The sequence below is a fragment of the Equus caballus genome, chromosome 28 (assembly GCF_041296265.1).
Source record: "Equus caballus isolate H_3958 breed thoroughbred chromosome 28, TB-T2T, whole genome shotgun sequence".
Classification (NCBI taxonomy): Eukaryota; Metazoa; Chordata; class Mammalia; order Perissodactyla; family Equidae; genus Equus; species Equus caballus.
This window is the reverse complement of record NC_091711.1, coordinates 23,726,391-23,996,378: the sequence shown is the minus strand read 5'-3', so window position 1 is coordinate 23,996,378 and position 269,988 is coordinate 23,726,391. Positions and strand designations below refer to the sequence as shown.

The 269,988-nt window shown below is 38.5% G+C and overlaps 2 protein-coding genes and 2 long non-coding RNA genes across 13 annotated transcripts; 1 reads left to right on the top strand and 3 right to left on the bottom strand.

Moving 5' to 3' along the window:
• Positions 1 to 31,792: 31,792 nt before the first annotated feature.
• On the bottom strand, positions 31,793 to 77,066 carry LOC111771008 (uncharacterized). Of its 2 annotated transcripts, XR_011433742.1 has the most exons (3): positions 76,623 to 77,066; positions 62,377 to 62,567; positions 31,793 to 33,832 (listed from the first exon to the last, which is right to left on the bottom strand). It is a non-coding gene; the product is annotated as an uncharacterized lncRNA (long non-coding RNA). The 2 variants fall into 2 exon arrangements; XR_011433743.1 differs by lacking the exons at positions 31,793 to 33,832; positions 62,377 to 62,567 and adding an exon at positions 76,033 to 76,417 and having other exon boundaries at positions 76,623 to 77,013.
• A 71-nt stretch (positions 77,067 to 77,137) lies between these two features.
• On the top strand, positions 77,138 to 211,966 carry EEA1 (early endosome antigen 1). 5 transcript variants are annotated; one of them, XM_070254481.1, is made up of 31 exons: positions 77,170 to 77,457; positions 103,083 to 103,175; positions 109,363 to 109,488; positions 113,596 to 113,720; positions 118,475 to 118,529; positions 118,616 to 118,681; positions 120,586 to 120,625; positions 121,541 to 121,654; positions 122,303 to 122,424; positions 123,345 to 123,500; positions 126,870 to 126,884; positions 129,363 to 129,479; positions 147,008 to 147,346; positions 152,846 to 152,995; positions 154,275 to 154,394; positions 160,397 to 160,600; positions 167,505 to 167,705; positions 168,688 to 168,801; positions 171,256 to 171,411; positions 179,615 to 179,754; positions 186,632 to 186,962; positions 188,070 to 188,171; positions 189,963 to 190,157; positions 195,559 to 195,741; positions 202,542 to 202,727; positions 204,019 to 204,150; positions 205,146 to 205,331; positions 206,283 to 206,521; positions 206,792 to 206,912; positions 207,518 to 207,616; positions 209,219 to 211,966. In XM_070254481.1, exons 1-31 carry the CDS (start codon positions 77,434 to 77,436, stop codon positions 209,252 to 209,254), a joined length of 4,287 nt encoding a protein of 1,428 aa, XP_070110582.1. In that variant the 5' UTR covers positions 77,170 to 77,433; the 3' UTR covers positions 209,255 to 211,966. The 5 variants fall into 5 exon arrangements, with proteins under 5 accessions (XP_070110583.1, XP_023486920.1, XP_023486918.1 ...); XM_070254480.1 differs by having other exon boundaries at positions 208,336 to 211,966; XM_070254482.1 differs by lacking the exon at positions 109,363 to 109,488 and having other exon boundaries at positions 77,138 to 77,457; positions 208,336 to 211,966.
• LOC102147437 (uncharacterized) lies at positions 80,140 to 90,841 on the bottom strand. 2 transcript variants are annotated; one of them, XR_001379999.3, is made up of 3 exons: positions 90,640 to 90,841; positions 85,694 to 85,845; positions 80,140 to 80,291 (listed from the first exon to the last, which is right to left on the bottom strand). It is a non-coding gene; the product is annotated as an uncharacterized lncRNA (long non-coding RNA). The 2 variants fall into 2 exon arrangements; XR_002804533.2 differs by having other exon boundaries at positions 85,718 to 85,845; positions 90,640 to 90,832.
• A 1,446-nt stretch (positions 211,967 to 213,412) lies between the features above and the next one.
• PLEKHG7 (pleckstrin homology and RhoGEF domain containing G7) lies at positions 213,413 to 269,622 on the bottom strand. 4 transcript variants are annotated; one of them, XM_023631154.2, is made up of 17 exons: positions 269,491 to 269,622; positions 265,791 to 266,515; positions 265,234 to 265,256; positions 251,026 to 251,153; positions 248,027 to 248,067; positions 243,455 to 243,553; positions 242,561 to 242,704; positions 238,709 to 238,804; positions 238,046 to 238,147; positions 234,533 to 234,646; positions 229,221 to 229,395; positions 227,680 to 227,795; positions 227,220 to 227,313; positions 221,838 to 221,917; positions 219,940 to 220,093; positions 215,843 to 215,940; positions 213,413 to 214,825 (listed from the first exon to the last, which is right to left on the bottom strand). In XM_023631154.2, the coding sequence occupies exons 1-17, from the start codon at positions 269,519 to 269,521 to the stop codon at positions 214,718 to 214,720; spliced, it is 2,328 nt and encodes a 775-aa protein (XP_023486922.1). In that variant the 5' UTR covers positions 269,522 to 269,622; the 3' UTR covers positions 213,413 to 214,717. The 4 variants fall into 4 exon arrangements, with proteins under 4 accessions (XP_023486922.1, XP_023486923.1, XP_014592230.2 ...); XM_023631155.2 differs by having other exon boundaries at positions 243,455 to 243,550; XM_023631157.2 differs by lacking the exon at positions 215,843 to 215,940 and having other exon boundaries at positions 214,521 to 214,825.
• Positions 269,623 to 269,988: the final 366 nt, after the last annotated feature.

The window sequence follows — 269,988 nt, the reverse complement described above, 5'->3', positions numbered from 1 at the left end:
AAATGCAGGGTATCCAGAAAAATAAAAATCATCTTGAAATAGAAGAAAAAGTTGGAGGACTTACAGGTCCTGGTTTTGAAACTTACTACAAAGCAACAGTAAACAAACAGCATGGTACTGGCATAAAGAAAGATGTACTTCCATAGAATAAAATTGACAGCCCAGAAATAAGCTGTCATATTTACAGTTAGTTTATTTTCAACAAGGGTGTGAAGACAATTCAATGGAGAAAGAACAGTCTTTTCAACAAATGGTGCTGAGACAATTGGATATTCATATGGAAAAGAATGAAGTTGGACCCCTACTTCAAACCATATACAAAAGTTAACTCAAAATGGATCAAAGACCTACATGTAAGAACTTTTAGCTATAGAATGTTTACAGTTTATGAAAAAAACCTATAAATTTTAAAGTTGTAAGTTTATAACTAACATAAACTTTATAACATTTATAAAACTCTTAGATGAGAACATAGGCATAAATCTTCATGACGTTGGAACAGGACATGGTTTCTTAGATACGGCTCTGAAAACTCAAGCAACAAAAGAAAAAATAGGTAAATCAGACATCATCAAAATTAAAAACTTTCGTCCTTCAAAGGGTACCATCAAGAAAGTAAAAAGACAACCCATGCAATAGGAGAGAATTTTTGCAAATCACGAGGAAATTGTATCTAGAATAAATGAAGAACTGTCACCACTCAACAACAAAAAGTCAAACAGCCCAATTAAAAAATGGGCAAAGGACTTGAATAGACATTTATCCAGAGATCATATACAAACTGCCAATAAGCACCTGAAAAGAATCTCAACATCATTTGTCATCAGGGAAATGTAAATCAAAACCACAAATTCACACCTACTAGGATAGCTATAACAAAAAAGACGGATAATAATGACTGTTGGTGAAGATGTGGAGAAATTGGAGCATTCATACATTATTGGTGGGAATGTAAAATGGTGCGGCCACTTTGGAAAACAGTCTGACAGTTCCTTAAATGGTTAAACATAGAGTTACCATAAAACCCAGCAGTTCCACTCCTACCTATGTACACAGAGAATTGAAAAATACGTCCTCATAAACACTTGTACATGAGTGTTCATAGCAGCCTTATTCACAATAGACAAAAAGCAGAAACCCAAATGTCCATCAGCTGATGGATGGATAGACAAAAAGGGTTATCCATATAATGGAATATTATTTGACAATAAAAAAGAATGAAGTACTGATCAAACTACAAATAGATGAAACTTGAGAGCATTATGTTAAGCGAAAGAAGCCAGTCACAGAAGACCACATGTTGTCTAATTTCATTTACATGAAATGTGCACGATAGGCAAATCCATAGGGATAGAAAGTTGATTAGTGACTGACAAGGGCTGGGGGAAAGGAGTTGGAGTTGGGGAGTGACAGTCAGTGGGTATGGAGTTGCTTTAAGGAGGAAGAAAATATTCTAAAATTAGACTGTGATATTGTATAACCCCGTGAATATACTAAAAATCACTGAATTGTACACTTGAGATGGGTTAATTGTATGGTATGTGAATTATATTTTAATAAAACTGTTCATTTTTTAAAAGTAAAAAAAAAAGTCCTTCTAATAATGCTCCTATCTACCTTCTCTTTTATTCCCTTTTTTTCTCCTTTTCCTTTCTTCTGTCTCCTCCACTCGTATTGTAAGATGGAAAAATACTAAATGAAGAGTATGAAAACTGAAGTTCTGGATGCAGTTCGGCAATTGACTTTGGCACAGAGCCAAGTCACTGAACTTCTCTTGGTCCTGATTCCTTCTTTTGTTCAATAAATATTTGTTGAAAACCTACCACGAGCACTATTTTACTGGGGATTCACAGTTCCTGCTCTCGTGGAGCTGACATTCCAGTAAGAAAATGACATGTGACCACAAAAAGAGAGGAACTCAACCTCATAATGTGAAGTCAGACAAATTGCCCAAATTTCTATGCATCTGTGGCTTCTTTGCCCATAAAATTATATAGCATTATATGTGCTATATCTCCCAGACATTAAGTGTTATTAAAAATGCAGCACTGCAAGGGATCTAGAATGGCTGGGACAATTTCTAAACAGAACAAAGTTGGAGGACTTATTCTGTCTGATTTTAGGACTTACTATAAAAGCTATAATAATGAGGACTGTGTGTTCATGGCGTAAGGATAGACACAGATTAATGCAACAGAGTTGAGAGTCCAGAAATAGACCCATACTTACATGGTCAATTGAGTTTTGATAAAGTTTACAAGGTAAGGAATGGATAGTCTTCAATAAATCATGCTGGAATTACTGGATATCTAGATCAAGAAAGGTACCTTGACCTTTTCCTCACAGCATAAGCAAAATTTACGTCAAAACAGATCATATACCTAAATCTAAGAGCTAACACCATAAATCTTCTAGAAGAAAGTACAGGAGAAAATCTTTGTGACCTTGGATTAGGTAAAGTTTCTTACAAAAAGAACGAATCGAAAAAGAAGTATTAGTAAATTGGACTTCATAAAGACTAAAAACAGTTTATCAAAAAACACAAGAAAATGAAAATGTAAGCCATTAATTAAGAGAAAATATCTGTAAGGTGTATATTTGAAAAAGGACTCATATACAGAGAACATAAAGTTCTCTTACAATTCAATAATAAGAAAACAATCTGGGCCAACCCTGTGGCCGAGTGATTAAGTTCACGCGCTCCGCTTTGGCGGCCCAGAGTTTCGCCGGTTCAGATCCTGGGTGCAGGCATGGCACCGCTCATCAGGTCATGTTGAGGTGGCGTGCCATATAGCACAACCACAGGCACTCACAACTAGAATATACAACTATGTACCAGGAGGCTTTGGGAAGAAGAAGAAGAAGAAAAAAAAGATTGGCGACAGATGTTAGCACAGGTACCAATCTTTTTTTTAAAAAAAAAACACAACCAAGAGAGTTGGAAAGTTTGGGAAATGATACAAATATTTTTTTTAAAAAAGAAAACAATCCAATAATAAAATGAGAAAAATATTTGAATAGATGCTGCACAAAGGAAAATATTCGGATGGTCAAAAAGCACATGAAAATATGTTCAAAATATTGTTAATTAGAGAAACGCAACTTAAAACCACAATGAGCTACCACTACACATACACTAGAATAAGATTAAAAAGACTGACAATAACAAGAGTTGGTGAGGATGTGGAGCAACTGGAAAGCTCATACATTGCTGGTGGGAATGCAAACCGTATAACCACTTCAAAAAAGGAAGTTTCTTAAAATGTTAATTAAAATGCACTTAGCCTATGACCCAGCAATTCCACTCTTAGGTATTTACCTAAGAGAATCGAAAACATAGGTCCACTGAAAGATTTATACATGAATGTTCATAATATCATTATTTCATAATAGTCCCAAACTGGAAACAATCCAAATGCCTATCAACTGATGTTTAGATAAAAAGAAAATGATGATGTATAATGAAATATTAAGAACTAAAATGAATGAAGTACTGATACAACAACATGGATGGATCTCAAAAGCATCATTCTAAGTAAAAGAAGCCAGCATCAAAACGACATATACTGTTCTGTATGATTCCATTTATGTGAAATTCTAGAAAAAGCAAAACCATAGCAACAAGCACATCAGTGGTTCCTTAGGGCAGCGGGGAGGAGTGGGAATTGACTGCAAAGGGGCATGAGGAAAATTCTGGAGTGACTTACGTTCTAAAACATGATTGTGGTGGTGGTTGCATGGCTATACATTTACTAAAATTCATTCACAGTTAAAATGGGTGAACTTTATTGTATAGAAACTAAATCTCAATAAGCCTGTGAAAACTGTTGATTCAGAATAAATGCTTGGAGCTTATAAAAAGCAGCACATTCTACAGGGCAATATTTTGGCAGTCACAGAGGACAAGGGAGAAGTTGGTAAGCAATGGAAGAATTTTTGAGGTTCATCCAGGAGAAACTTCCATTCGTGATGAAACCCTAGAAATCCTAGGTGATATAGCACTCTACTTGGGACACTGTCTGGCTGCACAGGGAGAAATGTCAGGCACCGGAAATAGGTTTCTTATCACCCACACAGAAATCTCTGTCAGAGGCCACAGGCGGTGGCTTCACTGCTTTATCTGGCTAGATAAACCCTTAAGGGTTTCTCCTCATCTGCTCCCTGGAGGTCTGGAGGCGAGAAGTCGGGAAGAGTGGAGCAGCCCAGCCTTCCTGGTCTGGGTTTGACTCACTGGCATGTAACGTACCCTCTTAACAGTGGAATTTCTGCAGCCCTCCAGCCACTCGTATTTCTTCTTGGAATGTCATGTTTTCTAGTTTCCTTTGAGGTCTCTGTCACTACACGTTCAATCTGGGACTTTGAGGTTTCCTGTGGTGCCTATGTCTTGAGGGCACCAGCATCCTAAGCAGTAGAGCCGAAGTTTTACTGAGTATAATTAACACAAGGCTTCTCTGAAGAGACCCTCCGAACCTGAGCTCGTCTCCCCCTCCTCAACCCCTCAACCCAATTCCATGCTGTAGTCCCCCAACTTTCTTCCCTTTCAGCACTCAATTAGCTGCAACCTCTCCTAAGAAGGGTTGGTGAAAAACATGATTTAAAACTTGTTGAACTCGCCCCGTCTGAACAAGCATCTTAGAAACTCACTCATTGCTTCCTTCTACGTATTAAGATCTGTAATATCGCAAATTATTAAAATACAAAAAGACATTACAGAAAATCTAGACCACGGTTTTCCAAAACATCTTCCTGGGAACTGAGGGGTGTTAATAAGTGCTCGGTGGAAAATAGATTCCATGATCAAATACATTTAGAAAATGCCAATTAAACAGGTTTCTACATACAGTCTGCACTGCTTAATGATGGGGGTGCATTCTGAGAAATGTGTGATCAGGCGATTTTGTCATTGTGCAAACATCATAGAGTCCCACCTAGGCTACATGGTACTAATCTTATGGGACCACCACCAGATGTGTGATTCGTCGTTAACTGCAAACGTCATGTGATGCACGACTACTGTATACTACAAGAAGTCTCAATCTACTCACTTTGATAATGAGCATCATGACTTGGGACAGAGGGCTGGGGAGACGTGGGGTGGGGATGCGACATGCAGTGTTTGATCAGAGAACTGTTTTCTTCTCTCAGGTTGTAGCACAGCACTGTCAAATAGAAATGATCTACGAACCATGGCTGTGATGACGTATATAATTTTAAGTGTTCTGGTAGCCATGTTTGTAAAAGTAAAAAGAAACAGGTGAGCCTAAGTTTTTACATAAAATTTTTATTTACTTATCTATCATTTTCTAGAGCAGTTTTAGATTCACAGCAAAATTGAGTGGACAGTACTAAGAGTTCCCATACGCCCTCTGTCCCCATACTATCCCACAGCCACATACTATCCTAATTTTAATAATATATTTTATTTAACCCAATATATAAAATTATTATTATTTCAACATTAATCAATATAAAAATCATTAATGAGGTATTTTACCTTTTTTTCCGCTGTATACTGCTTTAGTTTTTACAGTTTAAAATGTGGCCCTAGCCATGTTTCAAGTGCTCAACAGCCACATGTGGCTAGTGGCCACCTATTAGTGCAGAAGAGAATCAGATGTTCCAAGGAACATAGTTTAGGAAATGCTGGTCTAGCCACACCTGCCCATCACACAGATGAAGCTGTGGAGCGAGGAACGTTGGAAGTGACTCTCCTGACATAGAGACCCAAGTAGCGTCAGAGGTGAGATCAACACACAAGAGTAGTTCTTGCCACTACACTGTGACTCAAACATAAATCTTCTCCTTTGTAGGAGGGAGAATTCCACCTTCCTTCCTGTGCCCTGCAGGAGAACTCTCTTCTGTTCCTTTGACTTGAATTAGAATGGGGCTTAGCCTAGGGCCAGGAGTCCTGAGCCTGCAGTGACTATCCCCAGCCTTTCATTCTGCTATAGTTCTCGAATCTCTGTGCTGTCTTAAGATTTGCACAGTATCCATTCTTAGTCAGCTTAGGTGTATCTTTCAGGCCATAGTGTACTGGGGTCCCTAACCGCAGGGTCATTGGTCACTGGGGTTCTGGAATGCAGAGGACAAGAGGAGTCTTCTGTTCATCACCCATTCAACAAATACTCATTGACCACCCAACAACGTGATGTGTTCCAGGCCCTGGGGACATATCAATGAACAAGCCAAGTCCTTGACCTCTGGAATTTAGATTCCAGTGGTGGGAGACAGACAAAACACAAATATGTAAATAGATGGCACATCAGGTAGGAATAAGCTTTACTGAGAGAAGAGAAAATAAGGGTAAACAGGAGTAAGGAATGGAGGTAGGTTGGGGAGTGAGGGATTCTTTTGTTCTCTAATCATGGCTCTTATTGATGGAAAAGGGGATTGATTTAAGGAAAACATTCTTCTTACCCTATATTGTTAACGTGTGTTTAAATGCCTTCAACACCTTTGTGAATGTGTCGGCATGTCAGCCCTTTAAGTAAATAATGAGAATAATTATTAACAACTAAAATGCATGCTGTTCACTGGGCACTGTGCTGAGCACATGACAAAGGTTTAGCAATTTAATGAGAAACCAAGCCTCTGCTGAGTATTCATTTTCCTAGTCTCTGCAGTTAAAAGATGTCAGGAAAGTAAAAATTGTCATAATGAGCCGGTCATTTATTAAAATCAGTCTCCTTTTGTTACCGCCCAAGGTGGGTGGTCTGCCTTCCACAAGATATGCCAATGGTCAAGAGGCAAGGTAGTAGGAGAGAAAGGACGTTATTACAGCTCGCTAGCAATGGGGAAGTTGGCCAACTAATGTTCGAAAGAACCCTCTTCCAGAATAAAGACTACAGGCTAGTTATATAGGGGGCTGCTTTCCGGGTGGGGGAGGCATCTGGTCTGTGGGTGGAGCATCCCTCTGATCTCCAGGTGGGGGCAGACATCTGATCTAAGTGGATCATCACAGAACTAGGAACTCGAGAGAACAAAGCTATCGACTTATAGCAGCTGGGAAGGGCCATAAAATCTACAGAGCATGTCTGGGTTAGTTAATCAGAGGTCATTCAAAGTTACAGTATGGTTTCTTTTCTACACTATGGCTTCCCTTATGTCAATCTTGTGTTAAGCTGGTGTCACGTTCAAATATCTCTTTCTGTTCTACTCTAGTATCTATCCTGGTCAGTGGATCTGTCATCTTTATTGGTCACAGACTCATTGATTTTCAGATATTAAAACATGAGACTGTCCAATGAAACTACAAAGCAGATGAATTGCGAAGGGAAAAAGCACAATTTGTTAAACATTTAGGATTTCATGAAGGCAATGAAAGTGATACGGCAGAGCTACTAGAATCACCTGCAAAGCCATTGGCAAATGTGGACTTGGCATGATTTGACCTGTTGACAATTGAAGAAAACAATGACGGGGAGAATGACAAGGGCTTCAGAAGGAAGGATTCAATAACAAAGGAACAATAGAGGTCCTTGGAAATCGATTAAGCCCCAGAATAGTTTTGCATAATGAATATCTTATTATTATTCCTTTGAAGGTCAAATATGAAATGAAGGATGTTGTATGGTGCTATTATAGTTTTGTTTGAAAAATTGAACAAAAACCTCCTAATTTATTTGTTGGGTTTTCCCTAAAATATTATAAAGTTTAAACTTTAAATTTGCTTAAATGTAAGGCAATTTTATACTTTGTATAGTTTTTAGTTCATTTGTCAAGAAAATACTCCAATAACACCTATTTTTTTCAATGACATTTTGGTGCATGCATTTTAAGTGGCCTTTTCCAGGTACCAGTCACCCTTAAACGACAGGAAACAGCCTGCAGGTGCTATTAGTATCTCCACTTTTCAGGTAAAGAAACCGAAATAGGAAGAATTTAGGTAATTTGCTCAAGGTCACATACCTCCTGAGAGGTAGAGGCTACAAGAAACCCAGCTGAGCTAGTCTAGACCACAGCTCCACTACACAACACTGCCTCCTAGAGGGGTCACAGCGGTTTAGCTTATTCTTGACAAAACTCAAACTAAAAGCCTTGCATAAAAAGATGTTTAGTACCTATTTCTTGCAGACCTCACAGGTAGGATTGATTCTAAGTGAAATATTTCAGCTCAAGGTGGTTTTGAGCAGTAAATGAGCACATTGTCTATTGTCTCGCCACCATGGTTTACACAGTCGAAAAGGTTTGAAGTCTAAACCTCCTAACTACCAGTTAAAGTCTATTATCTTTGTGCTTGCTTAACCTCTGCAGGACATATCAGGGAAGTTCAACACGTCTGTTATAAATGTTGGGTATCTAATTGCCTTACCTTATAGCTCAGCCAGAAGGCAGACACTAAATAAAGAAAACCTCCTGGCTCACAATGACATACTGTCTTTGTACGTCTTTCAAGCAGAGGGAAGATAATGGCCATGTATGACTTCAGGCAAGACTGCTGATTTGCAGTCTCTTCAGGAAATTGTAGTGTTTCCGAGGACAATATTCCTAGTCAAAATAGATTAAGCCTGAAGCCAAAGTGATGACCACAGTCAAAGTTAATGATACAGTGTGTTTGGTTGGAAACAACTGGAGGAAAAATAAGCTATCATAGCAGACAGTCCACTATCATTCCTCTTTGTTCTCTGGCCCTTGTCACCAGTGGGATGGAAGAGAATAAAATTTTCTCTTTGAGTACTTTGTGTTTGTAGATAAGACAGAAAAACCCTTCACTATGATAAAATGGAGTCTAGGGTAGGAGGAGGTATGTTTTAGAGAAAGACTTGCTCTTGACTTACCCAGTTTGAAGACAACAAGGCAATCCTATAACATTCTCCTGATTATGGAAGGGGAATGGCATGTTGCCATCTGGTAGCCACAGCCGCACCAGTTTGACAGAGGAGATGGGAAGGTAAGCCTTCTCTAATAAAGATGGAGAATTGTCAGGATTAGTAGACCACCAGTTCCACTTCCGGGTATATACCCCCAAAAATTGTTAAGCGGCAACTCAAAGAGATATTTGTACACCCATGTTCACGGCAGCACTATTCACAATAGTCAAAATAGGGAAGCAACTCAAATGTCCATTGACAGATGAATGGATAAACAAAATATGATATATTTATATACAATGAAAAGTTATTCAGCCTTAAAAAGGAAGGAAATTCTGACCCATGTGACATCATGGATGAACCTTGAGGATATTGTGCTAAGTGAAATAAGCCAACCACAAACAGACAAATACTGCATGATTCCACACATGTGAGATACTTAGAGTAGTCAAATTCACAGAGAAGAAAAGTAGAATGGTGGTTGCCAGGGCCTGGGGGGAGGAGAAAAAGAGGATTTATTATTTAATGGGAATGGGGTTTCAGTTTGGGAGGATGAGAAAAATTCTGGAGATGGATGGTGATGATGGTAGCACAAAAATGTGAATGGGCTTAATGTCACTGAACTGTACGCTTAAAAAATGGTTAAAAATGGTAGATTCTATGCTACTAAAACTATATGTATATACTTGTAGGCCAAAGAGTGGTGAGGGTAGTGCTATCGAAGACGATGGTGGTGAAGATGATGAGGAGTGACGAAACACAGCTCTAAGATTTTCTAACCACGCTATGCCATGAAAATGGTTTAAAAGTAAAGGGAAGTCTTGCCAGGTGCTAATCGTAATACTTTACTGAGTGCTTACTAATAGCCAGGAATTATGCCAAGGGCTTTAGGTCCATTAACTCATTTGTTCTTCACAATGACCCCACAAGAGTGGGTATTACTGTTACACTCTTTTGAGATTCAGCAAAATTAACCACCTGATAAGCCATGGAGCCAGTAAGTGACGATAGATCTGGGATTGGAAGCCAGGATGTCTGAGGAGCCCGGCAGCTCTCAAACATTAGTGTCCATCAGAATCACCAGGAGGGCTTGTTAAACCATAGATTGCTGGGCTCTATCTTCAGAGTTTCTGATTCACTAGGTCTAAGGTGGGGCCCAAGGATTTGCATTACTAACAAGTTCCCAGACGAGGATCATGTTGCTGGTTGGGTACCACACATTGAGAATTAATAGAGTAGCCTATGTTCTTAACCAGTACAAGATAATAGTAGAAGGGCTTGCTCTGTCCAAGAGGAACCTGAGGAAATGACACACGGCAACTGGATGTATTGGCAGGAGCTACAGCTGGTCGGGGGCGAGGGCGGTGGATGATGAGCAGAGTTCTACCCTTTCTTAGCTGTGTCCCATCTTCACTATAACACAGGGGCAGCTGCTAATCTCTATTAGCGGGGAGTGAGCTTTGAGATGTTTTCCCTGGAAGGAATGAACAAAGACTGACAGAGTCATACCTTTTCATCAGTCTCTTTCCTCTAGTCTATCCAAATATTCCACATCCTTCAAGATCAAGATGAAATCCCATCTAAGGTTGATCTCTTGGTTCTCACAATTCAGATTGTTTTTAGACTCAGTGTTACATATAGTAGAGATTATTAATCTCTAATTTATTTACGTACCTTTGTCTTTCTTCTCCAGTTAGTTTAAAAGCTTTTTGAGGTCAAGAATAGTGGTTTATATTTATCTAGGATTTCCAATGTGGCTAGAACCATCTTAGACTAGCTGTACAATCAATGATTATTGAAAAAAAATTCAATGAGTTAGAAATTACCATTATATCAATATTAATAAAAATAACAGTAAGCATATAATGTAAATATTGCAGAGTACTAAATGTTGGCTGGATGCTGGCAGTCCTATTGCTAGTCCTAACGATGACTTTGGAGGAAATAGAGGTACCTCTGGCTCAAGACACCTTACTGGCATCCACATAAATCTAAGAAGCCTACAAGGAGATCCTGCACCCTGCAGTTGTGCAGTGCACACCTTGCATAACTCTAAGAGGTGGCCCCATGTATTGGGTGGATCATACAGGTTCACCGCTCCCTTCTAAGGCAGGTGATGGTTTTAATAAGTATCAGTACTAACAGCTCTCCCATAATATCTGGTGCATATTTCTATAACTACACTTTCACAATATTCTATAATTTCCTAATCCCTGGTCTTTCTCCTCCATTAGGCTTATTAATAAGTGCCCTAAGAGTAAGGACCACGTCTTAGCTTTGTATCCCTGGTATCTAGGGAAGAATACTGCATGAAGTGGGCCCTCAAAAGAAATGTTTGCTAAATGAAGTAATAAGTTAATGAAACATAAATAGTCATTGTCCATTTCTGGAGCTCAGGAATGATGGTATACAGTAAAATGCTTTGAAATTTGCTTCCAGATTGTTTGGAGAAATAGCAAGACAGTAGGCAAGTTCAAGGGAGAAAAAGTTAATGATGCCATTCGAGTTTTGGTAATTTACCTTTGCAGAGTCCTACAGTGAGTTTTCTTAGCATTCCCAGTAACCATCCAGACTGGCAGGTGGATAATTTCATCCTCTTACTCATGAGAAAATTGCTCCTGTCCCAGTTACACAAATTCCACCATTTTTTCTTCAGTGTTATTTTTCCTTGATGAAATTGTCAGATCAGGATACCTGTTTCCTTCAACAATCATGCTGTTCATATAGAAGGCCTTTAGGGGGATATTCCATCTGAGAAATTTCTATGGAAATGTAACAAAGCTCATAAAGGCCTTATTCTTTTGATCATATTCCTTCATTTGACCTTCTAGAAATATCTGCTTTTCACTTGGCCTTTGTGTTAGTCATCTGGGCTGTTCACCAGGTGTTGTCAACGTCCCACCCTCTCTTACCATCATATGGCAAGATTGGACTTACCTTACTGCTTTAAAGTTAGGTGGGCTGTATGACTTGCTCTGGTCAGTGAAATGGGAGTATGGGAGAAACGTGTCACTTTTTGGTGGAAGCTTTAAGAGCCAGTATGCGATTCCCTACTTTATTTTCCCCATTGTACTGGTAATGGGTCAAACTGAAGCCTCCATCAGCCCGAGGTCTCTGAGTAATTTCTGTGAGTAATATATTCACATTTATTATTAATGAGAAGTTAAAATGATCAAAGGAAATGTTTCTTTGAAGTGCCTTAGTGAAATAATTGGCTAGCTGTGTATATTTCAATTTCTCCCTGTTTCTTTGAAGACGTTACTTCACAGTGCATTATGATCTGCATGAGCAGGGGTGTCTTCAACAGCCTACGCAGGGTCAGCAGTCCCTCCCAGAGCAAACACAGGTCTGCTGTGTGTTTGATTACTGCCCTTCACAGCCGTCAGTCCCTGTCATTATTAGGGACCCTAGACTCACAGTCAGAATTACAAGCCTCAGGGGCTGGCCCCGTGGCCGAGTGGTTAAGTTCGCGCGCTCCGCTGCAGGCGGCCCAGTGTTTCGTTGGTTCGAATCCTGGGCGCGGACATGGCACTGCTCATCAAACCATGCTGAGGCAGCGTCCCACATGCCACAATTGGAGGGACCCACAACTAAGAATATGCAACTATGTACCGGGGGGCTTTGGGGAGAAAAAGGAAAAAAATAAAATCTTAGAAAAAAAAATCTCTTTAAAAAAAAAAAAAAAAAAAAAAGAATTACAAGCCTCAGTCAAAAGAAAGGTATTTATTCCTCAATCCAAAGAGTTATCTGAAAGTTGTCTCTGCTCCCTAGTCCTTCATAGCTAGGTCATTCTACATCTTTTCCCTTCCTTTTGTTCTTGATTATTCCACATTAGTTCCCTGCACAGAGGTCCATTGCTGTCTTTTATTTGCCCGTATCCAGAGCTGGGCTGTGACGGGCACCCCTAAAGTACAGGTGACTGGCTATAGAACTCAGAAAAGGAAGAAAAGGAAAAGAGACAAAATAATTTCAGAAATAAACACCAAATTAAAAGAAACTCAAGTTATAGAAATAAGAAAAACAAACAAAAAGAAAGAAAAATGTAGAAAAAGATTAAAAAGCACTACAGAGAAAATGACATGTTTTAGAAGAATACAAAGAGGACTATATGTGTGTGTATAAATGTGTGGATATAAATCTATATATACACATAATTCACCCAAATACTAAGAGAAATCAAAACAATGAACCAAAATAATTTTTTTTTGAGGAAGATTAGCCGTGAGCTAACATCTGCCATCAATCCTCCTCTTTTTGCTGAGGAAGACTGGCCCTGAGCTAACATCCATGCCCATCTTCCTCTGCTTTACATGTGGGACACCTACCACAGCGTGGCTTGACAAGCAGTGCATAGGTCCGCACCTGGGATCCTGCGAACCCCAGGCCACCGAAGCGGAAGGTGGGAACTTTGCTGTGCCACTGGGCTGGCCCCCAAAATAAATATTTTTAAACATAATTCAAGAATAATAACTGTTGGACTTTGTGGCTGCTGATCTTGCCTTCTCCCCTTGGGTTTGGAGCCAGGGCTGACCTTGGACAAAGTATTAAGTAGATTAACTTTGTTCTCAGCCCTACACATCCCTTTTCACACTTGGGCAACAGCACTGCATTAGACTACTGGGGACTGAATCTCGAACTACACTTACTAGTTGTGTGACCTTGAGCAGATGACGTAAAATCTCTAAACCTCAGTTTTCTGATCTCATAAATGCTGGTACTATCTCAAAAGGTGGTTGTGAAGCTTCAGTAACATAATACATATGAATGATTGGCATACTGTCATCTCTCAATATATTTTAACTTTTATTAGTAGTAGTATCAGTATTATGAAGATGCAAATGACTGACAAGGCATGGTTGTGCACCTCTTGGGCTGTGAGAAGCCTGGTGTGTAGGACGCTGGTGTGAACTCAGGGAGAGAGAGACCTGTGACAACAGAGCACGCGCACCTCAACATGGTTCTCTTTTCTCTACTCACCAATGTATGTAGAACAGCTCTGCTGAAACAGCTCATTTCTTTGTGAAAACAACGTTTTAAAAAGGTTATCAGCTGGTGCCAGCGACACAGATAAAGGAAAAGGAATGAGCTCCAAGAAAGTGATGGTTCCTAGCCAGAAAACTGTCAGAAGTTTGGGATAAATGACAAGTGGAACGTTAAGCTGGGCAGTGCCCAAGACTGAGGATGTGAATGAGTCCACCACACATATTCTGTGGAGAAAGGAAAACACAGTTTGTGAAACCGTTTGAGTAAGTCCTCCAGATAGCACAAAATTGCTTATTAAGTGAGACACAAAACTGTAGTGAAAGTTGGAAACAAAAGACTGGTGTGAGACTGTGTGCAGGAAGTGTGAGTCTTGGTGGAGCTGAGACATGAGAGAAGTGAGGGACCTGTCTGAACGTTCCATGTTTGCAGACTGAGGGACTTGTGTAAGGTGTCAGGTATGATCGTGTCCAAAGTCAAGGGGCGGTCTTACTTTGTTGGCTTGTGTCTGCCTCTGCATTGGCCGACGGGCTGCTTGAGGGAGGGGTTTGGAGCATCACTGTTCTCTCTCCAGAATCAGCCCTGTGCCTGGCAAGTGGTAGGTGTTGAATAAGTGTTCAGTGAGTGAGCAATTGAGTGAGCCCATCTCAGGAACCAGGTTCCAAGGACTGAGCAGGACTAGCATATGGGAAGCTGTATCAGGACACTCAACTATGACCACAGAGTTTCCGCCTAGGGACGGAATGAGTAGAAGCATCTGGGGTGAGGCAAGCCCTTGCTGAGACATTCCAGCCGAGAAGTTTGGAGATCTGCAGAGACCTTGAATCCAGCATTGCAAAAGCTTCCTGCTTCCATTGAGGAAGATGAGAAAGAAGGTGGGCTAGAGACCCCTGGCAGAGCCCACAGCTTTGTGGAAAGTATGGAGGCAAATTGGTACCAAACTCTCTCAGGCCTCAGAAGGCCACCCCTACTTTGGGGATTAAGCTCTCTGTATTTAGAACACATTGTAAAAACTCATATTTCAGGTACCCAAGGCTCTTACCTGGATATGATAGTGACCATTTATTGAACACTTCTACTGCGCTGTGTTGTATTTACTTTATCTAATCTAATTCTCACAATAACCCCATTACTCCCATTTTAAAGATGAGAACTGATGCTTAGTAAAGTTAAGCAACTACTAAACCACAGATCAAGGATTCAAATCCATGGCTGTATGACTGCAAAATCTTATGCCATAAACCACTAAGAAGAATTCCTAACCTTATTTTATTTTGAAGTTAAGGTGCGTGAGTGTGTGTGTAAATATAAAAGATCTTCCCTCATTTTACAGTTCTCCTACAAATGTTGGTTCCATTACTCCTTAGCCATATCCTTAAATTTCTAGGGCTAGGGAGATATGGACTGAGGCAGACAAGCTTTCGGGTGGCCCCCATGATCTCTGCCTCCTGGTGTTTGCACTTCATATAATCCCTTCCCTTTGAGTGTAGACAGGACCTGTGACTTGCTTCTAACCAATGAACTATGGCAAAGAGGATAGAGAATCACTCCTGTGATTACGTTAAGCTATGTCCATCTCACCAGTAGATTCACACTAGAATCTCTCTCTCTCTCTTTCTGTTGCTGACTTTGAAGAAGTAAGTTGCCATGAATCCTACAGTGGCAAGGACATAAATTCAACAGCCTGAGAGAGTTTGGAAGCCACCCTTCCCCAGTCAAGCCTCTGATGAGAACCCAGCCCTGGCCAATAACTTGACCACAGCCTTGTTATACTCTGAACAGAGGACCCAGCTAAGCTGTGTCCAGACTCCTGACCCCCAGGAACTGTGAGATAATAAATGTGGCTGTTGTTTTAAGTCGCTAAGTTTGTGGCAATTTAATATGTAGCATAGAAAATGATAGAGATCATTTCTTGAAAAAAAAGAGAACACTGCTATTTGATGATTAGACAGACATATATGTAGGGTTCAGAGGATGGTGCAAAGCCATTTTTTGGCTTTCTCCATTGGTGGAAATCAGTTCATGAGAATTCTCCCTGGTGGGCGACAGTGGGGGTCTTTCTCCCTGTTCCATCTCCCATTGTTCTCCAGCCAGCCATCTCCCTCCTCGCTGGCCCTCAAGAATCCTAGCTCTCAAGCCCTCAGTTGGAGCTGGACAGTGGAGGGAAGGTTCAGGTCTCTTCCATTCTGCCCACTGGAGGATCATAAAGGAAAATGGCTTACCTAGCGTGGCCTCAGGTAAGGTGAAGCATCTCTAAGATAAACATCTTTTTCTTACAGATATTAATCACTCTTAATCGTGTATTTCTTTGCATTTTTATGCCAGGAGTTTCTCTTTCTTTCCTCCATGTTACCAAAGATCCCTTTCTATTATTTCAGTTGGTACAAAACAGTTAATTATCTCACCCCCGGGATGAGGAGAAAGAAGAAAATTCCATCAGGCCTCACCTCTTATCAAAAAAGGTTTTATTACTGAAAGGAGGGAAACTGCAGGTTAAAGGCCAAATTCCTTTGACTATAATGTAATAATAAAGCTTTTTTTTTTTTTTTAAGGATCAAACAAAGCCTGTGCTTAAACCAGCTGCATGTGCAAATACAAACACTGTCTCTCTTGCTGTGACATGTTTGTGCTGGCTGAGGCCTGAAGTATTCCCAAACTGAGCCACACAGGGGTTTGGGTGGAGAGCTGATCCTGAGCAGAGAGGGCAGGTGACCTATTGATTGCACACAAATCCCCTCCCAAAAAGCCAAACAATTGTGCCACCGTCACTTGGCATTCCGCTCAGTTGAGGGGCGGTGGGAGAGTACGTGTTTTGCCCTCTTTGTCACAAGGAGGAAAGAGAGGGTTGGTCTGTTCTGGATAAGGAGGCAAAGGTGGGATTCCTGTATTTTTGTTGGATCCCTTTGCATAAACAACCTCACCTGTCAAAACATGATGAAAAATGGAAGTGGAACAAAGGAGAAAGAAGCAGGAACCAGTGAGAAGATGGACTGAACCATCTAGGGCCTTAAAACGCAATCTGTAAAATGTCTGATTGCAATTCATGTTATAGCTGTTGCACTTTTCATTTTTGGCTAAATTGTGTTTGCGTGTGTGTGTGTGTGTGTATTCATACATTTATCTTCTATGACTAATTATAAAATCATCGTATCTAGGCCAATGGATATTCTAAAATACTATCATGTGTATAGATGCAATCATAAATAAGTAATTTCTAGACAACAAGGATCAAACATTAACTTGCTTTGTACAATGTTGTTCATCACCTAACTATAGCTAGTAATTTCCAGCTTTTTAAGACACGGTATTTATAAACAAAGTACTTTCACAGGGTTATCTCATTTAGTGGTCTAAATATCTGCTTACCCTCTTCTTCTCTGAGGACTCCTGGAACTTCCTCTCTGACTTCCAGGCCCAGGCCAACAACAGTGTGTCCCTCAGAATTTCAGGATGTTCAAGTTCATCCGTCACTTGGGCTCTGCTCTCCAATCAGACACAGAGCCATATCTCCACTCTCAGCCCTTCTGGGAGTCTGAAGCCGCCCTCCTGCCCCTCCAACAGTGATCAGCTAATGCAGCATTTTCTGCAAATACTCCCTTCACCTGTCTGCCTTAATGGAGACCTAGAAGTCTCCTGAGGACATTTCTGCCCAACGGCGTCTTGAAGGGTAGGATGGTTTTTTGGTTTGGTTTTTTTTCTTTCTCGTACCCCTTGTATCTTTAGGCTGAGAAGTAGAAAAAGCATCTCCTGGCTCCCCATTGCTGACTGCAGAGCATTTCTCTCCCTCCCTCCTGAAACTGCTCCCTCTTGCTCCTTCCCCGACCTTGGACCTATCATTTCCTTAACTTGTTCCTCCTCCCGCTCATTCAAGGAACACTTGAGCCCCTGACCCAGGCACTTCCTCTCCACCTCAATCCTGCCATCATTCTTTGACCTTAGCTTTCACAGGTGACCTCCCTACACCCTGACCTCCGAGTTCCTTAACCCTGCCAATCCCTTCCACTCCCGCTCAGCTACCCACCCTCTTGGCGGCCCCTGGACCTTTATTTATATCACCAGTAACTACTTCCTTTTCGAAATCTCCAACCACTACTTCCTTCCTAGTAATCAGCGGACTTGCTTTGTAGCTACACATTTTACTTATGAGTAGAATCTAACAAGTAAAAAGAATTATCCATAAGCTTCCTCTCATCTTCATTTTTTAGCTTGTCCATCTTAGAGTCCATATCCATGATATCACATGCTTAAATATACTCTTGAAGGGCCAGGCTGGTGGCGCATCGGTTAAGTTTGCGCAGTCCACTTTGGTGGCCCGGGGTTCACCGGTTTGGATCCCAGGTGCAGACCTACGCAACACTTGTCAAGCCATGCTGTGGCAGGAGTCCCACGTATAAAGTAGAGGAAGATGGGCACGGATGTTAGCTCAGGGCCCCTCTTCCTCAGCAAACAGAGGAGGATTGGCGGCAGATGTTAGCTCATGGCTAATCTTCCTCAAAAAAAAAAAAAATACTCTTGACTCATTGGATATTCATAGGATATCCTCATTGGATAGTCATAAATAAATCTTCACCTAAACCTCACACTGTACACAAAAATTAACTCAAAATGGATCACAGATTTAAATGTAAAATGTAAAACTATAAAACTTTAAGAAGATGATACAGGAGACAGTCTTTGGGACATAGGAGTTGATGAAGAGTTCTTAGATATGACACCAAAAGCACAATCCATAACAGAAAAAAATCGAAAAATGGGACTTCATCAAAATTTAAAAGTTTTGGGGCTGGCCTGGTGGCATAGTGGTCAAATTCGTGCACTCCCCTTTAGTGGCCCAGGGTTTGCAGGTTCAGATCCTGGGCACCGACCTATGCACTGCTCATCAAGCCATGCTGATACAGCGTCCACTGTACAACATAGAGGAAGATTGGTGTAGATGTAAGCTCAGTGACAATCTTCCTCGAGTAAAAAGAGGAAGATTGACAACAGATGTTAGCCCAGGACCAATCTTCCTCACCAACAAAGAAAAACAATTTAAAGTTTTGCCCTGCAAAAGACCCTATTGAGGATGAAAATGCAAGCTAAAGACTGGGAGAAATATTTGCAAATCACATATCTGATAAAGGACTAGTATCCAGAATATCCAGAATATATAAAGAACTCATGAACTCAAATTTAAAAAAATTCCAACTTGAAAACTGGTAAAAAACTTGCAGAGCTCTTCGCCAGAGAGGGTATATGGATGGTAAATAAGCACTTAGAAATATGCTCAATATCATTAGCCATTAAGGGAAATGCAAATTAAGACCATGACTATACACACATAAGAACAGCTAAAATAAAATCTACTGATAACATACTGATATAAATAAATAGTCAAATAAATGGAAGAGAATAAATAAAGCTCCCTTGCAGAATTCCAAATAATTTATATAGGTGCTTCACCCTCTAGGAGATGGTGTGTAACTCGCCACTTAAGGGTGGGCTACACATAGTGACTTTCTTCCAAAAAGCACCATATGGAAAGGGGGAAAATAACCTCACAATGGAGAAATCTAACAAACACAGCCCTAGCTAGGCAATCAAGGTGGATATCAACAGTGATAAAGTTATGTGGATGGTATGTGCCCTTGATATGATGTGTTGAGAATAGCTCTTTACCTGTGGGGTCTTCCTCTTGCAAACCCATCACCCCAGTCTAAGCATGAGAAAAACATCAGAAGACATCGGGAAATCAAGTAATTGTTGAATAGAGATTTGAACTCAGCATTTCTGTCCCTAAAGCCAGTGCTTTTTCTACTATGCTTAACTTACAGACAAACGGAGGGTGCGTTTAGATGGACATGAACTCAGCCTTCAACTAGATCAACCCTTGAGCTGTTCTGGACCACGTGACATTCAGAGATTCAGAGACTGAATGACCCACAGCACTAGTTCCCAACACTGCTCAGGGGACTAAGTTTTTACTTGCCCTTAGAACTCCTATTGAGGAAATTTCCAGCTTCGCTCTGTAAGGCAGGGACGGCCATAATGGTTCTGTCCCAAAAGTGAGGAGCAATGACCGGGGAGGGCCCCAGCCACTCACCTGGCCTTCCTAGCTGCCTATTGTGGGCAAGGTGGAAGAAAGGGCTTGGGAACATGAGAACTGTCGTTCCTTCGCATCTCAGTTTGCCTAAGACTATGTCAAATTAATTGAAACAGTATTAGGACTGACATTTTCTATTTTTCTCATATCAACGTGAAATGGAATTTTTGATAGTGACTGTGATGAAAATGAAACATCAAAACAAGTTGCACTTCACAGCCCTTCCTCATGGGTGCTATCAAATACATTGAGCGCTACCGAGTTAAAAGAAAACTTGTACCAAGGAAACATAACATACGCTGTACTATAAAATAAAATTTAATGTTGTAAATGTTTCTGCATTTATATAAAACCACAAATACATCCTTTAAAATTATCTCTGATTAACAAATAGTGTTTTTTGGGAAGAGCTTTCTTTTGTTCTGAAATTATAAACTTCCTACATTTTTGGCATTGAAATATCCTTTCCTTTCTGAAATGAGGGAAATGGTAGCTTTTGTTTTGTTGTTGTTGGCAAAAATGAACAGTTTGGCAACTCTGTGTTAGCTCTTTCAGTTGCTTTAGGAAGTTTTATTGTCCTGAAAAATTTAAGTGTAGGAACCACTAACCAAAGAATGCTATCATTCTAACATATAGGAGGATTAAATAGACAAAAATTAAAGAATTACATGTAAATTGAGAACTCAGAAATTTTGGCTGGTTTCATCAGTTCGTGTCTCACATAATCTGCTTTCTTCTACCACAACTACTACAGTTGGTTGTTTTATAAACACCAAATCTGAAAAATCTGAAATGGTAGAAACTGGAATATAGTATAGCTACATGGTATCATATATAATAGCTCTTTAGAACATACATATTTTTCACTGATTAATGTATTATAAAGGTTTTGTCGTGGATGTTTTCATTTGTTGTGTGTGTGTGTGTTTGCTTTGATATTTGTGCTCTTGCTGTCACATGAACCCCATGCAACAGTGAAGATTGCAAAAGGTGCTCGACAGCTATTGGACTGGTTTCTTATGTTTGAATCAAGAAACTAAGTTGGTGAAAAATATGGAAATGTGCTTCTGAGGTTAGTTGGTTTTTCCCCTTTATGTTCTATAATATAAGCATCAGAGCTATTCCATGAAAGCTGAAAATAATTTCCTCACGAATTCTATATTCTACTTGGGACATTTTGAGCATGGGTGTAGTTTCGCGCTGCCCAGCTGCTCAAAGACTTCCTAAGGGTGTAAAAATGAGGCACTGATTGGATTTTCCCTTCATTTCAGTCCATGCCCCAATTCAAATGAATCTCATTTTGCCTCATTAGAAAGCAGATCCCTTTACTCCATTCCATCTCATCTCCATTTCAATGAGCTGTAGAAGGAAAACACAATTTCCACGACACCTTTAGTTTCAGAATGAGACCATTTGCAGAGGCTGAGTGTTTCACCCACAGCAGGTGGTTTTACATCAACCTGTGTTAATAGCAAAATTGGAAGAGGTAGCTTGTGAGTGATTCCCCGCTCAAGCTGGAGACTGAAATGTGCCACGTTGTGCCATATTTTTTTTTGAAAATTCATCCCCCTTTGGATTACTTTGGCATTCCAAAACATACTCAGACTGTAATTTTTATAGTTGATATTTAGAAACAATTTAGCAATGGCTACTTAGATACAATATGTTGCAGTTGTCACAACTTAATTACAACTTGATTTACAAATAAGCAGATGAAAAGACGTAAGGTTTTAATTTGAGGCAGCTCCTTACATCCAAGTAAACAGAAAGCAAATTCTTTATCAGTGTCAACTGTTTTTGAATATTGAAACATCTGATGGACACAGCTTTGTAGAAAAGAGTGATTTAGGAAATACGGAAATATTGGTGAGGTCAGAGGACAGAGGAAAAGGAGCCAAAGATCCCAACAATACTGAACACATGAAAGTATAATGTCCAGAACATTTGGAGAAGGGTGGTCGAGTTCAGAGATGGGAAATAAATTTATGGGAAATGACTGCAACACACCAAAATTCCCAAACATTTTAACCTAAAACTATGTGTATGTACTAAGTTCTTGCCAAAGGGGAGGAGATGCTAATATTTTTAGCAGGAAAGAACCCTTAGCAAATTCACAAATTACACTCTTGTTTATTCTTCCCTTGTGAAGGCTACACATTTGTTAGCTTAAGTAAGACCTCCTACCTTCCACAGTTTCACTGTGGAAAAAACAATATTGACCAAGTCTCTGATTGTGCCTGACATGAAATTAATACACACTTAGACTCATGGAATTTTTCAGCTGGAAAGTACCTTTGGATGAGATTTAAAGGCACTAAATTACTTGAGACTTTCACACCAGTTATCATTTACAAGAAGTAATGATACAGATGGTTACTAGACTGGTTGTGGTGATCATTTTGTAACGTGTCCAAATGTCCAATGATAATGTTGCACACCTGAAACTGATATAATATTGTGTGTCTACTATACTTCAATAAAAAAAGAAGTAATGATAAATATCATAAAGAGAGAAAGTTTAAATAATTATACTGAATAATAGCACAAAAGAAGTCCTAGTTAATGAACTTGTTAATTCTCTCTTCTACGACTGATTAAAGCCCTTGCATAGAATTCTGAAGTTTTTGAAGTGAACAACACTTTGGAGATGACAGTCTGGCTGTTGTATTGTGTACAGATGGGGAAACAAAGAACTCACAGCCACTTAGTGATAAAGCCAAGTTCAGCAGAAGGAAAGACCATAAACTTTCCGCAAAAAGAAGATGAGGACCCCTATTCAGGGAAGCAGCCTTCTGCCATAGACCAGTGCAGCCTCAGAAGAGGGAGGAAGACACTGAAGAACTCAGACAGTACCGAGAGGAGGAACTCAGACCAGACTGAGCTATATATATACATATATATATATATTTTTGATGCTGAGGAAGATTGGCCACGAATTAACATCCACGGCCAATCTTCCTTTTTGTGTATGTGAGCTGCCACCACAGCATGGCCACTGACAGACAAGTGGTGTAGGTCTGTGCCCGGGAACCAAACCCAGGCTGCTGAAGCAGAGCACACTGAACTTAAGCACTAGGCCACCGGGGCTGGTCCCAGACTGAACCAGACTTTGAAAGGCCTTTTGTCTGTTTGTTTGTTGATCATCTCCTTGGTGAGAAAGAACTGTTAACTTACATCAGGACCTCACAGAGTATGATTTGTCACTTGTATTATATAAAGGAACTTAAATGAACTGTTTGGAAACCTGGCAGTAGTGTGCTAGAGTGGTCGGGACCTTGGACCCCAGCTGCTTGGGTGTGGTTGTAGGGTGAGAGAGAGGAATCACCATGCAAGTCTTTATAAATCATGTCAGAGATTTTTGTTTTTAATCCTGACAGCATTGGGAAATCATTTAAACCAAGTGTTTGAAATAGAAGGCTGTGCCCAAATTCATACTTGAAAAGCTTATGTGACTCCTACCTCTGACCATTGCTAGTTGTGTGAATTTGGGTGAGTATTTATCCCGCCTGCACCCTGAATTCTTCATTTGTAAAATGGCACTCACCTTTTACTGTTGTTACAAGGATTAAATGAGGCAATGGTTTAAGATGCCCCAAACAGTGTCTGGGACAGAGCAGGCACTCAATGGCTGGTAATGATATTCAGCTTTGCATGCTCCATACTATGACCAGGTGGTCATAATAAGTGGGCAAAGCAAAAGCAAAAGACCCAGGGGAGCTGAGAGTTTGGCGATAAAGAGAGAAGAAAAGGTGGGAGAAGAAGAGGAAGTGAAGAAAGCTCTCTAGAACTGTTGAGAATTGGTGGTAAATAAGAGATATAGAGGAGGAAATGCTCTGGGTTTTGAAATTGGACTTCAGAGAACTCTCACCTTTTATCTACAGCCCTTTGAAATGCTGAGTCATCCATTAATAGCATCCTTTGCTTTTCAGCGCTGAAAAATTGGCAGCCACTCTGCCATGAATTGGGCTGTTTTCTTGGAATATCTAGTGGCCAGTTATTCTTTGAACTACAAGAACATTGATCATAGCAAACTCACGTGGAGGGAAGTCTCACAGTTTGGCATACGAAGCTCGCTGAAACCTGGGCCCAAGCTGAATTGAATTCCCATGGCTCCCCAACCTGAAGGATGCTTGAAACACATTGATGCTTCAACATCTAGCCCAGGCTCTCTGATGTGGCATCCCATCCAACCTCCACCTCCCTCTCCCCTGCCAACCTGCCACTCCTGGCTTGCCCTTCACACTCTCACAGCAACACTGAATGACCTGTAGTTTCTGTTCTTTCTCCTGTCAATGAATAAGAGGCATAAACTGCAAAAGAGGAAAAAAGTTTATTTGAGAGTCTCAAGAATTGCAATTCAGGGAGCACAGATTCAGGTAGAAACCCAAATAGTGTGCTGCCCGCCATTAAAACTCAGGGGCTTTTCAAGACGAAGCAGGGAGGTTGTATTTTAAAGAATCTTAATTGGAGTTGGAGGCAGAGAGCTAATCTTGGCTAAACGTTGAGAGACTACTGATTCTATCTTCAGAAAGTCCACAATCCTCAGTATTCGTGGTCAGAATGTCCCTTCCCTGCTGATTTCTCAAACAATTCAGCAAAGCAGTTTCTCTGGAAAGGCAGCTCTGACTCCATTTGAAAATGGCTCCACTACAGTCAATTTTGGCACTCCCTATACTCCAAGTGAATCTTCTAACCTGTGCTTTTGCTCAGAAGTGTCCTCCACCCACCCTTCCTGCCCATTCTGACCCGTGTGAGACCTATTCCCACTTTCCTCCACCAAGAAACCTCTGATGCCTCTGACCAGGAGAGGTACCCTTCCCATCATATCTGCCCCCACACACATTAGAGTTCCTGGTCCTCCTGTTGCCACTGAGCTCTTTGCATCCAGTGTATTGAGCGCCTGGCTTGTACAAGGCTCTCATTATAGTGAGTGAGCCCCTTGCTCCACACAAACAGCTCACCCCCTGTCCCTGGGCTTGTCATTCTCACCGGGATAAGTTCCTTTCATTTTCAGAGTTACTGCAACTCTTGCTCTGTGTATTACCTGGCTGTTTGTGTTGCTTTTCATTTCACTTTCTGAAAGTTAGGTCTTTCCCATAAGCCAAGTATTTGGGAAAAAGACAGTAGCTTATACATCTCTTTATCCCAATAATTTTAATTTAATGTCCCACACATGGATGTGCTTGATAAACAGTTGTCAGTGATGAAGATGCCGACTTCCGTGTTTACTCTGGCTTCTGTCTTCCACCCACCACATCCCACTCCTCCTTAAGGGCTCCTTCTCCACGGATCCCTGCAGTGTTTACTGTTTTTACTTTTCTTCAGGACACTTAATCATTCACTCTTGTTTACTCTTATCTAACTGCTCTGTGTGTGTACATCTTGTGTCTTGTACAAGTGTCGTTTTGTTTTTTAGCCAAAACTGGGTCTATGCCTCATATTCTTTTGCAACACTTCCCTCTCCTGATGTGTAAAGTCTTCCTTGTCAACCTCATCAGATTGAAGTGAGCAGGAAAGGAAATGACGAGAAGCAGGTGAATGCCTTGCATGTACATATATTCAGGAGAATATGAGGTGCTAGTCTGGTTGCTTTGGGAGTGATAATGTGAAACAAAAGGGCTTTTTGTAGAACTATATGAAGGATTAATTGCTTAAATAATTGTATTCATCAATGAAAATACTGAAAACACTTCAGAAAAGTGGAATGAAATTGGTCAAAGGTAAGATACACAAAAACATGAATTTGGCTAAAGAAAGCATGACACGTGGTGGTTAGAGCTTGGACATTGGTGTCAAACAATCTGGGTTCCATTCCTTGCTTCCCCATTCACTGTGGGACTCAGGCCAACAATGTAATCATTTCAAACCTCAGTTCCTTCCCTTGTTCTACAGGACTGAGAGGACCTACCACAAAGGATTACTGTCAGAATTAAATGAGCTAACGTATGTGGAACACTCAATTCAAGCCCTGGGACAAATTAGCTATTAAGGATGATGATAAGGATGCAAGAGATTGAAGGGTAGAATTACCATTGGTTGGTAATTAAGGAGGGAGGAGGCTTTTTAGGGGGCCTAAGAATGGGTATGAATGAAACTAGAGGCAATGGGGAAAAAAGATGAATGAAATAGTGAAGAGCTGCCCACTGAAGGAGCAAGCACCTAGTGGGAGAAAAATTAAAAGAAGGAAGATCAAGATGTGAAAAGTTAAAGGTGGGGCTTATTAGAAAGGAGTATAAAGAGCAGGAAAACAATAAATTATCATCCCTCAAAACTCTTTGGCACCACCGCTTTCCCTATCTTGGCTAATGGTGCTGATTTTCCTAAACTCTAGGCTAGAAAATTTGTCTCTATCTTCTGTCTCTTCTTCTGTCTCGCATTTTGGCATCCAGTCAATTGTCTCTGTGGTAATTCTTGCATTCATCTCTTTCTCTCACTGCAACTGCCTTAATCCAGGCATTCATTTGTCTAGAATTTCAGAGTTGGAAGAGAGTTCCTTTTACAGAAGCTCAGAGTGGTTAAATGACTTGCCCAAAGTCACATGGGCCGTCAGTGGGCCTTTCAGACCAATCAGCCGAGCCTATGGGTCGACCAATTTTTCTTTTAATCCCTTGTTTGAGGTGCATAAAGATAACCACACAGCAAAACTGAGTTAGTAGACCTCAGAGACTCCAAGGGCAAGCTCATGACTTTAACTCGTACCTCTCAGCAAATAACTGACAAATCCATCCTCCATCCTAAATCTTTTTAAACTTAGTTTCACATTTCCTATAGCCTGCTGGATGTCTTCAATTGAATGTCCTGCCAACACTTAAAACTCGCTATGTCTAAATGGAAACTCCTCATTTTCCTTCTCCCCACCCAGAATGGCAAAGCGTCATGATCTAGATTTTAATCTCACGTCTGCCACGTACTAAGTTAACCCCATGAAGCCTCAGCTTCTTACATTGTAAAGTAGAAATAACAATAGCACTTACTTAATAGAACTATGGGGAGAAGCAAGAGACATAATTGTTATATTAAGTGCTCAGCATAGTATCCATCGTGCAGTAATTGTTCAACTGTGTTAGTAAAAATCTCCCAATGAGAAAGCTCAACATTCTCTTCAACTCTTCTTTCTGGTTCCCCAAATCCAATCAGTCACTGAGTCCTGACGACTCTACCCCTGCAGTGTCAGTTGGATTCAGTTACTACTCTCTACTCTTACTGCTAGAGAAGAGAGAACGTTGGCTGATAATTTATGGATCTACAACTAATCATACCGTGACTGCCACAAAAATAACTTTCTTCTCCACCCAGTTTTTCCCTCCCTTCCTCTAAGTAGATCTAAAAGGACTTGGGCTGCTCAGGTGGAAGTCATGTGGATTGTATTTCATATGAATAGCTCACCATATAGCATAGTAATGTCTCTGCACAGGAGTAAATGAATCAGGTCAAGTTTTCTGCAAGTTTTCTTCCATTGCAGGGTTAACATCTACAGCTTACTTGTTGCCTTATTTAACAGAATCTCCTGCTTTCAGCTCAAAATAAATAAAAAGGAACATTTCCAGTAAAACACCAGGTAGCCAAACCTGCTTTGCTTTGCCCAACCCACGTTATACGTTATACGTCAATTGTTTCATTTTACTTTGTTTATTTACAGGGAAGCTGCTGGTATCTAAGATGTAAGGCATTCACAAAAATTGTTCAGATAATGGATTCACAGGACCTAGATTCCCTGTGACTCAGTCTTCCACAAATGTGCTATTAGGTGAAATGCTCATGGATCAGCAACTGTGCACTTTTGTTGGCAGCACAAACATTGCTGATGTGCACAATTTTAAATTGCAAGCGGCTTCCCCAGCAAAAACAATGGGAACAGAATCACAGCATGAAACAGTTGGCAGGGAATTTTAGAGATAACTTAATCTACCCCTTTGTTTTGAACACAATCCTGCTTTAAACTATCTTAACAGATAAAATCTATGCTATTTTAATGGGTCTTCATTAGTAACTGTCTTCAAATATCCCAGCCAGTATGGTTGTCTAGCCAAGAGCCTTTGCCCACTTTGCGCTATCGGGTCAAGAGCCAATTTGAAGGGGCTGGCCATCCCTTCCCTATGTGTTTCAGGATTAAATTCTGAGCAGTCTGAGCCTGCCAGTGGTTGGTTTGGAAGGGAGAGGTTCTGTGCAATAAAATGTAATGAGAGGTCAGCTGGGAAAGGTTTCCTTACTCCTAAAGGGAGACTTACAGGAAAAACAGTCCTTATCTTTGGTTGGGCATGATACTTGGAGCTGTGGGAGCTCCCTTGAAGGGCGCCAGCCAAGGACAAGGCCATATGGTGATGATGGCAAAGCACAGATATGGCAAGAATCTGGGTCTCTGATAATATCATTGAGCTGCTGAATCAACCAACCTGGACACAACATACTCCAGGATTTCTTGTTATATGAAATAGTACGTTTTCCTTACTGTTTATACATTGGTGACTACAAATTGGTGGCTTTGTTGTCCAGAATTTTGCTGGAGACTAATGTTCAAATTTCCAAATCCAGATAAAAGTCATTCCAGAGAATGAAATGATATTTCATGTTCAAGCATTTAGAGAAAGGAAAGATAAACAGTAGGATCTATTTTGGATTCTCTAACACCAAGTGTGCCAAGCAAAAATTATTTCTTTTTTGATAGAATTGGTAGATTACATATCAGAGAAAGTCATGGACATCAAATCTTTGATTTCAGCAAACATCCGAGAAAACTGCTTATAATATTTTGGTCAATAAGATAGGAAAATATTGAGGAAGAGATACAGATGTTGAAGAAAGACAAGATGCTGGAGGAAGACAAGACTGGTTGACAGGTATGGTATTTTGAAGGTACTGTGACAGGTAATAAATAGGTGATGCTAAAGGCAAGCAATCAGCATGGAGGAGGTTGACAAGTGTCTAATACAATGGTGGGACACACTAAAAGATGGACAGTGTAAGGGAATCAGATCCAAATAGTAATTGGAAACTTAGGCAGGCAAGAGCTGGCACCACAAAAAAATTGACAGGTTGCAGGCTTCGCATTTTTGTATCAGAGGTTGGGGGTGGGGGGATCTTTCTGTGGTGATTTAGGAGAGGTAAATGAAAAGACCCAAAGTTTAACTATTTTTTTTTTTAAAGAAAACAGGTCTCCAGTCACAGGATAACAGGGGTTAAAAAGCAGCTCATCAAGACAGTAATTTAAGAATCGGCCACATGGCAGAAGCCGAGCTGTTATACCTTGGATAAGGGCCAGTACTATACTAGGAAGAAACATGACCCAATGCTGAATTCTAGAGTTTTGGTCTGGAGACCTTCAAATTCCTGGGATTATTCCCAGACATACAGGGAGGCCAAGACCATAGGTGGAAGTCAAGTGGCCCCAGCTACAGAGAGAGCAGAGCTACAAAGGGAGGGGATCAGGAAGTGCCTTACCCAAACGTTGCTGATAATCAATGGGTCCATATCAGCTTTCTGCAAAATCTCCTAATTATTTTTCTGAGAGCTTTGTCTATGACTGTGACCTAGTCAAATATTTTTATTATGAACTTGAATGAAAATGAAGGAGATATGAAAATCGAATTTGTGGTCACATGAATGGGTAAAAACTACTAATATGTTGAACTCAATAATCTGAAAGTTAAGAGTAGTTAAATCTGCATCTGGTCAGCAGCTCTTAATGTGGCTCTTTCCAACTTCACAATAAAATGCTTATGAAGACAAAAACATCTTGAAGACACAATCCGGTATACTGGGACCATATCCAAGGACTGGCCCATTTTGAGTACCTTGGAGGAATTTCTATGAATTCCGAGGCCAAGAGAAAGTAATTGAAGGAGGTAAGTGGTAGATCCATGTGCTTATGTGGGGAGACAACCTGCTAGAAATGGTTTGTCTCTCCTCTGCTTTCTGGCTCTGGATCAGAAGCCCAAGATCAGTATCAGCTGGAAACATAGACCACTGCAGGTTTTTTTTTTTTTTAAAGATTGGCACCTGAGCTAACATCTGTTGCCAATCTTCTTTTTTTTCTTCTTCTCCCCAAAACCCCAGTAAAAAGTTGTATGTCCTTCTGGCTCTGCAATGTGGGACGCCACCTCAGCATGGCTTGATGAGTGGTCTAGGTCTGCACCCAGGATCCGAACCAGTGAAACCCTGGGCTGCCAAAGCTGAGTGCGTGAACTTAACCACTCGGCCAAGGGGCCGGCCCCCACTGCAGGTCTTTTCTCTGCCTGTGTGTGTGAGGTGGAGTTCTAATTTTTGTCCTCTCCCAAGGGTAACCAATTTTCTCCCCACCATTTATCAAACAATTTATTTCTTCCCTACTAAGTTTTGATGCCACCTCTTTCATACATCAAGATCCTGGGATCTGTTTCTGGACTCTATTCTGTTTCATTGTTTGATCGTCTGTTCTTGTGCTACTAACAAATTGTTGTTTTTAAATTACCTTGGTTTTGTAACGTGTCTTAATAGATGGCAGGGGAACTTTGTTCTTTTTTTCCCTGAAAAAACACAAAAACACCCAAATTTTTTTTCATGTAAATTGAGCAAATACTCCCAAATTTTACTGTGATTTTGGGTGGAAATTGTGTTAAAATCATAGACTACTTTGGAGAGAATTCGAATCTTTACGATTGTTCATTTTCTCCACATGGGCATGCCTTGTATTTCCATCTATCCTTTTGAGTACTTCAGTACTATGCTACACAAAGTATGGTCCATGGACCAGCTACATGAGCCTCACCAGGGAGGTTTTGAAATGCCAACTTTGAGGTCCCTCCCAGAACTACTGAATCAGAATCTGCTTTTTAAACAAGATCCCCAGGTGATTTGTATGTACATTGAAGCTGGAAAAATACCTCTTTAGTCAGATTTTAAAGATTTCGCCAAGATATTTGCTGTTTATTTATTAGGATAATTCCTAGGTTAACATAGTCAGAAAGGTATCCAGACCCTTTGCTGAACTTCACCAAGAATTCTAAATAGTGCATCTACCAAATCTCTTTGGAGTTTTCTGTGAAGATTTATATCATCTGTAAATAATGACTGAGCCTCTTGACTCTCTTCCCTTCCCATCTTTATTCATCTTTCTTTCTCTTGATTTATTTTATTGGCCACGACTTCCAATAGCACATGGAAATTATGGGTGAGAAAAGGCATCCTAGTCTTATTCTCAACCTTAAAGGAAATGCTTCTAGTATTTCTTCCATAAATATTAAATTTGCTGCTGAGTTTTAGTTGATGACCTTATCAGGTTATGAAACGTTTTCTCTATTTCTAGTTTTCTAAAGAGCTTTTTCAAAAGTTCACTATAGATTTAAACATTATTTTCTGCATATATAAGAGAAAATCATGTCACTTTTGTCCTTTGGTCTGTTAACATGAATTACATTGCTACAGTTTCTCTCTTTGAACCATCCTTACATTCCTAGAACAAATTTTATACTGTTAAGATTCACCCTTCAACACTCTCTCTCTCATTAGATAATGTGGAATAAAGAATGTAGCTTTTTGTATTAAACAATGAGAGTAAAAGTGCAACTGAACTTAATTTTGTATGTTCTCATTCTCTGCCTCTCTAATCAAAAGAACATGGGCCAAAGCAAACACATAAAACTTCTCAGGGAGATAAATTGCTCTTGTTTGTGACCTCAATAAGTATTTGGAATAAAGGAATAAATAGAACTGTTGATTTTTTTCCCCTGGTTTTTGGTTCAATAACCTAGACAAATTTTGAAAATGATCTCTAGAGATGGATGTCCTCAGCCATTCCTCACATGTGGTATTCTCATGGGATGACACGGAGGTTACGTTAGGGTCAAGCTCCTCCCTTGCTGTTTGTATTAGAAGATGATGCTCTTGACTTCAATTACCATCTCTGTGTAGGTATGGAACAGAAGACTCAGCCACAACCATTTGATATACTGCTTTATAAGATCTCTTCTTTATAGCTAAAACTTCTGGTTAATAGAGCCCAGTGTGGTTTACAGTTACGCATATGGACTGAGGCCTCCACTCCAGAAGCCACTCTATTGCTGATGTATAACATGCCAGGCTGGGATTCTCTGTTCTCTTAATGCAAAACAGCCGAGCAAGGCTCTTGGCAGTCAAGCATCCATAGTTTCTTCTCTGTTGACCTGTTATAACAATGATGCTCCTCTATTCCCAGTTTATGAGTGTCTCCTTTGAGCAGGGGTTCTTAATCTTTCGAGAATCCACTGGAAACTCTTTTCAGAAAAATGAAAAAAAAAGGCATATTCTTCCCAGAAGTTCACAGCCATAGTCTGAGTAGGGGTCTGTGGGCTATAGGTTAAAACCCCTGAAATAGAGTCAGAATAGAAAAATGGCTGGAAGCACCACAATGTGGTTGACATTTAGCTTCAGTACAGCCACGCAAAGGATATGCTCATTTTCTTGATGGTTCCAGTTTTTCAGGTGAATGGTTCAGGGAACAGCTAAACTGAACAGCAGCTTGCCAGGGACTTTGTGCTGGAGATGTGGTAGTGTATAAAGAGTACAGAGTTGCACAACCTCAGATCTTCAGGCCCTGTGAGAAATTGTGCTAACAGCCAAAAACATCCATAATCCTTTTAAGATTTACTTTCGTACAAGTTTCTAGAGAACAGTGATCATGGAGTACTCCTGGAAGACCATAAAAGGACTGTGGATGACACTCAGGGCCTTCTCACTTGGGCATTGATTCTAATTCCAGCCTCCCTGTCATGTGTGACATCCTGGGTTTGACTATACTCATTCATCTCCTCACTCATATAGTCATCCATTCATCAAATATTTAATTGATGTCACCATAAATCCAACTAGGCCTCCTAATGGTGAATTTTCATCTTCTCCTTTGCCAGGAAACATACAACGAAAAAATATTCTTTAGGATAAGAATAAGCTAAAGAGAAAGGAATGCTCTTTTCATTTAACGGCCACAGCATGAGTCCTCATTCAGAGAAAGACAAGAACTGGAGCAGAGCACAGCATGGAAGAAAAGCAGGACGAGGGTCTGCAATTCATCTCTTACGTCTGACGTGTTGTGGTGGAAAGAACAACAGTGATGTAGTGATTTTACACCTATTCCGATTCTTATATTTTAGATCTTGAACACTTGTATAAATTTTAAGCAAAGCCAAAAAATATGCAAAAGGAAAAGAGCACATCTTTATATTTTTGGAGAAATAATAGAGGTGCCAAAACATATGCTCTCAATTAGATTTTAATAAATCCAATTACACTTTAATCAAATCCATTTGTGTTTTAAAGACCTGAAATCTGTAAAACCATTGAATAGGGTATCCTACTATTTATAACGTAATGATTTATACTTTTAATTGACTTCAGAACATGGGGTTATTTTATTTGGTCTCTGAAGAGTTTCTCCACCCTGGGTCCAGAAGAAAAGCACAACTAGAAACCACAGCTGATTACATAACAGAAAATTCCAGCGAGGTACAAATCTGATCCTCACTTTTAGTCTGGTTTTCTTTGTTTATTTGTTTTTAAATGAAAGCACATATAATTTTTGAATTATGATTAGCTTTTTTGTTTTTCCCTTTTGGAAAGCTATCAGTAACAGTTTTTTCAGGACCGAAGCATAAAGGAATGTGGGGAAAGGATTGACCTTTTTCTCATTGTCTGGAACCTTCAAGAATGCAAAACTGAGATATTATAGTCTCAGTTAAGCTATTCATTGTTACCAGTTGGTAAAATGTAATACCGTTTATGTTGAATTTCTGCAACCATGGAAAGTACTGACAAGAATTGCTTTTACATAAAAAAAAATAAAGTCTAGATCAGAAATGAAACATAGATTAGAAGAACACTATACATCATTCTTCCAGACCTGCTCTGTCCAATACTGTGGCCACTCACCATAGGTGGCTATTGAGTGCTTGAAATGCAGCGTCAGGTAAGAAAAACATCCTCTAACCTCTTAGGTTCAGTACCTGGGGACCTGCAAAATAAACCAACAAGAGAGAGATTAACAAGAGAAAAGGCACACAATTTTTATTACTATTTATGTGCTTAGGAGTTCACAAAAAGGAAGTGAAACTCAAAGAAGCAGTTAGACTTGGGGGCTTATATACCATTTTAACAAAAGAAAGAGGGTTTGGACTTGAAGGGATGATAAATCATGCGGAAGTGACTAGGAAACATGTGGGGGTACTAATGGAAGACAAAGGTTATCTTAGTAAGGCCTGTTGTTGCAAATTCATCTCAGTGTCTCCAGTGATAACAGTTGCTCTTCCCTTCCCGGTACCTGGTATGGGGAGGGGGGTACCTTCACAAAAGGAAATGTATGTGCTGCTTTTAGGCAGACAAAGGAAGGGCAGAGAACTTCCTGAATCTATTCATTCTCAATTGCCTTTAGTTCAAAATAATCCTTATGCCAAAGGGGCATATTTTGGGGTGGCATACCAAGATCCCCTTCAGTAGCAAGTCTGAATTGAGACGTACTGTAAACGTAAAATACACACCAGATTTTGAAAACGTAGGATGAAGAAAAAAGAATGTAAAGTATCTTATTAATGATTTTTTTATACTGATTACCTGCTGAAATTATATTTTTGATGTACTGGGCTAAATGAAATGTATTATTAAATTAATTTCATCTGTTTCTACTTTTTTTTTTAAATGTGGCTACTATGACATTTAAAATGACATGTGGCTTGCATTATCTTACTATGAGACAGTGCTGTCCTGGACATTAAATAAATGACTCAAGTTGAGGGTGTACTTGGTTTTTAACAGAGTGGCCTTCATTGCCAGGTGGACAGCAGAGGTTAGCTAATTTACTAGAATGACAACAATTTAAACTCAAAACTGATCTAAACAATGGGAAGACCTCCTGGATTGCTCAGAATAGTGAGAGCATTTTTATTGTTGTGTTTGTTGGTTTAAACTTTCAGTGATATGTGGTTAATCTATCTGGGGTGACACTTTTCATGTCCACGCCAAAGACGGCCCTCAAATTGTTAGAGTGTGAGACAAGGACGACAAATCCCGAGTTGAATGGGAGGGAAGAGATGAAGTTAAACAGAAGGAAGGTCTGATGGAATGAAAAGTTAGCTGAAGAGCACTTCCTGACAGCGAGCATCCGTGCAAAGAATTTGACCATTGATGCAAATGTAATGTAGCAAACATCTCCCAGGTAACTTCAACCTGAGACAGACTGAGGGGGCAAGATAATACTAATTAAAAGAAAAACTGAGGCCAGCCTGGTGGCACAGCGGGTAAGTGTGCACATTCCGCTTTGGCAGCCTGGGGTTTGCCAGTTCGGATCCCAGGTGTGGACCTATGCACTGCTTGTCAAGCCATGCTGTGGCAGGCATCCCACAAATAAAGTAGAGGAAGATGGGCACAAATGTTAGCACAGGGCCAGTCTTCCTCAGCAAAAAGAGGAGGATTGGCAGCAGATATTAGCTCAGGGCTAATCTTCCTCAAAAAAAAAAAAAAAAAAGAAAGAAAGAAAAATTATCATTTTGCACAAGCCCTCATCAGCTGATTCCTGGATTTGTTCTGTGTCTGTCCTGATGGCTCAAGTTGGCCATGAGGACGGCTCTGAGTGAAACCTGAGGGGTCTTTTTGTCCCACATTTTCTCTTGGCTCCTCAGTTCTGAAATAGCTCCCAGTCATTTCCGAGTCTTTTGGGCCAGAGACGGCCACACCTATGACCTGCCAGTTCTGCACCTGCTCCCTTGACACTGGTGGAGCTGATGTCACGCCACAGAGTGCTGCTTCAGCAAACCCTGCAGGCCTCTGTGTGCCCGGGGCCAGCAGTCCTGAGTCTCTACAACAGCTTGTCCCTCTCCACCAGAAACTGGGACCTTCCTAGCTTCTTTCCTGACCCTGCCCATGGGGAACGTCGGCCTTGGCTTTAAGCAGCTTGAGCCTGGGCAGTAGGCCTGATGTCACTCTCTTTTGTCCTTCTTGTGCTTCTGTTTGGACAATGTTGAATTTTACCTGAATCTTCAGACAGACCCTAACCCTTTTGTGTCCCAGAAAATGGCTTACTGCAAGACACACCATGCCCCACGTGACTCACAGAAGACTCAGGAAGGCCCCCCCTTGCTTGCCTGTGGCAAGGCCAGACACACAGACCTTCCAAATTCCCACTCTTAGCCTCATAAATGACTAATTGGACTGCTTATCTCCACCGATCAATCAGAACAATGCGTTTGTCAACCGAACTTTGGTTAAGCTTCTCTCCTTACCCCAGGTCCCTGAACTTTGGCCCACTCTCAGCAGGGCCCAGCATACAGCCCTGCCTTGAGGGCCCCTCCTTAAAATAGGCTGGCCTCAGGGGGAAACATTCTCTGATTTGCTATCCCGGCAGGCCAGGCCTTCATCCCACTTCCCCACACCCAGTTCCGGTTCACTCCTCCCTATAAAAGAAAACCCCCTTTGGACTAACTCTTGAGATGCTTGCAGACCTTATGGTCAGATCTTTCTCCCTGTTGCAAGAGTCCCTTTCTCCTCCTTGCAAATAACCTTTTGAATAAAGCCTCTCCTTACTAAGTCTGGCTTTGCTTTTTATTTTTTAGTTTTTATAGGCAGAGGGAAGGATACCTCAGAGAAGGCCCAGCCCCAGAATCTCACTTCCTTCAGAAACCCACATTTACTTGTCTTTGTTTACCTCATACTAAGCTGAATCAATGTATTGTGATTTTTAAAAAAGGATTTTGCTATACTGGGTACATTAAAAGGACTTCACAGAGTAACCCACCAGCAGCATGTGTCAGTATCCAAGAATGGGGTAGTCAGGAAATCCTGGGCTCTGGGAAGCACGTGCCTGTCTGTCACCCACCACAGCTGTGCAGCATGGTGATGTCACCTTCCCGAGCCTTATTTTCACCCCACTACCAGACATTGCCAAATGGCAGTCCTGGGACCAAGTTCAGCCCCAGATTTCCTTTATTTGGCCCACCCAGTATTGAAAACATTTCTTTTGATTAGTTACCACTGTTCTTTAAAAACCAGGGGAGTTCACATAAATCTTCTAGCTTCTCTTGAAAAGTAGGACCTGGACCCTTTGTTTACATCTTCCGGTGGGGGAACAAGTCCTCATAGCCGGCCTGCTTTGCTCACTTACATTTCCTGTCTGACCTGTGGCCTTAAGTGGTTAACCTTGATCACGGCATGGAGTGAACAGTACTTCCCTCACTCAGTCACAGTGAGGTTGAAATAAGGTAGTGTCAAGTGGCTTCCAGTAAGAACTCCATAACTGTTACCTCTTCCTCCTTGCTGGTATTTAGGCTCTTGGGCTAACATTGACTTTTAAACATTTAAGTAGATTTTTTCCTACTTTGAGTACACAGTTAATGGTTAAAAATAACAACAGAGGAAAAGTTAAAAGAGCATCTGAGATGAAGCGAATCCTTAGGGGAAAAGAGGATGACTTCAGAATCTTGAAAATGTGTTTGAAAAATAGACTTTTAAAAAAAATTTAAATCTTAGACTGTAAGTATGTCTTCCAGGAAAATCATTTAATCAATGAGATAGTTCATTGGTGAAATAGATGTTTTTCCTATCCTGTGCCAAAAAACTGATTTGACTGATTTTACGATTAAATTGAGGGAGGCAGCTGATTGTTTTTGCAAACTCATTCCTCGCCCTTTATTGATTCGGTTTAAAGTTTAGCCATTGGACATTACGGTAAAGTGACTAATCCACCTTGAACTGACAAAAGGAAGGTCAGTTCCCAATTGAAAACATCATACATAATAAGATGTGTCACAGTACTTATGGATTTTTTGAATCCAACTTTTCCTTGAAACTTGCATCTGATCGCTGGAATATGAAGGCTGGAGTACTCGGATTACGAATCTCTGCCTTGAGGTTAGCTCTGGGCTATCAAAGCAGCCTCAACAGCTGCTCCTTCTAGAGGGCTCAGAAGTAATGAGAACTCACTTGCGGGTTCCATTTCCTCTCCTGAAGACTTCTTTGCAGATCCGAACCTTGACGAGGCTTCTCCCTCCCACCAGGCTCCCTTGTGGGTCCTGCTAAGCCTACTGTGAGCAGCTACATATTGCAAAACTCTCGAGTGGGTCTTCCTCCCCACAGTCCTTGCTGAACGGTGAAGCCCAGGGTCAGTTTCAAGAAGGCTGTGCCCAACAGCTGTCAGAACAATGCGCCCCGTCTACAGAGTCCACAGGCATCTCACGCCAGGCCTGCCAGTCCCCACTGCCCACGTGAGCGCAGGCTGGAATCTGGAGGGGCCTGCCAACCCCTCGTCCAGGACTCGCCACTTCTCCCAGCCTCAGGCTTCTCTTTCACAATATGCACAACATTCCCTTCTTCTAGATGCTTCTCTTAGCCTGGCTTCTCTTCTTTATGTTTGAAAAATGATGCCACTTCTTTTCCCCAGGAGAGGTCTTTGAATGCTTCTGGCATTTTCACAGATTGCTTTCTTTTTTCCTTAAACTTTAGTTATGATACAAAATGTGGCAAATTTAAATGTTTCATCAGCTGTTACTAAGCTGCATCCCTGCTTCCTTTGTAAACGCTTTCCAGGACTCAATGAATTGTGTCACATTTTAGTTTTTTGAAAGGAACTAGCACCCTCTACAGGCCGACGTTTGTATGAGTCAGAAACCGCATCTCACAAGGAGTGTTTCTAATACTAGAGCCTAAGGCAAAACATCACATTTGTCAAAATTATCCCTGAAAATCCCTGAAATTATCAGCCAGCATAAAAATCAAGAATTGACTTCTTTTTGTGTGTGTGTGAGGAAGATTGGCCCTGAGCTAACATGTGTGTCCATCTTCCTCTATTTTATATGGGGGACACTGCCACAGCACGACTTGATGAGAGGTGTCTTGATCCGCGCCCGGGATCTGGGCCTGCGGGATCTAGGCTGCTGAAGTGGAGCACACAAACTTAACCACTAAGCCTCTGGGCCAGCCCCAAGAATTCACTTTTTTTGTTTCTCTTAATTTGGTGGCTGTCTCCCTTTACCTGGAGCAGGGGAACTTCAACAGGGGAAGGAAGATTAGGTTAAATAAAGACAAAGTCTCTTTCTCCACCCCTCTTTTTGTCTCTCATCCCCCTACCTCCCTGTTTTGAGAAGCTCATATTCTTCCATTCCCATCTAGTATATTCATTCAGCAGCATTTGTTGACTGTCTACTAGATGCCCACCACCATTCTGGTTCTAACACAGAGACATCCCTGCTCACATGGAACTTATATTCTAACGAGGAGATAAAGAAGATTAACACCCAAGTTTTGAAAAGAGACATTTTTTCCGGAGGGTGGTAAGTACTCTGAGGATAATAAAACAGGACTGTGGCCCAGAGAGTGGTGGGAGCAGAGGGATAAACTGTCTGAAATAGAGCAGTCACAGCGGGCCTCCAGTAGGAGGTGACTTTGAGCTGAGATCTGAATGAGGAGACAGGTGTGTAAGCTTGATGACTTACAAACCATGGAAACGGGGGTTGATGAAACTGTTCCTCAAACCCTTTAGCTCTTACACTGCTGAATTCAATAGTTTGAGTTTCTTTATTGAATATCCTCTTCTGGTTTGTTGTCTAGACTTTCATTTAGCTTAACATGTTGTTGTTAACGTTTAACAGATTATTCTTATTTATTTTCAATTATAGGATGAAGTGAATAATTCTGAGCTGTTCTTGACTGCAGGAAGTGAGGGGTGGGAGTTAAGAAACAGGATGGGCAGGCTATTTGAGGCCAACCTTTGGAGTGGAACAGAAGTCTTCCTTCCATAGTCACTCCTCCTCCATCCCGGGAGCACCTCCTCAAGCTAATGTCCTGCCTTTGCCATCTTCTCTGAGAAGGCTCTTCAAGGCCAGGGTGACAAGGCTGTTCGGACCTTGAAGAATCCAGGAAATAGGAGAAGTATCAATCTACTGATGGTGATCATTTACAAGTCTGTTCCAAATCGTGTCTCTCTGACAGTGAAGAGTGGAACTCCCCAACAGAGTGAGAAGGAAGCTCCAGTCCCAAGCAGGGAAGTAACAGAAAGAAGAGAAAGTGATTGAGAGGGGAGGTGGAAGTGAACCCAAGAGACTGAGCATTAAGCCTAAAAGGAATGAGGAGGCTATTTCATTTATTCATCCATTCATCAGGTATCTAGTGGACATTTGCAATATGCCAAGCACTGTGATAGACACTGGGCATGTTACAGTGAACAAGACCTAGTCCTGAACTCAAGGTTCAGGGACAATCCATGTAAAACATTGTCAAGTCCATCAAGAGGGCTCCTATGATGCTACAACCCTCAATCCAACATTCCCTGCCCATTGGGCTGCTGTTAGACTGCCCAGGGCTCTCAGTTTGGGGACATACCCTACTTTAGACACCTCTTCATATTCTACTTCTTCTTCCGCCAAACACTGGTAGACAGAGAGAACAGAGTATAATGATTGACAGCATGGGCTTTGGAATCCCAAGCTCTTGGTTTCAAGTTCTGATGTTGCCAGTTACTGGATACCTGGCTTAAAACATTTAATGCCTTAGTGTTCTCATCTCAACAATGGGGATTAAAACAACTTCTTCAAAGGGTTTCTATGCAGACTAAATGAGAGAATTATGTACAGTGTTGAGCCAACTATTTGGCACTGAGTGAGTATGGTAGGCTAAATACTGACCCCAAAAGATATCCAGGTCTTAATCCCCAGAATTGTGAATATTACCTTATATGGTAAAGGCATTTTGCAGATATGATTAAATGAAGTGCCTTGAGACAGTTAGATTATCCTGGGCTATCTAGGTGGGTCCTAAATGTAATAACAACTATGCTTATATGAGGGAGACAGAGGGAAATTTGACCACAGAAGAGTCAGACAGAAGGCAATGTGGTGATGGAAGCAGAGACAGATTTGAAGATGATATGCCACTAACTTTGAAGATGAAAGAAGAAGCCATAAACCAAAGAATGCAAGGAATACAGCTATGGAAACTAGCAAAGGCAAGGAAACAGGTTCTCCCCAGAGCCTCCAGAAGGAATGCAGCCCTGCCAGCATCTTGACTTTAATCCATGAAACTGAGAGCCTCCAGAAATGAAAGGAAATAAATTTGTGTTGATTTTAGCCACAAAAATTGTAGTAATTTGTTATGGAGGCAATAAGAAACTAACACCAGGGGCTGGCCTCATGGCAGAATGGTTAAGTTCACATGCTCCACTTGGGCGGCCTGGGGTTCGCTGGTTCGGATCCTGGGTGTGGACTATGCACTGCTCATCATGCCATGCTGCAGCAGCATCCCACATAGAAGAACCAGAATGACTTACCGCTAGGATATACAACTGTGTACTGGGGCTTTGGGGAGAAAAAAATAGAGGAAGATTGGCAATAGATGTTAGCTCAGGGCCAATCTTCCTCACCAAAAAAAAAGCATACCTTTAAAAAAAGAACAAAAAGAAACTAACACGGTAGACAATAAATGCCTGTAGAAGAGAAACATGTCACAGTGAAATATTAATAACTATGATTTTTTGAGAACTATTATAGTCTATGTTCTAAGTGCTCTACATAAATTAAGCCATTTAATCCTCACAACAACCTTGAGTTAAGCACTATTATTGCCTTCTTTTTAAAAGATGAAGAAACTGAGGCACAGAGAGGTTAAGTAATTTGTCCCAGATTACACAGCTACAACCTTGACTGAGCTGGGGTACGACTATAAGCAGTCTAGTCCCTAAATCTCCATTCCTAATCTCTATGCTTACTGCTTACCACGTGTTGTATGTCAAGCTACAGCACACAGATCCCATAAAAGAAGACTAAAATGTTGTCACTGCCCAGCCTTCCCCTTTTGGAAATGGAGAGCTCAAGAAGTCTTGTCAACTGGGGGCCACAGTGGTGGTGATGGGGTCGGGGGTGGGCAGCTCGGGTAATGGTATTTGTAGTTTGAGTGGGTGGCCTTTTCAGATCCTCAGAGCTCACAGATTCTCTGTGCAGAGTGGATCCTATTGTTCACAGCAGCAAGCTGAAGCAAGGAAATGGGTTCCATTTTATGAACATTTGATGCTGTCTCTCTTCTTCATTTACCTCTTACACTCAGGACACTGAACCGCTGGAGAGAAGATTTCTGATAAAAGGAAATCTTCTGGTTGAGTAACTAGACAGGAGGCTGAAAATGTCATTTCCTCCTGGCTGAGTCCTGCATGAAGCTATCTTTTGTGGGCAGCCTGACACTCCTGGCCAAGAAATGGGACTGGTCAGTGGAGTGCACATCTTTCTCTGCCTCTCCAAGTCAGATTCCTTCACGATATCGCTTGTCCCATTGACAGTGGGTTAAGGCAGTGTGTCAAAGAAAAGCCAGAGAGAAACACAGGGTAGTCATGGGGGCACCAGACGTAGGGTGGGAGGAATGAGAAATAAAACACTTGGCAGATCAAATTGGTCTTCTCAAGAGCTTGCTTCCATGATCAGAGTTGCTCATTGTAGTCATAAGGCAAAACGATTGACAATGCCCAGAGAGAAATGGCTTCTGAAATGATATGATGATAGCATGATGCTCGAGCCGTTGTAGGTGGTCAATAAATGGTTAATGAAGAAGTATGAAAAGCAATTTGGGTTAGAAATACTATCTAAATTACACCATGCCATGGGTACCAATTCCTTAAGGGTCCTTTGGAATTGCTTTTTGAATGATCAAGTGAGAGGTTTGCAGTGGGTTGAAAGCATGTGTGACTGGAGCACAAACTGCCTGTGAGGCCCAGTGAGATTCTTCCCAGCCTTAACTGCCCACAGGGTGTTTTGCTCTTTCTATACTTGAAAACACACAGTGTGAGAGATTACTCCTTTTTGAGCTCCTGTCTTCCTTGGTGACAACTATATTCCAAATTACCCAACTTGAGTCAATTTGGTAATTGATTGTTGTTAATGAATAAAAAATTTTGTATTATGGAATAAACTGTGGCATGGTATTTAACTACCTAAATTCATATCTATCTATATCTATCTGTCTGTGTTTCTGTCTCCCTATCTATCCGCAAGTCCTTGACTTTACTAAGGAGTGACTTGTTTCCCTGATTTGGGTATTCTGGTTTTCTGGAGGCTTCCACGAGCATATTTGTTCAACACATACTTGTATTTTCCCAGGAGCAAAACTGAACATAAAATTCTGGTTTTACGGATTAAGAGCCTTGATTACTTACAAGTAGATTATTTTAAATATAATTTTTGAATGTATGAGAAATATGAATTGGATTGTCACCATGCCAGATTGGCATACCTTTCCGCAAGAGAACTAAACCTACATTAGTCACAACTGACTCTGTCAATCTTATAGATGAGAAAAGGGATTTCAATGGTAGAGAGAAGAAAATATCACCATCAAGCCATCTGAGAATGCCTTTACAGGTCTTTTTTCTTTACAACCACTTGAAAATGGGATTTCCAGATAAGAGGACACCTAGTTCAATCTGAGTTTCAAATAATCCAAAAAATAAAATTTTAGTCTAAGTATGTTCCATGCTATACTTGGAACCCATTACACTAAATATTGTTTTGTTCCTTCTCTGCAATTAAAATTTAACTGGGCATTTTGTATTTGCATTTGCTAATCTGGCAACTCTACTTTAAAACAACTCAGTTTACGATCCTCAAGGATCATCTAATTGCAGTTCCTGTGGAATAGCTGGATCTCTTGGCTAGAATGGGTTGGTTTCCCTGAGATCTGATCATCAGGCAGAAGCATTTGCGGCATGATCTGGGTCATACAGAACAGTTCCATGCATTGTTGTGGCACAGACTGCTCATTGATGCTCCAACATCTGTTCTCTTCTAATTCAGTATCAATAGAAGTTTAGGATGAGCACAAGGCTTCCCAGCTCAAGTCAACATTTTCCTGTCTCTCCTTCAGCTAGCTGTGGCTGTGTGACCTGCTCCTTGCCTTTAGGATGTGAATAGGTGTGGTATGCCACTTCCAAATCATGCCCTCAAAAGGCATTCCCTTGGGACTGGAGTCAGTCAATGCAACCACGCAGATTCACTTACCTTCCCCCTCTAGACCTTGCTGTTCACCTTGCTTCGGACATCTTTCGTTCCTGTGACTGTAACCACCCCTTTCTCGTTTTCTATTACCAATGGTTGCTTCAGCCTCCCGGGCTCTGTTACCTCCACAGCTATAGGAGCATCTCTCGCACTCAGGTCAGAGAGGCTCAGCTTCCTTAGAGACTGCCTGAAGGGGGACTAGTCCAACTCAGAAATATGAGAGTATTAACAGCCCATGGGATGAACTTGACCAGTGAGAGACGAAAATCAGACACTGCTACCAGGTAAACTGCTTGCCGCTCCCACCCCTGACAGTGTTCTAAGACCTTGCCCATATTGCCTTCACCTGGTACTTTGTTCGAAATGCAGAAACTCAGGTGGAAGCACAAACCTATTGAATCATCTCTGTATTTTAACAGGATCTCTTGGAGATTCATATGCATATTAAAGTTTGAAAAGCATTGCTCTTATACATAGCTGTTCTGCAAACAAAACAAAACTAGCACCTACACACATTATAGTCAAACTACTGAAAACCAAGGATAAAGAGCAGTCTCTAAGGCAGTCAGAGCAAAAGGACATATTACAGAGGAGCCAAGAGAAGAATGACGGCAGTCTTCTTGTCAGAAGCTGTGTGAGTCAGAACACAATGGAGCAACATCTTTATGAACCGAAAGAACAAAACTGTCAAAAAGATCTGAAAAAATAAAGGATAAAGAAAGACTTCTTCCAACAAACAAAAACTGAGAAATGAATATGAGCAGACCTCCACTCCTAGAAATGTTAAGGGAATTTCTTCAGACAGAAGCAATATTACGCTAGACAGAAACTTGGATCTGCACGGAGAAACAAAGAGTGCCAGAAATGGCAAAAATAATGGGAAATGTGCAATTCCTTTTTAAGTCCTATGTTCTCTAAAAAGATAGGTGATTCAATAAAGCCTATAGGACAGGGAAGTAAAACGTAGCACAAGAGTGGCACGAAGATGGGAGGCAGGAATTGGGAGCGTACTGCTGTAGGATATGATAGTATTTGAAGGTAGACTGTAATTAATTAAAGATCAACCAACTTTACTAATTAACATTTGCAGAACCCTCGACCCCAAAACAGAACACAAAACTATGCTTTTGAGCCACAGCAGAAACGAACTAGACGTTAATAACAGAAAGATAGCTGGAAAATCTTTCAATATTTGGAAGGTAAACAACAAACTTCTAAATAACCCATGGGCCAAAAACCGAAGACTCAAAGACAATTAGAAAATATTTTGACTGGAATGCAAATGAAAACTATTGGTGACATGCAATCAGTATTATAGGGAAATGATTAAATTATGGATCCCACCCATTATCTAGGCTCCCCTGTTGGTTTCTAGGTCATTGCCTAGAGGCTTCTTTTTCTACCAGAAACTACGGTAAAGCAAAAAGAAAACAAAAAATCCAAAGAGGCTCGGTCGATATCCATAAAAGTGAACTGAGGCACAAATGAAAGAAGTTGTCAAATAGAGTTTTTTGAAATAGAGGTAGACAGTGGAGACCATGATTTTAGGGGGAAGCCACTGTGGGGCACAGAAGAGAACTTGAAGAGAAAAGTGTCTAAACTATATTTCAAAGAGTTTTGCTGCATATTAAAAATATACTCCAACTTAAATATTTAATCAAAAGACTAAGCAAAGATTTAAGTTTCTTTTGATTTTAGTTTTCTGAAGATGGCTGTTTCTTTGAATGTGACTCTAAGAGAGCATGAGGCCCATTCAGCCAGAAACAGCCCTATCCATTCCCCTTTCTTTCATCCATTTCATGGAACAGTTTTTCCTTCTTCCACATTCTCCTTAGGCTGCAGGTTGTTCTTTTGTAATTTATGTTCTTCCCGAATGCCTCTCCGGATATTCATTTTAGTTTCCTTGGCTTTACAAGGAAAAGCCTCTATGAGGAAGAGGCCCCAGGCATTCCTCTGCCCAGGAAGGATTGAATTCCCTAAGCCCTCTAGAGTGGCTCTGGACATCTCATTTGAGAACATATAAGCTTTCTTGCCATCAGGCATCTGGATACTCGAGCATTTTGAAATCCCATACATCCTCCTCCCACAGCCACTGTCAGCCAAATGATGAACACATGATTCAAATGAACCCAGGAATTTGAATCCAGAACATAAAGACACACAGTTGGAAGATAGCTGAGGCTGAGTCATTTTGCTGGCAGCCTCCAAAGGGGACTATTCCAGGAATTCCTGGTACTGAGATCCCTGGAACTGCCCTAGTCTGGGTCTTTCTGAGACTGTTTTTTTTCCCTTCAATTATGCATTTTCTTGTATCATTCCAATCAGTTCTTCACTGCCTGAATTAGCCAGGATCTGTTTCTGCTGTTTGCAAACAAAGGACCATAAGTGAGACAAGTGACAACATAAAAATGGTACTGAGTGCTGTGCCAGATTCCTTTGAGTTGAGCCTACTTGTGCTGATGTAGGCTGTGTGATGATTCAGTGCTCCCACAATTTTCCTTGCTTGTTCTCCTTGAAACCTCTGATCTTACAATATGCTGAGACATCATTTGTCCCTGACTTGGTGCAAAAACATTATTTATTTTAAGTCCACATTTTTTCTTTCTTATTAATCGGTGCGTCAAGTAGTGGTACTTGACACCATAAGAAACCACTTGGATCATAAAAGTAAATAGCATCCCTTAGTTATAAAGTGGACATTCAAATAATCCAGAATTGGTTTATGTTAATTTTTTGACATTATCATTGAAATGAAAGCACATCACTTAAAAAAACTTTAACAAGTGTGTTGTGGTAGACCTGTATTTTCTGTTATATCATACCTCAGTGGGGATCAGGTTCAGCCTTGATAAATGTGTAGTTGAGTACCATAAGCTTAGAAAGCTAACATGCAAGGACATGAGCAGAAAATTCACATAAAAGGAAGCACAAATGGACAATAAACCTAGGAAAGTGTGTTCAATCTAAGTAAGATCAAAGGTATTTAATGTATCAATCATGACGGTCCAGGTTAATACTACAATAACACTCAACCACAAATGTCAGTGGCTTAAAACAGCAAAGGTTTATTTTTTGCTCATATCTATCATGGCTTAGCTGGATGCTTTGTTCCGTGGAATCGAATAGCATGGCATGTTCACTTTAATCAATTAGGGGACTGAGGCCACTTCCCAGAATATTCCTGGCAACCAATAGCCAGATTGAAAGAGAGATCTGTAGAGTCTTGCACTAGCAATGAAATACTCAGCCCAGAGTGACACATATCATGTCTATTCACAATCCAATGACCAGAACAGGCCACATGGCCCCGCCTAACCTCAAAGTCCATGAAATTCAATCCTATTATATGTTCAGGAGGTGGAAAGTCAGAAATATTTTGTAGGCAGCATTAATGACTCCAACATGTAATCAACACAATAATAAGCTGTTATTTTTCAGCTATCAGAATGGCAACTTCATAAAGATAAATAAAACAACTGTTACCAAACCAGGTTCATTTTGCCTGCCACATGGTAGGCCAATCACTGAGATGACAAGTTTTGTAGCAGAAAAAGTGTTTATTCATGAGGCAGCCAAGCAAGGAGATGGGAGAACAAGTCTTAAATCTACCTCCCCGAAAATGGGGATTAGGGATGTTTATGGGCTAGAGGGGCAAGGTAGTCTGAAGTGTGGGAATAGATGATTGGAGGAAAGCAGAAGAGAGGTAACTGATGATCTGCACAAGTGTAGTCAAGCTTCATGGCTATTCTTAGGACCTATGTTCACAAAATAGTGGTGTTAGCATGATCTAGGGGGGGCTTTTGGCCCCCTGACATCAAAGGGTCACCTATGGGGCATTCTGTCTCCCCTGTTGAGGAGTTGGTGGTCTTAACCAGCCTGAGCTGGACAAGGAGTGGACTAAAAACAACCTAAGTGCCTGTTATGATGGTGACCCAAGCATCAGAGATGTTATCTACAGGGGAGACTTTAGTGAGCATTATCTAACTACTTTTGCAAACAGACAACTAACTGAGTATAGTTAAGCAAGCTGGCCCTCGGTTTCACCCGGTCTCAGCAAGTGTGTGGAAATGAGCACTCTCATACATCAGGAACGAACATGTGCACATCATTTCTGGGGGCAGTTTGACAGTATACACAAACACACGCACACACGGTATGCATATACTTTACCCTACAATCTCACCTCTAGGAATTTAACAAAATTTTACAAAACATTCATTACAGGATTGTGTGTAACAGTGGAAAATAGTGAACAACCCATAAATGCAACAGCAGAGTAATGGCTGAACAGCTTAGGTTACAGCCATTTGACTACATATTATGGATCCATTAAAATTATGTTCGCAAAGAATTAATAACTAAGCAAGATCTTTATTTTATAACCTTAAATGACATAAGCAGCCTATACACGTTCAGTATAACTTCTCGCTGCTCTCTGCAAGTGGAAAAAAGCCCCTCAGAATTCTCCCTGCCTGCCTTTCAACCATCACAGGTCCTTCAGCAGAGGCTGTATATCTGCTATTAGGGACCCCATCAGGGCTGCCCTTCCATGGGTGACCCTTAACACTGTTTCATAGCTCAGCTGTTCAGCATCCAGAGAAGCTATGCTGGGAGCAGGATGGTGGATGTTCATAGAATGGCTTCCATTTCCCTGGAGGCTCATTGCTGCTCAGGCCTGCGGAAGAGAGGAAAGTACTGACTCCATTCCCAGAGTCCTTCTTATGATTGAGTTTTCCTTCCCTAAAGAACCACTCCTGCTCTCTAGAGATTAGCGCTTTTTTTTTTTTTTAAGATTTTATTTTTCCTTTTTCTCCCAAAGCTCCCTGGTAAATAGTTGTGTATTTTCAGTTGTGGGTCCTTCTAGTTGTGGCATGTGGGATGCCGCCTCAGCATGGCTTGATGAGCAGTGCCATGTCCGCGCCCAGGATTTGAACTGGTGAAACCCTGGGCTGGTGAAACCCTGAGCTGCTGAAGCAGAGCACATGAACTTAACCACTCAGCCATGGGGCTGGCCCCGAGGATTAGCACTTCTTCTAACTTTGGTTCTTCCTTCCTTTCTTCCTTACTTGTTTCCTTCTGTCCCTCCTTCCTTGTTTCCTTGAAAGAATCATTTATTGAGGAGATTTAACCATCAGCTCTGTGTCCTGTACTAAGAATACCACAATGAACGAGATACTCTCCTTGCCCCCATGGAGCATTCTATTTATTGGGAAAAAGAAGGAAAAGAGACAGATGCAATATATCCCTGTGGTAGGCATCTCTAAGACTGCCCAAATGACTCCTGCTTCCTGGTATTCACATCCTTGTGTAATTCCCCTCCTGAGTGTTGGCTAGACTTAGGGATTTGTTTCCAACAAATAGAATATGGCAGAGCAATGGGATGTTACTTCTGAGATTAAGTAATAAAAAGACTCTGGCTTCTGTCATGGGTTTCCCGCAGCACGACCTCTCTCTCTCTCTCTCTCTCTCTCTCTCTCTTTCTCCTGTTGCTCTGGAGGAAGCAAGCTGCCATGTGCCTCACCACTATACTGCACAACCAGTGTCATTTGTCAGAAATAGAAGATACTTGTAAAATAATCACAAGAAAAGCAAACCAATGCTTTAAAATCCTAACAAGACAAGATGGTTTGCTGAAAGCGCTGAATCTAAGACCTCCTTGCTCCCTCTCTCTGTGTCACTCTTAAGGAGAGAAGTGATAAAAACTTAGTGCCATTCTGAAATTTTATCTTTGATGTGATCAGAAGTAGGTTAAGGGAAATTGAAAGAGGACTCATATGATTCTATTTTAGTTACTGCTGTTATCCATATACTACTAAAATTCATCTTTTATTCATGAAGCACTTTGAAAACACTCCCCTACACTAACCAGCCAAGACACTCAGCCGCAAATAGGGGTCAGCACTCCTCAGGCAGGGAAAGCTGTTTTTTAAGGCAGACCTATGGCATAGTTCTGCACCTGGGTGCATGGCACAGTGACGTTCCATGAATTGACACGGTGTGTTACCACATTTTGATCGATATATGAAATTGATTCCCCCCTCCAGCTGAGGATACACATTTTTATGTATGTGTGACAGAAGGCCCTGCCAAGTGAGTTGGGTAATGGGTATCCCACTCTCTATTCTTAAGAAACATCACCTCTCTGTGGGAACAGTGAACTGGAACATTGTCAGGGCTATCAGCACAAATGGCTACATAGCAATAAAGGGTGACCCAGTGAGTAGTAAAATAACTCTAGAAATGCCTTCCATCTTTCCCAACACTCACTTTTTAAAAACCATCATTCACCTTTTAATGCTTTTGAGCACACTGCTCAAACTTCTAGAAATAAAAAATGTGCCTAAACCTCCCATTTTAGGGTTAAGAGTTAAGGCTCTCAACTCTAAAGTATGAAAAAGTTCAAAGTTTATAGGAGGCAGAATCCTTCCACAACCAAATTAAATTTCAGAATTCTTGCCATAAGGGTTGTGTTTTCATGGGAACAAACACTTCTTATTCACTTGTTCTGTCAAAACAATAAAATACGACTAGTGATTTGCAGAGATAAAATTCTTTCTGAAATCCTTCCTAACATGCCACTTGATCTTTTTTTCTAAGATATATTGTGAAAATCACTTTGAGCTTATAAATGATTTGTTCCAAATGACAACAGAGAATAACATTTCCTAAAGAAACAGTGTTTTTCCCATTCTCAGAATTTTGGAATCTGCTTGATATATTTCTAGACAAATGAGATCAAACAACCAAACGGTATATTCATGCCCCAGAAGGGCAGGGGTGAGGTGGAAGAGTGCAGGACAGCAGTTAGGGGCATAGTTTTGTGCATAAGAACAGAAGAAAAGGTACAGAGTTAGAGAATTGTTATTACTTTTCCTATGGTGCAGAACTGGGCCAGCTGGGTGCCTGGAGTGAGCTTGGCAGAAAATCACTTGCTTCCCTATGTGGTTATGTTCCACAGGACTTTCTGTCCACATTACTGTTTGAGTGAATGGCCTATTTGGTAAACTCAATGCCACAGTATTTCCACATACCCAAATTAGAAGAAATATGCTGACCTAACATATGAAAATCCATTGAGATGACAGACTTGGTTCTTTTCTTATTTAAATTTCGAAAGAGATACTTGCCTAGCATCCCCAAAAAGACTTAAATAAGTATCTAACACTGATTGAAATGTTTGTGTCCCAGACAGGAAAAAAATGAAAATAAGTCACGAGAAGAGATTGCATAGGAGAGAATCAAGTACCACTTTCTTTCCTAGGAAAGATCTGTGACTCAATCATCACCATTTTCTGGCCTCTAAGAAGGAGCTTCCCAAGAAGCAAAATAAGTTCTTTTTGCTTAAAAGTTCAAATCAAGCATAATTATATTTAATTGGGACATTAATAATTGAGGAAAAAGGAAAGAAGAAAAAGGACATTGTCATACTCTAGCAGGCCAGCCTCAGGGCATGCAGGACCTCAGGAACTGTCTAGTGGGGAGGAGGTTGAGCTGGACTTAGGCTCAGGAACATGATATGGCTGTGGATCTGATCCCCAAGAACACTGGGTGATGGGCCAAGCTGATGTTCAAAGGGGAGGGATAAATGATGCAATTGCATCCAATGCTGATATCGAAGGGGGTGCAGTTTACAGGTGGAGCATGTCATCAAAGGTCTCCATACGCAGGCAATGCTTCAAATTAGCAGGGAACTAATATCAAGCTTACAAATGGTTCCTCTTTTTAGAGTATAACCCTAGCGGGCAACTCGAGGGTCAGTGGAGAGTCTCCAGTCCTCCAGGAAGAGGACTGGTGAGACTTGGCAGTGCTCCAGCAGAGCAGTGCTGGGCTCTATTTCTCAGGGAAATTGAGGCAGTTCAATCATACAAATCCCACAGTGAGATTTAGGGGAATGTTATAACTCAGTGAACCCCCACAGGCATCAGAGGTACCGAGTCTACAGCAAAACACCTATTTTCAGAACCCACCCACTTGCAAAGGTGGGACTCAATGACACCAACTTTGAAGGCAGGAACTGACATTAGTGTTAGGAAACCAAGCACCTTTGCCATGGCACGGAGGATTGGCAACACTCATGGAGGGTGTGCTGTGTGACACCCCTGTACCACATTTTATAGAAAGGAAGTGTAAAAGAATTTATAGAATTCCAAATGGCCAATAAACAAATGAAAATGCCCAACCTCACTGGCAATCAGGGAAATGTAAGTTAAAACCACAATGGATATAATTTCATACCTACCAGGTGTACATAAGAATGTTACTGCAGCATTGTAAAAACATTAAAATTTAAAAAAAATTAAAATTCATCAATAGGATGGATATTTGACTTAGTAACAAATCCTTACAGTAATTTAAATTTTGTATTATATTTTGCAATGGAATGCTATAAAAATGCAGTAAAGCAGTGAACATGAATGAACATGAGCTAGCAGTGAAAACCAAAAGCATATTCATGAAATATTTAATAACATATTTCTAGTGCAACACAAGTTTAAGTTAAAGAATATATCTAAATACCTGAGTTAATGCAGAAAAGCACTTTATTCCTACTTCTAACATAACAATCCCGAGGTTATATTGCACATTTTTATTTAGGTGCCTAGTGGCCCAATATGATGGTAAGATCTTTGAAGGCAGGAATCCAGCAGAATGCCTTAACAGAATAAGTACTAATTAATGTTAGCTGAATGAGTTAGTCAGTAAGTGAGTAAAGAGTTAAAGAGACAATTGTGTCAGTTGCTTAATTTCATCATTTGGAGCAAGGTCAAAGTCACCATTGCTAATCCTTGGTCCCTGCTCCTCCTTCTGTCCAACCTGGCCTTTTTCTAGAATCCCTGAGCTTCCCCCCTTACTCACTTGTTGCACCAGTCAGGGCAAGTTGGGAGAGAGATAATCTGTCCCTGTAGCTCACTCTCTGTCCACACTTTTCATCTCAGCTTGGACCGTTTGGGACTATCCCCAAGCACAATGAGATGTCTTTGAGATGACCTTGAGAATAGATCACGTTTTTCTATGATGTGTATTGGCGTATGTGCGTGTGTTCTCACGTGCATGTGCATAGAATACCAGCATGGGCTGAATGTTGAGCTTTCCCTCTACCATATCACCCCTAATTTTAGGGACACTCAGAAGACTCATGCACAGAAGAGTAAATAAAAGAAACAAAACGTAAACACTGGCTGCTCTCAGAGCATGTTGATGGGCCTTGACTATAAGAGGCATTTCAGGGATATACCCAGAACAAATCCAAAGAGTAACATGTGCCAGGAGGGATTGAGGCCTTTAAAATTTCTTAAAAAGACAATAACTAAAGGAATGTTCAAGGTGTATTTGAAGGAGGAGAAACAAGAAAAAGGATAAACCTACTGCCAAAGGAAGACGATGCAGTGTTCACAGATGGCACAGAGAAAATGGAAAAACCTCACTTCATTTTGCTTTGATCTTCAAAAACAGCATTTCCCAAAGTGGGTCCCACAAAATGCTATTTCTTTAATAGGTTTTGCAGGAAGAAGAGTTGCATGTTGGGAAATTCTGGGAAAATACACAGATTTCTTAACCGCTGGAGTTTTTGGATGCTTTAAGATACTACAGTGTTCTTTGAAACCCAAAGAGAGGGGTAGAGTCTTCACTGCAATTCAGACTTGTGTAATAATTGACACTTTTTAGCTGGAAGCATCTCATGGGCCTAGTGCAGAACACACTTTCATAAACACTCTTTAAAAGCAAGAAGAATGGTCTCTAGCAAAAACAGGTAGACTAAATAGTGCAAAGAAAAAACTGCATTAGGAAACTACAGTTTTGTTTTTGAGGAAATCTAAGAGAGAGAAACAGTACTTCACCATTTTCAAGTATTTCAAAACTGTCAGCCCAGAAAGTACGTTCCAACTACTAAAATAAGTTTTGAGAAGTAAAAGAAGATGTTAAAGATTCCACCAGACTGGAAATGAGCAAGTCATATATCCAAAGAAAGGTTTTAAAAACTTGAGACCATGGTCTGGCCCAGTGGCAAAGTGGTTAAGTTTGCACCTTCCGCTTCAGTGGCCCAGGGATCACGGGTTCGGTCCCGGGTGCGGACCTACGCACCGCTTGGCCAGCCATGCTGTGGCAGGCGTCCCACATATAAGGTAGAGGAAGATGGGCATGGATGTTAGCTCAGGGCCAGCCTTCCTCAGCAAAACAAGAGGAGGATTGGCGGCAGATGTTAGCTCAGGGCTAATCTAAAAAATAAATAAATAAATAAATAAATAATAAAATAAAAACTTGAGACCAAAATGCGATCACCATTTTGATCTAGGATAGATTTTCATTCCATTATGATTCTTCTTTTGCAAGTGACAGAATCAATGTACTGGCGGGACTTTTACTGGGAAGAAAGAGGAGAGACTAGAGACTCAGGCTTGAAACCAGGGCAGGAACCACGGAAGCCGTGGGCACTAGAGCCTGAAAGACACGCTGTCTTTTCCCATTTCCATGGCTGAAATGAATTCCTTCAAATGTTTTTCCCTCTATCAATTACTCTATTAAAGACTCCAAGTCCTAGGAAGGGAGTCCAGCTGGAATTGTTTGCTTCTCATGCCTGCCTCTTGGCCAAGGAAGAGCTGGGCACCAGGAATGCACATAATGGGGAGAATTACCTAAAACAAAGTGGGTGCTTGGTGGGAAGGGAAAATGAATGGAGAGTGCTGAAAATCAACAAATTCCCACTACATGTTTCCTAAGAACAAGTTGTATCAAATGAATCTTTATCATTGATTCATTGCTTATATTGAATTCATCCATTCATTTATAAATATTAAGTATGAGCCAGTAAACACAAGGCACTAAGGTACACAACTCCCTCTAGTCTCTTGCTTAAAACCTTCAATGGTTTACACTTAGGATAAAATACAAAATCCGTAACGTGGCCTCTAAGGCCCCAGAGCATCTAGACTCCTGACTCTCTGTCCCATCCCTTTCCGCTTGCCCCATCCCTTCCAGCCCCAGTGGCCCCAGGCTTCCCACACAGCGCTGTGACTGGCAGGCACATTCTTCTCACTCAAGCCTGAATATTCTGAGTGACTCCTGGTCTTCATGGGCCTCGAGTTAAATGTTGGCTCCTCAGAGAAGTTCTGCTCCACCCTCAGTCTGATTCTGTCTCTCCTGCTGTTCTGGGCCCTGGAACCCTGGTTTCTTCTTTCATAACGCAATCTGCATTGTCCTATTTTTCCTGTTGATTTATGTAATGGCTCTCTTCCTCAGAAGATGGCACACCTCCAAATCCAAGGACTACATCTATTTTGTTCATTTCTAAATGTAATATCTAACGCAGACCTTGACCAGTGTTGGCACACAAGAAATACTGGTCAATGAAGATTCAGAAAGGAAAATGAACTCTATTTACATGGAGTCTGTGTTCTAGGGACAAGAAATATGCTATCACGGGGGTAAGTGCAGTCCTAGAGGGTTGTAGAAAGTACCAAAGGAACACCCGGAAGGGAAGGGTTATTTTGGCCATGAGGCAATTTCACAATGCCTCCCTTCAAATCCTTGTAGATTTCTTCAGTTGGGTGAAATGAGGGGCAGAGGGCAACAGCAGGTGGCAAATGCACAGAAGGAGGGAGAAGGGAGAGGGTGGTTTGAGGGGTGCAGCTTTTGGGTGAGTGCAACAGGATTATGGCTGTGACCCTCTCTGCAGCATTTGTAACCAAGACTTGAATAGACAGAAAGAATAATTATCAAATCTGCACATGACACAGAACTGGGAAGAATGACTAATGTGCTGTCTTGTCCTGAAATTCTATTTCATCAGCTTTGCTTTAAACACGCATTCTATATTGCATTCCTTAATGGAACATTTGCTTTCCATTAATTAGTAGTGCCTTTGTGTTTAAATATATTTGTAATTAAATTCAAATGACTTGGAAAATGGGGTTTCTAAGAGAATCAATCAACGACTTGATATACTGGAATGTTAAATATTTTACAAAGTTAATTCATGATGCCAGAGTTAAAACAAAAACATAAAAACCAAAGGCTTCACATTCCTTTTTCAAACTCATGTGCTATCAGCCTTTCAATCATTACCATGACATGATTTTTATTAAACTCTTACTTTTCTTTCATTTACTCAATTAGGCCTAAATTCAATGTTTTAGCAACACCATGAAAGGACCATTAGCCAATTTATGCTTACTCAGTTGTTAAAATGAGGTAATAAAAACCACTTACCCTTTCCTCCCTCCTCCCTCTCTCTTTCCCTTCCTCCCTCCGTTTGTCCTTCCTTCTTCTTTCCACAAACTTTTAGTAAGATCCTAGTGCTAGCCTGGAGCTCTGCTGGGTGCACATATTTTCAATACATATAATTCAAGATTATTCAAGATTATTTAACCAGCTTTGTCCAGAATGAGTTTAACATGATTCAATTGGCCCATTATAGTACACATCCAAAAACATCTCATCCATTTTCAAACTCCTTATTTCAGCCCAATTGGATGTAGCAGGATTGGCGTTTCCCCAACTGCCTACATTTGTCCATAGATACTGATTCACCACCAGGCAGCTCTTGGTTAGCTTATTGTTCGCTCCTACTTTGGCTGAGAGCAAAATAAAAATGTACTCAGCTGACTCTTAGTGAATCACTAGGCCTTCTTTTCATTTCACAATTCTAGTTCTAGCTAAGGCTGGAATAAGCAGTTCTCCACCTAGCAACTGTAATTAAACTCATTAATTAAAAAAATACACATAGACCATACTACATTAATCAAAGTGGTTATAGGTTGTATCTACTATAACATGGGAATCAAACAAGTACATAGTTTATTGTGTGACCTATTAAACAAAACTGGGCTCATTTAATTTATCTGCTATATCACTGTGGACCTGCTTCTTTGTCTTCTGCTGTTTTTAGAAATGTTTTCCTTTCTTGATTTGTTGTTGTTGGTATTTAGGAGACCACCCAGGTCTTCTCGAGTGAGAACAGAAGACAAAAATTTGTTAGTGCTGTACATGACGTTCACTAACATTCCACTGACACATGAAAAAATGTCCTGGAGAGTATTATCTAAATTTGAGTTTCCCTAAATCATTTATTTTAAAATAAACTAGAAAATTTTGCATGTTTAGCAGAATTACTTTATAAAGTGAAGCCCTGGGTAAATCTAGCAGACTTTCATGGATGTAGATTGAGATTTTCCTCTTGATAAGAATTTAAAATACAGCCTCAGAGGTGTAGACAATGGGTGAGGAGCAGCCCCCCATTTTAAAGAAGGGCTCTCAACATATCTGCACAGGCCTGAATATGAGATGAACATTCCAGTCCAGCAACCACCACTTCCAATAGCCTTTAGTAGAAAAGGCCAGAGACTTATTCAGGCAGATGCATCTTCAGAGGAACTTCACAAGAAGAGACAGCACAGCAGCATTTCTTCCCAGGTCTGCATGGGACATTGCCTGTCCCAAGGGAGCCAAGTGAAGTGAGGCAGTGATGACCCCCTTAGAAGCGGGAGTGCTAGGGAGAAAGGGATGCCAAACTACCACTGGCTGGCCAGATGCTTGCTGGGCCGGAGCAAGGTGTATGCCGGCCCTGTGGAACTACAGGAGTAGAAGGCAAGCAAGTTTGGGGAGAATTTAACAAGGGTCCCCTAGAGTTTGAGGGGTAGAGAGAAATCTGCAAACTAGAGGCTGCCCTGGGAGCAAGTTACACTTCCCCATTTGATTGAGTAGGAATGCACAGTGTTTCCCATGGACCGAGGGGACACAGTGGAGACTGTCCACCAAACGCAGTGAAAGGACAGGCTGTGCCTGACAGTTGTAATAGGAGGGAGCAGGGAGGGGGGAGATTTGAATTGGATGAGAAATTAAAGTTTAATTTAGACTGGATGGGAATTTTCCATAGCTGAAAATGAGACTCTTCTCATATCTGAAAGTGACCCCAAAGGTACGGGATCTGTCTGAAATGTCACTGGAGGCAAAGAAGGGAGATCTTCTTTGAAGGCAGTGGTGGCAGATGAAATGGCAGTTTACTGATTATAATCACTGATTCAGCACATTTAATAAAGCCATTACACAGTTTATTTAAAAAGTAAGCTGTCACACCATCAATGGAGTATTCTTTCAAAAATAAAAAAAAGAATTTTTTTGAACCTGAACTTAATCAAGCCTCTTGAACTAACTACCAGCTTACGGGAAAGACGGGAGATAGAAGAACCTGTTAATAACACCAGGAGGATATGTCAGCCAAATGTAGAATGTTAGAAATTCCATAGGACAAAAGGTCTCTTTTTTCTTCAACAAACACATGGAATAGAGGAAAAGAATTGTTATGGAATTGTCATAAGTTAAAAGAAACTTAAGAGAATATCTGACATGTGTAATATGTGCACTGTGTTTGGATTTTTATTTGAACAACTGTAAAAAGATATTTTTGAGACAATCAGGGAAAGTTAAACTTGGATTGGATATTAAAAACATTAAGAAATTATTATTAATTTGGGAGGTATGATAATGTTATTTTTTTCTTTTAGGTTGTCAAGCACCAGAGAAACATACTGAGTAATTATAGAGGAAGAGATCTGATGTCTGGGATTTGTTTTGAAGTACTCCAGGAGAAAATAATAAAAAATAAACACAAATTAAAATAAAATAAAATACTCCAGGATGAAAGGAAAAAAATGTTTGAATTTGGGGAGAGGATTGACGAAAAAAGAATGGTGCAATGGGAATAATTGTTGAAGCTAGGTAATGAGTGCATGAAGCTTCATTATACTATTCTTTCTATTTTTGTAGGTATGAAATTTTCTATAACAAAATGTTAAAAAATAAAAATAAAATAAAGTAACTGTTTAAATAGCAAATATCTTCACTTTTATTTATTTATATTTTTGTGAGGAAGATTGTCTCTGAGCTAACATCTGTGCCAATCTTCCTCTATTTTTTGTGGGACCCCACCACAGCGTGCCCTGACGAGCAGTGCTAGGTCCGTGCCCAGGATCCGCATCTGCAAACCCAAGGCTGCTGAAGCAGAGTGCATGAACTTAACCACTACACCACCGGGCCATCCCCCCTTTATTTTTATTTCTATTTTTTAAGGTCTGGCTGTGGTATGGCATAATGGTTAGAAGTTCAAACGCTGCAGTTCAAGTGCACTTTGAATGTGGCTACAACTATCATTAGTTATGTGACCTTAGGCAAGCCACTTCACTTTATAAGCTACCATTTCCCCAGCTGCAAAGTGAGAATAATAATAATGCTTATTATTGTTGCTACAAGGATTTAATGAGATGATACGTGTAAAATATTAACAAAGCACAGAGCTGCTGTGAGTCTTAGAGTAACCAGGAATCAGGAACCCCTGCAAGTAGGCACACAGTGAGTACAAGTAACAGCCTAGTCAGATTGAATTTTCACTTCTCTCTGTGTTTCCATTTTAAGCTACTATCTTTGATGCGATAATTGCCTGTTACCTTAAATCTGAAACTGTAATGTAGAAGTGAAAACGTACTTAGGCAGAAAACCTTAGGGGTGGAGAACCGGCTTTATATATCGTTACCTTGGAATGCACCCAGACCTGACCTTTGATCAGTTAGAGTTCTCTGATTGCGACTCACACAAACCAATTCTGAACAACTTAAGGAAAAAAAAAAAGGGTATCTGGATCTGGGAAGGCAGACTAAGGGCAAGCTCAGGAACCAGAAAACTCTAGAGATCCAAGCAGCATGAAGTCATAATGTTTAGTTTCTTCAGGTTGTCACAATCAGGATGAATGATCTTCAACTATTGGGAAGTCTCTCCATCACTGTGTTCAAGATTTCAGTTTCAGAGAGACAGCATCTGAGTGGCCCAGTTTGCGTCACATGCCCAGCCTTGGTTGGAATGGAGAGGGAGTTGGGTACCTCTAATGAAAGTCCTATCAAGACTGTATCCAAAGATGGAGGGATTGTTATCGCTGTCAGGCCGCTAGTTGTTCCCTAACATTCATTCTTCCCCTCTTCCATGGTAATAGAGTTTTAGCTGGTCGAATGCCTGCCCAGATAGAGACTACACTCCCCTGCCTTCCTAGAAGCTCTGTGTGGCTATGTGACTAACTTATGGCCATGGGCAATAAGCAGAAGTAATATGTGACATGTCCGGGTTCTGCCCTTAAGAGAATTGGACATATGTTCCTTGAGTCTCTTTAATCCCTTCTCATTGCTGAGAGAAGGCCAGAACTGAAATAGCAACCTCGGACCAATAATAGAAGTAGGACTGCAAGATTTAGCAAATAAAAATACAGAATGTCCAATTAAAAATGAATTTCAGATAAATTCTTTTCTTAAAAAATAAATGTCCCATGCAATATCTGAGCATAGGTTCAATGTATATTGTTAAGTGAGAATAGAGCAAGGAACTGGATAGTATGTACACATTGGTTAATGACCTGCACGCTAGTATGTGTTAAAAAAAAAATCTAGTCTATGTTTAAATACGACCATTCTGGCTGTGATAGGATCAATGACTTAGAGGGGAAGGAGGGGCAGGAAAGAGACAACAGTCACCTAGACAAGGTGGCAACATTAAGAATGGAATGGAAAAGAGAAGACAATTGATCATATATATTCAATATCAATACACGTGTTTTGAGGATAAACTGAATTGTTATCAGTAGTTTTCAAATAGTGGGCAGAGTATAAAAATATGTGGGACTTCCGCATTCTACCTCATACATTTCTGCAATGTCTTAATAGGAAAGATTGATATTTTTGACTTCCTAGAAATAAGAAAAACTATGTGTGTTTAAAGGTATCATGAGAAGTAATAAATGCAAACTTGGGGAAATTATTTGCAAAATATATGCTGCACAAAAGCTTAATAATCCTAATACTACATAAAGTGCTCTTGCAAATCCAAAAGACAGGGATTAGCATATCAGTCGAAAGTGGGCAGAAGACACGAAAGTCACAAAAGAAACACAAATTTCCAATAACGGAAAACATTCAATCTCATTAATCAGGAGAGAAGTGCATATGACACCTAGATCGTATTTTCCTCCTAAATTGGCAGTTTAAAAAAAAAACAATCCCAACGCTGATTATGCAAGTTCCTTGAGGCAGGCTGTTATCAGAGAGTGGGATTCGGGAGTTTAGTTTGTCTACAATGAAGGAACTGCCAGTGACGACAAATCCAAAGACGGTCCCGGGAGTAGGTCACACATTGTGAATGGGATGACAGTGGCCAAGCTATTGGGAGATCACAGTGTCAGGTGGGTTATCAACGTTGTTTAACACAAACGACAACAATAACTATCTGTTAACTGAGTATTTAAAATGTGCCAGGCAAATGCTGATTGCTCAAAATTTTTATTGAAGGAGGTGCTACTTTTCTCCACACCTTATCAGGAAAGAAACTAAGTCTTAGAAAGGTTAAGTAACTTGCTAGCTTTCCTGCATTTACATAGGTGGCATATCTGAGATTTAAATGACTCAGAAACCCGTTTCTTAACCACTGTGCTGTACTTCATTCATGCACACAGTGTTAATTAAACACCACGCGCTAGGCACTAAATTAGGAACTGTAAGTGCAATAGAGAACAAAGTCCTCGTCTTTGTGTGGCTGACAGGCCGGAGGAAGATGAGATAGGTAAGCAGGCACTTACACTATAGGGCCATGTTGCTGGGAGTAGGGTTGCCAAATTTAGCAAGTAAAAATATAGGATAACCAGCTAAATTTGAATTTCCAATACATACCAAATAGTTTTTAAATATAAGTATGTTGCATGTAATATTTGGGACATATTTATACTAAAAATTACTCCTTGTTTATCAGAAATTCAGATTTAATTGTGTCTCCTATATTTTATCTTGCAACCTCAGGTGGGAGTATTGACACTATGGAGATCAGTAAATTGTACAAATCAGACACTGCTGCCCCTCCCCAGAGAGCTGGCTGTTAAGCGTTTGCCAGTACACAACTGCCTGAATCAACAACAACAGAAGACTAAAAGTCATAAGATGTAAAAAGATATACTAAGCAAATACTAACCAAAATAAAGGTGGTATGGCTATATTCATATCAGAGACTTTAAAACAAAAAACATTAGTCTGATAAGGATAAACACATTGATAGAAGATTCACTTCATTAAGATTTAATAATTCAAACTTGTAAGGGCCTCATAGCACACCTTTAAAATACATAAAGTAAAAGGTGGCAGAACTACAAGGAGACTCAACAAATCCACCACCATACTAGGAAATCTTGATATATCTATGTCAATACCTAATAGGTCAATCACAAAAGACATCAGTAGAAATACAGAAGATTTGAAAAATACAATTTACAAGCTTGATCTAATGAACACATATAACTCCTATACTATACCTCACAACTGCATTACATACATTCCTGTCAGGTGCCCGGAAAGCATTTATGTGAAAACTGTCCAGGGATATGGCCAAAAAGCAAGTTTGAATAATTTTTTTAAGAACTGGTACACGCAGACCATATTCTTTAAACAAAATGTGATTGAGTTAGAAATGCATTTTAAAAGATTTTTAAAAATATAGTATGCTTGGAAATTTTAAAACATACTTATTACAGGGGCCGGCCCCGTGGCCGAGTGGTTAAGTTCGCGTGCTCCACTGCAGGCGGCCCAGTGATTCGTTGGTTCGAATCCTGGGTGCGGACATGGCGCTGCTCATCAAGCCACGCTGAGGCGGCATCCCACATGCCACAACTAGAAGGACCCACAACGAAGAATGTACAACTATGTACCGGGGGGCCTTTGGGAAGAAAAAGGAAAAGAATAAAATCTTTAAAAAAACAAAACAAAACAAAACAAAACAAAAACAAAAACAAAAACATACTTATTACAGAAACACATGTCTCAGAGAAGAAATTATAATGGAAATTTAAAATACTTAAACTTGGATAGTAATAACAATACATATCAAAAAAAGAAGAAGAAAGTCTTAAAGGAAGATGCGTAGTTCTCAGTGCTTATATCAGAAAGAAAAAACGTACCTAAGAGATAATGAGCTAAGCTTCAAATCTAAGAGATTAGAAGAGAGAACAAAATAATAAAACCAATGATAGTGGAAAAAGGGAAATGATGATAAACAGAAGTTAAAAGGAGAGAATGCATAAATGAACAAATTTAGGAAAAATTATTAAAATCATAAATAACAAATTGAATTGGTACTTTAAAATCTTCTCCCACATACAAAGAAAATCCACCAGGCCCAGACAACTTTACAGGTTAGTTCTAACACTTTCAAGGACTAGAAAATGGGGAGAAATGCTCCCCAACCAATTTTCTCAAGTTGGGTATAATGGAGATTTCAAAACCAGACAAGTTCAGTGTCAGAAATGCAATTTATAGGCCCGCTCACTTATGGACATAGACACCAAAATCCTAAAACAAAATATTGCCAAACTGAATACCATAAGACATAGAAAAAGACCATAGAGCTTTGCCAAGTTGAATTGATTACAGGGATGCAGGGTTGGTTCCACATTAGAAAATCAAATAGTGCAATTCACCACATCAAGAGAGTGAAGGCAATATGATCACCCCAATAGATATGGAGAAAACACTGAATAACGTTCAGCAGCAATTCATGGTTTAAAAAGCAATCTTAACCTGATAATAAGTATCTAAAAAAATGCATAGAGCAAACAATACACTTTAATGGTTAGAATCATACGTTTAAAATCAGGAAGGAGACCAGGATGCTTGTCATCACCTCTTCTACATAAACATTTCAATGGAGGTCTTATCCAAAGCAATCCACAAGATAAAGAAATAATGACTAGAAATAGATTTTTTAAAAACTGCCATTATTCACAGAGAAAATAGCCTACAAAGAAAACACAAATGTATCTATTGATTTATTATTGGAAATAAAATAGAGTTTAACAGACTATTAGACCTAAGTTCAAAATATAAAAGGTTAATTACATTTTGATATGGCAGCTGCAGTTAGAAAGTGCAAAAAAATACATACCTGGGAATAATCTTAACCAAAGATGTGTAAGACCCTTTCATAATAAAGTGTAAGACTTTATTGAATGGTTTTAAAGAGGATCTAAATGAACGCAGAGACAAAACACGTTTATAGATTGGAGGATTCAATTTGAAGATTTAGTTTTCCCAAAACTGATGACATTGATTCACATCAATTTCAATTAAAATCTAAACAGGATTTTCTCTTTGTGGAATTTGTCAAAATGTTTCTAAAATTTATACAAAGAGCAAAGGCTAAGACTAGCAAAGTTAGACTAAAATAAGAATAAGTTGACATCAAGACATTACAAAGCTATAATAATTAAAATAATGTGAAACTGGCAAGAAATAGGCAAATAGGCCAATATAACAGAACGGAAAACCACCTACCTAAATTACATATATGTTTACATAAAAACCCAATATCTGACAGGGCTGGAAATGCACAGCAGTGGGAAGAAGTAAGAACAATTCAATAAATGTTACAGGTAAAATTGGTTATCCACGTGGGGAAAAAAATGGAAAATTGGATTTCTGGTTTATACCATGCATAAAATCAATTTCAGATGGATTAAGATTTTAAATGCGAAAGGCAAAGGCTTACAACTTTCAGAAGATAGTATAATGTCAGCATAGAGAAAGATTTCTCAAACACATAAAGGAAAATAATAAATTTAAATTTATTAAAATTGAGAAGTTGATTTATTTAAAAATAAAATAGAGTGAAAAGACAAGCCACAATCTGGGAGAAGATATTTATGACACACATGATGGACAAAATACTAATAATCAGAATATGAAAATGGATAAAAGCATAAATAGGAATTTCATAGAAGAAGAAACTCAAATGTCAAATAAAATTGAAAAAAGTGCCCAACCTCCCTAGGAAATGCAAACTGAATCCATGCTGATCCTCCTTTGACCTGGTTCTAGACATGCCATCCAGACTAGGAAGATTTGGACTCCTTGGGGCCCTGTGAGCTACAGTCACATTGGCAAGCATGGAAGCACCAGGGGGTCATGGTAATGCTGGTGCCATGTCTCAGCACAGGTTCAATTGTGACAAAAATCACCAGGTTACTTTGGGAAAATTGGCATGAGGCATCATCACCCCTGTGCCCAACTGTCAACCTTGACGACCTTTGTAATTTGATCAGTGAGCAGACAAAGGTAAAATGTTCTCAAATCAAGACAGGAATTGCCCCAGTCATTGATTTAGTGCAATTGGGCTATTGCAAAGTTCTGGAGAAGGAAAAGCAGCTAAAGCAGTCAGTCATGGGGAAGCCAAACTCCATTAGCAGAAGAGTTAAGGAAATTAAGAAAGTGTGTGTCCTGATGGTGGTCTGCAGTCACATCAGAAGGTTTATTAACTGTTATACATGTGCAAGCACACACATACGCACACACAGATACAAACACAATGAAATGCCACTTGAAAACACCTTATTGGTGAAAAATTAAAATTCTTACAGTATCAAATGCTGGTAAAGATGTGGAGTAAAGAGAATTTATTTACACTGATAGTGGGAGTACAAACAGAAACAACCACTTTGGAAAATAATTTGGCATTATCTGCTAAAGTTGTAGATGTGCATGTTACGGAACCAGGTTTAATTCTGCCTATTGCCTGGGAAGCCAAACACCAAGACGATGAGATTGCAGCAGAGAGAGGGTTTTAATCACAAGGCAGCTAAGTGAGGAAATGGGAGAATGAGTCTCAAATCAACCTTCCTCAAAATGGGGACTCAGGGATATTTACGGGGTTGGCAGCAAGGCGGTCTGAAGTGTGGAGATAGATGATATGAGGCGAGGAGAGGTGAGGTAATTGATGATCTGTGCAAGTGTAGTCAGACTTCACGCCTCTTCATAGGAGGCACGTTCACAAAATGGTGGCGTTGGCATGATCTGAGGGTGGAGTTTTTAGCCTCTTGATATCAAAAGGTTATGTACAGGATATCTACACGGGCCCAGTTAATGGGTTGGTGGTCTCAATTGGCCTGAACTGGACAAGGTGGTCCTAATTCCTGAAAAACAGCTCAAACACCCATTACCATAGTGACCCAGGGTCCAGGGAGATGTTATCTATAGGAGCCTAGTGGGAGTCAGATAGCATATTGCCTAAGCAGCACAATTAGCAATGGGCGGGTGAACAACCAAAAGCTATAATCAGTAATTGCAAAAAGGAAAAACAACTTTATTTACTAACTACTCAATCATCAATGGCTAACTCTTGACTGGTTTCATGCATACCTTAAATCCAGCAATTCCAATCCTAGGCATGTATCTTATAGATCCTCTTTTACATATACATCAGGAGACATGGACAAGAATGTTAATAGCAACATTGTTGGTAATAGCAAAAAGTTGGGAAAAATTCAAATGTGGACTGATGGAATTGATTTTGTGGCATAACTATCCAATGGTATATACACAAGAGAAAAAAATTAATGAAGTACAGCTACATACATTAAGATATTTGAATCAAAAGGCTTTAAATTAGGGGCCAGCCTCATGGCCAAGTGGTTAGGTTTGCGTGCTCTGCTTGGACGGCCCAGGGTTTCACCAATTCAGATCCTGGGCGCAGACCTAGCACCACTCATTAAGCCAGGCTGAGGTGGCATCCCACACAGAACAGCCAGAAGGACCTACAACTAGAATGTACATCTATGTACTGGGGGACTTTGGGGAGAAGAAGAAGAAAAAAAGCCTTAAACTAGAGCAGAAAAAAGCAGAAAACAAGAGACCAGATATAGTATAATTCCACTGATTTAGAGGTAAAAAGCAGGCAAAACTAAAATGTATGTTTTGTTAAGGAATGCCTACATATACAGTAAAATTATAAAGAAAAGAAAGGACATAAGTAAAATACCTAAGTGAGATGTGTTTGGGGGAGGGGCACACAAAAAACTCCAGTGGATGTTCATTTTACTTTTTCTTTCAACTTAATATATACATTCTATAGACTAGCTATTGGCAAAGTATAGCCCACGGGCCAAATCTTGTCTGCCACCTGTTTTTGTACAGTCACAAACTAAGAATTGTTTTTACACTTTTAATAGTTGAAAAAAACAAGAAGATTTACAATACATGAAAACTTTATGAAATTATAATTTTGGTGTCAATAAATAAAGTTTTGTTAGAACACAGTCACGGCCATCTGTTTAGGTATCATCTGTGGTTGTTTCACACTACAATAGCAGAGTTGAGTAGTTGCAACACAGACTGCATGACCCGCAAAGCCTAAAATATTTATTATCTCCTCTTTACAGAGAAAGTTCTCCAATCTCTGCTAGACAGCTCATAAGTGTGTTGTAACAACTAAAAATGAAATCATATCATAAAAATATTAACATTTTAAAATTTATAAAATTTAAAAGTTACTACCTTACTTTAGCAGATGCCTCTAGACTAGAGATTTGATTCGATAATAAGAAATTTCTATGCTAAAGACTAAATAAAATACTCCAGTGTATTTTTGAGGATGCAAGGAACCATTTAAGAGCCAAATTTTCTCATTATGGTTTGAAGTAAGTCTCTAATTGAGACAGCAAGTTTTTACATAAAAGCTTGTCGACTTGGATTTACCTCAATAAATTCCCTTTTCTTGTCTAATCACCAGATGGGTTAGAATGACTTGAGTCAATATATTATTGACCCAGTGATTTAAGACTACTTATGTGACAGCCTTAAAAATATCAAGTCAAAAATATGACCCTATTTTCAGAATAGATGCCAGCAAGGGAGGTGAAGTAGCTGGAAAACGTAGGGGAGGAAAATCTTTTTTCTCTGTCTTCATAAGGTTCAGTGGCTGGGGCCCTGCAAATTGAGCTGAGAAAAGACAGATAAACAGGAGAAGGAGGTTTGTTTCACAAGCATATAAGATGCCTCACAGAAATGAAGTGAAAGCCCCAGAGAGATCAGACCCAAAATCTTATATACCGTTTCAGCAAAGCACAATACATTTGTGGAGAAGTGACGAGACAAAGGAAAAGGGATTTGAGCTTCTAGGAAGATGGAAGTTAAGGGTATTTGGCAAGGTTCATCATGCAGATTCCTGAGGTGCCAGACTCTGGGCCAGTAAGGGTCTGGAGCTGTCTCCAGTGATGAAGAGTTCCAGCGGTTGAGAGTTGTTCTCTTCTTGGTACAGGAGAGGGGGAAACCTTTAAAAATGGAGTTGGATGTCCTGCTTTTAGCCAGATAGGGGGAGGGCACGGAGCTTTTTACCCATGCCTGCTGTTTCTCAATTGCCTTCAGCCTGAAATAATCCTTAGGCCCAAGTGGCATATTTAGGGGTGGCATATTCTGGTCCCCTTCAATAACAAGTGGCTTCTTGAGGTAGGATTTCTCTTGGTGAATTTCCCCACTTGGATCTGGTTCTCTTCCACTCGCCACATAGCCCTCCTCAGAGAGCACATAGGTTGTCGCCTCTCCACTTTTCCCTTGAGAATGAGGGGCTAACAGATTTTCTACAGGTGCTGCTTGTTTTTCCACCTCATCATATGTCATGTCTATTAATCTCTCTCGAAGAAAGTTGGGCAGGAAATTTCCTCTATTGAGCACCAATATGAGGGCATGGGTATCCTTCAGGTAACCAATTTAGTTTACTTTTTAATTTACTTTGTACCCATTTACCTTACATTTTCCCCCTTAAAATGTCTTGTGTTCTTAAAGCCAAAATGAACAACATCCTTCTTTGTTTTTATGCATTTATTCATTTAACGCATATTTTTGAGTGCCTACTATGTGTCAGGCACTGTTTTAGGTATTGGGGATACTGTAATGTACAAAATGGGGAAAAGCCTCTGCCTTTATATTCTAATGGAGGGCAAGGACAATAAACAAGGTAAGTATGTAAAACTTGTAATATGATAGTGATAAATGGTAAAAATGACTCTGTAAGAGTAGATGGTAAATAGTAGAAAACCAGACAATGATCAATGCAAATAATCCTTGTGTGATAGCAATGCAAATAACCTTTGTCCCATAGAGACACACATGATTCGTGTCTGGTAGAAGAGATTACAATCTGAAGATTAGTTGTATTGTCCTATGGGGCATTCACCAATTTTTATGTAATTTAGTAATTTTTTTTTTTTGAGGAAGATTAGCCCTGGGCTAACATCTGTGCCCATCTTTCTCTACTTTATACGTGGGACGCCTGCCACAGCATAGCTTGCCAAGCACCGCCATGTCTGTACCCGGGATCTGAACCGGCGAACCTCGGGCCACTGAAGCGGAATGTGTGCACTTAACCACTGGGCTACTGGGCTGGCCCCTAATTTAATAATCTTATTCCAGCATTTTCTTCTCTTAGTGAGTATAATAGTTTTGTCTGTCCTATGTCCCGTTGAACCGACTTTATCATCCTGCTGGCTCTTCCATTAATGAGGTAAACAAGTCTTTGACTCTTTTAGATATGTACTATGAAAGTCATGGTTTTCGACTTTTGAAAATTTTATATTAACATATAGAATGTGGCTTATATAATTCTGATTTGCCAAACATCTTCAACGAGCAAACAAACAAAACTAAAAAAAATGTATTTTAAAATATAGATTCTAAAAAAATAATAGAAATAAAAAATCCTTAGTCAGTTGATTTTTAATATTCTAATGTTGATGAAATATTAGGGATTAGAAATGGAAATTATAAAGAGTATATAGTTATAGGGGATGAAAGGTTATACGAATGTTTTAAAAATATGTAGATAGTGTTAAAAGGTAAACTGAGGCATATTACAATTTTTAAGAGATTATTTGAGCAAAAATCCATTTGAATCTTGCAATGCCAAAACAGAAGTGGTCAGCAGCGCCCCACCAAGAGGAGCTAGGGGAAAGACTTTTGCAGAGAAGGTGCGGAAGCAAAACAAGACATTATTTGATTGGCATTTGCCTTATCTGGAAAAGTCTAGTTGCTGTTTGTGATTGGTTGTCCTTAGGTTTTGATTTCTTACACTTGAGGCATTTCAGGCCTAGGTTTTGGTTGCTTACAGAGGCTGCTAAGGTATTAGAACCACCTCAGTCTAATGGCTTCCTTATTTAATTTATCACACTGGAGATGGAGAGCCGGCACCGAGATGAGTCTGCATAAACAAACCTTACTAAAATAACTCTTATCCTCCATTAGTTCCTCCATATATTTCCTAGTCACTTTCTCACAATTTATCTGCCCTGGAAGTCCCAAGCCCGCTTCCTTTGACTAGTCACTTCACAGTGTACCGCCTTTTGTCCAAATGATATGTAAGCCCCCAGTCTAACCACTTCTTTGTTTTTTTCACTTGTTTGGTGTGAAGTCCTCATGCAGGTATAAATATTAACATCAGTAACAACTGTATGCCTTTTCTCCTGTTAATTTGTCTTTTGTTTAATTTGCAGCTCCCCAGGTACTTAAGCTAGGTAGAGGAATAGTTTTTCCTCCCCGCCAAGGTAAAAGGGAGAGGAGGGAGACTGCATTTCCTCAAGGGTGTTCTTTAATTTTCTTCCCAGATTAATTCATTTGCTTATTTTTTGCCCATTTTATAAAGTATTAACCCAAATACGTCCAATAAAATAAATTTTGGATCCCGTTTTTAGCCAACTAACTTGTAACAAGCATCGTCCTTAAAACATTTTTAAAAAGTGTACCGTGTTATTTTTTATGTACTCTTGCAAATGCTGATATCAAATATATTTTAGTATCATTTAGAAGGGATAACATGAATGAGGCGATTGCCCTGAGTTATCAGGTAGATTTTTTCCTCCCTTAACAGAGAAAATAGTTTCCTTAGTGGGGCGGGGGGGGGGGGGGGGGGGGGGTGGCGGAGAGAGGGAGAGAGAGAAAGAGAGACGCTTTTCTACTCAGAATATTTTTTACACAATAATAATCTAACTATTAATAATAATTATATTAAATAAAATACTTTATCATCTCTCATTCCTCACTCACGCTACCACCTCTGAGGTGGCAAGACATTTTCAGATTAGTTTTTCACAAAGGACCATTTATTTGAGCCCTGACTACAATAGCCTACTTTAGATTTTCAGACTATTCTAAGCAATCCACAGGCTTATGCAATGTACTGTTTGAATTAGAGCCTCTGGAATCTTCTATTACTGAATTTTTATCAAATCATAAGGGGAGATGGAAGTGCAGTAGGTCTAAATTTCATACAACTCATCATTCTAATGATGCTGCCTAGGGAGGCCAGCTGGCAGGCTGTCAGAAGACCTTAGGAAGTTCATTTACATTGGTAAGTTCACTGTGGTACAAGCTCTGGATCTTTGCTTTGCAGAACAAGCTCTGGATCTTTGCTTTGCAGGCTCAAAATTTGAATTTTTGTCAGCACATTGAAAATAAAGTCTTCTCTTGGCAAACTCATGTTATCCAAGCTTACAGAGACTGAAATGTCATTTTATTAATTTACAATGGGCAATAAAATATTCATGTGGATGGTTAGGCTTGAATCAACAGGACCAGTGCATTTATTCTTTAAGACAAAACTACCTTGGAAGCCAATCATAATTGAAAATTTTTTGGGTCTGTCTTCAGAACAAGAAGAGGTCATTGAGTGATGCAGCTTAGGGACAAACTTGTCATGTAGCCTAGAGTGTTTTGAGTCTGTGACCCAAAGTCTCTTCTCCCCCATAATAAGGTTGAGTACAAAATGGAGGCACACACAGGCCATGTAGCCTAGTTTGGGGGTGAGGGTGAGAATTGGGGATAAGTAGGAATTAGATAGACAGGAGGAGGATGAATGTAAGGAACACTCCAGGTATATGGAATAGATACGTAATGACCCAGAAGGAGGGGAGAGACTGTGATGAGCCAGAAAACTGCGATAGTTTAGCATGCCTGAAGAACAGTGCAAAGAAAATAATGTCAAGAGATAAGGACAGAGGGGTAGCAGGAGCAAGAGCATGTGAAGGCTTTGCAAACCACAGCAGAGTTTGGGTTTTTATCCTCAAAATGATGGGGAACTAGTGAGGAATTTTAAGCGGGGAGTAATGATGATCAGATCTGTGGTCTAGAAAGGTCACTCGGCTGCAGTGTGGAAAATGAATTACAGGGATGCAGGACTAAAATCAGAGATGAGTTGGCAACCAAAGTTAGAAGGGAGTGAAATGAAAAATGGGTCAAAGTGAGGTAAAATTTATAGAACCGGATGACTAATTGAATATAGGCAGAAATAAAAAGGGAACAAAGATGACATTCAGATTTCTAGCTTGGGCATGGTGGAGCCAGCCCCGATATAGGAAGCCGGGAGCATCTAGGGAAGTGAGCGAAGGGTGGGCAGAAGAGGCAATGATGAGTCAGTGTAGAATTTGGACATTTCAAATTGAGCTTGAGGATTCTGTGGGATATCTAAGTGGATTTGTTCAGTAGGCTGTTGGATATTTGGGTTTCATATTCAGTAGAGAAAGCCAGAATGGAGATTTGGGGATCACTAGCAAACAACATGTAATAGAAACCATAAGAGTGTCTGGTAACCAACTGAGAATGTATGGGAGGTAGTTAATAATTGTCCTCTGGCTATAAACCTGGGTGCAGGTTGATCATCTCTCATACTTCACTCCTTCAAAGGAAGGACAATTAGATTCTACGTTTTGGTGGGAGAAGTGGGTCAAACAATTTGCAGATATGTTTAAAATCAACATAGTCAGGGGAAAAAGAGGCTACACGTTTTGGAGGGTTTATCCAGTAAGTAAGTAAGTAAGTAAGTAAGTAAGTAATGAACAACTGGTCTGAAAATTAATTTTCCTTCCTTCCTCCCTCTCTCCCTCCCTTCCTTCCTTCCTTCTCTTCCTCCCTCCCTCCCTCCTCCCTTCCTTCCTTCCTCCCTCTTTTCCTTACTTCCTCAGTTTCTTTCTCAATCTTTCTTTCTTTCTCTGCCTCCCTCCTTCCCCCCTCTATCCCTTCCTTCCTTCCTTTCTTACTTTAATTCACTCAACAAATATTTATTTAGTGCTAACCTTTAGCTGAACACTGTTTTAATTATTGAGGATACAGCAGTGAACAAGAGACAAGGTCCTTGCATTCGGGGAACTTACATTCTCGTTGGAGAGACATAAATAGACAAGTAAGAAAAGTCAGAAATGGTAGTTTTCTCTACTCTGCAGAGAATTAAAATGAGTGATGTGATAGAGTGTGGAGACCACGTTAGATGAGGTGATCCTTGAAGATGTCTCTGAGGAGACGACTTTTAAGGTACAATATGAATGCCACAAAATTAACCACAAGATCTCAGGTAAAGCATTTCCTAAATAGCAAGTAGTTGGTGCAAAGGCAGGAGAAAGCTTTGTGCGAGAGAGGAGGCTCTATGCCCCAGGGAGGCTGGGGCATAGAGAACCAAGGGAGGAGTGTTATAAGTGGAAGGCAGAGAAGCAGGCAGGTCCAGCTCGACAGGGTACGTGAACCAGGATAAGGTATTTGGATTTTACTGTGATTGCGATGGGAAACTACAATCAAGGAGGTAGAGACATTATTTGATTTGCATTTTTAAAAGTTGTTCCTAGCTGCTGTGTTCCTAGCTGCTTCTCTAGCCAAAGTAAAAGTACGGAGACCAACCAGGAGACGCATAGTAGTCTGGATAGGAGACTGAGGTGCTGTGGACTAGGGTGATGATAAAGAGAAGTGGCAGATGTAGGATATATTTTAGAGACAGACCTGTCACAATTTCCTGATGGATTGGCTGGAGGGAGGGAAAGTGATGAGATAAAGAAAGAAATTAACCATAATTCCAAGAGTTTTGGTTTGGCCCAACTAAGTAACGGGTAGTAGTACATACTGAGACAGGAAACCTGGTGAAGAAGCAGTTTTGAAGATAAAAATGAATGGTTTTGTTTGGGCCACGTTAAGTTTGAGATGCTCATTAGACATCCAAGAGGAAACAGGAAGTAGATGGTTTGTTATACAAGTCTGGGGATCTGGGGAGAGGTGAGGGCTGCAGATATAGATTTGGGAGTCTTGGGCAAACTGATGAAATTTAAAGACTCCAGACTGGCAGAGATCACCTCTAAGCTGTGAGTGACAGATAAAAGGAGGGTTCCTAGAGCAGAGTAGGGGGCACTGTAACATTAAGTGGAGTCTGAGAAGGAATGGTCATTGAGGAGAAAACCAGAAAGTATATTGTCAAGGAAGCCAAGGGAATAAAATAATTCAAAGAGAGAGTGGTCAACTGTTTTCAATGTAAAGGAGAGCCAAAGTCAAAACAATAAAGTTGTCACTGGATTAGGCAACAACTAGGTCATTAGTGATCTTAACACGAGCCGTCTCATTGGAATAGGTGAGAGGGAGGCTTCATCAGAGTGAGTTAAGAATAAATTGCCAGGGAAGACAGTGAAACACCTATAGGTGTGAAGGACATTTTGGAGATCTGGAGAAAGACAGGAGGAAAGTGTAAAAGGTCTGCTGCTGGACAGTCTTGAGTCTTGAGATCTGTGGCTATTCAAGTAAAATGAGCCCAATCGTCCCAGGTGTATATGGGTCCCTCTAATGATATTCAGCTGCTCTTGTGCAGCACAGAGCAGGTGGACAGCTGGCTGTGCGTTCTGCTAGATGAAAACAACGGAGGAAGGGAGAGCTGAACAAGTTGAGCATATTTGCACAGGGTGGGGAGTAATAAAGTTGGATCATGGGCTTTAAGCTGGGTTTTGATGAAAATAAGGATGCTTGGGAAATGGCTGATAGTAAGCAACTAAGAGAGGCCAATGGACTTGAGGTCTTGATGGAGTCAAAGAATTGATGGAATATTAATGTAAGGGAGCTGAATGGCTAGGAATTAGTGGCCAGATGGAGGAAGCAGGACCACTATGTGTGGGAAGCTGCTAAATTAGTGAGGGATATTCTTACATGATTATCCCTCACTCACTGCTTCTTTTCCTTTGGAGGAATTAAGTTCTCTGGTGTATTAGTCCAGTGATGGGGTTATTCAGTCTTCTGCATAAGCCATCTAGCTAAGCAGTAGATGAGAGTCTATCATATCAGTCACAAGATTCCATGGGAGACTTCCAGTACAGAAGGCCTTAGTGTGAGACATCCACAAGAAGCTTTAAATTAATTTTCCAAAAACAAACAAAAAAGAGAAACAAATGTCACTTTAAATGGAAAAACCTGTTTCCTTACTCTACTTAGAACACTTCTGACACCAAATGTGTGGGGTTTTATTCTACACCAAGCAATTCTCTAAGTCTCTGGACACCAACTGGGCGTCCTACAATTTAATTCAATTCTGGCACTAACTACCTGAAGTTAGTGCAGACCCCACAGGTTAGGGGCTCAGTCCCCCAAGACTGCCCCCACTTCAGATACCAATCTCAAGTTCCAGGTTGCCAAGTGTACTCTTGACCAACTGGCTACAAATTGGGGGTCCCCAAGACACCCTCCACAGGCTTGATAATTTGCTATAATGCTCACAGCAGTCTGGGAAACACTTTACTTACTATTAGTGGTTGATTACAAAGGATACAACTCAGGAACAGCCAAACAGCCAAATGGAAGGGATGCGCAGGGCAAGGTATGGGGAAGAGGTACGACCTTCCCTGTTATCTCAGGGCATGTCATCCTCCCAGGACCTTGATGTGTTCACCAACCCAGAAGCTCTCCAGACCCCATTGTTTAGGGTTTTTATGGAGGTTCCATTACATCAGCATGATTGATTAAATCACTGGCCATTGGTGATGAACTCTTCTAGCGCCTCTTCCCTCCCTGGAGGTGGTGGAGGGTGGGCCTGAAAGTTGCAACCTTCTAATCACACCTTGGTCTTTCTGGAGATCAGCCCCCATTCCTAAAGCTATCTAGGCACCCCCAACCATCATTCATTTCATTAGCATACAAAAAGACATTCTTATCACTCTGGAGATTTCAAGGTTCTCAGAAGCTCTGGTGTCAGGAACCAGAGTCAAAGGTCAAATATTAGGACAAAAGATGCCCCTAGCACCCTATCACTCAGGAGATTACAAGGGTTTTAGAAGCTCTGTGTCAGGAATTGGGGGCAGAGATCAAATGTTTATTTATTACGTCACAGTTTTTTCACCCTAGGTCAGTGAAAATAGTTCCCATATCGTTTGAAAACCAAGCATTTTGTGTCTGGAAAGATGAAAAAGTGTGTGCTTTGCTATGTTTGCCTGGAAGTATTTAAGTACACTATTATCAATAGTGATTAATAATGTATTAGTTACAGGCACGAGTCTTCTGCTGCCCTATGGACACACACACACACACACACAGAGTAAAAAACAGAACATGCCTGGGATAGAAACAACATATTACGTTATAGAATGCTTTATACTTTACAAAACACTTTTACATTTTGCTGCATCTTTTTGAACGCTCTGGAAGTACTTTCCAATAAGCTCTCCATTCATTGCTCGGCAGAATTCAGGGTCTGTGTCCACCCCGCCCTCCTCCCCAGGCCCCAGCAAAGTGAACTGCATTATTCCCTCTCTTTCCCTATTTACACAATATTTAAGGCTTCTCTCTTCATCCCGGGGTGAAAGTCCAGCCTCTTAGCTTGAGAATACTAGCAGAATGGGAGGACTCGGGAGCTGTGATTTTTGAGTTTATAATGACATCCTGTCTGGAAGTCAGTTCCAAGTTCACGCCCTTGATTTGGCGTGCTGTTTATCCGTGACCTCGTTATTTTTTCTTAATCTGTGAAACAGAGGAATTCATGTCGACTCAATTCATAGATCTATGAAGGGAATACGATTTAAAATTCCTTAGGAGAACGGGCCAAGCATGCACTTGAGAAAGTGCAACATGTTAGCGACATCAGTCCTTTAAGTATTATGTTGCTATGGTTCAAAAAGGACAACCCCAAACTTCTCTTACAACTCAAATTCCAGTTTCTCCCTACCTTTTCTTCTGATTCTTTACTTTCTCTTTGGCTGAAATTAAGAATCAAGAAGGGAGCAGGGGAAGGAAACCAGGGGCAAGACGCCCAACAGACGGGTTAATCGAGTCTGCGAGGCTCTCCTTTGCTTCCACCCAGGGGCGAAGAGCTTCCAGCAGCCATGAGGATCCAGCCCAGACTCGGTGAAGGCTCGGGTCCCACGGACAAAATTTACGGAGCTGTCACAGGTGCCGTCGCAGGTACCAGCCCCGGATCCCTTCCTCCGGTTGCGGTCGGGGACACCCCAGCCGGGGCCGCAGGCCTCCCCACGGTCCCCCTCACGGGCACGCGGTCGGCGCGCCGGCGCGGCCTCTGACGGAGCGCGGGCGTGCGCTCGGCGGCCCCGGCGTCCCCCCGCCCGCCCAAAGGAGCGGCGGCGCCGGCGTCCTGCCGCCTGTCCGTCACGCAGCCGCCCACACCGCCGCCGCTTGCGATTGGTCGCAGGCCCTGGCCAGGTCCCTTCCAGCCCCGCCCCCCGCGGATGGACAGGCCGAGAGGGCGGGCCGGCGGCGGCGGCGGGCCCGCCCAGCTGTCAGTTACGGGGGCGGCCCCGCGGGCGGGCGGGCGCTCACCGGCTGGCTGGTCGCTCGCGTGCGCGCTCCCTCTCGCCGCCTGTGGAGCAGTCCGGGCTGCCCGAGCGGCCGCCGCCACCGCCTCGCCGCGACCTCTTCCCCGGGCCCCTCCCGGCTTAGGCCCTCCCGGCCGCGCAGCCCGAGTATCAGTGCCCCGCGGAGGGTCCGGGCGTCGCGGCGGCGGCCCGGGCGGTGTGTGAACCATGCTGAGGAGGATTTTACAGAGGGTAAGAGAGGGAAACCGTCTCCCGGCGGCACGTGAGCGGGGAGCCCGAGCCAGGGCCGCGCGGAGGAGCCGGGGCGGCGGCGCGGGCGCTTCCTTCCTAGGCCCCGCAGCCCGGGAGGCGCTTAGGCCGCGGCCGGCCGCCTCGGGGGCGGGGCGGGGCGGCAGGCTGGAGCCGGGGGCGGGCGCCGAGTCCCTCACGGCTCCGCACGCCGAGGCCGCTCCCGCTCCCGCGCGGGGCCGTCAGGGCGAGCGGGGCCGCGGGAGGGTGTGGTGCTGGGCCTCCTCCCGGCTCCTGGAACGCAGTGTGGACGCCTGTCGGGAAAAAACACCCGGGGGAGGCTGGCTTCGGTCTTCCCCCGCCGTCCGTGTCCCCAACTTTGCACGACACGCACCTGCGGCGCTCGGCTTCGTTTCGCACCTGGTCAATATCCGAGGGTCACGTGGCGAAACCCCGCCTGGCTTGGGCCCAGTGGGGTTCCGACATTACTGGCCGAGTCAGCTGGGAAGGAAGATCTTACTCACTGTTGGAAACTTTTTTTCCCCCCAGTTAAAAATGCGTTTCCCCCTCCTAGCCCAGGATCTTTTTGGAGCTCTCCAGGAATAAATCCGCAGTGAGCTGTGTCCAGGGCTACAGACTTACTCCTTCACTTTCTGCCAGCGCTCTCTCTACTGGAAATCTGCAACAACCTTAGGATGTAAAGATTAGAGCATTGGGAAGCTGTAGGTGTATTGTTGGGGAACCAGGTCCTAGAATAAGAATTAAAATCTCTTTTCCTATAAGAGGCACAGTACTCAAGTTTTTGTTTTGGATAGCTTCTTTTTTTTTTTTTTGAAACTGATAGATTGCTAACTAGTTTAAAGGACAAAAGAAATTATTGGATTTGTAGTATTTAGCTAAGGACTTGTGCCAAAGGGAGTTGAGTCATCCACTATATGGAAAGGGAGTGTTCCTGCATCTGCAGAGCTTTGTGAAATGTTCAAGTCATGTGCAACGTGGTCGTGTATTGGGGAGAAATAGTTAACTTCTGGATCTGCCACCCGCTGTTGACATTTGCTGATTCTTTTGCAGTGGTCTTGTCAGTTCTTTGAAATCTTGATGAGCTGAGGATTTTCGCAGTAGCAAGAGCATGCCCTTTACCGTGCCATCAGTTCCTGTGTTCAACAGGAAAGACATCTGTGCCTGATTTACTTGCAAGACTTAGGGATTGTTCTTTTATTGGACTTGGAGGAGCTGATTACCTCATGCCTCAGATTGTGTTTCGGTCATAGTTCTTTAAGTAAAAATTAGTTTGCCTGTGGTTTGCTTTCAAGTTGATAAATAAAACAAAGTGTTTACTGACTTAAGAGTAGCTTCTGGTAGGTATAAACTAGTTTTCAGAAATATGGGATGCTTTCTGGTATTCTTAGTTTAATGTTATTAAGCATTCAGGTTATATAAAGATCATTTTTAGTGTTGGTGCATGCATACACATCAACTGTTACCGAAGTTTCAGTTGAAATTCCAAAACTGGAATTTATTCTGGTTATTGCTGAGATGTGATATGGGATCATCACATATGAATAAATCTGTTGACAACTGAGTTTCTCCACCATGGCGCTGTTGACATTTGTGTCTGGGTAATTCTTTGTTGTGGGGGGCTGTCTTGTACGTCGTAAGACGTTTAGCAGCATTCCTGGCTTCTACCCACTAGATGCCAGTAGCACCCCCCAAATCTCCTCCTTCCTATCGTGACAACCAAAAGTATCTCCAGATTTTACCAAATGTTCCCTTGGGGCAGAATTGCCCTTGGTTGAGAAGCACTGTGTTAAGCATATATACTCTGATAGGAAAGTTTGAAGTGTTTCTCATAGTTAACTTTCTTTTCTTCCGTGTCCTTGTATTGAGTGTCAGTTAATGCCCAGTGTTATGCCAGGGTCTGGGGAACAGTTAAGTCCTCCCTTTGGAACTCACCCTGGTTGAGGAAGTGGACAGTGCTATGGAATAGAAGCATGACTTGGCCTTGGGAGCCACTTGTGGGAGGGTGTTGGGGCAGTCAGGAAAAGCTTTAGGGAGGAGGGAGTATTTGCTGCTTAAAAGAGGGAAGGGCAGAGGGAACAGCAAATGCCAAGGCCTGGAGTCATAAGAGGGGCAGGTAATATTAGGGGGAATGTGAACAATTAAGTTTAGGAAGTGAAATGACGTGTGGGGATTGGTGGGAGATGAGGCTGCAGAGGTAGCTACAAACCAGATCACGAGAGGACCTACAGTCCCTTTGGAGTAGTTTATCTTTTATCTTGTAGATGGGTCAGTGTTAATGCTCACCATTTAGTAGGGGCATTTTGATAAAAGCCTTAAGGAAGTCTTGTGATTTGTATTACTAGTTTAGAACCTGGAATATGTATTTGATTAACTCCACAGGTAGTATTTACTAACAAGTATAACTTGAATCTTTATGTAACATGGCAATCATTTTATTTTACCCCACCCTGATAATCTTATTTCTCAGTGGGGATATTAAGATATGAGATGAAAACTAAAGTTGCTGATTTAGAGATTTGTTTGAAATGGTCTCCATGCTTTGAAATTATATTTCATTCTTTTATCATTCTGTTTTTAGATGACCTTTTCATTTTAACTGTTGTAATTTTTTTCTGAATAGCGTGCTTTAAATAGCGCTTTTGAAAGGAGAAACAGACAATGTGGTTATAATCAGTTATAGCTCAGAATCTTTGAGTATCACCAGTAAGGTCCCCAGGGTACTTTATAGAAAATTTAGTTTCTTCTGGTTCTTCTTCTTCTTTTCTTTTTTTTCCCTTTAGCTTGTTAAAAGATGTCTCTCTCAGGCGTGAAAGGGTCTGGAAAAAAAAATTGAGATAGCTCCAATATGTATGTATTGACTATTTTGCTTAATAGTCCTTAGAAGAGAAATGTGAATTTAAAGTGCTTAATGGCCAGAAGGATGATCAGCGTTTAGTACTTAAGGCAGTTTGTAAACTTTGTTGCCATTTCTTTCTTAAGGAACTTACTCTGATTTAACATTAGTATATTAGATTTCCTTTTCCTGTTATATATCAATAATATTGCTAAAGAAAAAATGGATTTAATTCTAGAATTGTAGAAAGAGGAGGCCTCCTTCATGGTCAACAGGTTTATCTTTCTGATTTAAGATGAGGAAGGAGAAACAGAAAGATTAAGTGATTTATCTAAGGTAACACAATTAGTGGATGTCAATACTGAGACTAGATCCAATTTTTCCCAACTCCCAGTCCATTTCCCTTATTCTGGTGCTTTGTTGCCCTTTCCCCCCCACTCGACTGATATGGTTAGCACTATATGCTAGTCACTGTGGAAGATACAGGAAAAATGCACATTTGTGTTCCTTAAGGGGCATATATGATTAAGTGCCAAAGTCAGTGATATAGGCAGTGAAGGCTGTAGTAGTACAGAGGAGGACAGATCAGAAAAGAACCTGCGTGAGTGGGGAGTCGCGTTGGAGAAAATGGGCATGAGATGGGGTTTTGAAGAATGTGTGTGATTAGGAGAAGAGAACAGTTTTATTCTAGGAATGAGTTACAGTATAAGCAAAGAGCCAGGGGTGGAAATGAGTTCATTCTTCCTGCCTGCCCTCCTTCCTTGGCATATTGCCTTTCAGTAAACAACTATTTGTAACACTTGCTGTGTGCTAGATTCTGGGGATACAACAGCATAAGACAGTAGTCCCCACTGTTAAGTAATTTAAAACCAAGTGACTTTGGAGATGGAGATCTGTTTCGAGCGGAATGAAATTGAGAGAGAGATTTACAAAGATAGTGTGACAACTCATTGTGGAGATTCTTGATTGTCTAGCTCAGCACTGTCCAGCGCAAATATGAGTCACATATGCAATTTCAAGTTTCTAGTAGCCACATTTTTGAAAAGTAAAAAGAGGGAGATTAATTTTTAAAATATATTTTCTTTGGCTCTATATACAGTCATGTGCTGCGTAACAGTGTTTCGGTCAACAAAGGACCTCGTGTACAACAGTGGTCCCATAAGATTTGTACCATGTAGCCTAGCTGTGTAGTAGGCTCTCCTATCTAGGTTTGTGTCAGTACGCTGTGTGATGGTTCACACAATAATAAAATAGCCTAATGATGCATTTCTCAGAACGTGTCGCCATTGTTAACAGATAGCTGTATCTAAAATATTTCAACATGTAATCAATATAAAAATTTTAATGAGCTATCTTACATTCTTTTTTTTTTTTTTTTTTACTAATTCTTTGAAATCTGGTGTGTATTTTGCACTAACACTGTGTCTCACTTTGGACTGTTTCAACTGTTCAACAGCTTCGTGTAGCTAGTGGCTACTGTAGGTCTAGTTGAATACATATATAGTTAACTTTTTATTTGGAACTAATTTCAAACTTAGAAAAAGTTGCAAGAGTAAAATAATACAAGGAACAGCTGTTTGCTCTTTATCCAGATTTACCTATTGTTAACACTTCATCCTATTTTATCATTTACTCACTTTCTTCTCGTCTCTCTCTTTGTATGTGTGTAATTTTTTTTTTCCTGAATCCTTTGAGAATCAGTTATGGTCCTTTATCTCTGAACACTTCAGTGAAGAATAGGGATATTCTCTTATATAACTGCAGTATAATTGTCAACTTCGTAAATTTGTATTGATTCAATTTACTATCCATAATCCCAATTTTGTCAATTGATCTGATAATGTCCTTTGTAGCATTTCCCTCTGTTCAGTATAGGGTCCAGTTAGGGTTAGATATTATATTTAGTTGCCATGTCTCTTTAGCCTTTTTAAATCTGGGAGATTTCCATAGCATTTCTTTGTAATTTATGACATTTTTGAAGAATACAGATCCCTTTTTTTTTTGCCTAGAGTGTTCCGCATGTTGTGTTTGACGTTTTCTTGTCATTAGATTGAGATTATGTGTTCTTGGCCAGAATCTTGCCTCTTAGAAGATGTGTCCTTCTCAGGTTATCACATCTGGAGGCCCATCATGTCTTTCTGTCCTTTATAGGTAATGTTGATCTTACTTACCTTGTCCAAGGTCAAGGTGTAGCCCAATTTTCTGACTGTATGATAATTATTTTGTTCCTTCTTTTGCGATTAATAGGCAGAGACTTATAAGATCATGCAAATTTCCTGCTCCTCATCAAAATTTCCCTCTAGATTTAGCAACCATTGTTGATTCTTGCATGATATAGTCTTTACCATAATGACTGCAAACTGATGATTTTTCCTCCTCCAACACTCCGTCTGTATTTACTCATTGGTCCTTGGCTTTCCCCTTGTTCCCTCCCTCCTTCCCTGCCTCCCTTCCTTTTTTCCTTTCTATTGGTATAGACTCATAATTTCCTTTTTTTTTGCTGAGCAAGATTTGTCCTCAGCTAACATCTGTTGCCAATCTTCCTCTCTTTTGTTTGAGGAAGATTTGCCCTGAGCTAATGTCTGTGACAGTCTTCCCCTAGTTTGTATGTAGGTTGCTGCCACAGCATGGCTGCCGATGAATGGTGTAGGTCCACTCTCAGGAACTGAACCTGGGCCGCTGAAGTGGAGCACACCAAACTTAACCACTAGGCCACAGGGCTGGCTCCATAATTTCATTTTTTAAATGGTTTATAACTCAACACTGTACTTAATTATTTTGGTGCTCAAATTGTCCCAGATTGGAACAGTGGGAGCCCCTTCAGGGTGCCTCCTATGTCCTTTTGACATGCCCGTATCACTTTTTTGAGCTCTTCCTTACTTTCTGGCATAACAAGGTATTCTAAGCTCATCCTTTATCTGCCATTTCCCAGCACTGAAATTAGCCATTTCTCTGAGGAGCCTTGATTCCTTTTGGTGGGGAATGGTATTAGAGACCAAGGTCTGGGGTGGCTTTCCTTCTTGTTTCACCAGACAGATGTCACTAAAATTTTGAAGTTTATTCTGTAGGTGTTAGGAAAGCAATAAGATTTTATTAAGCAGTGAAATATATTCGGCATGTAGAGGAGGGAAAATCCTCCTCTACCCTCTTTGGGTTTCTGGCTGGGCCTAAGAATTAAACTGACGTAACATGAATTAGCAAGAGAAAAGCACACACATTTCATTAAATTTTGGCATGTACCTGGGAGCCTTCACAAGAGAATGAAGACCCAAAGAAGTGACCAGAGCAGGAAGTGTTTATATCTTTTAGACAAAGAAACAATGAATTTGTGAAGAATTGACAAGACAAAGCAGTTTGGGCTAGGAGTAGAAAATGGTGAAGAAATAACTAGGAAGGTAATGATTAGTTTCACAAGGTTTGTTTGTACAGATTTCTCAGCCCTGAATTCTCTGTCTTTGATGGTAAGGATGCCTTCTACTCTCCTGGTACAGGAAGGGTGCCTTTCATCTGGGAGGTCTATCTCCTGCCTTCAAGAAGTAAAAAGAGGGTCACAGTGTCCTTGTACCTGCTGTTTCTTAAGTGCTTTTAATTCAAAATAATCAATGTGCCAAAGTGGTGTATTTTCGTATGATATATTCTGGTTTCCTTCAGGCACGTGGTAGGAGTTAATAATATATACTGAATGAATATCAAAAGAAATGTTTTAGGAAGATTAATTTGCCAGTGTTGCATGGGATGTATTAAAACCATAGGAGATAATAAGCAGAAATCAGATGGGAGTGAGTTTAATATTTTAGGTACTAGATAATTGTCATTTGCATTAGGATGATGGCAATGTGAGCAGAAGAAAAGGTGAATAGGGAAGACCTTTTGAGCATATCTACTCCCCAAACATCTGTTTTGAGCCTCCTGTGTGCTGTGGACCCGTTGATCAGTAAAACAGACATGAACCCTCGAGGAGCTTAATGTCCAGGGGAAGAGAGAGGAATTGTTTGAAGAATCACATAACTGTATGGTCACATCCTTGGATGAGTGTTAGGAAGGAAAAGCACGGGGAGTCCCAAGAGCACACAGCAAGAGGGCCGTGATCGAAAGTAAGATGCGGGGGAAGGCTTCTCTGATTAGTTACACATTAGGTTTGGTGAAATTATTAGTCATTTATTGAAACAAATTTTAAAAAGTGGGATTATTTTCTGTGTGGATTTATTTTTAGTGTGTTAAGAATAAAGAAGAGATTAAGATATAAAAGAACCACGGCTAGAACTCAGTTTTCTCTTCTAATCCCAGTGGTGTTTTGCTTGAGCTAAAGAGACAGTATAGTTAGTGGTTCAGAACCTGAACTTTGGAGCTAGACTGACTGGGGTGGTATCCACACCCCATTTACTAGCTGAATAGTTTTGGGCAAGTTACTGGACTTCTCTGTCTCATTAAAATGCTCATAATAGTAGTACCCTTCTCATAGGGTTATTGTGAGGATAAAATGGATTAATACATGTAAAGGTCTTACAAGAGTATCTGGCACATAGTAATCCTCTCTATAAATGTTAGTTGCTGCTAATGTTGGTGTTTTGTTATTATTATATACTCCAAATTTCTTCACAGATTACTTTCCTTATCACTCCCTTCTTTTATCTTTTGTTCTTAAACTCTATTTTTTGGTGTGTGCGCAGTCATTCATCATGCTATTGAACATTTCTTCTGTGCTAATTACCGTGCTGGGGTGGGGTTAAAAAGCTCTGAGGAGTTTGAATGGGGGAGACAGATACTTTAATTATAAAGCAGTGTGATAAGTGGTGTTAATAGATAACACAGAGAAAGAGTTTGTGAGCACAAAAGAGACAGTACCTAATTCTCTGGTGGAAGGGTGGGGCAGTGTGTTTGTTTAGGGGAAACGGAATGGGGATTGTTGAAGACCTTGCAGAGGCTGGAAGTAACTCAGTCAATGAGGAGCAAGGGAGAGAAGGCATTTGAGAGACAGAGACGAAGGAAATGCAAGAGCGTGAAACAGCCTAGCACAGCATAGGGGAATTATGAGTGTTTCTGTCTGTAGATGGGGTAATTCTAAGAGATGAGACTGGAAAGGGTTTTGGGCTTTTATTATAGACAATAAAGAGCCATGGAAAGTTTTTAAATGATCAATTTTATAATAAGGAAAACCCTCCCAAAATATTTTTCCTAGGTAATCTTTATAAAAAGCAAATCAGGTGAATCACTCTTCTAAAATCTGTTGGTGACTACTCAGTGCACACAGGAGATGTTGAAACTACCGTGACACAGAGGCCCATAATGCCCTGGTTCCTTTATACCATTTCAGGTTCATCTCCGCATACCTCTGTACATGCACTGGCCTTGCCATCCTTGCTAATTGTGATTCCCACAACTTACCCTGTTTTGTATCTCCCTTCATACCTCTGTAGAAGCTCCTTATTCTGCTCAGAGTGTCCTTTCATCAGTTGTCCACATTGCTCAGTTCATGTAATGCTAGGAGTTACTTGCTTGTGTTTTTCTTTTTTCTTCTTCTCCCAAAGAACCCCACACTAGTGAAGAGAACAGGGTTTTCCAATTAGACCATCATTTAAACCCGGGGCTGCTCTACTCATGAGGGTGAGAACTTGTCCAAAATTTCGAGCTGCCTGAGGCCCAGTTGTAAATTGAGGATAACGTGTACCTCACAGTGTTGTTGGAAGGATTAAATGAAATAATGTCCATGGAGCACTCACCACGTATCCACCATTCAGTAAACACTTAGTATATAGTAACTGTGACACTACATATCTCCAGAACGTTTACAATATTGTTTTTGTAATTTGTTTACTTGATTTCTCTCCTACTAGACTGAGCTTCCTTAGGGTGGGGATTTTGTTTTCTTTCTTAGTGTGTAGGATCTATTTTAGTACTTGATACTTGGTGGTTTTTCAGTAATGTATGTTGACTAGTTGGTAGCTTTGTAGAGAGCATGACTGCATTAAGGGGGAGGCCAGCTAGACAGTTATTGTAGTTCTTAAAATTGTTGTACATTAGAATCACTGAGACTCCTTAGAAAAAACAGATTCCCAAGTCCCTCCATTGAATCAGAATTTCTGCGTCTCTGATAGTCTAGGGGATGATGAAAGCTTGAATTTGGGCTTTGGGGAGAGAGAATAGATTGATTTTCAAGAAAGTTAAGAGAGAGACTTGATAGGACTTGTTGAGTGAGAGTAGTTTGCCCAGCTGAGAGAATGGTGGCATGGGCTAAGCTGAAGAATAGAGGAAGAAGAACAGGTTTGGGGAGGAAGATGAGTGTGAACTAGAGGTGTGGACATCTCAGTTGAGATGTTCAGTAGGCAGGTGGAAATATACATCCCACACTCAGCAGAGAAGTGAAGGTGAGTATTAGATATTTCCAAATATTGGGGAGAAGTCAAGTCAAATAAGAAGTGAAAAGTGTCCACCAAATGAAACAGGTCATACCTAGTTCAGTTTCAGGAGGGTATTAGGGAGAACTGATTGACTGGGAGGTAAGGAAATAGAAACAGGGAGCACAGACTACCTACTCTTCTAAGAAATATGGAGGAGAGGAAACAAGGTAATTAAATATTAAATGCGTGAATGTAATCTGTCATCCTTGGACCACATTCTAATAAGCGCTTTATTTTCAAGGACTACAAACTTTCTCAAATCAATTTAAGTTGAAAGGGAGTTTTATTGTAAGGTTTCAAAGTGATCCAAGAACAGGAATAGCTGTACAGTTGGGTCTCTAGAGGGTAGGACCTCGAGTGGTGTCAGGGACAGAAGCAGCTCTTCTCTGCGTTGGACTCTCCCATGGACCACTGACATCTTGTCTCTGAGTCTCTGCATCCATCCTCCTGGCTGCTGCTTACTCACTATGTTCAGGACCCCAAATGGCTATCTGGCCACGTGATTCTACATGCTTTTCACCTTAGCTTTGCATAGCCAAGTGGCCCAGTGTCTCAATGCCCAAATCCCAAGAGAAGAATTTAAACATCCTCCTCATTATTTTTTCTTGTCAGGTCATGCATAGGTCTCTGGCTGGCCAGTAAAACTGCCTCCTCTGAGTCAGGTGTCCATTGCTGGTTTAGTCAACTGAGATTGGGAGTGGAGTGGGGTCATATGATGCTTAGGATTCCTCCTCTAGAAGTTGAGGCACCGTGGACATATCTTTTACAGATCATTCTTCTAGAAATAAGATTTACCAGCTCTGAAACAATGATAATAGTTCTGATTAGGTTCTTTTGGTTCTAGGAATAAAGGGTCCATCAGGTTAACTGAAAAAGAGGGTAATGGTCGTTATAAGGATGCACTCGGCAATAAGAAAGATGGAATGTCATTGAAATGCAGAATCAAAAATTAAATATGGGACTGAGCCCCTGAAACATTTTTACTGGCAGGCTTTTTGAAGGGTCCTGGGTAGTGCTATTCAGACCTCCGTGACAGGGCTTTGTAGATTTTTCACTCTAGGGTTCAGCTGTTAAAGGACTCAGGGCCTCTTCACATATTTGTGTCCCTTGTATCTGTATACTTTTGTTTCTGCTATCAGCTGATTTTCTTACCCTCTATTCTAGTTTTCTTTTCATAGCTTCTACATGCTCAGAGTCCAGGGCCTTTTGAAACTTTGGCTGGGTTATAACTTTGATTTACTCAAGTCGCTCGTATGCTCTTACTTTACCTCATGACTATACCGTATGTCAGTTTGAGGGGCTAGTTAATCACTTCTCTTTATAGTTTGCAATTCAAAGGCCTAAGCATGGTGCTCAGCAGTATTTCATTCTTGGCATTGGAGCATTTTTTTCTTTTTTTGGGGGCCACTGAGCCATTTTATTGGCTGCTGTCTACCTTGTGAATGGCTGCTGTTGGGTCCTGGGGATCACGTGTCATCAATCGGTAATAGACAATGGGGTCATATAACCTGGCTGTCTATGTTCTCAACATGGGCAGTGGTAAGGTAGTTTCTTTTAGGATGGATCCATGGCCTTTGCCTGCACTGTGGTTGATTGACATATTAATACAATAACCTGAACATTTAGTTGCATAGATATCTGTTAAGTGTTGCATGGGTCACAAAAGTAGATGAAATTTAATAAAAATCACATTATTTCCCTCATCTCAGTTTTTAATATCAGACTATGGTTAAGTTTTATTTAAGTATGCTATTATAAAAGTTTTTCCAGAGTCTCACTCTTACTTTATTTGGACTTTATTAGCTACATAATATTTGGAAAATGTTTTAAGAATCTTTATACAATGCTATGCTAAAATACATTGTTGTGTGGGATGGGTTAAGTGGTAAATCATAGTGATTTAGAGCTCTCAGAAGAGAGTATAAATTTATTTTGTTCTGTAAGACGTTTCTTTTTCTGATATAATGTTCTATCTATTTGCAACTTCTAAATGTTTTTTTTTTTGTTAAAGATTGGCTCCTGGGCTAACAACTGTTGCCAATCCCCCCCCCCCCCCCCCCCGCGCAAAGATTGGCATCTGGGCTAACAACTGTTGCCAATCTTTTTTTTTTTTTTCTTCTGCTTTTTATCTCCCCAAACACCCCCTGTACACAGTTGTATATCTTAGTTGCACGTCCTTCTAGTTGTGGGATGTGGGACGCCACCTCAACGTGGCCTGACGAGTGGTGCCATGTCCGTGCCCCGGATCCGAACCCTGGGCCGCTGCAGCAGAGCGCGAAAACTTAACCACTTGCCCCTGAGCCGGCCCCACAACTTCTAAATATTTTAAGCAATGATTTAGTTTTATAAATAAAAATATTTGAAAGTAATAAAAGAATATATTTCTGCTTATGAAAAGAAATCTTATACATTATAGAAATTTGAAAAGTTCAGGAAAAAAGTTGCCAAGAGGCATAGGGCTGCGGCCTAGTGGATGATGTAATATGAAGAGCACAAGCTTTGAAGTCAGGTGGAAGCCCAGCTCTGTGCGTTATTGCATTTGTGATCTTAGCTAACAACTTATTTAGCTTCTTTAACCTTACTTTTTCTCTCTTGGCTAATGGGAACAATCCCTTTGACTTTATTCAGAGGATTGTTGTGTGGATTAAATGATATAATGTAAATAAAGTGCTTAGCCTGTCATAGAGATCATATGTTAGCTATTATTATCATTAATAGAAAGGTAAATTATTTTCTTTAGCAGACTACCAATCGAAATTTCTTTAGTCTAAAACTGAAGTTTCTCATGTGCTTGATTTTGGAAATACAAATGATGTAGGGGGGGTTGATATTCTGAGCTTTACAATAAGAGTCATGCCTCAGGGTTATTTTGGTTTTGTTAAGGTTTTGAGGATAAAGGCACCAGAGCAAGTAGAGAAATCACTGAATTTGGAATTACAAGACCTGAGTTCAGGTTGTACCTCTGCTCTGAGTGTGATCTTAAGCGAATCATTGAGCTTCCCTTGGCTTCGCTTTCCTTATCTGTCCAACGAGGTCACCACCTAGGTGATTTGTAAGGTGCTTTTTCAGGGTAAAAGTGTTATTTAAGAAGAAGGAAGTGGTGTTTGGAGTCTACAGATCATTTGCAGTCCCAAAGTAGCATTTTAGGTGAGTTATATAACAAATTCTGGTACTTTTTTTTTTGAGGATGATTAGCCCTGAGCTAACATCCACTGCCAACCCTCTTTTTGCTGAGGAAGACTGGCCCTGAGCCAACATCTGTGCCTATCTTCCTCTATTTTACATGTGGGATGCCTGCCACAGCATGGCTTGATAAGTGGTGCTAGGTCTGTACCCAGGATTCGAACTGGAGAACCCCAGGCCACCAAAGTGGAGCATGAATACTCAACTGCTGTGCCATGGGGGCCAGCCCTACAAATTCTGGTACATTTTAACCCTATTTTCAGCATCTTTGCTGGCAAAAACAATGTCTTCAGGAATCAATAATTTGGTGATAAAATTTGATGTCATGTAAGGTGACCTGCCCAATAGTAGGCTCCAGAAGATAGTAGGTGTCCTTCTCTACTGAGATCTCCGTGTGTGTGTGTGTGTGTGTGTGTGTGTGTGTGAGATCCTGTCATCCATGTTGCCTCCTGTCCCCCGCCACCCAATCCCCAGCCAGTTTATAGCCCTTTATGAGTATCTCTAATGCAGGTAAGGTACATTCATTGTAGTGGATGCTTTGGTGTGGCACCTAGATCCCCCTTCAGGGCTGAGACACATTCCCCTAGCTGCCTGCAGTCATGGCTCCTGAGGGCTCCCAGCTGCATCCTTCTCTGGGAGTTGCCCTTGCAGAAGGAAGCTGCCGTTCACCCAAGATTATGTCCCCTTCCTGGAAGCAGCCTGAACTTAATTACTGGCTGATGTGGGGGATACAAAGAATCATCCCCTTGCCTTGATTAGAGCCTCTGTGAAGGACCATCCAGCTTCAGGACTCTTGGTAGGATTAGCTGAGGCTGCTGTTGCAGCTGTGTTACTGTCAACGCTCTTCAGCTTCTCCCTCGGCCCAGTCTTGCTGCCCCTGTGCCCACACAGATGTTCCTGAGAGCTCTCCCTGGTAAACCTCCTGCTTGCGGATTCCAGAGTCTCAGAGTCTGTTTCCTTGGGAACCAGAATTGGATAGGCTTTCTCAGGGATTTTTACATCATAAAAGATGATTATATTCAAGGTGGATTTTAATTTTATGGATTTTGTCTTCTCCTTCTTTGAAACTGATATTCTACATATCTTTCATGACAAGACTTCACAGCTAGTAGATTAGAATTCCTGTTAGGTTCTAAAGCACTAGGTAATAGGTCTTCAAGCCGTTTGCTGGGATTTTGAGTGTGGCCACAGATGCTCTGTTCAGGAAATTTTATTATTAGCACCTTTCCCAGTTTCCCCAAGTGATTTTAAGACAAAAAATGACATCTTTTTATTTTTGAGTTTCATTTCATTCAAAAAATGAAAATTGGCTTCTCATAACCCTTATTTTAGTATATTTTTTGTCTGCCTATCCGTATTTGTTGAATCAAAACACCTGGTAATCTAAATGTGCTTAAAATATGTAGATCAATTTTAATTATATGTTAGATATTTGAAAAATTTTAGATATTAAAAAACTTTGATTCATTTACTTAATATCGAGTCAATTGTATGAAGTCTGTAAACCCAATTTATTTTTACTAGTAACTTATCTATAATTAGTTTTAATATTTAGTAGTCTCAGTCTCTTACTGACTTGGCTTTTTTTTTTTTCTGACTTGGCTGCTTTTGAGGGGTAAATTACTTTCATGTATCTATTAATAACTGGTAACTAAGTTTTAGAGTTTCGAAAGTGACTATATGAAAGCTTAGCATAGATAGAGATTGGAAATATGTTTGACTTTAAACACGCTGTTAAGTTAGCCAGTTTAGGGCCGACATGAATCACGGGATGAGAATTTTGGAGCTAGAAGGACACATGATCTTGTACTAGTCCTCTAATTTATAAGTGAAGAAGTTGGGATTAGAGAAATTAAGTGTCTTGATGGGTATTACAGAGATGACCAAGAAACATTTTAGATGGTAGAGAGAATATTGAATTGGGACCTGGGAAGCCTAAGTTTTAGTTGCAACTCTAACATTAGATAGTAGAGTGATGTCAGGTAAGCTGGTTATGCTTTCTAGGGCTTAGTGTCTTCATCTGCAAAGTGATGCAATTGGAACATGATTTCTGAGATGCTTCCCAGCTTTTAAATTTTGATTCTAGGTCTCTTTTGGGAGAGATGCACTTAATAATAATATAAGTGCCAAATGCCAGGCACTGATTTAAACATTTTACATTTGTCATTTCATTTAGTCGTCACAACAGTTCTGTGAGGCTGCCATCATTAGTGCCACTTTACAAATGGGAGTTTGGGGCTTAAGTAAATTTGCAAAGCTTCTAAGTGGGTAAACTGGAAGTTGAATGCAGTTCGATTGTGTGACTCCAACTTCTGTTTTCTGAATCACTGTTCCTAAATTTAGGTAGAGTTTTGTCTTTGGAACACTTGACAGGCCCTCCTGAAAACAGGAGCCAATTGCATTTAGATAGATTTCTGCTTCTGACCCATTCTCTGGCAGGGTACAGTATTGTGTGCTGGCGGGTTAGGCAGGGAAGACTTAGGATGCGGAAGTACATTATATGCTGGTGCTTGGGAAGTTTTGGAGAGGGCTGGGATCAGATGCAATAAGGGGGATAGCCTCTTGGAGGCCACTTTGAAAGACAAATTGAAGAGGAATTGCACTCAGTTCAGCATTAACAGTTTAACGACATGAGTGACTGCTCATTAAAGTTGTAGATGGCTCTAGGTTAGGTGGAATTGCTCACATTTCAGAAAATAAGAATTGTTCACAGCTGAAAGCTGATAAAAATGAGTTAGGGTTAAATGTAGTGTATTTGTAAAGAAGTTAGGATATATTTGTAAAGAAGTTTACTCTTGTGCCTGGTTTTGTGATGGATAGAAAAGTGTCTGTGGAGTTACATGGTCCTATAAGTTTTCCAGGTCTGGGTCGTATTATGGTGAAAGTCTGAGTAAGCCTTCTACTTCAGGGTTTGGTATTGATCAGGATAATTTCTGTTTTAAGAAGATGGTGGAGAAATGAGAAAGAACTCTGAGGACCAAAAAAAAAAAGTAATAAGCAAAAATGAATTATGAGAGAAGTTTAAAGGTGTTAGAGTTATAATGGAGATTAGAATGAAGGGTATTAGTGACCGTTCAAGGTTGAAGATTTAAAGCAAGCAGGAAAAAACTTGAGACATTTTATGTGAAGTTTGAGGCTGACACCTAGGAGTTAGGTTTAGGAGTATAGAGGTATAAAATGAAAAGTGGAAGGTCTTTTCCCCAGTAGTCATTGCTGATAGTTTCTTGTGTATTTTTCCACAATTTTTGATGCACGTATCCGTTAACATTATACAAATATGATCCTGTTCTTCATATGAATTTGAATTTTTTTTCACTTAACATAGTTTGGAGATCTTTCAGCATAGGCACTTTCAGAACTACCTCTTTTATTTGTTTTTAATAACTACATTATATTCTATTGTATGGATTATTTAATGTAACTAGTCTCCTGTTGAAGGGCAGTTTATTTCCAGTTTTGTGGTTATAAACAACATTGCAGTGAACATGTACATATATAGGGGATACTTTTGTCTTCTGGGTAATTTTCTGGCAGTGAGTCAGAGAGTATGTAGGTTTTCTGTATTTAGTTACACTCCCGGAAACAATGTTTGAGAGTGTTCATTTTTTTTCAACAGCAGTGAGTATTGTCGAAGAATGAAAACATCTTGATTTTACTCAAATAGCCTGAAAACCAGATTGGCAGTTGTCATTTAGTCTTCCAGTTTCTTGTTTTTAACTTAAAAAGTTAAAAAAGAAAAGATACAAAATAGAATGATGTAAATCTTGGAGTAGTTACATTGTTCCTTTTTTAAGGTGGGAGAACTATTGTGTGTCAGTTAAATTCAGATGGACAGTTTTATTGTGTCCTTACTAGGAATTGTGGTGAATACCTCGCTCTGTACAGGGCTCCCATCTTCACAAAGGTTCCTTTTCTCTTTTGTGAAGAAGATACAACATTGCATCTACCGTGTATAATTGTATGTATTGCTGCATAATAAACCATCCCCAAACTTTGGCTTTGACTTAAAATAAGCACCATTTTATTTGCTCTACATTCTGTGGATGAGCAGTTTGGGCTAGGCTTATCTGAGTGGTGGTTCTGCTGGTCTCTCTTAGAGTTACTTATCCAACTGGGATTATCTGCCTCTCTGATTGGGGTGGATAGTCTAAGGTGGCCTCACTGAGATTGCTGATTATATTCAGTTAGCCACAGGGCTTATAAGGTGGCAGAACATTTCAAGCAAGAAGAGAGCAAATCCCATTGTGCAAGCACTGTTCAAACACAAGTCTCTGCTTGTATCTCGTTTGCTGCTCAACCATCAGCCAAGGCAAGTCTCGTGGCCAGCCTAGAGTCCATGTGGGAGAGGCTTACACAAGAGAATTACAAGGACATTGAAACATAGGCGTGATTCATTGAGCGTCATTGCTCTAGCAGTCTACCACAGATACCACTTTCTTCTTCCTTGTGTTATGAGTAAGTTTTACAAGAGAAATATAAATAAGAGACATCGTAGAATTTGAAGGACAAAGATTTCTTAACTGATGGGGAAGATTCAGGAAAGGTTTTATGATGTCATTTAAGTTGGAAAGACTGATTTCATCAACAGTTGCAAAATGGTGATTTTGTAAGTCTTTCATTCCTTCTACATACGTTATCTGGCATTTTTCTGTAAAGAACTTTTCAGCATCAACCAGGGCTATTTTATTACCATGAATTTCAGTGCATACTGGAAAGGCAGGATAAATGCTCAGTTCTTTTCTTTTAATTACTAATTGTCTCAATAAGAGTTGATACACTACTCTAGTAGTGATCAGTGAGGCTTGCTTATTTGTCTTTTGACTTTCGAGAGAACTTTTGGACTTTTTTGTATATTTTATGAAGTCATGGATTTATATATATTTAGTGGGTTTCAATCAGTTGGAGTAAGTGTGATTTTTTGATGTGCAAGTTGTCCCAAGTTTAGCTAGTAGAAGTGCCTTCAGGGTAATTTACATCATTTGAGGGGACCCTATTAATGTTTGATAGCTTCTTTGCTTTTTGGCACAACAATATGTCCCGGGTTCAGCTTGTAAAATTTCTCCCCCAGGCTAGAATCGGCCATTTCTCCAAAAAGTCCTGGTTGTGTTACTGAACCAAAAGTGGGTTTACCTCCTCACCACTTAAAATCAGACTCTCAACCAGAAGTTGTTGTCACACAAAGTAGAACTTATTTGCAACAAATAGGAGGCCACGAGGAATCATTTCCAAAGTCGTGACTGTCCCCAAACACAGGAAAGCCAGGGGCATTTTATTTTGGATGGGTAATGAATATTCAAAAGAGAGAGGTGGGCATTTTCTTGCACGGGCTTGGTTGGAAAACATGCTTCCACAAACACTGCCAGGGATGATGATAAGGCCTGAGCTCCTCCCAGGGAGTACCTCTTAGCATTGAAAATGAGGCAGAGATCTCAGGCGTGCTCTTGTGGTGGGGCTTGTCTGGTTCAGGGTAGTTGGTGATTGTATCTGTTAAAAAGTTAAATGCTTCCATATCACCCTTGAGTTCCTTGGGGCAATTAGTCCATGATGGTTCTTTTTGGTGGGGAGTGTTATTGAGCTATCACTGTTTGGACGCACAGAGTGCTTCTGGCTTGTCATTGCTTTTAAGCTTTTAAGTGATAAGAACTAGGATACATATGTACATATAAATATATATTTAAAAAGCAAAACAAAATGAGTTCAAATGTAAGATTATAAAGTGGTTTTTGGTTCTTTAAGTTCGTATTTTTTATCTTATACCAAATACCTTGGTTCTGAACATTAACATAATTATTTTTCTTAAAAATATACATAAAATAGCTTTAACATAGTAGTACTAGTGTTACTGTTAATTAGATTACCGAATGAATTTTACTATTTTTTTTTTACCAATTCTTTTTGTCCTATACTATGTCTCACTTAAGACTATGTAGTCCGAACACTGTGTTCTTAAATCACTTGAAATAATTATTTTTTCTGTATGGCTGTACCATCAACTTGAGATTCAGTTAGGTTTTTAAAAAATTTTTAAAAGTGTGATAAAATTTATACTATTTTAAAGTGTACAATTCAGTAACATTATGTACGTTCATATTGTTGTGCAACCATCACAACTGTCTATCTCCAGAACACTTTCATCTTCCTAAACTGAAACTCTGTACCATTAACCAGTCACTCCCAATTCCTCCACCCCCTATCCTCTGGTAACCACTAGTGGTAACCGCTATTCTACTTTCTGTCTCTATAAATTTGACTATTCTAGGTTCCTCAGACAGGTGGAGTTGTACACATTGGTCCTTTTGTGTCTGGCTTATTTCACTTAGCATTGTGCTTCCTAAGGTTCATCCTTGTAGCATGTTAGAATTTCCTTCCTTTTAAAGGCTGAATAATCCACTGTATGTGTATACCACATTTTGTTTATCCATTCAACCATTCATGGACATTTGGGTTGTTTCCACTTTTTAGCTATTGTGAATAATGCTGCTGTGAACGTTGGTGTACAAATATCTATTCAAGTTCAGTTAGATTTTAACTGAGGTTTTTAATAAATGAAGATTATTATTAATTAAGCTAGAGAACATAGGAGGAAAAGAAACTTTTTCCTAGGGATGGTAAAGGGTTGAGATAAATGAAGGGTTTGATTTTGGATATGATTCTTTTGAGATGCATTGGGAGATCAATTAGAAAGCAACTGGAAATGTGGGTATAGAGGTATAGAGTGTTAAATTAGGTCTCAGTTTTATAGTCCAGGTGAGAGATGATGGCACCTTGAGCTAAGATAATGGCAAAGGAGAAAGAGAAAGAATAGATTGAAAATTTGTGTGGGTGGTTGAATAAGTTGGCGATTGATGTGGCTGGGAAGGGTAAAGAGAGGAGTGAAGGGTAATGTTTGGATTTAGGTGAGATGGGTGGGTGATGTTTCTGTAATCTGAGGTGGAGACTGCAGATGGGTGAAGGGTTTGTGAGAAAAGATAATGAATTTGGTTTTGAATAAACTGACTTTGGGGTGCTTTGGAGGGATTCAGGTAGAGATATTCAGCAGGACAGGAGAATATGATTTGAAGTTCAGCCAGTTCTAGATTAGATTTAGGGTTTTAGTATCATCAGCATTGGAGGTAATTAAAATTAAGGCAGTAAATGAGCTCACTAGGGAGTGTACGGAAGCTGAGAGATTGAGCTGGAAACTCCCTGGGAAGCTCTGGAATGCTTTCCATGAAAGTAAAATTTTTTTTCCCTGTGAAATAGTACTTGTCATGTGCAAATATACTTTTTCACTTCATCTGTCTATGGTAAGTTCTTAGCTCTTAATATTAGGAAAGGGGTCATGAGGGCGCTAAGAAATCTTTGGTTATCCGTTTACAGTACCAGGATCAGGTAACGTGTTTAAAGCACCCTTCTCAAGGTCTGCATATAGTAGATGGCTCTTCAGACTTATTGAATTTCTGAAAATCTTCCTGGTTGGGTTTTCTTGTGGGCTAGGGGTGAAACAGAGTAACAAAATCAGTGCTGAAAGTTACATTTTGTAAGAAGTCCTTATAGATGTCTTATAAATCCCCAAGGTTTTGAGGTTATGTGTTATTTAATTTCTAATACTTGTATTCTTTCTAGTTTCAGAAATAATTTTGCTAAGTATAAGGTGTGTATAGTAAACCCTATAACAAGGGTTTTTTGTTTTTTGGTTTTTTTTTAAAGATTGGCGCCTGAGCTAATAACTGTTGCCAATCTTCTTCTTCTTCTTTTTTTCTTTTTCCTTTTCTGCTTTTTCTCTCTAAATCCCAGTACATAGTTGTATACTGTAGTTGTGGGTTCTTCTAGTTGTGGCATATGGGACGCCGCCTCAACACGGCCTGAGCAGCGGTGCCATGTCCGTGCCCAGGATCCAAACCAGCGAAACCTTGGGCCACTGAAGCAGGGTGTGCGAACTTAACCACTCGGCCTTGGGGCCGGCCCTACAACAATGTTTTTTTCAAGGACTTTTATAAAAGCAAAAATTTGTTTTTAGTCAACTCACCTTTTTCTGGGAATTAGTCGCTTATTAACTGAGCTTTTGCTGCCTTGCCTTGTTTCCTGTCTAGTTTCAGCTAGAGCAGTGTGGGTTGTGCATTTGCCTGTTAAGGGTTTGTTCTCTCTCTTCTGTGTGCAAAGACTGTTCTGGTTATCACTTTAGTCGGTTTTTGTGCTTTGCTGGTACATAAAATTTAGAGATGAGGTTTTTTATTTTTACTAGCAATTAAGTTGTGAAACTGATTGAAGAGTTATTTTCTGAATGAGGTTTTTCTCTTCCTACTTGATCTTCTCTAGAGTGAAGTCATATATAGAGTTGGGAGGGGTGGGGAGAGTATGTTGAGAGTTTGGAAGCTCTGACTGAGTATATCACCAGATATTAGAAAAACTTTTGTTATTCATCTATTAAAATAGGTGTTGCTTTTTTTGGTTTGTTTTTGATGAAGAAGATTGCCCCTGAGCTAAGATCTATTGCCAATCTTCCTCTTTTTTTTTTCGCCCCAAAGCCCCAGTACATAGTTGTAAGTCATTCTGGTTCTTCCATGTGGGATGCTACCACAGCGTGGCTTGATGAGCTGTGTGTAGGTCTGTGCCCAGGATCCAAACTGGCGAACCCTGGGCTGCTGAAGCAGAGCTTGTGAACTTAACCACGAGGCCACTGGGCTGGCCCCCAAGAGTTGTTCCTTATATGCTACAAGGTATATTTTTGTTTCTGTTTTTCTTTGCTATTAGATTAAGACTTTTAGTCACAATTGGAAGACACAGATATCGGTTGCTTTGGATTACAGTAGTGCACTTGTGATTCTCACATGTAGATCATTTAAATTGTATTCAGTAAACAAGTAGTCTGTAGTAGATCAGATATAGTTTTCAAAGAAACTTCATGTTGTTACAACTTCTTTGATAGTGAGACTTCCTTTCAAGGTATTGCTAAAGTAAACAATGATAACATTTTTTTTTGCCCAGTGAAGTGCTGTTCTTCCTTCAAAGACTTGTATTTGATTCTTTGATAGCAGTTTTTGCAGAGATTAATGCTGCTTTATACTAATCTTATAGCTGTTGTTAGTAGGACTCTGTTTTTATATTACCAACAAGCTAGGGTGGCCTATATATTGCAGGCATCTGTTCTTATTGGAATACTTTGAATACCATATAAACATTTTTCCCCCTGTAATTTTTAATGTTGATTTGTTTGGCTGAAGCCACTAAGCATTAATGATAGGTGTTTGATAACTGCAATTATCTGGATCTTTTTGCAAGCCCCAATTTTTTTTGTTTTATTTTAAAAAAATCTGAGAAATTTAAAAAGTAATGTGGCCACACTAATGAAAAATTTTTGTGGGGGGTAGGTGGGTGGTTAACAAAATCACCAACACAAATTTTATGCTTTTAATAACCTAGGGAAAAAATAGCAACAACAACAAAAATAGCCCTAACATAAAACTCATCAGTTTTATATGACCTTTCGCTCTGTGTTTATATTTTTACATAATTGAAGCCATAATATATCCAAACTTTGTACTTTGCCTCTCTTACCAATTCAGCATTATATTACATGCATTATCATTTTTCTATATAACCCTCACACTTGTCATTTGTAATTGTCAAGTTTGTTGAATGCGTATGTCACAATTTAGTTAATTATTTCTTTGTTTTGAACATTTAGATCGCTTATAATTTTTCACTTTTGTGAATAATGCTTTGCTTGGAATACCCATTCATCCTTGCCTAGAAAAGGTTTGATCAGACTTCAAGCCCAAATGCAGTGCTTGGTGGACTTTACAGCAAGGGGTAGTGGGCTTCCCCACTCTGAGTTCCCTCGTGGGCCTCGCTCTCTGTTACCTACCGTGGAGGGGACGTTTTGGTCCAGTTATCCTGTGAGAACCTGTTGCCTCTACCTGTTGTAGTTCCCAGAACTCTGTGTGTTTCTGTTTTATTTTTGGTCCACTGAGATTCTTTCTTTGATTTTGAGCATGGTTCTACTTTTTTAATGTTTAAAAAATTCTTATCTGTTGCTGATCTTTGATTGGAGCTGAGGCAGCTTGGTTTCTCTGTGAATAGCAAGTGCTACCTGGACTGGAGTTGTGGACAGTCTCTCTTTACCATGGCGTATTTCAGTGTTTTATATCTCCTACCCCATTCCACGTTACCAGTTTAACCTGTTTGATACCTGGGTGTGTGTGTGTGTGATAACTTTCCTTCAGACACATTTATTTTTCTTTACATACAGTGTTCTTATTTCTGCCCTGTCTGCGTGTGTGTGTGTGTGTGTGTGTGTGTGTGTGTATGATGAGAGGTTCATCTAGTTGGAATGATTGCCATTTTACTTAATTAAATTTAACTTTTCCTTCAAAGAATAAGTTTTTTTTTCAATTACCACAACTAGTGTTGATCTCTTCTTTCTCAGAATTCTACTTGCGTTCAGAACTCCTCCATTTAGGGTTTGATTTTTTTCAAGTTGTTTCCTACCTCTTTTTGTATACATTAGTTGGATTTCCCCAGCCAGGTTGTTGTCTGCCTGAAGGCATGGTCCTTGTTTGTCTTACATGCCTCATGCCCAGGGTTCTGTTTGTCATCCAGAGCCTTAATGCTAGGTACTTCATGGGAGACAAATAAATATCTATTGAAGAAACCATTAAACAAAATGAATGTGTTGTGCAATTTTTGGTTACTGTAAAAGATATCTAAATTTATGTAGTAATTTTTCTGAAAAAACACAATTTGGAGGTATTTATCTCCCTATCACTTTAAATTTTTAGCACAAATTATTCTAATCCCATTGTTTTTGCAAAGTAAAACTTTTATAAATGGAAAACTTAGAATGCTTTCTATTGTTTCTTCAAGGTCAGTGTTACTGTAATGGGACCTCTCATTGAAGTAATGGGATTTTGGTGGCCTGAGAACAGAGCAAGTTCTTAGAAATTTAGTAACAATCAGGGGGAATATGTTTAAAATATGGGCATTAAAAGCATCTTATGATGGTTTCCCTATTGTTTCTCCTTTTACTTCTCTTGCCTCTTGGGCTTTATTAGGTGTGTTTAACTAGGATTATTTTAGGCAAATTGGAGAAAGGATGTTTTTTGTGATGGTAATAAGATGGTGTAGATATTTCTTTGAATTGCTTGCTTCTTCTCAGGCAAGGTAAATCTCAGGTGAAAAGCCATCTGGACTCTAGAAAAGTAAAGGATACATAAATGGGGAAAATGTAGTTTTTGGGAGGTACAGCTTTTGTTTCCAGTGCTTTTGGGGATGAGGTCACTAGTTTTAAAAGCCATTCTGTGGGGCTGGCCTGGTGGTGTAGTGGTTGGGTTTGCATGCTCAGCTTCAGCTGCCCATTGTTCATGGGTTGGGATCATGGGCATGGACCTACACACCGCCCATCAGGCCATGCTGTGGTGGCGTCCCAGATACAAAACGGAGGAGCATTGGCACAGATGTTAGCTCAGGGACAATTGTCCTCAAGCAAAAAGAGGAGGATTGGCAGCAAACCATTGTGGTCTGAAGTTGTTGAAATGTCGAGTCAAAAATGAATTTCTGGTTTTATACAATTCTTTATATTAAGTATATAATTTAAAGACTTTTCTTTAACTTTTTCACCAGTTACTTTTTTGCCACATCCATGAGTGTATCGTTAAATCCAGATAGCTGGTTTTTATTTCTTTATAAATTCATGTCTGAAGTATACCATTTTGGGAAAGAATCTTACTTTGCTTTCTGGAGGAGAGTAGTTAATATAGTTAAAATGAGAATTTTATGGCCGTTAAATGAACACAGTAAAGACATACTCTGGGTAAGTTTAGAAATTTATATTTTGGGAAAAATATGATAGGAATATGGATCATTCAATTTGGAGAAGTCTGCTTATTTTTAATATCAGAAAGAGTTTTCAATGTAAAAGTAATTTAACTATGAATCTAAAATTCTGAAAAAATATAACAAAAACTGAAAAACTAAAGCCAAAACACCCATAATCTTGTCTTGCTACAGAAATTATTATTTACATTTTGGGATATTTCTTTTGAATCTCTTTTCTTATATAAACAATTTTTGTATGTGATTATAATCATAGAGTGTATGTGCTTCCACTTTCCTATGCAGTTTTTATAATCATTTTATGTGATGAATTTCAAAGTAGATGTAATTCATCCTTATTTGGCATTTATGTTGAGTATTTAGTAGTGATGTACAGGATGTTTGTGCATTGAGGCAAATGTATAATGAATTATTCTCAATTTGGGGTGCTTGAGGTGCATCTCAGTGGAGATGTCCAGAAGAGAAGCAGTATGGGTTACTAATTAAGAGCTGGAATGCTTGAGTTAACATCTTTACTTCCATTTATTAGCCATGTGACTTTGGGCAAGTTACTTAGTTTGTACACCTTGATTCTCTTGGGCAAAGTGAGAATAATGATAGCATCTACCATGAATGTTTTTTATAAGGATTATTGAGTCAGTCCTTGCACTCTGAATGTTTTTTGTTCAGTGTTTTAACTAGATTTCCACCTCCTTCAAGGTAGCACCTGCCTAACATGATGATGTTAGAAGATAAATGGTGCAGGAGGGAAAAAAAGACCTTTAATCCTCCAAACTGTACTTTGGTGATGGAATGTCAAGTATTGGAGACAGTGGTAATGATTGGTGTGGGTGGTAGGTGGATAGTTGGCTGGCTAATTTGGACTGTGTTGATCTTTTTAGCAGCCTTCAGAACATTGTAATTTAGTTGGTGTAGTAGAGAGAGCTATGCAACAGGAGTCAGAAGATCAGCATTCTAGTTCTGCTTCTTTCTAATTTTTGTGAACGGTACAGTCTTGAGAAGTCCCTTAGTTGCTTTGAATCTGTTTTCTCATCTACAGAGATAACATTTGCTCTGCCTTTCTCAGAAATGTCATTATGGTTAAATAAGATGTTCTGTGAAAGTGAGTTGATGACTGTAAAGTGCTATATACAAAAATAAGCTTTTTATTAATTTAAAAAGACTAAAAATGAGAGAATGCATATAGAGATTTTGCTACCGTATTAGGCACAGTCAGTCTTCAGTGAAGGACAGCTGCTAGTACTGTTGGTTATTATTGAGAAGACAGTCATTTTATGTGTAAGGCTAGCTGTGACTACTGTTACGGTTATTAAATAGTTTAGGAATATGTTGTTAATATTTGCTTTGATTTTTTTTTTCCCCTCCTGTTTGTGTTTCAGACTCCTGGGAGAGTGGGCTCTCAAGGTTCTGATTTAGATTCATCAGCAACTCCTATAAACACAGTGGATGTCAATAATGAAAGCTCCTCAGAGGTATGAAAATAAATTTGGCAATAAAATTCAATGTTATTTAAGGAAAAATAGCTAATATTTGGAGTAACGATTGGTAATTTAAGCTTTTGTAGGAAAAGTTTTCATAAGTCTCTTAACAAATTGGAATGCAACTTTTGAATCACACTTGTAGATATGTGCTAGTGCTTAGTTGATAGACTGAGAAAGTGCCTATTAAGACTGAAAAATAATATTGCCAATATGTGTTCAATGCTTATGTCATCTCTGAGGATTTAAAAATCTGTTTATGAAGAATTACCAGTTAATTAGTGTCTATTTATGTGTCTATACTGTCATGAACCACTGAGCTAATGAAAAATTAGGTTATCATGAGATGTATACATTATTTGTTGTCCTCATGTATGACTTTATAAGAACTTGTATCTTTGAGAGCTTATTAAAAATTAATGGAGAAAGTAAACAACTCTAAAAATGAAATAACTCAAAGTTTTTGAGAAGTCAGTCTTAGTAGTTGCTTTATTATTATTATTTTTAACAAACAGTATTTGCTTGTTATAGAAAAAGAAGGTAAAGAAAGAGAAGAACATAAAAACTACCCATAACACTGCCCCTTAGAGACTGACACATTCATATTCTGCTCTTTTTGTTAGTTTTCTCTTTCTGGGCCCAATTGTACGGTCTACCCCGTCCCCTTTTCTCTGGTCTCCCCTAACCCACCTCTTGGTCGGTGAGTCTGTCTTACATGTGTTTCTGGGTATGTCTCTTTCTATCCATTCGTCTCTCTGTTTTGTCGCTCTCTGACCAGCTGTCTCTTCATCTGGCTGTCTTCATGTATGTGTATATTAACTATAATACGATCTAACCAGAGCAAGAAGAAAAGTATCAGTTGAACTTTATTAAGATCAAGTTTAAGAAAATGTCTTTAGGAAAGATGTTCCAAACTGTGTTCATGACATGATGAGCTCAAAGTGCTCAGTAGTAACCCTGGAAAGGAACCTAGTAATAATTGTTGACCTCAGTTAGACCTAAAAAAAGAAAAAAATCTCTGATGGGTAGTGGGCAGTTCCTGGTAATCCTGCTACATTTTCTTATTGGGGTCATTTTCCTACTCTCTGAGATAATTGTACTCTCTTCCCTATCCTCAAATCTCCCATGTGTCTTACCCTATTCCCACCTTTTCTCAGTCACCTTCTATCTCATTGAGAAAATAGGAACCGTTAGATGAATCTCTTCATTTTGTCACCAAAGCTATACTTGCACCCGTTTTCTCTTTTTTACTTTAATACATGGAAGACAGGCCCCTTGTTCTGTTGAATTTTAATCCTTTCTCTTGTGCTCTGGATTTTATTCTCATTCTCAGCTTATCTTCTCTCCCTCCTGCCGCTTTAGTTTTTACGTGTCTTGCATTATTCTCGTCAGCATACAAATACTGCTTTAGCGGTGCCACTAACCTGGGACTCCCTTAAATTAAGTTTAGTGCTTGACATTCTTCAGATTATACAGTAGTGTAAATTTCAACTACTAACCTAATTGAGGGCTGTTCGTCATTATGAATTCTCAGGGGAAATTGTTTTTTCCATATGCCCAGTGCAAAGGTACACACTTGTCAAGGGTCTTGGTCAGTGTCTCTCTTTCTCTCTCACACAATCTCTTTCTCTCTCTCTCCCCCTCAGTCTCTCTCTCAGATTTGTTTCTCTTTTACCCTGAGGTGAGCTTCCTCTTTGAACAAAGTCTAAGTTTTCACACTGTGCCCTTAGCAGCCATGTAAATGGAATTTGAAATAACGTGGTCTTCAGGACTTTAAAGAAGTAGAAATAAAGCAGTAGCTTGCTTTGGTGCTCATTTGTGTCATATTTTATGTTTTATTGTATATAACATGTATAATATCATTTTAGTCAGTATGGATTATTATAACAACAGTACCATAGACTGAGTGACTTAAATAACAAACATTTTATTTCTCATAGTTCTGGAGGCGGAAACGTCCTAAAGCCTTCAAGATCAGGGGTCTGGCAGACTCTCTGTCTGGTGAGGGCTTGCTTCCTGGTTCATACATGGCTGTCCTCACGTGGTAGAAGGGTTAAGAGAGCTCTCTGTGGTGTCTTTTATAAGGGCACTAACCCTATTCGTGAGGGCTCCACTCTCATGGTCTAATCACCTCCCAAAGGCCCCACCTCCTAATACCATACATTGAGGGTTAGAATTTCAGCATGTGAATTTTGAGGGGGTACAGAAACATTCAGTCTATAACAAGTATAATACATAATGTAATGTCATTTTTTATATCACTTATTTGTTAATATCAGGACAGTTGTTCAGACTATTTAGTATACTATATTGCCAGAAGCACATGTCTTCGTTCATTCTTTCTTTCCAATCTGGCTTCCATCACCCAGTGAAACTACTCATTAACCACCTGTGTACTGCCAAATCTGATTTTTATTTAACTAGTCCTTTGGCTAGAGAGACCAGAGTTTTCTTGGGGAATTTTTTTAAGTGGCCACTGAAGTTTCCAGGTTGCCAACTTCTCCAGCATCTAATCTGGAATATACAAGGCAAAAAGAAAACCCACAGTACTCGCCACTGTGTCAGTCCTTGGGTCCTGAGATCCTTAGCTGGTCTGCCTTCTCTTTATCCTTCAGAGTCTTCAAATGTTTGTTTTATATATAGTGTCTAAGGATTTTAGCTGTGCTTAGCAGGAGGAATAGGGACAAGTATATCTATTTCATTTTGTCTGGAACTGGAAATTTGCCCATTTAAAAAGTTGGATTCTTTATCTTTTTATTATTAAACTGTGAAGTTCTTTATGTATACTGGGTACAAGTCCTTTGTCAGTGTATTGATTGCCTCCCTTTTACCCCATTGGTGTGGGAAGAATTCCTGCCCTAGGGTTATGGGGATGGCTGAATACATGATTAACCCGAAACTGGACAGATGAGCTCAACAGTAGTTTATTAGTCACACATACTCACAGTCCTGGGGAGGAGGACACTGCATGCCACATAGGGCCACACGAGGATTGCACTTGGGAACAAAATGAACCACCAGGGGCAGTGAGAGGCGGGCTGTATAGTATCAAGAGGGTGAGGTGTCCCTTGCTTCCTCCAGGAGGTTGTGATTGGCTCGTCTGAATGATTCCATGGGCTGGCAGGGAACTGAAACCTGCCACTCAGGGATGAATAGGTCTTGTGGTGGTTCCCTGTGAAAAGGTGGGTTGACTAGAGGACCTTGTCTGTGAGAGCAGAGTAGGGTGTGGAACTTGCAGGGAGGCCATTCGAAGCCCTCTCAGTTTCATCAGTTGTCAAGGCAGCAGATAATATTGGGACGTAGTTTTAGGTCTCATGCCACAGTCGGATATATGTGATATGGATATTTTCTCTCAGTCTGTGGCTTGCATTTCGTTTTGTTAATGGTGTCTTTTAGACAGAATAAGTTTTTAATTTTGGTGACGTCCAATTTGTCAGCTTTTTCTTTTATTGTTAGTGCTTTTTGGGTCCTTCTACAAAATTTTTTGTCTGCCCTGAGGTTGCAAAGACTTCTCTTATGCTTTCCTCTGATTTAAAAAAAGATCATTTTAGCATGTACATTTAAGTCTATGATTTATTTTAAATTCTTATGTATGGTATGAGATAATGGTTCAGGCTTATTTGTTTCATGTGGATATGGAAACCACATTTTCCATATGATTGTTTCAGTACCGTTTGTTGAAAATGTTACCTTTTCTCGTTGAATTACATTTTCACTTTTATGAGAAAGCAATTGGCCTTACATGTATGTTGTATTTCTGTGCTGTTTATTCTGTTTCATTGGTCTATATTTATGTCAATCCTGTCTTGATTTCTGCAGTCTCGTATTAAGTGTTGAAATCAGGTAGTATAAGTCTTCCAGTTTTGTTGCTCTTTTTCAAATTTGTTTTTACTCTTATGTTGTAGGTTTTTTGCATTTATCTGTAAGTTTTAGAAAAGTTGTTTTAGGATTTTGATTAGGATTACATATAAACTACAGATTGATTTGGGGGAGAGAGGCTATCTTACCAATACTGAATCTTCTAAATTGTGCACATGGTTTAAGTCCCATTTCTTTAATTTGACTCAGCTAGGTTTTGTAGTTTTCGTGTAGAAGTCTTATCCATCATAAATTGATTCCTTAGCAATGTTTTTCATGCTAATGGAAATAGTGTCGTTTCTAATTGTATTTTCCAATTGTTTGTTTCTGTGATACAGAAGTACAGTTAACTTTGTATACCTGTCTTTTATTTTACAACCTGACTAAATTCATGTATTCATTCTAATAGGTTTAGCTTTTTTGGGGGAGTGTATTAGGGTTCTCCAGAGAAACAGAACCAATAGGGTTCATATATATATGTTCTTAGCATAATGGATGGAGCATAGTAATCACACTCAGTAAATACTTTTTGAATGAATGAATAGCTGTATGTGGAAACTTACATTGAGGAAACCAGAGTAAAGTGAAATGCAGCATAAAGCTATCATGGCAAAAAAATGCAGTGATGCCTTCTTTTAAAGTAGTAGCATACTGTAGTTTTATTAGCACTTGGGACTGTGGTTACCTAGAAGACATCCCTTTCATCAGTTAAAAAAGAATGGATTCATGTTCTTCCTCACTTTCGTCTCTTGACTAATCTCTTTTAGGTGTTGTTAACAGAAGGAATAATGATACTAATGATAGCCAACCTTTATTGAATCTTTTCTTTGTACCAGGTGCTATGGTAAGCACTTCGCATGTATTATCTCATTTAATTCTCATGAGACCCATATGAAGTAGATGTTATTGTTACCTCGTTTAACAGATGAGCAAGTTGAAGGTCATATAAGCTGTGGAGAGTGGTGTGAATCCAGGATTCAAGCCCAAGCCTAGCTTTTAACTGCTACTTTCTCTTGCCTCCCCCTTTGGCACTTTGTTTGCAGCCTTCTCTCCTTCGTTGCTGTTATCCTAAGAGATGTTAGTTACTCGTGGAGCAGCCTAGCCTTCCATTTCTTAATGTTATCAGTGATCTTTATCACCTCTTTTCTAGCTACTCATGCTGTGGCAGTGTCTTTTACTTTATTATCAGGTAGAATAATTTCACCTGAAATGTTAAAATCGTATCCCCCATTCCTTACCATAGCTGTCTATCCCCTCAAAAACTTTATCGTATTCTCATTACTTGACTTCTTGACCTTGCTGAGTATTTCAGGATTTTAATTTCTGTCTTTTCTTCTAGTCTCTGCCGGCTTCATTTTCTTTCCTCTCTAACCTTACATTTAATGACAGTTAATATTTGTTGAGCACTTACAATGTCTTGGGCATTTGAGTCAGCATTTTATGTACTACACAATAACTCTAGGACAATAGGTTCTAATATCAGCCTTATTTTATAGGTGAGGAAACTGACACTTAGCAAAGTAAAGTGATTTCCTTAAGGTCATATAATCAACATAGATTTAGACTCAAATCCACATCTGTTTTTGACACCAAAACTCATGACATTATAACCTACTATCCTCCACCACTGTTCATTTTATTTACTTTCTTCCTGATGCTCTCAATTGCTCTATTCTCTTGTCCTTCTGCTATTCCTATCTGACAAAACCCCAAAGCGTAGATCAGTGTAACAGCCCACATTTTAAAATACAGATATTGTTAGGTGGAGGGAATTTGGAAGATTGTTTTAAAGTGATTTTATTTGGCTCTGAAAAGTAGAATGAAGGGTCACCTGCTAGGAACTATGGGTGTGGGCAGGAATGAGATCTCAGGCTAGTGGAGTATGGTGAAGACTAACAAATGGCTTTCAGTGTAAGAACTTTTTTGTTGAGAACTTTCTATCACATAAAGGTATTTGTTATTATAACTACCAATCATTTCTTGATCTAAAACAAAAGCTAACTTGCCGGTAATAGCTCTCAGATAACTAAAGGCAAAGTGTCATAAGCAAAAAAGAAGAATAATATTCTAACTAAAGCAACTGGTTACTATAATAAAAAAAAATTGAACTGATGGGAATTTATAGCATAAGATGGGAACTAATTTTACATGTCCTACTTGGATAGATCTTTCACCTTTTGTGTAGTTACTACTTGAAAATTTCCCTTACTTATACTAAAAAATGATACACTAATTATTTTCCTGAATGTCTATTTTTGTTGTCTATATTTTGTTTTATAAATAACTTTTTATGTATATCCTCCTAAAAGTTGTTATTTCACAGGGTTTCATCTGTCCGTTATGTATGAAAAGATGTATAACTGCTATTGATTTGTCGGAGCATTACCAGAAAGTGCACCCTGAAAATGAATCAAGAGGACAGGAACTTCTTAATGACTCCAGTGTTACTGTGGGTCTTGTGTGTTTTGTTTTAGCAGCTTGGTTATGGGTTGCTCAAAATAGCTTTGTTTTTCCTTGCCTCGGTGTTGCTTAACTTTTGATGCTACAAGGGAATATGGATTGCTTTAATTATGCATGCTTTCAAGAAGGTTCAATAAGGAGAACAGGCTCTTGGGAAGTCAGCTTGGTTGCTCGTACTGTTTGCAGCTGTCTTTTTGTGAATCTGTAAATAAAAGTTTAAGTTAATATTTTTGCATATATTTTGCCATGAAATTTGAAATGCAAAGTGAATGATATTTTATTTCAACATTTGTAAGTTATTTCTTTATTTTTTAGTTAATGTTTTGTTAGTGAATGTATTTAAATGCGTTAGGTTAAGGTGCTTAACTCTTACATAAAAAGAGGACTTTGCATGAGAACTGTTACTGTCTTTACTTATTTGGGAAAATATACAGCATTAGAACCTGGATCTTCCACTATTTCAGTCTTTGTTTTGACTCCCCAGACCTGAGGGAGGTGACAGAATGACACACACTCCTCGCCCAAGTGTTTCTCTCTAGGCTGTGGGGCTGGTGCATGTCTAAGGCTGGGGATGGGAGCCAGTGAGGAGGGGAAGTGTTGTCCATGTTTAGGCTGGAAAAAGTTCCTCAGATGTTCCTGATATATCTCTTTCCTTTGAAAATCATTACAGTAGTCTAAACAAAGAGAAAGATAGCTTTTTTGGATTTTTTTTACAAATATTATAGAAGAATGAAACTTTTTGTACCAGGAAAGACAAATAATCAGACCAACTTTTTTTCTGTGAGGCAATTATGTATATAAGAAAATGATGTCATCAAACATTCATGTATTTAGCATGTTACTAGATTACCTCTTTTGTGCTAGGTATTTTGTTAGGTAAAGGAGATAAAAAGGTCAGTGAGATATGATGTCTATCCCAGGAAGTTTCTATGATAGATATTATTTGCAAAAAGAGTGCAAAGGCAAATTCAACTTGAGGGAACTCCAGAAAAACTTCCCTGGGCAACTATTAAACCAGACATTCTCTGGGATGATGGGGAAAATGGGTGCATATAGGAGGACACCAGTTAAACTAGTTGGAGCAGTGCAAGGAAGGATGGAGGCAGAGGAGAGTCTAGGAACTCTGCTTAGCATTTTACCACTTGTCTTCCTTCCAGAACATGGAGGTGAACTTTTCTTTTTTATGAGTTAGCCAAAATCAAAAATGACAATCTCACTTACCTATTACTTAAATAAGAACTTTCTTTTTAACTAAAAGGACACTTGCTACAACAGGGATACCATAAGCATCAAGTTCAAGTGAGTTCTTAGCTGCAGTAGTTCTGAGAAAGGATTACAGATAACTGAGTATTGTTTTTAATTTTAAGTAAACTCTGTGTGTGTGTTTGGAAGTTGGTGAGATATTTGGAATGATTAAGGGAAATAAATGTAGCTGGCTATTTTTAGGGTTCTGTTGTTTGCTAACAGTACTTTTTTGGAAGTTATCTAGCTAACAGCCTCAATCCCCTTGAAGGTAATTTAGAAAAAATAGAGAAAGAGTCTCTTAATATCCAGAATTAGTATCACAAAGTCCGTGAACTGAAGATCACGCCATCTATTCATGGGACACCTCTCATTCTGAGCTTATTTTACTTTTATTTTAAATGAGTTATATGATTTTAATAAACTTTTTCCCTTAATCTACTCCTCCCCTCCATATCAGGCTAGCATTGTTAGAAATAGCACATGAATAATTTTTAGAAATGATTGTTGAAAGACAAAACAGAGTGTAGGAAAAACTACAAAATGTGGGTACAGGAATTAAAGAGGCTTGCCAGAATTAATAGAGTCAAAGACACCCATTCAGTGATTAATATTTATGCCTGTGAGACATCAAGGAAGGGTTTAATATCATCTATTTAGGAAGATGAGGAAGTCTGTGTATTTTAGAAAGATTTATTTTTATCAGAAGTGTCCCAAAAGTTGAAGTTTTATTTAAACATGCAAAATTCACTTAGGTGGAATCTTTCTCTAATTCACTATATATTACTGAATTTCTAAAATTTCTCTTTAGGGATGAATCAGTTCTTTCTGGAGTATTAACCTGGTAATATTTAGAAGCTTTAAGAAGGTATGGCATACCTTAATGTGATCATTAGCTTTCTGGCATCTTTAGGTATCTAGAGCCAAAACCTGCAAGTAGAGACAATAATCAAAAAGCCAAAATTGTGAAGATGAAGTAGTGTCATTGGGATGTGGATTCTCTGAGGAACACTCTATAATTTGCCTTCTAGTTACTAGCAGAAGCTGAGACACAAAAGAGAAATGACAGGCTAAATATTGTCAGGGTTCATGTGCTGTTGCACTAAAGGCATGTCAACTGCTGTGGTACAGCAGTTACTGGGCAGAAGGTATAAGAATGCCTAATTAAGCATAACGTAGAGACATTATGAAACATGATGGTAGATAATAGATGTTTTTGAAGATAGAGTGTAATGCCAGCTAGATTAACAGCCAGGCTGAGCATCAGATATCTCTGGAGCCTAATGGCATTATTCTGATATCCAAAGGCACATCCTCAGTGCTACTGTCTGCTTACTTCAGGACATTCGTTGGGGATCATTGCATTATTCACCTGTCGTGTCCTGCCCTTCTCTGTGAGCCTTACTCTGGCTCTGTGATCAGAACATACCTCTCTTTCCCAAAAGCAATGTGACTGTGTTTCATCTCTCTTCCTGCACCTTTGTTCATGCTCCTCCATTTGCTTAGAATGCCTTTTATTTTTGGCAAGTAAACCTCCACTCATTCTTTAGTACCTAATTCCAGTGTCTCATAATATGTATGTGTATTTGTGTTGTTTTTTTAAAGCATTAACTGCTTCCACACCAGAGTTGGTTACGTCTTCTCCTGTATTCCTATAGTTCTTTATATGTACTTGTGTTATACCCCTGTCTGCGAATGTTTGTCTACATATCTCCAATACTCAGTGAGCCTTGATTCTGCCACATAATGTGCATAAATGATAAATGAGGATATACTGTTTGCAAAGCACCCAGTGAAGGAACAGATGTTTTTATTTGTTTGTTTTTAGTTTTATGTCTTCAGAGTGCTTATTACTTAGCTGAGTCTATCCCTTGGAAGGTTTTATGATCGGCAAGCTGTTAAAGGTGTTCTGTTCTTCTTTTTTTTTTTTTTTTGCCAAATTCTGCCCTGCCAGTTCATTTGTATTTCATTAAATAAATGCACAATGTAGAAAATATATAGTATGTCCAAAATACTACACTAGCCATTAGGAAAACATGGATGAAAGCTCCAGTGTGTTGTGCGTTATAGTGAATGTAGAAAGTTGACAAGCTAATGAGGATAGTGCTGGAGGAAAGAAGTGGTATATACAAAGGCACAGAAATGTGAGCTAGCATGGTGTGTTCAGAAAACATAGGTACTTCAGTACATATGAAGCCTGTGGTATAGAGTGAGAGGTGTCCAGAGATCAGACTGAATCGGTCATTGGGGAAATACTCATGCAGGACCTCATATGCCATAACCGTATAATAATTTGGGCATTATTTATAGGTTTTTAATATTTTATGGGACTGTGTATTAGATTTAGGTTTTTGCACTGTTAGGTTAGCAAGGAATTTAGAGTACTTCTCAACCATTGTTAGGTTCCCTCTGGTAATTACGAGTTATTTACTGTATTACCTTTTGCCTCAGTGATCAGAAGGCTTCACGTTCTTAAATTTTTTATCATTCCTATGAAGTAGATTGGAGCAGATATTTTGCTAATGGGGATATCTAGAGAGAGGATATGTTGGCAGATCTCAGCTAGTCTTCTTGATTAGAACTAACTTCTCAGATTAGAATTCTATACTCTAGCAATTAATTTATTCAACGTAAAAGATTATTGTAAGAGTTTTCTTTATATTTTGTAGCTTCCCCAGAATGGACAATGATGTACCTTTGCACAATATTAGAATTTGGGCTTAAAATCCTAAATTACAGTTTACTTAATAGCACCACTGGTGTGAATAAGACATTTGACTATATTTCATAATATACAAATCGTTATTGCAATATTAAATTCTATTTTGAAACCTTTCTCTGCCTCTTTCTATAGGGTTTCATATGTCCCCAGTGTATGAAATCTCTTGGATCTGCTGATGAACTTTTCAAACACTATCAGGCAGTTCACGATGCTGGTAATGATTCAGGTCACGGAGGAGAGGCTCTCGCTTTGAAGCGGTACAGTGTAATAGTTTTAAAGTGTAATGTTGTATGAATGCATGTGATATCATTGTTTAATCATGAATAATTAGTTTGTGAAAATGGTAGTGTTTTATATTATTTAATTTTTTAAATCTGTCTTCATTTGGCATGGCCTTCCATCTTTACTGTTATAAACTATTTTGTCCTTGAGCAGCAACTATCTATACAAGCATCTACAACGTGGTACAGAGATTGCTTTAAAGAAGGTTGTGAATTATCAAAAGGTTAAATTATATTTAGCATATTCTGCTTAATAATGATATTCTTTGTTTTGAAGATTTTGTAGTAAGTTGTTAAAGTAATGAATTTAGCCAAGAATTAAATTTAATCATTACTTCTTAAAATTTCTTTTATAATCACCAATATAACAATGAACACACATGCACAATCTGCTTCGTGGCAGTTTTGCCTAACCGTTTTAAGAATTAAGTTAAATTAAAATGTAATTACTTAAAACAGCATTCAACAATATAACTTTGCTTTTCTACTGCTCTTGGTGAGAACTCTTGTCTTATATTCCTACTAAAGAAGAAAGCTTGATTGCATTCTATTTGTTAAAAATTTCTTTGCATAAATGCCTTTTGGTTGGTTAATCTGCTGTAACACAAAGGACACCACATAAAGGAAAAGTATTATGACTACATAACTTTGTGGTTGATAGATAATATAGAACTGTAAAATATGCTTGTTTTAATTTATTAAAGTATGTGGGAAAACCAATGCTTTGGGAAGTATGAATCTTCCCTTTTACATAACTATTAATGCTCCTCAGTACTTTTTGTGTGAGTTAATAATTTGGGGTACTATTCTTTTGTTATTTGTTAGTAAATAGATACAAAATATATACTCATTAAATCACATTATCAATGTTTTTATATTTAGTATCAATTTAAGAGAGTTGCTTTTCAGCTGTAAATTAGACAATGCCCAATATGTGAATTTTCACCGTAAAAATCTCCACAGTCTGCTCTTGTTCTTGCTTCTTAACTTTTCATACAGTGTTTGGCTCACTGAAGCCTGCCTTCTACCCTACCATTCTCTTGAAACTGCTCCTACAAAGGCCAACAGTAACCTGGATTATTTTCAGTTCTTAGCTTACTTGACCTCTGTTTTGGTTATCTATTACCTCGTAACAATCCACCCAAAACTTAGTGGTTTAAAACTGTAACAGTTTATTATTTCTCATGATTCTCTGGGTTGACTGGATGGTTCTGCTTTAAGTGATGTAGACTGGGATGCTGGGAAGACCAGAAGGTCTAAAGTAACCTCTCATTCATGGCTGGGAGTTGGTGTTGGCTGCTGGCTGGGAACTCAGTTGGGGCTATTTGTCAGGGACCTCATTTCTCTTTCATATGGGCCGTCCATGTGGCTACTTGGACTTACTCTTGAGACAACGTACGATTGTGATCGTTCTTTCTTGATCTGTTTTGTGTGCTCTTTTTTGTCTGTATAACCTACCTGGGTTAATATTCACATCCATGACTTCCTCCTAAACTACCTCTCCAATGTAGCATTATCTCCAAGTTGTCTCCTAGGTGTCTTGTGTAGGTGTTCCAGAGGTACCTCTGGCTGTTGACATTTTGAAAACAGGGCTCATTATATTTCCTTCTAAGTTTGCTCCTGTTCTACTGTTACTTCTTTTGGTGATTGGCAGTATTATCTTTCCACCCAGTTACTACAGCCAGAAAATGGGATGTGCTCATTTTTACACACCTGCCATGCTCCCCTGTCTGATCTGTCACAGAATTTAGTTAATTCTCTTTTGACAGCTCTCATAAACTTTTCGATCTTCACTGCTACAGCTTATTTTAGGCCTCATCATCTCTCACTTAAAAATATTTTTCAGTATTTATATTGGCTCTCTGCCGTCAGTCTTGTACCTCTCCAGTTAACTTTCCATATTGCTTCCAGAGTAATATTCTTAAAATGCCAGTTTGATTGCTGTTGCTCTAAAGAGTAACTTTCACTAGTTTCTCATTGCTTATGGAATAGTTACTGTGTACTTTTCCAGGTTTATTTCTTACTATATCGGCTCTTCCCATCTTCCTGCGTCTCTCCAGTCTCTGACAATTACATCCTGCTGCTCTCTGACACACTGGATAACGTGTGACTAAAGGCAGGACATATCTTTTAAATCAAATCCCACATGACTTGGGTGGGTTGTGAAACGTCGTTTTAAAAGCTCTCTGTTTATCAGTTTACATGTGAATTTCATCAACATTGTCACATATTGAAACTTGATGCATTAGTAGTTTTTTTGGGGGTCAGATTTTTAAAATGTATGTATAGATAGCATAAATAGTGTACAAAATTCAAATGATTCAAAAATTGTCTGGTGAAAATTGACTCCTTGCCACCCCTTTTTTCTAGTCTCTTAGTTTTCTTCACTTTTTTGTGTATACTTCCAGAAATAGTCTATGCATATATATACATATGCTTGTATCTGTGAATACATAAAAAGAAATGTATAAATATATGTAATCACATAAAAGAGCAGTTCTGCACTGTTGTAGACCTTTTGTTTCTCTGTGTATCATATGGATTACTTTATATCAGTGCAGCTACAGCTATCTCATTCTTTTCAATGACTGCATGGGATTTTATCATTCTCCTGTTGATGAGCATTTAGGATATTTCCAGTGTTTTGCAATCCAGATGATATTGTGGTATATGTCCTTGTGGACACATCATTTGAAAATGTTTGTATCTGTAAGATAAATTTCTAGAAGTAAAATTTTTGGACAAAGTTTCCTTTAAAATTTTGATAGATGTTGCCAAATTGTGTTTTGTAGATATCCTAGGTTGTTTTGATAGTTACACATTTCAAAAGATTTTCTTTGGTAGGTAAATTACTTTCACAAATTTGTTGAAATGACACTTTTTAAAAGATTAGTGGGAGCAACCAAGTCCACCCAGTTCGAAGTTGAATCGGGAGCCAGCCCTGATGGCCTAGTGATTAAAGTTCGTCATGCTCTGCTTTGGTGGCCTAGGTTTGGTTCCTGGGTATGGAACTACACCACTTGTCTGACAGTAGCTGTGCCATGGTGGTGGCTCACACAGACGGACCAGAAGAGCCTACAACTATACGCAACTATGTACTGGGGCTTTGTCGGGGCAAGGAAGAAAAAAGGAGGAAGGTTGGCAATAGATGTTAGCTTAGGGAGACTCTTCCCCTGCGGAAAAAAAAGAAGTGGAATTAGAATCATCTTCCTTGGAATTTCATTCAATTTCATGTGAGCCGTTCAAATATGTTATTAATTTCTTTCTTCATCATTTTAGTTTTTACATAGAGTTGGAAGATGAATAAATAATAGGTAAAACTTAAAATGCACCCACACTTTTCCATACACATATAAACACTAAGTGTCCTTTAGTTGGCATGTGGTTTCTGCAAATCAGATTAGTTTGTGGGCCACATGAAAGAAAGGGAGAGATGAAGATGTACACACACACACAACAGAGAAATGAAAATTTCACAAAAAGACAAATTTTAAGAGTCAACAAAAGTAGCAGGAATTTATTATCCCTTGTATTTAGAGATTAAAGACTTCACCACAAAGGTTACCTCCATCATGAAGCCCTTCCAGGTAGAAGTGACTACTATTTTTATGCTTCTCTTTTTATTTCTGTCACAGAACTGATGATGGTCTGTTACTCTTACTTGTTTACTGTTTACTTCCCCTATTAAACTGAACAGCTTGATAGTCTGGCCTAGACAGCAAATGTCTGCTGAATAATGAATGAATTCTTTACATATGAATGTCTACAAGAAGTACAGGACTCATTTCTCCATCTTTTACATTTCTCTTTGTTGGCAGTTTTCTTCCTTTTCTACTGTTAACCCTGTTTCACAGATGAAGCTGACTCTGTCCCTTTGCTCTCTACCCCCGCCCCTATCCCAGAGAATAATTCTCCTACCAGTATGTGCCATTGTCTTTTACCTTGCTGATATGCTTTAGGTGGTGTGGACTCGGTCTTCCTCATCATTAGAACTGATGCTTTTCTCTTAGTCCCTTTATATTAGAATCAGTTCATTTGAGTATTCCTCATCAACTCATTTCAGTCTTCTGCCATGGCAACCATTGGTACTGGCATGGAATAAGGAGAGTCCCTTTTTCTGCTGTTTACATTCCAACAGGTGAAGATATGTTCCTGACATCCAGAAGAATAATTCCAACTGTGTTTTCTCATGGAATTTCTCTCCTGTGTTAGGGCTCGTGCAGTCTGCTTACATTCTTTGTCAGACTGACCGTTAGGTGAGGGGAATAGAATGTGGGAAGGTTTTGATAGGAGAGAGCACTTCACGCTCAAGGAATAGAAGAAAGCCAGTGTTGCTAAAACTAAGCAAATGATGGGGAGAATGATAAGGCAAGGATTAGATTGTACAGATTTTTTAGTCCTTGATAATGAGTTTAGATTTTATACTAACTGCCGTAGGAAGCGATTGATGCTTATTGTTGGTAAATTAATGGTAGACGTTTTGCTTGACAGTTATATCATTTCCATGATAAAGTGTTTTTCCATTTATGAACAATGACCTTTAGGAATAAAATTATTTTTCTAAGGGTTTTATACATATGCCACAATATATAAAATCTACAGTAGTGTTTTTTGTTTAAAAAATTGAGAAAACCGGCATATTAGTGTACAGTCACTAGCCATGATTTGTTGAGACTGGGTTCTTAAACAATATTAGCCATTAATTCCTTTTTTCCCCAATTTATGTTTAGAGATGATATAACACTACTCAGACAAGAGGTCCAAGACCTGCAGGCTTCACTTAAGGTAAAAATAAAATTATTATATGTGTTTATTTTTAGTTAATACATCTTTTAAAATTTACCAATTAAAAATCCTTTTTGTTTCCTTAGGAAGAAAAATGGTATTCAGAGGAATTAAAGAAAGAATTAGAAAAATATCAAGGGCTGCAGCAGCAAGTAATTGTTTTTAAATACTTGAAGTGTGTTTATTCATTGTTTATTTTCATTTTTGAAAATTAAGCATAATACTTTTTTGTAAGCAGGTAGCCTGATATAACTTCCTAATTTGTTTCTCTGTGTTTAATAGTGTACAGTGTGTATCCTTTGCAGTTTCTAATGAATACAAACAAATATATGGGAAGCTAAGATGTAACTTCTTAAAGATGCTTCGTTAACAATCAGTTACATGTGGATTGTTTTTTTATACCAGGCTACGTTATTCTAGTTTCTACAATATACCTAAATAGTTAAAAAATATAGATTCAAACAGTAGTGAAACACTTCAAAGCATTTGTGTTTGTGACAAATTGGAAATCACTAAAATGTCTATTAGTAGGGAGAGAACTGTTATTAGCTGTTTATAGTTTATACTAGTGAAGATTGTTTGAAAAAATGGGAAAACTGTTGTATTAACCATATTAGGTTTTAAAAAACAATATAAATATTTATATTTACACACACACATATATCTACTATACAACTTTACATAAAAATGATGCATAGAAAATAAGAAAATCACTGTAATATCAAAAGTGGTTATTTTGGCATGAAATTCTTTTGGTGTCTTATGTTCTTTATAGTTTAATGTATTTTCTAGATAAATGTCTTAACCAGTTATGGTTTTTATAAGCAAATTATATTGATTTTTATGCTAAACTTATGTAAAGAATCATAGAATAATGAATTTTACCAAATCCTTATATAGTTTTCATTTGTAAGAATAAAGTGGATACCCTTCAACAATAGTTCTAATATTTTTCTAAAATAATTAGTGATCCCTTTGTACATTATCTTAATGTAATAGGACTCTCACTAAGTCTTTCTGCCTTTTTACCTAAAATTGTCATTTGGACTAGAAAAGAAAAACAAATAAATGGATAACAAGAGATCAGTCTTATTTTACTACTCGACTTCTATAGTTGAGGATGCATTAAAGAGGTTTTTAGTAATCTAAAATACTTGGAGTTCGTTTACTCATGTTTTACATAGATGCTGTTAACTACTGATTAAACATGGGCTATATTATTTTCTGTACCTGAAAACAGAGAGGAAGTTGTTTACCATTTGGGATGACTATTTCATATTTAATAAATTAAATAAATTCTCCACAGTGCAAGATAAAATTGTCTTGGTAGGGAACTTCCCTTGGGGGAAAATGTATTTTAAATTATGATGATTCTTAGCAATCCACATGTCTAATCTAATGTATAGGAAAATAAAAAGTCAGGCATACTCTCAGATGCCTTGTTAAACTCTTTCAGATATGTATGATTCTTTAAAATGTGGAAATAATGACTAGGCAGTATATTATTTTGTTCCTAATGCATGTGATAAATTAAACCTTATTGAATATATACTTTATTTGTGCTTCTTTTACAGATGATTTATAATCCTGAATTAAAAATTTATCCTTTTAAAGCCAAATTTTTAGTAGAGATAGTTCCATGGCATATTTTAGCTTATGCAGATTTTCAAATATCATAGGATTGAATCTTGCCTTCTGACTTAAGTATTTGCTGTAGAATCTATTATTTATAATTATAATAATTTATATTATTTATTTATAACTGAACTTATGGAATTCAAGTTGCCATCTATTTCAAGACCCATAATAATTTAATATATGTTAACCTAAAAAAATTCTTAGAACCAGTGAGGTATGGTTCTATCATTATGCCAATCTGCCTAGTGGTACCATAGAGATCTGGAAGAATGTGAGCAAGTGAAAATTTAATTTTCATCAAAATCTTGCTGCTTGCTTGACAGAATGTGGCTTTCACAGATTTTTTTCACATTGTTAATTGTAACAGTTTTGTCTTTTCCTTTTAATGTATTTGTTTATGTCTTTTGTTTTCATTGAGGAGTCTAAACCTGATGGATTGGTGGCTGATTCATCAGCAGGTAACTTTATTTAAAGCTGATATTTTTTCATTTTTCTTTTTATTCTTTATCGTCCTTTTTAATTTTTTTTCTCTCCTCTGATGCCTGCTATGTGAATTTTGTTTTGTGGTTTTTCTGTACTGTATAGCTCTAAAACAGTGAAGATAACAGTCATATTCTAGGTTTAGAGTGCTTGTTACCTGTGAAGTTCATAGTTTAATCAGATCAGCAGAAATCTTAGTATTTTCTTAGTTCATTATATTCTGAAGTTATAAATAAACTTCTGGAATATTACATTAATATGATTGTTTAATGAAAAGTTAAGTCTATATTAAAGAGTGATATTCTCTTTTTGTCTTGAAATAAAATGATGAAACTAGCAGCTTTGTAACTGACTGTAACTGGAGAAATGCTCAATGAATGATCAAAATTATATTTTGAGATTAGCTCTTCTATTTAATTTCCCTCTGAAATCTTTTTTCTTTATAAGAATGAAGTATTAGGACTTGACTACATATTTTAATTGATTCTTTTTTTTAATTTAAGAGCTTGATTGGTTTAAACTATGTCTAATTTCATTTTGCATTATAGCAAATTTTATCACAGGAGCAGAATATATTCCTTGTTGGTCAGTTGGCTGATATATGAAAATAACTGTGAATTGTGAAATCAAAATAATCATTAAACAAATATTTATAGATTATTTGAGTGTGATGCTAAATATTCCTTTCATTTGTTTTATATGTTTGTAAATTATGACTTGTGCCTTAAATGAATCAGGGATGCTTAATTCTTGAAGTGTGAAGATATTCTACATATAATTGGATAGTAGACTCATGTTGATTGTCTTTATTACAAAGATCATGATATAAATAATAACAATTTAGGAAATATAATTAACATTGTATTTGAATAACTACTATATTTTTTTTGTAGAACTACAGTCTTTGGAACAAAAATTAGAAGAAGCCCAAACAGAAAATTTTAATATTAAGCAAATGAAAGACTTATTTGAACAGAAAGCAGCCCAACTTGCTACTGAAATTGCGGGTAAATTGAATCTCAATTTTTAGCCAATAAGTCAGTCTCGTTATCTTTTTGCCATTATATATCCTAGAAATAAACTTCATATTTTAGTGTGACAAAGCATTTGTTATAGACTGTGATGGTGATTATTGGAATCTAATGATAATCGAGTTGCTATATAAATTATTCTGTTTGTCCTCCCACCTCCTCCCTTCAAAGGACTGGTTTTCTCCGTAGAATTCTTCTTGAATTTTAGAGAAGATGAATTTTCTTTTGGGGTATGCTTAAAGATTAACAAGTAACATTTTGAAGAAGTAAAATAATATAGTGTAGATTTAACATTTGGTTATGCTGTCAATTACATAGTATTTTTTAACTACATGCTTTTAGGCAAAATATTATGTGTGATTTAGTATATATTAAAATGCTAATTAATAACTTAGTGTTGTGTGGAATTTATGTTGATGAAAACATTTGATTATTTTAAGTTCATTATTTAATGTAATCAGAAGTACTATAATTTTATTGTATATATTTATGGTTATCTAAGGAATGGGAATTTGAATTAGAGTGATACATAGATATGCCCTGTAATATACAGGAATTTACAAAACTGTCCTTCCCTAGAGTTAATGTCATGAAAGTAATATTTATATAACTATCCTTAATTAGATATAAAGTCAAAATATGATGAAGAAAAGAGTCTTCGAGAAGCTGCTGATCAAAAGGTGACACATCTGACAGAAGAATTAAACAAAGCAGCAGCTGTAATTCAAGATCTGAAGACCGAACTGGTAATTTAGAAACCATTTGTTGGAGTGTACTTTTATAATTTTCCAAACTAAAAATGAAACACTTACTTTGATGAAAAAGTTTTAAAAGTATAGCTTGAGTAAAATGGAGGAAATAAAAAGTTTTTTATATTTCTACCACCTACATATATTGTATGTATGATATTTTTAAATAAAAATGGAATTTTATGATACATTTATTACCTTCAACGTTTTTGTTGTTTCTATCTTAATATCATCTGTCTTTTCAGTAGTTTCCGTATCTGCATCTCTGATCCTGACCTTCTCTTGCACTTTCTTTTATAAATACGTCTGCTTTTAGGATACTTCTGTTTGCATTTCTAGCTTTCATTTCAAATTCAACAAGTATAAAATCAAGTCAACATATTTCCTCCATAACTGTATGTCTGTCATTGGTGCCATACTTCTTCAACTCTCTTCCCAGGCTTAACAACCTTGGAACCGTCCTTGATTCCTTTCTGTCCTTTATTTAGCACTCAGTAAATATATAAATAAATCAATCAACTACATTCAGCCTGCAGCAAACCCTAATTATGCTTACATCTGCACCTTCATTTTTATTACTAGTTTTTTAGGATAGAAAATGAAGGAATGTAGCATTTATCTAGTGACTGTTATGACCAATGGCTGTAGTTTGTGAAGGAAAGGAAAGCAAATGAAGCACTAAGGATAATTGTGAATTTGCTGTTTTCCACCTTGAGTGGTAACGCTATTAAATATGAGATAGAGTGGGAAGAGGAGAGGCTTGTTGGGGGAAGGATATCAGTGTTTGATATTTGGAGTCCAGTAATTGATATTATAGATGGTTTTCATTTTGTTTTCTTTGTAGTGAAACCATTTAAAAATTGTGTATTATTTTAGTTTTTCACTGTAATTTTTAATTAAAATGTGTTGCTTCACAGCTTCAGAGACCTGGTATAGAAGATGTTGCTGTGCTAAAGAAAGAACTGGTCCAAGTTCAAACACTGATGGACAACATGACCTTGGAACGAGAGAGAGAATCTGAAAAACTCAAAGATGAGTGCAAAAAGTTACAAGCAGAGTCTGCTAACTCCGAGGTAATGAAGTTCACTGCACTTAAATGTGATCGAGGTTAACTTGTTTAGTGTATACTGTTGACTGAAGCCAGAATTTGAGATTTTTCTGAGTGTCTTGTCAAAATAGTATTTGCCTTTCTTTCTTTTGCTCTGAGTAATATTATTATATAGTCGGTATAGTCTAATAGTCAATATTTTTTGTTTTTGCTTTATGAAGCTAGACTCTTAGAGAATCTTGTTCTATTTAATAAGTGATGTATATTGTGGAGAGAGATTTAAAGTTAAATTTACTCCAGGCTAGTTAATAAGTGGTAATTGAGTTTATCTCAGTTTGATAGGGGTAAAGGAAGTATAATTTCATTTTCTACAATTTTAATACTAATGTTGTTTAGAGGAAATATTTACGAAAGACTTATTTTCTAGTAAGCTTGTTTTTCGTTTATCAATTATTGAATTACGTTGTTGAAAGAAATCTTAAACATCATCTAGTCCTGTAATTTACATGTACCGGTTCCAATTCTCCTCAGGAATTACACAGAATAAATTATACCGTTGAGATATTTGAAGACTGTTCATATTTACTCTTGAGTTTTTTCTTTTCCAGAGTAAACATTCTCAGTTCTTTCTACCATTTCTTACATGACATGACTGTGGGCTGTAAATCCCTTATATAGTTATGTCAGCATATGACAAACTCTAGGATATGTAAAAGTATATTTGCTTGCAAATACTAGCCCATGTCCTTTTTATTGTTCTACAGGAGATATTTTGTTATGGTGACTATTATTTGTCATTCTTAAGCTTCCTCTTGTGATGCTGCCTTCTGTTTTTCATATTTTCAGTTTAAAAAGTTAAGTTATAGTGACATTTCGGTTTGCATCTCTTAGAGTTTTTAAGCTGGTGATCTAAAGCCACTCTATTCATAATTAGCAACATATTGGTGAGCTGTGAAGTATAACTATTACAGATAACCCATGTCATCCTCTATTTTCCTTCCTCCTCTATCTTATCAGTGGGGGAATGGTGAGAGTTTATGATATAGTATACATAGGCGTGTGAGGCTTTCTGATACTTCACACTTCAGACTTCACATTTATGAAGTTCAGGTGCAAATTTTTCAAAAGTGATCTTTGTAGCCAATAATCCCACAGTTTTTCAAACAATTTCAGAGAGTTCATGAACTTATTGAAGCCAGTTAAGAGCTCCTACTGTATAATCAAGGACAGGGTGAATCAAAGAAGTCTCATGAGGAAAATTCCTATTCAGATAATGCTAAAGTAGAAATACGTGAGCCTGGGTGAATCCAGTCATTTATTCCTGTGCTTCAGTAAGAATTACTTTTCATTAAATCTGCCTGCCTACTAGTATTTCTCAATTTAAAAAAATTATACTCTTTTGATTAAAAAATTTCGTTAATGTTTTTTGAAATTTCAAAACAAATGTCAGATGGTGACTAAAATTGAATCACAGAATGTATCTATTTTAAAGTGCAGTCGTCTCTGACCTTTTCCAGCCGAGAATTATAGAATTGTACATATACTTGTTACACGAATAGACTTTGAACAATGAGAAGAGATTTGTGTATTTATTTGCATTTTGGGGAAAAATGTGTGGGAAAATCTGAGTAATATTTAAGAATTACTCTAAGTTTAATATGGATGAATTTTATAAATTTGTTTTTGTTTATGTAGACTAAAATATCTTTATAAGTAATGCGAAGAGGTTATTTATGATGAGAAAGTTAACTAAACTTATAAATTTCGAGTGAATCTATTTAGTGTCTTCCCACATTGTCCTCCTGTCAACAGAGGTTATTGTAGGAAACAGTGTTTTTTTTTTTTTCTCTAGAAAAGGTGTTTCTGGGAAAGAAGAAAAATAGGTTAGAAATCCATTCTTCACATCTTAACTTCTTTCAAGTTTTCATAAAATTTATCTTTTCACGTTTTGAATTGCATTTTAAAATAAAGAGATTTATTCTTGCTGAGTGATGATTTAACATTTGATTATATTTTTAGTAAAACATGGATAATATTTACTCCCTACTTAGTTAGTTAATAGATACGTAGTGATAGAGACCTCTGATTATGTTGAAATACTTTGAACAACTTTGGGAAATGGTAGTAAAGAGTCAGAATAATATTATTATTGAAAACAGTCTCTTTTTGAGCATCACTAGGTTTTGGATACTATGTTAGACACTTTAAATATGTGGTCTAATTTGTTTTTTTAACCCTTGAAGTTAGGTTTGTTTTATATGTAAGGAATCTGAGGCTCAATGAGGTTAAATAACTTGTTCAAGCCGTATACCTAAAGAAGCTAGGATTGGAACCCAGGTCTTATGCAAAACTTGTGTCTTTCTGTGTCATGTTATCTCCCATTTAAGGTGGTCTGATGATTGCCTTATGAGTTAATTGGTGCTATTAATCTTGATCTAATATTTATTATTGCATTTTATATTTTGCCATATTGTATGTTGTAATATTTGTGTTGAGTATAACTTAAAATACTTTTGAGTTGTGCCTCATACCATTTCCATATGAAAAAAAAGTGCTTCATAAATACATCATCTCATTTGTTTATAACTGTTTTTAGCTTCTGCTTTTTAAATATGTTGAATATATTTTATTTATTAAAAGTCAATTCTATTTATTCTCAGTGAAGCGTGTTGGTTACTTATAGCACTTAGAAGAACTTAATAGAAAAAAATTTTATTTTATGTGTTACTGCTTTACTGAACCTAAATATTGGCATTAGGAACAAAATGCTGTAAAAGGAATTAAAGAAGCTAAGAATGGAACAGTTTATTTGGTATTTCTATTTGAGGCTGAAGATAGGTAATCTGGTGTATACTGTTAAATATGCCTATGTTCCATTACTTTATTAAATATATATCTTAGGAACTTACTGACTTTTTTTGGGGTGTCTAGATATTTTAGAAGGCATGTAGAAAACTCATTCTAAAGCATTTGAAAGTACTTTATAAATAATTAGCTATTTTATACATCAGAAATTGAGGATTTAAAGGTTAAAAAAATATTTTTTCTAGAAATCTACATTATTGGAGATATCAAAGCTGTAATCATTGTATATTTGGTGTGGTCTTTAATGAAAATGATTTTTTAAGAATTTCATTTGTATTCCAAATAAACTCATAGGAATCCCAGTTTGAAAAGCTGAAATGTTTATAAATATATAGGGTAAGTATGATTACACTCTTGCATAGTTATTAAAGAGAATATGAAAGTATCTCTTAAAAGTATGCTAATATTAGAGTTCAGATTTAGCAGTATGTTTGGACATTTTTATTGTGTGGTCATTGTGTACTTTTTCACTCTTGTCTTCCACCTTTCATCCATCATTTTATTATTTTTTTTCTGCCTTCTAATGGAGATGCTTAAACTTGAGGTAATGTGTTTTGGGGAGGCTTTATAATGTAATATTAGTAATACTTTTAATATAGCACCTTCTGTTGTCATATGGCAATTTTGTGTCTTAAGGCAATCTCAGAACTTCAAAGATATGCTCATTTTTGTTTTATTATGCAAAGTTTCAACCATCTTTAAAAGACTATTTACTAGGAAGAGTAGACTATTAATTAGGACAATAATTAAAATTCTAAAGCAGTAGCAGGATGGTTTGCTCAAAATATCTTTCCTTAATTATTTGTAATTTAAAGTTTTTAGTAAAAATTCAATCTCGAATTCAGTAGCATGGTTTCGAGGAAATGCCAACTACTTTTTAGGGTCTGATATACTGTTTCCTTAGGAACAAATATCTATTAACTGCTTGGAGATAGACTCGCTCATTTATTTAACAAGGGTTTGTTGAATGCCTTAGTGTCAGCAGGTCTTTTAGATGTTGCTAAGACAGAGTGCCTGCTCTCATAAAGCTTATATTCCTTTGTGGAAGCCAACCAATGTATAAGTGAACCAAATCATGATAGAAAGTCAGTTAATGCTTCGTGCTATAAAGAAAAATAAAGCAGGAGGGGTGGGCAGTAGTGTAGCTGGCGATAATGTGGGACAATTTTAGATAGAATGGTCAGGGAGGGTCTCCTCAAGGAGGACATGTATGAGAAAAATGAGGTGAGCAAGAATCAGGATGAAGAATTGGGAGCAGGCATTCCTAGCAAGAGGGAGTGCAGGTGCTAAAGCCTTCAAGACCCAGGTGAGCTTGGCCTGTTCAGTAATGAAGAAAGTCAGTGTGGCTAGAGCAGAGAGCCGCCTTTGTTTGAATTTCACACACAGTGATATCTGAAGAGGGAGTATATTTATTTGCTTTAAAATTTTGTCTTTCTTTTATCTTTATTTTTCCCAAATATAAACATAATACATGATCATTGCAAAAGATTAAAATGATACATAATATGCAAAAAGAAAGTGAAAGCTGCCTGTAATTCACTCCCCTCCCTCCCCTTCCCCATAACTAAAGTCTACCTTTTGGTGAATACTCTTCCCATATCGTTCTTTTTTCAGCCTTAAGTAGATTAAAAAATTTTAAATGCATGCTTTTATCATTTAGAGATTCTGGTTTTAAAATATATACATATTTTGTGTACAAAGGATAAATGATATATCTAATGTCCAATTCTTTAGGTGTTAACATTATAAAATCATTTATTAGAACATATATAAAAGCTATAAAATATAACAAGACATTTTTGGACATATTTGCTTTGCGTTTTTCCTTGTGTAGTTTCTTCTACATGTTGGAATTTATCAGCAGGATAGATACTAATAGATGTTACACTTGACTTACTACATCTTATAAATCTCAATGTGGAATCATGGTATAGTAAAGAAATTTACTCAGAATTTGCCTTTTAATATATACTGTTATTTCTGTTTATTATGTGCTGGATACTCTGCTAAATCCTTTGATAAGATATTACAGGTAGGGATTTAAATATGATAATTTATTTTCTTTTGTGCTATATGATTAAAACATAGTAATTTAAAATAGCCAAATTATTCCTAATGTTTCTATTAACATCCATAACGTTACTGAGATTCAAAGTTACAAATAGCAATTTGAAATGAACTAATACCTGTGTCCATGTCACGTTTACATGATCAGTTTAAGACGGTGTTGGTTATGCCTTTAGCTTAAACACAGTTGAAAATACATGAATGTTTAAACATTTCCTTCTTTGAAGTAAGTGATGTATATATCATAAATATATATCTGTTATTATGTATTATAACGAGACACCCTGTATAAGGTGTAACTATAAAGTAATGTGACAGATCACCTTTCAATGTTATCAGAATTGCTTCATTTACGTGAATGTTTTCCTTAAAAGGTCAGGCCATGAACATATGTCAGACATACTGTCATTCCTAAAAACATTTTTTAAACCTCTTTTAATTGACTTTTAATCCAGTTGGTAACTTCTTTGGCCAAATGCTTTCTATTACTTTCAGAAAGATGATTCACCACCTTTCAAAGGTGATTTTCTGTTTTCTGTTTGCATTTATCACATTTTTAATGTAAAAAGAAAAGGCTGTGCTGTAGAAATTGGGAGAATTGTAGGCATAACTTGCATGCTTTCTCTAAATTCAGGAGGATCAAAGTGCAGATTTTCAAAGCCAGTAAATTCAAGTTTGCAGTTTGATGCTTACTTCAGACACATGAAGTAGGATGTCATCTTTTCATTTCATCTATTATTAAATGAAGTTGTGCATTTCGGATAAATTTTAAAAATTGGTTTTCAGTTAAAAAGGTGGGATGGCAGTAGGAGTGGTAGGATAAAGAACCAAGTTGAAACTTCCAAGGATTATTTCAATTTAACAACAATAGTAATGACAAAAATCTATGTAACCTTAAAACCTTTGGATGCTTTCATTTCCTTTTTCATTTTAGTTTCTCTAATTTTTTTTTTAGGCTACAATAAGCCAGCTAAGGAGTGAACTTGCCAAAGGCCCTCAGGAAGTTGCTGTATATGTGCAGGCACTACAAAAACTTAAAAGTTTAGTTAATGAATTAACACAAAAAAATCAGGTGAGAATTTAAAAACTCCGTATAGCAGTGAATTGATTTTATATCTCTTAAATTTTAACTTGCATATGTTATTTTTATATTGGCACAGTACATTGTGACTTATTCTGTTTTTTTTTTAATTGAGGTTATGTTGGCTTATAACGTTGTGAAAATTTCAGGTGTACATCATTATATTTCAGTTTCTATATAAACTGCATCATGTTCACCACCAATAGTCTAGTTTTTATCCATCACCATACATATGTGCCCCTTACCACTTTCACTCCCCCCTCCCTTCCCCTCTAATAACTACTAATCTGTTCTCCTTATCCATGTATTTGTTCACCTTCCACATATGAGTGAAATCATATGGTATTTGCCTTTCTATATCTGACATATTTTGCTTACCCTAATACCCTCAAGGTCCATCTGTGTTGTCACAAATGGCATGATTTTGTCTTTTTTCATGGTTGAGTAGTATTCCATTGTGTGTGCGTGTGTGTGTGTGTGTGTGTATATATATGTATATGTATACCATATCTTCTTTATGCATTCATTCATTGATGGGCACTTGGGTTGCTTCCACATCTTGGTTATTGTGCATAATGCTGTGATGAACATAAACACACGTAAATCTTTTTGAATTGTTGATTTCATGTTCTTTGGAATAAATATCCAGTAGAGGGATAGCTGGATCATATGGTATTTATATTTTTAACTTTTTGAGAAATCTCCATACTGTTTTTCATGGTAGCTGCACCAGTTTGCTTTTCCACCAGCAGTGTGTGAGGGTTCCCTTTTCTCCACGTTGTCTCCAACATTTGTTATTTTTTTATCTTGTTAGTTATAGCCATTCTGATGGGTGTGAAGTGATATCTCATTGTAGTTTTGATTTGCATTTCCCTAGTAATTAGTGATGCTGAACATCTTTTCATGTGCCTGTTGGCCATCTGTATATCTTCTTTGGAAAATTGTCTGTTCATATCCTCTGCTCATTTTTGGATAGGGTTGTTTTTTTTTTTTTTTTTTTTTTAGCTTTATGAGTTCTTTATATATTTTGGAGATTAACCTCTTGTAGGATTCCCAGATACTTTCTCCCAGTTGTTAGGTTCTTTTCGTTTTGTACCTGATTTCCTTTACCTTGCAGGAGGTATTTAGTCTGACGTGGTCTGGTTTGTTTATTTTTTCTTTTTTTCCCTTGTCTGAGTAGAAACAGTATTTGAAAAGATACCGCTAAGACTGATGTCAGTGAGTGTACTGCCTATGTTTTCTTCTAGGACTTTTATAGTTTCAGGTCTTACCTTCAAGTCTTTAATCCACTTTGAGTTAATTTTTGTGAATGGTGTAAGATAATGATCTACTTTGATTCTTTTGCATGTGGCTGTCCAGTTTTCCCAACACCATTTATTGAAGAGACTTTCCTTTCTCTATGTTCTTGGCTCCTTTGTTAAAAATTAATTGGCCATATATGCATGGGTTTATTTCTGAGCTATCTGTTCTCTTCTGTTGGTCTATGTGTCTTTTTTTGTGCCAGTACCAGGATGTTTTGATTGCTATAGCTTTGTAGTATATTTTGAAGTTAGAGAATGTGATAGCTACAGCTTTGTTCTTTTTTTCTCAGGATTGCTTTGGCTATTTGTGGTCTTCTGTCATTCCATATAAGTTTTAGGATTCTTTGTTTTATTTCTCTGAAGAATGTCATTGGGATTCTGATTGGGATTGCATTGAATTTGTAGATTGCTTTAGGTAACATGGACATTTTAACTATGTATAGTCTTCCAATCCATGAACATGGAATATCTTTCCATTTCTTTATGTATTCTTTGATTTCTTTCAATAATGTCTTATAGTTTTCAGTGTATAGGTCTTTCACCTCTTCCTTGGTTAAATTTATTCCTAGGTATTTTATTCTTTTTGTTATGGTTGTAAACGGGATTGTATTTTAGACTTCTCTTTCTGCTAGTTTATTGTTAGTGTATAGAAATGCAACTGATTTTTGTATGTTACTTTTGTATCCTGCAACTTTGCTATAGTTATTGATTATTTCTAATAGTTTTCTGGTGGATTCTCTAGGGTTTTCTATATATAGAATGATGTCATCTGCAAACAGAGTTTTGCTTCTTCCTTCCAGTTTGGATCCCTTTTGTTTCTTTTTCTTGCCTAAGTGCTCTGGCTAAAACTTCCAGTATTGTGTTGAGTAAGAGTGGTGGGAATGGGCACCCTTGTCTTGTGTTTGTGCTCAGAGGGATGGCTTTCAGTTTTCACCATTAAGTATGATGTTGGCTGTGGGTTTGTCATGTGTGGCCTTTATTATGTTGAGGTACTTTCCTTCTATACCCATTTTGTTGAGTTTTTTTTTTTTTTTTTTTATCATAAATGAATATTGGATCCTGTCAAATGCTTTCTCTGAATCTACTGAGATGGTCTTGTGATTTTTATTCATAATTTTGTTAATGTGGTGTATCACATTGATTTGTGAATGTTGAACCATCCCTGCCACCTTGGAATAAATTTCACTTGATTGTGATGTATGATCCTTTCAATATATTTCTGTATTGTGTTTGCTAATATTTTGTTGAGGATTTTTGCATCTATGTTCATCAGTGATATTGGCCTGTAATTTTTCTTCTTTGTGTTGTCCTTCCCTGGTTTTGGTGTCAGGGTAAATGTCAGCCTTAAAATGAGTTAGGAAACTTCCCATCCTCTTCAACTTTTGGGAATAATTTGAAAAAAATAAGAATTAAATCTTCTTTGAGTGTTTGGTAGAATTCACCAGAAAAGCTGTCTGATCCTGGGCGTTTGTTTTTTGTGAGGTTTTTGGTTATTGTTTCAATCTCTTCGCTTGTGATTGGTCTATTTAGATTCTCTATTCCTTCCTGATTCAGTTTTGGGAGGTTGTATGATTCTATCCATTTCTTGTAGGTTATACCATTTGTTGGTGTATAGCTTTTCATAATATTCTTTTATAATCCTTTGTATTTCTGTGGTGTCTATTGTAATTTCTTCTTTTTCGTTTCAGATTTTATTTATTTTAGTCTTCTTTTTTTTCTTATTGAGTCTGGCTAAGGGTTTATCAATATTGTTTATCTTCTCAAAGAACTAGCTCTTATTTTCGTTGATTCTTTCATTTTCTTAGTCTCTGTTTCATTTATTTCTGCTTTGATTTTTATTGTTTCCTTCTTTCTGTTGCCTTTGGATCTTGTATGTTTTTCTAGTTTGTTTAGGGATAGGGTAAGCTTGTTTATTTGAGATTTTTCTTGTTTCTTGAGGTAGGCCTGTATTGCTATAAATTTCCCTCTTAGTACCACTTTTTCTGCATCCCATAAGAGTTGGTATGTTGTGTTTTCATTTTCATTTGTCTCCAGATATGTTTTGATTTCTTCATTGATCCTCTGGTTTTTCAGTAGCATGCTGTTTAGTCTCCACATATTTGTGACTTTCCTAGCTTTTTTCTTGTAGTTGGTGTCTAGTTTTATAGCTTTGTGGTCCGAAAAGACACTTGAAGTGATGTCAGTCTTCTTAAATTTATTGAAGCTTGCCTGTTCTGCCAACGTATGGTCTGTCTTTGAGAATGTTTTATGTGTACTAGAGGAGAATATATATTCTGCTGTTTTTGTATGGAATTAAGCCCATCTGGTCTAGTGTTTCATTTATGGTCACTGTGTCTTTCTGTCTGGATGATCTATCCATTGACCTACTGAGGTGTTAAGGTTCCTTACTATTGTGTTGCTGGCAGTTTCTCCATTTAGTTCTATTTAAAGTTGCTTTATATTCTTTGGTGCTCCTGTCAGGTACATATGTATTAGTAAATGTTATGTCTTCTTGGTGGAATGTCCATTTTATCATTATATAATTCCCCTCTTTTCCTCTCATTATCTTTTTTCTTGAAGTCTGCTTTGTTGATATAAGTATTGCTACACTACTTTCTTTTGCATGCCATTTGCTTTGAGTATCATCTTCCATCCCTTTGCTCTGAGTCTGTATTTGTCTTTAGAGCTGACATGTGTTTCTCAGAGGCAGCATATTGTTGGTATTGTTGGGTCTTGTTTTTTACTTCATCTGGCCAGTCTGTATCTTTTGATTGGTGAATTCAAGCCATTTACATTTAGAGTGGTTATTGGTATATGATGGCTTAATACAGGCATTTTGTCTTTTGTTTTCCAGTTGTTCTATATTTCCATTGTTTCTTTTTCATTGTATTTCTGACTGCCATTTAAGTTTAGTGATTTTCTTTGATCATCTTCTTAGTTTTCTCTTTATTTATGAGATGTGACTCTGCTCTGATTATTTGTTCTGTGGTTACTATGAGGTTTGTAGAAAAGATCTCATATATTTTGTACAAAAGATCTTGTATAAAAGATCTTGATGAGATAATCCTTTTTCTGATAGCATCTTTTCTCCATTAGCCTATGCAGGTTCTATCCCACTCCTCTTCCTCTTCTATTTTTTTTTTGTTACAAGTTACTCCTTTTCGTATTGTGAATTTGTGACCAAATTGAAGTGTTTATAGTTGTTTTTGATGCTTTCTTTCCCTTTATCCTTTATGTTATAATTAAGTGTTTGCTAATGTATTCTGATAGAGAGCTGCATTTTCCTGATTTTTTGTTTATCTCCTTGCTCAAAGCTTTGTAAACCTTTACCTTTTTGTTTCATGTAGGAGGGCTCCCTTCAACATTTCTTGTACGGCAGGTCTGTTGGCAATGAATTTACTCAGTTTTTGTTTGTCTGGGAAAGTTTTTATTTCTCCATCATACCTGAAGGATAATTTTGCTGGATAGGGTATTCTTGGCTGACAGTTTTTGTCTTTCAGTATTGTGAATATGTCATTCCACTCCCTCTTACCTTATAAGATTTCTGCTGAGAAATTCTCCGAAAGCCTGTTGGTGGGTTCCTTTGTAGGTTATTTTCTTCTTCTTGCTGCCCTTAATATTTTTTCTTTGTAATTGACTTTTGACAGTTTTAATATCATATGCCTTGAAGAATGTCTTTTTGCATTAATGTAATTAGGAGTTCTATTAGCTTTGTGTACTTGCATATCCAGTTCTTTCCCCAGGTTTAGGAAGTTCTCAGCTATTATTTCGTTGAATAAGCTCTTGCTAATTCTCTCCTTCATAAGGTCTACTCTATTTTTAATGCTTTCTGCATTATTTTTTATCTCATTAATTACTTTCTTCATATTCCAGAATTTGTTTTCTTTTTACAGCTTCATTCTCTTTGGTGAGATATTCCTTCTCTTCATTAATTTTATCCCTGAGTTCATTGAACTGTATGAGTTTCTTGTAACTCATTGAGTTTCTTTATGACAGCACTTTTGAATTCTCTGTTAGTTATATTGTAATCTTCTGTGATTTCAAGTTTGATTTCTGGAGAGTTATCATTTTCCTTCTGTTCTGCTGTGTTACTGTGGTTCTTCATGGTGTTTGATGAATTGATCCTCTGCTGGCACATTTGTGGTAGTAATCACCATTTTTTTGTTTGTGTATGGCTTTGGTTACTGTGGTTCTTGTAACCTGGGTCTCATATTCCTCCACTGGCTGTCTGCGGGCTTGGATGCTGTTGTCCTGTGCACCACTTGCGCTGCTGTTCCCCCGTTGTCTGGGGGTGCTGGTTTCATCACCAGGGGTGCTGGTTTCACAGGTTTGCTGTTGCTGTTGGGGGCCTGGAGACCCAGGGACTTGTGTGCAGTTCCTGCTGCTGGTGGAGTTGGTCTGGAGGGTGCGTCACCCTCAGGGCTTGGTCTCCCCTCCTGTCTGCTTGCAGTTGTGTGGATCAGGCTGCTGCTGCTCCACCAACCGTCACAGGTCAGGGACCCCAGTGCACCACTGCTGTTGCCGCATGGGCATTTGCATGCGTAAGTGGGCTGCTGCCAGCTGTGTATTTTTTTTTTAGTGTTAAGTGTATTCACAATGGTATGCCACCAATTTCGGGAACTTTTTTCATCTTGCAGCACTGAAACTCTGTACTCATTAAGCAGCTCCCCATTCACTGCCTTCCCCTCCCCCCACCATTCTACTTTCTATATCTATGAATTTACTGTTCTAAGGTAAATCATTTAAGTTTACAGTATTTGTCTTTTTGTGCCTGGCTTATTTCACATAGCAGATATCTTCAAGGTTCACCCATGTTGTAGCATATGTCAGAATTTCCTTTCTTTTTTGTTTTTTTTGAGGAAGATTAACCCTGTGCTAACATCTGCCACCAATCTTCCTCTTTTTGCTGAGGAAGACTGGCCCTGAGCTAACATCCGAGCCTGTCTTCCTCTACTTTATATGTGGGATGCCTGCCACAGCATGGCTTGACAAGCAGTGTGTAGGTCTGCACCTGGCATCTGAACTGGTGAACCCTGGGCTGCTGAAGTGGAACATGCAAGCTTAATCACTGCACCACCCAGGTGGCTCCAGAATTTCCTTCCTTTAAGGCTGAATAATATTCTGTTGTATGTGTATATCATATTATCTATTCATATGTTGATGTCGATTGCTTCCATCTTTTTCCTATTATGAATAGTGCTCCTCTGTTCATTAGTATACAGAAATCTCTTGGAGACCCTGCTTTCAATTCTTTTGGGTATATACCCATATGTAGAATTGCTGGATCATACGGTGATTCTGTTCTCATTCTTTTTGATAAAATAACCATACTACTCACCATTCTGAGGAGATCACCATAGTCGCTGTATCCTTTTACGTTCTCAAAAATTGTACACCAGGATTCTACAATTTTTCCGCATTCTTGCCAACATTTATTTTCTGCTTTTTTTTAGCCATCCTAATGAATGTAAGGTGATATCTCATCCTGATTAATTTACATGTCTAATGATTAGGATGTAGAGCATCTTTTCATTTGCTTCTAAGACATATAATTTTAATTGAGTTGTTTATTTTTTGTTGGTGAGTTGTGGTTCTTTATGTTTTGGATGTATTAATCCCTTAGCAGATATATGGTTTACAGCTATTTTCTCTCATTTCTTTGGTTGGCTTTTTACTGTTGGTATTGTCTTTTTGTAAAAGAAAAACACTCCTCCTGTGTCTCATCTGCTCTCAATATTCTGCTACAGCTTCACTTCTTACACAGACGTGTGGGTGTTCCACACATCAACACTTCTGTGACACCAGCTGGCTGTCCTACAGTTTAACTCAGTTCTGATGCTATTTGCTTGCAGATAGCATCGATTCCACAGATTAAGGGTTCATTTCCACAAAACTGCTCCCTACCCACACACACACTTCAGACATCAATCGAAAGTCCAGCTTGCTACCTTACTTCTCATCAACTGGCTTTAAATGGGAGGTTCCCATAACCCCTTTCTTGGGTTTAATTAATTTGCTAGAGTGACTCACGGAACTCAGGAATACATTTTACTTACTAGATTACTGGTTTATTATAAAAGACTTTTTAGGGGAGGAAGAGCTATTCCTGTACCCTCTAGGTCCTCATGGCTGGTCTAAGAATTAAATTGATGTGAGACAGAATGATAGGATGAAATCAAACAAAAGTTCAATAACATGTATACATGGGAGATACCCAGGAAAACTGAGTAACTTGCCAAAATGGCTGAAGCCACCACAGTAACTACCATCTTCAGCTAAAGACAAAGGAGGATGTAGGGGATAGTAGGTTGGGACTTGAAAGGGGAGGCAGCGATTCACATGAAGACGAAAAAACAAATGTTGGGTAAACAGATGTTTGCCATACCTTGCAAAAAAAAAAAAAAAAATAGGATAGGGAGAGAACTTTGATTAGATGGGCCTTGTTAGGTTCCTCCCTGTGTGCCACACCTAGAGTTATCTATGGTGATTGCTCCTTCTTGGGACAGACCTTCTATTTTAATTTCTTTTAGGTAGTTAGGGGGAAGGTCAAAGTACTTTTTCAGAGTCTTTTGTTCTTAAAAATAAGCCAAAGAGAGACATTTTGGGGTGGCAAATTCTTATCCCCCACAACTTTAGCTCAAGAACAGCCAGATGGAAGAGATGCATAGGGCAGGATATGTGGGAAAGGGTGTGGACACACTCCATTTGGTCCATGCTTCTCTGGGCACACTCTATGTATTCACCAACCCAGAATCTCTCCAAACCCTTTCCTTTGAGGTTTTTATGGAGGTTTTGTTACATAGGCATGATTGATTAAATCATTGGCCATTGGTGATTAATTCACCCTCCCATCCCTTTACCCTCCCTAGAGGTGGGGGGTGGGCCTGGAAGTTCCACCTCTGTAATCTGGATTGGTTCCCCTGGCAACCAGCCCCAACCCTTAGGGGCTTTTGAAAAATCACCTGATTAACATAAACTCATAGGTGGTTGAAAGGGGCTTGTTGAAAATAACAAAAGACAACTTTATTTCTCTTGTTACATAGGAAATTCCAAGTGTTTTAGGACTCTGTTCCAGAAATGAGGATGAAGACCAAATGTAGATTTCTTATTATAAATCACAATGTCACACCTTTTATGCACAGAAGTTTTTAATTTGATGTAATCCAATTTATCTATTTTTACTTTTGTTGCCTGGGCTTTTGGTGTCATATTCAAGGAATCATTGCCCAATCCAATGTCATGAAGTATTTCCCCTATGTTTTCTTCTAATAGTTTTATAGTTTCAGGTCTTGTGTTTAGGTTTTTGATACATTCGGAGTTTCTTTTAATAGTGCAAGGTAAGGTCCCCGTTTCATTCTTTTGCGAATGAATATCCAGTTTTCCCAGCACCATTTGTTGAAAAGACTGTTCTTTCCCTATTGAATGGTCTTGGCACCCTTGTTGAAAGTCATTTGACCAGGTATGTGAGTGTTTATTTCTGGGCTCTCTTTTCTTATTCTGTTGATCTGTAGGTCTGTCTTTATGCTAATACTACATTGTTTTGAGTAGTGTAGCTTTTAATAAGTTTTGAAATCAGGAACTGTGAGACCTCCAACTTTATTCTTTATTCTGTATTTTGTGATGTTAATATTTTCCTCTTTGTTTCTTTATAGATGAGCAAGAGATAATATTTTTTGGGCAGAGTAGGTATTAGTTGTCAACCTACAAAACTAGAAACCAGTTTGAAAGACAAAGCATTTATTTGGGGTCAAAGAATTGCAATTTGGGGAGCACAAATTCAGACAGAAACCCAAGTAGTGTCCCAATTACAGGAGAGGGGCTCAGGGTTTTTATGGGAAACAAAGGAGGATGAGATGAGGTGTATTAAAGAAGAGTTCATTGGTGCTAGATAAGGTAAGGCCAGTTTTGTACTTTGTAGATTGGCTTGAGATTCAGTCATCAGGCAAAGGGCTGGATTGGTAGGTACTTCATTAATTGGTTAGTGATCCAGTCGTCAGCAAAGCCTAGGTCTGTCAGTCCTTACAGAGGATATTCTTGTCATTACTGACTTCTTCAAATGTTGGTGCTTTGGTCTAGTTTACAAGATAAAGAAAACAAGATGCGCAAGACAATTCCTCTGACATGGCTACTCCGGCTTTATTTTAATATGGCTCCACTCATGTCATCTTTCACGTGGTATCAGTACTTTTTTTCATGTCTTTATCCTTCTGGTGGTGGGGGAATAGGGAGTTATTAAACTCTTTATTCAAAAGTATGGTGAATTTGTTGGCTTTGCTTTAATAACTTGGACTTAATATTTTGGTGAAATATAACAGAAAAAATCAGGAAAGGAAACATGGTAGAAGGGGAAAAAGAGATAAGTGTAAATATTAGGCTGTAAATATTAAGCCTCTTGCCAGCAGCCAGGTGAACAAGGTTGGAAGCACATCCTCCCCTTGTTAAGTATTCAGAGACTGCAGCTCTGGCCCGGAGCTTACCACAGCCTCATGAGAGACTGAGGGAGAACCAGCCAGCCACGCTGCTGCTGGATTCCTGACTCTCAGAAACTCTGTGAGATAACAGATATGATTTTAAGCTGCTAAGTTTTGGGGTGATTTGTTGCTTGTGCCCTTGGCCAACAGTCCTCAAACTTCTTGATCTCAGGGCTGCTTTACATTCTCAAAATTGTTACGGATCCTGAAGAGCTTTTGTTTTTTTGGGTTATATCTATAGATAGTTACCGTACTAGAAATTAAACCCTAAATTTAAAAAATGTTATTTATTTTAAAAACATAAGCTATTAAATATTAACATAAATACCATTTCTTATGAAAAATGACTGTATTTTCCAAAACAAAAGAACAGTGGTGGAGTTTTACGTTTTTGCAAACCTCTTTAATATCCAGCTTAATATAAGACAGATGGATTCTTGTATCTGTTTTTACATTTAATCTGTTGTGATATCATTGAAGTGTATGAAGAAAATTCAGGCTCACAGATGCACAGTTGGTAAAGGGAGGAATATCTTAATAGCCTTTTCAGATAATTGTATCTGTTTTTATTTGATACTATACTGAAACTAGATAAGTTATAGTCTCTCAAAAGTTAGCTACAATGTAGAATCTGAAACCATATCAGTACAATTTTTGTACTTTGTAATATTAAAATTCATTTCTCTGTCTCCCATTTGAGGATATCTTTCCTGTGCGTGATTTTGTAACAGTCGTGCATTAGTCATGTGGAAAATATTGGTTCACTGAGTTATGCAGATCTTCCAAATATTAGCACTTTTCATTGTTCAGTATAAGAGTAATCACGTTTGTCAATATCACCATCAAGCTCATGGTGGTGGATATAAGTTTTCCAAAATTCTAAGCTTCATATGAAAGCTTGAATTTTATCATTGACAACAGATGCTCTCAGTTCTATTCTTTGAAGTGACATGTTCTCTTCCAACTCAGGTCTGAATAATCACAGTTTTTCTGTCATTCTTTCTGGTAAAAATTGTGTTTCATGAATAAAAAAGCTACTAGCTCAGTTTACAATTCAATCAAATAAATGCATTTCCATGTGACAATTATATTATTCTTTGGTATGCAGCAGAAGTGATCTATGCATACCTTCTATTTTTTCACCCTGTTTTTCTTTTTCCTTGCTGATACAAATATTGCAACCATGAACATTCACATGCAAATCTCATGCATTTCTGCAAGAATTTCTCTGTTATATACTCCCAAGTGAAATTGCTGGGTTGGAAGCATGTAAACTACACACATGCTTAAATTGACTCACAGACCCCAAACTATTTTCCAAAGTAATTATACCAGTTTGGCATTGTCCATTTCTCTGTCAACTCTTGATTCTGACTGGTTTTTAAAATTTAACTTTTTTGCGGCTTATGAAAACCTCTGTGCCTCCCTTCCTCTTTTTTTCCTCCTGTCAAACTGTACATAGAAAACATCTACATACAATTTAGTTTTATGTTCGTCCCTCAGTTTGATATTTAATTTCTTTGAGATTGGAGTTGACCTTCTACCTCTTGGAAACTGACCAGGATGTGTACATGCAGTGGATGATTATGATCAGTGTAAATTATTATGTGTTTTGGAAACATTAAACTATTAATAAGGGACATGATTTGACATTGATAGCCTAAAATTTATAGTCAGGTAATGAAACACAGATTGTATACACACACACACATTATTAAAGGAAGTACTATGGCTATTTTATGAATAATACATGGAATCAAGATGGTTTAGTATGTTAAAATTGGAATTTCTTTTTTTTATTTTTGAAGATCTAATTGACTTTATTAAATGATTTATAAACTGGGCAGCCTCTAGCAACTAGAACGGAGCTCCCCAAAATTGAAATATTTTTTATTAGGGGATAATCGCATTTTCTACTACTCTTAATAATCCTTACATAAGTATAAGACTTCACAATTTTTTTTTTCAAAGTGTTTTTCTGTTTAGGATTTGCTCACCAGTTAGAGCAAGTAGAAAGGTGCATCTGCCTTTTTTTATTATCCTTGCTATCTGCCTCCCCCATTCCTCCTCACCCCGTGTCCTGGGCAAACCATATTGTTGAAATGGTGATATTCAAGTGTTTTGAATTTGGAAATCTCTGTATATGGTTTTTTTTCATTTTGGTGAGGAAAACTGGCCCAGAACTAACATCTGTGCCAGTCTTCCTCTATTTTGTATGTGGGACGCCACCACAGCATGGCTTGAGCAGTGTGTACGTCCCTCGCCTAGGATCCAAATCTGTGAACCTTAGGCTGCTACACCACCGGGCCGGCCCCTGTATATGGTCTTTTGAAGGCTATTACATAAAATGCCTTGGGAAGCTTTTGTGGGTCATAGGCAGCATCTGGGTGGATGGATAACATTATAATATATAATGAATGGAAAAAATAATTGCTTTTGTGCTAATGTCAAGATTTTCAGCATTAAACCAGTGTTTTGTAATTAATAGCTTTGAAAACTTAAAAAACAAAGGGCAATATTGAAGAAACTTCCTTCTTAACTTCTAGTAAGAATTATATTCTGATGCTTAAACAAAATTCTACAGCTCAATTTAACTATTTCCATGTAAATTCTGAACAAAATCATATGCTTATTTATAGCTACTAGTATAATATAGGTCATTGTAAGAAACTGAGTTAATTTTTTGGGTCTCACTTCTCACACCTTCTCAGCCCTACATTGCTCTCCCCTTCCCAGTATTAAGATGCTCATAGGCTAAAACAGTAGCCAGATATGGCAAGTAGTCATATTGCTGTGTTTTACCGCTGTATTGCAAAGTGGTAAATTGGTATGAACAGTGTAGTACAGTGGGCAAAGACATGTGTAAATCCCAGCTTTGCCACTGACTGGCTGTGACACTCAACCTCTCAAAGTCTCTTTCCTCTTCTGCTGAAACTCATTTGCCTCTTAGGATTGATATGAATATTAAATAAATTAATAGATGTTAAAGTGCTTAGACCAGGGGCGGGCCCCATGGCTGAGTGGTGAAGTTCGCACACTCCGCTTCGGCAGCCCAGTGTTTCGCTGGTTCGGATCCTGGGCGTGGACATGGCACTGCTCGTCAAGCCATGCTGAGGCAGTGTCCCACATAGCGCAACCAGAGGCAATCACAACTAGAATATACAACTATGTACTGGAGGGCTTTGGGAAGAAGAAGAAGGAAAGAAAGAAGATTGGCAACAGATGTTAGCTCAGGGGCCAATCTTTTAAAAAAAAAAATAGTGCTTAGACCAGTGTCTAGGTTTTACTAAGTGCCTCAGTGAATATTTTTTATTGTTTTTATTTGGTAAGTGTTGTGATAACAGGGTTGGATCAAGACCAAGGTGGAAGTTTTCCTAACTTACTGCCTAGTAAACCTGGAAAGGCTTTTGTAGAAGACAGAGCTTTTTAGCATAGTGTTTAAGGTTGCTAAGGAGCATTTCACATGGCTGAGGGGTTAATGGCATTTCATTTTGAGAGCTAGATATGGGAAATATTGGAGCACAAAATATGAGATGTTGGAAAGCTACAGGTAGTTCACTTTGTTCTTTCTCACCAAACTGTTTTGAGGAACAAATGAGATGAGATCCTTGAAACCACTTTGTAAACTATCAGGCATTAAAAAATGCCGTTCTTTACCATGTCTATTTGGGTAAGAGAAACAAAAGAAAAAGTTAACAAATGGGACTACATCAGACTAAAAAACTTCTGCAAAAGCAAAGAAATCATGAACAAAACGGAAAGACAACCCCCCAACTAGGAGAGAATATTTTCAAATCATTTATCAGACAATGGGTTGATCTCCAAAGTATATAAAGAACTCATACAACTCAACCAAAAAAAAAAAACAACCTGATCAAAAAATGGGCAGAGGATATGAACAGACATTTTTCCAAGGAAGATACACAGATGGCCAACAGATACATGAAAAGTTGCTCAACATCACTAATTATTAGGGAAATGCATATCAAAACTACAATGAGATATCACCTTATACCCATCAGAATGGCTATAATTACCAAGACAAAAAACAACAAATGTTGGAGAAGATGTGGGGAAAAGGGAACCCTCATACATTGCTTGTGGTAATGCAAGCTGGTGCAGCCACTATGGAAAACAGTATGGAAGTTCCTCAAAAAACTGAAAATAGAAATACTGTACAACCAAGCTATCCCACTACTGGGTATCTACCCAAACAACTTGAAATCAACAATCCAAAGTAACATATGTACCCCTGTGTTCATTGCAGCACTATTAACAGTAGCCAAGACACGGAAACAATCCAAGTGCCCATTGACTGATGATTGGATAGAGAAGATGTGGTATATATATCAATGAAATACTACTCAGCCATAAAAAAAAAGGCACAATCATCCCATTTGCAACAACATGGATGGACCTGGAGGGTATTATGCTAAGCGAAATGAGCCAGACTGAGAAAGACGAACACCATATGATTTCACTCATGTGGAATATAAACAAACACATGGATGAGGAAAACAGTTCAGTGGTTACCAGGGGAAGGGGAGTGGGAGGTGGGCACAGGGGTTGAAGGGGAGCACTTACAATGGTGATGGACAAGAAATAATGTACAACTGAAATTTCACAATGATGTAAACTATTATGAACTCAATTAAAAAAAAATGCCATTCTTTTTGCATTCATTCTCATTACCTGGACAAGCAACAAGGGAATACTGGAGCATCATACAGGGAAAAATTGTCTTTGTAAGAAAATCTGTTGAGAGAACAATTGGTGAGAAAATCAAAAGAGGACTGGACATTTGGAAGGAAAGAATTTTGCTTACTCATTGATAATTGTATTATGAGTTAGGCTTACCATTCATTTTATAATTTAAACTTGGATGGGATATATGTTGAGGAGCACAGATTGACTCACTGAGTGTTTAAATTGTGTTGTGAAACATTTATTGGACTTAGGGGGCCAGTCTGGTGGCATAGTGGTTGAGTTTGTGTGCTCCACTTCAGCAGCCGGGGGGTCTGCTGGTTTGGATCCTCGGTGTGGACCTGCATACCCTGCATCAAGCCAAGCTGTGGTGGTGTCTGACATACAAAATAGAGGAAGACTGGCACGGATGTTAGCTCAGGGCCAATCTTCCTTACCAAAAAAGCAAAAAGCAAAACAAGACAAAACAAAATTCATTGGACTTAGAATCATAATATGTGACTGTGTCACTTGGCCGAGTCATATCAGGTTCTTTCGACTTCAGCTTCCTCATCCATACGATGGGGATGATAATGTCTATCTTGTATTTTGTTATAAGGATTAATATGGAGAAGTGAAAGTGCAATTATTATTTTCTTTAGTGGATTCTACTGTACTTTAAAAAAAATCAATCTTCAAAAACCATGTATTCACTGTACTGTTTTGCTTGAGATTCTATGGGAAGACCATAAAAGGAATGAAAAGTTTGTGGTAACTAAGTATAGTTAGCCTTTTCCATGTAAAAGTTATATGGTGTGAGTGGATTAGGTTCTTTTAAAAAGAGTGGTTCAGGTTCTTTTAAAGAAAATTGAATTATCCCTCATCTGTGCAATAAAGCAGGTAGATTTTGATTAATTTTTAGGACAAGTGAATTCTAAAGAGTCACCATTTGTTCTGCATTTTTGCGTTTTAAAGAGTGAAGCTGTCTGAGGGATCATTTATGTGTAGAACTGGCGGAATTACTTGGTCAGTTTGTAAGCAAGCCTGTGGAGAAGACGACTCACTAACTCAGTACTAGCCTTGACTTTTGTAGCGTGTTTTTAAATCCTATCCTCTGCAGCTTCTCAGTATTTGTGAGCATGATTGCATTCATGAGATTCAATAACTTAGAATTTTCTTTAAAAAGATGGGAAACATTTATAGATCAATGAATAGACTTAATTTAGCTTACAGATTCTAAAATGAATGCTGTTTTCTTAAAATAAAGAAATGTAAAATTGTATTAAGAAAGATTTGGAGTTACTAATCAGTAACACAAAGAAATCTTTATAAAAAGAAAATTTTCCTAACATATGGTTTGACCCAAAAGTATTTTTTTCTTAAGTCTTTTGGCTCCACCTCTTTTTTCTGTTTCTGTTGGTTGGTCAAGGCACACATCTCTTGGCTGATTTTGCTGCAAACTTCAGGTTGCTCTTCTTTACGCTAAGCTTGTCTCTTATCTTGTCTCTTTCATATATACTTGTCATCTTTCTGGACACTGCTTTTTCTATAGGATATTCCTACGTGATAATTTACGTTAATGCACTTTTTCTCAGACAAGTGTTCAAGAACCTTCTCTTCTGCCTTTCCCACTTTGGTACCTAGACTTACTGTTTCCCTTGAGGTAATAATATTTGCTGTTTCCCCATGTGCAACTTGTTTGTCTGTTTCTTTGTGTCTTTTTATATATTTGTGTCTTTTTGTATAGAGCAGATGGCATGAGTCCTGTATACCTATTACTTAACTCCTCTGACCACTAAAGCTCAAACTTTATTTTCAGGTAATTGTAACTTACTTTTAGTCCCACCTGATTTTACTTATTTTATTTAAAAAAAAAATTATGCACTTAAGAAATTTGACACAGCTTTTGTATTAATCCATTTTTACTTGCACATTGTGTTTTAACTTTCTTAAAAAAGACTTTTTTTTGGTGTGTGTGTTTCATTTAGATAATAGTCTGTTTAAAGGCCAGAGGTTTTGCTTGTCCTCGGCTACTTCTTTATGGTCTCCTTCTAGCACGCTCGACTCATCAGCTGCTTATACTGCCTTCTTATCCTGGCTATCTTTCTTATAGAATTGAGTCAAAATTCTGGTCCATATCTTATGTGTAAATGTGTTGACTTAAAATGTTCAATATTAATTGTAACAACTCCACTGAGACCGGAATTTGACATTTGGTTAGACTGGTTGGTCCAGATCTTTGATTGGAGGTATCATTTTTGTATTTTGTACTTGACAGTATTGAGTAAAATAATAAAATATGAGGCAGGTAAGTGATATTTTTAGATCACTATTTTTACATACATAGAAAGAAGTTCGAGTTAGTCTTAAATTTGTGACTTTTAAAAATAGTCTTTACCAGAGCCAGCCCAGTGGTGCGGTGGTGAAGTTCACATGCTCCACCTTGGTGGCCTGGGGTTTGCAGGTTCGGATCCAGCTGTGGACCTCTACACTGCTCATCAAGCCATGCTGTGGTGGCATCTCACATGTAAAATAGAGGAAGATTGGCACAGATGTCAGCTCAGGGCCAATCCTCCTCACTATAAAAAAAAAAAAGGTCTTTATCAAGAAGGGCAAGAGTAAAGAATCAGTAGGATCAGGCATATTAGAGCAGTGAATAGTATTGGTATGCTGAAACTCTTACCAACTATGAAATTGCAAAGCTAAAAATCAGAATTGCCATAGTATATTATTTAAAATAATTTTTCATGATATAAGAGCAGTTTTAGTTTCTAACTCAAATGGGAGAATATGAATATGTTGCACACGCTACAGAATGTAGTATATTTTAGTGTTTTCATTTTATGTCAAAATTTTGTTGGTAATTCTTAAATTATATTAGTAGAGCGTAGTCAAGTAGACCAATAATAAAATCATGTTAGTATGTAATAACAATCCTTCTTGGCTAGAATATTTTTACTATTTTTATATTGTATTATTGACTAAAATACTTAGTAGGCAATGGTACTGCTCTGAAGATTGTTTGAATAATTAGAATAATTAAAAATATTAGGAAAGGAAATAAATTGTTAAATTGATATTTCAGAACTTGACTGAAAAACTGCTGAAGAAAGAAGTGGACTATACTCAGTTAGAGGAGAAACATAATGAAGAATGTGTGAGTAAAAAGAATATACAAGCAAACCTTCATCAAAAAGACCTAGATTGTCAACAGCTTCAGTCAAGATTATCTGCATCTGAAAGCTCCCTGCAGAGAATACAGGCAGAACTAGGTGAAAAGGGAGAAGCTACTCAAAAGCTCAAAGAAGAATTATCAGAAGCAGAGACCAAGTACCAGCATCTTAAGGCAGAGTTTAAACAGCTACAACAACAGAGAGAAGAAAAAGAGCAGCATGGGTTACAACTCCAAAGTGAGATTAATCAAGTAAGAGATGTTACTCTTATTTATTGCAATTCCCCCTGTGGTTTCTTCTTAGTATGTTTGATGATTATTTGATCATAATATAGTTCGTTAAAAAAATTTTGTGATTTTTAAAAAGTAACTCAATTTTCACAACCTCTTGTATTGAGTCAGATCTCATTTCCTTTAATTTCAGTTTCCTTTACTGAGAAAAAAATGGTAGTGTCTATCATGAAGTGTTTATGAATTAATACGTATAAATTGCTTAGGATGGTACCTGGCACATTGTAGGTACTTAGCAGGTATTAAGTAAGTATTAACTGTTGTAATTAATTCAAATTGTTGACCATTCTTTAATTTTAAAATTCTTATATATTTTTTTTGTTACTAAATTTTCAAAATGCAATTATTGTTAAACCAACAATATGAAAATTAGATATTTTAAGAGAAAACAAATTAGTCCTAACAACTATTTTTTATAGGTAAATAATGTCTATCAGATGAAGTTTAATATGATTTTGACTTTGCCATTAACTTAATTTTTAAATTTTGTATTCTAATTCTTCCTTATAGATAACATTAAAAATTGGTTTAAAAATGAAAATTTTGGGGAGATTAAAGTCTTCAGCCACTTTTTTGATAGCGTTCAACTATTTTCACTTAAATGACAGTGATATTTGCTTTTGTGGCGTCAATCCTTCTGACTTCTTGGCCTGAAATATTCTTTCTCTGCCTTATAAATACTGCTTACTTCACTTACCACTTTTCTAGATATCCTTTTCTGAACATTGCCACTTCTTACTCCATTCCCAAAAAGATGGTTTTAGCATATACATGTTTTGATTGTTTTACTTACCGCAGTATAGGATATTATCATAATTTGTGCCTCTCTTCACTAGACTCTCAACCTTTGGGTACAAAGACCATGTGTTACTCATTTTTTATCTTCACTACCTGGCACATTGCTTAATCAGCAAACGTTTTAGTGAGTAAGTAAGTGAATGAATAAATGCAGGCTTTCATAATTGAAGGAAACAGAGGCTTGGGGATATCAGTGAATAACTTAAAAATAACTTAGACATTTGACTTTCAGTTCAGATAAACAGTTGGGCATTTATGGTTTCTAAAAGACACCATGCCTTATTTGTTAGAAGATATAGAGATGAAAGTGTTCTACCTTAAATGATTATGTAAGTCTCATTGAAGATAAGGCGTATACTGTCCTATACCAAAGAACATGAGTATTAGAAGAAAATGGTCTCATACACTATGGGACTTTGACAGAGCTACGCTCTTGTTTTCTTCCTCATAGTACTTCGTATCCTGTAATTGTTTCATCTAGTTATGTAATCAGGAAAAGCTTTGTGTGAGAGAGAAGTGGTGCTTGAAATTGTGAATATTGGATGTTGTTTGACATGTGGCAGTTTGAAGGCAGGAAGGTCTCCCAGGCAGAAGGATTAGTGAGAGTAAACTAGTGGCAAGAAAATATTCTGAGAACCAGGAAGAGACACTGATTTGCTTTCGGGATAGGGTATGTATAATAGGAGTGGACTATTGTGACTGGAAAGAGCGAGTGGAACTTTATTGTGGAGGGCCTTAAGTAGCACGCTGAAGATTTGGGCTTTATTTGGTTGTCAGTGGGTGGAGCAGCATCAGGAATTTTTGAGAGCCTACTCAAACACATTTTTATAACAAAGACCTGAATACGTATGTGATTATTTGGTTTAGTCACAATTCTATAGAAAATAAAGAGGTCATACTGAAGACCTTAAAGTGATACTGTGTGTCTTCTTTCTTTCAGCATGCTGTCTGCATTCTGCCTTCGAAGTATGTCCCAAATCTGTCCACTTTTCTTGATCTACACTGCTACCACCCTCAGTCTAAACCACCATCACTGCTCACCTGGGCTACTGTATTAGCCTTCTTACAAATTTCCCTTCTTCTAGCGACCTCTTTAATTTATTCTCCATACGAAGCGAGAGACATCTTTTTAAAACATGAAGGATATGACGTCACTTTATCCTTCTGCTTAACACCCTCCTGTGGCCTTGCATTATACTTTGAATTGAATCCAAATGTTGTTCTTTGGCTTGTAAGCCTCTGCATGGAGTATGACTCATACTTTGTCTTCCGCTCATCTTCTGCCACTGTGAAGCCATGTTGATCTCCTTTCAGTTCCTCAAACACACCAGCACTTCAAGTGCTTTCCTGCCTTAGGTGCTTTGCCCATGTTTTTTTCTTAGTGTGCTCTTGGCTTCAGTTCTTCACAAGACTGGCTTACAAGCCTTTTCCTCACTCAAGGCTTCCAGGACCACTCTATTTAAATAGCTTGTTTCCATATATTCTAGACTGCTTCTTTATTTAAGCCAGCTGCTGCTTTTTTCTTCTTTGTAACACTTTATGTTGTGTAATTAGTTTTTTGTTTACTTGCATATTCTCTGCCATTCCCATTGGACTGTGACCTTCTTAGTGGGAGGAATTTGTTTTCTTCTGTACTCTATCAACCTCTATACTTAGGGCTTTCAGTAAATATTTATTGAAAGAATGAAAGTGAACCTCACTGTAAACCTTTTTTCACTATCCTGAAAGAATATAAGCATGAACTGGGTTTGGTTTGCTCTCCACAGTATCCTCACCCCGCATTTCAGTGCTGACAAACCTAGATAGCTGGCAATTGTCAACAAAGGACTTGAAAACAAAATAGCCGATGTTCATCCTATTTGTGTTCATGAATACTTCTGAGATAGCCCCAGATGTGCAGAGAATGATTTGTTACCTAATTAAAAGATTAGATGTCATCAATTTAATTTTTAAAAATTATCCAATATGCCATCTTGAATGACACAGTGGTTTGTAAGTGGATTTAGGGACCAGTGCTTGAGTTCCAGTTCTGTGGCCTACAAATTGAGTGATCGTGGGCAAGTTCTTTAATTTGTGCCTCTGTTTGCTCATCTATAAAATGAGGATAATAATGGAACCCTCTTCGTGGCAGTATTATAAGGATCAAATGAGTTAATATTTGTGAAGCATTTAGAGTAGGGCCTGGCACTCAGTAAACATTATTAGGAGTATAATGAATAAAGAATTATGTATATAAGTTATATGTATAAATTTACAAAACTGAATTTATTAGGGAACATATATATGTATATCTTAAAGTGTGACTTTAGCATAGACCATTCTGTTAATAATTCCAATGTGTATTATTTTTGCTCTTTATTTATCCTGTTTTCCTTTAACATATTTACTCTAAAATGGTATAGGCATCATTGTTTAAGTGATTTGGCCTGCTTCCACCCTTGGGCAGCTTTGATTTGAGATTCATTTCTTTGTTAAAGATGAGGGATTTATCGGGAACAGTACAGCAGTGAGTGACTAAGTTATTTATAATACTTTTTCTCACTTCTTCAGTAAATCTTCACTTCAGAGCAATAGTTATCTTATAAATCATTGGTTCTCAACTCTATGTGCACATCAGAATCACCTGAGGAGATTTAAAAAATAACCGATATCAAGGCCTCACCTTGGATCCAGTTACAACAGAATCTTGGGGCATAGGCCCGGGCATTGGTGTCTTTACATGTTTCCCCTGTGATTGTACTGTGCGGTTGAGATTGAAAACTGCTACTTTTTGAAGTGTTGCTTTTTGGCAAGTAACTTCTGAACTTTCCTGAAACCAAATATCATCTGAGTCTTGTTATGAAAACATGGATTTCTGGGCTTCCGCTCAAATGTCCTAAATCTAAACTCCTAGAGCAGAAGTCTGCTTATCTGTGGATTAACAGTGATATCAAGAGATTCTTACCCAGCAAGTTTAGGAATTAGGGGTGATGCTTGTTTATAAGAGATCAAGCGCTTGGATGCTTGAAATATGAGTTCACTTTGAAGGCCTCCTTTTCTTTCACTTGTTAGGTTTGGAGCTCATTCTTTTAATGAGAAGGAGAAGGTTTGGGTAGTTGTTATAGTACAAATTCACTGCATTTTAAGAAGAAGAAGAAGAAAAGGGAGAGATATCAAAGTGCTGGCTGAAAACAAGGATAAATTAAATGCATTCTCTTTAACTGTTACTCATTCCTGTTTTACTTAGATGGAAGCCTGTTTTAATTTAGAAATTAACTTTGGTCTTTATTAAGGATAGCATATATTCTGAAAGCCACAGCTTGTTTCATAGCATGAGAAAATAGTGGGTGTCTGCTTTTCTGGTAGAACTTTATTTTTTCCTTGCCATTTATGAATTTTTATGGAGAAATACGCAAATACAGAGCATGTAAGTATAAATATGAAACAAAGGCTGTAGATTCTTAATGTTTTCGTATATCACCTGAATAGTTTGGATTGAAAGAAATTTTATAGACTGCTTGGTAGTAATTTTTAACTTTGTTGAGGCACATGAATTTAAATGAAATGTGTTATGTGTTATGAGGCTGGTGTGTAGGAGCACTGTCAGTGCTAAGCAGTGTCAAATGTCTTGCATCCTTATCTCCATGCAACTCTTTTTTTGTTCTATACACCCAGCACTTGTGTAGGCATTCTTCTGAGATTCATACAAACAATGTTTCTTTTCTTAATGGGGAAAAAAACCCCCCAGTAAACCTCTTTACCCCTCTCCTCAAGAGAAACCAGCTGTTATTTCTGGTAGTGTCAGAGAAAGTAAAGAATTTGAGAAAGTGATGTTCTTAGCTCCAGGACAAATTTCTCCTTTAGTTTTAACTGGCTGGCAGTTTTAAAGTCAGTGAATGAGGATCACCTGATATTTTTTTGACTATTCTTTCCTCTGTTTTATTTAGAAATTATATGCCAGTTTGAGGACTTGGGGATGCTTTGTGCTCTATTCAAAACCCAAATGTAAGAAGTCAATTATGGTGATTCACTATTAAGGAAAAACACTGTCACTGTGGAGTTTTTAAAAAATACTGTGTAATAGGTCTGAGTGTGCCCTGAGTGTCTTAATTTTTGTTTCATTTTATTTTTTTAAGTCTCTCAAATGATTCCAACGCTTATGTCCAAACAAGAGCCTCTGAGTCACCGTATTTGTTTTTTTTGGTGAGGAAGATTGGCCCTGAGCTAACATTTGTTGTCAGTCTTCCTCTTTTGCTTGAGGAAGATTGTCCTTGAGCTAACACCTGTGCCAGTCTTCCTCTGTTTTATGTGTGGGATGCTGTCACAGCATGGCTTGATGAGCGGTGTGTAGGTCTGCGCCCAGGATCCGAGCCCGCAAATCCCAGGCTGCTCAAGTGGAGCACGTGAACTTAACCACCACACCACTGGGCCAGCCCACACTGTTTTTTTTTTAAGAGAGCACAAAAATTGAAAACTGTGATGTTTAATCACAACTTTATGTGATTCATGGTAATTTATGTGATTAAAATTCAGTTGAATTTTAGATTTCTTCAAAGTATCATGAAAATTAAAGTATACTTATATCAGTGAAAAATAAAACATTGTTTGGAAAGTGGGTGGTGGTAGTGATGGTGGTGATGTGTGTGCTTGTGTTTATACATATGTGTCTACTTTTTTTTTAAGTTACATAGCAAACTTCTGGAGACAGAGCGCCAACTAGGGGAAGCTCATGGTAGGCTAAAGGAACAGAGACAGCTTTCAAGTGAAAAGCTGATGGATAAAGAACAGCAGGTGGCTGATCTGCAACTCAAACTTTCTCGTTTAGAAGAACAGGTAAGCTACCATTGCAAATGAGTTTATATTATTAAATATGTTGATAGATTTGAGGCATCTTAAATATTGTTATGGTTAAATCTTTTCATTGTCAAGAACTTTAATTGGAAATTTTTTTTAACTTTAAATTACAGCATTTATTTCTCCTCAATAGAAACAAGCTACTTATTAACTGCATTAAGTCATTTTGTTGTGGTTGTAGTTCCTAAAGTTCTTAACAAGTATGTTCAAAGAAGACTACTCTTCCAGCTTTGGGCAGGAAAACTTCTGGGGGTGAATTCCTATCAGGCTGCTGCAGGAGCAGCCTTCCTACCCAGGAAGGACCGCTTCCTAAAGGAATAGTGAGAAATAAACTGTTGGTGAGGTCGTTAAATAACACGTAGTGATGCACATAAACTTTGAGTTTGCATTTGAGGATTTTCACTTTTAAAAGTGAAGCATAAGATTGAATGCTATCCTAATTAAAAGTGTGCTTGCCAAAAATGGTAATGATTATTTGGTTAAAGTAAAAGTTATCATTAAATTTTGTATTTTATTAGAATTGAATAAACATTGAGAGTTAAAATCTGTAACTTCAGCAGCAGATTTTCCTCTATACTCTGAATCTTGGATGTGGTAGACAATCCTATTCTTTTCCAATAAGTGATAATTATGATTGTTTTGGAAAAAAAATGAAACAAAAATTGATACCATGGTTTAGATTATTGTTCCAAACAGTTTGTATGTAATTAATTTCTTGATCATATTAGTATACAAAAAATAGTAACAAATGTCAACCTGGAGAAGGAACTGTATTCTTCTTAGGATGAGAGTCTATTCCTAGGGAGTAGTTTCTTAGTCATGAGATTAAGATTCTATAAGTAGGGGCCAGCCCACTGGTGTAGCGGTTAAGTGCACATGTTCCACTTTGGTGGCCCGGGGTTCACCGGTTCGGATCCTGGATGCAGACATGGCACTGCTTGGCAAGCCATGCTGTGGTAGGTGTCCCACGTATAAAGTAGAGGAAGATGGGCACGGATGTTAGCTCAGGGCCAGTCTTCCTCAGCAAAAAGAGGAGGATTGGCAGTTGTTAGCTCAGGGCTAGTCTTCCTCAGAAAAAACCACAAAAGGATTATATAAGTAATGAGATACTGCTTTTAAAGTTCAGTGTATATATATTGCCAGAATTTAGTTTTCTCTTCGGACTTGAGAATTGTGAGATTTACTGTAATGCCAGGTATTTATGAATGATAGCATTATGCATTTAAGTTGTCAACTGACCGTCTATATTTTGTTTAAGTTGAAGGAAAAAGTAACAAATTCCACAGAATTGCAGCATCAACTAGATAAAACAAAGCAGCAGCATCAAGAACAACAAGCTCTTCAACAAAGCACTACAGCAAAACTTCGAGAGGCTCAGGTGAATATTATTTGAATTATTAGCCTTTTAGTCAAAAATTAGCCAAATCATTATCCTTTTGTTGTGATAAAGCTAGATAATGCAAAAATACTTGATTATGCAGGGTTGTGATAATTTTCCGTATCTGGATAATCGAAAATCTTTTAATTGCTATGTTAAAAATTTTCTCTAAAATATTTTAAAATTACTTATAGGTTTATTTATTATGAGTAAATTTGTTTATTTCTAGACAGCATTAAAATTTATCAAATAAATTTTTGTAAAAATGTATTATTTAAATAATTATTATATATGATACATTATTTATTATTATTTTTAAAATACCTTTTTTGAAAGATAAAAAATGCAAATAAAATTTCCTGGTTTAGTTAGCCCAGTAAAAAAAGAACATTTTGTGTTTCCTACAGTAGAACTTAGTGTTTCTTGGTCATGTCTTCCCCTGCTTCAGAACTATCTTATGAACGTTGGAATCTTAGGTATAGAAAATATGAACGATTGGGTTAAATTTATGAAGCTTAGAAGCTTGGGTTAAATTTATACAGATTCTATTGCATAGCTTAGAAGATTGGAAGAAGTTAAATTTTTGTTTTGTTAACAGTGAGAGGAAGAGGGTGTGCAATGTGTGAAACAAATTTGGCATTCATTCTTTCTTTCAGTCTTTCATTAATTCATTGAATGATATTGAGCACTGTACGTCAGGCATTGTGGTAGCACTGAAAATAAAGAGATGAGTAAGACACAGTGCCTATCTTCTGGGAATGGCAGTCTAGCTAATGATGTGCTCACAGAAATAATGTTGGAATTTGAAGGAGGCAGTAAGTAATATGCCTCTCTTACCTTTCTGAGTTTGGAAAGTAGCATGAGTCAGATGGATAGAGATCAAAATAGTATTCATTTATTTGTTCTTTTATTCAGTCAGTCAACAAATATGCATTAGTCTGTACTGTTAGCCAAGGAAGTGATTTTGTGGATATGGCAATGAAGAAAGCAGACAAAAATGTCTGCTGTCAGGGAGCTTATGGAGCCAAACAAGCGCCAAGGTAAACAGGCCAATGTATTGTGTTTTAGATGGTGATAAGTGCTATGATGATGAAAAAAGCACTATGATAACAGGAAATAGGACATGTCTTGGGATCTGGAGGTGGGACTGCGATGTTAGATAGGGTTGACAAGGAAGGCCTCTCTGAGAACATGAAAGACCTGAAGGAAAGGAGGATGTGAGCCATGTAGGTATCACAGAAGAGCATCAGTACATTAAAAGGCCCTGAGGTGCATGTTCAAGGAACATCAGGAAGCCAGTGGCTGAAGTTATGTAATGATGCGAAGGATTAAAAGGGACACAGTGATAGAGATCACGGAGGGTCAGAACTTGTTGAGCCTCGTAGATAATTTTAAGGATTTTACTCTAAGATGAAAAATCACTGGAGGGATCTGAGCAATGGAGTAACATGATCGATTTATAATCTCACAAGATTACTCTGGCTGCTGTATTGAGAGTAGACTGTAGGGGCACACCGGTAGAAGTAGAGAAATTAGGCAATAGTCTACTACAATAATCCAGACAGGAAATGATGTGGCTTGGACCAGAGTGGAAAAAGTATAGGTAGTGAGAAATGGTCAGATTCTAGATATATTTTAAAGGTAAACTGACAGATTTACTGATAGATTGATGTGGGGTATTGAGAGAGAAGTCAAGGATGATTGCAAGGATTTTGGCCTGGATAGTCAGAAGGATGGAGGTCAAGCAAGATGAAGGCTGAGAATCCTATAGGATTTGGTAACATGAAGGGCATTGATGACACTGATAAGACCAATTTGGATAGAGAAGGAGGGACAAAAGCCTAGTCGAGAGGGTTCAAGAGCAAATGAAGAGAGAAGTTTGGTACAATGAATATAGGTAACTCTAGGAATTTTACTGTAAAGAGTAGCAAAGAAATAGCTAGTAGTAAAGCTGAGGTAGAGAATTTGGCATGGGTCTGTAGCCAAGTGGGCTTTCTTGTACTGTACTCCAGAATTAAATTCATTTATCCAGTCACAGACAAAGCTGGAGATGACAGCCTTTCACCTTCTTTTAGGCAGGTTGTCTCTTACACTGAGGGGAGAGCAAGGGATTGAGTTAAATGTGCTTAATTCCTTATTCCAAACTTTCCAATTAGTTAAATTCTCATTCCCTGGGGAAGAATAAGAAACATGTGGCAAATAGGCCAGGCAAAGTCTGATATTATGGTAACATGAAAGTCCTTAAAAATGAAGTAGAGAGATGTAATGCGTGCAGTTCTAAGTCTATCTGCGTATATAAAATTATTACAGTAGCATGGGGAGGACACTTATGTGGCTCAGAGCCTGGGGAAGAGCAGTCACTGAAAACTTCTTATAAGTGACAATCTGGGTTGCAAAGATGGTGATAGTGAGGAGCATACTCCAAGTAGAAGTTACAATGACAAGGATACTGAAGCTGGTATGAGCTAAACTGTTAGGTTTTGCTGGGGCTTAAAGTGTAATTTAAAGATTGGTTAGAGAAGAGGTCAGAGCATTAGACATGGGTAAGTTTATGGAAGGCCTTGTGTGACATTTATCTTTGAAGATAGAAGAGTTTTGAAGGTCTTAAAATAGAAGTATCTAGAAGTATCGTAGCCAGATTTGACTTTTAAATAGGTTATTCTTGTGGTTGTGTGAAAGATGGATTTCAGAGGGAATATTCTGAAACAGGAGATCAGTTAAAAGGCTAATACATGCAGTAGTTTAGATGAAAAATAATAATGGTCTTAGTTCAATCAGTTGTTAGAAAATGTCAGAGGGAGAAAATTGAGTAATACTTGAGAGGTAAAAAATAAATAGGACTTGTTCACTTAATAGTTATAGGGAATGAGAGAGAACGAGAATGACTTCCAGGTTGATAACATTGGGTGCATGGTAAATGGAGGTGTCATCAACTGTGTAAGTGAACATGAGACAACTGGCCATTTTTTAGGGCAATGCGATGAGTTCAGTTTTTGACAGGTCTTGAGACAACTGTGGGATATATTAATTTAAAGCTTGGAGGAGGAGCCATGCTGTATATATTAGCTGTGAGAGACATCAGTATATATGGGGCCAAAGGGATTATTAGAATAGACGTGATCAGCCAGCGAGAGAGTATAGTGAGAAAAACAGACACCTGGTAACACAAGACTTCTGGGAAACACTTAAGAGATGGATGATTAGAGGAAGAGCAGTCCAAAGAAAGAGAGAATGATCAGAGTAATTAAGGAGAACTTGCAGAGTGGAAGCCAAAGGACTAGGGAGGATCACAAGTTGGGAGTAATCAGCAGCTTCAAGTGTGGGTCTGTGGTGGGGATGCCCACTATGATAAATGAAAAATGTCCATTAGATTAATAAAATATAATTGAATAAATTAGTGACTTTCTAAAACTTAATTTCAATAAAGTGATAGAGAACAAAATTTGCTTTTTGATTAGTGAGTAAGTGAGAGATGAGGGAGTTGAGAAAGTAAATAGGCATTACTTTTGAGATTTAAGTGTGAATTGTGTAAAGACCGTGCGGAAACTGGAAGGGGGCTTGGTCTTGGAAGGGTTTTTGAGAACGAGAGATACTTGGATATGTTTATAGTCTAGGAGCAAGGGACCGGAAGAGAGGGAATACTTGAGGATATTGGAGAAGGAGAAGTGGCTGAAGGAGTAAGGTATTGATAAGCTTTGATGTCACTGATATGAATGGTGGTGAATTTGAACTTATCCTCTGAAGGCTATTCTTTGAAGCTTGAGGAAAGGAGGCAAATATGGATACATATGGAATTTTGTGGTAAAGTGATGGAAAATCAAGGTAGATCATTCCTGAAAACCCATTTTTTTGTGGGGGCAATAAAGTTGGAGATAGTAATAGCTGAATGTCAGGCAGGCAGAGATTAAGAATTTGAAGACATTATTGAAGCTTTTAAGTAGTTATCGAGGGGAATGTTTGAGGGTGAGAACCTTACTCAAGTGAAGGATTGACAAGATGATTCTGAGAACATAATGGAGGTTGGAGTCTAGAAAGTTGTAGTGGCACCAATCTATGGAGGTTTGTGATTCTGTTCTAACAGTGCTTAGAAAAGCAGGTGTGGAGAAAGCAGATTGCAACACTGATCTAGGATTAAACATTTTTGTGCTGGCTGTGTTGGAAATTTTGGGGTGAAAGGAAATGGAGAATACAGTTGAAAGAATCCTTAAGGTTGGTTTATATCCATATATGAGGTTCACGAAGAGAAGCTAGGCATGTGCTAAATCAGCTAAAAGAAAATAGAGGTCATTGTCTCTTTGACATTGAAGAGCAGAAATGGAGGTCCTGAAATTGAAAGACGGTTGGGAAGTTATGGTCACAGAGTAGAATAGTTGAAACTCTTCATCTGGAACAGTTTTCAGGTGATCACAAGATCCTACATGTGAGTGACTGAATAGAATGAGTAAAGGTCCAGGAATTAACATGATATGAATGTTGAGGCCATGCTCTTAATTCTCTGTGTGTTTTGTATTTCCCAGGAAATTGGCAGAAATTGGGATTGAGAGAAAGACTAAATCAGGTCTCAAGTCTTCAGTGAATGAGGTAGGGATTTATAGATGATAGCAACATAGCAACAGAGAATAGAGGGTAGAGTAAATGAACGACATACTCCCCAAAGCAGCATGAAACTTTCCATGAGGGAAAGAGTAATGGTGGTGAAAAACCAGAAAAAGGTCAACCTCCTCTGCTTGCCCAGGCGAATAGTCCTTATGTATCAGAGACGGTTAAGGGACAATCAGCATCTGTAAAGGGAGAACCAGATTTCGGTTGCTGCTTGGAAATAGAGTGACTGTTTTGGAAAAAAGCTTAGGCCTGGATCTGTGGTTCCAGAGGATTAGTGGAGTGTGGAGAAGAGGAGTCATTAGTGACAGGAACAGAGGATGAGAGCAGAGAGGTTAAGTTGCCTTTCTTCATTTTGTGATTGAAGCTTAGAGGGATGAGAGGCATGTTTGAAAGTGACTGATCTCAAATATTTAGATACTGGCACAAATCGTTGAGGGTACTAGGTGGTTGCTGGCTCTGTCTCAGCACGGTGGTGTGGGCTACTGCAAGGTTTGCAGAGGGGCTTGTTAGAGCCTTGTTCTAGATAGAGGCTCTCGGACTCTCTTAAAATGATTAAGGCAGAGGCAAAGTCTGTGGGCAGATAGCTCCAAAACGTTAATGGGCATTGTTCTGGGTGTAGCCTATTGCATTGTGTTCTCTTTAACATTGAGGCCCTTGGTAAAGTAAAAGAAGAGGTGTGTTAGAATGTAATCGTTTATTTCTCTATTCATTCAATAAATATCTTAGAGCGTATGTGTCTTGGATACATCAATGAATACGACAGACAAAAATTGCTACCTTCGTCGAGCATACATTCTAGTGAGGGGATGGAGGGAGGCAGATAAACATGAAAAATAAGTAGATTATTTATTGTGTGAGAAGATAAATGCTAGGGAAAGAAAACAATATTGAGGAGAGGAAGTATTGGGAAGGACTGCAATTTTAAATGGAGTGGTCAGGGCAGGCCTGTTGAGAAGGTGACATTTGAACAAATACTTGAAGGAGAAGGAATGAGCCGTGTGACTTTGTGGGGTAAGTGTGCCAGGTAGAAGAAATAATTAGTGCATAGGCTCTGAGATGGGAGTGTGCCTGGTATGATCAAGGAATGATGAGGAGTCTCATGTGTCTGAAATGGATTGAACAAGAAGAGTAGTAGGCGGTGAGGTTGGGGTGTCAGAGTAAGAATGTGGTTAATTGAAGGTTTTTTTGTTAAATTCTAATTTATTATCAATAATATAGTTCTGTATTATTAAATATATAGTCCTAATTATTTAATTAAATTTGCCATGTTAAAATGTAATGATTAGTAAAAAAAGTAAGACTAATTTTGAGTTGTAAAATTTATTATCAATCATTTTATGCCTGAGGCATAACTTTTTAAGTTCTCTATCCTTAAGGTAGTAGTTTTCAATTCTTTACAGAATGATTTGGAACAAGTACTACGTCAAATTGGAGATAAGGACCAAAAGATCCAGAACCTTGAAGCCTTATTACAGAAGAGTAAAGAAAATATTTCCTTATTAGAAAAGGAAAGAGAAGATCTTTATGCAAAAATTCAGGCTGGTGAAGGAGAGACTGCTGTTCTTAACCAGTTACAAGAAAAAAACCATACATTACAGGAACAAGTAAGCTTGTCAAATGTATTCTGTTTCTAAAATTTATTTTTATCTTTCTAAATTTTGCTAAGTGATATTTAAGTGATTCTTCTTTCTAGTTATTTTTAGTACTTTTTTAATATTATGTATTTTTGACAAATACCATCTCTTTTACCTTAGAGGTGAGCTGCTATTGTAGTGAAAGTAAGTTAATATGATTTGACAAAGAAAATCTCAGTTCATGTTCCAGGATGTAACTTATTACCTTTATAAACAGGAGCAAATCATTTCCCCTTGTTAGCTGATTTGGAAAGAGGAGAGGTTATTAATAATGCATGCTTGCCTCATGGCATTTTGTGATATTTTGAAAAAAAAATGAATAGGAAAATATATTTATAAACTAAAAGTACTAATCAAGTTGTTACTGTGTATTGGTTAATATTCAGACTTAGTGGTTACTTATATTTTGATAATGTATATGTCTTTGGAATATAAAGCTGCTAATAATTTTGGTAAGTTGCCTTATTGTTCTAATGTTCGTATGTAGTTCAAGAGAAACTTAGAAAATTTAGCTTAATACGTTTTCATTTGAGCCTTCGCTTTTTCTTGGTGAATCCAGCTAAGGGCTTGTCAATTTTATTTCTCAAAGAACCAGCTCTTAGTTTCATTATCCTTTTTACTGTTTTTTTAGTCTTTATTTCATTTATTTCTGCTCTGATTTTTATTATTCCCTCCTTCTGCTGACTTTGGGCTTTGTTGTTCTTCTTCTAGCCCTGTTAGGTGCGTTTTGAGATTACTTATTTGAGATTTGTCTTGCTTGTTGAGGTGGGCCTGTATTGCTATGAATTTCCCTCTTATGACCACTTTTGCTGCATCCCATAAGAGTTGCTTTGTAGTATTTTCATTTTCATTTGTCTCCAGGTATTTTTTAATTTCTTCTTTGGTTTCTTTAGTGATCCAACGGTTGTACAATAGCATGTTGTTTAGTCTCCACATATTTCTGACTTGCCCAGTTTTTTTCTTGTGTTTGTTTTTTAGCTTCGTAGCACTGTGGTCAGAAAAGATGGTTGGGATGATTTCAATCTTCTTAAATTTATTGAGGCTTGCTTTGTTTCCCACCATATAGTCTATCTTTGAGAATGATCCATGTGCACTTGAGAAGAATGTGTATTCTGCTGGTTTTGGATGGAATGTTCTGTATATACCTGTTAAGTCCATCTGATCAAGTGTTTCATTTGAACCTACTATTTCCTTGTTGATTTTTTGTCTAGATGATCTGTCCATTGATGTGAGTAGGGGGTTGAGATTTCCTCCAATTGTTGTGTTGCTGTTAATTTCTGCCTTTAGGTCTGTTAATAGTTGCTTTATGCACTCTGGTGCCCCTGTGTTAGGTGCATATATATTAATAAGTGTTGTGTCCTCTTGGTGGAATGTTCCTTTTATCATTATATGCTGCTCCTCTTTGTCTCTCATTGTCTTTTTTAACTTACTTAAAAAAGTTCTTACTTAAAAAAGTGGAGTCTTCTTTGTCTGATAAAAATATGGCAACACCTGCTTCCTTTTCTTGGCCATTAGCTTGGAGTATGGTCTTCTATCCCTTCAGTCTAAGCCTGCGTTTGTCTTTGGAGCTGAGATGCGTTTCCTGGAGGCAGCATATTATTGGGTCTTGTTTTTTAATCCATCCAGCTACTCTGTGTCTTTTGATTGGAGAATTCAGTCTATTTACATTTACAGTGATTATTGATATATGAAGGCTTAATATTGCCATTTTATCTCTTGTTTTCTAGCTGTTCTGTTTCCATTGTTTCTCTTCCTTTGTATTTCTGACTGCCATTTCATTTTGGTGGTTTTCTGAGGGGGAGTTCTCAGTTTTCTTTCTTTTTGTGAATTGTGGCTCTGCTGTGATTTTTTGTTTAGTAGTTACCGTGAAGATTGTATGAAAGATATTGGAGATGAGATATTGCATTTTCTCATAACCTCTTATCTCCATGAACCTAAGCAGGTTCCTTCCCTCTCCTCTCCCCTTCTGAGTCGTTGCTGTTACAAATTGTTCTGTTTTTAGTTTTGTGTTAGTAGCTAAACTGAAGTGTTTATCATTACTTTTGATGCTTTCTTTCCCTTTCTCTTTTAAGTTGTAATTGAGTCTTTGCCTCCCTATTCTGGTAGAGAGCTGCAGGTTTCTGATCATGTCTGTATTTATCTCCTTGCTCAGAGCTTTGTAGACCTTTGCCTTTTTGTTGCTGGTGTGAGGGCATCCTTAGTTATTTCTTGTAGGGGAGGTGTAGTGGCGATGAACTCCCTCAGTTTTTGTTTATCTGGGAAAGCTTTGCTTTCTTTTCTTTTTTTAGAGGAAGATTAGCCCTGAGCTAACATTTGCTGCCAATCCTCCTCTTTTTGCTGAGGAAGACTGGCCCTGAGCTAACATCCGTGCTCATCTTTCTCTATATATGGGACACCTGCCACAGCATGGCTTAATGAGTGGTCTTATGTCCGCACCTGGGATCCAAACTGGCAAACCCTGGGCTGCCAAAGCGGAATGTGTAAACTTAGCTGCTGTGCCACTGGGCTGGCCCCTGTCTTGGAAAGCTTGTATTTCTCCATTGTATCTGAAGGAAAGTTTTGCCAGATGGAGTATTCTTGGCTGAAAGTTTTTGTCTTTCAGTATTTTGAATATAATGTCCTATTCTCTCCTAGCCTGTAGGGTTTTTGCTGAGAAATCTGCTGAAAGCCTGATAGTTTCCTTTGTAGGTTAGTTTTTTCTGCCTTTCTGCTCCTAATATTTTTTCTTTATCATTAAGTTTTGTCTCTTTTACTTTTATATGCCTTGGAGAAGTTCTTTTAGCATTGATGAATGAAGTTGGGTGTTCCATTAGCTTCATTTATTGGTAAATCCTGAACCATTCCCAGGTTTGGGAAGTTCTCAGCAATTATTTCTTTGAACAAACTTTCTGCTCCTTTCTCCCACCTTTCTCCCTCTGAAATTCCGCTAATCCTTACGTTGCTTTTCCTAATTGAGTTGGATATTTCTTAAAGAATTCCTTCATCTTTTTAAAATCTTAGTTCTATCTCCTCCTCCACCTGTAGAATTTCTACATTTTTATCCTCTAGCAGACTATTTCTTTCCTCCACAAGATCCATTCTATTTCTTAATGATTCTAGATTATTTTTTATTAATTGTGTTTTTCATATCCAGAATTTCTGCTTGATTTTTTTAATAGTTTCAATCTCTTTGCTGAAGAGATTCATTGTATTGCTGAGCTCCTTGAATTGTCTTTCCGTGTTTTCTTGTAAGTTGTTGAGTTTCCTTATGACAGCTATTTTGAATTCTCTGTCATTTAGGTTGTAAATTTCTGTGTCTTCAGGATTGGTTTCTGGAGAATTGTCATTTTCCTTGTGGCCTGAAATGTTGCTGCAGTTCTGATGGTGCTTGATGAGCTGTTCTTTTGTCGGGGCATTTGTGGTATTCTTAGGACACAGATTACACCTGTTACCACTGGGGGAAAGCAGGAGCAGAGTTTATGGCCCCACCTTGTCTGCTGGAGGCTGTGGGAATATTGTGGGTGCTTGCCCCAGCCTGGGACATGTTCAGGCGCTTGTGTGGACCGTGCTTCCTGGGCAAGGCTTCCTTGCCGGACAGAGCTAGGGCCACTATTTGGTGCTTCAGGGGCAGTATGAACTCCCCCTCCCTGCCCAGAAAGTGATCACCAGCAGGCTAAAAGCTGCTGCTGCCTCTTCCCACAGCCACTAGTACATGTTCCCTCTTACTGGGCTCAGCAGCACTATGAGCGCTGGGGCGCATGGGGCCTGGGCTGTGTTTGCCCCAGCACGTAGATCTCCTGTGCTTTCTGTTCATGATCCTCAGGGCTGCTGTTTTTGGCAGGCGGGGCTTCCTCTCTGGGACCCGGGCTAGGGCCGCTCCTTGGTGCTGCAGGGGCACAATGAACTCCCCCTCCCCACCAGGAAGGTGAACCCGAACATACTCAGGGCTGCTGTGCCACTTCCCACAGCTGCCTGGGACATGTTTCCCCTTTTGGGGCTCAGCGCACTATGAGTGCTTGCTCGGGCCTGGGGTGTCCTTGCCCCAGTGTGTACAATCTGCTGTGGTTTCTGTTTATGGTCTGTAGGGCTGGTGTGCTTGGTGGATGGGGCTTCCTCGCTGGGACCTGGGCTAGGGCCGCTCCTTGGCTCCACAGGGGCATGATGGGCTCCCCCTCCTCACTGGGAGAGTGAGAGTGATCATGAGCATGGGCTTGAGGTGGTGCATGTTCCCACTTTTGGGGCACTTGTGTGCCAGGCTGGAAAGCATTCATGTGCAGGCACAGGGCTACCAGGGGAGAGCAGGGCGTACTCACCTATCTCTGCCACTTTGCAGGTGGCTAGTCCATCCACCCTCAGGTGTATAGCTGCATGTGTCTCTCAGGCATCCTGTTGTAGTGTGTGGGCTTCCTCCATTGGTCAGTGAATGTCCATTTAGTTGTAGTTCAAAAGGGGGAGAGACGAAGGGAATAGCTCACTCTGCCATGTTGCTGACGTCTAGCTTAATACATTTTCAAACAAAAGAATTTACAGTTGGTTTTGGGGAAGAATTGTCCAATGAGAGAATTATTATTATCTAAAAGAGAAAGTATTAAAGTATCAGTAGGTCATATCACTTTCCTAATTTGAATATTGGAGTACAGTCATGCATCACTGAATGATGGGGATATGTTGTAAGAAATTGTCATTAGGTGATTTTGTCATTGTATGAACATCACAGAGTATACTTACACAAACCTAGATGGTATAGCCTACTACACACCGAGGCTATATGATACTAATCTTATGGGCCCACTGTCGTATATGTGGTCTGTCGTTGACTGGAATGTTGTTATGTGGTGCATGACTGTATAAAACAAATTTCCCCCCTCAAAGTTAGGCTTGGTTACCTAGTTTTTATGAAGAATTCTTTAGATCAGTAAGTTGCGTACAACTTGACATTGCTTATCAGACAAATATCACCAGAAAAACCCATGCCTTTTTTTAAAAGAATGAATAAAAATAAATCTGTGTACTTCTGACCAGGTTGGAGCAACTGATACCTATTTAGTGTTCCCACCATAAACTAGAAAAGTGGGAAAGAATGTGTTAAACCACTGTTTTCAGAAATTATACAACAAGCAGTTCAGGGCTTTGATCCCTGAGAGAAGAGAAACAAGTGAAGTGAACTTTTTGACCACTCCAGCTTTTGACCCAGAGACATTTTCCAGACTGTGGTGCAAGTCAGGGGAATCCAGGGAGAGCACAGTGGTCTCACTGAACTGAGGAGTGAGAAATTTTAGTTCAGGGAGGTTGAGGCAGCTCAAATTTGCAGGGCAGAATATCAGAGCAGAGGGAACAATGGAGAGAAAAAGCTCCAGAAATTTGCATAGGGATCCACTTGAGCCTTTAGCTGAGTGCTAAGCTTTACACTTATAGAGTGGGGTTCCATGACGCCATCAATGAACAATTATTAGGAGCTGCAGGCTGAAAACTATCAGAATTCACAGGGCTGGGAGGTGTTCAAGTTGCAGCCAGTCAGAGAAGAAAGATAGGGTTGAACACTTGGGGACATTCGGTAGAAACCTTAGAAATGTAACACCTGAGTAGTAAAGCTAAACTAGCCATAGAGTAAAAGCTAGGGTACGCCTGACCTAGCAAAGCATAAAAACAAGCCTCGAAAGGATCCAGCTGAATCGCAAGTAGATTAACTGCCTGCTGAAACAGAATTCAACATTCTTTGAAAGAAGACAGCAAAATCCAGACCTGTCACAATAAATATGAAAAAACTATCAACATACAAAGAAGCAGAAAACATGTGAGCTATAAGCAAGAGAAAAATCATTCAATGGAAATAGGCCCTGAAATGAGAGATGATAGATTTGTCAGACAAGTACTTTAATACAGCTCTTAAAATATATATATGAATATAAAGGAAAAACTGTAGTAATGGAAATAGAAGTGGAAATGATAAAAAAGACCCAAATAGAACTCTAAACATAAAACAGAAATCTGAAGTGAAAATTTCTTTGGATGGACTTAATAGATTAAGCAAGTAGAAAACAGTATTAGTGAACATTAAGACAAGGTAATTGAAACTGTCCCAAATAAAGCAGAGAGAGCAAAAAGACTGGAAAAAAAAAAATGAACAGTGCCTTAGTGACCTGAGGGAAAATATTATGTCATCTGCCTTACATATAATTAGTGTCACAGAAGGGTAAGGAGGAGGAAAATATTTATGGAAATAATAGCTGAAAAAATTTAAATTTGATTAAAAATATGAGTCCACAGATTCAAGAAACTCAGTAAACTCCAAGCAAGTTACACCAAAGAAACATCAGATGAATTGGATTTCATCTAAATTAAAAATGTATGCTTTTCAAAAGATACCATTACAAAAATAAAAGGCAGGACACAAACTGGGAGAAAAATATTTGCAATACATGTATCTGACAATTCAGAAATATCCTGAATATATACGGAGCTCTTATTACTCAGTCAGATCAGTGGTTGAGGCTAGAGATGAGTGGAGGGTACTGACTGCAACGGAGCATGAGGAAACTTTTTGGGGTTATAGAAATGTTTTCTGTCTTGGTGTGGTGATGGTTAATTGAGTGTATATATTTATCAAATCTCCTGAAACAGTACAATTAAATTGGGTGAATTTTATTTCATGTAAATTATGGCTCAATAGAGATGGTTTTAAAAATAATAAGAATTTCCAAATTTAATGTTATTTTTTATGATTTTGAGAGATTATGTTTACTTATTTTTGGAAAGTTGTAAACAATTTTTATTGAAAAAAGTTGATAACCTATCATAGAGCACTTTAATATTCTCATGGTGCTTAAATTTCGGTTTCTTAGTTCTTGTTATATTATTTGTGACCTTCATAATTAGAGTCTTGCTTGTATGGTAGGTAACTCAACTAACAGAGAAGCTGAAGAATCAGTCAGAAAGTCATAAACAAGCCCAGGAGAATTTGCATGACCAGGTGCAAGAGCAGAAGGCACATCTTAGAGCTGCACAAGACCGTGTGCTTTCCCTGGAAGCCAGTGTCAATGAATTAAGTAGTCAATTAAATGAAAGCAAAGAGAAGGTCTCCCAGCTTGACATACAGGTAATATTGAATTATGCAGTTTAATATGCGTTTGTGTGAATAAAGCATCAATTTGGCCATCAAATGTTTAAATTCTGTTTCTCTCCCTCTCTTCCTCTGTTTCCCTCTCTCTGTCTTACTTATGAATGAAAGAAAATTAGGAATAAGAATTAAATAAAGGTTGTATCTACACAGTTTGTTGAGCTTTCCCGTTTTGCCTTGTCTTTCTCTCTCTCTGACAGACTACATCTCCTGAAACCACCAGATCTTTTAGCTTTTCTTTGTTTTCATGAAGTCTTTATTATTGTTTTTGAAATTCAAAGTAGCTTGATATTACACTGTTAGATTTCTATGTTCAATCTTTTTGTACTTTGGTTTTTTATTTTACTTTAAAATTTTATTTAAAAAATACCTTTATATGTTACCATTTTGTGTTATATAGTCTTTCAGAGGCTAATGTAGAAGTCTTTCTCAGTGAATCAGTCACAGGGTGGGAATTAAGACATGTTTCTTTCTTCATTTTCATCATTGGTTTCTTATTCTATACTGTAGTAAAGTTATAAAACATTTCTAAGCCTTGATTTTCTTTATTTTAGGAGAATAATTCCATTGGAAATAAGAAATATAATGAAATAACAGCTATACTTATTAGAACTTGGAGAAAAAGGATACACATTTCTTTCTTTTTAAAAATGTAATTATTTGTTAGATGAGTTCTATGATAACCCAATATGTGGATATCCACTTTAAGAGAGGGAGAAGGGTTTTGGGGTTATACAGGGACATCTTTTCATCGTTTATCCAAACGTTATTAGAAGTCTTCTCCCCTACTCATTCCGGTTTGGGGGATTATCACATACTTATTTTTCAATGTCTAAATCTTCATGTTTTTTTGCCAAAGGACTTAATATTTTTAAATAATTTAGTGACCAAAACAATTTATGTTCAAAATGGGAAATCAGGAACTAAATATGAATTAAATGACTTGTGAATTTTGTTACAGGTTAAAGCCAAAACTGAATTATTGCTCTCAGCAGAAGCAGCAAAAACTGCTCAAAGAGCAGATCTTCAAAATCATTTGGACACAGCCCAAAATGCGTTACAAGATAAACAGCAGGTAGGGGAACCTGATGCAGTTCCATGCCATAACCTGATGTTTTGGTAGATAAATTAATTGTAAACGTGTAAAAATGATACTCAGTTTTATATAACGTTGTGATCGACTTGCTTGTTCTCGATTATTTGTCCCTGAGTTTACAACCAGTTGAGTGGTAGATGAAGGAGTCAGACGGAGAAAAAATATCATGTTTGTTTTTGGTAAAGCTTGACTGATGTGCAGCTGTGATTGGGCTTCTTAATACTGCGTTTCTCCCCTAGTCTAGACCTTCGTGTGGAGTGAAGTATGTACTCCTCTAATTGTTGAATTGTTGCCTCATTCCATTAAGGGCCAATGATTGGGAAAGAGACACAGACTTCCACACCTGTTTTTAGTAGGTAATCCGGGCCATGACCCAGATATACTTACACTTGGAAGCAGGAAAAGAGGATTGTATATTTCATCTCAGTAGTAAGAGTTACTTACTGTTCTTGCGCGTGGAAGTAAGTGGTACTGGAGAGGATAAAGAAGTTACTTTCTGCAGTACTTCTGATAGAATAAAAGCTTCCTACTTTAGGGCCAAGTCAAAATGCTGGTAGATTTTTCTTGCTTTTTACCAGGTAGGAGTTTTTACAATTTACTTTTATTTATTTATTTTTGGTAATGAAGTTTGGCCCTGAGCTAACCTCTGTGCCAGTCTTCCTCTAGTTTGTATGTTGGACACTGCCATGGCTGGATAAGTGGTGTGTAGGTCCACACCTCACATCTGAACCTATGAACCCTGGGCCACCAAAGCAGAGCGTGTGAACTTAACTACTATGCCACTTGGCTGGCCCATAAAATTTACTTTTTATTTGAGAAGTAATACTGGTTGTTGGTCCAATTTTTTTTAACAATATAGTAGTATATCAAGTTAACAAAACAAAACAAAACTGTTTTCTATATTTACCCTAAATCCCAATTGTATTTTCTTCCTTAGATGGAATGTTTGGTATTAAATTTGGTATGTATCCTTCCAGACTTCTGTAAGCATTGAACAACTATATATGTGTGTGTGTGCCCGTGCACACACAGATACTTTTCCTTTATGCACATAGAATCACTATATATGTTGTTCTGCAACTTCCTTTTTACTTACATTATTGCTAAACACATCTGGAAAGTATTTTCTAAGCACAAGATCACTGCCAGAAACTATAATGGAAAAAGTATTTATAAGAATAACCACATAAAAGTTTAAAATTTGTCTGCCAAAAAATATCACTAACAAAATTCTAAAGCAAATAGCTAACGAATAAAACATTTGCTGAAGTGTGTCTAATAAAGGGTTACTATCTTTGATCTTTAAACCTCTTTCACATAGGAAGTAAGTGAACCTACAAAAAAAGGTAAATCATCAAAACTATATTAGCAATTGTTCAAGTTCATTAAGAATTAATTGCAAATTAAGACAATAATGGAATATGTCCTTATTGAAGTAAAGTGTGTGTGTGTTTAATTAACACTGGAAGGATTGGAGATGGTATAGAAGAACAAGCCACTTTTATACATTGCTAGTGGTAGTATGCATTAGTTCAGCCTTTTGATGGTGGTGCGGGGAGCTCTTAGACAATATATTTCAAGAACTTGAGGATTTTTCGTATTTACTCACTTTTAGTTCTTTATCCTAAGGGAATAATCATAGCTTTAAGGGTGCTGTTTGCATCTCTTTTAATAAACCCAGAAAATTTGGTAGCAATCTAAGAATCTAAAATAGCACATTTGGCTAAAAAAATGGTTTGTATCAATAAAATGGAAATGTATGCAGTCAAGTGTAATGATATTTTAGAAAATAATGTCACAGTTTCATGATGCATTGTTATTTAAAAACAAAGCAGGTTACAAGAAAACAGTATGTAAAGTGAGATCTTGTTTTTATTTTAAAAGTTCAAATGAAAAGATAGAATCTAGCATACAAAAAAAACAGGAAAGAAAGTTATCAAAACATTAATAGTGATTACCTGTGGGTGGTGGATTTTCTAGTCATTTTTATTTTGTTTTCTTCTGTGTAACCAGATATTTCAAGTGAATTGAACAAGTATCATAGATGTAATCACCATAATATTTTTTAGTGTTATTTAAAAAGATATTATCTTGAGCATTAAAAATGTTTAATTAGAATATAAAAGTGTTATTTTATTATTAGCTTGTTTAATATCCTATTGTATCTTGGTTCCTAAAATAACTATTCCTGGACAAAGTTATTGACCTGTTATCCACATAAACTTAGTATGTCAGGCTATGCACACCTTCAGTTCAGGTCCTTTCTGCTAGTAGGTAAACAGAACCTCGCCTATATCATTAGACTGTTCTGTGATCTTATTCCAAATAGAGTCTTAAATAAATGTAGAGTTTTCATTTTACTTTGACCAAACATTTGGACACTACAATAAAGTAAACCTCACCAAAGTTTTCTTCAATTGTACTTTTCTGTAGGAGTTAAATAAGATCACTGCTCAGTTGGATCAGGTCACTGCAAAGTTGCAGGATAAGCAAGAACATTGCATTCAGCTGGAAAGTAATCTTAAAGAATATAAAGAGAAACACCTCTCTTTAGAACAGAAAACTGAAGAATTAGAAGGTCAAATTAAGGTTTGTATAAAAGAAATTGAATTTAGATTTCTTTTCTGCTGTGCAAAGGAAACTGATGGCCTGGATGGAATCAAAGATTTTAAATTTGTGAACAGAGGTTAAGTTGTGATGTACAGTCTTTAAAAATTATAATTTTTCATGTCTTAATTTTGAATTCCATGTTTACTTTTTTTTTCCCTAAAGATTGGCACCTGGGCTAACAACTGTTGCCAGTCTTGTTCTTTTTTTTTTTCTTTCTGCTTTTTCTCCCCAAATCCCCCCAGTACATAGATGTATATTTTAGTTGTGGGTCCTTCTAGTTGTGGCATGTGGGATGCCACCTCAACATGGCCTAGTGAGCGGTGCCATGTCCGCGCCCAGGATCCAAACTGGCGAAACCCTGGGCCGCCAATTAACCACTCGGCCACGGGGCCGGCCCCCATGTTTACTTTCAATTTCTTCAAAAGCCATTGGTGGCTTTTGCAAACTTCAGTCAACATATATACTGGTTCCACTGTGAAGTATAACTATTTCAAAGAGACAGCCAACCAGGGATCTACTCTATGAGGAACTTACTTTTTTGTGGCTGTGAAGTCTCTTCTGTTCCATCATTGTGAAAGTATAACATATATATAGTAACTTGAGAAATTTTTAACTTTAGTAGTTCCAATTTAAAGGACAAAGAACTCAGGTCAAATCCTTCTCTGATGTGTCTAGTCATTTAATGTCTTTAGTAAATCAACATGTTCCCTTTAGATGGAATCTCATCTCTTTACCTCCTTATTCCAATATAATATTTCAGATATGATGGACTTCGTCCCTTTTTAAACTTCGCTTTTATACCCTTTGGATTTTGTTTGTAATTTAATAATAAATTTACGCTGTGGTAAACTGCTTCTTACTTTAACACAATTTCAAGTGAAAGTGTTGATTTACTAAAGAGATTAAATGGCTAGACATATCAGAGAACTATTTGACCTGAGTTCTTTGTCCTTTAAATTGGAAATACTATCAGTTAAAAATTTCTCAAGTTACTATATATATAAGTTATACTTTCACAATCAGATGAAGCACTTCTGTACAATTGTAGAATCATGGGATGTGTATATGTGTAGAGGACATCTATATAGCAATGTAACATGGAAGAAGAATTACATTTACTATTCTGTTTATGAGTTCCATTTTCTTTTTTTCAATTTTATTGAGGTCATAATAGTTTATAACATTGTGAAATTTCAGTTGTACATCATTATTTGTCAGTCACCATGTATTTGTGCCCCTTTACCCCTCGTGTCCACCCCCCCAACCTCCTTCCCCTCTGGTAAGCACTAATCTGTTCTCTTTGTCCATGCGTTTGTTTATCTTCCACATAGGAGTGAAATCAGTGGTGTTTATCTTTCTCTGTCTGGCTTATTTGGCTTAACATAATGCCCTCAAGGTCTGTCCATGTTGTTGCAAATGGAATGATTTTACCCTTTTTGTAATGTCTGAGTAGTATTCTATTGTATTTATGTACCACATCCTCTTTATCCATTCATCAGTTCTTCGGCACTTGGGTTGCTTCCATGTCTTGGCTATTGTGAATAATGCTGCAATGAACACAGGCTGCATAAATCTCTTTGAATTGTTGATTTCAAGTTCTTTGGATAAATACCCAGTAGTGGGACAGTTGAGTTGTATGGTATTTCTATTTTTAATTTTTTGAGAAATCTCCACACTGTTTTCCATAGTGGCTGCACTAGTTTGCATTCGCATCAGCAGTGTAGGAGAATTCCCTTTTCTCCACATCTTCTCCAACATTTGTTTTTTTTTTTTCGTCTTGGTGATTATAGCCATTCTAACAGGTGTAAGGTGATATCTCAGTGTAGTTTTGATTTGCCTTTCCCTGATGATTAGTGACGAACGTCTTTCATGTGCCTATTGGCCGTCTGTCTGTCTTCTTTGGAAAAATGTCTGTTCGTATCCTCTGCCCATTTTTGGATAAGGTTGTTTGTTTTTTTGTTGTTGAGTTGTATGAGTTCTTTGTGTATTTTGGAGATTAACTCCTTGTAGGATATATGATGTGCAAATATTTTATCGCAGTTGGTGGGTTGTCTTTTCATTTTGTCCCTGATTTCCTTTGCCTTGCAGAAGCTGTTTAGTCTGATGAAGTCCTATTTGTTTGTTTTTTCTTTTGTTTCCCTTGCCGGAGTAGACATGTTATTTGAAAAGATCCTTCTAAGACCAATGTCAAAGGGTGTACTACCTGTATTTTCTTCTAGGAGTTTCACGGTTTCACATCTTACCTTCAAGTCTTTAATCGATTTTGAGTTAATTTTTGTATATGGTGTAAGGATAATGGTCTGCTTTCATTCTTTTGCATGTGCCTGTCCAGTTTTCCCAAAGCCATTTGCTGAAGGGACTTTTCTTTCTCTCTTGTATCTTCTTGGCTCCTTTGTCAAAGATGAGCTGTTGATAGATGTGTGGTTTTATTTCTGGGCTTTGAATTCTGTCCCATTGATCTGTGTGTCTTTTTTTGGTACCACTACTATGCTGTTTTGATTGCTATCGCTTTGTAGTATATTTTGAAGTCAGAGATTGTGATGCCTCTAGCTTTGTTCTTTTTTCTCAGGATTGCCTTAGTTATTCGGAGTCTTTGTTGTCCCATATGAATTTTAGGATTCTTTGTTCTATTTCCGTGAAGAATGTTATTGAGATTGTGACTGGGGTTGCATTGAATCTGTAGATTGCTTTAGTATGGACATTTTAACTATGTTCTTCCAATCTATGTCCATGGCATATCTTTCTATTTCTTTATATCATCATCGATTTCTTTTAGTAACGTCTTATAGTTTTCATTGTATAGGTCTTTCATCTCCTTGGTTAAATTTATTCCTAGATGTTTTATTCTTTTTCTTGTGATTGTAAATGGGATTATATTCTTGAATTCTCTTTCTGCTAGTTTGTTATTACAGTATAGAAAGGGAACTAATTTTTGTAAATTGATTTTGTACCCTGCAACTTTGCTGCAGTTGTTGATTATTTCTAATAGTTTCCCCAGGGATTCTTTACTGCATTCCATATATAAAATGATGTGGTCTGCAAACAGCACTTCTTCATTCTCAATTTGGATACCTTTTACTTCTTTTTCTTGTCTAATTGCTCTGGCGCAAACCTCCAGTAATGTGTTGAATGAGAGTGAGCACTCTTGTCTCATTTGGAGGGATGGCTTTTAGTTTTCCCCATTGAATATGATGTTGACTGTGGGTTTGTCGTATATGGCCTTTATTATGTTGAGGTACTTTCCTTCTATACCCATTTTATTGAGAGTTTTTATCATAAATGGATGTTGGATCTCATCAGATTCTTTCTTGGCATCTATTGAGATAATCATGGAGTTTTTATTCCTCATTTTGTTAACGTGGTGTATCACCTTGATTGATTTGTGAATGTTGAACCTTCCCTGTGTTGCTGGTATAAATACCAGTTGATCATGGTGTATGATCCTTTCAATATATTGCTGTATTCAGTTTGCCGGTATTTTGTTGGGGATTTTTTCATCATCTTATCAGCAATGTGGTCTGTAATTTTCCTTCCCTGTGTTGTTCTTGTCTGGCTTTGGGATCCGGGTGGTGATGGCCTCATAGAATGAGTTAGGAAGTGTTTGGTCTTCCTCAATTTTTTGGAATAGTTTGAGAAGGATAGATATTAAATCTTCTTTGAATGGTTGTAGAATGTAGAATTCTCCAGAGAAGCCATCTGGTCCTGGACTTTTTTATTTGGGGGGAGATTTTTGATTACTGTTTCAATCTCTTTACTTGAGATTGGTCTGTTCAGATTCTCTGTTCTTGATTCCACGTTGGGAGATTGTACGAGGCTAAGAATTTATCCATTTCTTCTAGATAGTCCAATTTGTTGACATATCGTTTTTCATAGTATCTCTTATAATCCTTTGTACTTCTTTGGTATCCATTGTAATTTCTCCTCTTCTGTTTTTAATTTTATTTATTTGAGCCTTCTCTCTTTTTTTCTTAGTGAATCTGACTAAGGGTTTGTCAATTTTGTTTATGTTCATTGATCCTTTCTACTGTGTATTTCATTTCAATTTCATTTATTTCTGCTCTAATTTTTATTATTTCCCTCCTTCTGCTGACTTGGGCTTTGTTTGTTCTCTTTCTAGTTTGATGTAGTTTAATGTTACTTCTTTGAGATTTTTTGTTTCTTCAGGTGGACCTGTATTGCTATGAATTTTCCTTTTAGTACTGCTTTTGCTTCATCCCATATGAGTTGGTATAGTGTATTTTCATTTTTGTTTGTCTCCAGATATTTTTTTGTTTCTCCTGTAATTTCTTCCTTGATCCATTGATTGTTCAGTAGCATGTTCATTAGCATATTTGTTACTTTCCCAGCATTACTCTTGCAGTTGATTTCTAGTTGCATAGCGTTATGGTCAGAAAAGGTGTTGATATGATTTCAGTCTTCTTAAATTTACTGAGGCTTACCTTTTTTCCTAGCATATGGTCTGTCTGTGAGAATGTTCTGTGTGCACTTGAGAAGAATGTGTATTCTGCTGATTGTGGATGGAGTGTTCTGTATATCTCTCTTAAGTCCGTCTGGTCTAGTTTTTTGTTTAATTCCAATATTTCCTTGTTGACTTTCTGTCTGGATGATCTGTCTACTGATGTAAGTGGTGTATTGAGGTCCCCTACTATTACTGTGTTGCTGTTAATCTCTCCTTTTAGGTCTGTTAATAGTTACTTTATGTACATTGGTGCTCCCATGTTAGGTGCATATATATTTATGTGTTATGTCCTCTTTGGAGTATCCCTTTTATTGTTATATACTGCCCTTTTTTGTCTGTCATTGCCTTTTTATCTTGAAGTCTGCTTTGTCTGATATAAATATGGCAACACCTGCTTTCTTTTGTTTGCCTTTAGCTTGGAGTATCATCTTCCATCCATTCACTCTGAGCCTGTATTTGTCTTTAGAGCTGAGATCTGTTTCCTGGAGGCAGCATATTATTGGATCTTGTTTTTTAATCTATCCAGCCACTCTGTCTTTTGATTGGAGAACTCAATTCATTTACATTTAGAGTGATTATTGATATATGACACTTAATACTGCCAGCTTATCACTTCTTTTCTAGTTCTAGTATTTCCCTTGTTTCTCATCCCATGTATTTCTGACTGCCAGGTCAGTTTGGTGTTTCTCTATGATGGTTTTCTCAGTTTTCTCTTTATTTATCATTTGTGTCTTTGTTCTGATTTTGTCTGTAGTGGTTACCATGAGGTTTGTATAAAAGATCTCTGACAGCGTCTTATTTCCTTAGTCTAAGCAGTTTTCTTCCCTTTCCACTTCCCCATTTAAGTTATTGTTGTCACAACTTATTCTGTTTTGTGTTGCGAGTTTGTGATTAAAATGAAGGGACTGTAGTTATTTTTGATGCTTTCTTTCCCTTTATCTTTAGTGTTATAATTGTTTGCTAACCTGTTCCGATAGAAAGCTGCAATTTTTTATTTTGTCTGTTCATTTATCTCCTTGCTCTAGACTTGTAAACCCTTTATCTTTTTTCAGATGTGAGGACCTTCTTGATCATTTCTTGGCGGAGGGTCTTCTGGCTATGAACTCCCTCAGCTTTTGTTTATCTGGGAAATTTTTTTTTCTCCATCATGTCTGAAGCATAGTTTTGCTGGATAGCATATTCTTGGCTGAAAATTTTTGTCTTTCACTGTTTTGGATATATCACTCCACTCTCTCCTATCCTCTAAGGTTTTTGCTGAGAAACCCACTGAAAGCCTGATAGGGGTTCCTTTTTAGGTTATTTTCTTCTTCTTTGCTGCTTTTATTATTTTTTATTTGTTGTTTACTTTTCCAGTTTTACTACTATATGCCCTGGAAAATGTTTTTTCACTTTGATGTAATTATGAGTTCTATTAGCTTCATTTCCTTGTAATTCCAGCTCCTCCAGGTTTGGGAAGTTCTCCACTATTATTTCGTTGAACAAGCTCACTGATCCTTTCTCCCGCTCTTCTCCCTCTGGAATACCTTTAGTCCTTTGTTACCTTTACTAATTGAGTCAGATATTTCTCCGAGAATTTCTTCATTTCGTTTTAGTCTTAGTTCTCTCTCCTCCAACTGCAGCAATACTGTGTTTCTGTCCTCTACATCACTGATTCTGTTCTCCATAATATCAGCTGTGTTTTTTAAGGACTCCAGGTTTTTCTTTATCTCATTCATTGTGTTTTTCATCTCACTCAAACATTTATCTTTTTTTTGTAGTTCCAGTCTCTTTTGTGAAGAATTCCTTCTGTTCATTGTTTATTCCTGAGATCATTAAACTGTCTTTCTGAGTTTTCTTGTAAGTCATTGAGTTTCTTTATGATGAGTATTTTGAATTCTGTGTCATTTAGCTTGTAAATTTCTGTGACTTCAGGATTGATTTCTGGGCACTTGTCATTTTCCTTCTCATCTGGAGTGTTAATATATTTCTTCATGCTATTTGGTGGGGTAGACTTTTGCCATTGCTAGTGGTAATATTTGGTCACAGATTCCACCTGCCACCACTGGAGTGGGGGAGGATCTCTGCTTTCTGTGCCCTCTGTGACCCCTGGCAGATGTGCCTGTCCATTGGAAGCTTTGTCAACATGGCCCATCTGCATTTGCCTGCTGGCATCTGCAGCTTTACACACATAGGCGCAGGCACTCTGGCAGGGACCCTCTGCTCTGGTCGACTGGCTAAGCTGGTGCAGCAGCTGTGGTGGGGGGATGGGTGCTTTCTTTCACAGGCGTGATTCACCATGTCCTTGCTCTGCACTCACTGCCCATCTGGGTGGCTCAGCTTGGTGTGGAGTGTTCCCTCAGGCTGGGAGGCAACTCTGAGAGTGCAGTCATTCCTGCAGAGGGCTGCCTTTCCCTCTTCTCCTCTCAGTGCCACATGCCAGCTGCTGCACAAGATCCCAGCCCTAGATCACTGCTGCTTAGTAGGGAGAGGAGATCCCTTTACCTCCTTCTTCTGCCTCTCGAGGGTATTCAGCACCTCCACCTTCAAACATATGGCTGTGTGGATCTCTCAGATGTCTGTTGTGTTGTATGAATGTCTTCTGTTGGTTTATAAATGTCCTTTTTGTTGTATCTTAGGGGAGAGAGACTAAGGGAAGAGCTCACTCTGCCATGATACTGACGTCATTCCTGTCCTTTTTCTTTTCTTTATGGGAAATGATAACAATAATGACAAATTATGTAATGATTGAAGAGAACAGGAAAACTATTTTACTGAAAAGCATCTAATGAGAATTCTGTTAGGATATCTTTTCAAAATAGTTATTTAGAACCAATAGTGTCTATTGTGATTATCAGATCTTTAACATGTTGTAATTATTATTTTAGGAAGTATTCCATATGTTTTAGATAGACATGTTATAGAATTAATATAGTTACATCAAATATCCAGTATAAGTGTTGAGTAAGAGCCACAGCTACCTACTTTGGTCTTTAGAATATTTAGGTTGCAAAATTATTACATCTATACAAGAAAGTTCATTGCTTGTACATATTCAAACTATATGCTTAACAGTTTGATTTTGTAAATTTGTAAAAATACACACAGTTATATGTATATGTATTAGAGCAAAACTATGCTATGAAGAACAACAATCTCTAGACCTAGAGATTAAAGAAGGAAAATTGGGAATTTAATTGGCTTTATATTTAGAGTCAGTAGGTCTTAATGAGAAGAACTACATGGCAACTCTATTTTAGTTTGAGTATCTATAAGTACATCTCTAGTGTTAACTGTGAATATAAAGGATATTATATTTTAAGTGGGCCCATGTGTCAACCTGTTCCTTAGTTTTTTTAATATTTGAATTAGTAACTTTTACTCAAGTAATAAATATAAGAATTTTAAGTTCATTCTCTTATTCAGAGTTAATTTTAAAAAGTAAAAGCTTAGTGACTGTCTATCATATGTAAACCCTGCTGCTAGATCCTCCAAAAGATTGTAAGATAAATAGCTCCTTTACTCAGGAATGGCTTCCGAATGTGTTTTTTATTATCACATAAAAATTTTATGGTTATTTTTGTGTGTTGTGTCAACACCAATTTGAGAATAAACAAAAATTTAATATTTTATATAATACTATTTCTTATAATTATATAATTATAAATCTTACATAGTTACAGTATTTAGTAATAGATATATAATTATTGACATTAAAATGGTTACTATATTGTATTTCCTCCATAGAAACTAGAAGCTGATTCTCTTGAAGTTAAAGCAAGCAAGGAACAAGCTCTACAGGATCTACAGCAGGAGAGACAGCTGAACGCAGATTTAGAGCTTAGAGCCACAGAACTGAGCAAACAACTTGAAGTGGAGAAAGAAATGTAAGCTAAACTACTTAAGGGAGAGGATTATAAACTAAGTAATAAAATTTCCTTAACATTTCAATTTTGCCATTATAATACTTAAAGATTTATTAAATGTTTCTTTGTATTGATTCTGTAACTGCTGATGTTAATGTGAATGAAAGTAAAGCCATCTTAATATGGTTAAATTTACCTTCAGTTGAAAGGGCTGAAAATTTGGGTCATCTAGTCTCTTTTAAACAGTAAGAAAGTACTTGTTTCACTGGGTTAAAGTGATTATTTTGAGTTATTCACCAATTTGAATAAATTAATGTCAAATTAACAGATAGAGAGGAGTGTTTATATGTAGCACCCAAGTGCAGTCAGGCTTTTGCATTGAGGCACTGTGCCAAGTAGGAAATGGATACTTTCTTATAAGCAATGAACTATTTTAGCTTTGTGGTACAGTTTGGCAGATTGTCTATGTTTAAGCACAGGAAAATGCCAGAATTGGTGTACCTTTTTATTATTATTATTATTATTATTTTACGATGCCCCATTTGCTTGACTTTCTTTTTTTTTTTTTCCTGAAGATTGGCCCTGAGTTAACAACTGTTGCCAATCTTTTTTTCCCTTCTTCTCCCCAAAGCCCCCACTACTTAGTTGTATACATTCTAGCTGTAGGTCCTTATAGTTCTGCTATGTGGGATGCTGCCTTGGCATGGCTTGATGAGTGGTGCCATGTCTGCACTCAGGATCTGAACCAGCAAAACCCTGAGCTGCCAAAGTGGAGCACGCAAACTTAACCTCTTGGCCATGGGGCTGGCGCCTTTATTTTTTTTTATTATTGAAGTAAAAGTTGCACACAGATCTTAGATGCATACAGTAAAAGTTGCATATAGTTGCATACAGATCTTACATATACAGTTTGAGTTTTAATAAGTTTAGACTCCGTGTAACCATGTGCCCTCCCCACTCCTCCCTGCCGAACATTTTCATCCCCTCTGGAATTTCCTTGTATGTCCTTCTGGTTAATACTTTACCCTTTTGCCATAGACAACCACAGTTCTGTTTTCCGTCTCCATAGATTAATGTCATGTGTTTTGAAATGGAATCATACAATATGTTCTTTTTTTGTTACTGGCTTTTTTTCACTCAATGTACTGTTTTTTAATTCATCTATATAGTTGAATACATTAGCAGTTCTTTCTTTTTAATTAACTTGAGTAGTATTCCACTGAATAAATACACTACAATTTGTTTATTTAGTCTTCTGTTGATTGATATTTTTGGGTTGTTTCCCAGTTTTTAGCTATTATGAATGAAGATGCTATGAATATTCTTATACAAGCATTTTGTGAAATTTCAGGGTCATGGTGGGGTAGATGTATGTTTAGCTATATTAGAAGCTGCCAGACCTTTTCCCAAAGTGGTTGTACCATTTGATACTCTTACTGGGAATGTTTTAGTTGCTTCATATTCTTGCCAGTATTTGGTCTTGTCAGTCCTTTTAATGTTAGCTGTTTATTAAGTATGAAATGGTTTCTCATTGTGGTTTTAATTTGCATTTCTCTGATGAGGCTAAGCACTTTTTCATGTTCTTATTGGCCATTCAAATATTTTCACTTGTGAAGACTGTGTTAAATTATTTGGCCTATTAAAAATTTTTTTCCCTTGAGTCTTTTAGTATTAATTTGAAGGAGTTCTTTATATATTCAAAATACTGATCCTTTACCAGGTATCTAGCCAGCCAGTCATACAAATAGATTATCAAGCCTTTTTTCCTAGCAGCTTTGCTTTACATTTCTTTGGGCGTATCTTTCAATGACTAGAAGTCTTAAATTTTGTTTAAATTCAGTTTGTCATTTTTTTCTTGTATGTTTAGTGTTTTGTGTCCTTTCTAAGAAATGTTTGTTTATCCCCAGAGTTTGTGAAGAGTTATTTAATGTTTTCTTCTAGAGATTTGATAGTTTTAGTTTTTGCATTTAGTTCTAGCATCCACCTTGAGCTTGTTTTTGTGTGAGGTGTGAGGTAGGGGTCTAGGATCACCTTTTCCCCCATACATCATTAAGCTGTTCTAGTACCAGTTGTTGATAAACCTTTTATCGCCCATTGAGTGGCCTTGGTACCTTTGTCAAAAGCAAATTACCTGATATATGTATGTCTGTTTGTGGACTGTATTCTGTTCCATTGATCTATGTGTCTATATGGTATTCTGACATCAATACCATTGTATGTTGGTTTTTGTGGTAGGTCTTGATACCAGGTTGTATCAGTCCTCTAACTTATTTCTTTTTTTTCTGGATTGTCTTGACTCTTCTAAGTTCATTGCTTTTTCCATGTAAATTTTAGTATTAGCTTGTCTTTTTCTACAAATAAAATTACTGGGTTTTGATTGGAACTGCAGTACATCTGTAGATCAATTTGGGGAGAATTAAGATTTTAACAATATTAAGTCTTATAATCCATGAACATGTTATCTCTCTTCATCTATTTACATCTTCTTTAATTTCTCTGAGGAGCATTTTGTTGTTTTTAAAATAAGAATCTTGTACATCTTTTGTTAAATTTATTTGTAGGTGTTTTATGTTTTTAAATGCTCTTGTAAATGGACTTGTTTTTTAAATTTAATTTTATGATTGCCTGTGGCTAGTATAAAAATAAAATTGAGTTTTGTATATTGACTTTCTATCCTTTAACCTTGTTAAATTTATTTTTTTGTTTTAATAGTTCTGTAGAATCTTGAGTTTTCTAAGTAGATGATCATGTTATTTGTGAACAGCAACAGTTTTATTGCTTTTTATTTTTTCAACCTATAGTGCTTTTATGTCTTTTTCTTGACTTATTCCTGGCTGACAGCTCCAGTAAAATTTTGAGTGTAAATAGTAATAGTGGAGATCCTTGCACTGTTCCCAGTCTTAAGCAGGAAACATTAAATATTTCTTCATTAATTTTGAGGTTAGCTGTAGGTTTTTTCTAGATTCCTTTATCAGATTGAGGACATTCCCCTCTATACTAGTTTTCTTTAAAAAAATTTTTTTTGTCAACTTCTTCTACATCTATTGATAGGATCATACAGTTTTTCTCTTTTTCTGTTAATATGGTAAATTACATTGATTGATTTTTTTTTTTAATGTTAAACTTATTTTGCTTTCCTGGGATAAATCCCACTTGATCATCCTGTACTATTCTTTTTATATATTGCTGTATTTGAGTTGATAATACTTTGTTTAGAATTTTCCACATATTCATGAGGGCAGTTGGTCTGTAATGTGTTTTTTTTAAATATCATTGTCAAGATTTTGGAATCATAGTTATGTTGGTCTTAAAAAGGAATTGACAATATTCCCTCCTCTTCTGCTTTCTGAAAGAGTCTGTATGAGCTGCATATTATTTATTAAATGTTTGAATTCACCAATGAACCAACTATCTTGAAGTTCTCTCTCTGGGTTGCTTCTTAATTTGGAGTTCAATTTATTTATTAGATACAGAGCTCTTCTTATTTTCTAATATTTTTCTTGAGTTGGTTTTGGTAATTTGTGTGTTTCAAGGAATTTGCCCATTTCATCTAAACTTTCACAATTATTGATATAATGTTCATAACATTATTGTACTTTTAGGGTCTGTAGGATCTGTAATGATGTCTCATTATTCTTAATAGTGGTAATTTGTGTTCTTTTTTTCTTGATCTAATTAGAGATGTATCAATTTTATAAAAAAACTTTTGATTTGATTTTGTTTGTCAGTTTCCTGTTTCATTTATTTCTCTTTTTATCTTTAGTATTTTCTTCCTTAGGCTTTGGGCTTAGTTAGCTCTTCTTTTTATAGCTTCTTAATGTGAAAGCTTCCTTTTTTGTAATATCTTTATTTTTCTCAGTTCCTCACCCCCTTTGCATTTTGTCAATACTAGATGTCAGATTTCTGCAGATGGGAGTTTCTTAGTCTAATAAAATCGGTATAGTATGATAGTTTTTCAGTAGATGGAATAAATTATCTTGAGGAAGATTACCCTTTTTTTCATTTGCACCAAGTGCCCAATGGGCCCGCAACAGCCCTGAGTATAAGGGTGGATTAATTTAGAAGCTATCAGCATCTAAAAGATTATTTGGTGTATGAAATTTCAAATGTCTTTGGTGGCAGAGGGGGTATGTGCTTCCAGACATATCCCGTGTAGCCATAAAAGTGCTGAATTGGGGCATTTTTCCTTCACACCCAAGGTGGAATTAGTCTTCCCAAGCGTGTCCTTAATCTTGGTGCTTGGATTGGGTCTTGCTGTGAGACCTTCAGTGGACACATAACTCACCACAATTTTGATGGATAAAAATCAGTTCGACCCCATTCATGTGGATGTCTTCACAGGAGGGCTTGTGACCAGTCACATTTCATTAGATTGTGTCTTTAAATGCCTAATATGTCACTCTGACAGAGTTGGCAGACTTATCTGCGTCAAGGGGATGTGGGTTCTTGACTTTTATTAGTAAAGATGGAGGCTGAGAGCCTGTGAAAGGTACCCTTCAGGGAAATGAAGTAAAACCCATCAGAGCTGATGATAATTAAGTTGTTTCACACCTTCATGGTTTCATCCTTGTTTGGGGAGTGATGATAAAAAATTTCCTGTTCTCACTTCTAGTAAATTGGATCTGGATACTTTGAATTTGAGGATATAGGGGTGCATTTTGTACCTCCAATGGCATTCTTCTTCACTGTTAACATCAGTGTTTCCAGTGTCTAGGTATTTAGGCAGCTAATCTGTTCTTTTATATCACTCACTGAGTGGTTTGTCACCTCTGGAACCCAGTCATCAGTCCATGAAGGTCACCTCTGAGTTGGTTCTTATTCTCTTTCTCAAGGCCGCTATTTCTAATGGGCTCAGTGGAAATGGGCCCGTTTCCGTTCTGTGTTGTAATTTCATGGTTTAGAACTTACTCAGAGGCTTCCGCATCATATTGGGGTAGGAAAACCTTTTAATACTACTTTTTGTCTATACATTTTATGCAAACATTTCTTATATGGGGTCTTGCATTTTGAGAGTACTACCTAGAAAGGAGGGCTGGGTAAACACATCTGGGCTTTGACTAAACCTCATCCCTGATCCTAGGCCTCAACCCAAATAATAGGGTCCAGGGCTCTTCTTTCTCAAGGCCCACCTACATCTATGCATCCAACTCTTTCCTTCTAATTCCCATCTTGCACTGTATTGTCATTACTGTGCAGTTTAATGTATTTTCTAATATCCTTTGTGATTTCTTCTTTGATGCATGGGTTCTTCTGAAGTATGTTGTTTATTTTCCAAATATTTGAGGCTCTTCTAGATATCTTACTGTTATTGATTTCTAATTTAATTCCATTGTGGTTAGAGAACATACTCAATAAAATTCAGACTTTTAAAACTGTCTTATTTATGGCCCAGTGCATGGTTCATCTTGGTTAATTTTCCTTGTATCCATGTGTGTACTCTGTGTTGTTGGGTAAAGGTAATTGATATCAGTTAGGTCAAGGTAGTTGACAGTGTTCTGCTAATCTTCTGTATCCTTACCGGTTTTTTCTCTGGTTCCTCTGTTAGTTTCTGAGAAAGGGGTATTTAGATTTCCACCTATGATTGTGGATTTATTTATTACTTCCTTTAGTAATTTTTTTAAAATATAGTTTTACGGTGACTATGCAATCCTTTATTTCTGTTTTTCTCTCCTTAATTCACATAATCTTATGATTTTATAATAATTATTTACAGGGAAGTTAAGTAGCATAGTAAAAAATATATCAAGTCCTAAACTTAGGGTTGCTTGACAGGGATTTTAAGTATAGTAAAATAATAAAATAATATTAGTATAATGACTTTTCTATTTAGACCTTTAAAAACCAGTGAGGTACAGTATCCTATGAATGATCTTAACAACTTCTTTTCTAGCTACATTTTAGAAAGTAAAAGTAAGTTTCTGAGACTAAAAGTTGGAAAATTTCAAGGTATAAACACAGTTCTGGTAGTGTATTAATACCCAACTTCAAATAGGTGGCTAGTACATCTTTTAACAGCATCTCTTTAACATATTGTTGAATGTATACTGATTATAAAGTACATTGGAAATAGTATGCGTTCTAGAAATAATACTTTGCATCTGGTTTTATTTTCACTTTAAAAAAATGGTTGATCTTTATTGTGAGTTTTTCTTTTGGTATATAATATGCATAATTTCATCCCTTTTATGAAAACAATAAAACTCTTTAGTTGAACTTTTCTAAAGCTATATCTTCTTTTCTTCATTCTTAGAGCTTATTCATTCAGATGTAGAAAACTTATGTTAAGGGACAAATGATAAAACTCTTATATAATCTCTGAGGTTCTAAAACTAAAGTAAATCTTGTGTCTTTCCTCTGTGTTTGAAATGAAAAATTTCTTTTATTTTTTCCTTTATTTTTTGTGCGTCACCCCTAGGTGTTTTGAAGTTTAAGCTCTATCAAACACATAATGTGTTTTATTTTTTCAAGGAAAGAGGCACATGTCTCTGTATCCTAGTAGGTTAACACAGTGAGTACGTTCTTTAGGGTACAAGGAAAAACTTTTCTGGCTGTTGTGACAGAGGGTTTCCTGGATGCACAGTTTTCCTTGGAGTCCATTGTGGTGGACAAGGCTGGATTAAGTCAGGAGGCTTGGGTGGGCTTGGCTTTACCACCAACTTATTCGACGTGAGGAAAATCATCTTCATCTATAAAATCATCAGATCAGATGTTCTAAGGCATTTTTCAGTTATGTGGTTTTATGACATTAAATTATTATTTTTACTTCTGAACTATACAGGAAAGGTTTAAAACTCAGTAATAATTTACTTATTAATTTTGAATGGCAAATTAGAAATGCATTTCTAATTTAGAAATTAGAAAAGCATTATTTTTAAAAAATTCTTTTTTAAATGTTTAGAGTATCCAGTACAAAGTTGGATCTACAGAAAAAATCTGAAGCCTTTGAAAATACTAAGCAAATGCTTACCAAGCAAGAGGAAGAAAAAATAATCCTTAAACAAGAAATTGAAAATTTAAGTCAAGATGCAAAAATGCAGCACAAGGAATTAAACAACAAAATTCAAACAACAGTAACAGAACTACAAAAAGTGAAGATGGAGAAAGAGACTCTAATGACAGAGCTTTGTGCAGCAAAAGAAAAATTATCAAAAGTTTCTGATTCTTTGAAGAACTCCAAAAGTGAATTTGAAAAGGAAAATCAGAAAGGAAAAGCTGCTATATTAGATTTGGTTAGTTGTTTACATTTACTTTCTTAAGTAGAAGTGATTTTTATTTAAAATGTACTGACTTTTCTGCTTAATTCACTATTGACTTTTCATCCTACATTGAAATGATTTTAAACAGTTCTTATGAGGAAAGGAATTGGGATTGCTTAACCTGAGAAAAAGATGGTGGTGTCTCTGTCTGTAGTTTTCCACAGGGCCAGGAAATCTGCAGTTGAATACACAGTCTTCCCTATTGTTGGGAGGATGCTAGGTTTGGGAGAGACTGCAGCATGTTTGTGCTCAGGGACAGAGAATAACTCATAGCTACTAGTTGAATTGTTGGTCACTTGCCTGAAAAAAAAGAAAAAAACTCAGAAAGATCTTGATGATTCTTTTAATTCTCACACTGTGTAAATTCTCTAATTCTTTATTGAGTATTCTAAGACTCTGAATAATACCATGCATTAGAGACACCATAGAACATATTTAAACTATCAAGAAAAAAAGGTCTCACAGTATCAGGGAATACTTAAAGGGGCATGTATTCTCAGAAAGTTTTCAACTGAGAATAACACAGAGTAACAGCAAAAGTAAAATTATTTGTTCTCAATATGAAGGCCAGTGAAAGTGTTTAGCAGCATAAAAAAGTATATGTTATTAGTATGTTATCCTTATGTTCCTTTCAGTTTGGAGAAAACATCTTCTATCTGTACAATTTTCCTCTTAAGGTGTATGTCATTATTTTTTGATTTTTATTGTTTTAATACTTTTTTTAAAATTTCCTTCTATTTTCTTGAATCCTATTATTCTCCCTTTAAAATAGCATAAGTGGATTAATTATAGTAAATTTTGTGACATAAGAATGTGGTTTTGAAAGTGTTCTAAAATACTGTCTAAATATTATCTAAAGTATTTATGACTGTTGGTTGATAATAGAAACTTGGCCTTTCTTGTCCCTCCCTCTTTACTGCTATATTTACCTGTTTTTATAATTGAAATGAATGATTCTATCCCATCTTAAACCAAACAATTCTAGTTTGTTTCTTTGTGTGGATCTTACTAAGCTTATAAACCAAACTTCTTAAACTTACTATCAATATTTTCTGCATAATGTAGTTTCCATTTTTTTAGGAAAAAACTTGCAAAGAATTAAAGCATCAACTTCAAGTACAGACAGAAAGCACACTTAAGGAACAGAGTGAACTGAAAAAGTCACTTGAAAAAGAGAAGGAGGTAAGATTTTGTTTTTTTGTAACATAAAATATGTAAAGCATAAAAAGGTCTTTATATTTTCAAAATATTTTCAAACTGATATTTAAGTCAAAGGAGGGTTTATTTCTCTGAAATATAATGGATCGTATATACATAGTTTAAAATTGTCATTTACGTTCTACCTACTACTAAAAAGATTTAAGCTAGTTTACAATAAAAGGCCCCAAATAAAGGATTATGATTAATAAAGGTGGAGAATTGAGTCAATTAGCTATAGAGTTATAATTAAATAATCTACATTAAGGAACGTTATTATAGTTGAAAAAAGTCTTAATAAACTTTTCATAGAAATGGCATTTTAAGGGCTCTTTATTTCATAGACATTTGCATTAATGATAGATTTGATAATGATTGTATAATCATTATGATTACATAATGATTGTATAAGAAAAATCTATGGTTAATGCTTCTCTTGCTCTTCATTACAAACAAACAAGCAAATGAGAAATCAATGGGTATAGTGCTTGGGTGTCGTTCTTGGAAGACACACCCCTAGCGGCTAGAGTCAGGCGTAGACTGGACCGACTTGCTAAAGCAGCAAACCTGATGCTGACAAGTCTTTAATGTGATCGTATTCTGATTGTTGATTGAAGGAAGATACCTGTGCTTTAAGTGCTAGCCAGGTAAGTGGCTTAGTGCCCAAGCTCTGAACCCAGATTGTCCAAATTTATATCCTGGCTGTGTCATTTATTAGCTATCCTGTCTTGCCTTGTCTTAGGCAGATTACTTAATATCACTTTGCTCCAGTTTCCTCAGCAGTAAAATGGGGCTAGTCATAGACTCTATGTCATAGGATTATCAGGAGGAATAAATGGGTTAATATACTTTAAAGTGCTTAGAACATTGACTGTAATAAAATAAATGCTCAAATGTTAGCTATTACTTTATCATTGGTTATCATAACATAAACATCATTTTTGTTACACTACTTAACTCCTGTTTGCCCAAAAATATTTCTCTTTGCATTGGAGATAAGCTGAAGCATCCATATATTGCACTGTAACTTTTTCAAAAGTAACTTTGAATATTGTTAAATGCTCAAATTAGGTTCTTAATGAAATATGCATAAAACACTGAAAGCATGACTTTGGCTGGAAGGGCAGAAGGTAGTAGTAGTTCACCTTGGCCTCAGAGGAACCTTAGTGTAACTTCTATGTGATATCTAATTTTGAACAGAAATGTATCCTAGTAGATTGTAAAGACAAAGTAGTAGCGAAATATGCCCCAGATCTCTAAACGAGGAAACTATTATGTGGTGTAGATTAGTGTCATCAGACAGATACTAAACATACTTGCCAAAAATGAGTTTAGTTTTATTATAGTTAATATAGAGCTATTCTTTCTGATTAACTGTGGCCAACAGGCTCAGTTAGCATTTTGAGAATATTCTTGAAAGACAGTAGGCATTCCAGCAGTCTGAAGATTGATGCTGATATTCCTACTTTCTGTGATACAAGGGAATACTAGTCTAGTTCATTTACAAGCTCTATACAAATATATAATTATAAGTGAAAAAGGAAGGTAGGATTAAACAAATATTGAAGATTATTCGTGCATGTCATCTCATAGTGAATAGTGTCAGTTATGAAAGCTCCCTGAGGGCAGGAATTTTTCTTTTTGGTTTCCCACTGATTGCCTGTGGCCAACAAGCTTGGTGGTTTCTACTAGAGTAGTGGTTGGCATGTAGTAGGTACTCAATAAATGTATGTCAAATGAGAAAGTGAATGCTAAACAGATTTGATTTTCTTTTAGACCTCTCATCAGTTGAAGTTGGAACTCAGTTCAATGCAGGGACAAGTCATACAAGCCCAGAATGCTTTAAAACAAAAGGAAAAAGAAGAGCAACAACTGCAGGGGAACATGAATGAGCTAAAGCAGCTGACTGAACAGAAGAAAAAGCAAATTGAAGCCCTCCACGGGGAAATTAAAATTGTTACTTCACAGAAGGTAGTGATAGGATATTTATTCTCTTTTTGTGGAAAGAAACTTTGCAGTTAAGATTATAATATGATAATTAACACAGATGAGTTGGAGCAAAGAAAAAGTTATATATGCTCAAAATTTTTCTAAGTTAAATGTGTAAAAGCACTTAATTATATGATTAAATATCTAAGTCTGCATTTTCATTCACTATAAACATGTTGTGAGATTCTTATTTAAAATTCTATCGCTAATTGTTTGATAGACATAAAACTACCCTTTTGTAAAATAACATATAACTAACACTTAAGGGAATAATTTATACAACCTTTCTAGTGTATTAGAAAATTTTAAAGGAATTTAAAAATAAATTATCCTTATTAAGGGAAGATACTCAAGAATAAAAATTACAAAATGGGATATATTAAGAAAATTCAGTAGTGTATATTTCATATAGTTATAATTTTTTGATATTTTAAGTTACATCATAATGGTTTCCATTTCCAAACCTATTCTAATTTATTCAGCATTTGTTTCTCATTCTTAAATATGTTTTAAAGTTTGTCCAGGCCAAGATTTGATAAAAATGGATTGTACTTAGTATTTGAACAAAGTGAGTTTTTCCCCATTGTTGGTATGTGCATGTTAATTGGTCCATGGAGAAGAGGGAAGTAAAAATCTCTAGTATCTAGAACAAACAAAATGTCATGTCATTAAGAGTTGGCTGTTGTATTACTGGGGAAAAAAATTAACCCCACAATTAGGCTTTTTATGTTGACAACGGTTTTTAAAATTACTGTTGTGCGACTTTAAAAAAGCGTAATTTTTTAATAGCACAAACAAGAGTAGACAGACTTACCTATCTTTTTTTGTGTTACCATATATAATCATAAGTCGAGATGTAACTATCACAATATGTATTTTTTTTTGCTTTGATATCTTGAGGTCATTTTTTGCAAAATCTATTAGCCTAGTATCCAGGTATTCCCCAGATCTTCATTTTGATAGCATCACAACTTAATGAATTACAAAAACAATTTTTAGCACATTTTCTTTTTTATTAATTACAATATTATTTCTTTCAGATTTATGATTAACGTATATTGCTTATGTTTTCCACAGCTTTACTAGATGACACCTTAAAGATTATGAGATTTAAAGGAAATGTTCTTATTGGTAGCTGTCTTAGTTTGGACTGCTATAACAAAATTACTATTAGCCTAGGTGGCTTAAATAATAAACATTTATTCCTCACAGTTCTGGAGGCTTGAAAGTCCAAGATAAAGGCACCCTGCATGTCCCTTGTTTGGTGAGGGCCTACTTCCTGGCTTGTAGACAGTTGCCTTCTTGCTGTATCCTCGTATGGCTGAGAGAGATGATCTCTCTTGTGTTTCTTCACATAAGGGCACTAATCCCATTTGTGAGGGCTCCACCCTCATGACCTAATGACCTCTGAAAGGCCACACCTCCAAATACCTCACACTGGGGATCTAGGCTTCAACATAGGTATTTAGCAGGGACCCAAACATCCAGCCATAGCAGTAGTTCACTTCTGTTTGTGTATAGATGCTAGAATAAAGAACACACTTCTTAACCTTGGGGAGGACAACATTTTCAGGAGTGTTGAGTGGATAGTCAGTCTGTAAATTAAACTTGAAATTTAGAGTAACTGGAAAATCATTGAAAAGCAAGAATAGTTTGGTTTTGTTGGGGAACAGTTTAACATCATGGAAAGAACATAAATTTTGGAGCCAGGAAGTTCTGAATTTAAATTTTATGTGACATATAATAGGTTTCTGATCACAAGGAATTGATTCATCTTTCTGTGCTAAATATAATTGAGTCATAGAATTATTGTAAAGATTGAGATAATGTATTTAAAGTACCTAGTACTGTGTCCAGTGTGGAAGCAAAATAGTTGTTGGATATTATATGGAAATATAGCAAACTATGATCTGAGAGTGTCAGTGTAATTGTAATGGTAGACCATGCAGTGATGGTCCGTGACAAAATTGTCACTGCCCCACAGTGAAGTAGGAAAAACAAAGATAAAATTTAAATGGGTATAGATGTATATGTGTACATACTTATATACATATATGTGAAACATACACACATGTATACACATTTCATGTATATATATATATATGATAAATGTATATATATGATTGTTTGGGAGACACTGATCAAGGATCCAGCAAGCAGCCTGTAAGTCAACAGTCCCTGCACCATCTTTATTCAAAACCTTGTGTGGGAATACAGAATGAATAGGATATGGCCCCCTATACTCAAGTAGCTTATAATTTAATGAGGCAGCAGGTATATAAAGAAAAAGAAAACTGTAATATATAAAGGAGAATGAAACAAGAATGCAAACAGAAATATAAGAAAAATTAGAACTTAATGGAAATTTTGACTGGTTTTCTAGAGAAGCTGGCATTTGAACTGGGCCTTTGAAGAGGATTATAATTTTGAAAGGTTAAAAGGAGGAGGACATTAGACATTTCAAGGAGAGGAAATAGTATTAACAAAAGTTTGCAAAAGTTAAAAAATATCATTATAGAACATTAGCTATTGGAGTGCATGGTAAGTGGAGAAGTGAGGGGAGATAAGACTATAGAATTGGATGAAGTCAGATCACAGTCAGGTTGTATAGTTGTTTCTACTTAAAATTTTTAATATTGGAGGACTAAAGTCTTTTAAGAAGAGAGAAATGTGATCAGATCTGTTTTAGAGCAAAACTGATCAATTTGTGAAGGATAAATTATCAATGACTGACTCTTCTGTATTCTCCTTTGGAACTTTGGGTTTACTTCTATTAAAGCAATTATCAAACTGTTGCATTGATCTGTTTTTGTTTAATTTTTTTTTAAATTTTTTTTTTTTTGAGGGGGAAGATTAGCCCTGGGCTAACATCTGCCACCAGTCCTCCTCTTTTTGCTGAGGAAGACTGGCCCTGAGCTCACATCTGTGCCCATCCTCCTCTACTTTATATGTGGGACGCCTGCCACAGCATGGCTTGACAAGTGGTGCATAGGTCCGCATCTGGGATCTGAACTGGCAAACCCTGGGCTGCCAAAACAGAATGTGTGAACTTAACTACTGCGCCACTGGGCCAGCCCTCTGATCTGTTTTTGTTTTTAATTTAACTTCTCCATTAATAGATTTGAGTTCTTCAAAGTCAGAGAACTGTGTCTTTTAACAAATAAGCTATCAATAATTTTTAAATGAATGAATGAATCAGTCTGTCAGCCAGAGTAAAGATAATGAAGGCCCAAATGCCCAAAGAGCCATTTGGTCATTATTGAGACTTTGCAGAGGGCTTAGTTGAGAGCCATAATGGTGATTAAAGAGAAAGAAAACTAGATTTGTGAAAAAAGTGTTAAAGAAAAGAAGTCGTATTCTATAAAAGAAAATGTGTAAGTGTGGTATAGTCTTCAACCTGAAAAAAGATGTCCAGGAATTCTTCATCATGAAGAATCTCAACTGGAGGAAGTGAAAGAGAGGTGACATGTTACTAGATGATATACAAGGAGAAGAACCCTCCTTTCCTCCATAGACAGTCAGCACCTCCTCCTGTCAGTGTGCCTCCTAGCTGTCTTGACTCCATCCCCTTTTCTCATTTCCCACTGCCACAGTCTTAGTTCAGGCCGTCCTTTTCTCTTATCTGGGCAATTACAATAGTCTCTTAGTAGACTTCCCAGGCTTCTCCACCTCTAATCTATTTGTCTCATTATTCAAGAAATATTACTGGGCACCTATTTTATGCCGTGACACAATCCTGGGTGTTGGAGCTCTAGCCATAACAGGCAAGGAACCTGTTCCTGTGGAGCTTATACTTTCTTGGGTGAAGAAACTAAACAGGGCGATGTGATAGACAGTGATGGACAGAGTTCAGCTAAAGGTTGGATGATCAAAGAAGCCTCTCTGAAGAGAAATGAGCTGATACATGAAATACAAGAGCTAGCCATACAAAGGTCGGGGAGGCAAATGGTGCAAAGACCTTAAGGCTAAACAAGCTTGATATTTTCTACAAACAGAAGACCAATACAGGTTAAGTATAATGGGAGAGTGGAAGAGTAATATGAGATGAGCTCAGAGAAGCAGACGGGCCAAAGCATGTACTTGCAAATTTGTAGGTTGTAAGATAAGAGAGAATGATACATTTTGTTCTGAGTACAATTAGAATCAATTGGAGAATTTTCAACAGAGAGTGGTGCGATCTAACTAAGAGGAGACAAAGGAGCAAGCAGGGAAGGCATTGAAAAACTATTGCAGTAGTTCAGACGGTACTTGGTGATGGCATGAAGTCAAGTGTTAGAAGTGGATGATTTAGAAATATATTTTGGAAGTTGAGTCATTAGGACTTGCTGATAGATTAGATGATGGGAGATGAGAGAAAGAGGAATCAAGGATAACTTTAGGTTTGCAGTGTGTGCAGGTGGATAGATGGCCATTTTTACTGGGGGAAGTAGCAGCTCTTTGTTGAGCAGGGTTGCTGTCAGGAATCAAGAACTCCACTTGAGATAGATATGTATCCATCAGTCAAGTGGAGATGTCAGGGAAGTACTTGGATATAATGAGCCTGAGTTCACGTGGAGAGGTTGGAGCTAGAGACATAAATTCAGGAGTCAGTTGTAAATAAACAATATTTTAAACCTTAATTGAGACCAGGAACAGAACCCTAGTGTCCTACAATATCAAGAGATCAAACAGAAGAAGAGGAGCTTATAAAAGATTTTAAGTAGGAATGACCAGTGAGGTAGGAGGAGAACCTAAAACATGAAGTGCCCTGGAAACCAGGTTGAATGTTGCTAGGAGGGAACATCATCAGTTATTTCAAGTACCGCTGGAAGGTCAAGTAATGCGTGGACAAGGACATGAATGTTGGATTTTGGAACAGGAAAGTCACTGGTGACCTCAACAACAGTTTCATTCAAATAGAATGTTTATTTTAAAAGCCACGTGCTTATTTTCATATTTTTAAATTATTTTCATATATATTAGTTATGTCATGATTTGTACATTATCTCCTGAATCTTCTTAAAGACCAAAGACAAGTTGAGAGTTTAGAGGAGTTGGACCTTTGTGAGATTTTCTTTTTCTGCCTTGATGTTAATAAAGATGACCTATAAGGATTTCCTAAGTTCATACCTAGATACTTAGGACTTCCTAGAGAAATGCTTTTTTCTTTATTTAATTGCTTTTTCATTTTTTGGTTTTTAAATTGGGACTTGTTGGATTTTGTAATTCTTTAACTTTGTAGCTATAACGTAAGTAAGTTATTCTTTATTGAATTAGAAGAATTTTAGGGCATAAATGCAGTTCACTTTGTTCTCAGGAATCTTCTCAGTTGTGTGGATTTCATTTTGTGTTTGTAACTGGTTTTGATATGCATACTATTTTAAATAACTATTGTATGTTTCAGACAGAACTTGAGAATAAACTGCAACAGCAGTCAACACAGGCGGCACAGGAACTCGCAGCAGAGAAAGAGAAAATATCAGTGTTACAAAACACCTATGAAAAAAGTCAGGAAAATCTAAAACAGCTTCAGTCTGATTTCTATGGGAAGGAATCTGAGCTTCTTGCCACAAGGCAAGATCTTAAGGTAAGTAAACTATATTGTATCATATAAACCCAATAAGTTATTTATAGACATTCATTAAATGATTGATTTGAACCCAAACAGCTAAGGGAACATTAGTATTTGTGGAATATCATGCTTGTTTTCTATCAAATTATTATTTTTGGAGTAGCATGCTTTTTAAAAATTAAATTATTTTATATTATAACAAAGTACATTTGTAAATATAGCCATTTAAAAATAACAGCATATAGGGGCTGGCCGCTGGTGCAGTGGTTAAGTGTGCATGTTCTGCTTTGGCGGCCCGGGGTTTGCTGGTTCGGATCCGGGTGCAGACTTACACACTGCTTGTCAAGCCATGCTGTGGCAGGTGTCCCATATATAAAGCAGAGGAAGATGGGCATAGATATTAGCTCAGGGCCAGTCTTCCTCAGCAAAAAGAGGAGGATTGGCAGCAGTTGTTAGCTCAGGGCTAATCTTCCTCAAAAAAAAAACAAAAACAATGTATAGTAGTAAAATACTTTAGAAATATGTTAATCGCCACATTATTACCTTATCTGAGGACTTTGCTGTCTTTATGTAAAAAAAAAAATAACTTTTAGAAAGGACTGGTATTAGAAAATCTAGGGAGTTATAAATGTAAACCACTTGTGAAAATGCGCGCAATTTTACTGATGCTTGTCCCACAATGTTGACTTTAGTTCTATATATCGGTCCTCTTCCCAAGACTATCAGAATGCTTACTGATTAAAAGTAGGAGATTATAGCTCACAGTAAACTTAACCTTGATTATCTAAACGTATATGGAAACTTCATCCTTGGCAATACTATTTGATTAGGTAAAGTATCACATTTATTAAAATGAAGGATATGGAAAAGAGTAAACAATTTTTATGTAGTGTTAAGGTATCAATTCTCTAAGGGAAATGGAACATTTGTGTTCTCTCACAGAAGATCCAGCCATTTCTCTTTTTTTTCGGTCATGGCGAAATACTATGCTTTTTGTTTCTTTCCTACATTTGGATTTTTTGTTTGTTTAATTTAAAGTTCATTATTGAAAGATTCTGTTGAAAATCACAGAATATTTATGTATATAATGTATATAAATATACTATGTCTGTATTTTATTCATAGATTGTTATAATGAAGGCTTTATGAAGGAGGTAGGACTTGACCAGGTCCTGAACGATGTATAGAATTTGAATATATAGACAGTCCTAAGAAAGATCATTTCACTCAGGGGCACATTTGCTGCAGTGGGAATGGGCAAAGCCAGGAGATGGTTAACATAATTGTCTTGCTAGAGTGCTGGTTTGTGTTTGGAAGTTAAGGTTAAAAAGGTTAGGATCAAATTGTGAAATGTCTTAGATGCCTAGTGTCGACCTAAAAATAAAACAGCCAGTTATTTTACCAGCAAAATGAGTATACTTGGGAATAGCGAAGGAATTACAATTTGGAATAAGCAACCTGTAGCAAAAGCCATAAGCAAGTCCAGCAAGTAAAGGAGAGGAATGTTATTTTTTAGAGAAAAAGGAGGAAAGTGAGAGAGGTTGTTCTGAACAAAAGCCCTAGGGTGGAAAGGGAGAGTTCAGGGTTGTGTGGGTTTCTCAGGGGCTGAGTTGCTAGGGTAGTTGATTTCTTGTTGGGGATGCAATGTCCATCTCTTCCTGTTGGGGTCTGACTTGATGATTCTTCCTGTAATTGACGTGGAGTGGTAGTGCATGAGGACTCTCCTTTCTGGCCTCCCGACTCCATTTTTTTTTTTAAGATTGGCATCTGAGCTAACATCTGTTGCCAATCTTCTTTCTTTTCCTTCTTCTTGTTCTCCCCAAAGACCCCCAGTACATAGTTGTATATGCTAGTTGTAGGTCTTTCTGGTTGTGCTATGTGGAACACCACCTCAGCATGGCCTGATGAGCGATGCCATGTCCGCACCCAGGATCCAAACTGGTGAAACCCTGGGTCACTGAAGCACAATGTATGAACTTAACCACTTGGCCATGGGGCCAGCGCCCTGACTCCATTTTTTTCTTTAAAGATTGGCACCTGAGCTAACAACTGTTGTTGGTCTTTTTTTTTCTGCTTTATCTTCCCAAATCCCCCCGGTACATAGCTGTATATCTTAGTTGCAGATCCTTCTAGTTCTGGCATGTGGGACGCCACCTCAACGTGGCCTGACGAGCGGCGCCATGTCCGCGCCTAGGATTCAAACCGGCGAGATCCTGGGCTGCCACAGCGGAGCGTGCGAACTTAACCACTGAGCCACGGGGCCAGCTCCTCCCAACTCCATTTTAAATGAAGTTTCCCTTTATTAATTTTCACACTAGCGAAGATGATTGGACTTGATGTTTTAAGGAAAAATGAAGAGTCGAAGCAGAGAAATAAAGTAAAGAAAATAGTGCTTTAGGCAACTTAACATGGAAGTGGTTTACAGACAGCTTGAATTGGACTTGGGGTAAACTAGTGGTTGGGAGATTAGTTAAGAGGCAGTCTCCCCTCCTTCTCCCATAAATTCCAGTAATCAAGGTGTGAGCTGGTTAGAACTGAGAATAAAGTTAGAGGATGGAATAGAAGAGGTTAATAGGGGAGACAAGATGAAACAAAGGGCTGAAAGCATACAGGCTGCAAGGGAAGTGAAGGGAATCAGTGGCGACTCGTGATTTGACAAAGAGATAGGATATTGGGTAAAAGAATTTTCATAGTGCCAACTATATATATATAGTTTAAGTTCAAAATTAGCAAGAGTTGTTATAAGAAAAAAGTACCACCTGACATTTAGAAAGTGTCTTATTTACTATGCTCTCCAAGTAGCTTTATTATTTTTTTCTTTACAACACTGTTGAAAGTCAAGGAGGTTCTGTGGAAGAGTTTGGACTTTATCCTAAAGTCAGTAGGACTGCTGAAAGGATTTGCTTGGATTTGTATTTTAGGCCAATGACTGGCTACAGGATAAGGAATGGATTGTAGGGGAACATGACTGAATGTCGAGACAAAAGAGGAGACTGCAGTCGTCCAAGTGCAGATGATAGTGGCTTACTTAGGCTGGTAATAGTAAGGATGGAGAATGTGGAGGAATTTGAAGGATGTTTAGGTGATAGAGGAAATAAAACTTAATGATTGATTGTAGAAATCCTGTAGAAATCATGCTGTTTTTTCTATATGGCTGTATTATTTACCCAAGAGCATAACATAGTAATAGGATTTAGATCTCTTAAATCAATATTCTTTCATTAAGCCAACAACAGTTTTTATTATGCCCGAAAGCTACATTGTGTACTAATAATTTTATACGTGAAAGAATAATTCAAATGTATATATGGACAAAAAGAGAAAGACGGAAAGATAAGGCTGTGGAGTTTTATAAGTGTTAGGAAGCCTTGGATAGGGCCGCTATTCCGAAGCTTCCTTGTGCAGATGAGGACACTGAGGCCCGGCTTGGTTTGTGACAGGCCTAGTGTTGCACAGTAACAGAACCATGATTAGATCTCAGTTCTTCTGATTCATTAACCTTTATTCTTTTACATCATTTCACTAGAATTTGTTTTTATAAAATAAGAGTATTGATAAATTCTATAGTAATGCTTCCAAAATGCAAAGTATCTGAACTAAGGAAGTTAATTTAAAAAAGAGAAGTAAATTCCTAGGGAAGTTCAAATGATATTTATAGACCAGAATCAGCCGTTATTTTTCTTTTGCTTCAGTGATGTTACATAATCTTGTGTATAAGAGAAAAAGGGAGAGGTTCAGAACCTTGTAACATGACACCTACCTAAGTCAAGGCTGCCCTCTGTGGGCTGAGGAAGTATACCAAGACCCCAGTAGAATGGAAGACTGATTGGCCTGATCTATGCTTCTAGCACCATCTGCTGGATTATTTATGAAATACTTAGGTTTATTGAATGGATATTTCAAATTGGCTGTGCTGTGTGCTGTCCTTTGTTGTCGAGGAAAGATAAAAGTGGAATTTAACTGTAAATTTTGCACCCTGAGTAAAGTGAAAATTCTAGCCTAAGTTTAGAACTAAATATAAATCTTCTTAACCTAGTACTTTCTTATGTCATCTCATCAGACATCAAGGAAAAATAATAATTAAAATGTCTAAAGTTATATTTTGAAAGAAGGGAAAAGTTGTTAAGCAGACAAAAAAACAATAGCTACCACAGAACACTGCAGAAATTCTTTTTTAGCTACACTTCTATACTGTGATTGGGGTATTCAGGGTCAAGGTTAATAGTCGATCTACTTGGGGATTTGTCTATTCCAGTGGGAGTGGATGGGTTAAAGATGGCCCCAATAAAACCATGAAATGGGAGAGGGGAGTTCCCTAAGGGAAGAGATGCCTAGCAGATGAAAACAATGTGGTCTGCAACAAGAAAAATAAAAGGAATATTTAAAATGCATGGCAGTATACTACTGAATGACGTAGGTGGATGTTCAGAGGCAAGGTAGAGCAATGTGTCTTGGCATCTTCAGAAAAGAGTGGTCCAGATTTTGAACTTGACTTTAAAGATTTAATCACTGGGTTTTTGTGACTGAAATTTTACAGGCCATTATTTATTTTTTTTATTGAGTTATTGATAGGTTACAATCTTGTGACATTTCAATTGTACATTAATGTTTGTCAGTCATGTTGTAGGTGCACCACTTCACCCTTTGTGCCCACCCCCCACCCCACCTTTCCCCTGGTATCCACTAAACTGTTCTTGGTCCATAGTTTTAAATTCCTCATATGAGTGGAGTCATACACAGATTATCTTTCTCTTGCTGAGAAACATAATTCTCTCAAGGTCCATCCATGTTATTGCAAATGGAATGATTTTGTTCTGTTTTGCAGCTGAGTAGTATTCCATTGTATATATGTACCACATCTTCTTTATCCATTCGTCTGTTGATGGGCACTTAGGTTGCTTCCACGTCTTGGCTATTGTAAACAGTGCTGCAATAAACATTGGGGTGCACAGGACTTCTGGGATTGCTGACTTGATGCTCTTTGGATAAATACCCAGTAGTGGGATGGCTGGATCGTATGGTAGTTCTATTTTTAGCTTTTTGAGGAATCTCCATAATGTTTTCCATAGTGGCTGCACCAGTTTGCATTCCCACCAGCAGTGTATGAGGGTTCCTTTTTCTCCGCAACCTCTCCAACATTTGTTGCTATTAGTTTTAGATATTTTTGTCATTCTAACGGGTGTAAGGTGATATCTTAGTGTAGTTTTGATTTGCATTTCTTACAGGCCATTATTAAACCATGGGCATTTTGCAGTTCTCGTGGGCAGAGATTGGGGGTGCTGTTGCTTTCAGGATCTAGCAAGCCTTGGTATTCTTTAGCATTAGATCAGGACCTCTGTTACCTAATTACAATTGCTGTAGACTGTGTGGACTAGGCTGTGTCAAATTTTATTCTCTTACCTGAAATCGCTCTCCCTCTGTGTGATATTTAGGTCAGTTCCCACGTGCACCACGGAACCTTCTGTAAGCACATTGCACAGGGAGCTCTCACCTGCATAGTTTTTCTGTGCATTTGACACATAGCACATGCTCTACTACCCTATACAGCTTCATTTTCCATGCTGGTTGTGTTTTTCAGACTATGTAGTTGGCTCCTTTATGTCAAGGACCATCTTTTTACTCTCCTGTTTATCTTAGTGGTATACTCAATTAATGGTTGGCTGCTTGATTAACAAAGAACTATATGACTTTAGATCTTTCCTGAAATGGAAGCCTTAGGGTTCTTAGTGTTCTACTGGAAGCCTTTGAACATTGAAATTTAATGTATATCAGAAAGACTTCTGAGCTGGGTTACTTGTAAAGAATAAACTTTCTCTTTCAGAAAGCTTAAGAAGCCCCTAAATAACATCTTCATTCATTCATTCTTTTTTTTAATCTATTTTTTATTGGATTCTTACCATAACCAAGTCTAGCCAGCAGGGATCCTTCCTAGTCATATCTTTTGCCTCCTTTTCAAAGGAACTACTCTCGCCAGAGTAAGAAAGATGAACAACTTCTAGATGGTAGAAGAGCATCTTAGAGTTAATTTGCTTCTCTGCTGATTCTTAGCAATAGCAGCTGAGACTGGCAAGGTTCCTGCCATGTCCATTACCCACCTGTTACTGGTTGGTCAAGAAGCTTGCTCTTTACCCCAGCTTTGGCTTCTCAAAATATTTGGGCCTTAGAACAGTCTGTGGGCTGTGTTAACTAACAATGCTGCTTCTACCACATAGATGGGAAATTAAGAGGATGGGGTGATGGCCTTGCCGGAAATAGAGCCTCAGACGTCCGGTTGACTTTCCTTTTAGTTCACTTGATCAGGTTGGCAGATGTGAAATACAGTTTTTTTTTTTTCCACGACAGAAAACTCTTTCTGTTTATTAAAGGTTTTAGCAGATCAAGGTGCATCATTGACCCTACAAAACCTATGTATACGTAACATAACATCTAACTATCTTTCTCTTTAAATTGTTTTTTTTTTTCATGTCTCCCCATGTCTTTTCTCTAACCAACATATATGTTTTCTGAGTGTGTTTGGTATGGTCCCTACCTAGTTGATATTCCTTCATATCACTTAGCGAGTAGATAGTTATAGATTATTTCTAGAGGTTTGGGAATTGCTTCAGTTTTAAGTATTTTATGCTAGAAATGTTATCCTTAGGCAAGAGAGTTAATTATCTAGCATTCTTTCTCTTTTACGTGATGTTACTGAAGGGCATGACATATTCTCTCTTTATAGTGTATTGCTTTTCAGTATGCTAATGTTAACTGTTATGTTTCTGTTGAAATTTGCTAAAAAAAAGACATAATAATTTGGGGAAATTGTTTTTTTTAAGTCTGTAGAGGAGAAGCTTTCTCTAGCACAGGAGGACTTGATTTCAAACAGAAATCAAATTGGAAACCAAAATAAATTGATTCAAGAACTGAAGACTGCCAAGACTACTTTGGAGCAGGATTCAGCAAAGAAAGAACAGCAATTAAAGGAGCAGTGTAAAGCACTACAGGATATTCAAAAAGAAAAGGTATTTCATTTTCTGACTAAGTCTAGAATCTGAGAGTTGAATGGCCATAGACATCATCTAGTCAAACCTATTACCCAGTACAGGCCTCACCTTTGTTTTCAACAGCTCTCTCAGATTGACTTCTAGTTTCTGATGAAACTCTTTTGGTAATTGGAATTTTAATGCTAGGAAGTACTTCTTATAGCCTTCTTGTTCTTTCTACCCATTTTTCTTACTGTTCTTTTTTGTTTTACAAACAAATCTATTTTTTATACCATAGGCCGTTGGTTATTCAAAAACAGATGATATAGACCCTCAACCACTTCTCATATAACATGTTATCTTCTAGATGTGTGAACGAGATAAAAAGGTCTAGAAACAATTCTTAAGCTTGTTAAGAATTCTTAAAATTAAGAATCAGCTTTTTCTAAGGGGAATAGGAGATGAATTTTGTACAAATGATGCTAAGCTATAAAGTTGAAAGCATTGTATTATATAACTAGTACATTTAAAAATCAGTTAAAATTCTATGTGAAAGAGAAATTCAGATTCTAGGAAGCATTTTATTTTTGGTTTCATAGTTGAAATCATACATTTCCATCAGCTGATAGGATATTATTCTGAAGTGTACAATTCCTGAGGTTCTTGGTATATCTAAATTGTGCCATTCCTGAAATTCTCGTTAGTTAAAAAAATCGAAGGATATTTTTGTGGGAGTGGGGCTGGTGAAGCTGAAATGAAATTCATGATTTGTGCCTCAAGTTTAGAAAATTCTAACAGAACTGTAATTTATAGGCCTTTAATTGCAAGGGCTTTAGATCAAGCAGACTTTGTTTTAGTTTTGGCTCTACCTCTAATAGATTATTTAGCTTTTCTAAGCCTTTGTTCCTTTACCTATAAAATGAGGATTAAAAAGAGCTTCCTAGTATAGAGATTAAATTAGATGATATACAATGCTCCTAGTTAGTTGCCTTATGTAAAGATAATGCTAGTAATAATAATAACAATGATAATAGTATTAATAAGAGTAAGAATGGTAGTTCTGGCTAAATTTTATAGTATTCTTACTGTGGCCAGGCACTATTCATTTTACAGTATTAACTATAATTATATAATCTTTATAATGATCTTGTTATTATTGTTCACATTGTATAAATAAGGACACAGAGGCAAGAGAAGGTAAGCAGTTTGCTCAAGTGAACTTTGGTAGAAAGGAACAGAGACAGTGTCATAAATAGTAGCACCATTTTTCTTACATTAATTTTCAGTTAAGTAGTTTAAAATTATTTTTCGATAAATCATTTTTCTACAGGCACTGAAAGAGAAAGAACTAGTAAATGAAAAATCTAAATTGGCAGAGATAGAGGAAATTAAGTGTAGACAAGAAAAAGACATTGCTAAATTGAGTGAAGAACTCAAGTCCCACAAGCAGGAGAGCATAAAGGTATGTTAAGATAATCATTGTTCTTCCTTCTGTATTCTATTACTGTTGTTTAAATTGAAAAAAGAAAAAAATATATATAAAAATTCATTTATTGAGAACCTACTGTGTGCTTGGCACATTGTTTTTTGTTTTTGACAAATACTCTTGCTGTCAGTGTGCTCTTGTGTTGCATAATATCTATACACATATTGAAACTATGTTACTTTTATTTTCAAATTACTGAAAAGTAACCTGAAAGTTTAGATTTTTTTTGAGATGATAATCAAGAGAGCTATTGATTTAGAAAATTATGCTTGTAGATAGTAAACTTCAAAATATGTAAGAGTTTAGAATCAAAATTTTAAGGGATTCTGTTTTTTCAATTGTTTTTCTTCCTAAAATCCTTGAATAATCGCTTGTTTTGAACATTTTTGCTGTCATAAGCATAGCTAGGGTGCCAGATGAAGAAACTAATTGTTTATAGTTTGCTTTGTAAAATGTTATTTGGTTTTTTTATAGAAAGATTCGATTCTTTCCTCAGTGGTCTTATAATACCTTTTATGTCAATCAGTATACTTACCATTTTGCTTTATAATTAATTAGCTCTATTTCATTATGTTCTTCCAGACTGTGACTTCTTTAAAGCAGAGAATGTATATAATTCATCTTTATATACATCCCCTTAGAACCTAACACGCTATGTGATGCCTAAATGGTGACCAATAAATGCTTGCTAAGTGAAGAAAGAAAATAGTGGGTAGAAAATTCTTACATAATTTAATCAAAACATACCCATGCAAAGTATCACTTGAATTTAAATGATTGTTGAGCAGGAAGTAAATAATCTTGCATCTTTCTCACCAGTTGTTTGATATACTGAACTTTAAGAATCTCATAAGAGAAGAGGCTAAAATCCATATTGTGTATATTGTTGTGATAAGTTGCATAAATTTCAGCTACATTTTGAAATATTCATTATAAAGGATGGTTTACTTTTGGCCTTACTTTTTCAACAGGAGGTAACAAATCTCAAGGATGCCAAACAGCTTTTGATTCAGCAGAAATTAGAGCTTCAAGGGAAAGTAGATTCCCTGAAGGGAGCCCTTGAACAGGAGAAGAGAAACCAGCAAATGCTGAAAGAGCAGATGAAAAAGGAAGAAGATGAGCTGAAGAAAGAGTTTACTGAGAAGGAAGCTAAACTGGTCAGTAAGTTAATGGTGCGAGGTGTGTGTTGTAATTGATTTTGTAAATCCAGTAAGAGAAAATTTTTCTACTTAGAAGTTATCATTCAGATGCTCACCTCACATTTTAATTTTTGACTAAGAAAGGAGATCTGATTTGTTTAAATAGCTGACATGTCGTTGGATATATTTTATTCTGTAATTACATTTTGGTTTATGTAAGTGAAAATCCAATAAAACGTAATTCAAAAAAATAAGAACACTTTTAGTACCAGAAAAACAAACAAACCCACAGCTATGTAAATTGAGGTAAATGTTGTGAATGCCAGCCATGTTAAACTCATTTGTCTGGGTAAAGTGATGTTGATAAGGGGGAACGGAAACTCAGTTTGGAATTATGATGACCAAATTTTACTCTTCCTTCCCTAAGTTGTGCACGCCAAATGGGAAGCATCTGGCTTTCCTCTGTTCATCTGGCTATTGAATTAAGTCCAAATATCCCTAGATAAACTTGACTGCTGAATGTTTTAGTTGAAGAATTGCAATTTCAAGTTGACATGGTGATTTAAAGGGTTTGTATTGTTTTTTGGTAGGTTGATAGAGGCAAAAGGAAACGTATGGAATTTGAGACATAAAAAGTCAGCTTTGTCTCAGGGCACTTTGCTGTCTCTAACCATATGTTCTTCCCTCGCTCTAGTGGAAAAAAGGAAAATCTCGAATTGCTTTACCTTAGCTTGATCTTATAAGAGGGTTGCTGACCATCATTTCAGCATTATGGCCTTTGAACCAGTTCAAATTATACAAATGTTTGTGGAATCAATTTTATTAGTGTATAAAGAAATAGATTCTCCTGTCTTCTTTCCTGAAGAAATATTATTTATGTTGCCAGTATTTTAAATTCAGTAACTATCTTAAATTTATTTTGCACTACTTTTGTGATAATTTTTTCCCCACTCTTTTTCCTTTTCTCAGCATTCTGAAATAAAAGAAAAGGAAGCCGGAATGAAGAAGTATGAAGAAAATGAAACTAAACTTAGCATGCAGATTACAGCATTAAATGAAAACCTGGGCACTGTAAAGAAGGAGTGGCAGTCCAGTCAACGGAGAGTTAGTGAGCTCGAGAAGCAGACGGATGACTTACGGGGTGAAATTGCAGTATTGGAAGCAACGGTTCAGAATAATCAAGATGAAAGGAGGGCACTACTAGAAAGGTGATTGATGTCTAGTAACATTAGTTTGTCTCCATTATAAGGATAAAAAGATTGTCATATTGCACATTTGTTAAAATAGAAGAAAAATCTTGAGAAAAGTGCATAGCTCCTGCAGATATTTAAGTAGCCATGTTAGAAACTAACCCTTAAAACAATCAGATAGTTGGAATTAATGCGTTATATTTAAAGTTACTGAAGTGGTTCATTATCTGTGTTCTAGAAGGGTCTTTAATGATTTTTAAAAAATTATCTCTTGGCAATCTATTCTAGGTGTCTTAAAGGAGAAGGTGAAATAGAAAAGCTTCAAACCAGAGTGCTAGAATTGCAGAGAAAGCTGGACAACACAACTGCAGCAGTGCAGGAGCTGGGCCGAGAAAATCAGTCCCTTCAGGTGAGTCCCGGGTGCTGTGAGGCAGTGTTTTAGTCTAGACTTTACCTCTTAGTGAAAAGCATATTTTCAACCTTTACAAAAACTCATTTGTTTAATAAATACATTTGAATGGTTACTGTCTGTGCAGCAGTATTGTAGGTGTTATGGGTAATTAAATATGAGAGAGAAAGAAATTGTCTTGAGAGACCCTAGGGATTACCAGAGAGCCGTGTCGGTCACGAATTGTCAGTGCGGGAAAAATTCAAGAATATCAAGGAGTAGATAAGTCGCTATGTGTTAAAGAAGTGACCTGAATGTGCTCAGAGTCGTGAGGGGGATTGATCATTAGGGTTAGAATGGATGGGAAATCACCAAAAGTTAAAGATTACCAGTGCCTTTGAGGAGTAAAATTTGATTCACTTTATTTATTTATTTTTGGTCATTCAGACTTAAGAATGTAGCACCTTTTGACAATGGAAGTTAACTGAAGAATTTCTGATGTTAAAAATTTTATGCCATGGTGCATATAGTCAAAATTTTATAAAACTTGGGCACCAAATTAGAAATTATCTATCATTCTTTAAAATGTTGAATATTATAATGTATTGAAACTTTTGTTTTAATAGATCAAACATACGCAAGCGTTGAATAGAAAGTGGGCGGAAGACAATGAAGTACAAAACTGTATGGCCTGTGGGAAAGGCTTTTCAGTAACAGTAAGACGGGTAAATGATTGTGTTCATATTGCTGTGGTTTGGATTTTATTCCTCAGTGATAATTAATGTTTTAACCATCAGAATAGTCCTGCATTTGACAGATTTAAAAACTTTTTCCATTTATTGGTTAATTTTCATTTGCAACTACATAGAATAATTAAATTTCATACAGTCTAGTTTTTGGTTAGCATACGTATTTCAATTTTAGTTTTAAAATCAGTCTTTGCCTTCCTACTGACTTACTCTCTGGAATAATCATTTTCTGAACCAGTGTGCCAGTATTAAACTCATATGTTTAAGTCATCATTGGGTTCTTTTAAAGAAGGAAAAAGCAGAGATTAAAAAAGTTTATTCTAAATAATACCATCATGTGATGTTTCAAGTTTATGTCCCTGCTGGAGAAATTATGCCTGAAACATTTGGCAAATAAGAAGTTTTTCATCTGATAGAGTTGCTTTATTAACACTTTTAAATGCCTCCTAAGTTTCTTTTGATAATTCCATGATAAAATCCATATAAAATGTTTAGCATAGTGTCTGATAAATAGGAAGCATTCAATATAACTAAGGGATTAAATTGACATATTCAAATATTATTTTATTAAATCATACACTAATCACTTGAAAGTTAATATACCTTCACAGTGCAGTTTGCAATATTCTTATAGTCTCATAATGCTTTTGGTATAGTTTTAATGCTTGAAATTGTTTAATTCTTGTCATTTACAGCATCACTGCAGACAATGTGGGAATATCTTCTGTGCTGAATGTTCAGCCAAAAATGCCTTAACTCCTTCTTCCAAGAAGCCTGTTCGTGTCTGTGATGCATGTTTCAATGACTTGCAGGGATAGTGGGTTATCACAACTTCAGAGTAATATTACACTAACATTAGATTTTTAATAAATGCACTTAATAGAGGTCTTGGACTACTATTTGATTTGGACAGTGGTTGCAATACTAGACCAAATTAGAATTGGTATATTTTGGAATGTTATCAATATCAAGTAAAACTCTTCTATTTTTGTGAGACTTGGGCTCATCTTTCATTACTTTTTTCCATTTAACCCCGGAACAGCTTTCATGCCAAGTTTAGAATTAGCCAATGAAATGTAAATAAACTTTGGATGGAAAATAGCAATGTATTTTTTTAAATATAATTTCATTGTTCACAAATCACATGAATACACTTCCATAGCTTCTATTTTCTTCCAAATTTAGTGTACAGAAATGTACATGGATGATGTTATCACATCATATATGTTGCACAATAACACATTGATTATATTAAATATTCTCTTTGTGAAGTCATGCACAGAACTATAAAACTTTCTTTTTTTCTTATATATAGGTCCATAGCTGAGTTGCATTATTATGTTATAAATTTACTACTCAAGTGTTCTAAGTACAGTTTATGTTGAAATATGTATTAACCATGAATTCAAACATGGTTTTTGTTTTAACGATACTGATTAAATTCTCTTGGGTGGATTTTATGAAAACCTCTGTAAAGTCATTTTGCGTGCTTTATGGTTATTCTGGGGTTGTATTTTAAAGATTAGGGTTAATTTTTCTTTTTGTCTTTTTCTATCTCGTGTTTAAACTCCCACGTAGTCTCCATTAAGAATCCTACACAGCTTCCCACCCTGACCTCCAGTTGGAAGATGAAACATAATTGTATACTGTTCCTATTCTCAGATTCTTCTAAACGGGAGTCTTCTGAGGCTAGCCTTCATGTTCACCCTCAGTTTGTCTTTCCAGCATCTTTAGGAATCGGTCTGCTTTTTAAATGGACTTTCTTTTCTCCTTTATTTGGTTTAACCTTTCTGAGCATAGCTCAGCTTTCCTTCATTGCAATTGTTTTATAATTTTGCATCTTAAAGCTAGTAACTGATATTGCTATAGTCTCATCTGTGAAAACAAAATACAAAATGGAAAGGAGATATTGAATATTCTACTTTATATTTTCTTCTTACCAAATACGGAAGAATTTTTAAAAGTTGTGAACTTGGCTTAAATTTAAAATGGTTCTCAATTTGGGGTTCCATATCAACAGGTAAATCTCTTTACTTTGCAAAAATAATGTTGTGAAATTACCTTAAAGTAACAGCTGGAGAATAAAGTATTACTGAAAACGTATTTAGGGATCCCAAAGTTACAGTCAGAACTGAAGCAGAATGGCTAATTAAGGATAATTAAAAATTAGCTTATTTGTATGCTGAACAATGAAACTGAACTTCAATTATGGTTCTAATAATTTGGAAAATTGGAAAACATCTGAAGAGAGAAGTCATTAATATTGGTTTTATTGCTCTTTCTAGAGAGGAAATGGACAGTTATGCATTTGTTCAGCACAGTCATTTGGTGATAGTAGCAGGAAGGATAGGAGTTAATATTTCATTTACAATAAAGAGTTTATAATATATACTTGCTTTCAAATATCATGCTGAAATGAAATTATTATGTTTCTGCTATACTTGCAACATATAAACTAAGAGAGATTGCCACATATTCATTTAATTATTAAAAAAACCCATTTAAGTAAACCCTGTTGTCAGTAGCTGTTAAGGACCCTGATTGAGTCCCTAGACTTGATAAACATATGTCGTTGAACATATTTAATGAAGAAATACAATGGCTCTTTATTAAAAATAATAGTTGGATAATATAAAGTGAACTAAAATTATGCATTTTCATATACTTATAAATCCTTTCAAATAGTCTTAATTCTATACTTTTACATATAGGTAATGTAATAAATGTGTTGGAAAAATAGATATTCACAGCACCACTGTTTATTATTTTTTTTAAGATGATAAAACTTCATGAGAATTCTTCTGGATTAGAATATTTGTTCACTTCATCTCCTAATTGGGTGCACTGAAGCCCTTTTCCATGTCTTGTTTCCCTACTCATATACTCACAAAAAACCTATGGGGAGAATAAGTAAAACCATATATGTTTGAGTGATTTTCTAAGTTTTATCTAGCTAATTTCATTTCATAGATCCCGAATAATTTACCCTAGGCTACTATAGTCGTAATATTAGAAATGAAACCTAATATTTTTGCTGTTAAACTCTCACCAGTGTACGGTGTTTTGGACACAAAAATTAAAGGGTTTTCTTTTTCTTTTAATTAAAAAGTCATCATTTGAGTCCTTATTGGCTCTACATTTTAGATGTCTGTTGGTATTATTTGTCAGTGAGTTAGAGCGGGCACAGAGAGCATCTCCCAGCTCTTGGCTCTAAAGCAAAGCATATTGGCATCACGAGATAGTAAATTCCAAACCCCAGCACAGAAATGTGAGTTAAAATCAAGTCTTGCTGGGTTAGTGTACAGTAAACTTTACCCACGGAATTTTTTAATAGAAAGAAGGCAAAGCTGCTGGTATAGGATTTTTTATTTTGAAGAAAAAGAGGGAAACAAACACAAAACCTCAATGCAGTGTACAAATAACATTTTGTTCAACTACCTCTTAATGTGGAATTAGCTAGTTTAATAGTTTCTTCACAGTAATGTTAAATGGTAACTGCCAAATTTGTTAGTTTCTCATCTCTTAAAAAGGCTTTATGATTATTTTATAGTTTTGAGAACTTTAAAACCAGTGTTTTTTTTTAAAATTTGCAGTTGCATAAAAATGTTTAGCTTTTAAGTGGAGAGCAAATTATGATCATATATTTTGATATTCATGACCTATTTGATTAGCAGTTTTTTTTTTAAATGCACTTTGGCTATAAAACCATGGATGATTTGACCCATAAGATTTAAATGTGCCATTAATTTAGCATTCCTAGACATGAGCTTGATGAATGGTATTCTGTAGTTAAAATGTGCCACACATCATTGTGTCTTAATTGCCCTTTGCCTGAATTTTAATGATCAATTTGTTATTGTTGCAGATGTGAATATTGTGCATAAACTTACTAAATTTATGTAAAATTGTATAAAATAGAATTCAAAATAGTTAAATTCTTTGTGTAGAAGTACTGAATTTGTTGTAACATGATGCAGTTAATGTATATGACATTCTGTGCTTCCTTGAACTGGATCATATATTCATAGCTTCTGTAGATAGTTTTGCATGAAGATTTTCTTGTTTAGTTGTTGGATTCATTATTTGTATTGTGTTTACTATGTGTGATTATGTAGTTGTGCCTTATTTTGTGAGAGAGTTTGGCTCAGTGAATACTGTAATTTCTAAACTCAGTGATTGGAAGGTTATTGATTATAAATGTATCTGATAAATTACATGACAGCATTTAAATCTGTATAAAGAACAATGGAAGGATCCTTATCGAATTGTTGCTTTTGTTTTTTTAATATGTTAAAGATGATATTAAAAAACCATTTCTTTCTAGTAGATATATTCTGTGACTATAAATTATTTTGTTTATTTAAAAAAGAAAACAAGTATTAACCGTTTTGCATTAATTTATTTGTAGAAGGTTAGAACTTTGCACTTGGATATGGACAGTGGGTATGCTTTAATGTTCAACTTAGAAGAGTAGTTAAGTTCATAATTTCAGGAGAAGTTACTAATGCCATTTTGCTTGAGACATTCCCTTTTCACTCCATTCATTATTATGGAGAATTAACAGAACTAAAAAAAATATATTAAACAATATAAGTTAATCCTTTCTTTCATTGTATATCCAAGTTTTATACCCAGGTGACCATTTAAAGATATTTTTCTGAAGGTTCAATGTACCTTTGGTTTTTACTGTTTTTTCCTAGGAACCAAGTTCCAGAAGTGCTTTTTCATTTTACTCTAATGTGCTTCCCTCCAAAGAGTTTAATGTGTACATCCTCAAGCACTTACCATATTAGATATTAGATGTGTTCTTTTGTAAGCTTTGTAGAATTGCAGTTTAAATATATAGCATATTCTTTTTAAGGATTTTATTTTATTGTGGTAAGAACACTTATGACATCTCCCCTTTGACAACATTTTAAATGTTCAGTACAGCAGATCTCTAGAGTTTACTCATCTTGCTTAACTGAAACTTTATGCCAATTGATTACAACTCCTCATTTCCCCCTCTCCCCAGCCCCTGGCAACCACCATTCCACTCTTTGATTGTATGAATTTGACTATTTTAGATAGCTCATATAAGTGCAATGATGCAATATTAGTCTTTCTGTGACTGGCATATTTCCCTTAGCATAATGTCCTCAAGGTTCATCCATGTTGTTGCATATTGCAGAATTTCCTTCTTTTTTTTAAGGCTGAATAGTATTCTGTTGTATGTAGATATCACATTTTCTTTATCCAGTCATCTGTTGGTGGACATTAAGATTTTTCCCACGTCTTGGCTATTGTGAATAGTGCTGCAGTGACTATAGGAGTGCTAATATTTCTTTGTATTTAGAATATTCTTATACTGTTTCACATCCTTGATGTTAATTTAGTCAATATTTCTCTCCTGTTAATGAGGTTTAAGGGAGACACTAGTTTTTTATACATATAAATATATGATTACTTTATACTTATAAATATGGCTACCGGACTCATGAGACTAAAGGTACCTTGAGAGATTGCTAGTCCTAGTCCACTGCCCTCCTCTTAGGTCAGTTTATATCTAAAAATCCCTGCAGAATGATTATTTTTTTTTTTTCCTCAAAAAATATATTTTTTGGCCAGAAATTTCTTCCTAAATCTTCTGTTGCATAAATCGGTGTTGTCTTCTCCTGGACATAATTGCTTTCATTCCCCTCCAGATCCCATCTCTAGGAATGAACTTGAAGTCTATTCTCCCCTTCTTTGCCTTTTTTCTTTTTCTCATTTATTCTTAGACATTAACAATAGTTAGTGCTCTCCAGATTTTCCTTTTATTTTCACTCACTCTTAAAAATGTCTGACATTATTATACAGAGACTTGACCCTCCATTCTAAAAGTGCCTGGCCCTTGCACAAGAGCGTATATGCTGCACTTGTCTGTCCTGCCTGGCTTGTATGGTGAAATCTGCATTTTCCTCAAAGAATTAACTGTGCACATGACCTCTGCAAGCATCGTCCTCTCTATCCCGTTCTCCAACTTAAGGAAATCAGTTAAGGTATTCTTGTCTTACAGCCCAAGTTGATAAATTTACTACTTCCATTTTGGATATTGCAAGAGGTACTGTGCCTGAAATTAAAATTTGTGGATTTCCATTTGGGAAAATATAATCTGACCATAAGAACTAGTTCCTTGAATGCAGTTACTAGTATATTCCACCGTGATAATATCATAATTCAAGCTGCCTGTCTTGAAAAATTCTAATGAAGTTTCAAGTCCTGCCAAATAAAATTAAGTGACTGTACTGCGCTAAAACACACACACACATCCCCCACTTAAAACCAGAAAGTAGTTTTATACAAACTCATTCTTCAAAAAATGAGACTTTAAGATATCTTGCTATTTCTATGAAAATCTCCCCGGTAAAAGTGTAGTTGGTGAAACTGGAACAGATATTTGCTTTTTCTTTCTTAAAATAATGGAATTTAGTCTTTGGGATTTTCTACTTCCAAGTTAGAGTATTATACAGTATACCTGAGGTAAGTAAACTGTTGGAGAATAGGAATTTAAAAACTGCTCTTAAACGGTAGACCTTATTTATTGCTTAATATATTAAAACTGCAATCAAACTTTGTATCGAAAGAATTATCACTGTGTGTGAGGTAGAACTATAAAGCAGTAAGAATGACTTATAAGCCATGTAGGAAAATTGGTTTCATTATACATATACACAAAGTAAGATGTTAGAATTCACATTGGACCCAAAGCGGGACATTGTTTTACTCCTGACATTCCATTTATATGATCATTGACCCTTTACAAATTATAATAGCACCATACTTCACCCTTCACTCACACCTCTTGCAAGCCCAAATGAAGCATTCTAAGTCTGGATATCAGTATATGCTTGCCAAGAAATTCCTCAGAGTTCAAATTTATTGTAGTCATTATTCCTCTATACTGAGGATTTTCCTAGCTCAAATTCTCAAATTTTGGAACTCCTTTAAAATGAACATTTCCTTCTAGCTCATCACTAGATAAGTGTTACAAAAGTTTGAATGAAAGAATACCTTAATTCCTAATGTCTAAAAAGGTGTGCCACTTATTTTAGGTCCCTAAATTTCAGAGGATTCTGCAGGCAATGTGAATGAAGATATTTTCTTGGTTTCCTGACTCTTGGTGAAGCAAGAGATTGCTGCTGTTATTTGTGCCATCCATATTTTCTGTTAAAAGAAAGATATATAGGGGGAGAGAGAGAGAGAGAATGTTAAACTGACAATTTCTCACATATTTGGGTTAATATTTCCCTTTGTATTTATTGACTGGCTGTTTAAAACTGAAAACTAATGAAACATTTGCATGTTTCCCATTTTCTATCTTACATCTATTTCATAAGTATCTCTAATCATATACAAAAATGCAAATGAATTAAATGAGCATGGTATGCAAGTTGGATAAACAGCCACGAGTAATCAAAGCATCAAATAATCAATGATGACTAATTAAGAAAATGAGCACCGAGATTATATATAAATAGTTTGAAAGCTGAATTTCTTGAATTTCCATTTTGTGTGGAAGTAGAAGTTCTTAACCAGTGGCATAATTTGAAAAACAGACTGAGGAAGGTGACCCAGCAAATTGAGTCCTTAGGAATAATGCAATATTGCATTTATTGTCTGGACACCTTGTAGCCATGATGAAAGCCTACCAGAGGAAAGACAAAAATGGAAACTTCTGAGATAGAGAAACCAGAGTCAGACAAGCAGCTGCTCTTCAACTCCATAGCTGCAAAAACAGCTATGTATTTTCAAAACTTGAAGAGCAGACTTGACATGGTTCATTATTGCACTATTAACTCAGTTAAGCTGACGTCACATTATTTGTATACTGGGACTTTGGGGTTAATTGGAGCATCTGAAAAGTCAATCACGCAATGCAAAGCAGTTCTTCCCCATTTCCTGCAGAAACTGCAGAACTCAGAGGCAGCTCTAGAACTCCTGCCACGGGAGAAGGGGAGGTTGTGTCAACCCTGCGAGTGTGAGGAAACTGTCTCCTCCGAGCTTTCTGAGCATGATGTGGACTCGCTCTGCATATCCCTCCCCTCCTCCCAGCTTCTGCCCGTCCCAGAGCCCTGGGGGAAATACGGAACTTCCCATTCACTGTTACTTAAGAGGCTTGGGATGAGGTTTGTCCTCGTGTCAAGACTGAAGAAGCAAAACCTACAAAATTGAAATACATACTTTGATGTTTTCCGTTTGGGCTTGTAATAAGAATGCTGCTATACACTGTCGATATCTGTTTTCATGTTGTATAAGGAAAGCATTTCTCAGCCCAAAGACTAGAAAAAGATTACAAAGACAAAAAGCCAAATCATTTAATGTGGCATCCAACAGTTCCGCACTACAAGAACCTGGAGTTTTTGTTTGTTTTTTAACAAAGGTGGGAGTTTTATGTAGATTACAAAAAAATAATAATAATAAAAATCTGATTCCAAGACCAAGACTTCACTACTATGTCCAAATGGAGCCTACTTAAGTATGAAAACCCTTTATTCCTTAGCTATGACTTCTGGAGCTTGAGGAAATGTAATAACAGCTTAAGTAATGGAAAATGTGCTTCTCGGTTAGTAGACATTTGGTCCTGTCCGAAACGTCCATAAGATGTATTTGGTCCATGCCAAAATGTTCATCAGACATTTTGTCCATGCCAAAAGGTCCTTGATATCTGTCACCTTTGGTCATGTCCAAAACATCCATGGAGATATTTGGTCTATGCCAAAAGGTCCTTGACATTTGGTTCTGTCTAGAACATTCATCAGACATTTGGTCCAAGCCAAGAGATCTTTGATATTTGGTCCTGTCCAAAACATCCATGGACACATTGGGTCCATGCAAAGAGGTCCTTGATATTTGGTCCTGTCCAAAGCCATTTGGCCTGGAACAAATATGCTCATGGACATTTTGGACAGGACCAAATGTCAAGGACCTTTTGGCATAGACCAAATATCTAATGGACCAAATGTCTTACAGACGTCTTGGACAGAACCAAATGTCCTGTGAGGGGTCTCCTCCGTAAGGAATAAACTTAGCATATTAGGTGGATTTGGTATATGTAAAATATAGATAATAAAAATACGGAAAGAATGTAATTCTTACTTTTTTGACCCTCACCACTCCTTTTCAAAATATTTATTTTTGTATTTAAAGGGAAGTCACATCAAAACAAGAGTTATAAACAAATTAAGATGAGGCAAAAATACAAAACCACCTGAATGCTTCACAACAGGTCAAGAAAAGCCAAAAAATTGACTCAAGTAAAATCCTACATCCACCAAATTATGTGAAACATAAAACAAAAAGAAACGTTGGCATGGTTTGTGTGTTTGCAAAACAAACAATCTGTTCTGTCATTTCCTAGCTGGTCTCTGAAATCACAGGAGATACTGGGAGAGCAGATTCCTCTTTATATAGCAGGAGCTCTTAAAATGAAAGCTGCTTCCTTGAGTTATTAATACAACTCAGGGAATAAAATTCAGCAGCCCATATATTCTTTCCACAGTCGATTTATGTTTAGGAACAAATAAAAAAACCAAATCAGGGTTGTCTCCTGGTCACATCAGGTACTTCAGAGAGAAGGAGGAGAGCGCTGTCTTTTCTTGGCTGATCATTAAGCTGATGCTTGTCCACTGTTGTGATTTCTATTTGCTGAAGTTTGTGGGTTTAATTCAGACTCATCGAGGCAGGTTGGGCCTCATTTCAGAATCAAAGCGAACGCGAGACATTTATTTTCTTGACTGCAAGAACTGTTCCAGTATCACACATTAGAACAGTCTAAACCTCATATTTCCTAAATTCTATCACAACAAAGTCTAGTGAGGTCATGAAATTCTGTCCAGCTTCCCTAGGGTGAAAGAACTTAAACCTGTTAAAATGACTTTCTGGAAAAAAGATTTGGCTGTGTTTGTTTTACTCCTCGATTTTTCTCCTTCTAAATTCCCTGTAGCAAGTGAGGCTTTAAATAAAGACCAGGTGGTTGTTCTTTGGCTGGATTTTGGAATCCACTCTCCTCAAAAATTGTGAATGTAGTTCTCAGTATTTAAGGTATCCTTCATCTGTTTGGTTTGTAATGTGGGTACAAGGGGCTTTATAAGCAGAAGGACCTGGTATGGCTAGGCTTGTAAAATAAAATAAGGAAATAATAAATGGGCAGGAATAGCTATTTTTTCCACCTAATATAATAATTAAGCATAATTACTGTGTGCTGCGCACTGTGCTATGTTTTTTTCCTTTGTGTGTCATTTAAATCACACAGCAACTGTATAAGATAGGTCAGCTAATTCCTACTTACAAATGCAGAAACAGATTAAATTTTCCAAGGTCACACAGCTTGTAAATGATAGACCCAGGATTTGAAACTAGGTCTCTGTCACTGCAAAGGGCAATCTCTTTTTTCTTTGCCCCTTACACTTTCCCACTCTGCAGCTATTCTGTCTCATGCACTGTATCTGAATAGTCAAAATAACAGGCAAGAGGAATGAGAAAAATAGAAAAATAAAACAGAAACAAGAGATGGTAGTGACAAATCAGAAAATAAAAAATGGTGAAGTATAGTTTTTAAAAAGGTATTGTTTTTATTTAAAAAAAATAAAAGAAATAGAGAAGAAACAACACGCATCTCCCAAAGTAATCCAGTGATCTCAGATTGCCCTGAAGTCCAGTTCTTAAAGCTGGCAGCGCTGGGAGAGACAGCCCTCAGCCGAAGCTGCTTCCAGTCTTCCCCATGGGGCTCTGACAGCTTCCTCCCCTCAAGTCCGTTTATCGTGCCAGAATCTTCTAACTATGGCCACTGTAGTGAGAGAATACATTCCTGGCCTAGGATTCCCTCTGCTGTGACATTTTTCCCCATGAAAAAGTAAGCTAAACAAACAGACGAAAGGAAGTGATTTCTGTGTCTCACATGCTGAGTCTCTGCCTGTCTACACTGCTTTACCATCCTGAGCAGAGAGGAGGCTCACACCCGGTGGTGTTGGGGGTGGGGGGTGCACTCACAGGCAAAGGTTTTGCTCCCCTGAGATGCCCCTTTTTAGGGTTGCTCTGGAAACGCTCTCTGGTTTATGCAGTCTTTGGCCTATATAGACCATGATTGGTCCCAGCTGAATCAGATGTAAGAGTCTTACCGCCTGCCCGGGTCACATTGCAGCGAGCCTTAGTGGAAGTAGAAAGAATAGATAAACGAGGCAGAGGCTCTGGCTCTGGAGCCTTCTGCTCTTGGGGAGAGCGTTTGCTTCCATTCACAAGTTAACATGTGTAAAACATTTAAACATACAACTTGGTTATTTAACATAACTGTGTCAGGGTTTGCTATGATCATTCGTTTGTGTATTCATTCACTCATTCACTGCTCTCTACAAGTTGGTCCTGTGCTAGTCATGGATGTTCTGGGCATGGCGGCTGGGGTGGGAATTGAGGGGAATGGATAGTGCTCCTCGCTTAGGACAGGAAGGCAGTCCCCTCCCGCCTGGCTTCAGCCGGTCTCCTCCGATCCTATACCCAAGGCAGAATGAGTGTCTGCTTCCTCCTGGACACTGCCGCCATCTACCCGGCACTCGAGACAGAAATGTCCTTCAGGTCCCTGGAGTCCCAGGGCTGTCATGACAGAGGATTTAGTGATCTTTCATTGTTCTGAGAGCTCCCCGAGAACAAAGGCTGTTTCTTGTTCATCTTTGGAACATCAGGACACCCACAGAGTGCCTAGTTCTCAAGAAACTCAGGAGATGCTTGAAAAATGAAAAAAATAATATATATTTCTGACCTATACGCATGATGTATATGTACATATATATTTATGTTTTTATTTATGGCTTAATTCTTTCTATAGAGCTCTAGTAATAAAACATCTTAGGCTTGCATGGCACGTCGTGGTGTACCAGTGCTTTAACAATAGTGACAGTATTAACAATAATTATATAATAGCAATATTAATAATAGCTACATTTATTGAGTGCTTTGCGGGCATTATTTCATTTACTTCTCATGACAACCTACTGAGGTAGGTATTATTATCCCTGTTTTATCAAAAGGAATCTATGGCTTGGAAACCTTAAGTGCCTTCCTGTGGTCACCTAGCTAGCAAGCGGCAGAGCTGGGTCATCTATGCATTGGAAACTAAGTCCAACACTTTCCAGAACTAGTTCATAGAGTGAGTGATGCGTAGCCACATAGGAACTCAAATTGTCTTTTATGAAGACAAATTGGAGTCATTTCCTCTTACCAAAAATGCCAATATAAAACTCTGTGATAGCAGACAGATATGCTGAGTGAAGAAAATAGACACATACCTGACACGTGGAGTGGATCGATACTTTTGACTACCAGTCTATCTAGTGGAATGGGCTGGTCGAGCACCGTGCACGAACCACCCTCTTTTATTACTGTTTGCAGCTCAGGAGTAAGTGAAGGACACATTAGACCAGCGTCTGAGCCTCCGAGTTTCTGAAATTAAAGAGAAAAATAATGTAATAAACAGGAAACAAGTATTGGTGCACATACCTAAAGTGCATCCTTAAGCAAATTGATTTTTGGAAACAGTTGCTTGAAATCCAGCTTACTACTCTTTCTGGATCTTGAAAAGCATTTCCCTAAAGTACATAGTGATTCAAAGCATAGTGTTTCTGATCCCCAAGTTTAATTACCTGAATCAACAATGGGTGCCATCTATACTTGGGAGACATTTTAATCACCGTCATGTCAATGAGAAGCTCTTCATTTCCAGTACCTCTTTAATGAGGGATCTCTATAGTACTGAGTGAGATGAATGAGAAAGGGGAGCCTCATTTTGACTGTCTCTGTCCATCATATCCAATACTAAACTCTAAATAGTTTCCGTGCTCTATAATTTGTAAATAATTGAAATTGTTTTGAATATATGATAAATTTTTTTAAAAGGGTGTAAAAGACTGATTTGCATGAGATATATTGTGCATTAAATAGGAAAGAGGAATTTAAAACAGATTCCTTGTTTTGGAATCAAGTTGTGAAGCATGAAACCAGAATATTACCTTATAATACAGTCACTGTGGGCTGCCATTAATTCATGTGCTCAGATTTGTGCCATTTAAAGTGAAGGTAGGCTGTGCTTAGCGGCAAGGTTTTTAAAGGGGATAGAGATGTTTCAAAGCTTGACTCATTCAGACATGCTAGTTTGGGTAGCTTAAAATAGGAGACCATCCTAGTTTCAAAACTGCACTCTTAATATTCTCCAACACCCATTCCCTCCCCAGCCACCCATCAACTGTTCATAGATTGATTAATGGATGTCTATTTCATTGCTTAAAGATCCTTAAATTATTTAGCCAACATGTCATCTAGAAGCTTAGGTTATTGAAAGATAGATCTACTCTCATGATCTTACATCTGCCTAAGTCTAGTCATTTGGTAAAGAAGTGAGCGGAATGAAGCAACATTAGATATCTCTGATGGCTTAAGACATATATGCAGTTCCTCCTCTCACTGCCAAGGACACGTTTCTGAGAGCCTTAGAATAGGCCCCCTTCCTGATAACTGCTGGCATAGCTGATTCAGGGAACAGACCGTGAAATGGGAGATTAGATAGAAAGCCTTTAGTGAAACTTGAGACCCATGGCTTAATGGCTAGACACAACAACAATAATTAATAACATTATAACAATAACAATAACCATAAACAATATGGGGGAAAATCCCTGTTCTTGGAAGAGATTTTGTGGCTCTAGCTCCCAGGTGACTTATTTTGTCTGCCATGCCAGCAATACGTTAGAATGAGTGGTGGTTATCACCTCGGCACATGGCAGCAGACAGTTTAGAGAGGCCCCCTGCCCCCGACAGCTGTTGTGGCGGTGGACAATTTGGACGAGGAAAGGGCTGATATGGACAAAAGTATTTTGGTCTCATTTTCTTAGGCAGGTCGGGCATAAAGTCCTCTGGCTTCTGGGACTTACCTCAAAAGTATACAGACTAAGTCATTCTAAAAATGCACACTTCCTTTGACATCCTTAAGAAATGTAACGTGCTTTTGTTACTATTTTTTAGTTCAAAGCTATACAACTAAAAAAAGCCAATATTTTGTAATGCCTCCCATTTTTAGAGGGTAGAATCCAATTTGACATATAAGAATCATTTATATTTTTAAAAACACAAGTTATTTAGAACTATTTCTCAGCTTATTAGGCAGATTTCTTTAGAAATAGCCACACTTTACCTTTTTGTTGCGCTTAGTTTTTGTAACTAAGAGGAAATCATCGAAGAGAAACAGATAAACATCTAGGAATCTTGTGCTTTCTGAGGAGAGAAAGAAGGTGAAATTGGGGCGGAAAATTGTAAACAAAGTTTTTGTTCGTTTGTTTAATCTAAGAAGCCCGTAGAAAACAAAACAGAGCAGGTAATCAGAGCACAGCCGGCTTGCAGCTCAGGACGCCCAGTCACGTGGCTCAGAAAACCGCATTCCTGTTGAACTGATTTCTCCCTAAAGCAGAAATCTGATGGGTGCCCACGCTTCCAACTTTAGAGACATTGTATTTGTGATGCATTTCATGTGTCTCTAAGATAACCCGGATGATATCTGTTATGGTTTCAACCTAACCTGGGACATGTCTATCAACAGCATTTGTGCCTCTTGTCTCATCTGGGTGGTCGTTGGCAGAGGTGTACCTTACCAGGAAAAACACATTCTGTCGTCGTTGTGGACTGAATTGTGCTCCCCGACCCCCCTGGCCCATTCATACATTGAAGCCCTAACCTGCCCGGCACCCACAGTGTGGCTGGATTCGGAATAAGGAAGTAAGTAAGATTAAATGAAGGCATAAGGGTGGAGGCCTGATCCCATAGGATTAGTGTCACCCTAAGGGGTTACACCAGAGAGCTCTTTCTCTCTCTGTCACGTGTGGACACTGAGAAGGAGGCCATCTGCCAGCCAAAAGAGAGCTCTCACAGGAAACCAAATAGGCCAGCAACTTGATCTGGGACCTCCAGCCTCCAGAACTGGGAGAAATGTCTGCTGTTTAAGCCACTCAGTAAATATTTTTTATTATTCCGTGTATTTTTATTTATATTATTCTAGAAGTTCTTTCTCATATACTTTAATCTCTGGAAATGAGATAACTAAGGTTAATATAATAGATAAAATATTTAGGATTCATTTCTATTCTCTCCCCTTTAAGTTTAGAGGAAAGATTCTATATTTACATAGAAGAGAAATTAGATATTTTATTCAATCTTGAATCATCCTTGAATATTTTTTAAGAATTGTATTCCATCACTACTAGAAACTTTCCTTTTTGCAAATCAGGCTGCAGCAAAGACTGCAGGTTGTCTCTCAAAAACCATTTACCCTTTCTTTTGTGGTAATGGAATTTCCAGGTGGTAGTGGGTACATATCCACTGTGAATAAATACTACATCTCCCAGCTTCCCTTGTAGCTAAATATGACCAGGTGACCACATTCTGACCAATGGAACATGAGCAGAAGCGTGCAAGTTCTGAGTCATATCCTTAGACAACAGGACAATGCTCTCCTGTCCCCCTGGCCCTTCCCACTGGCTGGAATATAGACACACTGGTGACTCATCTTGGGCCACACAAAAGAAAGCAGTACCCCAGGGATGGCAGAGCACAAGAACAGAAGGAACCTGGATCCCTAATCATTTTGTGGAGTAGAGCTGTCATATAGTTCAGGGTTTTACACGAGAGAGAAAGAAACTTCTGTCTTTCTAAGCAATTGTTATCTGTCTCTGTCTCCAATGGCTGAATCAATAACCTAACTAATACAGAGGACTAGGAATGGGACACTGGGGCAGCCCTAGACCTTCAAGAACTGTTAAACATTGTTTTCTTCACCCTCTGCCACTCACACGTGAATTAGGTTGATGATCATTGTCAAAATGAAATAGTTTTGTTTTCTCCCTCTAATTTCAAGCCTTAACAAACAGGTAGTGAGCATTTTCTGTGCCTAGACTTTATTCTAGGAGATGGTGATTATTTTAGCTACCGTTTATGGAGGCCCTTGTGTTCCTCCAAGCAGTCACCAAACACTGAGCGCCTGCTGTACATCGGTGATTAAGACAGAAGCTCTCCCCTCAGGGAGCTTTGATTCTAGTGAGAGCAGACACATATTAAGCACGTAAACAAGAGTTAAAATAAGATAAATTCAGGAATTGACAGTGTTTAAAAGCAGATGCAGTAATACGAAAGAGGATGACTAAGGAGGAGATTATAAGCATAAAGTCAGAGTGTTCATATTCATTATCCCAGGATTTTTAAGCTATTGCAGCCCAGTGAAAAAACTAACCAAATGATTTCATTAGACTTAACTAATGAACACCGTGAGTCTGAAATTCTGCGTAGCTAAGTGCTACACAATCAGAACTGAGACTTAGAAATGTTTGCAGTTCAGTCTCGACTGGTTGTTTGTTTTTCTCATGGAGTCTGGACTGTGGGGTTTTCGTTGCACTGTTAGAGAACGGAGCAGCATCACTGACTTATTTCAGTTCTGCAGCAGCTTGAACAATGTGTTCTTTAGGTGTTAGCTGTTGGACCAGCATATCTGTCTGCACCTTACTCGTTTTTCTATTTAGAAACACCAATGTGTGGGGAGCAATACATTTGTGAAGGGTGTGCTGGCATGAATTCCAAAGGGAAGTTGGTTATGCTCCAAAAGTTATGAAAACTTGTACCTTCTGGGAATAAGAAAATACACTTATTTGGTTACAATAGTACTGTTTTTAAAGCGGGAAGAAATTTTGGGACAATATTTTAGGTATCATCAGTCATTGTTATCATCATCATCATCATTATCACCATCAACAATATTTACAGAAGAGACTAAGGAAATTTACACAACTTTCCCAAAGCCCACAATTGGTGCTACATCCCTTGATTCTTGGTGCACTGCTTTTTCCATTCAAAATGGTGTCCTGTTTCTTCTAACGCTATTCCCAACCCCCACCACATGTCTGCCAACTCTGAGTCAAAGTCCCAGTGACTTTAAACTTGATTTGCTACTACTGTATGGTGCCTCCTCTCTGATAGAATTTGACTAATGGCATATGCCATCAAACTAGTGCCTGGTATTAGTGACATTTACATAGGTCATTCCCATTCTACCACATTTGACTCTACAAGAAACTTTTTCTGAAGAGTTGTGTCAATCTGCAGAGTCCTTCTTAGGCCAGTCTCTCTCCTATGCTTCCGTGACCAGCACCCCAATCCACGTGAAATGTGAATGTACAACTGATGTGGCTTTTCACTGAGAGTGGTTATGGTCATATTTATCCAGCTTCCATGTGGCTTCCACATGCCCACACCTGAACCCTAAAATTGGCTCCCTGAGCCCCTTCCTCCTCCACCCTCAGTGTTATCAACCAAGATTTCAGGCACATAGATGAACACTGGAAGGCATCGTCGACTCATTTCCTCTTCATCCATTTTATCAATCATAAAGTCCTCCTGTTTTTGCCTTTGAAATATCTCTCACGTTTATCCTTTTCTATTCATGTCCATTTCTGAGATTTTAGAATAGGCCAGTGCATCTCACAGTGTTGGGAAGTTGGTAGATAGAGGGAAGAGATAAATCAAAATCTCTAATAAATCTAGGTGGAGGCCAATTTGGGGGGAAAGGTGTATGTTTGAACACAGAGCTGTGTTTTGCTTTGTTACTTTCATTTGGTTTTGTCACAATAGGTAATGATTTTTGAAATTGTAAACAACATCAAAGAAAATTTAAAATTGTTGTCTTCAAATAGAATTGGGAGGTGGTTGGTCTACAGGTTAAGAATGGTTGAGAAACTCAGGCCCAAGCTCTTCTCACCTCACTCTGCTTCTCCGCGAAGCTTCCAGGCTGGTCTCCCGGCTTTGGTCTCCTCCTCTACACCATTTTGTGCATTGCTTCTGATAACCTTTCAGCACCCTTTTAAGCCTATCAAGTCCCTGCCCAAGAACTCAAAGACTTCTTGTTGCCAGCAATTTTCTGGTTGGGTCCCTCTGTTTGGCTTCCAAGGCACTTGCTGTGATTCTGGAAGCCTACTAGGCTGAGGCAGCCTGGCTTGAGTCTGGACCCTGCTTGTTTACCTGCCAGGTGACCTTGAGCATGATACAGAACCTCCTTGAGGCTCACATTCCTCACCTGTAAGATGGGATTAAATGTAACTTCTCTGCATAACTCGCTGGAAGGAGAAAATGCATAAAAAAGCCCTTTGATGTAAAACGCTGGGCATGTCTATCTTCTCTAGATGGCAGTTGCCAGGTGGGGGTTATATCCCAACCTGACATCTAATACTCTACCTAAAATACAGCAGATTCTCCACAGATGTGTATTGAATAAAGAATCATTGCCCGGCACTCCCCACCGGATCTCACACTACCATAAATAGGCCACCTCACAGCCCATCAGGGCTTCGTACACAGCAGGTGTCCAATCAGGATGTTGTGCAGAAATGAATAAATGAATGAATGCAAATCTTGTATCAGTCAGGAAGCTCTTTCTGATCATCATCATATTTATGGAGCACAGACTCTGCGCCAACCATTCTTTCAAGCGCTTGCACATCCATTACCTCATTTAATCTTCACAACAAAGGGGGGAAACTGCAGCATGGGGAGATTGCTGTGACTGGCCCAAGGTTACACAGGCAGAGGAGGCTGAGTCAGGAAGTGAGCCTGGCAGTCAGCCTACGGGGCTTGCCCTCCTAACCATGCTGTTAGAGGCTATTCTGTCAGGTGGCTTCTGCTTCGAGCCTTTTCTCCTGCTGTGCTCCTTATCTGGGATGCCCTGCCTCCTGTCCTTCCACTGACCTCCATCCTTTCTCTCCCCGCAAGCCCACCTCCCGGGCACTCCAGTTTCACAGATCCTCTTTTCTGAACTTATCCTGCAGGTCTGCTCATTTTGGCGGAGCTTCTCCATCAGAGGGAAAGGATTAAACAAAATAATTGTTTTATATCCTCCAACAGTACCTACCTACCACAATGTGTGTTACATAATAGGTTCTCAATAACACTGATAGGATAATTGCCCAGCTCACTGGAGGAGTAAAATGATGATAACAGCTGACATTGAGTGTTTACCATATTCCAGACCTTGAGCCAAGCTCTTCCTATGTGTTATTTCATTTTAACAACAATCTTTTTTTCATAGTTTTTTTTTTTTTTCTCCCCGAAGCCCCAGTACATAGTTGTGTATCCTAGTTGTAAGTCCTTCTAGTTCTTCTGTGAGGAATGCTGCCACAGCATGGCTTGACAGGTGATGTGCAGGTCTGCACCCAGGATCCGAACCTGCGAACCCCAGGCCACCAAAGCAGAGTGCACAAACTTAACCCCTACGCCACCACGCTGGCCCCATTGACAATAATCTTATGAGATAGATACACTTAGCCCATTTTATAGAGAGAAAACGGAGGGCACATAGCTAGCTACGTTGCAAAGTCGTTGATCAAGCTGGAGTCTGTGTGACTCCGCAGGATGCTCTCTCATTCACATTTTGCATCGCCTTGGCCACAGGCAAATACCGTTCCTCCCACCCTTCAATTAGCAACAGTTGGACAAGTTATCAGGTAGCAAAGATCTTAGGGTTTTGAAGGAAACAGTTATTTACCTGCAAGAGTTAATTTTCCTTCATAGAGAAGGTGTCTGTTGGTTGGTGACAAGATGTTTTCTGCCATGTGTTCTTTAAAAATGTGTCTCAGGCACTTGCAAAACAAAAGAGAAGATCAAAGAGATATTGTTAGTGATTGGAAGAGAACATGTTCAAGAAACTGGGGCAGTGAACGGGGTCTAGAAAGTTCATGACATTTGGAAATGCCAGTAGATGGACATGGGGATGGGAAAGAATGGCAAAACCTCTCAGAAGAGCCACCCCAAGAATTGCATGATGACATCAGCCTCCCACATACAATGCCACGTGGATAAAGGCTTCACTTCTTGCTCATAAAACTAGATTTAGTACTCAAATGGGCAGCTGGAGACTTTGTAAAGCTAGTGTATTTATTTCCACCTGAATGCCAGACTTCTGGAAAGGGACATAAGTCCTAACTGATCCTTTTTTTTTTTTTTACCTCTGGAATGAAAAACCTTTTATCTCTATCCCAAAGTGGAGGCCACACTATAATCTCCTGGAGATGTCTACATTTTTGGAAATTGTCAAGCCACTTCACTTTTCCTTCAAGATCCCCTGGAAGACAAGACAGATCCAATGTATTTTTTAAATGCATGTGACATTACAGCATAGATTTTAACCAAGATCCACAGAAATAATGTAGAGACACTGACAGCCCCGGAGCTAAACTCTATCTTAGGTTTATTTAACATATTGCTTGCTGTTTAAATGTCTTAGAAAAACTCACTAATTTGCAGTCAGCCTCTTGAGAGAAAAATGAAGCTTAACTAATTTAATTCAGTAAGTTGGAAATGTGTTGTGTGTTTTTATTTCAATACTACTAATAAAACTCTTGGTAGCTTTCTCTTATGCTCTACACCACACAGCCTATAACTAGAGAAAGAAAAAAAATCATACAGACAAAGACAAACAAGTCTTTTTGTCCTAATCACAAAACATACATTCACTCATGATAAGGATGATTATTTCCTTTTGGTAAGAACTCATTTTCTCTTCTGAAGGTTTGTATTAATTTTCCAACATTTTCTAATTACCTTACTATGGAGGTTTTGAAATGATTTTTGGAAGCACGGAGGGCAAGTCATAGACCCAGAGAATCACAGGGTGGGTGGAATCCTTGAGAATCCATCATCTTTAAGCTCATAGACTTAGAGGAAGGCCACAGGGATCTCGTCTCTCAACAATACGGATCCATATTCTTTGGAGATTTCTCCAGAAGAGATGATATCTTCCTCACAAACTTATCAAAATGAGTATTAACCTTCAAAATTACTTTAAAAGTTTTTAAAAGTTTGTCTTTAATTGAATTTGTTCTTATTCACTTGATAAGCTGAATTCTAATTCCTTGAGTCATTTTAGAATTTGAATGAAAAAATGTAGAAAGAGAAAAATTTGAGTTATTCCCTTTTGATGCTTCCCAGGAAATCTTGGTTTATTGGCATATACCTGGACTTTTTATTTGAATTTAATTATACAGAGTTCCACAAATAAATTTAAGTCATCACAAGGCTTGCTTAGTTCCTATTCTCAAATTTCAGTTCTAAAGATTGGCCCTGGATTTCAGTGACTAATAAAATGATGAATGGTAATTGATCCTCCAGAAAGACTTCCCATGGTGTTGCCTCCCATTTGCTTTGTGTGTGAGTTCAGTACGGGTGTTAAAAACAAAATGCCTTCAATCATCTGGGAAGTGGAAATTTTCCTGCCTGAACTCACTTCTGAAAGCCTTCGAGACAGAGCATGTCCTGCGTAAACTTGGCCAGGGAGGGTTGGCCAGGATGTGACTGGAGCCCATTGTTTGGTGTGTGTTTGGTTTACAATGCAGTCAAACTCAAATCCGTGTTTCCGAAAGCCATGACCTCAAGTCAATGGAATTACCTTCTAGGATGGAAGCCTGCATGGTTCCCAGGAGCCGCAGGGCCCCCAACTCTTTGATTAAACTTACAGTGGAGCTCTGGGTCACTCATCTCAGGGACTTACGGATTGACTTTTCCACCTTTTCCTTGATGGAGTAGATCATGATTTTCTCAGTAGAGTCGGTAGTCCTTTTCCAGATATTCTTCAGCAACAGGGGGTATCGAGTCAGCCTGTGTAGTGGAGCCACTAGTAGCTCAGGCAGGTGAAGCCGTCTGCACTGTTCATTTTGCTCACACCACTGGGGAAGGCAAAAGCAGACATATCAGACTGTCACTTCTATCCAGGCATTAAGAAGCCTGGACACGAGGAACTTTTAGAGATTTTACTTAGTAATGACATGATGCACCTGTGAGCTTCCTAGGGAAATTAAAAGCCATGAACTAGACTTTGATTTTGAAAAATTCTGTATTAAACTGTCTTTAGCAAGCATCTATCTACCAGTGCCAAATTCAGGGTCTGAAATTGGCTTCTTAGATGTGGTTAAGAAGTATTATTGAATATTACTGACTACATTGTTACTTTGCAATTAAAGAAATGAAAGAGTCCTTCTTCAGATGTCTTGCCTTGTCAATAAAGGTGATGAAGGCGGCAGTCATCAGCATTACCTACAACACCACCACTCAACCCTCCTGAATGGGGAAATTTATCAGGATTTGGATGTACAGGAAAAGTTCGAAATTTGTTAAACTTCTTCAAGAATGCATGTTCCATCAGTGGCAGTGATAAGATGTATTAGTATACGTGTTCCAGCCTTGTCTGTCCTTCTCACATAAGAGCTTGGTTTTGCCCACTGGCTTCTCCCTTCTCCCTGGTCCTCAGGGGAGATTCCTGGTTTCACCAGCTCTGTTAATATCCTTGTTGTGATGCACAGTTAGGAGAATTGAGAATCCAAACTCGGGGGATAGAAGGGAAAAGGAAAGGTTTTTGCTTGCTGGGTCAGTTCCTTGACCCTCCTTTGTTGAAAGGAATCAGGGTAAGGAGGAGAAAATGAAAATAGAAGTTGAAGAGCTAAAGTGATCTACATGACATAGAGCAGAGAGGAAAGAGGACAGAGACAAAGACACAGGCAATTTTCAATAGGGACAGTTTGGAGAAAGAAGCAGTCACAGGGTATGCAAGTACTGGGGAAGACAGGGAGAGGAATTTTAGCAAGTGTTGCCCAAGGGTGATACATTAGATTTCCATAAATGGTATTTGAGAAACACAAGTAAACATGAGAACAGCGTCTACGTTTGTTTCGTCTGCTGGACTGTTTCTTGAATGCAACACCGTCTTGAACCTGAGAGGCCCCGCTTTTGTGCAGGTGACACATGATGCCTGGAGCCAGGTCTCTGGCTACTATGCACATAGGTACGTCAAGTAGTCTTATTAGGGAGTGTGTTCTCTTCCTCTTCTCTTCTGCTACCTACTAGCCCCACATTGGTCCTGCGTTCAGCTGTAATGGGCCCGGCCTTACACTAAATATTCTTCTCCCTGTAGGCTATCGCCTCTTTTTCCTCTTCCATGTGCAGTCCAAGCCCAGGTTAACTCCTTTGCCTCATGACCCAGACTCCTCAGGGCCAGCCTCAGGAAGGCCAAGGTACACTTCAGAAGGCTCCCTTTGCTTCCCCAAAGATAATGTCATACGTCTTTTATGCTCAGGTGTCAGCCCTTGCATTTCTGAGAGCTAGGTATGACTGGCTCAAATTCCACCAAGTTAGATATTTACAAACTCACGGAATCTCATTGAGATTTCAATGGTTTCCTCTGGCCCCTGGGCTTGCACACACACTGTTTCTTCCCTGAACAACATGGGCCAAATGCCAAACTTAGCCCTCTGGTTGGTTTCCGATGTTGGTTTCCACCGTAAACTCACTCATGCTAAATGTTTTATGAGTGCATGTATTTATTTTACTGAAGATTTTGGGTTGTGGGGAGGGGTCAAATATACAGCCCCTCCCCCATTTTGCTGGCTCCATTCTCTTCTTTGGAAAAAGAGAGTTCTTTCTCCGGCTTTTCCCTCCCTCCAACTTTCCCCTCTTTCTCTCCCTGCCTCATGCTTAGCAATTTGTGCTTATCTTTCATAGCTTGACCTCATCCCTGACAGTCTCACTCTCCCACACTAGGAACTTTGTTAAAGTACTTCTTTTAAAAACATCCAGGGCTCTTCCTCACGTGAATTCTGCTAGATACTGTCTTTTCCATTTCCCCACATACAGATGGCAGGTCATCAGAGTGAACACAGGAGTGCATGGTGGGTGAAGCTTTAAGAGCCAGGCTTCAAGGCTTGCTGAGGAACCACCTTCGCTTCTCTGTACCTCAGATTCCTCTCCTGTAAAATGGTGTAAGGTACTAGATCACCTCTGAGTTCCCATCCAGCTCAAAATGTCTGTGATTCTCACTGGGGTTGGAAGGGACAGAGAAGGAAGTAGAGTCTGGAGATGTGGAAACGCTGAGAGTGGTAGAGTGGAAAGAAGAGGAGTGGAAAGGCCTTAGACTGTGGCCTTACGGGCTGATTTCCACGTTGACTCATTGGCAACAGCATTCCATTTGGGTTGGCTGAGAGGTCCAGTAACTGATTTCTTAGCAGCAGCTGGGGATTTCCTCAAAACACACAGGCCTGGGCCCCTGCCCCAAATTTCCATGCCGTAGGAACAGCTCTGGCTGCCAGCACCCAGTGGTATTCAGGGCAAATGTGAAAACACTCAATCTGGCCCAGATCTCAGTCAGGCAAGAAGCATCAGTGGTAAATAGTTTAGACAAAGATCCAGGCAGGAGTATTGGAAACTTTTAGTGTTTTGGGAAGCCTCAAAAGAGAGAAAAAAAGTATTTGACGATTCTAAGAGTAGCTATAAGTTTTTCTTTCATCTCTATATTGGCTTTATTTTTCAGATCCGTTAGGGAAGAAAAGAACATCTCTGGCAAGAGAGATTGGACATAAAAGGCCTTTTCATGGATGAGTCTAGATCAATGGAGGCTGCTTTGGTTTTATAACAAATATCCAATGTGATTAGGGGAACAGTGAACGGAATTAAGGGGCCCAAATAAAAATGTTCTCCTCTTAAATCTGTCTTGGTGGGATGCAACATTGGGCTGGGGCAACCGGCATTCTTGGAATCTTGGAAAATTTATGTAAGCTCTCTAAACCTCATCTTTGAAATGCAAATAACAGGAGTAGCCACCTCATCAGGTTGGTGAGAGGTTTTAATGAGATAATCCACACAAAGTGCATAGAACAGTGCCTGGCAGGTCTCGAACACTCAGTCCATGGTAGGTCAAGTTCCTAGCGATTGTTAATTGAACCACACTAAAATCGTTGGTACTAAGTTTGCAGTCTCTTTCTCTGCATCATTTTAACTGTCTCTGAAAGAGTGGGGAGAATTCTCCTGCTGTCAGTGTGCACCAAGATGATGTAGAGACACTCATAACGCCCAGCTCCCCATGGCGTGGAGGGCTATGAGTGCCAGCGCATTCATAGCCCAGTTCCAGGCAGCCCATAAAATCACACAGATTTAAGTTCCTCAAGAACACTGTTTATATCAGAGCATAGTAGGAGAATGAATGTCAGCTGCAGACAGGTCTGAATTCAAACCCTGCCTCCGCCCCAGAGCAACTGTATCTTTTGGCAAGTTGCCTAATTTGTTGAAGCTCCTGAAAAATGGAGATACTATAAAATCCTACAGGGTTATTGTGAAGACAAAGAGATCATAGATGACCAGCATGCAGCACAGTGCCTGGCTGTAGCAAGGCTCAAGAACCAGTCACCTTATTATTATTACTATATTATTACTTATTATATAAGTATTGTATGTTATAATAATAATCTGTGATGATGCTCTTATTCTCTCCGATGACGCTGTGGAAGGCAGATTCACCTCTCCCTGATCCTTCACCTTTGTTTCATCATGTCAGCATTTCCCTGGTAAAGGAAAATAGCCCTGACGAGTTAGAAATAGTTCTGGTGTAAAGGGCATTGAATTTTTTTGCCTGAAGATCTTCATCCAGGTCCTTTTTTGCCACTTATTGGCCATGTGACCTTGCAAAAGTCACATAACCTCTCTGAGCCTCAGGGACACCTGGGGACAATGTAATCAACTTCACAGGTTTGTGGTAAAGATTAAAAGAGATGTTTGAAAGTGACTGGTAAAGCAGTATGTATTATAAAAGTATCACGTGTTATCGTTAAGACATGGCATCCTCTACTTCTTTTCCCTAAATATCTTTAGATCCTATATATATTTTATGTAGAAATGTAAACCACTCTCCTATGTCACAGTGGATACGGGATTTTCCAGCATTCTTTTAAAATGGTGGCTGAGCCTTGTTAAATTCATCTCTGTCATAGGTTGGAAGGGAGAGAAATGGACCCGGATTCTCCTCACTTTGGGGTCTTGCCTAGGAGTCTAATCCATCAGTTTCTAGGAAAAACTTTCGCAACAGGATTATTTATACATTTGAAAATCTAAGGAGCTTTCAGGTTTCAGTTCGGATTGCACAGAAAACACTGAAACACTGAAGCTACAAAAATAAGGTCAAGTCTCTTCCCCAAGACCGTTCCTCCTTTCTCAGCCACGCCACACCCGGGCTTCCTGGCGCATCCGGGCCACAGCAAGGGTGCACTGATTCACAGCCCAGGCCTTGGGAACCGCCGCAGACTTTCCTCCCACGCCCCTGAGGGGATGCTCTAGCAGAGGCTTCTTGCAGCTTCGGGAAGAGCCGATTTTCTGGAAGGGCTTGGACTATTTTTTCTGGATCATGGAAAAGGGCTCCGGCATAATACTGAAAAGGCACAGTTCAGACTAAGGCAATGTCAAAGGAGGGGTCAAATAGAGAAAATTGTTTCCCGGTTTGCTTCTTAGCAAAGGCTAAAGGTCTCTAGCAGAAACTCCTTGTTGTAATGCTTTGGGACCACAGCGCCATGTTGTACAGCTGCAGGGGTAAGATTTCCATTGTGCTCTCCGATGTACTCTAGGGGGCGCCATTCTTAAAGAATAGGATGCAACTAGTGCTCCAAGCTTTTGTGCAAAAGGATCTTGGGGCACCAAATCCTACAAGAGCCAAACTTCCAGTCACAAAGGCTCGGTTTTTCTGCTAGTCTTTCCCTTACAATGTTCCAGTTTCTTTCACAAACAAACCAATGAACAAATTAAAAAAAATTTAAGCCCTAGCCAAAACTTCAGAAGGGATATTAGATGATATAATGTTTCCAGGTGTGCGCCATTTAAAATTTCTCAGTGTGCAGTGGACGAGGTATTTATGAGGAAAGCAAATTTCTAGTTAAAATGTTTGGTTGATAATTTTTCTTCTTTCCCATTTCATTTGGGTATAATAATTCCCATTACCTGTTACACCCAGAGTCTCAGGAAAATAGAAAAGAAAAGAAAATGGTACTTTACTTTTAAATAAATTCCGAAGTCATCTCTCTGCCTCAGGCTCTCAAGATAAAAGACAGCGGCTGAGTAATTCAGGCAGTAGGTCTGGTGGCTCTGACAGACGCTCCCTCGGAAATACTGCAAGAGGAGAGGAGCCGAAGAATTAACAGAAGCAGGGAGACGGCTGACCGCTGACAGACTTTCTCTTTCTCTTCCCATTTACGCTTAACTAGGATGCGAAAAAGCGGAGGAGCCGCTGTTATCAGCAGGAGCTGTGACCGCGTGGATGGAAACAGGCTTCCCAATGAACATTCTTTTAAGAAAATATGATACTCCCATAATGAACAGTTAACTCCTCAATAAATGGTCTCCCCTACACCCCCATACTTAAAATTCTATTTAGGATGTCTTGATTTAATTCACCCTTCACTTCCGTTAATGCTTTGTTGAAGCCCACACACCCTGCATGGTACTTAATAACAAATATTGGCTTTGATTTCAATGCCCATGTTGGTTGATGTTAAACTTGTGTTGGTAGTAAGTGATTAAAGTAACAACATTTAACTTTTCATCAAATATTCCTCAAAAATATCCATAAATTTAATTCTCCTGCTGGCTTCTAAAAATGTAGTCAACTTTGGGGCACCTTCACTGAGTATGCTATGTTTAGTAGTATGCATTTTGTATGGTAGTCTTACCCAACCTAACGCTTATCTTCCCTGTTCCTCATTATTCTTATTTAGTGTCTTAAACTTGCTATCATGGCTACACATTTATAAGCCATCTCAAATTTATTTTAGCAGAAGAGAAATGGACAATTTGTATGTCTGTGTTCATATACTTAATGGTCAAGCTGAGCACACCACACAATGTGCCACCATCTCAGATAAGTGTCTCTCTTTGGAATGACAATTATTCTTTTCTCTTCACCAATGCTTCTGGCTCGTTATTGGCAGACACTCTTTCCCGAATTTCATAGTGCCTACCATGTTGCTAAGCCTATGTGCTCCTTGAATGGGTCCCTTAAGGAATTTTGAATAGTGTCATCCTGTGGTGGAAGGAGAGGAGAAAGACAGACTTGATGGCGACATGATCACTACAGCGAGCAGGGAAAGCAGGCCCAACCTAAAAAGCCACTGAAGGAAGTGATAGCAGTAAAGGCAGAGGTAATGAAAACCTAGAAAAATTTTGTTATAGAACCTCAGAGGAGAAAATGACATGGGAGAAATGTCATGTTTTGGCTCCAGCAAGGGGGAATTTGAAAGACAATGATGTGAGTTTATTTTTGAGGCAGGAGGGTGTCTGGGTAGCAAAGAGGACTTAGAGCTAAGAAAAGGTCTTCTCACAGCACACTGAGATGCTCGAGAAACGCCGTTACTCGGAGACAATTGTTAAGACCATAAATGGTCAGCCTTAGAAATCCAGTTCCACAACCCATTAGCTATGTGAACTTGGTCGAATTAGCTAACCTCTTCAAGCCTCAGTTTCCTTCTCAGTGACTTGCTCAGATGGCTTACGTGTGAATAACAAACGTCCCAGTCTTCCACTGGTGAGCTTCCTATGAGACACCGTGGTGGGCTGTATTATCATACACGTCTAGTTCCCCTTCATGGGGAGGATCACGTGTCCCCACTCCACTGAGGGTAAGCTTGGCCGTGTGATTTTCCTTGGCCAATGAAATGTGAGCAGACTTGCCCTGTGTTGCGTCAGGCAGAAACTTGAAGCATCAGTGAGTGCTCTGCCCCAGTCTCTTATGTCTTTGCCATGGTGACTGGTACTGCTCCAGGTGGTGGCTCCTCCCTCAGCATGGGTCCCAGAGTGAGGACAATGACCAAGTGGAAGCAGAGCATCAGTGAGACATGAACCAAGCCACTGAGATTGGGGATTGTTACTGTGGTACAACTGAGTCTAACCTGACTGCTATAGGAGCTTTTAACTTTAGGAAAAGCTTTTATAACCCGTCTTTGCTGTTCTGTAACATAATATGAAGCATTCCTATGTGGGTATATTATAGACTTTTAGTAAAGTCCATTGAGATCCCTTGCTTCAGTAGACTATAAGTGCACTTAGGCTGTAAGTCTGAATCTCTGTGTCCCGCCTCAAATTCGTAGGTTGAATGCTCACCCGCCATGTGATGGTCTTAGGAGTGGGCCCTTCTGGAGATGATCAGGTCCTGAAGCTGGAGCCCTCATGAATAAGATTAATGTCTTTGTCAGAGAGGCTCCAGAGGCCTTTCTAGCCCCTTCCACCACGTGAAGGATAAAATGAGAAGTGCAGTCCAGAAGGGGGCCCTCCCCTGACCACACTGGCACCCAGCTCTCGGACTTCCACTGTCCAGAACTGGGAGAAATAGATTTCTGTTGTTTATAAGCCACCCCGCCTGTGGTATTTTGTTACAGCAGCCTGAGCAGACTAAGACAACTTATGTGTTTTGATGAGGAGTTGATACTTCTCCAGACTGTTTACTCAAAGCTAAACCTAAAATTAAATGACTCAAAAGGAATTGAGAGATCCTGAGGTTTTAGCTAATCCCTCACACTGACATTCTTTCTCTTGTTTTTCTTATCGAAATCTGTCTTCAGAGTTCACAAAGGATCCTCCTACTTTCTACCAAATTTCCTGCTTGTTTTGCCTTGTGAAATATTCCTTCTCCTTCATATCTCCCCTCAGGCATCATTGCCCCAGGAAGAATTTCCTATCTGTAACTGCCTACCTCATCGTCTGCCCCCCAAGAAGCTTTCCTTCATCAATCATATCAATGTTCCTTTTTCCCCTAGTAGTTATCTTAATTTGATTATATAATCCTTAGTGTCATTTTTGGATTAATTTCTCCCTCACTAGACGGAAAAGTCACCAAAAGCAGGGAGTGTGCAACTTTGCACATTATTATGTACAGGCTGTCAGCCCCACACATAAGCGCTTAGTAAGTGCTCAATAAATCTCAATCTATATTTTTTAAATGGATCGTGAGAATTCACATCTTGCTAAATGAAAATAGATAAGGGACTGGATTAAAAAGCTCAAAGTTAAAAAAGGGGCTGGAGGTCCAAATATTTACGCCAGAAATAAATAGCATTTATCAAACCAGGGCTACAGATTTTCCTTTTTTCTCCTCCTTCATAGGCAGAAGTCTCATTAAGGGTGTTGATGGATTTGAAGGTTTTTTTTGTTCCTTTCTGAGAGACTGGCACTGTTGTTAGAAGAACAACTGAACCATGTAATTAGCCTCTGCAAACTATTGCCATGAATATTGCTTTAAATTGAAGTCATTTAAAAAACAGACTTGGAAATGGCTTTTCCATGCATGCAGATTTTTGTGTTACTAAAACCCACACAGGAGATGTGACAATGGGAAAGCAGAATCTGCAAGTTATTTTTGAAAACATTGGTTGGTGGAGACAGGGATGGTTCCTTTGTAAGAAGGTGCTGGTGGAACTTTCCCAGGAACGACAACAGAAATTAAGCAGGGATAAACAGCTACCCCGGAAGGTGGGAGAATTTCGTGCATGAAGCTGAGATCTCCCAGAAGAATTTTACCTTCGTGAGCACAGAAATGAAATCCATCGATGGTGGAGTCTCAGAAGCGTCAACATAGTCCTTGAAGATGCGGAAAAGACTATTCACAAAACTAAAGCTTGTCTAGGGGTAGAGAGAAAGAAAACAAAAGTGGGCACACAGCCATGAGTAAGGAATAAATATTTGATGAACTTCAAGCATCGTTCTTACAGATGTCTTCCTTTTTAAACTTATCTCCTCACAAAACTCAAAGATTTATTTTCCTCCAATCTCCAATATATATTTTCTTATAAATAATTCTTTTTGATATCTCTCCTCTCTTCCTTTTTAGAAGAAAGATATTATTTATTTATAATGTATGTGAGAAAAGGACATTCATTTGAGAATAAACGTTTAGGAAGATGATGGAGATGTTAGGAATGTGTTTACTTTCTTAAAAAGTGAAAAATGTTACTGAAGGCTGATAGCTGCAATCTCTTGGAAAGATGTCGATGGATGTTTTGATTTCCTTCTTATCAACCTAAACTCCTGACCATAAGATTATATGGGGATGGAATATGAAATAAACCATGTTCCATATTCCAATATGCAATACAAGCCACAGGAACAGACCAAGCGTGACTTTTCATGACCCTCTAGTGAATTTTAAAACATGGCTACTGGCGTCTTCCTACTTTGGCTCACCTGGCTTAACTCCTCCAGGTTAGCAAAAAGTCTCCATAAATCCACATCCGGGAGATAGTCATGAGTTTGTAGATATCTTAGTGTATTCATGAAGATCTTCAAAAAAAATAAATGCACATTACTTTCCATTATTTCGTTTTAAAACTTGTCCTTTGCAAGAACACTAAACATAAATCTCCTGAGTATAACATTACAAAACAATTTAGAAATCAGTATTTTGAAGGTTTAAGAATTTTCCTGAGTACAAATGATGGCATTTGAGCTCCATAGACCATATGGGAAATGTGCTCTTCTGTAGGAAGTCGTTGTTGCTTGTGCGAGTCCTAACAACATTCCTGTTGAACATAATCTGCTCAAATGGGCTTTCTCTGCCTCCCAGTGCCAAAGAAATCGCAAAGGTTCTCTTCTTGCCAACAGTACTAACTTGAGACCAAAACAGCATTCATGCTGAGTTCTCATTTATTGCTTCCTCTGCAAAAGACACAAATAACCTTTACTGTCAGGGCATTAAAAATAGAGAGCTAATGAGTGAATATCTGAAAACTGGTAAGATGTTTAGATTTGGATAAGTGCATTAAATATTAGTGAAATTATTAAGAGAGTCCTTAGGTTATTATTACTTGATCTGATGCTTTCAGCTAATGGGAAAACTATTCTACAGCAAGCCAAGAAAGAGCTACAATCTTCACAGATAACTTGCCCCTCATTCTATAGACTAAAGCGAGATTAACTTCTTGAAATAGGAATGCTTTGTATAAATATAGCAAAGCCAATTATTTCAAGAATTTTAGGTGTGAAAAGACTTGTACTTTAGACTGCCAACTTTCTGAAATTCCCATTTTTGTATTACTTAATTCATGCAATGAATGGTTCTTGAAATGCATCAGAATTGCCTAGTGGCCTTGTTAAACCAGAGATTCCTGCTCCCCACCCCCCCGCCCCCAGTTTCTGATTCAGTAGGTCTCTGATGGGGTGTGAGAACACTCATTTCTAACAAGTTTCCAAGTGATCTTGATACTGTTGGTCTAGGGACCACTGTTCGAGAACCACTGACTTAGAGCTTCCCAAAATCCATATAGTGTTGATTGTCTGGAAATCTGTCAATATCCAAGCATTTACAACATATAATTGTAAAACACAGAATAAAAGTGGGGAAATTTAGAAGAAAATTAGAAGAAAAACTTAGGCTTTTTGCTATAATAGTCTTTGCTTTACAAAACCTTTTGTCATTTTCAAAAAATATTGGATCCTCCAGTATATTTATTTTACTTTGAGTTACAAAATCCCAATTTACAAGCAACTTTGGGAAACACGTTGGTTGTGTAAAGGGAGAAACATGTGTACTGTAAATACACTAAGACACTGGAAAATAAATAAACTCAAAGTGGCCTTTTTTAAAGCAGACAATGCTAATTTGAAAAGCTTGTGCAGCTGACAGTGGGACAGAAAGTTCTGTGCTGTTTGTTAGGGCAAAAGAGGTAATATAGCTCAGGGGTTAGTGCTCTGCAATGAACATCTATTGGTTGCCACCCAGCTTCAATGCTCCCCTTCCCCAACATCATTCTGGTTTTCACCTCAGTATCAACTCTTCCCCATGTGCCATGTGGCAAACTGACCTTACTCCCAGGGACGCACCTTGGTTGCATTAAGGCAATTAGCACACTCCTTCCTTATCTGAGTAGTTGGTTCAGGAGTGGGCATGAGACTTGAGCCAGTCCAATCAGAAAGAAAATCAAGACTTCTGCTATGAATGCTGAGAAGAGAACCTGTCTCTCTCTCCTTCTCTCTCTCTCTTTCTTTTCTTTCTCTCCATCTATGGGCTCAGAGACAGCAGCCATTCTGTGACTACAATAGAAGCCAGCCACAGGATGAGGCTGATGCCGTGGAAGGCAGGGGTGAGAGATGGAAAAAAATTTTGTCCTTGGTTTTGAGCCCCTTGATCAAACCAACCTGGATCTCTCACACCTCTGGATTTTACAGTCACATGGGCCAATGAAACCCTGTATTATTTAAGCTCATTCTCTGAATCCTAACTGATAAACTCTCTAAGCATCAATTTTCTCAGAGTGTCTTTGCCATTTAAATTTTGCTGGTACAGTACTTAGTGCTGTGACCAACACTTAATCAACGTTACTTACAGAAAATAATAACAGACATTTGTATGTCACTTGACTGATTTCAAAGAAAACTAATCTGATCATCACAATGATCAGATGTTATGAGATAGCCAGAGATGGTATTGTCATCCCTCTTTTGTAGCTTAGGACAGGAATTGTCAAACTACAGCCTGTGGTATAAATCAGGCCTGCTACCTATTTTCCTAAATCATGTTTTATTGTCACACAGCCATGCACATTCCTTTACAAATTATGTATGGCTTCTTTTGGACTACAATGGAAGAGCTGAGTATTGCAATAAAGACCACATGGCCTGCAAAGCCTACAATATTTACTACCTGGACCTTTACAGAAAATGTTTGCCAACCTCTGGTTTAGGAAATGGAGGACTAGACTTTCCTAAGTCACGTAGTAAGTCAAAGGCAGATCCAGAACTTGAACATGGGTCTCCTAACACTGCTTTTTCTTGTGTAAGAGAGTAGCCAGGATTCAAAAATGCTTGTGGGCAGAGGCAACCTTGGAAGCAACGTGGCTCATCCTTCACTATGATCTTAGAAGGCAGTTGCTCCCTTCCTATCCCTTGCCCTCTGGTTCTTCTGCAAGGAAGTCTCTGCTCAGAAACACACCAGATCAGGGCTGCAGCACTGCACAACATCAGGGGCACCATTTACGTGGCAGACATCATGAATACACCGTGTAATCCAACCCCATTGTATTCCATGTACTGGCTGCCCCAGAAATCTGTGACTATGGTCCTGCAGCTGATAGAAAGTATTTACCTGGCACTGTTCATGAGGGAGCAAGAGTTCCGAAGGAGGGAGCTGACCAAAGATGGAATGGGCCACCTTGAGGGTGGTTGTGAGCTCCTCGGCTCAAGGGATGTATAGACACGGGGTGAGAATAAGGCAGAAGAGAGTCAGATCTCAGACGGTGAGCTGGACTAGTTTACTTAGAAAATATCATCCAATCCTGAGAGGCTATGTTTAAGAAAAGAAGGAAGAGGGGCCAGCCTGTGGCCAAGTGGTTAAGTTCATGCGCTCTGCTTCAGCAGCCCCGGCTTTTGCCAGTTCGGATGCCGGGTGCAGACATGGCACCGCTAATCAAGCCACGCTGAGGCAGCATCCCACATAGCACAACCAGAAGGACCTACAGCTAAAATATACAACTGTGTGCTGGGGGCTTTGGAGAGAAGAAGAAGAGGAAAAAAGAAGATTGGCAACTGTTGTTAGCTCAGGTGGCAATCAAAAAAAAAAAAGAAAGAAAAAGAAAAGAAAATGAGGAAGAGACCACCAAATAGTAGATAAACAATAGATAAAAGTTTCTTGGGACCAGCCCCATGACCAAGTGGTTAAGTTCCTGTGCTCCGCTTCGGTGGCCCAGGGTTTCGCCAGTTCCGATCCTGGGTGCAGACCTAGCACCGCTCATCAGGCCACGCTGAGGCGGCGTCCCACACAGCACAACCAGAGGGACCTACAGCTAGAATATACAACTATGTACTGGGGGCTTTGGGGAGAAGAAGAAGAAGAACAAGAAGAGAAGAAGGCAAAAAAAAACATCGGCAACAGATGTTAGATCAGGTGCCAATCTTTAAAAAAAAAAAGTTTCTTAAGATCCTCGAAAGAGGGGAACTCCCCACCCCCCAAACTTTCTTCTTTCAGCATGGAAGAGGAAAACAAATCCCCAAAGAATCAAATTAATATTTTCCATCTACAACAAAAATTAAGCCCAGCATTACCATCTTAAGAACTAATAAATGGTCCAAGAAATAAGTGCATTCACTTGTGAAAAGTTCCCACATGGCCTCTTGCTGCTTTCTCAAGTCTAAATGATCAGTAGGAAGTTTTTGATATGTTTCCATGACTTCATTCCAGGTCTTATCCTGTACATGGGAGAAAAGAGAGAACAAAAATTTCCATCTCGATGGGTTGACCTGTTCACTATTTGCTCTGACTTCGCAGGAACAAGCGTACTCGAAATCATGGTTTCCTGCCGCAGGGCCCCGCATCCCTCTTGGTAGTGATGCTTCAAGCTACCCAAACCACAGATTTCTTTATGGTTTTGGGATGCCACTTCCTCCCAATGCAAAGCATGGAATGTGTGACATATGTTATTTTTAATTTAAAATGAAAAGGCACTCAAATTGATGTTCTTTTGAATTATGCTTGAGAATTTCATGAGTCTTTTTCAGTTTATTGCAAAAAACACCCTTCAAAGAACCCCAAACCCAGAACTGGGAAGTCTAATCCAGGTTCCCCTGGAAACGCTTGTTGAAATTAACTACTGAAGAATCAGGAAATAAGAGTTTTAAAGTTTAAAGAGGCCTTTGGAAGTTGACTTATCAAAACCATCTTATTTTTCAAATGAGGAAATTGAGGTCCAGAGAAGTGAATAATCATAGCAACTATAACATTTGTACAAGACCTCATGGTCTACAAAGTGCTCTCATATCCATCACTTCAGTTTAAATAAAATGACTTTCCTGGGGGTTCAGTGTGCGTTAGAGAGAGCAGACCTGGTTCCTCTCCTGAACCTTGTTGTTTTTATGAACAAGGTGATAATCTGACAACTTAAGATAATGACTAAAACAAAAAGAGAAGCCACGCCACACAACAAACAGTTTATGAGATACCTTAAGGCTGTGGAACTCATAGCGCCTGAAGTCTGTAATCTTCACAGAGGAGAGGCAGTTTTCCAGATCAGACACATGCTTGTGTTTGTCTTTGCCCTGCTTAAAGATTGTTAGAAACGGGATTTTCAAACACGACAAGATTTTGGTAGCTTCAGCATCTTTTATTCATTCATTTTCTAACATGCATGAGAACAGACTGTACATTTTCTCTATAAGCTATTTCTGAGCCATAGTCTGACTCACAGGACCACAGAATGTCAAACCTGGAGGAGAGAGGCTGGTGAGGATGTCTAGTCAACACATGTCATTTTACTAATGAAAAAAAAAAGGACCCATCTTAGCATGGTCATATAGCACATAGACGGAGTTCAGTCTAGCATCTACCCCGTAGGGTGATATATAAAGTTCTAACTTGGCAAACACTGGATCATAGGACTTTAGCATCAAAAGGTGCCTTGGATGTCTTAGTTCAACCTCTCATTTAGCAGATGATTCAATAAAGCCCAGAGTGTTAATGGAATTGCCCAACACAGTAATTCTCTACTAACGAATACCAGAATATGCCAGAAACTCTAGTTTCCTTGGAATGGAACTGCCCATTTATTTTTGTTAGAATTTTAGTTAAAAAAATCTGATTACAAGGCAATGTATGGTTACTGTAGAAAATTTGGGAAACAAAAACACAAAGAAAATCAAAGTCACTCATAATCTCTACCCCAGATAACCACTGAAAACCTTTTTCTGATCATATTTATAACTAACTTTTAATTGTGCCCTATTTATACATTCTTTTATTACTTGGTTTTTAAACTTAACATATTGTGACCTTTTTTTTTTTGGATTCATTCAGTATTCTGTTGCAATATGATGAATTATCCGCTTAAAGAGTTCATTTTACCAACAAAACCGGGAAGAAGCTATCAAATAACAATGTGTAAGGCTTTCTAAAGTCGACTTGGCTGCATCTCAAGTGAATGTTTTTCACAAGTAATTTTTTAATTTGTTCTGTTGCTTCAGCGTGCATGATGCTGGCATGGATCTAAGCAGTTTGGTGGAAGTTACTCAACTTTGTGTTAATGAGCAAGGGAAGGCATGAGTTATCTGCTGCTGTGGGTGGGTGGCTCCCTGTGTATCTGAAAGGAGACTCTGCAATAGTTTCAGAATGTGCTAAAGGGCCGTGGCTGGTTTCTCTGGTAGGGTTATGGCACTGAAAGGGGAGCCTATGAGACTCATTAGCTTCCACAGCAGAAATGGAATCTTGGAGCTGGTTGGGGACCTCCTACCACAGTTGGGACATATGCCTTTTGTTGAGGTCTGAAACCATAGTGACTGCATGTTGTGGAAATCAAAATAGCAGCAGCCAGTTGGAAAATAAAGAAGCGGAGACAATGAAAGCAGCATTGGGACTGTGGGAAAGTGGGCACCAGCCCTCTGTCTTGAAGGACACTCACTGTCACTCTCCATGGGTCTGACCAACCTCCTGACCAAAGAAGTGCTTGATGGTTATACCAGTGAGAAAGGAGGGGACAGTCTGCTCAGAGGCCACATTAACTCTTTAGAGTGACAGACCCGTTGTTGGAAGCCTTGTTGCTTCCACTATAGTGGCATTGGCTAGGTGAGACAATGAGAAACATTTGAAGGGTATTTGAGAGGATATGGAAGATGATGAGAAGTAAGAGGCCAAGGCTACCTCTAGGGTCTCAAACCTAATAACTAAGAGGTGGGTGGAATGGAAATTTGCAGTAGGCGCTGGTGACATGGAACTGGAGTGAAATGGATATATGTGAACATATCCATATTGGAATGGTTGACAAGGAGATGGCATTGAATTGGTGAGAACAGACGAGACCTTTGAGAGCTCTGCTGAGATAAAGGAGGGAGGAGTGTCTAGCACTGGTTATGGGGCCCCACAGTTGGAGGAATAATTTAATGTTGGGGCTAAAACAGGCTCAGAGCTAGACCGCCTGGGACTGTTGGGGACAAATCCCCATTCTGCTGTTTATGAGCTGTGTGTGACCTCAGGTGAGTTATTCAATCTCTCTGAACCTCAGTTTCCCCCTTTGAAAAATGAGGATAATAATGTTACCTACCTTGTTGGGTTGTTGTGATAATTAATGAGTTAATATATGTCAACTACGGCGTACACAAACAGGAACACACGCAAACAGAAACAGTGTCTGATAATGTGGTAAGCATTACATATGTGTTTGCTTTTATTACTAATATTGTTATTGAGGGGTGGGAAGAAAGGAAGAAGAGAGGGAAAGAAGGTGAGAAAAGGAAAAATCTTCAATAGATTGGGAAAATACATTACAATGTAGTAGCGTGTTTGTTATATTGATGCAGATTATCACTTACATAGATATGAATTATTTGACAAATAATGCTAAAAGGATGAGGGAGTAAGTAGACATGTTGATTTTAAGGGGACCAGATATTGTGTCCTGGTGAAAGTAAACATTCAAGAAATGAAATTTCCTTTTATTAGTGAGAACATTTGCTGAAACATTATGTCATCCCACTAATTATTCTGTCTTTGTATACCTCCACCACTGCCTACCCACCTCCAACACTGGGCAAGCCATTTAGCACATTTTGTTTTCCAATTTACATGTCAGTCTGACCTTCTCAATTGTGAGCTGCTAATGGGCATCTTGACGTCTTAGTACACTCGTCCAACGTACGTGGAACAAATTGCTTCTTCAGAGGGAAAAAAATAGACTGATCACGACAACTTGTAGGAATATCCTTCCTTAGGTTAGTCTTCCCTCTTGAAAGCACATTCTGTCTCCCAGGTGGCCCTTAGAGCTTCCCTGGTCTGGAGGAGAGCTGGTGAAAGATGCCCCTTCTCCGAGACCCCAGAAGTGGCTGGTAACAGGCCCTGCCTCCATTTAAATGAGGAAGGAGCCCAGGAAAGGCTGTACGTCTCACGTTCTGCCAGGAAAAGAGTCAAATCTTGTCCCTAAACAAGGACAAAGCGAAATGCTGAGCAACAGCCATGGTGACAATGGTGTCATCATTTTGCTAATAGTGTACAACTTGACGCTTGTAATGTTTAGACTGTGTCACTATGGATGGAATGTTTCTGTCCACCACAAATTCATCTAAAGCCCTAACCCCCCCAGTGTGATGGTATTTGGAGATAGGACCTTTGGGAAATAATTAGGTTTAGATGAGGGCTTGAGGGGGCCCCCATGATGGAATTAGTGTCCCTATAAGAAAGGGAAGAGACACCGGAGCTCTCCACTGTGTGAGGACACAGTGAGAAGGTGGCCATCTATAAGCCAGGAAGAAGGCTCTCACCAGAACCCGACATCCTGGCACCCTGATCTTGAACTTCCCAGCCCCAGAATTGTAAGAAATAAATATTGGGTGTTTAAGCCACCTAGTCTGCAGTATTTTGTTATAGCAGCCTGAGCTAAGACATTCATACAAACTGTTGACACTTGGAAAAATAATGTGAAAGTCACTGATATACTCAATTATGAGAATACTTTTTCCAAACCCTAATTACCAATAATACTACCAATAATATGGCCAATATCAGTTGTTTAAGATGTGTCCAGCTCTGGGGCCAGCTCCACATGCGTTATTTGACTTCCTTGTCACAACCACTCTATGAGGCTGGCACTATTACCATCCACCTTTTATAGGGAAGGACCTGAAGCTGAGGGAGGTTAATTCATTTGGCCAAGGTCACAGAACGGTAAGTGGAGCAGCTGGGAGTGGAACCTCAGAGGGCTTTTAATTTAGTTGTGGTACTTAAAAAATACCAGTGTGTGTGTGTCCGCAGAACGTCCAAGGTGGGTGTCAACAACTAATAACAAATTAATCAGAGAGGCCACCTGGCCAGATTTTTAACAGAATGAGGCACAGTGTAGGTATCGCAACTAGCTTTGTTGGAAGGAGAAACAGTCCGTCCTTCCCCCCTCCTCCAAAAAACAGGAGTGAGGAGTCGGGTTGTGGTCAGGAACACTTCTTCCCTCCACCCCCAGCAGGCCTGAAGGAAAGGCCGGACAGTGGTTAACCCTTGTCCTAGACAGTAAAGAATCATGGGCCACTGATTTCGATTTATAACTCTTCAATAATTGATGGAACCAAGAATGAATTTTTAAAAACCACGAGGACTCCAACCGGCTTTCCCAGAAATAGAAGTGTATTTGTGGAATCTCTTTCTGTAATATTTCATTAATTTTTCAGTGTTCCCAATATGCACACCACTGACGGCAAACTGGGGCATATGCTTGTGCAAGTTCACTTCATCAAGTAAGCAGTTTCCTAAGCTGTATCAAGTCATAAATGTGGAGTTGTAAAGCATCACAATATTAGGATTGCTTTGTGTTTTGCAGAGCTCATTAACCACTGGCAATTAACACTGTTTTGCTGCACAAAATGGCATCATTTGGCATGTTCTGTAGCCATTACTATGGATGTGATGATATAATTTAAATTTCGTGTGCTGTCTGCCATTATGCACAGAAAAAGTGAGATGAAGAGGCTCTTCAGTCCTTTCTTACTTTCTTAGCTACAGGAGGCTTAATTAAAACCCAACTGACAACACACAACACTTACCACTCCTCTCTTGGAGAAAGGCCATCTTGGCTTTTTGGATTCTGGTGGGTGAAATTAAAGAAGATAGATTAGTACTTTGAGTAACTAGTGACAGATCATTGCAGAGCTTTACAAAATCTGCTTTTTCAAATGAGCCAAGCAGAATTCATCCTGCTTTAATTCTCCTTCTCTTGAGCATGCACACAGAATAAATATTTATATGTATGCAGATGAGTGAATGAAGCAATGTTGCAACCTGAAGTTTGGTGTTAATTGCTACCTTAAGGTCATATTGTCCTGTTTCCTTACTAGAGTTCTGTTCAGCCTCCTTTTTCCCATCACTCAGGGAGAAACTTAGAAGATGTAATAAAGAGTTGAGTGATTCCTTTAAGACAGAGAGTCATAGAACTTTGGGGCTAAAAGGACTTCACTTTTACGTTGTTCTATCAAAACCATCAAAAACAATCCCAGCATATGCAATGTCAATAGCCTGACCAAACTTGAGTCTTGGAGATTGCATCAACCCAATAATCCCCATGTGTCGTTAAAGGCTGACACCTGAAATAGGGGGACATCAACACATCACCAATCTTTATGTTGGGGGCTTTTTGTCGCTATTGGCCACCATCCGAGTAGTCCTTAAGAGTTGCTTTGAGCTGAGAAGGAAGTCATCACTCAATAATGCACACTTTTGATGATCAGGGAGTAAAATGATTAGATTCTGGATTCTTGATTTTTATGTCATTTGCATCAATTTGTAATGCTACCCAGAAAAGGCTGGAACTATTTCTTAGGTTTAGGCAAGATATTCTGGTGACTCAATATACAAAATAGATGCCTTATAGGCCTATCTTTCTTTCTATTCAATTCATCAGGAGATGCTGCATAATACTTGAATCAGATGGAAGCAATTACCCGGGCAGCATTTACTACAAAGTATGTGCTGAGGGGCTTTTCCTGCTGGAACCCTGGAAGGCACCTGTCCAACTGATTATCTTGCTCATTCTGACCACCTTATCGATCTTTTGAAAGGGAAGATTAGATGGAACCTCCCTCAAGGACAAAGCAGCTTCACCACTCTTAGCCCTCAATGTCTGGTGGTAAATTATTATGTCCAATTTGAACTGCAATAATCTGTTCTTAGCAAATTTTTCTCCTTGGTTTTTCTAGCTTTGAGGATAATTTTAGGGCCTGGGGAAAGCTTCACAAGTATTCAGAAGAAAATTTAAATGAGTCTTTATTGATGCCACAATCTTTTATTGTCTCTAGCATATATTAAGTTTTGCTGAATCAGAATCTCTATTTCAACAATATCTCTAGGTGACTCATGTGCACATCGAAGCTGGAGAAGCACCACGAATCTGGGATGTGAGAACTCTATTCTAAACTCCTTGAGGAGGGGGCACAGAGGCGTATGATGGAGGACGTTGCAGAGCTTTTACTATGTGGCATCTACTGTGATGCTACGTACACAACAAAGATCAACCAGTAGATTTAGAAGCATCACACAGCAATTATGACCTTGTTCTTTAGCATGGTGGTTCTGAACCTTTAGCTGGCTCCAGAATCACCTGGAGGCCTCGCTAAAAAACAAATTGGTGCTCCCCGCCACCTCAGAGCTTCTAATTCAGAAGGCCTGGGGTTGGACCCCACACTCTAAATTTTTCACAATTTCCCAGGTAATATGGAAGCTGCTGGTCTGGGACCAACCTTTGGGAAAGACTACTCTTGGTATTAACCAGTTTAGAGCATTCATCAAGCATCATGAGATACGTACTAACCTCTGTTAAGGTTACGCAGTGTTTAGAACTAGCTCTAATTTCTAGGGGCCTGTCCTTGAGTAGATGGCTTAATCCCTCTTGGTTTGTTCACTTGGGTGATTGTATCAGATGAGACAGCAGATGTTCATTTGCATTATTGTGTCATATGAGACAGTAGATGTGAAAGGGATCTATAAAGAGTGGAGAGCTATACAATGTTAGTTATGGTTTATTTCCTGGTGACTTCTGGGTTCCACAGAGAAGACTACAGTTGCCCATACAATGGATGTTGATACAGGCTGGTGGAGAGGGCACAGGACTAGCAGTCAGGAGCCTAGATTCCGTTCTTCTGACACAAACCAGCTGACACCACAGCTAGGTCACTTCTCCTTTCTGGGTCGCACTGTGCACATATGTGAGTGAAGAATGAACTTGGTGGCTTTCTAACTATGTGCCGAGTGTCCTGGACTGCTGGGGATGCGTTGGAGGTGAGTCTTTGGGACCCACCCCATTTTCAGGCATTGCAACTCCACCTGGATCTGTTTTATACATTGGATTTCCAAGTGAGGGTTCTTTTGTAAAAAGGACTCTGCTAAGAACAAAACCAGTTTGAACGCTACCAGGATGGATCATCTTTAAGTTTCCTTTTAGCTCTCAAAGGCTACCCTCAGAATCAAGGAGAATGTGCCCTCAACACCGCAATTGCTCTTTCTTTCACAACTGAGTTCAAAATGCAGAAGAAGATTTGTCCCTAAGGCTGCCTACCTCTAATCTGCTCTAACAGGAATCTGCTGTCCCTGGGACCTCTGCCTCCACAAGGTACCACCTGGTTGGAAGGTACCACCTGGTTGGAAGATACCAGTGTGAGGCAGAAGGCCAGCAGCAGGCCAGGGGTGGCATTACAGCAATGATACAGAAGCTGCCCCCCAGCCCAGAGAGAGCCTTTTGCTCTAGAATGGTGACTGTCCCTGGTGTATCTTTTCCAGGTCCCAGACCTGGGGTAAATTCTTTGACAAGAGGACCTTTTGAGGGAAAGCTCATACCTATCCATGTCTGTAAGTGGAACACCCAATACCAAGGGTGGTATTCAGCTGGTTCCAGTAATTCATGGCCGATGCCAGTCCTAATTGGTGAGACATCTGTTTTAACTTGTTGGTGCACATGTTTCACCAGTCATTAAATATTCTGAAAATCACCCCTGCTTATTACAATATCTGTCCGTATCTGCCTTGTAACATAAGTATGCTGAATGAGCAGGACCTGGATTCAGCAGCAGAAGTGGGTGGCACAGATAATCGGCAGCTCCATCTGACACCAGAAGGTCCCCGGGGAACACCTCAAGTCCAGGTAAGTTGAGCACCACAGAACTCCGCCTGTGCTCAGGGAACCTGTGCTCAAGAGAAGGAAGGAGAGAGCTTAGAGCTGGCATGCAGGCAGGGCCGTCGCTCAGGACACCCTGGGGCTTTCAGAAATCCCTGCTAGCTGCCTGATTAATGCCTGCTTTTTTAGGAAGGTCGTGGAGGCCACGCCAGGCTCCAGGCCCGGGAGGGCTGTGATCACAACCCCCCACAACATGTTTACTCAACACCTTTTTGAGCCTTATTGACCATTTATGATTTCGACTAATCCAAAGCAGGAGATCTGGCCTGGAAATATCAAAACAAACATACTTGACATGTTCTGGCTCAGAAGGATACTAGGAGAAAGCCCTCAAACACGAGAGCAGTTGTAAATTATGCCCATGGCCTCAGCGGGAGTGAGGTGCATGGGTATGGCCACCAGCACCCCTAGTGATCTGAGGCTGGTTGTATAAAGTCAGTACTTTTATTTTTCCCAGAGAAAAATGAGAAGTATCGTTAGAAAACCCTAGCAAACAGGCCTATCTACCTTCTTCTTTCCTCTACCCCATTTCGCAAAACTTCCTGTCTGTTGGATGTTCACAAAATAAATAGTTGACATACCAGACACAGTGGGGAGCAGCTCCAAAGCCACTGGGCATTTGCTCAGTGATGTCTAAGGGGCAAAAGGGCTGAGGAATCTGCCACCCTGGGAACCAGCCTGAGAGCATTGAATTACAGTCATGTGTCACTTAACGATGGTGATACATCCTGAGAAATGCATCATTAGGCAATTTCTTCATTGTGTGAACATCATAGAGTGTACTTACACAAACGTAGATGGTATAGCCTACTACACGCCTAGGCTACATGGTACTAATCTTATGGGAGCACCGTCGCATTTTCAGTCTTTCATTGAACAAAACATCGTTATGTGGTGCGTGACTGTACAGGGATTTTCGTGGCTTCCTCATCAGAGCTGCTCAGATATTCCTTTGGTCTATTCTGAGGGATGAGAGATGTGCTTCTTTCTACTTCTTGACCAATGGAATCTCCAAATTCTTTTCACCAACAAATAGCTTAGCATATGGGTTACTTTATATACAAAGGCATTTTGACTCAATTTATCAACCAAAGCATAGCCACAGAATTGCCTTGAAAGTTGAGAGTCTGAGTCTGTCATACCCCTCTGGGTATTATGATTTGGTCCATTGCCATGCAGCTCCCTCTCCTGACAGAGAGGCTGTGCCCTGAGCCCCGTTAGTCTCCCCAGCCAGTCTTTCCTCTGTTCCTTCCAGTTCCCCACCTGCTTACTGCTTCAGTCCTCCCCGCTTTGTAGCCACGTTCCATGCTTCTGACCTTCTGCACGAGTGATGGCCTTTCTACCGGCACTTTCATCTCTCTCCTCATGATGGTACATTCTGGGATCTCATGCCCTATTTCTGGTTAATACGCCTGTCAGGGTCCTGGTCATGCCCTGTCAGGCCTATTATGCTGTTGACCAAGTCCTGGTGTATATTAGAATATCCTGTGGAATTTATTATAATAACATCCTCAAGTCCCACCCTTGGGATTCTGATCCAGTAGGTCTGAAGGTGGGCCTCTGCATCTGTAGTTTTACCCAGCTCCTTTGATAGTCGCCAGAGCTGGAGAAACTGATTTTGGGGATACAAGTACTTTGGTATAGGCCCTTCCTACATTTAGATCTTAAAGATTATTTCAAGTTCTCAGCCTTTTGCTGAAAACACTTCCAGACCATTTTACTTATGAATAGTAGGGCAAGTTGCTTGGGAGCTCTAATTAGAATAACCTACTTCCCATAAATTCCTACTAAATGTTTGAAGTAGGGCTGCCTCAGACCCTGCAGATAGATGCTGTAGGCATAAAAGAAGGTTAATTTTCAGCCATAAAAGGCTGCTTCCTCCAAGAGGGCTTCTCTGATGCTCAAAGAAGTAGTTCCTCATGTTTGTGCACTGCTCTGCAGCCTGGCTAGATCGGGCCCTGAGCATCTTCTATCTGTGTTAACACAGTTACCTCTTATTTCTTCACCTTTAGCTTTATTTTCTTGATTCCATCCTACTCCCAGTCACTAAAAGTGAATTATCTAAAATGTGAGCCCGACCTACCCCCTCCTGGCTTCAGATACCTCAGTGGCTCTGCATCTTGTACCGGATAAACACATTTTTAAACCATATATACAAGCCATCCATGATCTGGCCCATTTACCTTCCTAATATCCCTTACTTTGCAATTTATTCTCTGGAAACAGTGAGTAGATTGTCATTTCCCACACAAAATGTTTCACTCTTCAGTGCCTTGGCTGGGCGTGCTTTGCCCTTTCTCTGCCCTCTCCAAACCTGTCTAACTCCTCCCATGAGATTTAGGGCCATAGGTTATCTAAGTAACTTACAAGGGAAATACTTAGATAAAATTTGGCTCAGATTTGTCTAATTAGCTGTTTTCCCTGAGGTTTTAAAATCTGCTTTGACTGCCCCTTTTCTGCTCTTCTCGCTTGTTTTATTGGAAAATTTTAGGGTAATGTTGCAGACACTGCTAGCTGCCAACCCAAAGTGTATGCCCTCCATTTTTCTTGCTATCTAAACCCTGCTTTCTCTGGAGTGGCATGTGCTGAGTTCATACACAGCCCTGCTCTGACTCCCTTGCAGCTAGTGGAGCCATGTGACCCAAATCTGGCCAATGAGATTGACACAGGAGTTGCAGGCTGTGGCTTCTAGGAAAACTTTTTCAAAGGGGACAGAGTTGGCTAGCTTCTTCCTTTTATCTCTTGCTCTTTGCCCTTCTTGTTGCCTGAAATATGGCTTGATGCCTGAAAGTATACCAGTAATCTTGCAAAGATAGCAGCAGAACAGGAAAACAGAAGGATCCTGGAAGGCTGCTGACATCTGCCCTGGCCTGGGCTCTGCTTCTGTTGCAAGAGAAACACCCCGTATTTGCTCAGGTCGTTCTAGTCAGGTTCTGTTACACGCAGACAGATGCTATTCTGACTGATCCAGATTTCCCCATCCTGGATTTCCTTCTCCAAGAACGAGATCAACTTTCAGCATTCTGCACTCCTGTGGCTTTTTTACCACCTATTTATGTTGAAGTTTCATAATAAGATCATAACAGTTGCAACTTTTGACAACTCTCCCCTTTTTGGTATTTGCCAACCTAATGGCCATGGTGGTTATGAGGATAGAGGGGACTAAATTAGGTGGGAGTTGGAAAAGTTACAATAATTTGAATGAAAAATGTAATAATAATTTCATCATTTTGGATATAGGACATTGAGGCTGATACATAATGAATTGCTAGTATACAAATCCAGCTAGGAATTTTCACAGTGCTATTCAAAAGGTATTAGGTAACATAAAATGCTAGGAACCCACAAGAAGACCTCTGAAGGGAAATATTAGAAGCTTCCCCATCAAATTTATACTTCTCTTGATAAAGACCCTAGAAGCATACAATAAGATTTTGTGCTTATGGGGATACAGGGGATTGGAAAAATTACCATAATTTGAATGAGAAATGTAACCTAGTTGAATGTTGGGGGAAAGTTTACGCTTTTGAGCTTCAAATCTAGATGTTACACAATCTGGTAAGTATCATGAGTTTGGTAGTTTCCAAAGACTCTATAAGCTATCTCTATATTCCCTGGGGACCTCAGGGAGGACATAACTGCTGGTGGAGTGGAAGGATTCATCTTCCTGGCCCCCTCTACACTGGCTTATGTGTTTCTCTTCTGTGCTACTACAGTTCTCTGCAGTGAGGGTTGAGAATGTGGAGTCAAATTGCCTGGATTTTAATCTTAGCTATGATTGAGCCAACTAATAACCTCTCTGGCTCTGACTTTGCCATTTGTGAAATGTAGACAACAATCATACCTACTGATTGTGTGAGAATGGACAAGGTTGATCAATATAAACCACTTAGATCAGGTCTGGAACCTAGTAAGCTGTCAATAATTGCTACTATGTTGATTATTGAACATATTATAATGTTCTGTTTATGTGTCTGTTTACTCCACTGGACTGTCAGCTCCTTCAGTGTGAGAAACATGCCTGATCATCATCCGCGTTGGTGGGTGCTCATTTACTGCTCAATCCATTGTCATTGATGAACACAAATGAATGAAATACTTCTCTGATGCCGTCCTCCCTTGTGGAAAGTATCTTACTTTATAAGGCAGTTTTGCAGGTTCGTGTCTCACCTCTTCCATTACCCTAAGCTCCTAGCTCCTGGTCCTAATCCCTGAATTTAGTACGAGCTCAATAAACATTTGTTGAGTAAATGGAACAGTAACCAAATCCTCGCACACCCAGAGTCATCACTGTCATTTCCCGACACGCACTCCTGCACAGTGTGAACTTTGGTAATAGCCAGCTGCTCACTATTCTTTAAACTAGCCTGCACCTCACAATTCCATGCCTTGGCTCAGGTAGTTCCCATCTGCCTGCCTATCTCCACTTTGTCTGCTTAGCAAACTCATATTCATCTCTAAATTTCAGCTTAGACGCTCTTCCTCCAGAAGTCTTTTCTGATCTGCTCAGGGAGCGCCATCTCTCTCTCTCCCTCCCCTACCCCGACCTTATCTCGGCTCTATAATGATTCATTGAAGGCTCATGCTAAGTCTTATGTATCATAGATTCCAAGCACCTGGCATAGAACTTGACATGGAGCAGGTATCAATAAGCTTGTTGAATGAATAGGCATGTTGACTGATAGAATGACATACACACAGTTCTCAAATAAATCTGCTTTTCCATTCTGGATGATAAATGAATAATTATATGCATATACAATAGCAGAATTCAATTTGAGTCCCCACTCCATTAAAGGTGGTTAAATTACTCCCATTCATTTCTCCCTCATCTGGGGTATCTTCTGACATGAGGCATCCATTTGGGGGCACATAAGCCAGGTTTGGGAGTTCAGTTTGCACATATGGAAGAGGGAAGACAACTGGCTCTCACAGGGTTTGTGCTGTGACCTTGGCTTTGTTGCCTTGGTGTTCAAAACCCAGCAATGCTCATTCTGGAAACACGAGCATGCCCCTGGAATGGTGTAACAGAATCTCTGTGGACATGACATTTTTATGTTCATCAGAAGAGGGCATTGGTTGATAAAAATAGCAAGAGTCACAGTTGTGACCATATGGAGAGCTAGGAAAACAGTAAGAAAGAACACCTGCACGCAGTAACCTGGAGACACATGAATTGTGCAGACCACTGGCCCCGGCATCACTCACGCATGACAGTGGACTAGAGTTCTGGGCGCTCTGAAAAGGACCCCATGTCTGTATCAGCCAGGGTTGCTCAGCTCGTTGGATTAATGATATTAATACAAATAGTTGCAATGAATTCAGAATGACTTTGAATTTAGGTCTCATGGGGAAGGGGTGTTGGTGGTTGCAAATTGGTGTCTTGTTTTTGCTATTCCAAATGTTAGAATTGCTTCTTATAGAATGGCATGAATGCAGGATCATTATGTACAGTTCTGGATAGATTATCCACTGGAAGCAATCATTGTAATAAATTCAGAATTTTTATCACCCTCCCCCAAACAAAAGGGTGTCTGCGTGGGGTTGTGGCATCCTGGGTGAAAAGAGTAGGGAAGAGAATTTCTAGACACCTGATTTTCTCAGAGGGAGATTAAGCTAGGAAATGAACTAATAAATGCAAGATGTTTGGGGTGTGGCTGGCAAACCACTGTTGTTGTGTAAGTTCTGTATAACTTTACACTGCCCTTTATTTATTTGGAAAAGCACAACTATAGCAACATCCTTCAGAAATGCTTTTCTTTTTTTCTTTTTTGGTTCAACGCTTGACTATTCTGGTTCTTTGCTTCGGGACAAATTTCTGGACCAGGAGGTTGTATAACTGGGTGCCTGACCGAGACTTTGCAGCCCTCCCAGGCTCACGGGTGCCCTCCCCTCCTCCCCGCCTTCAGAAACCCAATCACAACCACACTTTGACTAACCCGGAGTGGCGCTGCCCCAGTCTGGTCAGATCCGAAGGGACTGGTCCCATGGTTGCTGGAATAATCTTGTCTCCTTTCTGATACCAGAACGTCTCCTTATTCTGTCCTCTGCTGAACATCTGAAGGTCCATGGTGTGGGCTGGGACAGCAACAATTCAGAGAATCCAGAGAATTCTCCCCCACTGCTGAGCAGGCCACACACCCGGGCGTCAACACTCAACAATGAGCCTGCTCTGGCATGTTGGTGCCAGAAAGGTTTCTGGCTGGAGGAAATGTGTCACCCAGTGGACCTCAAATGCATACAGTTTGTAAGGAATAGATTGGTCTCGATGGATATTATTCTAATTTGACATCAGCTGGCACTCACTGAGCACCGGCTCTTACCAGACACTCCGTTAAGTGCTTTACACGCGTTATCATACTGATTTTCGCAAGCACCCTATGAGGTGGAAGTTACTGTTGTCATTACAGTGTGGAAGAAACTGAGGCTTAGAAGGATGGATAAGGAATTCATCTAAGGTTGTGTTTTGTGAATGACAGACCGGAATTCAAAATTCAAGTACACAAGTCTGACTCCAAAAAACTTGGAAATAAGAAGAAGAGAAAAAGATACTATAAACCATTTTAAAGCACAAAGTGCTTTTTAAAATTGATGTAATGATGGTTACTACTTTAGGCAAAACAAGGGGTGTAGTGGGTTGAGTGGAGGCCCCCAAAAGATTTATCCATGTCCTAACGCCTGGTATATGGGGATGCGCTCTTATTTGTAAAAAGGGTCTTTGCCGATGTAATTAAATGAAAGCTCTCAAGATGAGATTATTCTGGATTATCTGGGTGGGCCCTAAACCCAATGATATGTGTACTTGTGAGAGACACCTAGAGAAGAGATGCAGAGGAAAGAAGACCCCATGAAGATGGAGGCAGAGATTAAAGTGATGCAGCCACAAGCCAAAGAACCTGGATGAAGAAGCAAGAAAAGGTCCTCCCTGAACCTTCAGAGGGAGCACCGCTCTGCCAACACTTTGATTTTGGACTTCCGGGTTCTAAAACTGTGAGAGCATACATTTCTGTCGTTCTAAGCCACTTGGTTAGTGGTAATTTATTAGAGAAGCCACAGGAAACTGACACTGGGGCCGTCTCACCTTATGAACCCTGATTCCCAACTCTGACCTTCATTACCCGTGACCTTGGCTTGTCACTTCCCTGGGTCTCACTTTCCTTATGTGGAAAACAACTGTAAGTGAGACCCTTCAAATCCTTCATGATCTGTGAATCGAGGATCTAGGAGCTTTGCTCTCATTTTCCCCGCCAGTGGCCATTGGGTGGGAGCGGTAATTATGTGGTGACCTTTATCTCAGCAGAAACGTTTGAAGACGAATAATTAAAGCTCCTTCTTTAGAAATATGACTAATACATCATCTGTATTTTTAAGAGATTCCTTCTGTACTGAGCTTAAACCAAGGACCCCTGACCTTTAATTCCCAGGCACAAATTTTAAGGGAAAATAATGAAAAATGCTAGAGAATATGGGGGTAGCAACTGCGCTATAGTGCTAAGAGTGTCCTAATGGAATAAAAATCTTACTGAATGTGCTACAATTTGGAGAGGGCTCAGTCTTCTCTTTTCCCTGCTATGACTGTTGCCCCATGTTGTTGTCGTTGTTTTTATCAGGCAGCCTTATCAGGCCTCATTCCTCAGCCGCGACAGTCCTTGTCTGATAGTAAAAGTTCAGCAATTGTGGGTCTAGAAAATGTAGGTGTTCTATTTTAAGAATCACATTGCAAGAAATATAGTGCAATTTGGAATGCCTACTTATAACTATGGGCTGATTACACAGGAAGAAGAAATTAAGAATCAGTAACAATCTTTAAAAAAAAATCCCTTTTTAAAATAATCAACAGAAAAATGACAACTTGACTGCAAATTATGGAACTGCAGTCTCTTGGTTAACTCTGGGGTATGTTTTTCCATTATGAGTCTCATAAGATTGTTGGGAACTTTCCTTTTCATGTTTGACTATAGCTTCCGGTTCAACTTTCGACCAAAATGTTCCATTTGCTGGAAATCCAACTGAGAAGGATGGGGAGCCTCTAGAAGGATGGGGAACCTCTGCCTCACTGCCCAGGGCCTGGTACCTAGTGGCCACTTCATCCATGTGGAGCGAACAAATGGAAGACTCAGCCCTGGCCTATTGTTTTTTTCTGGCTATCATATCACCTCAAAAGCCTTATTAGATGGGAGGACACATCAGTTTGAACGCAGAACAGAGACAGTCTTTGGAGTCTCATCAGTGTGGAAAATACCCCATGCTGTGACTCCTTACTCAATCAGTAACAGTTATCAAACACACACGTGTTTAGAGCACCAGGGTGGCTGCTGGTAACCGCCTAGAACTCTCACTGTCTTTCTAGGCTGCTGCCTTTTCTAGACAGCAGTCTAGAACTTAACCGCTCCACCACTGGGCCAGCCCCGGTGTCAGAATATTTTAGAAAGAATAAGTCTAGGACTTGCATATAAGAAGGACGTAATGAATAAATAAATGAATAAATGGTTTTTTCAAAAAAATAATAATAGCTAATACTTACTTATACTATTTAATCATATCAAAAGCCTTATTAGATGGGTACTATTTGTACCTCCACTTCACGGATGAAGACTTTGAGGTTTTGAATTGCTAAAGAACTTGCCCAAGGTCACACTGCCAGAGAGAAGTAGAGATGGAACTCAGACCAGGGAGTTTGAGTTCAATGGCTCTCAACACCACGTTATGCTGCCTAAGATGGCTTTGGGGGACGTTTTCCTGGCATTCACTGTTTTTGTCTGGTTTCTTCCTGGAGATAGAATTTCAAACACCTTGTCTTTTGGTTTTCTTATTAATGTTGCCCCACTTGCTAATTTGGATATATTTATCTTTTTTCTTATTTTTTTTTGAGCACTGGAAGGTTAGTCTTTATTCTCATGGATGTAGTATTTACGTTTCCCTTCTCCGCTTTAGGGCTGACCAGAAAATTAGGTGAGACAGACAATGCTCTGTGAATATAGATTTTAAAGGGTGCCAGGCAGGTCTCCCTACCTACAAATCTCTCCCACTTGCTTCCTGAGGTTTAAAATCCCACCAACACAGCTTCATTGCTTGGCTTTAAGTCATGTCCTCTGTCAAAATGCAAATACGTTGGGGAGAGATAAGTAACACTGTGCGCCAGCCTGCCTGCCTGCCTGCTTTCGTCCTTCCATCCTTTCCTTCAATAGACATTTGTGGAGATAGATAGACTCTAGCTGGGTACTGGGTGCCAGAGGTGTAAAGATAAACAAGTGGTCTCTGCCCTCGGGAAGGTCTTGATTCTGGAAGCAGATAAATGTAAAACAATGCAATATACGGTGTTCTAGATGCTGTGATGGAGGCAGCTGTAAGGTGTAGGGAAACCCAAAAGGGAGGAATACACTGCTGTACTTGGAAAGATAATATTCCTTAAGCTTATAGTCCCTCACACTTTAGCAAGAATGAATCGTGAAGATTCTTTTCCAGAAGGTATGTTTTGGTGATAGGAGAAGAAGTTTTGGAGTGAGCGTGAGTTCACTGAAATATTATAGAGGGAATGACAGTGGGAAAAAAAAGTTCACAAAGAAAAACTTGGAATCAGTCATAACACTGAGCTGATTTCAGAACTGAGAGTAGATTGGGCCCTTCTCATTTACATGAGTCTGCCCACTTGTCATGCCATGTGTTAAAATACTATGATAAAGGAAGAATCAGTATTTTCGAAAAAAGGTTTTAGAGCTATTCCACAAGGCAAAAAGATTGTTGCTATTGACTGACAGCCATGGAAGCAAGCATTTCTTAATTGAACATACCAGTGTTCAGGAAACTTTTCCTATAAAGGACCAGATAAACATTTTAGGATTTGTGGACCATGTGGTCTCTGTAGTGACGACTCAGCTTTGCCGTTGCAGTGTCAAAGCAGTCGTGTACACTATTGAAATGAATGAGTGTGACCGTGTTCCAATAAAACTTTATTTACAAAAAGAGGTGGTGGGCCGACTCTGGGCCAGAGGCCATAGTTTGCCAGCTTCTGGTTTATGTCATTTCACAGGCATATTAAAGGCCTAAGTTAAATAAGTTTAAGTAAGTTTTAAATAAGTAAAGTTTAAATAAGTTTTTGAGGTGAGGCCCCCTAGCTCCTGAATGGACAGCAGGGTCACTTGTAAAGCCCTTTTCCTGACAGCATGTGACTCCACAGCCTGGAAGTAGCCACCTGAAAGAAGCAGCCCTTTGAACCAGGGCTGCTGTGGACAAGACTGCAGGGACCTGAAGAAGGGAGGGAGGGGGCAAAAGAAGGCAGACAGAAGGGCTTTGTGCTGTAGACGGTTAGGTTAGCTGTTCACCAAAGATTCATGCTGAAGGTGAACTTTTCGTATAAAGAAGTGTAGATTGAGTGGTCCACAGCTGATAAAAAAATTCCTTCCTTTTTTTTTTTAATTGAGGTAACATTGGTTTATAACATGATATAAATTTCAGGTGTAGATCATTAAATTTCAATTTCTGGGGAGATTACATCATGTCCGCCACTCAAAGACTAATTAAAATCCATCACCACACACATGTGCCGAATCACCCCTTTTGCCCTCCTGCCTCCCCTCTTCCCCTCTGGTAACTACCAATCCAATCTCTGTCTCTATGTTTGTTTGTCATTGTTTTTATCTTCTACTTATGAGTGAGATCATATGGTATTTGACTTTCTCCCTCTGACTTATTTCTCTTAGCATAATGCCCTCAAGGTCCATCCATGTTGTCACAAAGAACAAAGCTGGAGGTATCACTCTCTGATTTAAAAATATACTACAAAGCCATAGTAACCAAAACAGCATGGTACTGGCACAAAAATAGACACATTTTTCTCAGGATTCCTGTGTCTATTTGGGGTCTTTTGTTGTTCCACATAACTTTTAGGATTCTTTGTTCTATTCCTTTGAAAGTTGTCCTTGGAACTTTGATAGGGATTGCATTGAATCTATAGATTGCTTAAGGAGGTATGGACATTTTAACTATGTTAATTCTTCCAATCCAAGAGCACGGAATATCTTTCTATTTCTTTGTATCTTCAACTTCTTTCAACATTTTATAGTTTTCAGTGTAGAGATCTTTCACCTCTTTGGGTAAGTTTATTCCTAGGTATTTTATTCTTTTTGTTGCAATTGTAAATGGGATTGTATTCTTAATTTCTCTTTCTGCTACTTCATTTTAGTGTATAGAAACACAACTGATTTTTGTATGTAGATTTTGAATCCTGCAACTTGACCATATTCGTTTGTTATTTCTGAAAGGTTTTTAGTGGATTCTTTAGGGTTTTCTGTAAATAAAATCATGTCATCTACAAATAGTGACAGTTTCACTTCTTCTTTTGCAATTTGGATCCATTTTATTTCTTTTCCTTGCCTGATTGCTCTGGCTAGGACTTCCAATACTATGTTAAATAAGAGTGATGACAGTGGGCATCCTTGTCTGGTTCCTGTTCTTAGAGGGATAGCTTTCAATTTTTCTCCAGTGAGAATGATATTAGCTGTGGGTTTGTCATATATGGTCTTTATTATGTTGAGGTGCTTTCCTTCTATATCCGTTTTATTCAGAGTTTTCATCATAAATGGATGCTGTATCAAATGCTTTCTCTGCATCTATTGAGATGATCATGTGATTTTTATTCTTCATTTTGTTAATGTGGTGTTTTGCGTTGATGGATTTGTGGATGTTGAACCATCCTTGTGTCCCTGGAATAAATCCCAGTTGATCATGGTGTATGATCTTTTTAATGTATTGTTGTATTCAATTAGCTAGTATTTTTTTGAGGATTTTTGCATTGATGCTCATTAGTAATACTGGCCTGTAGTTTTCTTTTTCTGTGTTGTCCTTGTCTGGTTTTGGTATCAGGGTAATGTAGGCCTCATAGGATGAGTTGGGAATCTTCCCCTCCTCTTCAATTTTTTGGAAGAGTGTGAGAAAGATAGGTATTAAGACTTCTTTGAATGTTTGGTAGAATTCACCAGGGAAGCCCACAGAGCTTTTTAAGGCCTCAAGTCCTTTGACAAAGTTGTTCCTTTGAATTTACCAAGACTATTTCTGTTATCGCCTCACAACGATTCTGCATGTCAATAAAAACTACCTGCATGTCATCTTTTGCAAATTTCTTGATGTGTCCCGTCACTTGGCCTTTATGTCTGCTAACTGGATCTTAAAATCAAGGTGGACACAGACTTCACCTGCTCTGGGAGCATTCCTTGATTAAAGACTTACGGATCTCCGTCTCCATCTCTGATGTCTTCTCTAATCAAGTATCCAATCAAAGTCTCCACTCAGATGTTCCATAGGTCTTCAAACTCAACATATCCAAACTTGAAGTCAAGATCTACACCCTATCCACCTGTATGCCCCCTCTCCCCCTAAGGTTACTTCAGCTCAGTGAATGGGACCATTAGTCACCCAGTGGTGCAAACCAGAAGCTGGGAGGTCATTCTCGACAACTTCCTTTCCATCACCCCTTAGGGTCTACCATTCACAAAGTCTAAGGGATTGTTTCTCCTAATATCTTTTGAACTGAGATGCTTCTTTCTAACTCCATTGCCTTCATCAGAGCCTAACCTACCAAGTTCTCCTACCAGAACATTCTAATTGTTCTGCTGGAGTCCATCCTCATCTAAATCTCATGTCTACCTTTTATCCATCTGATCATATCAGTCCATTCAATGGTTTCACACTGCTCATAGGGTAAGGAACAAAATCCTTACACATCCTATTAAACTCTGCATGGCTAATCAACATCATCATCTTTCTCTGACACTACTCTCTTTTTCACTGTCTCTGACAACATTTGAACTAGGTATCATTGTAGAGCTTTATTCTGCTTTGCAACTGTGGAGGATTTGCATTAGTAGCCTCATATTTCACCAACCCTTGTATGCCCACCCTTTGCCATATATCTTCAGTGTTCTCTCACTGTTGGTGACATATAATTTCCTGCCCCTGAGTTTAGCCATGTGACTTGCTTTGGCCAATAGAATCAGGCAAGATACAGAGACCAGGCTGCAATAGGCCTGCGTGCTTCCACCTGTCCTCTGGAACCTCTCCCTCCACCATAAGAAGAACATGACTTTGGTCCCATGAAAAGGATGAGGGGTATGTGGGGTGGAGCTGAGCCTGGCCTAGATCAACTGCCCCTCAGTGGACACGTAGATTTATAAGAAACAATAATGAGTTGTTGCTTTAAGCCACTGAGGTATAGGGTGGTTTGTCACGTAGCAATAGCTAACTGATACACTAACAAAATAGTTTCCATTTTCCTGTGATTTTGTAAATATCCTCTATCTTTGTTCATACATTTAAGACAACTAGGGTTAAAGTCAACAAAGACTGTGTAGATGGATCTCATCCCTTCCTGCTATGAACAGTAAACTCTTGCTTGGGGATTGAGGTCCAGTAATAAAATGATGGCTAATTCCCTGAGGATTCCTCTGTGACTTTCCAAATGAAACGAAGGTTTTCCCACCAATCCCATAAATTGGGTGGGTGAAATTGGGCATGGATCTTTCCCTTGCTGCCACAGAAGCTCTTCATCCCTGAGAGGGGTGGCAGATCCATTGCCACAACCTGGGGACCATGCTGAAAGTTCAGAGCTGGTTTCTGAAGCGACACAATCCACCTGTATTCTAGATAAAGGCACAGTCTGTCACAATAGGCATTTTAAAGGTCATCCCAGACCTAAACGCACATCTTATTCCTTTCGTTCTTGTCCTCTGCATTTCTCTTTGAAAAGCTGTTGCATGTTTCTGGCTTTTCCATTTTCTCTACCTGACAAAACCTGTTGCTAAGTGGATGTTAATTAAGCCACAGGCCAAATCACTGACAATTCAAAATGAAAACCATGACCACACGTGGCTGTCCTACCCTGCCCCCAAAAGCCACAGCAACATGCTGTGCTCTTAAGGAGACTCTTGAAATTAAGATTATTTCACCCACAAATGTCAAGAGTGTCTTCGGGGCTGTAAAACAAAGTGCCTGACTAACACACCATCAGCTTGGCTATGTCAGGACAGAAATAAAGATGTAAGAGTAAACAGTCAACAGACTTCATAGCCCTGGAGAAAATAAAGACATACACACCTGGATCGAGGCAGTTCTTCTCCCTGAAATAAATGAAAAAAATATATCTTTTAGTTTTGCTCAAACCCACCCAAAATTCCAAATTCCTCTCTTGAAAGGAGAGGCAATTAACTTTCCTGGCTAAAATGTTTTGGGTTTTTCTTTTGGAGGGGGAAGGGGAGAAGACTAGAAATTTGAATAATTCTCTCTTTCTCCTCTTTTAAACCACCCATGCCAGGTTGTCTTCTAATCGTGTGTATTTGCAAAACGGCCACCACCATTACCATCTGATGTCTGATGGACCATCTGCAGCCTGACATTGGTGGGTCCCCCCTTAAAATGCCTTCAAGGATATCGAAGATGAAAGTGAGCCTCCATTCTCTTTCTTCCCCAAACTGGTGTACCCCCTTTACTTGAGAGCTAATGTGTCCTAAAGAGTGTGTGTCCCCTCAGCAGTGACTTCCTGTGCTGTCTCCCATCACAGCACTCCCAGGCCTTTGGGGTAATGTGGTGACCCAGAGATCTGTTTTGCTTTTTGGTCCACTGAGTGAGAGGCAGGAAGCTTAGAGCTGTGTTACCTGAGGACTAGGAGCCTGTGGGGCGGGGCTGGGTGGTGAGTGGCCTCCTCTCCTTGGAAGAGAGGCCTGAGGAAGCGACCCCTCCTCGACGAGTGGAAGCACAGGAAGGGCATCCTCATCAGTGGGCTGCATTTGGGGGTCCAATGGGTCAGCTGCACTGAGGGCCCTTTCAGGGTCTGTGGGTGACCCTGAGTGGAGTCTCAGGGGCGATAGAGAGTGTGAAGAATCCTTCGGGCTTCCAGGTAGACTCTTGGAAAGGTAACACGGGGAGCCTGCAAGCTCCTTCCAACTTCCCCAGGTGGGCACTTCCACGGTCTCTTGCTGAGGCAGCAAACGTGAAGTCCCATAGCCACTGCCCCTTAATCTCCTCAAAGTGGGAGAGGTAGAAATGCGGCCTGGGGCTTGCCGGTCAAAGTGGAGAAGATTCCCCTGGTTCTCACAGTGCTTCTTTGACAGGCTCTTCAGCAGGGGCTGAGCAGAGGCCCCAAAGCCCCTGGGCTGCAGCTCTCGGCAGGATGACTCTGTCTTCCCCATGCAGCTAAGAGGTGCTGTCGCTAGAAGCTTCCAGGGGACACTGTCGGACTTGCTGTTCTCTGGACCACACTGGGGTTGTTCAGTTTCTGCATTCAAGTGTGACTCTTCCTCTGGCATGTTTTCGTCCTTTTCCAGAGGATAATTGGAAGCAGTTCGTTGCATCTTCAGTGAGGAAGAGCAGAGTGTGGAATCTGTTGCAAATGAAGGAGACTGAGGTGAGAAGAAAAGGTGTCTGAAAACTTCTGATTTGTCTGAGGAGGTGGCTCCCAGTTAACGTTAACATCCTTTACATTCTGAAGGTAATTAACACGAGTGATTCCAGCCATTCCATCTATGTGATTTGTATGGTGAAATTTGTTTACTGTTTACTTAATATTCCTTCTAGGTTCACAAAAAAAAAGCTTACAAAAATCTTGGTGACCTCAGAGACTTCTTGGAAGCCACAAAGCTCATCACCTTTTGATTATTCCGTTTTAAGAGAATCAATACACATGAAATTTGCCTTACATCTGCATTTATTTATTTTAGTACTTTAGTGTATGTATTCCAGTAATGTGATTACATAAGAACAAGGTAAACAAGACCCCTGGCCCCAAGGTTTAAATTATAGAATGTCACATGGTTTCAAAGATATTGGTGTAAAGTATTTAGCAGAAGACATTGTAGATTTTATCCATCCCCATGTCTTGGAAAAGTAACTTGCAAGTTTGAAAAGAAAAACCTAGATGCCACCCAGATGCCCTACTTCTCATGACTAGAGGTATTTTCTAGAATTCACTAACACAGAATTATCTCCTAGGTAAGCTCTTCTAGCTCAAGCCAAGCTGATTCTACCATTTGACAGCTCGATCCATGGTGACATGGAAATGACTTATTGCAGTCCATTATTTTGTAGTTTCCCACGTGAGGAAATTAGTTGTATATGGGAAAGCGTCGATCCTTATCCGTCCTGTCAACTGTAGTCAACTCTGGATTATTTACAGACCTGATATGGGACCGGGCAGAGGGTAACATAACCACCTCCTCTTGCCATGGGCAATGTGGGAAGGTGGTTTCAGATGGTGCATGGCTTGTTTGTGGATGGAACACCAGTAGTTGACCATATATTCTGAGATCTCCAAGAATAATTCTAGCAAGTCAATAAGTCTAAAGCAAAACTCAGCAATCTAGAACCCTTAGGGAATGAATGCATTTGGGTAGACAAATTTTAAGGACGTCTAATAATTTCCTTTTTTAGTGCTATGCAAGGTTAATTCCACTGAAAGCACTTTTTAGTAGAACTTTTCCTACAGTGTATTATTTACTTCCTCAACTTTATAACAGAGAACTCTGAACTCCAATAAATCTTTTCCTGATGACCTGGCCTCCTTATGTTGAGTATCAATCATAGTACTAGCTGAAATACAATGACTATTACTGTGTTTACTGCCATTCTCTGGAGAATACATTAATTGTTACAGGTTTTTATAGCATATGGTTACCCCACACTAAGTGGCCCACACTGATGTACTCCCTAATTTTATTCACTCCTTCTCATTGCAGTTTGTGTACTTGCCTACGCAGACACTCTCTCCCCTTTGATTTATTTATCCTAATCTGTTCCAGGCACAGAGTCCAACAACCCTGGGGCAAGAGAATTAATAGGCTCTTAGATCTATTCTTATCAGTCAAAGGGAGGAACCCAATGTTGTGACATTGTCATGACAATGCTGTGACATTGATTTTGGGGGCTCCATGTTCTCCTATGTTTACTCTTCGGCTCTCCTCCGGTTTAAGGCCAAATGAAACTAACAGGTAATGGATTTTAGACTGGAGAGTCGTAGGAGAGCTACTCAGATACCAACTGAAGTCAATTCAACTCTTATCTACAAAAGAAACCTGCAGTTCTTAATGCTGGGTTTGCCTTCGTACCTCGAGCTGAGGACTCAAGTGTTACAGAGCTTCATGTAGAACAAAAACGCGTGCTGAGGCGGGGGCAATACCAGCCAGGAAACTTACATTTCAGTTAAGGTGGGGGGGAACTGGTTTTGTTTTTAGGTTGGTAATTTCTGGCTGCTGCTTCAAAGGCTATACCAGCGTGGCTGGAGGAGACTGAAAAGGCCCGTCCTGACCATGCATGATGTATTAGGTCTCTTTCCACGTCCCGAATGGGAGGGGCCAGTTCCTCATTCTCCCGACAAACAAGTGCCGAGCTGAGAACTGGAGTTACAGGTGCTTTCACACATGTACACACCCAGGGGGTTCTATTATTTTCTCTTTATAGCGTTGTCCGAGATCTACACAGGCACAGCCGTTACAGGAATTCAGTGTGTTTACACAGGCACTCACATAATAGTTCTATCAGAATTCTCAGTCCTTGGGCTTCCTCTCTGTCCTTGTGCCTTCCTTCTCCTCCTTGGAGCGTTAGGACTGGATTTCCTTTCCTGTCATCCTGACACAGGGGTGTGGTGGCCGGTAAGAGGTTATGACATCCCATAGGACTTAAGGGCCCGTAAGTATTATTTATTGGCCGGTGTCTTAACTATTGGAACGAAGAGAATAGGAACTGCTGAGGTGACTCACTGCAGAAATGGAGAGACTTTCAATACTGCCCGGCTGTGGGAGGCGGTTTGCAGAGAGGGCTCCAGAGTAAATGACCTGGTTTCTCTCGCCACCTCACCGCCAGCTAGCCTGCGACCTAGGACAGGCCATACCTCCCCTGTCAGCCTCCAGGCTGCATTTATGAAAGTGTCTCCATTACTGGCTCATAGCAGGGATTAAATGAGATGGTGGCTGAGGCTCCTGGGGGGCCTCCCTAAAGGATTACCCGCGCAGATCCGGTAAAGAGTCAAAAGTTAACAGAAGAGTTCAGGCTAACTCTTTTCCTTTACGTTCTCTAAAAGACTAAATCAATAAATGATCATTATAAAGAACATTCATCATGCTTTGGCTTGACCTCCCAAGCTTTAAGAATCCAGCAAACATCCCCGCCACCCCTCCCCCGCCATGTTGGGGAAGCAATCTCAGTGTACTAGAAATTAAACCACATAGATTAATAATTTACCCATTCTACTTAGATCTGGAGAAACCAGCAAGCCAGGACCAGAAGAAGCTGGTCGCAACAGGATCTGAACAAACAGAATACAAGAGGGAAACCCAGAGAGCAGCTGAATGTCGCCTCTAGTACCTGTGGGGTGGTCTGCCTCTGAAGGTGACATTGTCCAGGTGGGTCCTGACAAGGGAGTCAGCAGCACCACAGAGCAGACTGCCAGGCGAGGGCTCGGAGGAGCAGGTTCCACATCTGTAACAATGGACCCTCCCTGGCCGAGTGCAGGCAAACCTGATGCAAGCTGAAAGAGGAACTGGCCTCTCCCTCCTTAGAGACTTTTCTAGTTATTTGTTTATGAAAAAGCCTAAAGGGAAGCCAGCTCAGAATCTAAGACCGCCTAAAAACATATCAGGTGATTTGTTTCTACTGAACAACGGCTGAGCCAACACAAAAATGATGCAAATGTGGCTTTCTCTTTCCCCTTCAGGTGTTCCGTCCTCCTCCTCGATATCTCAGCAAGGCAGTTCTAAGTTTCTGTTCTGTTTATTTTCTCTAAAGGGAGAATCATTCCTTCCGACCTTATTTGGTTCACATCTTAAACCAGTTTGTGTAGATCTATTTAATGAGTAGAACGTT

What these genes read in the sequence shown, in the direction of transcription:
- EEA1 (XM_070254480.1), top strand. Translation starts at nt 77,434, where the DNA reads ATGCTGAGGAGGATTTTACAGAGG. An exon ending in AAGATCTGAAGACCGAACTG is followed by an intron (nt 122,425 to 123,344) that starts GTAATTTAGAAA and finishes GTTGCTTCACAG; the next exon opens with CTTCAGAGACCTGGTATAGA. An exon ending in CGTTACAAGATAAACAGCAG is followed by an intron (nt 168,802 to 171,255) that starts GTAGGGGAACCT and finishes ACTTTTCTGTAG; the next exon opens with GAGTTAAATAAGATCACTGC.
- PLEKHG7 (XM_023631154.2), bottom strand. Translation starts at nt 269,521, where the DNA reads ATGTCACCTTCAGAGGCAGACCACCCCACAG. An exon ending in ACTTCGGAATTTATTTAAAA is followed by an intron (nt 229,396 to 234,532) that starts GTAAAGTACCAT and finishes TGCCTTCCCCAG; the next exon opens with TGGTGTGAGCAAAATGAACA. An exon ending in CGATCCACTCCACGTGTCAG is followed by an intron (nt 215,941 to 219,939) that starts GTATGTGTCTAT and finishes ATCTTTTTCTAG; the next exon opens with TCTTTGGGCTGAGAAATGCT.